The 236208-nt window shown below is 37.5% G+C and overlaps 7 protein-coding genes and 2 long non-coding RNA genes across 17 annotated transcripts; 5 read left to right on the forward strand and 4 right to left on the reverse strand.

Moving 5' to 3' along the window:
• Positions 1-5644: 5644 nt before the first annotated feature.
• Positions 5645-51056, reverse strand: LOC139978294 (ras GTPase-activating protein 1-like). The gene is made up of 23 exons (XM_071988358.1): positions 50444-51056; positions 47092-47241; positions 45579-45714; positions 42778-42848; positions 34635-34752; positions 33617-33648; positions 32140-32192; positions 30660-30807; positions 28211-28289; positions 27410-27560; positions 26255-26337; positions 25469-25627; positions 23403-23650; positions 22857-23106; positions 21457-21622; positions 15688-15830; positions 14701-14816; positions 13603-13689; positions 12959-13026; positions 12063-12157; positions 10955-11032; positions 9825-9947; positions 5645-8611 (listed from the first exon to the last, which is right to left on the reverse strand). The coding sequence occupies exons 1-23, from the start codon at positions 50632-50634 to the stop codon at positions 8507-8509; spliced, it is 2850 nt and encodes a 949-aa protein (XP_071844459.1). The 5' UTR covers positions 50635-51056; the 3' UTR covers positions 5645-8506.
• A 6692-nt stretch (positions 51057-57748) lies between these two features.
• LOC139978772 (uncharacterized) lies at positions 57749-102624 on the forward strand. Its single transcript, XM_071989260.1, has 4 exons — positions 57749-57907; positions 58011-58284; positions 91613-91705; positions 92368-102624. The coding sequence occupies exons 2-4, from the start codon at positions 58137-58139 to the stop codon at positions 97863-97865; spliced, it is 5739 nt and encodes a 1912-aa protein (XP_071845361.1). The 5' UTR covers positions 57749-57907; positions 58011-58136; the 3' UTR covers positions 97866-102624.
• On the reverse strand, positions 61433-64679 carry LOC139978775 (uncharacterized). Its single transcript, XR_011797007.1, has 2 exons — positions 64381-64679; positions 61433-62640 (listed from the first exon to the last, which is right to left on the reverse strand). It is a non-coding gene; the product is annotated as an uncharacterized lncRNA (long non-coding RNA).
• On the reverse strand, positions 68374-115558 carry LOC139978776 (uncharacterized). The gene is made up of 3 exons (XR_011797008.1): positions 114758-115558; positions 113946-114032; positions 68374-68809 (listed from the first exon to the last, which is right to left on the reverse strand). It is a non-coding gene; the product is annotated as an uncharacterized lncRNA (long non-coding RNA).
• On the forward strand, positions 108056-146375 carry LOC139978774 (uncharacterized). Its single transcript, XM_071989264.1, has 4 exons — positions 108056-109198; positions 120949-121063; positions 138412-138610; positions 143381-146375. The coding sequence occupies exons 1-4, from the start codon at positions 108748-108750 to the stop codon at positions 143429-143431; spliced, it is 816 nt and encodes a 271-aa protein (XP_071845365.1). The 5' UTR covers positions 108056-108747; the 3' UTR covers positions 143432-146375.
• Positions 121854-167463, reverse strand: LOC139978773 (cyclin-dependent kinase 7-like). 2 transcript variants are annotated; one of them, XM_071989261.1, is made up of 11 exons: positions 167354-167463; positions 164961-165023; positions 164144-164245; positions 163598-163666; positions 163200-163310; positions 162249-162367; positions 160774-160960; positions 159666-159815; positions 159056-159200; positions 157775-157832; positions 121854-126260 (listed from the first exon to the last, which is right to left on the reverse strand). In XM_071989261.1, the coding sequence occupies exons 1-10, from the start codon at positions 167417-167419 to the stop codon at positions 157804-157806; spliced, it is 1041 nt and encodes a 346-aa protein (XP_071845362.1). In that variant the 5' UTR covers positions 167420-167463; the 3' UTR covers positions 121854-126260; positions 157775-157803. The 2 variants fall into 2 exon arrangements, with proteins under 2 accessions (XP_071845362.1, XP_071845364.1); XM_071989263.1 differs by lacking the exon at positions 121854-126260 and adding an exon at positions 150739-151069.
• Positions 167464-169380: 1917 nt separating this feature from the next.
• Positions 169381-175674, forward strand: LOC139978472 (S-adenosylmethionine-dependent methyltransferase Rv2258c-like). The gene is made up of 5 exons (XM_071988734.1): positions 169381-169717; positions 171850-172037; positions 172477-172688; positions 173393-173515; positions 174187-175674. The coding sequence occupies exons 2-5, from the start codon at positions 171850-171852 to the stop codon at positions 174756-174758; spliced, it is 1095 nt and encodes a 364-aa protein (XP_071844835.1). The 5' UTR covers positions 169381-169717; the 3' UTR covers positions 174759-175674.
• Positions 175675-177459: 1785 nt separating this feature from the next.
• LOC139978471 (S-adenosylmethionine-dependent methyltransferase Rv2258c-like) lies at positions 177460-184419 on the forward strand. 8 transcript variants are annotated; one of them, XM_071988729.1, is made up of 6 exons: positions 177461-177742; positions 178067-178273; positions 180669-180856; positions 181907-182118; positions 182832-182954; positions 183335-184419. In XM_071988729.1, exons 3-6 carry the CDS (start codon positions 180669-180671, stop codon positions 183901-183903), a joined length of 1092 nt encoding a protein of 363 aa, XP_071844830.1. In that variant the 5' UTR covers positions 177461-177742; positions 178067-178273; the 3' UTR covers positions 183904-184419. The 8 variants fall into 8 exon arrangements, with proteins under 8 accessions (XP_071844832.1, XP_071844828.1, XP_071844830.1 ...); XM_071988730.1 differs by lacking the exon at positions 177461-177742 and adding an exon at positions 177769-177959; XM_071988731.1 differs by lacking the exon at positions 178067-178273 and having other exon boundaries at positions 177460-177742.
• A 3768-nt stretch (positions 184420-188187) lies between these two features.
• Positions 188188-219922, forward strand: LOC139978501 (chondroitin sulfate synthase 1-like). Its single transcript, XM_071988784.1, has 2 exons — positions 188188-189349; positions 214743-219922. The coding sequence occupies exons 1-2, from the start codon at positions 188594-188596 to the stop codon at positions 216300-216302; spliced, it is 2316 nt and encodes a 771-aa protein (XP_071844885.1). The 5' UTR covers positions 188188-188593; the 3' UTR covers positions 216303-219922.
• Positions 219923-236208: the final 16286 nt, after the last annotated feature.

Here is a 236208-nt window from a genome sequence, read left to right on the forward strand (position 1 = left end):
GTTTCTGAACATATTTCATGTTAAACATTAGGACATTATTTTTTTACCTCTATGCCGATATCATCTATTGTCTGGGATTACTACATTACTATTTGCCAGTACAAACTATAATTTTCGCTTTTCTATATTTATATTGTTAAATCAAATCATTTAAGCTACCACTTTTATATACCATTTGTATCTGTATATAGGAAATGTGTTCAATTTCCACGACATTTCTATAGACATTTCATGCTAAACATTAGTTCCTTTCTTCTTCATTTCTTTCTTGGCTGCTTTGTTTTCTAATCCTTCTTGTTTTGTTAACCATGTTCCCAGCTCCACATTAAAACGCTTATTAATATAGAGTAAGATATGTTTGATGGCCATCACAGATGCAGAGGAAGCCGGGTTCGAATCTTTCAGGTTTTCCAAAGCGAAACTTTACAGATGCTATACACTAACTTTCTCTTCTACTCTCCTTTTGATTTGTATACATCATTACTCCTTAGCCTTCCTCATTTCATCCTAGGTTAGTTCATATTTAATATTACTCCTTAACCTTTTAATTCTTCAACATCACTTATTACTGCTTGAACTTCCTCATTTGATCCTAGGTAAAGTGTTTATTTAATATTTAATTCTGATACATCATTACTCCTTAGCCTTTCTCATATCATCCTAGGTTAGTTCATATATAATATTTGTCTTCTCCTTCTAATTCTTAAACATTAATTATTATTGCTTATACTTCCTCATTTGATCCTAGGTGAAACGTTTATTTAATATTGACTTCATGTTAACAACTATTTTCAAAAAAGCGTACTCGCTATAGTAAAGAATTCGTTACGTTTTACACTTTCCTACTTCGCTCTTTCCCTCCTATACGTATATAGTGACTACCATTTTCTTTCTTTTTTGCGGAAATGATGGTATTATCAGACCACTTTCAATTGAGTAATTAGTTTTATATATGTTAAATTCACTTTAGTTTTATATTATTAATTTGTCAACATTTAGGTATATTTAGTTTTCAATACAATACATTGTTACATCCATTTTTTCGACGATGAAGCCATCTCATGAATTTAACCCCCTCTTGGCACTCCTTCCACATTAAGTATGACGTCATTTTCCAGCGATTATTTCATCTCAAGATGTTCATTTGACCCATCTTGACCCACTTCATTTGACCTTTGACATAGTGTTGTTTATATACTCTTTCTAAATTACTGGACTTGGAGGAGGGGGTAACTGAGGAATGGATTGGGGGAGGGGATGGTTTTGATAGCAATGGGGTCTCAACGATGTAGAACAGATAGGTAATTTCATCCGAAGTTTAATTAATCAAGAAATGTCTGACGGAGGGGAATTGTATCGACCAATTCATTACCATGCCCCCCCCCCCTCAACATGTACTTGTGATACACAAGTGGGCTTTTACGGGACCAATGATTATCCTCCTTAAATACACTGGCCTAACTGGAACGTTGGAAAGGTATGTAACAAGTCAAAGTAAATGGGCTTAATGCATGAACGTACAATTCCCATGCATTCTGACCTCCCTTAATCTGACAGGTCACTGCTCAAAGTGTTTTCCCCTACTCCATTCCATGTTGATCCTAACAACTGATAAGCTAAAGTTTTACTATGGTATACCTTAAATGAAATACAATAGAGACCCAATGCACTGCTATATTCTAAAGTGACAATATTTCAAATATTGAGAGTATGCTGGTTAACAAATTCGTGGACTGTTGTTGCAGTATTTACTAGCACAGTATGACTGGTTTGTGTGTATCGTTTTGTGCTTCCAATGTTGTCATATCGCCAAACATTCTTTCTTTAATCTCTGGTAACAGTTTAGTCGAAATATTCCTCTTCGTTTTGATAGTAGTTGCTAACGTAATTGTCTGCGTTGTAAATTAAGGGATATTCCCGTGGCAGTCAACAAAAAACTAATATTGAAGAGAAAAAACAAACAACTATATATTCTACATTGTTTGTTGAAAATCCATTGTCACTATCGTGGCCCTTACTCGAGATATGGTAGATTGATTGTAACCTATCTTTAACTGGCTACGCCTTTCTTCACCCCGGGAAGTGGATCTCAGTAAGTGATCTGTGACGTCATCAGGGCAGATTGGACTTCAAAAGAGTTGTTTTTTAAGGCTATCGTTATCTTCTTGTTAATTTCTCCTTGAAAACCTGATACATTGGAATATTAGTTCAGCTCTAAATGTTATCATCGATAGTCCGAATTTCATCACAAATGCAACACTTGTAGAAATATTATTTTTGCTCTTTGGATGAATACGATATATTTAGACATTTACAATACAGTTGCCCCGATGACATCGTTAAAGGGTGTGAAGACTCGCGCAAAAAGAAACGTCTAATCCGCTAATCTGATCTAGTTTCGAATGAGGTGTAACAGAAGTGTTAGACACCACCATCGATCCCAGAAAATACACACACAGCTTGCTACCGTCGGTAATTAGACACTAGTGTACAGTCAGTACATACAGCTGCGGTCAATACCCACAGCACAGTGTATAAACGATACAGCGATGGACATCTCATGTCCAGCTAAAGATAAAAAGGTATCACGTTTCATTACTGTCTGCATTTTGTAGCGACACGAACAAAACGTCACTTGCAAGCAACAGAAAGTTAACTTTTTTTCAGATGGCCGCACGCGGTTTGGGGCGAGTCTTCAGTGCCTTTAACTCTGCTGTTGTCAGATGCATTTTACTAAAACATCACCAAATTTAAATAAATTCGTATACTATCACGATAAAAGAAAATGCTATGAGGATGTGGTTTTTGACCTAAACGTGCAGACAGGAAATTCTTTGTCAAGTTTAAATTTGAACACCGGTTTTACAGCAGTAGGGGGAAATACCTCTTTTCACCAGTAGGAAAGGTTATATGATGACAGTTTTGCCTACTGACTTACGGCAAAACGTTAACACATATAACCATGGAGGTACCTCCATGATATAACACACTTCTACGTGGGACACTTCCTTCTTAAGCTCCCACACGTAAGCCTATCAGTAAAACTTAGAGAAACATATCTTTATTGACAGAAAGCAGTATGCTTGAGGATCTGATAGCGTTCAAACTATTTTCATTTTCATCACCGAGTGAGATAATATTCGAATAGAATAATATGTATGCCAGGCCAAGTTTACCTAAAAGACACAGTTTTATAAAAACAAAGGTCACCTCATCATTTATTGTTACTATTTTTTCTTTTATGCCACTGGTACATCATCTTCCTTCCTTCATATAACAGGATGTTGCTATGGCAACAAACACCCTGCATATAACAAGAGAAATACGAGACCTTTTTTTTAAAGTAGGGAAAAATCTATAAAAACTTCCTGATACAAGGCAGCAAACAGATGGTTACAGGTCAACAAATACAAACTAGAGTCACGTGACACAACTCGACCATAGCAAAGGGACGTTACTGTCCAGGACATGTAGAAAACTGGGTGGGTGTAAAATAAATCTACCGATGCTCTTAAACACACTACATTCGAGTTTCCTTTACTTTGAGCCACGTTAAGTTTTCATTACAAACAACTGCAGCAATACTCGTTCATTGACCTTGTCCTGATGCAATCACGAGTGATCCTCGCCTCATCGAGACATCCATTCTAAACAAAGACACATTCATTGGTAGAATTTAGCCTAATTCAATTCACTTGATGCTAGAATAGTATCACTAACAATGAAAGTTTTGCTAAAACCATACTCAGATATCTCTTTAACCAGCCCCCCCCCCCCCCCCCAAACAAGATACTTCCGTGGAAATTCGGACAATATGTTGATATTTGTTTCGGGCATTACATCGAATGGAACGATCCCCAATAAATTGGCAAGGTTTATTAATTTAACGGTAGGCTATAAGATCATTGACATTATTACTTATAGAAGTGACAGTGGTGTGTGCAGGGGTTGGTATGGGTGCATCGCCCCACTTTAGACGCCAACTGATGACAATATTATACAGAAATATATTGGTAGAGTTATCTAAAAAGTGAAAATTCTTGGATATAAATTAACTTCCAATGGTAGCACCATTAAACATCTTAGTACCCTTAATTTGGTAAAAAAATCTCAAAGGTGATGTGTGATGGGGATCTCACCAGTACGTCCTTCCTTGTTGGTTACATTATTTGGACAAATTGTTATAGCCCCCCCCCCCCCCCAATCAAAAAGTTGGCCCTGTATACAAACTCCCAGGAGTATACGTATTTAATATGGTCCATTTCAATAAGGTCCACCCCCATCCACGTGTCACGCTGCTAGCCTTTTGAAAACCTTTTCGCTGCCACATAAAAACAATTGGTCAAGGGTCGCGACCTTACCCATCTGTTCTTGAAGCTCTCCCTAACAATATGTTGATGATATGTTGGAGGATGTAATTTCATATAATGCAATTACTACTGCTCAAGCTCACATTGACCAATAGTCATCTGTAAAGTTCGTAATGTTCTTTTCTGTCGGCATGATTTTGATTTTATTATTTTTATCTGTATTTAAATAAAATCACAAAACGTTTTTTTTTTAATATATATTTAAATAACATGACAAATTGTTACAATGATTCATTCTTTTTACCAGTCCTTCTTATCGCTATCTTCCTTACTAGGCTGGAAATCATGCTTTTCTGTTTGCGTGATTTTCATCCGGGGAAATAACGAGACACTCCCCTTGTTTTACTGTTCAAATTTACAACACAACACTTATTTACAATAATTCTCACACAACAATGATTACTTGAACTATCATTAGTTATACATATGTGCATTTCTGCTAATGACAAAAAGTACTGACATATTAAGGTTACCACGGAAATAAAACAAATGCCACCCACAATTACGCCATTCAACGAACAGTATCGGAGAGAGTGCCGACATCGTGTAATGCGAAGGTAACAACGCCAGGCAGAGGTGTCATTAAGTTAAATCAACCAACCTTCGAACCTACAACAACTTCACATGATATAAGTGAACCACAAATGTTTTGCTAATGTTGCTATGATCTTCAAGGGTGTTGAAAGCTTTCTTCAACATAGTCGACCTCCGTAAGACCCACATTTCAAATTTTTCATCCACACAAACACTGTATACATATGGTTAGGAATTATGGATAAAAGATAATCATGATTGGTTTTGGGTTTCCAATTTCAGGCAATTTTTTTTTTCTTATCAACTCTACCGAGGCGTTACCCACAATTCATCACACACTAAAGATAACATTTTTTTTTCCATTGCAAACGATATTGCTAATTGTCCCTTCTATTTCCAAACTCTTTCTTCAAATGCTTTTTGCATATTACAATAGCCACATGCAAACAGCCAAATTGGGAATTTTCAAGACAAAAATTCCCTGAATATGATACGACACCAAACATGTGAAGTTAATGCACAAGCAATGTTAAAACAACTGAGTTTTGACTAGTATAAAACACTAATGAAATATCGAATCAAAATGACGCTTTGAAAAAACTGCATGGTTCGCCAAAAGATAACTGTACGCGATCACAGCCTTGTCTATTGTTCAATAATGTGCACCTTCCCCTGCGACCAAGGCGTTAACGAGAAAAGAGATTGCTTGATTTTCCTACGCCTAACCATATCTTTAAAACTTACTTATGCATTTAAGGGCATTTTTAGAACCAATATAAATGTCTACTAAAACTTTGTTGAGAGAATAACAAAAACAAAAATGAGATGAAAATCACATGGCCTGATCAAATATACAATAGTGGAAAAATTTTAATACAACTATTTTGCATGCATAAATAAATAGCAAAGGAGGGATGGGTAAAGAGATGGGTAAAGAGAAATCATTGCATATTCATAATACTACCCAGTTTAAATAAATCGTGATGTCATCTTATGCCTGGCAAGCACATTCTACGCAGAGCACACCACTACCGTGTACAAACAAGCACAGAGAGAGATAGTTCTTGAATTACTCAATATTTCTATAGATAATAATTTATGGTATGTTTTCGAGTGAAGTTTTAACTTGATGGTTCCCATCTTGGCTTATTTGTCAGAGGCTTAAACACTTGAGGAATTGAAAATGCTGCCCATTTCTTATATTTCCATTCTTCTCAACATAAAGTATATGCACAATGGAAAAAAATGACTGGGAAAGTATTTAATTGATCAAAGACATTATATGCTATAATGTGGGAGCAAATCTTGTGCTCTACCATCCAGCTATTCCAACATAATCAATTTCCATCAGGCAGGAGAGATGGAAGGGAAAGGGGTGGGGTCGAAAGGGGGGGGAGGGGTTGGAGAGAGGCTGGCACTGAATCCAGTTCTAGCCAACATGTCTTTGAGCTGTTTTTCAAAAATGAGTGTTATCTTCCCTGAGAGATATCAATATTGATCTAACTTCATAGATTACTAACCATAACTGAAAATGATTATGATAACATTATTCGTTTATTGATAGTGAAAGTTGGGGGAAAGACTCTCACGTTAAGGAAGTTACACTTTATTGTCATAAACCTCACATGTCCCTCCAATAGATTGACATTAATATTTCATAAAATAACACATAGAGTTGAGTATGATCACATTCAAACACTGCAGCACATGCCAACTATATATCACAGCTGTTACCTTCATCTGGGCGTAGACCACCATACAGGGGGACATAAAACATATTGTTAAACGTGTACTTTGTTTTTTGAATATCTGTCTGTCATGTGATCATCAATCGCGGTTCAAAAATTTTGTGCCAGAGGATGAGAAAATCAGTCGGCAATGAACTTTTGTCTTCGCTTCATAGTTGCTGTTTAGCAGATGGTTTCTCTTCCTTTCTAACCATACGTAAAACAAGGAATTAGTACAATGTTTGATAAGAATGCTATGAAACATCTTCTCTATCTGTAAAAGGTTCAACCAAATGGCACATTAGCTCTACCATGATTATGAAAGTGACGATACCCTGATTATATATGTAAAGTATGCTATGTTAAGCAAAGTCTTGTAGGCCTATGGCAACATACTAGTGTTTGTTTGATTGAAAGTAGCAAACAATTCAAAACAGTATTCACCTCAACATTATTGACACAGCTTGGAACATGACAATCTGGCAATAAATCATTCCAGTTAAAGAGAATAACCAGTCCCCCCCCCCAATTTGCTCCTTTCATGAACTCCATCCTCACACCCCCACCCCCCCCCCTCCCCTGACTCCACAACAGCATCTTATCTCTCCTGTTTCTAAGTCCATCTGTGAGGGTTAAAAGCATTCTTTCTAAACATACTAAAATTCTAGACATTTTTGAGTTAGGCTAAGAAGATGGTAAAACAATAAAAACATTCTTACGACACAAACAATTTACTTTCACATTACTGATAATCAAACATGCAGTAGGTGGGATAAAAAGATGCATGTATCTAATTAAAAACAGGTTATGATTCTCTTCCTTCTCCTCCTTCTCCTCCTCCTCTAAAACACTTCAAGTTAAAAATCCACAAACTCCCAAACCACAAAAGTAGTATTAAGAGTTGTACTTTGAAGAGCACTGTATGTCTTTAATGATGCAACACATTGTAACGAATATCAAGCAATACAATCCTGTCAAATCCTGCATTTTCCTTCAAGCTATGGATGAAGTAGTTAGTACCTTGATTTATAGAGACAGTGTGTCACATTCCCATATGTGATAAGGATATGTTTGTATTGTATATTGGGGTAGACCTCTGTATCACTCTGATGAAGATATATCATAACCAGATAATATTAACTGGTCACTAATCATTCTAAAGAGATGTCTACAAATAGGACCTGTTACCAAACACTACTCAATAACAAAGAAGACTTGGTTTCTGTAATTCTCACTACACCCTTTGTTGGTAACTGCTCCAAATCAGAATGTCTCTAAATTGCTTCGATTCTTCTTCCACCATCTTACAGTGGTTTAACATTTCAAGCTGTCCATATCAAACATGACAATTCCATTAGCCTTAAGCCAGACCATTAATTTCTTATCTTGTTTATGCTGCATGCCTGATGTCCAACTGATGGGAAAAAGTTGATCAAATTCTCTAGCCAGACTCTAATCACAAAAACACTTTACCAACTTCCTGTCACTTAATATCAAACCTGCTTTTCTGTACTGGTCATAGTCTGCCACAGTGACCAGAGAGAGAGAGATTATTTTGTGTTTTGAAAATCTCTCCAAAGCCTCACCTTAACCTGAGCTACTACATCTTTTTCAACACTCAAACTTTTGCACAGCCTTTACATGCACTAATGTTATAATAACACTGCTAGTTAATAGCAATACATTTGCCAATCTTATCTTAATTCTCCGCCTGATAACTTGATGGTAGCTTGGCAGATGTGACGAGATCCCTCCGTCCGAACGGCCAGTGAAGAATGGCATCCTTCCAAAAGGTGAGGAGATGAGATGAGAAGATGGAGCCAGTAACTCGATTGAAATCTAAATGGCAAGAAACATTCAGGACTTAAAGGTTGATCAGAATGCCATTGAGTCTCTACTGGCAGCTTCCACTTCTCCTATGTACTGGTTCTTACTCTGGCTGAGCATCTCAGTGACTGCAAGGAGTTTCTTCAGGCTTGGCTGGAAAACGACAAAAAAATTATAATAATAATTAATAATAATTATAATCATTATAATGTTGGAAAACTGGTACGTTATCAACATAAGAAACACATCAAATGACGTAGATGTATGCACATATTGTAATGTAAATTGCACCTTTACAAACCTTAAATAGGTTATTTTATAATATTTATGTTAGTGGCTTACATATTCATGAAGTGGGCATGGATATGTAAAACATATGTTAAGTAAGCACTGTAAATAACTTATTTATTAGCAATGCATGTTTCTAATCAATGTTGATTATAGTTGTCATTTACCTTAAAGGTACAGATACTGAACTAAATAATCTGTCAATTGTCAAATTGTCTACGTAAATAGAGCTGCGAGTAGGAAGAAATGTTTGCTTTAAAAATCCTACGATGCTAAATCATATCAGCTGTGTTTTTATTGGCAGTGGCAGGTTAATTATGGCCTTGATCAGGTTACGGTGGCCAATCTATGCTCTTACATTATACATGGCTGTCAACACAGATGGGAACTTAGGGAGACTGCTTAAAGAAGAGCAGAGAACCAGTAAGTAATATTCTTCCAAACGCATAGCTTAATATACCACAAACAAATGATCAGATCAGGACAATTCATCTGACATTGCTTAGCAAAGACAGGGGAATTGCTACACAAATTATGCAAAGTGTTTTATAGTTGTGTTTTACACAGAATGAGAGCATGCTCATAATTTTGACATAATTGTTTATTACATCATTCCTTGATGACACTGGTATCTTTATAATTCACCAATAGATCTTCTAACAGTTTTATGACTGTTTGGGAGAAAAATTATTGGTATCCTCTTTGATATGGTTCCTAAGTACAGAGCACAGAGCTGTGATGTAGGTACGTAACACAGAGGGGGGAGGGGGGATGTAGGAAATACTAGCACAACCTATTGTGTAGACCTAGTTTATAGCGTAAATATGCAGCAGAATGAACCATTTGACGTCTTAAAATTGTGGGGTGGGGGGGGGAACAGCCCCCCTCCCTGAATTTCCCCTGCACACATACATACATAGTTGGAATCGCGACATGGAATGGTGTTCTGAGCATGGTATCTCTACAAAGTACAACAGAAAAAAGGTTAACACTAGAATGAATTGTGACATGGAATGGTGTTCTGAGCATGGTATCTCTACAGAGTACAAGTGAATAAAGTGAACACAAGAACATCTACCTGCACTGTGCTGAGTTGTTGCAGTTCCTTGATGTGAGCTACACACATCTGGTGAAGAGCGGCAAGTTGGCGGGACAGGTCAATCGAAGGCGGTGTCTCACGTGGGGGCATATCCTCCACATTCTGGAACGAAAATAAGAACAAAAGCAAATATAATTTTAACTACAAATGCAAATACAAATACAGACAAGCACTTTTTCAAACAACCTAAAGTAAAACTTCAGAAATGTGACATGTGCAGTCTCGACATTTGGTTCTCGTGCATGTACAAGGAAATGTCGATGGTGGTAAACACATGATTCTGGTATATATCTCATATTGAGTTTGCATTGCCAAGGCAATTTTTGTGAAATCTGTGGCCCAGAGAACCACTGATGGAAAAGAAATTGTATAGATTTTCTGCTATAGTACAAATACTGATACAAGACTTTGTACTTCATATCTGAACTTCATACTTTGGGTTTATAAACTGTCCAGACATCATTTCAGCACACCAACTTGAAACAGGTTCTAAAACTATCCTTTTCTTGGCATGCTTATACCATTTAGGAGCTTAATTCTGGGCAAACATAGTCAGTTCTAACATGAAAAGCACCATCTTTTCCAACAGAACCTTACTAAAAATCTTTAGCACAGAGTACAACTGCAGCCTAAAAAAAAAAAATTAAATTAAATTTAAAAATGGTACCAATACATTGGCGGACTAAATATTGTTACAAGATTTCTCGTCTCCACATTAAGTTGGCTGGATATCACTTCAGTGCACCCACTTGACAAAAATCTTAAACTAGAAGTTTTCAATCAGGTATGCTTATAACATTTTGGGTTTTAATTCTGTGTAAGCATGTTCCGGCAGAAGAATGCAGACTAATGATATCTGGGTTGATTTTAAACAGATTTGGAATAACTGAAGAACAGATAAAGTAATATGAACGAGAATGTATTCTAGGAAAGCATATCTTTATCCGTACATCAAATCAGTTGCTACTATTATTTACTGATATTAGACACATTATATATGTCATCAAACAGATACTGTGTATTATTAATTTTGATTTTTTTTTTAACCAAATGCTATTATTTATTTGTTCAGATGGTTTCAAATGGAAAAATTGACAAAGTGAACTTACAGCAAGTTGAAGGAAAAAGTGAGTCATCCTCCCCTTGTTAATCACAATAAACGGGTTAATGGCCTCCATGAATGGTTCCTGAAATAACAAGTGAAACAGCACAATCAATTAAAAGGACATCTATTAAAAAAGCACTTATTTACATAAAGACAACAAATTTACCAAAACCTTTTATTGATTACCCAAAATAATGCTTCTTTTTATTCTTTTACCCAAAATAAGACTGGAATTCATCACAACTAAGACAGATACCTGGATGATGATGATTCCATCAATTGAAGGTTGGTTAAAAAGTAATTACTTTAACCTAACTCAAATTTTAACGATTCCTAAGTCAGACACTTTGTCACTTTAGAGTTACTCACATATAAAACCTGACTGGAAAATTACTAAAACTGTCAATTTTTGCTCAATTACTAGACCTATAACTTGACCAATGAAGCTAATGAACATGTTCATTAGACGTGTGAGTATCATATAGCTATTTTATTTTACCCAAATCAATTTTAAGAAGGTGTTTCAAAAGCAGCTTCATGTTGCATAACCATATCCCGCTTCCCAACAGATGATTCAAGTTAAATTCAGCTATAGTATGCTTTTCTCTAAGAACTTTGTACAGCTTCCAGTTTGTCAAAAAGGTGCAATTATTGCTAATTATCCCTGGTAGTGATTGGCCACAGCAAATTCTTATGTGCACAGTAGGCTAGGCTAGAAACATCTGCTATGAAAGTGTGGTAGGTCCAGATAATGTGTTAGTGTTTACTCTAGTAATAAAGTTAACAAATGTATTCCAATTGATAATTCCAATAATAAGAATTCTGTTCAAGATTATTTGGTGATAAGAGGACTTATTCATTAAACACATCATGTAACTTAAATATCACACAACTCCTTTCCAAATTTAAAGCTGTCGTTTTCAACAAGCAGAAACTGTTTCTTTCAAAGATTTTTGCATGTTAATTGCCACATGACTAGCTTCTTAGCACGTTAACAAATTCTGAAGAAATATCTTTCTGTTCACTATGTAAAGAAAGTAATTTTTGCTTGGTTCTCTTTAATGAACAGTAACTTGTCTTTGGTGAAGAGGGCTGGTCTACCAAACACTTACTTTGTAATTGGCAACAAACTCAACATGGTTGGCGAGGTTCTGAATAGCTTTCACCACCATCATCAGAGTACGAGCTGCCATTGGGGAAGGATTTTCTGCAAGGCAAGAAAAACAAATTGGGTGAAGGAAGACAAGTAACTGAGATGTTAGTTTTAAACCTACCAATAAATGATCCATTCAACTCATTCCATTAACTTGTGCAGGACCCACCATTAACTAGTCATCCACCTCACCACATACTAACCCCCTCCCCACTCTCCTGCCCCCTCCCCGGGGGCATAGCGAGGAATTTGCCAAGGGAGGGGCGAAGCTTGTAAACAAACTATATAAGCCTAGCGCCACCATGGGTTGGCGCGAAGGGTACAAGAAAACTTTGGCCGAAAATGCCTCCCAGATCGCTGGAAATGGCCCTTCCCAGGCCTTGTAAGTTGCATCTAAGCATTTTCTATTTTGAAATTACTAGCAATATCATAAAAAAATACAAAAAAATATGCTCGGGGGGGGGGGGGGGCTACGCACCTGCCCCTCCTCCATTGTAGATAATCCACCTATTCAAGCCCAAGAGTCACTTCAGGTGTAGGCTACTGCTATTGTTTATTACAACACCTTTTGGGTTGTAAAAGGATTATTTTTGTGATAAAATTAAATTGAACTTTGTGTTAAGTGTTAACGGAATTATGAAAACACTTTTCACTAGTGGAGGTGGCAATTCCGTACCACTTTTAGTTTTTAAGTACTAAAAAAAATAATATTAATTCGGGGAGAGGGGGCTCATAGATCAAAGTGACTGGACTACTTAGCCTGGCATATAGACACCATTAAGTTAGTAAAAACAATGACACTCAGAAAACTACAAACTTGACAAGAATGAAACCAGAGAAGCACACACAACTCACCTGACACAATATTGAATAGCCTGGGGTTGAGAATTGCGGGACAAATAAGCCTGAGAAAAATGAAGCCTCTGCAAAATTCAGATGTAAAATGAGAAGAAGCCTGTTAAAAGAGCTCTGTAAAATTTGCACTGTGCGATGACATCTAAATGATGAACTGACATCAAGACGTTAAAGATAATTTAACAGTGACGGATCTAAGATTTCTCCGAAGAGGGAGCCCAGGAGACAATAACAATACCAAAAACAGTGCCTAAGAAGATGTTAGTAAAATGGTAAGGAAAACCACCATGCTAAATTTTTCCACTTGACACCTTTTTCTTATTTTTTTTAATTATGCTTGCAGCTACTTTTCAGTGAAAAAAAAACTTTCAAAAGAGGAGGCCCAAGCCCCATGTGCCCCCCCCCCTCCCTCCCACATGGATCCACCCCTGCTAAATGCCCATGGAGATTTTTTCATGTAAATAACTACTGCATGATTGGTCGGATAGTTGTCACAAATCTCCTCAAACCACTTTACAAAGAGGATTCTTGTAAGAGTAGAGTTTATAAATATATATTAGTTAAAGAAAGGATGATGGTAATGATACAAAATCCTACTAAAGGAGCAGGGGTGAGGAACGGAAGGGGAGAGGAGGGGGACTTACCCGACTGCTCTAGCTGGGCTGATGTTATCTTCAGGCCACTTCTCTCTCACATCTCTTTGAAGACAGTAACATAGATACCTAAGGGATCTGTCAAAAGAGAAAAAGAAAATGGAAGCACAGTTATACCCCAGTTGAATGTAGAGATGAAGAGGTGAAGAACAATTAATGATCTGAAACTAAACAGACTGAGATCAAAATTATGCAAATTATTTGCACATATGCAATGTTCTTCTTTCAAACACTTTACTAAAAGCTGGTCAATCTAACAAATTGGTAGAAGTAGGTGCGGATAATATTTTCAATATTTTTAATATAATATATTGTGTTCATAGAGCTTGGAAATCTATATATAAATATATATCTATATAACTATATAACTATATATCTATATATCTATATCTATATCTTTATCTGTATATATATATATATATATATATATATATTTATTTATTTATATTTATATATATTTATATATATTATTATATATATTTAATTATATATATTTATATATATTTATATATAAATATTTATTTCCAAGCTCTATTAACACATCTCTTAAAACAGTTAAATAGTCAGAAACTGTTCATTTAGGGACGAAATTTGATGGGCATGTCACTGGTATGCTATACAAGCCCATAGGCCCTGGTACCATCCCAGAGCATGTTAGGAATCAGCTAGGAAGATAAATCAGTTTTATTTCTGTCTCGGCAAGAAATATCAATCAGTGTCCCTCTATTTCTGTGATGCCAGAGTTATTATTTTGTTGGACTATTGGCACGCAAAGGATACGTTTCTGCCTCAGGGCACACCTTAAAAAGCAAACAATATGTATGATGATAAAAGAATAACAATTGTATTGCATATCAAAATGACATTGGAAGACCTGTGTATATTTATATGTTAAAAGTGAAAGTTTAATCTGTTTATCACATCATGCAACACAATCAAATCCTGCTTAAGTGAAAGTAAAATTGCTCATTTTATATCGGACAGTGTTCAGTTGGTTCACTTGTGACCCTTGCCTTTGAACAATTCACTTCCGCCAATTAGAAAACAATCCCACTTAGCTTAAACTGCAAGGTTAGTAGATTAACTTACTTGGGACATTCATTAGCAGAGTTGAAAATAGATTCTATAATTTCTGTCAAGAATCCTATGAGATGTTCTAAGTTATCCGTGGCATCGGCACCTTTGTCCAATTTGAGAGGGTTTAGCTGAAAGTGAAAAAAGGAAAACGAAATGGTAAGTACTATGCAATGGAAAGTTACATCTATAAATTCATGAAGATTAATTGTTACCACCGGCACATTAAAACTATCGCAACTGTACCAAATAAATTAAACCTGACAGTTAATTACCTGAACGATGGGAGCATAACAACAGTCAAGTGTCCTAGCAAAACAGTTTATAAATACATATATTAAACAGGCGTTGAATACTGGGAAAAGAGAAAGGGCACGTTTTAGTATAAATCAGTCTTTGCGGTATCCCACAAGGTCATATAAGATCTGTTCTCTAAATGGGAAGATCTAAGTTAAGGAAGGCAAAGCTCAAGTTCTTCAAATCACTTCTGATCAAGCACCCCTCCTCTCCCCTGCTATTTAAAGACGAAATTCTGTATGGACATATTGCTTTACAAGCACACTTTGATCAGAACATCCCCCCCACCTTTCAACCCAACCCCCTTCTCCATTCTTGAATTACAACACGATATATGAAGAGGTTTATATGAACATACCTTAAAATAGGTTTTGAGTCCTAGCAATAACCATAACTACACATACTACAATCAGAAGGGAATTAGAAGTTTTAGTAGTATAAATCAAGCCTGTCTCTATGCTAATCACTGACTCATACTTGATTTGAGTCTGTAATGAAAGCTGAAGATTCACGTAGTCTCAAGAAGACAAAGCTTCAGTAGGTTGAAATCCACATCCACTACAAAACTCTTTCCCCCTTCCCCCTTTTACTATACCAATTCACATAAATGAACATACCTCACATGAAAACTCAGCATAGTCCTCCCCCCCCTTCTCCCACCCCACTTCTGCCACCCTATAACTAAAACTCCTTCTATGAGCTTACCTCACAAGAACACTTGGCATCCATTATCTTAAGAACCACTTTCTTGATGGCATGCTGTACAAAAGAATTGGCTGTGGTCTTCATGTATTTATCCATCATGGTGGTAGCTAACGTGTTGGAACGGAACAGTGTTGATCTTTCCTCTGCAAAAACAAAAAGTGACAAACTTTACATACGCCAACAGGAGAATATACAGTGAATGCATAAAATATACATTGAAAGTACTAAAGCTACCTACATCTTACATTGATCTCCTCCCACCATCTTTACACCCTGAAATCCTCTCCCCCCCCCCCTCCTCCATCCCACTCCAAACAACACAAAACCAACGTACGAAAGAACAGAAACTACTTTCATCTGTGTCACAGGAATCACTAAAATGAGACCACAAAAATTGCCGGAGATCTTCTTTAAGATGATGGTGATGACATACCTGAATCAAGTTCCACTCTTTCCTTTTATCACTTGGTGGCAGATCTTAAAATTAGCCAAGGAAACTACTGTACAAATATGTGATACAGGCCATTCATAAGATGTCAATTAGTACTCCAGTTTGCCTAATGTGTGTCTGCCAAAGAGCTCTTGACAAAATAAGTCAAATATAGACGGTATACATATGTACCTTTATTTCTCTTGTCATCAGAAAACCTGTCTAATCTCAGACAAACAAACTCTTCATTTGTTATACCATCAAAGTACAAAGCCTTTAGACAGACTGCCACTAATCAAAGAAACAACAGCAATAAACCTTGACCTAGCGTACATTCCAAGCTAACGTAATTGGCCTTTAAAACTTGGCACATTAGGAGATGGCCTGAAGCTCTTTTTGATGTAATGCCACTAACAGTTAATGCCACTAACAGCTAATGTCACTTATTAAACGCCACTAGCGGTTAATGCCATTACCGGTTTAGACTATCTGTGAAGTTTGCATTAACAGTTAATGCCACTAACAGTTACGATTATTAGTTTATTTTGCACTAATGATTAACGCCAGTAATGGTTAATGCCACCAACGGTTAAGACTGTGAATTTTGCACTAACAGTTGAGACTGTGAATTTTGAACTCCCAGTTGTTGCCACTAATGGTTTAAGGCTATCAGTTACTTTTGCACTAACAGTTAATGCCACTTACAATTAAGACTGTGAATTTTGAACTACCAGTTAATGCTACTAATGGTTAAGGCTATCAGTTACTTTTGCACTAACAGTAAATGCCACTAACAATTAAGACTGTGGAGTTTGCAATAACAGTTAATGCTACTAATGGTTAAGACTATCAGTTAGTTTTGCACTAAAAGTTAATGCCACTAACAATTAAGACTGTGAATTTTAAAACTACCGGTTAATGCCACTAATGGTTAAAAGACTATCAGTTAGTTTTGCACTAACAGTTAATGCCACTTACAATTAAGACTTGAATTTTGAACTACCAGTTAATGCTACTAATGGTTAAGACTATCAGTAAGTTTTGCACTACCAGTTAATGCCACTAACAATTAAGACTGTAAAATACCAGTTAATGCCACTAATGGTTAAGACTATCAGTTAATTTGTTTTCCCTTTGGACAAGAAGAACTTCATCAACACAATGCTAGATATTACACAAGTACCACAAGTGTACGGGGTTGGACCTGGTATATGGGTTATCGAAAGCAGCATTAGTCATTAGATCATAAAGTGTCTAACTTCTTTATATCCCAGCAAGTAAACAGCAGTGGCTTTAAGAATCACTATAAGCTTGTAAAAGAAATCCAAAACCATGAGTTAAGTTAAGAGGGATTTTTAAAAAAAAAAATATTATTTATTTAGTTTCTGCTTCATCTTTTCTTTCCTTTTGTCTTTTGCAAATTTCAAGGAAACTTAAAAATTATGGCCTTAATTATTCATTCATTTATTAAATTTTTAATGATTTTCTTGTAATTTTTGTCGAGACGAGAGTAACGGAACAGAGAGATCTAATGTTATCAGCTCAGTGTTCCCTGTAATTTTATTTTATTCTTTTTTATTTGATTTCTTTTTTTCTTCTTTGCTTCAAGTTCTCCTCAATGTTTCTAGCTAAAGCAGAACGATGATTTACTCAAACAGAAAGAAATCATTGGTGTTGATATTTAACTTTTTTAATGAAGCAAACTGCTTTCTTACTACGTTGCAAAGCAAACTTTCCCAATATATCATTCGATCCGTGAAGACAATGATGACTATTCAAGAGTCTTCCAGGATAAATGAACAATAAGAGCAAAAGAACAAAAGCTTTAGCCAGAAAACTGTCCTGATGACATCACATACAACCCAATGAATCATTTTTTCTAGGAGCAGCTGGGATATTACCTCTTAAAAATGTGATCAGATTCAAACAACTTGATCTTCAGCTAAGATTAAGATCTCACAATGAACTTGGCAACGTAGTATATTTGTGATCCATACATTCCCCCAAAAAAAATCCCCATAGCTGAAAACTTTATGACCGCCTAATTGTTTGGAGAAGGAAAATACAAACATACGAAGAGACGGATTTGAGCTAAACGGTTATAAAATTAAAACATGAAGAGAATAAAAATGGTATTTCCCCGCCACAATCGATCAGGAAGTACGAACCAATGAAAAACCTTTGGAAATGAAAAGGAAGAAGGATTAAGATTAACGACCCAAGATAGACATGATACATGCTAAAAATCATCATATTCCCCCGAATTGAAAGTAACTCTAGCTAATATCTGTAAATAAACGTATGCACCATCCAAGAACGGTTCTACACCACAAATATAAACGAAACGAGACCGAACCAAAGGACTACGAAGATGAGTTTCAATAATCCCATAGAACACATAAAAAATGGAGAGAGTCAATGGAAACAGAAATCAAATTTAAAGTGGAACCTACATTCATTAATTTTAAAAAAAAATATATAAAAAATTACCAATCCCTCTCATATACACAAATGGGCGACTTTATTAAAGCGCTTATAACAGGAAAAACAAAAGGTGTCTTAAAGTGCAGCTGTTTTTTTTTTTTTTACACAATGTCTGACATCTGGATGACATAAGAATAGGACTGAACCCAAGGACTGAATCTGCTTTGGAAGCAAAAACAAAAAAGGCACAGACCCAAAAACACAAGAGCAACACTCAGCTGCAAACACTGCACACACAGAAATGACAGACCTGTAAAAAGGGTTTTGAAGCTGCACATTCACAAATCTCAGAAAAGCTGCAGTGTTTAAAAGCTGAAAACATAAAAAGGACCTATTTTTTTTTATTGGTAGGGCATTAAAAAGATGAAAGGATGTCTGCGATAAAATAAAAAAAATGATAACGATAAGGAAAAACGAGAGAGAAACTATGAGTGTGAAAATAAAATTATAATCAAGTCAGGATGTGGAAACTGAAAGTGAAAACAAAACACACAAAACCAAGAAAACAAAATAAAAAGTCCTTGTCATTATGTAGGGTAAAGGCAAACAATAAGAGGGTTGAGAGAGGGGTGGGGGGTGGGGGTAATAAACAATGATCCAGAATTTACCTTTGGAGTGGGCAACTAGATAAGAAAGTAGAAATATACCAGAAACAGTTTGGATGAAAGAGACAAGGGGGTAATTCCCCTCATGCTAGAAACATGAAAGCAAAGAGCTTGCTTGGTGTCACCATAGCAATTTACCATGGCAACACAGCATGAGCTGCGGGGACAGGGTGTTATATATGAGAAACAAGGGTAGTAGTAACACAAGCTAATAAGACTAGGCTTGTAGCCATAGGCAATGAAGGAGGAAAATTATTATTAAGAAATTATCTACGTGTAGAGACAAGATTGAGTTGCCGATCTGTACACAGTAGTCTCCACCAGTCAAATACATTGTAAGCTATTTACTACCATGATGTATGGAAGCTACAATAGTTAATACAACGCAAACGCTTGCTAGTCTCCACTAGTCAAATACATTGTAAGCTATTTACTACCATGATGTATAGAGGCTAACGTAGGTTTGCTGCTACAAAAGTGGAATCTCATGAGTATTTTGTATTCTAAAACAACAAACATACAAATTGAAACTGGTACACCAGCATAGGTTCTATCACACCACTCTTTTGGCTATTACTTTCCCCCCTAAATTTAGCCACTTGTCAGACCACTTCCAGTGACCTTCCAAACGTTCTCATGCTCAGTATGGAATATAATATATTCTGTCCTGTTTTGGATTCATTAAAGACGCTAAATGACATAGCCTGGCCACATTCATGTGTATAAGACCATTATCACATGCCACTCGGTAGACAGCGACTACCTCTACATTATCGTCCAGAAGTCAAGTCAAGGTTTGAATTTCAGCCCAATAATTGATGAAATTAATCTCTTCAAAAAAAGAGAGAAAAAAACCAAGAAGAGGTTGCTAAATCTGGTACTATGAGGAAAAAGAAATGTACTTCAATATTGCTCCATTTTACAGTTCAAGAATAGACTCTCAACTACAACGATAAATAACAGAACACCAGACAGAGTTTCATGAAATGTCATGAAATATTTTGCGGTATAATACAGAATATTTTAATATTTTGGGACTGACAATATGATGCGATTCAATGATGCCTTCAAGTTCAAACTTTGTTACACTTCACCTCCTTTCCAGGTCAGTGACAATTGAACCCTATTTTTCATCGACTCCTTTTTGAATCGGCCTGTTTTTCCGAGTTGAGAGCAATTCTAAGTGAACATGCATCTTGATTGGATCAGCCGACTGTTCATATCTACTCTCCCACCCATACTCTTGCCCTTCATCCAAATGTGTCGATGATGTGTTTTTGTCTCTTTCTGCTCAAACTAATAATTTGAAATGGAGACCTACCTGACATATACAGTACCTATCATATTTCTGAAACGATATTAGCATGTGGCAAAGGACCAAGAAGAAAAACAGTTTTGTTTGCTGAATTTAAGCAGTATTCGAGGTGGTTCAGAAGTAAGCAGGATGCATAAAAATGCTTAAATATGTCAAAAACCTATTGCCAGAGATATGAGTAGAAAACGACAATCAAACTGGTCCCACAATGGAAGCGAAAGTAATGAAATGCTTTAACACTGTTAAGAATACCATTAGTCTAGCTCTCCTTTTCATGTACAAGTGTTTCACGTTTGGCAAGTAGGTCAGAGCGCCAGTGACGTGCAAAAATGTTTGCGTAAAATACACAGAATTTCTTTTTTTGCAAACGTTTTGCTGAAACTGCAATGAAAAAGTTTACCAAAGTACACAATGTCTGACCACTGACCAGTGATTATTCTCCCCACGCCCCTTGTTCCCATGCCCCAAAATACGCTAGAAAATCATAATAATGCTCTCATCTTCAAAGGTGTCGCTGTACCGAGATTAGGGATAAGGGATGCATGGAAATGTTGGATTAGTTAAATTTCCAACCCAAGAATGATTAGCAAACTTTCATCAATTTATAGCAGGCTAAACTTTGGAGGCATCACATCCTCCTTTATGCAAGTGTGGATAGGAAGCCTGCCCCTTCCTCCTTCCCGCACCCCCCCCCAGTCAGTACATGAATATTAAATGCGATTTAAAAAAAAAAACAGTCTGATAAAATAAAAATAAAAAATGAAAAAAAAAAAACTGTTAATACCAGCACGTCCTTTCTTGAAATTAAAAAAAAAAAATTGACGCATGGTTTCCTTTTACTACAATTAAGCCCAGGCAAATGTTTTTTATTTGGGGGGGGGGGGGTGAATCAAGATAGTGTCTGACGGTTTAGAGTTATCGAATGGATATCTCACCTTCCCTCTGAATCTCCCTTCGATTGAGATGTTCTAATAAGGATAATTCTTTCTGTTGGTGCCTGAAGATATCCAGCACTACGCTGGCAAGGTGAGATCTGTCTTTAGCACACGCCTCCTCCAGTGCCAATATCGTTTGGTACTCTGGGTCGTCATTCATAATCAACTGAAACAAAGGAAACATGATAACAAGAAAAGAAGAAAAGAGCAAATATTAATAATAATAATAATAATAATTAACAGTTCTTATATAGCGCAACTTACAATAAAGTCTCGCCGCGCTGTACTTAACCCTGGACATTAGTAACACCTACACACCAAAGTGCACAATTCAAACAATCTCTCCTGGGGCACCACAGCCACGTGTCCCCTGTGTGGGACTTCCCATAGGGTGCAGCCACAAACCGGCGCATGCAACTATATTTACAAGTCACCTCGCAAGTCCCCATTTATACACCTGGGTGAAGAGAGGCAATGGAGATAAAGTGCCTTGCCCAAGGACACAACGCAATGATCTGACCAGGGCTCGAACCTGTACTCCTTAGATCACAAGTCTTCTGCCTTAACCACTTGACCACAACGCCCTCCCTCCTTAAGGATTTTCTCTCCGGTTGGAATTATTACCTCCATTGAAGACCATTACATTTTCTGTTTTCTTTGTAGTAAGCTTTGCTGCATTTTCCAATTCCAGGGTATTAAATCTGTGTCAGTATTATTAAAGTGTCTATGAAAATTAAATTCCGTCCTTCAAGCCAATTCTACCAGTAGTTTACAGTAAAGTATACCTCAGAGGAAAATATCACTATTTCTGCATGGTTGTGTCCAATATTATTCTACCCCCTAAACTCAATTACACCTAACCAAACCAAAACCCTAACCATTATGCTTTCACAGAGAGAACGAAAAGCATGTTTTATTTTTGGTTTGGTTTTTTAAATGTCTGAAACCATAACACTGTCTCCATTTGACATCTTGTGTATGCAGGGATGTGCCCAGGATTTCCTGAGTGCCGGGTATACTGATCGCCGTCCTGGGGGAGGGGTCTAAGGGGAGGGGTGACATTTTCGATTTTGAAGTTGTATACAGAGCTAGTGTAGTGTGATACTGCATGCTGCAGATTAAAGCCACACCTACTCCATATCTCCAAACCTGTGTTTACGTGAAATTTGACAAATGGGGGAAAATGAGGATACCTGTGGCCCAATTTATGTTGAACATAATATTACGAATGTCGGGATTTTAGATGATAATAGTGCTGGCGGGATTCACAGTTTTTAAGACAGTGCTGGGCGGTAATTTTTTAGTGCTGGGCGGGCCGCCCAGCGTGGGCACTTCCCTGGTATGTAAACGTGTTTCTAATTTTTGGAAACTGATTTCTCAGTATTTCCATCTCAACTGACCTCCTTAAGAGGACTGTACTCTTTCGATGGCATAAGAGTCTCCTTCAGGTATTGCGCCCTCGCTCTGATCGAACCAGTGTCTCCCCTGAGTTGCGCTGAAACGTTCAGTAGTGGGTACCACTCGTCTAGAAACTGGCCGTTCGGTAATCTGTGTAGAAGGACAGACGCCCTCAATATGGGAACAGATTTGGCACGCTTGGCTCCATTGTATATGTCTAACGTGAAAGAATCAATATCATCTGGGAAATCACTGTTGGAAAAGAGAAAGAGGAAGGTTTTGCATCAGCATGCTAGTGTAAATGAATCATTTTAATAGAGCTTGACAGAACAGATTGGGTAGAGCACACAAATTAGACTATGTCATCTTAGAGGCCACTGATTCGCACTTCGAATCAGGTTCAGGCCTTAAAAGTAGCTCTCAGAAAATCGGTTTACAATTTTCTTCATCGTTTTTTAATGCTTTTCTGCTTATCCTGTACAGAAATGTTTGCTGTGGTTGAACAAAACACAGAAGAAACCTGGAAATTAAACCATCACAAGACTCACTCAAACATGAATTCTTCATCCCAAACGGGATCAGGAGGTTCTTGAACCGGCGTCCTGGCGACTTTGATCTCGTTGAGGGAGACGACGCAGTATGGATGTGATAAGACTTTTGGCGGTACCTTGTGGGCCTCAAGAATGTGTAGTTTAAGGCTCTTCAGCTGTTTTACGCCTCGTTTCTTCTGAGTTCGCTGAGTTATCGTGGGCCAAACTGCCCTACTGCAGCAGGACCTTAATGCTTCAATCCATTCCTGCAAAGTCAAACGCAATTATTATCTAAGGAATTCATTCGCACCTAATCCAAGACCATGCAACAACTATAGTATACATTTTCACATAATCCAACACCATGCAACAACTATATAGTTATTTAAGGAATTCATTCGCACATAATCCCAGACCATGCAATAACTATATAGTTATTTAAGGAATTCATTCGCACCTAATCCCAGACCATGCTACAACTATATAGTTATTTAAGGAATTCATTCGTACATAATTCCAGACCATGCAACTACTATAGTTTTGAGAACACCATTCCTCCTCAGCTCACTACCGTTTCTTTCAACAGATTCATGAAAAACAGTGCAGATGTTTCATGTGCTTTGCTGTTTTAATAAATCTACTCAAAATATTAGAATGCTGACTATGTGCTGCAACTATGAAAACCATCTGCAGGAATCACACTACTCAAAAGGAGAGATAAATTTGGGAGGCGGGGGGGGGTGGTGGTGGAGGAGGAGGAGGAGGTGTGGGCAAGTTTGTGAGTACAGTAGGTAGAGGGGAAAGAATAGATGTATACATAGTGAAATTACAAAATTAACCATAAAAAAGCAAAATTTCCACTTAAGACATGGCGGGAGGGGGATTCTTCAGGTAATTTTACTTTTTTAATGTAATTTTTAAATTTAACTTTTAAATTTAATTTCTTTTAAATTTAACTTTTAAATTTAATTTCTTCTAAAAACTTTTAAATTTAATTTCATTTTTTAATGTAGTTTGATGATATACTATTTTACAACTATGGTCTTAAAGACTTCAGACTTGTCTAGTAAAAGCTCTTAAAATCTCATCTATCTTCCTGCATCCCATGACTAACAGGCAATGCTTATGTGTCATCTTTGCAGTCCATGCCTTGAGACAATCTGTTGTCCTATTGCTCATAAAAGATTTGAAATGTATTACAAAAGCTGAGACTCAACCATATATATTTCAGCACTACACCTGAACACCAGTATGCATTACGCCCCTCCCCTCCCCCCACACCTCATTGAGTAGTTGTGTTATAGCGTTGAGATTCACACTACTCAATAGTTTCTTTCAACAGATTCATTAACGGTGCAGATGTCTCATGTGCTTTGCTGTTTTTAACAAATCTACTCAAAATATTAGAATGCTGACTATGTGCTGCAACTATGAAAACCATCTGCAGGTATCACACTACTCAAAAGGAGAGATAAATTTGCGAGGGGGGGGGTGGTGGTGGTGGAGGTGGAGGAGGAGGAGGAGGAGGAGGAGGAGGAGGAGGAGGAGGAGGAGGAGGAGGAGGAGGAGGAGGAGGAGGAGGAGGAGGAGGAGGAGGAGGAGGAGGAGGAGGAGGAGGAGGAGGAGGAGGAGGAGGAGGAGGAGGAGGAGGAGGTGTGGGCACCATCATGTGTGACTTCACTATATAAATCTAAATGCACAAACTGTGGTTCCTTGCTGAGCTGTCATGTTTCAGCTCTTCTATTAAAAAAAAACATCAAACATCTCACATTACACCCTATCCCCATTATCAAGAGTGTAAGCTCAATGGTGATATTAAATGTGTCTGTACCATAGTGTTACGATCAAATTGGAAATCTTGACAACCTGGGTCAGAAAAATAACTTGAGACTCACATTCTTAACAATAGAAATCAGTAGACATGTTCATAGCATGTGATAACACAAGAGATGGATGTGTTCAGTGAGCTTTATAAAGATCACAAGATCTAGATTTCTTCTATCGGTACTAGCTGTAAGTAACTGATATATTGGCATATCAGCTCTGACATCATACATCGATTGGTAAATAAACTGTAACATTACCTCGCTGAGTTGCTGCGTTTCCGCGTTGAGGTAGTACACCTCCATGTCGTTGGTAACCTTCACAACAATTTGAAAGCAGTTTGGCTGGTTGAACAAGCTTTCATGGACAGTGTAGACAGAAGCGTAGCCTAGATCGATAACTCCCCTTGGCTTTGTCCTCTGAGGAAAAAAATAAATAAAAAATCCAACATTAAACTCAAGTTTATCAAAATTCCTCTTCTGGGTTATTCGATTCTGGCCATTAACCCTAGCAGACACATGGTCTGAGAGATTCACCATTAAACTAGGTAAACTCTGTTGGCAAAGCACAGGACTTCTTGTGCAAAAGGTTCCTTTTTTTCCCCTCAATCTGATTCAAGCAAATACATCTTTTTACATTTTTCAAAAAATATTTTGCTATGTCAGTCATTTCTTCTCTACTCAAGTATAGGTCTTTTTCGACTTTAACAGTATTTATATGAGAGGACACAACTCAGCCAGTAGGTTAACAGACAAAATGACTAAACAGTGACTTATTAACATCTCGGAAACCATGGCAACCGTTGATAGGAATATAGCATGGAAAATGAAGCAGAATAGGAAATTCTTTCTCTGGGAAAGCAAAAGATAAACTAATCATGTTGAGCCAGGTTGTCAGTTCTTAAGTCACTGCTTCAGAATATTCATGACAGACACTTTTTAAGATTTTTTATTCATCGAGGTGATATTTTACTGACCATGAGACAAGGAGCGGCAATGAGAGAGAAAAACAGAGAGTCAAAAACCGACCGAGATTTTATTACGAACCTTTTCGTTGTCAAAGTAATACAAATGCTGTTTAGTGCTGTTCAGAATAAAAAAATAAACCTTCCACTTCTTGTGTTTCTGACCTGCATGACAGAAAATGAAATAAAATAAAAAATAGTTACCACGACAGTCATGAATAGCGCCTATAATTCATGAAAATAAACCAGGATGTAACAAAATCAATGACCTAATCTCAAAAAAAAAAAAAGAGTGTTGTTTATTGATTAATACCATTTTTAAAGATTTTTACACAAACCTACCACCTTCTATCAATGAATACATGGTGATACTTATCTTTTGCCCCCATACTATTTTTTACGAAGATCGGAAATTGTTAAATCATAGATAACATGTTCAGTTTACATAACTATCATTGACTGAAAACAACTAAAAGAAATTCCTGTTGGTCACTAAAGTTTGAACTCATGACATTTCCTTTCATACCCCCCCTCCCCCTCCCCTCAAAAATATAATCAATAATAAATAACAAAATAAATCAATGACTAAATCAAAGAAATAATTAAATAACTAATGGCTATAATGGCCAGTAGAACAGTCAACACTTAGTGCACCTTTGCATCCATCCAATGAGACTGCCCTGATAAACTCTGATATTTGCTAAACAAGTCTCAACTTTGATTTCCCCCACCCCCCTGCCCTCCTGCAAGAATCACTGCCAGTGTGTGAAAAATTAGAAAGATAGGCGGTCAGCTTGTTAAAGGGTGTGAAGACTCGCGCAAAAAGAAACGTCTAATGCTGGTAATCTGACCTAGTTTCGAATGAGGTGTAACAGAAGTGTTAGACACCAGTATCGATCCCAGAAAACACACACACAGCTAGCTAGCTACCTTAGGTAATTAGATTAGCTGCGGTCAATAACCACAGCACTGTGTATAAACGATACAGCGATGGACATCTCAGATCCAGCTAAAGATAACAAAGTATCACGTTTCATTACTGCCTGCATTTTGTAGCGACAAGCAGAAAACTTCACTTGCAAGCAACAGAAAGTTAACTTTGTCAGAGCGCGGCACGCGGTTTGGGGCGAGTCTTCAATGCCAAGGCGTTGAACTTATTACCACATGAACAAACAAAGAGTCTGATACTGTGACCAAACTGATTGAAGAGTTTCTCTTTCTCCGCCAGTAAACTTACTTCTTTTACTTAAGTTGCCTTGCTTGATAACCGAATTGCTAGTTCCTCCCGACATGAGATGGAGACCAAACCCGCTGCTTCTCCTTCTCTTTATCTCCTCGTAAATCACCGGCGATGAATCGACCTGTGTCATTTGAGGTTTCCTATATTTCTGCAATATAGAGATTTGGATGAAGCAAGGCATCATTATACTGTTTCATATTTACAAGTGTACATGTATTCAGTGCAATCTGAAGTGACAGTAACAATGTACAACAAACCTCAATGGATTCACAAAGAAATTATCAAAGATTTCAGTTGACTTTCAAGATTCACTTTAAGCAACTTAGACAGCAAATGATGATATATCAATCAGATAAACATTCTGTAGTCAAAAGTTTTCAAAATAAGTGAAGAAAATAAATAAAGAAAGGTGATTTAAGTTGGTAAAATAGTAGCACATTATGGGCGTTCACAAATTTGACCCTGTTTTGTTTTTTACATGCAAAGTAGGTTAAGCTTAACTTACACTACTGACAAAAGCTTTGTAAATTCTAGGCAATGGTATGTTTTATTGTGAAATTATACACATTTAGTGTGATGTACAATGTAAGTTTCATCTACAAACTTAAATTCAAACTTTATGCACTCAAATTCAAACTTTTATGCACTTAAACTAAAAGAGTTCATCCGCTGAACACAGGTATCTAATGTGCCATGAATAAAGCAATATGTGTTTTTCTTCTTTTAAGAGAGGGAAAAAATACCTCCAGTGACCTTTTAGGAATTCAAAATTTTAATGACGAGCAAAATAAAACTTACCAACGGCTCAATCGGTGAGACAAGGTAATGGCCGTCGATGATCTCGTCTTTCCTATAATGTTCCACGACATCATCCAAACTATAAGAAATTGGTGAAAAGTTCCTATGAAGATCGAACACAACTTTGACATAAGAAAATTTAAGTCCAGTGATATATGTAAAAGCCAGAAAGCAAGCTCACAGCCGAATGCACGATCGATGCTATTAACTTTGAATCATAGCAATTGTAACAACAACAAAACGGTCCAAGTCCCTCCTCCTTATCCTCTACCACCTTAACCTCCAACCCACCCCCATCCCCTGTTTATTTTACAAATCAGACTAGCAAACATACTGTATGTAAACAACAAGGTTTCATTGACACGGATACAATTTTAAAGCTAAAATTGTGTGCCAGCTAGAAAAACAAAACTGTATTTTCAGAGTATCCACAATTTTGAACCTGACTACAGTATGTATTAGCTGTCCATGAAAACAAATGACGCTATGGAAATGTGAACTGTAGTAATAAATGTAACTTTGACAATGGTCTTTTAATTATTAACTTTCTAATTCAATTTAGGAAACAAAAGAGTAACACGGACAAGCTGAGGAAAAAGTGCAGGTTTGGCAGCTTGTCATTGTGAATTTCCAAAGCATCAGAAAACCTTCAAGTACCAGAATCACCTAGTCTTATCGAAAAGACAAAATACAATAACAGTCTTGAGTGGTTACATAGTTCATTTGGATATACAACAGTGCACATCATTTTCAAGCTGAGCACATAATGCTAGGCTTCCTTTTGTGTTTTTTCATTCAATCAAGAAAAGTTACAACTGCTTTGTTAAAAGAAGAGAAAAGTAGAAACCGTGTCCTCAGAGATTGCATTGACCATAACAACAGTGCCTTGACGTTATTGAAAATTAAGAAGTGAAACCTGCATTACAGCCAAACAGTTCGCATAAATTCCAGGTCACCTAGGGACGACAGCATTTCCGTGAACATTGTTACTAGATTTTTTTTTTTCTCTTTTAACTTACCAAACTATTTCAATGACAAAGGAAAAGGCTTTACTTCCCTCTTACTATACTGCTAGACCAGGGCAACTTTTTTAATGGCCTTCTGGTTGTTCGAGACTACCAAATAGCTGTGCTGACAACCAAAATCAGCTGTGGAGGTTGGATGACTAGTTGTGTACATCAAATTCAGATTTCATTGCAACTAAATACTCCCAAATAGGTAAAAAAAGATCCATTGTTATCACCCCCTAAGCTGGTGTTTTATACACCAAACCTACACATCTCTCCTACAGTGTATATAGCGGTGTTCTATCCACCAAACCTACACATCTCTCCTACAGTGTAAATAGCGGTGTTCAATTCATCAAACCTACACATCTCTCCTACAGTGTACATATTGGTGTTCTAAACACTAAACCTATATATCTCTCCTACAGTGTACATATTGGTGTTCTATTCACCAAACCTACTGTACACATCTCTCCCACAGTTTAAATATCTGTGTTGAATTCATCAAACCTACACATCTCTCCTACAGTGTACATATTGGTGTTCTAAACACTAAACCTACACATCTCTCCTACAGTTTACCTATTGGTCATTCTTATTTTGCTACATCTTTTTGGGGGCGACAAAGTTTGCTGTTCGGACAACCGAACTGTAAGGCACGGTTGTTCGTGGGACCACCGAGGAAAAAATCCTTAAAAATTTGCCCAGGCTTAACATATCTACTCCCTTTGATCAAGGATATTCTAAGGCTTATTTCATTACACACTGACATTGTTAATACCAAATTGAAGAGCGGAAATTTCCAGTGGTATCAAAATCTCCAAACCCAGCCTTTTGTAACTTTTAATGGTTTATTCAAACATGACAGTCTTTGAAATCATATTTTCCTCCATTCTGAAAGACTCCTGCAATTGGGGCTACTATACTTGATCAATGCTACTTCTACACTGCAGACGACCCGGGAGCTGTGACGACCATTCTATGCAATTGATGGCATTAAATTTTTTTTACTAATGCATATTTGAAATGAGACTTCTGTCCAGGGTTGTAACGATGGATAATGTTTTCTCAAAAGTTCATACCATACACTTTCTTTAGGTATTTATCTCCATCCCCTGCCCACCCTCAACACTCATGCCCCTCCTCCCAAGAAAAAGCCCATCAGGAAAAGATTCAGTTGTTTCAACAACAACCCTCCCAGGAAGCCCAACATGAAAACATTTCATATTTTGAACAAAAAAAAAATGGGAAAACGTGCAACTACCTTTCAGATCTTTGTTGAAAAAGTTACTGCCCATAAATCTGTAGTGAATTCTGCCCCCATCATTTGAGAGAAAAAGCCTGACTTGAAATCCTTTAGTAACTTCAACAACTGATATACCTACTGTAGATATAGCTCTTTATCTGATTTGCATAATTTCAAATTTTCAAATGATATTTACCTGTTATAGTACCTTCCCCCCATCATGTACTGTCTTTGAAACCGCTGGACTCGGAACCTCTGAATCTTGTTGGGTCCACGGAAAGAGAGGGAGTAATCGCCTGGGTTTTTGTCGCTGTTCCGAATCAGGAAGCTTCCGACATCACCCTCTGCAAAGAGTAACCATTGGTACGAAAAACGGGAGATTGTTACACAGATGAAGAAGAAGAAGTGCATGAATTTGCTAGGCAGTTTTTTGCTTGATTTGAGTGACTGATGCTCAAATCTTTACCTGGCTTACATCGGTGACACCGACAGGTCTAAAATATGAGTCTCTAGTTTTGTTCTCACCTACAGCGTATATCAATTTTCTTCAACTATTTTCAGAAAAAAGCTATTATACAATTTATTACTATTAACTTTTACTAAATAATATATTAACAAAAAAATGAGAGGAGTTTCAGCGTTTAAAATTCAGGCTCTCTTGGAAATCACACCAATTTTTGATCTCTGTATGTTAACTGCTAATAGACTTTTCCATTGAACATTTGTGTTAATTATGCCATCACACAACACTACCATTGCAATTTAAGTAAACACGCAGTGAACTTTAACAGGTAAATTACAATTCGTGATCAAGATGTTGGCAGGAAGCATAACAGAGAACGTATTTGTTTTGGTGAGTCATAATCCAATGTTGTTGTGTTGTTATATTGTGGGTGTGTAGAATCCTGTTGTGTTGGGCAATTGCTTGAGTTAAAGGAACTACACTTTTGGTGTACTTCCTAAATCCATATTTAGATTTTGACAAGAGGAAATTAACTAAGCATAAGCTAAAAGCAACAAATGGCTTAACAGAACAGAGAAAATTAAACAACCACAACGCACTTGGATATATGTGAAGTTAATTCCGTCCTAACACTGTGAATCATAGTTTTGTTTCAACAACAGTCCACAACCACCTCATGAACATGTGTTTGGTGGTTGCACAATTTCATAGATATTCAGAACGTATTACTGCTTGTTTGGTGTGCTTTCTAATTCCTATATAGTAGATCTGATATGGAAAACACTGTAACCACGGTATTTTATCAAGCTAAATGCAACAGACAGTCAAATAGCAAAGAGAATATAAATAGAACACAATAAATGCTCTCTTAAGATACAAGTCCATCCAACAAAATGGGAAACATTCTGTCTGGCTTTGTTGGTTGCACAACAGTCCGCTACCACCTCACATGAATATGCAATGGCAATCGTTGAAATATGAAAGCATGTTATATCATTGCTGTTTTGTATTCTTTTTGGCTCTTTGTCATATGAAACTATCAAACCAAAGCCATGTTCCTGAGACAAAGTGACTGTAAATATCGTGTTTCGAGATCCCTTCGATATCGCCTACGTCCTGATATTTAGTGAACGGAGGTAACCATCACATGACGAACAATGGAAGCTTGCAGTGATCACACCCTCTCTGAAACTTTTGAATTTTTCTTACTGACCTTTACACAGGAGCTCTGCTGCTTCGTCCTTGGATATAGATCCATGGTACCAGCTGAAGAGGAAGCGGAAGAAAAAAATATAAACTCACAATTAGAAACAGATATTGACAAATATTATTTCCCTAAATCCAGCCACGGTACAATACTGACGTCTCTCAAACTCACTTCTTAATGAGACATATAATTTTTTTTAAAAACAGGAACATTGAATACAAATCTAGATATACCATACCCTCACAAACTTGTGTGCTCTGGGTCCTTTGAGTCTTATTCATATATTGTGCTGAGCAATAATGAGTATTACTGATGTGTTAATATGGAACGTGCAAACTTTAAGTAATTTATGGCACGGTAGTAATTGAATAGTATCTACTGTTTGGTTCTTGATCTGGTGCCATGCAATGTAATCACTCTCGGATGTGAAGAAAGTGTTGAAAGCATAAGCAACAATGGAAAAGGAAATGTTGTCGACAACTTGTTTCAAGTCCTAACCATACAGCCTAGAGGCATTGTAATTCCTCGCTATAAAATGATATTTTAATTCGTTAAACCTGATTATATGAGCAAGAAAGTTGAATCTTTTCCAAAAATTACGTCAAAACCAGAGCATAATTTTTGTGACCATTTTGAAGTGGTGTCTGTAACACTCATTGGGTACAGGAACAAGTTAAGTTAACAACTAGAAAGTTAGTACTGATGCAGGGATATCTACTGCTCCCCCCCCACCCCCATAAATAAGATTCACCAAATACTGCAATTGTTGGGTTAGCTTGCCTACAGGGGTGTTTTATTTTCTCAGCCATTGGTGACCTCAAATGAGTTTTGACCTCCACCAATATAACACTAGCAACTGAGAACTCACTTATGGGCAACTAATGTACAGGGATGAGACTGAGCCGGGGAAAAAAAATCTGAAATTTATTGATCGCCGTCCTGGGGGAGGGGTTTAAGGGGAGGGGGTGTCCCCCTCCCCTTTAGAATTTTTTTGTCAGGTAAGGAGGGCTTAAATGCAAAATGGTGGACTCTAGATGGAATCTATCACATCACGTAACTCGCCACAAAATTGTGGAATTTCTGCTTGTATAATTTATCCATTAGCATTTTTGAACCAAAAAAAGGCTTTTTTGCTTGCTTTGTGCTACTTGATTCCACAACTGGTCAAATTCGGTGTTCCTTCCCTTCACAGTCCAGCATGTTCGGCCAAGCCAAAAAAAAAATTAAATAAAAACAATAATAAAAAAAAACGCGAATTATGAGAAAAAACGCGAAAATGAAAAAAAAAAAATCTGAAATCCGCGTTTCCGCGGAAGAGTCTCATGCCTGTAATGTTCATGTACCAAGTATGAAGTTTATCCATGCTGGACATGGTGAGTAATACCACATGGGTACATCCATTTTAAACTAGGGAGCAGAACTCCTGTTCTTGGATCATGAGATGATCTTTTTCTGACACTAACTGTGAAAGGGATCAACTTACCACTTTCCTTCATGAATATCACTTTGGTCATCCTAAAAAAAAGAAGTGAAAATAAGATGCAAGTGAGAGTGAGTGTTCCACCTTAAACCTGACGGATTTTTTCATAATTATATACATCGCCCCAGCATGCACAATTCGTACATGTTTTATCCTTTGGCTCATGATGAATTTTGAGAATTTGGTTAAAGTCGCAAGGCAATAGGTTTACCAACTAAACAGTACAGAAAATAAAATTACCCTTGGTTAACACTTTATAAAAAATTCCACTACCACGTCTAGTTAAATGAACATTAATCATAGAAAGAATCATATTTCATAAGACCCTTCAGGAATTCTTTGTCACCCAGGCACTTTTCATGTTAGTAATTAGTAACATCCAAAGAGTAAAATTGGAAATTTTAAGATTCCAAGTTAATGAGATTGTGCAGGTTTCCATAACACATGTTGTAGATATTGATCAAATGCATCTAACTTTTACCAGAAGAAGTTGGACCCAAAATTTTGAACAAAACAAATTTAAACAAGAGTTGCCAGTGTATGTTATCAATCTTCTCTACTAAAAAATTCCCTTCAGGAGCAATCTGTGAGAAGTATCAATATCTTGAAAACCATATGCAGTGACATTGTTTTCAAAAACATTTTCCTTATAGATACATATATATTTTTATATCAATATTCAAGCTGCGTCCATTTTATTTTTCGTATTCATATTTTAAGGGGTTTTGTCATTTTGTTACTTAAATTTACTTAAAACTCACTTTTTTCTTTTTTTTAGGAATTTCACTGTAAATGTATATTATTATTTAAATTATTCCTTCGTTTATATATATATGTATTTTTTTTTTATATTAATATTTAAGCAGTGTCAATTTTATTCTTCATATTCATATTTTAAGGGTTTTGTCATTTTGTTGTCATTGTAAAGCGCTCTTGAACATGCTAAAAGCATGAAAAGGGCGCCATATAAATTTGGTAAATAATAATAATCATAATTAATAATCTCCGAGTACTAGCTTACCACATAACTGACTAGATCCTCTACAATGATACCACTCTCGCCACACTTCTGTGACGTCACCCACAGCCAGCCACCTCCGAGCTCATTGTGAACGATGAACACCTCTCCTGCTACAAAACTGGAGAGAGAGGGAGGGAGAGCAAGAAACTGTGATTTAACGGGAAAAATAGAAACCAAATAAACACAAATGTAAGAGTGAAATGAGGGTTAAGTCGTTGCTTCTCATCATCAGGGATAAGCCTGAGGTAAAAAAAAATCACGGAATTTTGCAAAAATTGCGGTATAGGCTCCAGTTTGCATATGCTACAGTGTGTTAGGATGATAGTTTTTGTCCTCGAGGTAGAAAAGAAAAAGCTCATGCCTGCATCATATACGTAGTAGCTCCAACACATACTTTACTATCTAGAGCTCCTTGGTACAGTCACATGACTTCATTGCATCTAAATACATCTTGTACATGGTGCCAACTTTCTGATACTAACTTATAAATAGTCTTCTACATATAAGGAGCCTTTCTGTACTGGCAGTTAACTGCATTCAAGTTGTTAATTTAAAACTTACTTTAATACACCTCTTTCCTTAAAAATGCCACTGTTAACAATATGTTCAACTTTTCGTGAACACTGATATTACACAGGGGAGGATTGGGGGATAGGACAGTTGAGGGGGGGGGGGAGGTCCTATAATGTTATCAATTCAGTGGGTTAGGTAAGTACTGTAGATGGAATAGGCATATTAAGTATACTGTAGAGGGGAGAATTTAATTCAATGCATGTACAGTAGTGTTGTATGCATTTGTTCAATACAACTGCTATGTAATCTGTTTTCTTGTACTTAATTAACAGTATCCATCTGAAGTCATTAGGCTTTAGGCTGTATATTCCTGTTAGGTTCAACATGCAAATCAATGCTAGTAAGCCTAAAACTAAATGCTCGTCTTAGCTTGCAATTTCAGGACAGTGGGTAACAGGGTTACTACAGTCAGTAGGTCATGCTAGATGTGGTAGTTTGAGGGCACTATGTTTGTGAGGAGATAGGTAAGTGAGAGATGAAAATCACATTTTTTCCTGTGTTAGAAACATCTCTTGTGGGATTACAATGCAACAGATTAACAACAGATATTGTTCCCAAGTGCGTTGAGATCTCAGAGGAGGTGTTAGTTTGCAAACATAACAAGAAATTTAATGAGAATTAACTTGCCATCTCATTTCACATTTGAAACATTACACGAAACAGCAACATAGGCTTCGTACCTGCACTTGCCGTTCAACTTAAGAAACCCATCCATGACATAGTTTACAATATTTAAATACCAACAAGACAAAAATGTCAACAATATAAAGTTTCATTTTTGCAACCTTTGCAGCAACAGAGGCCACGGAATAAACTTGCTTCCTCTCCACCCCCCACCCCCCCCCTACTTTGGAATATCTTGTGCTGCCACCACCTGTGTGAATTATGTTATGAAGCATTCTCCACTCTCCCTTCTCATACCCTCCCATGTACCCCATTCAAATTTAGGTAAGTCCCTAACATAATACAATTTTTTTGTCCTATCTGTCAATGTCCAATTTGCATAATGTAAGTTTACATTCACATCCCTATTGCTAACTGTTGGCTTAACAGGACAAGACCCGAAATATGAAACAAACTTTACTAAATTTTGTACAGTTCAATATACTGTATGATATACTGTACAATGTATATTTCATGATTGTGTACAGTACAGGTATACTGTGGTGACATGTTTCTACAAGAGGGTGTGCCACATACTGTACATATTTCTGTTGTTATACAGTGAAAGGTATATATACATTATAACACATTTGTAGGCAACCGGCCATTATACTGTACGTGTACACACAGCATTTGCACTATTAAAGGTCATTTTCACCTACTGTACAGTGTAAACAATCCAACATAACGTGGGTTTTTTTTGGAAATGAAAGACCAAAATCACTGTTTTATTGCTGACTTTTATATTAATCATGTGACATTGAATTATACCCAAACTTTCCTGCTGGGAGAGCAGTTGCAGCTCTTGTATTTAATTTATTTTTTATTCTGAACTTTGATATAAAGTTGATGATCCCCAAAACTTTCTGGTTTGGGTATAAATTAACGAATATGCACTCAACTCTACCTAGCATGCAAAAGTTGTTAATATATTAGCACAGACCCCCCACCCCCCTCCTCTCCCCATACAACAGCCAACTTCATGGTCAATTTCCACTTCCTCTTGACTTCTAGCATTCTCAAGGCTTACAACTGTATTTTTTATAACTACAGTATGCATTAATGTATTTATTTCCAAAACAATGTATTCATATGGGACACGACTTCAAATGTCAGATCCACTTTAAATTAAGTTGATGAGGTACAGTATGACTGTATACAACTGCAGGAGACAAACATTCACACAGTTCTACCACAGTTTTGAATTTGGAAGATAATTGGCACATAGGTTTCTGATATTGAAGTGTGAACACAGCCATCCTCCCGACATAATTGTACAGTACAAACGATGCTACAGTACCACACTCAAACCTGTACTAATGGTAGCACATACTTACTGTATGAAACAGCACAGTGATAGCTCCCAACACTAGGGTCAAATCGACTGAAGTAAAATTTGGGGTTTTTAAGTGACTCCCCCCCCCCTTAAAAAAAAATGACATTATGATTTTCGGTTTGTCCTTCATATTATTCTTCTCCTTGATCAAAACGGTTTTTGACTGTACACATTCACTTTCTCATTGACTGGTGAAATTGTTAAAAACATGATGTTAAACCCATACATTAAGTTTTAATGCTGCACGAACGACCATTGTATTCAATTAGGGATATCAATCAGAACCAAGAAAGGTAAACAAAAACAAGATCAAATCAAACTAAACTTATCCTCCTATTCTCGATTTGCCACGTTTGGGTTTTCCACAGGCTGCAAGCAGAAGGAAACTTTATCCCCAGGAGGAAGGAAATGCCGAAAGCAAATCTACTTCCTTCCACGTTTAAGTATCTGTTAGTTTCATTTTCTGATTTAAACATGCAAGCATTCATTCAGGAAACACACAACCTATAAAATACAAAGTTATCATGCACATCGGGATCTCATTATCCTCCTTTTTTTTTCTTCTCTGATATAGATTAATATACAGCAGATTAGTACCTGTTGTTAATTCACAAGTTAATGGATAACCTTACAAATTGTAAATATGTTGTTAGTTGTAATATGCAAAACATGTTATCTGAGCGGATTGCCCTTCTGCCTTCAACATTAATTGATCTGGAGATTAAAGCAGTATGGATTTCATTCAAATTAAAGACAAAATGTCCGCACCGAATAAAGGCACAGCTGAGTGTTCATAATCTTTCATTTCTGCATGATACTAAAAGTTGCAAAACTTGCTGGTTTGGGGATTTTTTTATAAGCAACAAGCTTACCTGTCTACTCACAACATTAGCACTATCCCACAACTGAAGCTAAGGTGAACAGGTATCCTCCCTAACACTGTACAACCTTAGTGACCGGTCACTACCGACCAATGACCCTCCTCCTCATTTCCACCAATCAAAGTGGCTGAGAGTGATTTTCTAAGACACCGTTATGATTTGCCAGCATTTGCAAGATGAGCGATTTTCTTATACAGTTCTTTGTTATGAGTTGTCAGGACACAGGTAGACGAGGACTCAAAGTAAATATTCCATAAAAATGATTTCTAATGTTTCATAAAACAAAAATGATAAAAATTGAAATGGTCCAATCTGCTTTGATTAATGTTTGACCTGTAGTGAGAAGTGTCTGGGCAATGGAATGTTGTGGACGGTATTACATTCCTTAATTCCCTCATTCATTCAACTTGATTTGGTGAAACAGACTGGACGGTGTATCTTAGTTCCAGGATCAAGTGCAATCTGGTTTTGAATAAAACTCACAAAGTTTGATCAAATTGATGATGAAACATGAAAAAGCTACTTTAAATATCAAGGTATACAAAATGATTGATCATTAACAACCTCAAACAACGTTAAGATTCTACACTGCAAGGAAAACATTTTCAATCCAAAGAAAACAAACTTGAACTTCCTAGATGAGGACATTACAGTACTTTAAATATATACATTGCTTTATTTGGATGGATGAAATCAGAAAATGGATTTATTCCCTTCAATATATTTCTCACATGTTATAAAACTTTTCTTAGGGAAGGTGAAACATACCATGTAGTGTAGTCGTTAATATCTTGGATCTCAATTTGTAGCAATTCTAGTGGAAATTATTCATGAAATTCCCATACTTACTGCTTTGAGGATTTACAAATGATGACACTTACCTGTCTCCTCCTCTACATCTGCACTCTCTTATCTACCTAGACTACACGACTGGAACATTTTAACACTACGCCATCACTTCTGGGGCACTGCCCACAAACTCTAAATTCGCAAGAACGAGTTCATGAGACAGTGTCCCTGAAGTGAGGGCGCAGTGCTAAAACGTTCCAATCATGTACTTTAGGGTACTCTAGATAGGAGAGTGCAGATGCAGAGTTAGAAACAGGTAAGAGAGGAGAGAAGAAAATTCCTTAATCCTGCTTTACAGTGAATGGAAGATTTCAAGGTTCAACTGTCACATGACTCAAACACAAAGTCTCATAATATGCTCCTTTATACTGAATGAAAAAAATAATTAACACTTGTTAATTAATTAATAAATTAATTAACACAATTAATTAATTAACAAATTAATTCATCAACTGTCATGACTCAAACACAAAGTCTCATCATATTTTCCTTTATACTGAATGAAAAAATTAATTAGCACAAGTTTCTGTGCTTGCTTCCCTGGTATGGTTTAGGAAAGACAGATAAGGAGATTTGAAACTAATCTCATCAATCTACAATTTCTCTTGAAAGTTGGCAGTTTGAATTAACTCCATGACTGTATAGCAAGGCACCTTACAACTTACATCAACTTAAACCTTACAAGGCACCTTACAAAGCTACTGGACAGTACCTTTACAACATTACTCTCACCAAAGCCACACGACTATTAAACATCTAAACGGAGTTCAAAGTTGTAAAACAATTTACAGCATGCTACTTTAAGAGGTCCTTTATGTAGCTTCTTCGTGTTTACAAACTGTTTACCACTCTCATCAAATCAATTTACACTTTGAACACAACATACAGTATATATTACTTGTCTGTTGCATCAGCATTTTACAACAGGTGTTTAACACCTTATGCGAGTGAGTCTACTTAATTTACTAGATCCATTATTGGGGTACCAGTTTAAAGTTTAGTCTGTACTGCACAAGAGACACTTTCATTTCAAATGTAATGTACTATAACCTTGTTGCAGTAAACAGATACAAGATCCAAGGTTTGGAAGTTGTATTAAAAATGGAAAATGTATTATTAAAAATGTATTAAAAATTGTCAATAAAAGTGTCAAGGCTATCATCAAATAAACTACTTAATTTCATAGGATTAAACAAAAAATATTCTAGTTACTTTCAGTGACTTTGATGGGAATCAAAGAAGACTTTAAAAGGATTTTCTGGCGGCTTAAGTCCATTGCTTAGCAAAATTGAAGAAAGTCATCTGCTTCTTTGAGGTCTTAGCAACATCCTCACATTTTTTGGTATTGCAAACATATGACTTTTTTAAATTTTTTATTTGGTCATATTTGAAAATGCACCTGGCAACAGCAGAATCGATGATGTCATCAGCTCAAGTGAGCTCTGTAAAATGTCTCTGTGCTCCTTTTATCATATTTTCAATCATTTATCCAAAGAGGGAAACACTATTTCTAAACGAAAGTTTCAGTTTCATGCAATTCTAACCAGAGGCAACATTGAATAAAAGCCAACTAAACATCCCAAACTTATCATGTTTCAAGGATGCATTAACAAAAAGATTAAAATAGCCTCAGTAAAGCATTTGAAGAATATCTACCATCACAGACAACCTTCTTTGATCAAGTTCCTGGAGTAGCTGAGAATTTAGCCAAACAAGAATGGTCACATTCAATCAACTATCTCCAGTTAGGGATAAGATATTGAGATGGGGTTTTCAACTAACTGTATGGAACATTTTTTTCTCTTCAATGTAAGTTTTATGTTGACAGCCAACATAAGATCCATTCAATTAAATTTAAGCTGTATACATTCCAGATGTTCTAATACTAGAAAAACAAACAGTTGAATTGTAAACATGTACAGTATACTAACAGTATGTTGAATGTGCATATAGGTTTCACACTTCTGAGATTTTCATCGCTAAATTACTGAGCTATAACTGTATAGTAGAATTTAAGCTTGTTAGCAGATATAATCTGCGCATGCCTTGTCACTGTCTGTGACCTTTCTGCACAGGTCAATCGATAACCAATCACTGTAAGGCAGGTGTTCCCTAACTGGGGTGCATGAACCCCAAGGGGGTGTGTGAGTCCATCCCAGGGGGTTCATGAGACGTTTCTGAAAGTCAAAACTAGAGTACTTTTTGTTGACCTAAAATGTGATATATCCTATAATTTAGTAATGTACAAAAGTCGTACCTATTGGCAAACTCTTTTCGCATCCATACGCATGTTGCCATAGGAGTACCATACCGTGCATGTGATAAAAACAGGAGCATCGGTCTCATAGTGTGTGATGGGTGATCAATGCCTGATACAATTCGAAATCTAATCTTGAAGTTTCCAAATGAATATTTGTTCATCTCCTTGTTTTTTTTATTACAATATTATACTATTAACTTGATCTTTTATGAAGCACTGTTATGCGTATTACAGTATAATAATGACTCAGATCGTGTCTCGAAAAGTTGGGGTTTCGTGGACAACTCTGACATCACAGGGGACTCGTGGGGGGATAAAGTTAGGGAAACCCTGCTGTAACGTGATGCTACTGCACAATATTTCTAACATCGAGTCAGCGAGGGTATCTATTTCACCTGATCTGTTTCTATTGGGAAACAAAAACATTTCCATGTAGGTTTTAGAAAAGAGAACATGTCTTTATGCGATCCTCCTGCCCCGGGGTAATCTGTTCACTACTAAAAACTGAGAATTTATGAATAAATGTATGCTGTCGTTTGCGTGCCGTACAGTATTTTATGTGTACAAATAATGTAATGTGTCGCTGAACTGAACCTACTGTACATGTAGCCCAGTCTGTCAATAGGCTGTGACAGTTTAAGGTAGATTTTACATATAAATCACTGGCCAGTATTTCACAGTCTTAACATCATCAATTGATATTTCCTTCATAACTTTCCAATATAAAGTGACCTGAATGACTGTATGTGAGGTTTGGACTTTTAATTACTCTCAATGCATCCATGTACTGTAGTGTGTGTTCCCTAACACGTTTGTGTACATACATCACTAAAGCTTAGAGTGTAGGTTCACGTAAATCTCTATGAACGAAAGGTTCGTACCGTTACCGATCAATTGACCTTTCGACCTACTGCATAAAACTAGCTTACTTATAGCAACTCTTACATCTGCACACAAAAGCTGTCCTAGTGAGCTGGGATCACGTTTCTATGAAAGGATAAAGCATACTGTACCTTTCCCCATTAATTTCTTCTTTTCATCATTGACTAAAGCATCATGCTTTACACTCCTAATTTATGATTCATTACACACGTACCTTATCCTTGTTACCCATTACATTGCATTTCAGTTAGTGACAAAACTTTATTCGTTGTTCTCTTGCTCTTGCAGCGGTCGATGGAGAGAATCAGATTCAAGATATTCTAGATGAAGATCTGTTACAAGTGCTATAACGTACAGTACTGTACGTTATGTACGGACATTGTCAAACTAGCAAGAAACGTGCATATAAAGAAACTCGCAATGCTTGATTCAGAGCCAAGCAATGTTTTTGAGAGAAGAACATGTGTGACAGAGTATATAATTTCCATTTCTAAACATACCAGGAAGTGTCAAATTAATGAAGTATATAGGGAAAAGAAGGTCGATGATGCACACAGTATGCCGTCTTTTCAACACTAAGAGACTCTCGTTGCAAGACAGCTTACAGTAGGTAGGCGTCATCAGGAATTACCAATTCCCAGGGCAAGACATTGCAAATACTATGTACAATCTGTCCTAGTGCAATGCAAAATACTTTACCTTAGCTCATCTGTGTCTGGTACCTTGGTGTAGGGTAAGTTGGCAATCACCCTCTTCTTGTCGTCAACGGGCTAAAAAAGATAAAATGAAGGTTAAACTAACACACTACATGAGTTTTAACATTGCTTGATACAGATCACAGTGTCATACTGTACAATGCCATAAAATACACAGTGATTTACAATCTTCTTCTTCTTTTGTTTTTCATTCATTCAATTTCTCCCACAACTATAAAATACATCTATGCAAATGAGGGTTAATTGAGACAAAGTTGTGAAAGTAAATTTTCTACACTGCCTGGGAACTCATCAAAGTTGAATGTCATTTCCTAGTAAAGACAGAGTGGGCGTTGACCAGAGCTGACCAATTCTAGTCTACTGTATCTGGCATATCTGGGAGCACTATTACCATGAGGATGCAGACCGTATTATACACTGACAGACGCTGTTTACTACGATAACCCAAATTTGGTTGCGAGGCACAAGGGTTCACCCTGAGGTACCTTCCCATCAAGTATGAATAAAATTGTCACCGCTGTGTAGGATGAGTTTTTGACACAAACTTTGACTCACTCAAACTTCGGGTCACCCTGGGGTACCCCACCATGGGTGACTCCGGGGCGTAGCTACTCAGGAAAACTGACCATTACCATAGCAACTGTTGCTATGGAAACTGACATAGCTGTATATGGCACAACTGGTAAAGGCAATACAAGATCTCATCCTCCTTATGGGAGTGATGAAATACTGTAATAAGAACCTGAATAGCTGTGCACTTATAAACTTGTGGAGTAACAGGATAGCACCGGCCAAAAGAACTATTTAATGAGCATCTATCCATGAAGTCATGTTGTTTGTATCTGCCTAATATTACAACTGGGGGTTTCAAAAGATTTTACCATCCAAAAGGGCAAAATAGAAGAATGAATTAGGTTTCAACTGCTGCTTATATGGAGGAACTGGATAGCACCTGCAAAAAGGACTATTGGATGAGCATATGAACTGTACTTTTCATGAGGCTAGATTGGAAATAAGAATCTCCTCAAAATGTGAAGCCATGACCCTCCTTTTAACATACAAGGACTTCTAACCGCCTACAAATTGATTACTAAAGGGTTTTCCTGGTCATATTCAAGTAAATGCTACTCAACCTGACAACAAAAAACAAGAAAAAACTTGCTAGCAATATTACACTTTCAATTTGCAACTTCAAAAAAGAAAAACAAATATAGGAAAGGTTTTTGAACAGTGGCATTCTTTGATGTCCTAGAGTATGGATGATAATTTAGGAAATTGAAACAAGTCAACTAAGCAAACAGATTGCTGAAGAGTCTCCATGTTACAGGTTAAAAATGCCCTGGGCAAGTATCTTTGTTCCATTGCCGTGATGGAGGCCTGGGATTTGTGCTTTATTGCTATTGAAACCTTTAGAAAGGATGTAACATGTTGTTAAAAATAGGCAAACATTTTATAATGACTAACTTGATTGTCTCAAAATTCTAAATGCATCATGGTCATTGATTTAGTAAGTTTTCAGTATGCGTATGTGTGGGCGTCTCTGAAAGAGCACTTTACTGTGTCAAAAGAGGAGGTCTTAATAACTACAGTATTTTGTGTTACAATTTGCTACACAAATGTCGGTACAGTACATGGCCTGTTCGAGGAATGACCAGTTTCCAGAATAAATGATCGGATAGATCTGTTACCAAAAATTGTACCCAGAATGTTGACATCAGACATTTATTGTTTGCAAATTTATGAAACATGACTATGTACTGTATACATAACATTTTGTGTGAAGCAAAATTACCTGAACTGGATCAAATGGTAAAAAGAACTCACTAATTATGAGCCAACAAATGATGGCCCTTGGGTAGATCTTATAATAGGAACGATGAATATAACATGGTGGGTGGTAAGGGTGGCCCAGAGTTCACAAGTTACTCACGTTACTCAGAAGAAGAAAAAATTTACATACAGTATGAAGATTACTGTGGCAATCAAAACTAATTTCAGTACAAATAATAGCCAAGGATGAGGCATTCAACTCTCTCAGAGAACTCTGCCAACAGACTCTCTTCATACATTACACTAAAGGAGTTGAAATGCTAGTTAGTTGGTTTGTTATAAGCTAATTGTTTAACTGCCATTTCTTTCTTTTCTCTCCTTCCTTCCTTCTCATCTAATAAATCCTTGAGTAAAATATTTATTACAAGTTTCACTTTTCATTTCCTTATGGCTGAGGTCTTCTACTGTACAAGATTTGAGAGCACTGCTAAAACTCACACAAATCATTCTTTGTTTGCTTTCTCGCTCTCTCCCTCTCTCTTGGCTGAAACCTTTGTGATTACAACCACTACTTTGAGTAATTAGAAAGTTCTCAACTGTTAAATCCGACGCACAAAATATTATATCCTCAAAAAGTAACGTCATGACCTTTGATTTGTTTGCAAAAGCCTCGCTTCCCGAATTATGCTCAATTCATCAATCTCCCGTGGAAACTGTGTGAACAAAAGTCACTGATTATGCTTAGAAGTATCTTGGATACAAGATGTGTCCTTGCACATTCAAGCATGGTGCACAAATTTGTGGCAAATTCAACACCACTGTAAATGCCACTCTGCAAGAAAACAAAATTGGGTTTTAAGATACGCCAACCCCCCCACCCCCCCACCCTACCCACTTCCCATGTACCTATAGATATCAAAACCAAGTCACAGAATCCATCTTACAGTACAAGAACTGAACTGGTGAGCATTATAGTAGAGGCTTGACTGTAAGGTAATGGACATTGTACTTTACCTCCGGAGGGGCCACTGGGTATTGCAGTCGTTCGTTTTTCAGGATATTTGACACGTGAGTATAATAGCCAATCAGCTCATGAAGGGACTGAAATTGTCTGCCACCGACGTAGAAATCCCCACAGACAGCTGTTATTCTGTAGAGCGAAACCAAAAATCAGATGTACTGCATGCGGTATAATACAAGTCCCAAACTTCCTTGTTGTAAGTATACACCCGACGGATAAAACAGTCCTTTGTGATAAGTGTAACTGGAAGGAAACACTTTAGGAAATACTCGTTATTTTGAAACAAAAACGAAACTTCTCTTCGTGAAGGGGATAAAGGGCTTTTGACAGTCGCAGTACTGTATATGGTGTAACACTGCAGGCACCCTTTTTTTGTGCAGTTTTAATGATGATAAGTTGCTGGAACTGGAGTTTTGTGCCGAACACTAAACATACAATACAAATAGACAAATGGGGCCAGGTCTGTTAGTTTATTTTTAATGTCAAACACAACAAGAACCACCATTTATTTACAACATGTATATAGCGAAAGGCAATGGTAAACACAAAAGAGAAAGTTTAAAATTCACAAAACAATTTGACCTGTAGTGCACCAAACTAATTTAAGTGTGAAAGAAACACAAGATGGACCAAACATAAAAAAAAAAGTAACATAAAAAAAGTTAAAAAAATGAGAGAAAAAGACTGTAAAAAATATTGTACATTAACTTGTGTATTTCTGACAATTCAGTCGAAACAGATAAGAAGTTAGATTTGTAACAATACCACTTGATACAATATGGGGTACACGCATACAGTGTGCATTACCCTAAACAAGTCCTGTCAATAATCTTGATCAGAATGACAACTGAGCTTCCATAAAAATAAATGCTATTTTCAATTTCTTTTTTGTTTATTTATCAATTTAAAGAGTGAAGACAATTTTGTAGGCTAAGCACCTTGTGCGGCAAAGAACCTTATAAGTTGAGAAGAGATGGCTATAATTTCCTGGTCACATGAAGTCACATTACTTTCGTTACAGTTAGTCAGATATCTGAAATGTTACATTCAAACCTTATATTCACGATATTTTAATAGAAGAAATAGGCAAAAAGTTGTGCATTGTTTGTTACATTGTAGCCATAGAAATAGAAGCAGCAATGTTGGGCTCCAAACACAGACCTGTCCTTATTTATAACAGACTTTTCATCCTTGCCTACAATACCAAACTTTGAATATCTTAAATTTTCCCAAAAGTTTTCTTTATACCAGTTCAATGACATAAAAGGTTTTACAAATATATTCCAAAGCTAACTTCTTTTACTGCATATAAGCTATTAACTCACAAATGAATTTCTAAAAACGTATAACAATTCAACTGGTTCTACATTATGTCTAGTTCCAGATTTGATACTACTACAAAATGAGCATATTACACAGATCTACAGAAACACTACGCTGGGTTTTTCCATTTCATTTCTTCTTTTAAATTCTTTTATTTTAATAGCAAATCGTGCTTGGTCTTACCTGAAATGGTTGATGCCCTTAATACCCATGTAGGACAACACATAGGACCCAGGTTTGCTTTCACTCTCACGGACCAGATAGCTACCGGGGGTGCCTGAATTGAGGAGCCTCATCTCTGCCGAATGTCGATCAAGCTCTCCATGGTACCATCTGAACATTAATTGTAAATTGAAAGAAAATCAGTTATGAGGCGAGAACCCCGACATTCCAGACCCAACTACTGTACAGAGAAACCTGTATACCGTGATATAATTCAGTCAAAAAGTAAATATCTTGTATCACCTTTCAAAAATAGACAATTTTATCCTCCTCTTTTCATCATGTAGACTCGTTTTTACAAGTAGATGCTGACGTATGAAGCTTAACAATGTAGAAAACTCACATACAAGAATGAAACTGGGGGGTGGGAGGTGGGGGAGGGGAAAAATCTAGATGAGAGATATGTGTGTACACCAAACCAAACTGTTTAGGAGTTACTCAAAAGAAACTATTACTTCTTAAATTTGTAATGTACAGGCTGTGAAAAATAGAGGACACTACATAAGCATGCCAGTATCTTTTAATTTTAGAATTCAGAAAAATATTTCATCCTCCTTTCATCCTGTACATGCAGATCTATGAAAAAATGTGTTCAATTGATCCCAAGGTCAACCGGGGTCAAGACGGGAGGGGTCTCTTTTACCTTTTTCTGGCTGGAGCGAACTTTTGGCCCATGCCATTTCTTAATTAATTGGTGAGCTTATAATTGCTTATGGGTATAGTAATGCAACCATAGATAATACCCAGGGAATATAGGATTCATGTGACCCTCATGTGGGCACAGTTCCCCTCAAATCACAAAAAAACATTTCGGCTGAATAAAGTGCCTACTTTGTGTGACCATAACCAGAAAAATAAAGATACTGCAGTTAAATTGAGTGCAGATCCATGAATTTTGGCAAGACATAAGATAGAATACCAAATTTGAGCTTTCTACCTCATGAAAAGACTGAATTATGAGCTCTTTCAAAGTCTGAAAATATCACAAAAATCAGTTTTTGTGACTCGCGCATGCACAATACGGCTTTTTTGACCAAATTTCAAAGGGCCATATCTCGAAAACGACATGGAGTTTGATTTAACTTTTTTGTATACATGTGTTCATTTGGGCCATACTCAATCATTCTTATGAAGTTTCATCTAAATCTGAGAGGGTCACTATTGACCACTGGTCGATTTGACCTGGAATGACCCATCGGTGAAATTTGTCAATGGCAGAAATTATTTAAACCGATTATGGTGATTTTTTTCAACCTTGAGAGAAAAATGCTGAACACATATCTAACCAAAACAGTCCAGTGCTTCACCATACCTGTCTACAGCATAAAACATATCGTCAACGTACTTCAACATTATGTTGGTTTGAACATTTCATTAAACCATTGAAACATCCTCTACACACATACTGGATGTGCCGTAACAACATCAGCATGTCGACACAGCTTATGGTCCCTACAACTCAACCAACATCAGTACACTACATAATGTAGTATTCTTCCTTAAAGTGACAAAAAAGAAGATCAGTTGCCAACAGTATACAATGTGTTACATTATCACACTGCCAAGATAGTACAAAGCAGCAACTGTATCAGGTATGCCTAATATTAGGATATGTACAACTTACTGTAACCTACGTACATTTACCAACATAAAAAGATGTATGTACAGTAAGCTTCTTGTGTTTATGTGGGTTGTAATTTTTACCAGATCTTCAATTACTGTACTACTGTAAGAATGCCCTTTTATAACTGTATGTGATTTTAAAGCGAAACCTATACAGTACTTCAAACGGGAGGTTTAGTAAATCTTGTTAGCTGCATAAAGCACAATGTGACGTATTTTTGTAACAAAGTATCCATGTGGGTAAATCACACTTGAACATTTCATTGAATTGAAACCTCTCCTGTGAATTTTCATCATAACATTTTTTTATTTTTTTATTTTACATTTAACCATGTATATATTAAGAAGGAACAATATTGCCACCAAATCATGGCAATAGAATTAATGATGTAAGAAGCACACAAACACAAAGAAAAACATTACAGAGTTACAACATTTGTGCATAATCTTTCTTGTAAATAATAACATATTAATATTAAGTTATGGTCTTATATGTAAAAGAATAGAAAAAACTTGGCGCCATATTTATAATCAGTATGTGGGCATTTGAGAGGAAGAAATTCCACTGAATTTAGCATTCCAATCATCCTATCAGCAATACATCACTGAAACACTTTTTGGGGAAATTTTTATCATTGATCACTTTTCTGACTGTCCCAAAGTAAGACCTTGACTAAGGAAGACTGCCTATCTGTAAGTTTGTGTAATATTACTGTTACTTGTTAGACTCAGAGTAGGCTAGGCCTAAGTTAATCCTATCGTAAACTGTCAGTTGCCACTTCAACATCTAAATATCCTTTTAAAACAAACTGAAAACATTTCTTCTGTCCATATTGACAGAGGATTACTTCGAAGTGTCCTTCAGATGTAGCTTAAGAGAGCTTTGAAACAGTCACCATTTACAAAAACGATTACCTGGTAACCTTATGACTGCAGCAGTTGTAACGCCTATGCACTATTGCTTAGAATAGGCTACAGCTTAGTTCCATGTAATATTTATGGTGAAAGTTTACTGTTAGAAGAGATGCTGTCATAAAGTCTCCACCCCATCTGAAACAGTGTTCTCAAAGTTGTTCTGGGATATTCTTTGATGGTTGTGGTAAAATCAGAATGTTATCAGTTTGAAATACCTAAAGGAAATTTATGGTAAATTGAAACTAGTGACTTCCTACTTGAAAATGTCTGGAAAAGTTGGCCAAAAGGATTTTTCTCAGTTTTAGGTCCAAACAAAGAGAACTGTTAATCTCTGCCTAATATACAGCATATTTAAAGGTTTGCTAATTTGTTGTTATAGTGGACAAAATATGTTTTGTCACATAGGTATCTGGGAAGATATATACCCAATTCAGGCAATTAAGTAATTCCGGAGCTTAAGTTATGTGGTGCGGTTGAGGTGGTGACTTTGGTTTATGTTAACCTAACGCGGTAATGGTGAAGGCAATTTGGGTAGTTTTAAGTCAATACTGTAGTACTTTCTACCATATGAGGAAAAATGTATACAGAGAATCCTTCCAAAAAATTAACCTCAGAACTAAGATTACAACTTGGTAGGGCCCCATCTGTTAATGCATGACTAAGTAGGCTATGGCTAACACTGGCTCAAGTCGCTTCCGCGTTAATTACATGTTGAGGAGTTAGGCTGTAACCTAACCTATAGTACAGTCCTTGTTTGTTCACCATTGTAACTTACTCATTCTGTGCTGGCACAGATAGATGCGCATCTATAGACTCCTCTGGAAGCTCACAATATGAATCAAATGGATCAAAATCATCCTGAACAGTTAAGTCTTGAATTTCATCAGCTTGCTGTGCTTGAGTTACAGAGCCGAGAAGTCGACTTCTCGAGTCTCCGACAGCGCCGATATCAGCGGCCATAGCCATTTTGACGGCTTTGCAATGTAGACTTGCTCAAAGTCGTTTCTCGAACTTCCACCACTGTTCACGAAAAAAATCTCGTGGTTCTTGAGTGGCAGGCCATGATTTCAATAAACTTGCTGACTTGCAGTAATCATGGAATCGAACGCAGACAAGGTATGCAAATATCCTTAATCTGCACAAGATATGCTAAGCTGAAGAATCTAAAAGAACTTTTCTCTGGATAAGCTTGTAACGTTCCTTCTCATCATGTACAACGTTTTATTCAATATAATACTTCCACGATGTACTGAAACGATGTGCCATATACCCCTGCCTATAGTGTGCGTAGTGAGGTAGGCCTATAATTATTTTCTCCGTCGTTATTTTCTTATTTTCGCAAGGGACTGTAGTCGATAGAGAAGGAAAGAGTCTGCGCAAGATAGGGAATTAATGCAAACGATCCATCCATTCTTCGTAGTCAGATGCGCTATATGAAGTTGACTATGCAATGGAAGGGAGGGCCGCGGCGGGATGCGAATTTTTTGTCCCAAACAGGTTTGCAATTACGGAGTTTTCAGCCAATCAGATTGCTCGTGACGTCAGCATCAATAATGAATGTCGCTTGGAAGTTGGAAGGCATACACTGAATCAGAAGAATTATAAAGTCCACTAAACGGGTAACTATAGTACGCTATCATGGCAAAGTTTCTTGAGATTACGTATAATCCACCTCCCTTGGTCGTAAAATGACCTCTTTTTACCAATTAGTCTGCAACGCGTGCCATAATTTTTTCTTGTATGAGGGTCTTTGTGTGAACACTGTATGATTAACTACAATGTAGACAGGACGTATTTCAACACAGTGTTTACACAGTGCCTAATGGTGTTAAGAAGCTATATTGCAGGCTAATTGTAGAGCATGAGATCGATTTAAGACTGTGCCATGGCAGGTCGATTACGTAATCAAAAAACTTTCCTAGCTATAGCGTGCTATAATTGGAGCCAATAAAGCAGATCTTTACGCTGAACAGATTATTTTTTGTTGTTGATTGACCTGTGACACTTGGTTAAGTCTAATTATGGGGTTTCCTTCCAAACGCCCTAACTATACTTTTAATGCTTGGAACACATGTTAACCTTACTTATAATACATACGCTACATTCCATGGGGTTCGTGTTTACGTTATCCAAGATTCGTGAACCGTTCTATCGAAATCGGAATTCGTTTCGTGGAATGGGTACACTGAAATCAACTTCACGACGTGAAATCACGATTCTTGAATGAATATACGCAAAACATGACAGCAGCAATAGTTTGAATCGGTACAATACGTGAGAGAATTGCGCGACTAGATTAGCACTCTAGTTAGTCTGATTTTTCCTGTCTAAATTTTGGATAATGGTACGCGAATACTCAACTTGTTTGTTTAATTATATGTATATGGGTATATCTTCGTTGCAACGAATGGATTTCGGTAACCTCGAGTGAAGGTTTCTATGGTGATGACGTCACTTTCCGACCAATCATGAGCGACTATTTACACATAATTGCAAACCTGTTTGGGGAAAAACATTCGCGGCCGGGATAACGTCGGATGGAAAGCTTTACATCGATTAATGATGAGTAACCACCGACGCCGTTCGGTCGATCTCATACACGTCTTGTTTACACCAAACGTCATGGAAAGCTAACTAGCTAACTAAATCGAGATCGGTTTTCATATATGGTGTCCCACTCTGCTAACCTTACATTATTCGCACACATTAGATTACTCTGGTAACCTTACATTACTCGCATAGGCTAATTAATGCATGATCTCTCTGGACTGAGGTGAAAGCAGGTACCGCGATTTCAGGCGGATTGGTCACGCTATAGGCAACCGGATCTTCCTGCCCAAAGCATGTCTTGAATCCAATAATTAAGGCAATAACCAAAGGCTACCGATTCTATTAGATTTAGGCTTACCCACGCTTCATCGTCCACCAGTTCATTAGCCTTCATGGTCGAATCTCCGGCAAGTGGTCAGGCGTTACCCTGGCCTGGTCTCCTAAATTTATATGCACCGATATTTCGGTAATAATTGCGACGTCTACCAATATTTTCCTCCCTTCCAGCCTGCCCTCCCGCCCCAACTCCCACCCCAAATAGCCACCCTTTGGAGAAATTCTACTGTATTATGCGATCTAATAACAATAATGGTTTGAAAGAGAAAATACCAACTCAGAGGATTTATGGCACCACCTTCAAGGATTTTAATTTTAATTTGAAATCCATTGGGAAAGCATCGTATAAGTGATATACCAGCTCCTTCTCTGTTTTCGCTTAACGGTATGCTGTATTGGCCTCAAATATGCTAGATATTCAAATAGGTTCACCTGTGGTCAAAATTCTTGAACTGTTTTTATTACAACCTTCGAGGAAATTGTCCTCACTTAGATATTCAACCATCTTGTGTGTTCCTTAAAAATGTCTGAGAACAATTTAGAGATTAAAGACCTCCAGGAAAGTTCTTTTTGAAAACTTCTAGCGATTATAGCGTGCTATAATTTGGGGCCTATACTGACTACCTTTAAGCTATCAAACAGGGAACTCACACCCCAACCTCCTCTTCGAAAGCTCATAGAACGAACAACGCCTCATTGCAAAAACCTATAGGCCTACATGCCTGCGACTAATTTTGTTTTTTGAGAAGGTTACTTACGGTAACACTGTTTGCATGTCTCCCTCTAAAACTACATCACCAAAAGGAAATATTTTGAATTACTGTAATAGCCTTTAACGTGTACATTATATAAAGTTAGAGGGCCTGGTGTTTTGAACTTAGCAGAATTTCCTTTAATGTAGGCTCGACGTAGACCCCCCCCCCCACTCCACATACAGACTACTGTACCCCACCTCGTCCCTCCCCTCTATGCCACCATCATATAAACAAAACATGTTACAAGACATAAGCATGGTGCTCCTCCTTAAGTGGTTGGTGTGGTTGGTGCGCAGGCGCCTTAAATAGCTGGCGGCCCAGTTTCAACTCAGAATTCCTGGATATTCGGGCCGGCTTCAATGACATACTGAATGACATACGGGATTGAGGGGGGGGGGGGTTATAAATTCACATTTAAATCAGACAGATGCATGGAGAAAAAAATTGGACCATGACGAAAGAGGAAACTTGGACCGGACTACAGGTGCAACTCAGTTGTCCCTCCATGTTTTTTAGCACAAATATGGAAATGTATCATTTTTATAAACAAAACTTATTTATGAAAAAAAAAACGCTTGGAAGGTTTTCCACAAAACTGAGAGGGAGAGGGCTGGCCTATCCGTCCTCTTTGCTCTAAGGACATAAACCACAACATGGGACACGTATACGTCCTTATGCCCCTGCCAGAACTGAGTTAAATAAGGCAACGAAAAGGTGCATATGTTAAGATAATAAAATATCAACCAGTGCTTCTCAACCGGGAACTCCAGAGGGGAATTGAAAAGCCTTAGGTGTGAATTGAAAAGAAAGGATAATTGGGGGAGGGTGGGGGCTCTAAAGAATGAGTTAATCCGCTCTTAGGAGCAGACCCAATCTTCCATAGTGCTAACAAGGGTCCCATTTGTCATTGATCTGAACACTCCTAGCCGGGAAATGAGAAAAGCTTTTCCACCCAGCTGGGGTATCTGAGACAAAAGGTTGGGAAGCACTGATGTAAACAATATAGTACACGAACTACTTACACACTGCTTGTCCTTAATTGTGAAAACCAATCATCGCGAAACAGAAAATAACGCAGTCTCGCATTAGAGGGCGCTATAAAGGAACTCAAATGGAACTCAGAGCCGTGTATACGGCTCTGACGGAACCATATTCATAAATTATCATGATTGTAATAATTTAGCTATGAATGGAACGCAGAGCCGAGGATAATATATGCGGCCCTGATGGAACGTCCAGTTATAGGCCTAACATCTTTTACACTATTTCAGGTTGAATTTAATTTGTTCTATAGGGTAGGGGCGGGAACCCAACCATCACCTCCAAGATTAAAACTACCATCTCAAAAACTGTTGGAGTCCTTTATAAAATCAAAGACTTTGTTCCAATTTATATTCTCAAGAACTTGTATAATACTCTCATACTACCTCATCTTAATTATTGTAATATTGTTTGGGGTAATGCATATTCTACCTACCTAAAGCAACTGCTTTATTACAAAAGAAGGCTGTCCGTGTTATTACACAGTCTGATTTCTTAGCACATACCCCACCACTATTTAGTTCACTGAACTTACTAGATATTTTTGATTTACATAGATACCATTGTGCAGTTTTTATTTTTGAGTCTATTAATAATAAATTACCAGTCAATTTTAATGATTACTTTAATTTCAATTATAATATACATAACTACTACACCAGATCCTCTGGACATTTATTTTCATTGCCTATAAATACCGATGTCTTTAAACGTTCCATCGTCTGTTATGGTGTTAATTTCTGGAATAGCCTAAGTCATACATTAAGAAATATTAAGTAACTTAATTCATTTTCATTCAAGTTGAAAAATCATCTTTTATCCAAGTATCAATATCTATAGATCTACATTTGTCTCTGACTTTAAGTATTTCCCACATTAGCAAAATGCCTTTTTTGTTTAATTTAGGGGTGGGGGTGGGTATAGGTCTTCTTTGTAAGGGGCTTTATTATCATGCCCATATACTTTATACTTGTTATCTTTATTTTTGGTGGGCTTCTTGTACAAGCTACGGCTTCCAAGACCTTCCACCATTTTCTCTCCGTAATTTCCATTATTTTTCTTTTATATGATTTATTACTTATTATTTTTCTTTGCATGGTATTGTCTTCACAGTCCTATTATTATATAAACATTGTGAGGAAATGGAAAAATAAATGAATGAAATGAATGAAACCTCTAGCTCTCTGAATAGCCACCAATGATCAAATTGAAAGTCAGAATAAGAAACGCACATGCCCTTACTCATCACACGTATAAACTGGCACTTGTTCAGAGTTAAAATGGTCATTTCTTGAATAAACACCTGAAATTCGGTTAAAGTGCCTTCAGTATTTCCGCTGTACTGGTATTGTCTTAAGCATAAGTTACAGTGGAAGGTGTAAATTAACCTTTATTATTTTCTAAGCCCAAACTTCGTAAAGTAACATCTTTATGAATCTGTCGCGCCTTCCAATTAGCAAAATAAGGAGTGTCTGATGGTACGTGCAAATGTCACTTTGTTACAGAAGTTGACCAAAATTAAAAACAAGGTTTTGTATAGAAAATGACGTTAATGACACAACAGCCCATAGCTGTTTCTAAGAAGAAATCGTGTTCGTTCCAATTCAATTTGCCTTGTTGCATTTTGATAGCGCGCCCTCGATTCCACTTATATAGTAATCTTGGGATTAAACTTGCCAGGGAAGGTAACATAATTGTTTCATGTTCGATCAATGATTTCGACGCATATTAAGTACATTCATATAGTTACTTGGGTATTACCCTCAGATTGCGTCAGATGCGTCAATCTTGATAATGTGTGGCTTCACTAAATGCGACGATTTATTGTACAAAACAGTTTTAGCTTTGGAGAATTCTGATCTCACTTTAGATTTAGATGGGACCTGATCACGAGGCCCCATTCAGAATTGAAGCCGAAGAGGTCAAAATTAGAGCTACCCCATGCAACGTAGCTACTTTATTGTCCTTCCGTCGAAATATAATAACAGTTTATAGTTATCGTCCTCTCGTCAAAGTTTTGTTAATTATGCATGATACAAGAGAACCAAATGATGTTAAAGATGGTCATCTGCCTTTGAGTTAAAGTGGGTTTAATTTACTATAGCATGTGTAGCCAAGTGACATTTAGTCAGCGTTACGTGTTTATAATTTGCATAACGAGCTGCAAAGAATCAGGGGAGTAACCACGTAACGTCCGGTGGGGCGGAGGTTGGGACAGAAAGAAGTTTCAGCGCCCACCTCCCCCCCCCCCATCGGCAGATAGTTTTATAAAAATTCCTAGTGTATAGTTCATTTAATATACAACATGGATGTGCTGTACAACCTACACATTTAGAAACGTACCACCACGTTGCATGTAAGCACCCCCTCCCCACGTTTCCAAAATTTCTCAATTAGCACGAGGGGACCCTCTCCACTTAGACCTCTCCATTTGACATATGGTGTTGATGCACGCGCTACAATGTTAACAGAATAAAAAAAAAAGCTGCTAAAGAGCGTTGCTAGAATAATCTCGAAGCAATACACGATGAGAGATCTGAAACTCTCTTTAATAAACTTGGAAAACATTTCTACAAAATTTATAGCAAAAGCGGTTGAAAATGGTATACAAATCCCTGAATGGCGTGACTCATTCGTACATGAAAGATATATATAAATATACAGGTTCTGTCCACAGGTCCTAAGGTCAAATTCCTCGCTAGCTTTTTACATGTCCGAGGCGGGAGAACCTAATTTAAAAGCAGACGGTTTTCTTATATAGGGGTAAAAGAATTGAACGAACTCCCCAGCAATATTAGGAGTGCTGCAATCATAAATGTTTTTAAGTTTTAATAAACGACAATATATGACATTTTTAACCTCTTATTCTAATTGTTTCTCTTCATCTGCTCGTTGCTCTTGTTTATGTTCATACTGTATGTTTTGTTCCTTTTTTGGCCAACTTTTGTAAACTTTTAGTTTGCTTTCTTTGGTATATACTGCTCGTTTACTGTCTTATTTTTCAACAATTTGATGCTTTATACATTTTGTAACTGAGGGCCTCGGAGAAGATTAGCACCAGCTAACCAAATAACCCTTTTCTTTGCGAAAGTTCAAATAAAAATATAAAACGTACGCTCAGTGGTTATTATATTAAAGATTGGCTTAGCTGACCTTTCCAATCCTAGCAAAAGGTCCCTATCTACCACAAAGGGATCCCCGAAACTATATGACCCACTCCCTCCTCTGGAAGCCACATGAGCGTGCCCGATGTTAATATTGCCCATTTTCTCAAGTAGACAACTTCAACGCCTGGACAACAAAAACAAACTTGGACTTAACTAAGTTGAGGGCGTATTAAAATGAGGTAAAGAAGGGGATGTCCCTATCTCATATCGTCACTGTGAGTCTTCCTTATTGGCTAAATGTAAAATGAACATAACGAACACCCAATTGAATACCACGTAAATAATATACTCCGACAACATGCCCTTTGTGTAGGCTGATCTACGGAGCTACACTACGCCTCATCTTGTCTTCCGACATCCTTTCGATTTCTCATTTTTCAACAAAACTACGTAAGTACCTTCTACAAGTGTGAAAAATAAAAATATTATGATAGCCTTTAGTCCAACACTCCTCCCGTTACCCTGAATTTGTTAATTCTCTCGTTCACTTTAGATTCTTGGCATCTGCAAGTCCTGTGTGTGTGACCACGCCTCGTCTTTACCTTCGCATGAGTGTTTTCAACGTTCGTTCAGGAAGCTACTGTACGTTGTGGTAGAGTGCACTGGTTTAGTCAGCGCCATGGCTTCCAGCGAAGAACAGCAAACCATATCTGTCTCTTCAACGTTTGACTCGTTTCCGAAATCGCTTAACTACCTAGCTTTTGTCGTAGTTGGGGAACCGTTCGCGGCCGAAAATGTGGATCTCATCGCAAAGGAGGTCGAGAAAGGTAGGTCGAGAGTACTGAACGTAACCTAGTTGCTAACGGGAGTATAGACCTAGTAGTACCATTTTGTATACCTATTACTAGTCCTATATTTCATTTTCGTGACTTCACGGCAATTTTTGCAATCAAAGACTGTAGTGGGCAAAGATGGATAGGGCAATTTGCCTGTTTCAGAAGAGACAATTTGCATAATTCTTTGTGTGATTATTAAACTTGCAGGCGGTCATACATTCTCTGACCAGACCTTTGTTCATCATGCAAAGCAATGCCATCCAATTTCATTATATGCTAGAAGAATTTGTTTATAATACAGTACATCGGTAATTTATGACATACAGAACTTCCTAAAGTAGGAAACTATTTGTAGGATAAAGCCATAATTTGCTTTTATTCAAACAGTAGGTACAGGGATGTGCTCACACCGGACGGTGGCAGGCAGCTGCACCCAACAGTTCTGAATTCCGACCGACCCAAACAGTATTTTCAACATTTTTGAATGGCACTACGTTTAATGATTAATTTAACAAATTTACCATTACCAAAATATGGGTGAATACCTGACACAGAAGTAAGCTCCAGAATAGGAAAGCATACAGTATATATACTTCATTTGCAAAAAATTTCCAAAAGGGAGGGGGACCACTATACCCCTCAGACCCCTCCCCCAGGATGTGGATCACACTACCGCACAAACCTGTTCGGTACTCTAATATCACTGAGCACATCCCAGTATGTACTGTTTATCTCATGTCCTGTATGTATAGCTATAGGTACTGAGTCCTTCAGGATGTGTTTCCCCATTCAGTTTGAATTGGAACAGTTCTAGGCCTAGCTGTTGATTCTCCCATGGGAAGATTACTACTGTCAGGTAAATGAAGGATTTCCTGCAAATAGCCATACTCATCTTCATACCTGTCACAACTGTTTCAAGAGATGGAAAAATTGGGTCTATGCCATTTGAGTCATGACTAATAATGGTAAGGAAGTATTATGATCGTGCTGCGGTCTGTGCTGGAAGTATCTACCTAAAGGCGATACTTTTGTTGAATGAGGTTGTCACTTTGGTACCCTAGCTACCAATCAGGCAGAACTCATTGAACTTGCGTCTGAAGACATTTAAACCATTACATATGACTTTCAAATTCACTGATACTGAACACTCACTACCAGATCTTGTATCGGATAAAATTAAAGTTACTGTACATATCAATTGGAATAACATTCTCTCTTTGGCATTAATGTCCTATATGCAGGTTAGGCCTACAACAACTGCCTCTACAGGTATACAGCCACCCGCCCCTCCCCCTCCTCAGAAATAGCTTACTCCTCAAACCAACAAGGAATAAAGTTACCCCTCCCCAATGAAAGGGTCCTCCTCATGTTTGCAGTACATGTAGCCACTGTTCATGATTTAGGTGTTTGTCAGGATGATTAGTAGTTCAGTAATTACATCCAACCAAGTTCCAAATTGCATTCATCAGATGTAATTTATAACAATTTCCTGTTTAGGTTACATATCACACAGCATATGCAATACTCATTAGGCAAATTATTGACTTGTTGGCAAGATGAAGTATACCTGTACATCTAAACCACACACAATACAATCTTCCTTTCTGTACAACATACATACATACAGATCACTACTAGCACTCTGCCATTATGTTCAATACACATTCATGGACTATGTAGTCAGTTGGAAGTCTGACCCCGTGACCTCGAAGAATGATCAACGATCACGCATATCATTAAATTTGAATTTGCCCGCATTTAACGTAAAGTCGGTCCTACGTTTCACTCACAGAATTTACAGACATTGATAGTTTACAACTTACCGGAACCTCACAGAATGGATTAAAAGTAATTCCAATGTATGGTAGGGCAAAGATACCCGAGAAAAAATCAACGAAAACCTATGAAACAACGATTGCAATCCAACTTCGTCCTCACACATGTATTCCCAACTGACACAAAATAGGTCAAAACGAACCAACGAAAGAGAGTTACAGCAAAAAAGTTCTCCCATTTGTGGATCTTGTACTCTCCTACATGATGCTGTAAAGTTTCGGTGAAATGGTTGTCTAAGACGGCCAGTCACAAAACGATTACCTCGACTCGGCGATTTTGTTGCTGTCGCCGCCATTTTGAAATTAGGTAGACTTTCGCCAAGCCGTTTTCATGCTATGGGCTACTACCGACAAGACTTCATTCAAATCGTTTTCAATGTAGTGGAACCCATTCCTTTAGTGTACGGTCTCTTAGGAACGTTAGGTTTTGTGGCGTGAAATTAAGTAATTTAAGTTGTGCTAAGGTTTGGAAGAAATTTTGTCCCAAATTCTAATATATGATTAGGTAAAATGTGAAATTACTGAGAGCTGCGTATGGGAGGGGTAAGAGAGACAAAATGGGGGAGGGGGCAAGGGAGATGGTGTTTCCTTTCTAGCTAAATTAATGGTGGTAACTACTAAGGTAACACAAATTTTCCTGAGTCTGTTGTCAAAACTGAAGGGGTCATACCACATGTCGAATATACAAAGGTAACATGGCCTAGGCCAAACCTTATTTCTAATTGCTTTCTAAGGAACTTCCAACAATTCCGAATGATTTATACCTACAATACCAAATGATTTATACTTACCCACTTACCATAATTCCACAGTAGCCCTTACTCAGTGAGATTCTGCAAAGCTGGGTACTCATCTGTTGCTTATATTCATCAATAAATATCAGTTAACAGTTTTCCAGTCAATACCAATCCTTGTTTGGTTCATGTATCACACTACATAACCGCTTGCCAATATTGAAGTTAAGTACTGTGGCTTGGGTAGGGGTGTGTTGTTTAGGGGAGGGGTGTGGTGTTTTTAGGGGTTTTGGGGAGGGAATGTGGTGCTTAGCGGATTTGGGGAAGGGTTTGGAGTTTCCCAGCTTTGGGATGGGTGTGGTGTTCACCAGCTTTGGGAAGAGTTAGGGTATTTTGGAGGGATGAGGTGGTTTTGCCACATATGGGGACTTTAATTAAAAGCGGACATTCAGTACACAGGACGTGTTTGGATACATTACGTTCTATTGATACTCTGACCAAATATTTTGAGTAGGGCTGTTTTCTTTTTCTTTTGCACATGCATAGTAGAACATAAGTCAACAGTGGAAATAGAGTTGCCTGGTCTTTTATTGATTTTATAACTGTAACAATAAGGCACTTTAAGCAACAGAAAAAAAGAAAACAAAAAACATTTGTGTGACACTCTCCATGAAAGAACATGTTTTAATGTCCTGTGAAAATATGGGCATGAAATATAAATTACTTCGATCACTTCAAAGTGAAATACTTTGTTCAAATGGAAGGAATAGCTTAACAAAATTTGAATACTTCTTGAAATGAAACACACTTCATACTGTGAAGACTTCATACAATAATATTGTCTGAAAAAAAATCACACACAATGTCAAGTGCATTATGACTGGAAGGGGTATTTCAAGGTGGCATAGTGAAGGCATGACATAGCAAAAACAGTTCAGGTGGCAGGATGGATAGTTTTGTAACTTTGAAATGGTGAGATATACCTGTGACATATAGCATAAGATTAAAATTAAAAGACAAATATATAAAAGTAAAAGGTAAGAGTAGAAAGTAAATAAATAAGTCCAAACTTGACATATAACTTTAAAAAACCTGGTCTTCTTCAGAAATAGGAGCACCAATAGCAGCCCAACGATCCATATTTCCTTTCATATAATTCAAATTATTTCCAACTGACTTGCCCTCTGCCATTTCAGTTCTGAGGTACTTTTTCTTGAGCTGAATTTTGTTGGTTAGAGAATCCTTTTCGAACAGAGTACGCAAGGCATCCTAAGCATCACTAGGTTTCTCACTTGTTGTAATTAATTCCAGCTGACTAGATGCTATTGCAAGCACAATGGTGAAAAATGCCAGTTGTGTCTTTTTCAAGTTTGCACTCTTCTACTTCTCACATCCAGTAACCCCCAACTTTCCTGAGCCATCCTCATAGCCCACAGGCCTTTTGCAAGAAACAAATGTCTCATCTGGAAATTCCATGTCAGCCAGTTCGAGCCATCCATTTTGTTAATTTTCCACGTCATATCTTCTGTTGTTCCAGCCATATTGGTCAGTTGTCACGACTAAATTAACCAATTTAAGTACCGACAATTCCCAAGAAATGGTTCCAAAATCAGCACATAAATTCCAAACAACAATCTATTCTACACAGTTAACTTCCAGTGTATGTGTCTGGGCCAATAACCTGTTCGAGTTAGCTAGAGAATAGGCATGAGACTGCTGAGTATATTACAGCCTGTTGCTGCACACAACATGTTCTTTCTATAAGAGTATAACAGAAACTGAGGAAAAATGTAAATTACACATATATAGAAAACAAAATTGCTTAAAGGTAGCACACTAATAATACAACCTGATTAAACAAACAATAGTTTGGAGCAGAGTTGTAACAACAGGCACTTAACTGATCCACAGGCTGCATTCCTTCTTACTACGGGTACATATAAGAGAGCTAGGAACTTAAAGATATATAGTATTAAATAGAATGTGAGACTACATTTATTAACAGATTTCTATAAATAAACTCTTATATGAAGACTTCAGATATGAGGATAATAAACATGAGGATGTAATAAACTCTGGAAGCTCTCTAGGCTAATACTTAATACCAGTGGAACTGCATTTTGCAATGTTAGTCATTATACATAACAAAACAAATCTAATAGTGAATGAAACTTTTCTTCTTTTTGGGAATAACTTTTTTTTGGTCATATATACATGGGAAAGCACCTTAGAGAAATCTATGTGTGACACACACACACATAGGGAAGACTGTACGTGAATGACTAAGTACTTCTACTACTGTACCTATCATAGAAAACAACATAACAATAAAAAGATCGTAAACTCTCTTTAACAGCAAAACATGTTGTCACAAAATGATCCCTGATATTGTTTTAAGTCACCTGGAATTATAAGTAGCTATGTACAACTACATGGCTCTATGAGGTGCAATTGTTCTCAAGTACCAGCAGTAGGTCTAACTGTAATAGCAGTAAGTATAAAGTGTAAGCAGTATAAAGCAAGCTAGTTTTATTTCTGTGTTACGTATCTTGCTCTACATATTAAGCATAGGGAATTGGGCCTAGACTTAAGTCATGGATCTAATACCGTTCTTGAACACTTGTAACAAAGTGACATTGAAATGGATCCCGATCCCAGGATGGAGGAAATTTTCACCCAGTCCAGCTTCAATAAAACTCATAATAAGCCATGATCTTAACTTATACATAGTACAAAGGCAGTCTACTAGTACTACTAATAATTTTTGTAAAATAATAATAATACTAAATTGTATCTTAATGCAGTCCAAATCTTTTCAAGAACAGGCCCCTTAGAATTATTACACAAGGACAAGAAGGCGTAGGCTAAGAACTAAAGGTTATAAGCCTTAGTCCATTATTAAAATTGGACTAAACTATGCAGGTATTCTAGTATTACTAAAACTAGGCTAGGGCCTACCTGTAGTAAAAACTTGTCGTAGTATATTACTTTAGTAAATACAAAAGTACTAGGCCTATAGGCTAGCCTAGGCTTGTACTAGGGGCCTAGTACAGTAATATTACTGTCCGCTATGCCCCTCGAATTTTTAAATTTTAACTATTTAGTAGCCATAGGTAGTACCGTGACTTATCAACTCCCTGATTTTTCCATATTAACGCCAAAAAATGAAGGGAATTTATGCCGAATAGAAAGATTACGAAAAATACGAGACGTTGCAAATCTAGCACTAGCTACATCATAGTCGACATATAGCGCTAGGCTGCACGTTATAGGATACGGTGCTTTCGTGTATATGTGTATTATGTACGTTAGGATACATGTATAAGGGGCAACCAAAACCACATAGGAGCACCATTTTCGTTGACCAAAAAATCACACTTTTCGGGGGAGTTACAACTTTTCTGAAAAATATGAGTAAGATTCAAGCTTATATATTACAAAAATGCTATTTTTACGGTTAAAAGTTGTCTAAGACGCAAAAGTCACATGACGATAGACGTCGACTCGATTTGACTTACCTTTATGTTTTTGCGTTGGTCGTCGATAAGAAAATGCACTGTTCTATTGGTAAAATCTTCGTTTCTTTCCGGAAATGATCGTATTTGAGTCTCTAAAGTATCCTTTATCGAGCTACGATACTCGTAAACCCGAATGACATTGGGATGTTTGCGAATTTTACCGATTACATCCATACATGGAAGTAGCGAACCGAAGTCCGTAGAACCGGATTTGCGCGAAACAATTACTTCCGTGTCAAATAGCTGTGCTCGAAAATTTGCTAGTAACGGTCATATATTGAGGTCAGACTTCCAACTGTAGTATGCAGTGAGTAAAACCAATAGCAACCATACAAAATTTGCATGTTTCCTGCTGGAGTAAGTGTGTGTTTTTGTCTGTCATCTTGTATTGCCATGGTTATAGGAAAGTTATGTATATATAGGCCATTGTTGATTGATCCTTTATGGAACTATTTCGGTATACTTGTCTCATATGATTGGCATTCCAACTACTTATTCACAGATTGTAGGGATGTGCTTTGATCCACATAATAGGAAAGGTTCAGCTAAGGTCATCAGATCCAGACAGGGGCTTCTTTATTTACAATAATCCTTTCCTGTTTGGAGGTTTAAGGATTGTTTGCAAGAGTTTAGAGTGATTGGTTGTAACTGTGTCATAAGAGGAAGCTCCATTTCTATTCTCAATGGCCACTGCAGGTGAGAGCTACATGTCAGTACAGTACGCTTTGAATTAAAGATGGCGTTAAATAAATGTGTACAGCATAGAACACTTTGGTCGTGTAGTATTGAATAGTATTTAATACTTGATTATTTTGTGTACAGCCCTTGTGCGTAGTAGACTTACACAGGATTATGAACTTAACCAGTTCATTTGAATGAAAATGAAACATTCAGTTCACTGAGGGAGCACACATTGTATTAGTTCTTTATAATACCTAGACAGTACACTCATGTCAATAGGCTCAATACACAACACATGAAACTGAAAGTAGACATGATGTTCCAGGCCAGGTTAGGGTCTAGTTAAAATAGGACTTACAATCAGAGAAAGTGCAAAGTTTCACACTGTAATACTGTATGTTAGCATAAAATCCTCCCCAAGGTCTATTTTGAGAGTATATTGATCGAAAACGAAAACTACTGGTCATTGGATTAGGACACTGTTGTCAGTGAGTGCATAATGTACAGTAATGAATGTAGTGGAATACTGTCCCTGTAGGTAGCTGCATAGTGGTTCTGAATTACATTCAATTTCAGATATATATTTAAGTCCATTACAGTCTGAATTGAATTTCCAGCAAGAACCTAAGTTTGTTTCCAAAGGGTACAGAATAAAAGAAATGAAGAAAATCCATTTTAATTTTAGAAATATTCTTGAGCTATGAACCTTTTTTTATCCAAGTCTTTGGAAAGTTTTGTGTTGGGAAGACTATCTGTTCAAAATACTAACAGCCCACTAACCCAGCCTTGACAATGGTAGAATTTTTGCTTTGTGTAAATAACCAAACTGTAAAACAAATTCTGTTCAAAAGTACAGTCAGTAATATTTCCTTTGGAAGTAACTTCTTTAAATATATATGGCACATGTTTTTTTTTTTAGAGGAAGTCTCATTTAAGGAAAAACTGTCTAGTGACAAACATTTAAGTGTACATGATGCAGATCAGGAAGCTTGGGGATAGCCTGTTTGTGAAGGCAAGCAACAGCGTAGTACAGCTACCGTACTTTACCATATACACAGTCACACTGTACTGTATATCCTGTAGGTTACAAAAATGGTCAAAACTTGTTAAAATTTAGGCTTACATTCTGTGTTATAATGCCACATTGTGTGTTACATCCTACAGTGATCTCCATATTAAATTCCATACAATATTTGTATTAAGCCGCCAAGTAGTGGAAAAGTTGCCTGCCAGAAGGAGAATTGAAGGAGAAAGAGGCCATGTAAATTTGCTTCATTGCTTTTGTGCATACATTCTATACTATCTACTTTGCATGTGACAGAATCGATCGTCTTTGAGTCTAGACAGCCTCTTCATTACAAATTAATGTGCTCATTTATACAAAATTGATTTCTGCCATCTGATTGGTTCCTTAAAATCTGCCATTCTACTTGCTCTATTAGTTTCTTCAGCCCTGTTGTCGTGACAATGCTCAGCCAACCCGCTCTTGTCCGCATATAGTAATTAGGTACATGCACGATCTTTTGCAGCGTGTGTTATAAATTGTCAGAAGTTTCAAGGTATATATACATAGTGAATTTGAGGTAAAGGGTTATCAAGATTGACAGACAAGTTGTACAGCAGACATGCTACGTATGGTGTGACTAGTGTGCCATAAGTCCTGAAATCGACATATTTGGTGAATTAAATATACATGTGTATTACTCTCTCTTACTCTGATTGGACGACCATTGTCACATGTATGTTACTTTGTAGTGCTCTGATTGGAAGAAATTGACATATATGTGAATGACTTTGCAAGCCTATAGCTATGAGACTGTTGGCATCAATTGGCATTCAAAAAAGCAAAGCTGCCCGGATAGGCCATCCTAGGATTGCAAAAATAGTGATACTTACAAACCAAATTAAAAGCATATCGAAATACTGCTGGTCTTTTTGCTGGTTCTTCCATGGTCATGGTTTAATATTTTGGCATTATGCCAAGCTTGATAGAAAAAGATCAAAAGGAACATAATGTTTAGCTATTCTATATTCAACTGTTTGGAGTTTGGGGCCCAATGAGTTTGCATATAATTTAATCATACACAAAAACTGTCATATGACAAATTAATTTGATATATGTCGATGTCTTTCATAGATGTTGATTTTTTCCAATCAGAGTACTATAAACTGACATGTAATAAGAAACTTATTTATATCAATTTAAATTGACCTGTTTCAATTTCTTCCAATCAGAGTGCTAGAAAACAACTAGTGACACTGGTCGTCCAATGAGAGCAAGAGAAACTGACACATGCCAATTTAATGTGACATATGTCGATTTCAACAGTAGTTTACTGTTTGGCAAACTAGGCTTCGATTTGCTCCAATCAGAGCAAGAGACACTGACATACATTTACTTCGACATATGTCGATTTCATTTCATCCAATCAGCTGCATGAGAAACTAACACATGGTAATTGCAGTGATCCTAACAACCATGTCATATTAACAATGTCATATTAAGGACAATGGAGATATAGAAAGCTACTTCTCTGTCATGTTCAGTATACTGCTTGTGATTCCGAAAGCAATGTTCAGGATTCCTTGATAATGTTGAGATCCTGATGCAGTGTCTCTGTGTGTGAGCTGTATCTGGTGAACTCCTTGGCATATTAACAATATTTAGTACTGTAAACTGCATTCATGGATTAATTTTGTGTATGTGGTTGTGTATCCATGGAAGTTTAGTAAGCACAGGAATCCAGGTAGTGTTTTGCATAAAGGTTAAAGGTCATCTAAGCTCCGCAGTGCTCAAAAGTCTGAAAATCTTAGTAAAACACAGCTATTCCCTAAATTAAAATAAAGTTTGGATGTACTGTACTGTACTTCATACTGTAGGTATGCCACCTTGGTGAACACAAGTATGGTTCTCATGAAGGTCACAGATCAGTTGAGGTTACCAGAGGTCAAATGTCTTAAAAACCATATAAACACAGTAACTCCAAAAACTGAAGATTTTTATTGTGGTCGGTCTATCCACTTTACTTACGAACAAGAGTCAAAAACATTTTGTTAGAAGTTGAAAGGTCATTTGAGGTCATCAGTGGTCAAAATCTAAAACTGGGATGACCTTTATACTGAATGTATTTGGGTCCACTTCATTTAAGAACAAGAATCCTATTGAGTTTGGAACAGAAGGTTGAAGGTCATTCAAGGTAAACATATGAAAGTTCAAACAGTTTGTTTTTTAACATGATAACTTCAAAATGAAGTATTAATCAATGAAAGTGATATGCAGGTGCTCATGAGTACACACAACAACCTTGCTTATCGCTTGAAGTCAGCAACATTTGGTTTAACACTTTGAAAATCTCATCTGCAGTATTTCTTTAAACTACTTTTATCTATCAATTTTTTAATATGAAATGAGGCAATAAATTAATTAAGCCAATTTGGCTTTCTGCTTATTCCCAAATCTAACATAATGCAATTTACACTGTGAGGCATAACAACCAACTTCACATGAGATCAAGATTTGTAGTATTATGTGTTGAAGATTTCCCAAGAGGAATACTGCTGGATATATCTCTAATGGAATACCTGTCCTCTGTGAGTGGTAAACTTTCATGGTTGCTGATATAGACTAGCATCCCGTACATTTGACTAGATTGCTCGTCCTCCGATCCATTTTGATGTAATTCAAACTCGAAGCTGTAATGATCTTTTTCGGGCTTTCTTGCTCAGCATTGTCTCCACAAATTGCACGCTGTGTTTTGAGAGATGAGAAGAAAAAGGATACAGTACTGTTATGTGTACAGTATATATAATGGAAAATTATGGCAATATAATTTCAAAGATCTTACGTAGAAAAAATCATCAAGTGATTGTACTTAAAAAGAGAGACTATTTTGTTTAACTTTGGAGAAGTTATAGAAAATTTCACAATCAACCAGTCTATTATCCACACCAATTCTCTGTGGAACATAGAAAAAGAAAAAAGTAGAAATATTAAATGAGGTAAGTTTACCAGTGGGGAGACTTCGTATGTACCTGATGACGTGGAACCTTGATTATGCAATAGTCATGGAAAATTCTGTGACTCATGTGACATGAAATAGTTAAGTACTGTATACTATATCCTGTAACAACATTCATTTTAAAATCATTGACAGTTGTGTGATTCATGCTATCCTGGAATTAACAGCATGGAATGTTTAGTTCAAACTATAGAGCTCTATGGCCTTTCATGAATGATTTTGACAAGGAGACAGCCATTGAACTCTTGAACTGTAAAATTGTATAAAATTCATGTCTAGATTTTATACAAGGTCAAGGTGGTGGATTATTCTGTTTAGCAGGCTTTCATCAAGAACAAACATTTGAACAGCAAAACATTTATGAATTTAGACACTCAGTAGGATGAATTTTGATTTGTCCATTTCCATCACATACTGTATCGTGGTAAAACTGAAGCAAATGAAGCCTTGTAGTCTGTACTGTAGTACAATTTCAAGTTCTAAATTACGTTAACTACAAAATGTGAACTAAAGTAACAATAAAGGAGGGTTATAGTCAAGATTTGACTGGAAACATGTCTGGACACACTTCTAGGCACCAAATATAGGGTAAGATTGGAACACACTAACAATTAATGATTAAGGCCCAGTGCAATGGTTGTGAGGAGACAGGTAAGTTTGTTGCGCTAAGATCCAAATCATATCAGTGTGTGTGTATACGTACATGTGACACCTGCTTCTAAAACAGTACTCAAAAAAATGTTGTGACATGGATTGTAAACTTCATACTTGGTATGTAGATCTGTCTTATTGAGTATTTCGAACCCAAAACATTTGTTATTTCCTGATTCCTGTCCATGCTTCATGTAAACGGAGCCTACAATGTAATACTAATTACCGCATGAATAGTGTGCATCTGACTGCACTTACCAATCACTCATAGTCACATGTATATCAGCAGTGAGATCATGTTTTTACCCACAGCTCTCTATTTATAACTAGAACTTTGAAATGTTGTTCACTCCCATGCATGCACATATCTCGTTTGCCACATTTGCTTTCAAGACATGAGGTAAGAACTAATTAAGGCTGACGGATACTGGGTACTGACTCGGACTGTGATCACCGTTATTGCTCTACTGTCTATAGCTATGGAGGAGAGGCATGTACATCAGTGCTGCTTGCTCCTTATATACACCACATTCTATGATATCATCACTGCTACAGACTCCCTTACTATACATCAACAGAGCGGATTACATCCGATTGAATGATATGATCCAATGAAGGTATTTTATGGTCTGATTGAGTCATCAACTTATTTCTTCCAAGTTATTGCACAATAACATACCATTGATTCCAGACACTGGTTGGAAGAGCTGTAGGGAACGGTTTAAACCTTACAGAAGAACATTTTGTTTGTGCTCAAATTTGGTCACCTTTGCATATATATAGGTATTTAGGAATTTAACAGAAAAACTGTTAAACCTATAGTATACAATATATGTATACAATGTGTTGATACATACAGTATTGTGTTGTTTTTAAGTCACTGGGAAATTGTTACCGCCGTCCGAAAGCAAACATTGCATTTACTTTTACTTTTACTTTAAGTTGGGTACCTGTATTGAAAATTTGAAATCTCCATTTCAGATGCAAATTGTGTACGGGCAATATATGCGGTACTTACACCTTAGAAAATGATTGTTTGGGAGCTTGTTATTTCCGTTCATATTTATTGCTTGGAGTAAACAGTGCATGATCTATGACCACAGTATCTCTAAGCAAATTTACTCCTCCTTTCATATTTACTGTATATTGTTTTAACTGATGGTAATGGTGATTGATAAGGCGCTATCAGATACCATGAATTAAACATTGGTGGAATCAAATATTGATAAAGTTTTCTATTTCACCCAGGCCACAGGCACCCTAGTAAACTCATTTACCTACAGTAGGTGTACAATGTCTGAATGATGCCAGCCAGTCCATTAATACAGCACAATACAGTGTTGTTCCAGACACATTTACACACTGTATGCTGTATAGTATAACAAGCAATGTCAGAAACTAGGAAGTTTCAAGCGCTGTAGTCTGTTTTGAATTCTTTGTGGTTTAACGGCTTAGATCGTTGTTTGTTTTTATAGATGTGATTAATGTGCACATAGTTCCGTCTGTAAAACTCATTAAGTGGCTCAAATGAGACGCTTAGAAAGATGGTTGTCTTTATAAAGGAACATGTCTCATATTCTGGCCAATGTGCAGTAATGTGTGAACATAGTTGAGTACTTTGGATAAATCCATCAATGTAACCATACTGTAACATATCTATAGCCGTTGCTCACACTGTTGTGAAGGAGAGCAGTGTTGAAGCCCACACTCAAGGTCGGATTTGTTGCAGTGTACAGTAAATAATACAGGTCAGACCCTGAGATTTGATGCCTACGATACGTAGACGAGGAGGATCGGACCCGTACTCTGGTTAAATTTATTAATTAGGCTTGGAGTAAACCCAGGTTCAGTGTCCACCTTTAAGTTTCTAATGTCGTTTGAGTAGCGTGTTATTATACTCTACAGGTACTTAGACATTTCTGAATTAGCAAGTTAACAACTTGATCTTATTCAGGTTTTTACCGCTTAGCCAATGAAGATTCACAATAGGGTCTCTACAGTCTCTCTTTTTGTTTAACTATGTTGATTTGGGCATTGTGCCAAAACAAAGAGATCAGAGTGAGATTGTAACCATGGCAACAAATGAGATGAACTGATTTCAAAGACCGTCAGACAATGATGCATTAAAAAGTTCTTGTTAATGAAAGTTGGAGATGAAAAACGCAGACTGTCTGGTACGTGTATTTATGGATGTCTATGCACGGGACCTACTGTACAGTACAGTACGTATGGCTAAGCATCGCTTCAAATACAGAAAAACAAAATGTACAGTTTGGGTCAGGAAAAGAAATAATCATGCAGTTATGAATGTGAAGTTCAGGGCTGGTAGGAGGGGTCGCATCTTCAAATTGAAAATATTGGCCAATGTGAAAAATAATGCATCCACCAAAATCGAGATGTTTTACCAAGGCACGAACTACAGTCAAATACAGTAGTTGGTGCTCAAGTTCCATCCAATAACCTCCAAAGTGGTACTAAATGCCCTCCCCCCCTCCCTCCATTCCACTTTTTCTTCTTAGTAGAAACAATATCATAACATGATAACTCCTACAATACCACAAAATTGTATCCAGCTACTGTACCCTTGTGTTTTTGTTAATAACAATGTAATTAAAATTCAGGCAAAACCAGTAGAGATTGATACATGTTTAAGTACTACTAACAGGAAGTCATGCATTGGTAGTTAACCATGTACATGTGTGATCACATATGCCACGAAGTCACAAAGTATCATCATCATCTATGACAAACAATTCATGGTTCTTCAATCAAGCTAGTAATTATATCTCTAATTTGAGAAGCGAGTTGTACAAATCTTTGACAGTGTGCAAATTCTCTGTTCTCCGGCCGTCTTTCTCTTCAACAGACGGCTTGCTTTCTTGCTGCAGCTGCGATATATAAATTTACTTCTTATACATTCAAGATTTGATTGATAGGCTCCTGAATGATGATTTGCCGACACAGTGGTATCACCTCAGCAAATGGGCAGGGTACAAAAGCTGCGAAACGTAGTGGTTATCTTTTAACTAGGTATGCCATTTATTATTCATGAATATATCACAGTATCAATTTCACAACGAGGTGAAGCATAAACTTATATCCAAAGTGCAGCTCAGCTATTTGTGTTATATCTTGAAGCTATATTTTAGACTGTGGTTGTAATGCTGCAGGTTCACTGGGCATATGGCACTCTGCTTAGGATAGCAATTAAGAGCTTTTGGATGTTAAAGCTGCATGTTCCACTCAAACAATCATTGATTGCCAGGCCTACTGCATGTTTCAAACCCTCTATTATATATTAATTTCATTATTCAGAAACTATTTTTACAACATTTAGGAAGAGTTTACAAATGGCCAACGAGATAGTGGGTGTTGACCCTGGTGGATAACATGTTCCCAAATCTATGGTATAAAGGGTTTCCCCGAAAGGTTATGAGGGCTGTATTGAAGAACTTTAAGCGTGCATGGTGTGACCCGTTTAATTCACGCTGCCTTTGGCTTTGAGTACAACGTTTCTGTATGCTGCCATGTTGGACCAATCTAGCTGTAATATTAGTAATTACTGACTTTGCAAACCGCAATATAGTCATTGCCAACTTTGCAATCTGCGTTCCCCCTTACAATTTTGCAAGGTCGGTAAGAGTGTCTCCATAGTTTTCCTTTTTCGGGAAACCAAAAAGTGGATGAAAAAGTGCAGTAGTAGAGATGAGACAGGTAAGTGCATGTCTTTATAAACTGACTTAACTATGGCTTTGAGTCAATGTCACTGGTGTATACTGTATATGCCAGACTTATTTGTAGTACAAGTACAACAGCATGAGTATGAGTAAAACTTGATCCCTTGGTATGACCGTATGCATATATTGCTAGAGTACAAGCTTATTCATAATTTTGCAGTACTTAGTTTCTATCTTACTTTTCAAAATACCTGGAGTACCTCAGTTTTACTCCATGCGAGGGAGTTATTTGTACATGTAACTACACGTAACATGTAACTACGGACTTGCTTCAAGTCTGCTACAGTACTTGAAAGTAAAACCTACATGGCTCACTTAAAACTTTCATGTTGGCTGTAGGCTGAGAGTTTGAGAACTGGACTATAAGCCCAAAGTTATCATTTAATGCAAAAATTAATTGCTGGGTTTTCTTTAGTTGTGTGATTTCTCAAACTGTTCAAATTAAATCCAGATCCCTGGTTGTTATGACTAACGGAGATAATGACTTGATTGGCCTTCCTGTCTGTGATATGATTTTGACACCATTAAAGGTCACTCTTGCCTTTTTATTGTTTTGGTATCAAACAATAGTTCCTGATTTTGTCTGCAGAGTGTTTTGACTGGCAAGATACAATGCCAGCCATGTGGCTAATGTATGAACAAAATGGAAAATGAATTATGAAACCCATCTATAAATATGTGATAGAATGTACAGTAATACTACAGTGTACTGCAGGTTCACTTATATTGTACAGCACATAACAATATGAATGAGACTGAAAGAGAAGGTTGCTACTGTATACTCATTATCATTTGTTCTGTCTTTGTTATTTCTATTGTAAGAATGTTCCCTAATTGCCATGACCTCTATTAGTATCTTCTCATGTTCTGGTTTGAGTTTGAACCTGAGTATTTATTTCTCTTTAAACTCACCTGTCTCCCCACAATAACTGCACTCTCATTGTGCATTGTCTAACATCGTCTGGTAAACACAGGACTCAACACTTTGCTCTTTCTCTAGTGTAAATGGGGGTATATATATGATACCCGTAGGTCATTGGTATTACCCACTGAATATGCTAGAATGAGCCAAATAAAGTAATGGTCATTGGTGTTTCATGTTTTGATCTTTTACTCCTTCCTCTTCGAGACATTCAGGAAGTTCAGACCCAGACAGGAAGATTGACACTGACTTTTCAAATTGCTAGTAGAATGTTATAGGACCAGCATCATGGTTTGACCTGTACCCTATACATCATAACTTAATCTAGCTAGTATTAGCTTTAAACTGCACAACATATTGGGGCATTCATTTTCATCCACAATCTTAACATTCTAGGAATAATACAGCAAGCAACCTAACCTAAAACTTCTTTGTCTGTGTGAATCCCAGGTGGTATCTCCATAGTGATTATATAGTCTCTTAGCAAGAGTAAACTTGTTTTGGAAACTGTACTGTAAACTTCACAACATCGGAACCAGTCTAAACACACCAAGGTCATATGACAAGGGTTGCATGGTGATGATATCAAAACACTATGTAACTGGCATTTGTTATTCTACTTCAATGGGTGAAAAACAATGGAGATAAATATGTGATGAAAATTTAATAGTTCATCAAGTCTGCCTTTCGATACTCCATGTACATGATAGTCTAACTTATACTGTAATTTGTCAAAACAAGAAAGTGTGCAAACACACACTTCTAATTTATTCAGGACTTCTAGGTCACTGCACATGTTTACTTTATACTGTATTGCGAACTTCAAATGAGCAGTTTCTTAGAAGTATATTTTTAGGAATCGAAAAGGAAATTATTTAGATACAATCATACAAGAATACCTTTACCGAGGAAAATCGTGCTCGAATCATTGAAGAACCACAGTCTAAGCTGATTATGTACATAATACTATACACTGTAGTTAAGGTTGTACAGTAATCAATACCATTTAGTGGGATGGAGATACTCGGTCTGCCGAGTGGCGTGAGTCTTCCCATGCAGTCAGACATCTCATTAACGAGAGGAGGGAAATCCATCTCCAATCGTTAGGTATTTCTCATCTCTACCGCATTGACTTCCTGCCATCTGTTACGGATCGTAGCACGTACGGCCATGCAGACAAGAAAAAAACAGTCAGAAGTTGGCGTTAATAAACTGTTTTGTTTGTTTTGTCTTTGTGCTTGAGAGGCACAGATCAATCGGTGTAGACTTTGTTATAACAATGTTTATTTCGCGAAGTTTTCATTCAGTTTGTCTGCTGCATACAGTATGTGGCCGCAGCACCATGCAGTAGTATATAAATAAGTACTATGTGGGTGTGTTTTTCTGTGAATTCAAGAATTTCCCATTTGAACAACGACAATACAGCCGATAGGTGAGATTAGTTCGAGGGCATCCAGACAAAGCCACGTTCAAGTTAAATTTTGCTGATTTTGAAAGAATGACGATATGGGAATTCATTATATTGAACAAAGACCCAAGGTTACAAATCGAGCAGTTCTGTATTACAACTGAACAAAACAATCATACCACATTGGATCCTGTGAGACAAGATAATGTGTCATAGATGCATCGGTCGTGCTTGATTGTTTGTTGGATTTGAGTGACGTGTACTGTACAACGTACCAAGGAAGATCACATGTAGTTTGAATATTTGTCTACTGTCAAGATGTAATTAAACCAATTAATCTGTTGTCCTTCTTTTGTTGGCTGCATGGTCTCACCAGATCTAATACAGATCTAGGCCACAGTACGGTTTGCTTCCTCGCCCACCTGTCTCTACGTAACCATAGCACTCTGGCTGTACCGTGTACAGTATACAGAGTGATCTGGTTATTTGTTAGCTTACACGGATTTACTTGTCTTCCTCACTAACCTGTCTCCGATTGACTTAAATCCATTTTCCCGTGTACCTTTTTAACAAAAGACCTGGTGACATTTTAGTACCCCTCCCCCACGATGACCCACTTTAGGGTCCCTGCCACTATTTCCTTTCAAATCTACCATTCAGAATTAAAGTCAGCTATGATTTTCGTTGCTTCTATCATCTTACCTGTCTCTAACCTAGATTTTTGGACTTCTCCCGTCTAAACCTAAACTGCATGATATGTAGAATTTTTTATGCATTTTTTTAAAACAGTCGGAAAACATGAAACTTTTGCCTTGAAGAGGCTCACATTGTCAAATATACATTCATTCCTATATCAGATTGTTCCATAGTCTGTCGGATTGATTGAAAATGTTGTCAAAATGAATCTTGTTTTGTGAGTATATTGACTTGTAAGCTCACTTACTCTACCTCTGCACTTACCTGTCTCCTCCCAACTTTAGCACTGTTGCTCTAAGTTGTCTATAGAGTGATCAGTTACTCACCTTCTAAGGGCAATAATGTTTCTTCATCAGTGAACAAAATAAGTTAAGATACAGACTTTCCTGATGGGAATGAAACATTGAAACCGTATCAACTATAAGTTGTTCTATGTTCATTCCTGTTTCGGTTGTGTACTGTATGTCTCAGTGTTAAATTTGGACTATAGAAAATTTACACACAAAGAATTATCCACCAGAGACACACTGCTCAATAAATGGCTTTTATACTAGTGGATTTCATCTTACAGTTTGAATTTACCGAATGAATGATCACAATTAGAGCCATTTCTTTTGATGTATTTCAAAGGAAGGAAAAAGTTAAGGTTACGATTTTAAGCCTAAGGATGTTTTCAGAGGAAACTGATGATTTTCCGGACTGGTGATGGTCTGTTTCCCACATGATTGGTTGAGATATGTCGTGAGGCATTATCATTACCAGCTGAATTTGTAATAGTGGCAGCGAAAGTGATAGCTTGTTCCACATCTATGTAAAGTGATTTATTAGTGTTCACCCTTGGTCATCTTCAGTCTTGATGACTCTTGTCTGTCACAAGTATAGGATGTAATTAACAAAGCTGACGAAAAAAAATGATATTTTCAGCTGAGAGTAATTTACAGCTTGACCTTGGATGACCTTTCAGCAAGTTGAATGGTTTACAGGACCAGCATATTAAACCAATTACTATATGCATGAAAGTCCCTATATAGTCAGATACTAGATAGATGACAAGCATATCGTAGGTGAACTTTTATCGATATGTTTATTCTGCGACAACCAAAAACACAAGTTTTACATGTACAGTACCTGCAGTTACATCAGGTCATGTAAGTGTCTGTAGATCTATTTGCATTGCAAGGTATAGTATTCTCATTTAATGTGATAATTTGTCTGGAATGCCAATTTATGACATATATGATGTCAGCTGCTTTCTTCAGCAGCTTGATACTGTAAAGAAGATGTTAATGTTAATTACATTTCAAGCATAATTTGTAATAATTTACAATAAAACAAGGAATGGAAAATGAAAGAAAAAACAAAACCAACAGCTTTGTATGAAAAACACTCCTAGGTGAAATGCAATGTTATTGGTCATAAAAGGTTCAAGGCATTTTGAAGGCATTTTATATGCCAAACAGGATGGCTGTAGATTTTTCAGGTGTAAATTTTATGAAAGACGCATATCAGCCAAAGCGTCCAGTCTTCTCAGGGCGTGTGTACAGTACATGACGGGTAAAACTCTGCACTCTGTGTTCAACACTAATAAAACACAATAAATTAGTTTTGAGCCTCCCCACATTGATATAATATGATACCATGCTCAGTATCAGATCCCATGCTCGGTATCAGATCCCATGCTCGGTATCAGATCCCATGCTGGTATCAAATCCCATGCTTGGTATCAGATCCCATGCTCGGTATCAGATCCCAGGCTCGGTATCAGATCCCATGCTCGGTATCAGATCCCATGCTCGGTATCAGATCCCATGCTCGGTATCAGATCCCATGCATTTGTGCAACAAACAAGAAGTTTAGATTTATTTGCTAGAAGAAATGTGGAAAGTCATTAAAGCTGTATGATTTCTTTTTGCCTTCTGTACTACTATCGTGTGAATTAAATTATGCTCATAAACAGATAACAAAACGGATGTTTTAGTTCCCTTTTATAAAAAATAATTAATCGATTAGCATATTTATAAAGGATATCAAACCGCTGCATGGTCTTGTGATTGCACCTGTAAAGGATTTTTCTCCAACAACCACAACAATTTCTAGTTTGAAGGTACAGTCTTTATGTTATGCTCACCTCTACCCCTTAGCTATTGCCATGGTGATAATTATGGAATTAGCCATGGGCCTGTCATTTTGGACAGCTACTGACTACTGAGCTACCTACTGACACCATATCTTTCTTGACATGGCTGTCAGTTTTACGAGGACTTCGAAAAGAGGCCAGTTTCAGTCACTGATTGACTCCAGGGGAAGTATTCCAAGTATGTTTGCATTTGGCAATAATATTTTGATCTATTTTGTCAGATACTATACAGGCTGCTCAAATTAAAACTCAACCCCTTCAGTGTCAGCTCACAAGTGTACACTAGCCATTGAACAAAAGCAGAGGGTTTGTAGAGTTTGCATGCCACAACTTTAGGACCATTGACTACAGTAGTACTTAGTAGAAGTACACTCGAAATGTATACCTTTGTAAACTTCATATACCTTTTAATTTTTGCACATAGCGGTGCGGTGTCAGACACAGGGATGGCAGGATGGACAAGAAATTACTACATGTTATAGTAATGTTTAATGGGTGTAGTCTGTGGTGTCCCATTAGTTGGCATCTTCAATATCACTCAACATTAATTAAGGAGGGTTGAGGGGGGGGGAGGTATGACCCTTGCGTTTATGGCAGTCAAAGATCGTTTGAGGCCACCATCAGAGATGAAAATTTGCAGTTACAAGCACAACATTGAGCTGTGTGTGGTAAAGTCCTGCTATATTCAATGGAGTGGATATAATAACAGCTACTACCCTACAATCCATGTACTATGGAATGCCAAAACGGACATTATTCAGTAACTTTTTATGCAGCTTTTACTCCTTCTACAGTAGTGAATGTTGTGTCACATAATGAGAAAAATAATTACAAGTCATTACAGTATGTGAGGTTCATTTTATGCAGTATAATGACCAAGGCTTGAATTTTGTTGGGCAGTCTGTCAGCTGTCACAGAAAGGTTGCCATTTCTGACAAAATTGATAGTGTCTTTATTATAAAGTTTTTACTGCCGCATACTGACTTCACGAAAAACCTCTCACAAATGACTTGAAATTGTTTTGCTGATCATGTGACACAAACTTTACTACTGTAGAAGGGGTAAAAGCTGCATTTAAAGTAACTGAAATAATGTCCGTTTTGGCGTTCCATAATGTACAGATCTGTAATGTCTGCTGGAGTATATTTACATTTAGTGAGCAAGGATTTTCAAGTGCACAAATGGTTGCAGACAGTACCAATACATGTTAAAAACAACAATACTTTCATTGTACTGTACAGTATACTTACTGTAAATGGCCGCACCAAAGGCTAAATCACACCCTTCAGTTCCTACAATATGCACAATTGCATCTAGTCATGTGAATTGAGACACTGAACAATCACTTCTTATTAGTCAAATTTAATAAACAGTGTTACTAGAATATATGTCTATGAGTGAAGTATACAGTATGCATGCCCACTTCATTCAAGGGGAAGGTTTAAAGCACATGGTTGCTATGTCTTTCACACTAGATACTGCAACTGTAATACTAAAGTCTGTAGCAACTGATTGTATTTATCATCTCGTTTCTCTCTGGATGCCATCGTTGACATTCTGTGCTGCCTATACTGTGCATCATGTCAGCACTCTTTATCTTGATTTAAGGAGTCTCTGTTAATTGGATTCCATCAATGCTCTGTATGCGCTGCTTCACAGCTAAATCAATACAAAAGCCTAGTTTTTTGAGCATTTGCTCATGATGACATTAAAGGAGCACACTGTAGTTGTGAGAAAAACAAAATCAAACACCTGCAAATAAAGATTGGGTATTTTAATGATTCTAGTGAACTGTAGAACTTGTGAAAGCAGATTTAGTGAATAATCATCTCTTCTAAATCATACAGGAAATCCTATAGCTACAGTGTCATTGGAAATTAATAACCAGTCTGGACTTGTTTTACAACATGTTAATTAATTTAGTCTGTCTGGAATCTTTGCAAGTTAGTTGTAATAACTGCTGGGTACTTTACCTTTAAGAACCCATCCTTCACACTTCCCCGGCTTATTAAAGATTGAGTAAGGGTGTGATCAAGTTTATTCAACTGTCACCATGGTAACTTGTATTTCATCATTGAATTAATAAGTTGTGAAAGTTGCAACATTCCCTGTCGGTCTGATGTTGAGACTGTATGGACTTTTTTTTATCGGAGTGACTGTAGTGATGGTTGGTTTGCCATAAATCTTTAAAGGGATATTCCAGTGGCGGATAATGTAACACTTACTTTAAAGTGAAAGATACTTCACACTGTTATTGAAAACCTCAAAATATCAATATCTTGTTCCTAAGTCTGAGATATAGCTGATTGGCTAAACCCTTGAAAGAATCAAGGGTTTAGCCAATCATGTGCAACAATTTGGTAGAACTTTCATATATTATTGAATATTATGAAGAAAAAAAACTTTTCCAGCTTAATTTCAGTGATGACATCATTCACTCTGCTCTTGCCAGATGCATTATATTACAAAATATCACCAAATTTGAAAAATGTTTGTCTTCTCCATTCATGATGCTATGATAATGTGGTATTGCCGACCTAAATGATGCAGACAATTTCCAGCAATTATTTGCTATTTTAACACTTTATAGTCAGTGGAATATCCCTTTAATATGGCCACAAATACATTACCTCGTTCCTATCAACGTCCAACTGGATGCCTTTCCTGTATATTGACTGAACGGTAACATAAAATTATCATTAAGGATCTCTTAAGGGGAGTAGGGAAGGAAAGAAGAACATTAAAACACATCATTATTAAAAGGTGAAAATTCTAAAGAAAGTTAAAATACTTAAGCAGGTGTTCCTATAGACATGTTTTTTTTTGGGGGGGGGTTAAATGTTTACACAAAACAGATGTACATAGTCACATTTATAAACAAACGACTTCTTCGGAATATTCAACTCCATTACAAACCGTTCTTCACCTTGAATCTGTTATATTGGTTTACCTTTCATAGGGAGTAATTAATTCTGTGTTGTGTGCAGTTCAGTTTGATACCTGTACATTTACAGGAAACATGCAAGAAGGCTCATGTGCTTAACTGACATAGTAAAAACAATTTTTGAAGGAGGTTGGTAGCTAAGGGATCAAAACAGATAAAAAGATGGGATTATTCAATATTAATAGCTAGACAAGTTTTAGACTAAAATTCAGTAGTTGGACAAAATTAACTTTTGTGCGTTTGCCATGGTATATGTCTTGATATACAGATCTGAAGCACACTTATCCTAAAGTGTAGACATCCTACCATTAGGTTTAGTAAACATTGCTCTGAAAAGAACAGTCAATTTAGAGGTTTTAGAGGTTGCAGGGTGTATTGAATTTTTGTTGTAATCTTGTCATGTAACACGTACAGCAAAGGTAAAAATACATGGAAAGAATCAGAGATCTAGGTAGGGTGAACATACAGACCTACACATCTCTGTGATGTGTAAAATTGTCATGTATGTATACACTAATTCTACATAAATGCGCTCCAATATAAAAAGTGTCTAATACATTTAAAGTTTGTTCATCCTCTGATAATTACTAGCTGGACAACAAGTTAATGGCACATTATCACCCTGTAAGATGAAATATGTTTAAGGTCAGATTAAAGCGTATCATCAACTTAATCTGATTAATATCACATGGATGTATATATACATCTACAGTGTAAGTTGTCTTCCATGCACTAATACATTGGGGATAATGAATCATCTTGACCAGAAGATACATGTAGGCTCTGGGATGGAATTAATTTTGAATGCCTATGGGTACATCAACTGATACGTATTTAATACTAAGGAGGGATATTGGAATGCCTAATTCCTGCCTGCACTGCACCCATGAGATGACTCTTGAGTATTTCCTCTGGCCATCATGTGCCATCAGTATAGTTATTGCTTGTATATAGTCAATCTCTCTCTCAGTGGTGTCATATACCATAGTCTGTCTGTGTGGATTGTATTGCATTCCTGACATCTGTGTTAACCATTCTCTCAGATCGGCTGTAGTCAGCTTTCCCTCCCTGCTAAAATGTCAGCTGATGACAGTAGCACAGACAGCCAGCAGAGGGATGACTCATCACCAGTTACTGCATGTTACTGTATTAGTAGAAGCCTGCATGGCTGGCTGGGTATAATATTAATTTTATATGGAAGTACTACTGTACACAGGATGTGAGACACTGTAAGCAGGGAGCTGATTCCATAGCAACTCCCTGCTGTAAGGTACTACTGTACATATACAGCATATCAACAGTTATCAGAGTGCAGATATCTATGTTTACAGTGATATCCCACTTAGAGTTATATAAATTGAGAATATATTGTTTTCATATCTATACAGTAGTCATTGTCTGGAAGTTCTATATCTCTGCAATAACAATCATTTATCATACAAACATGATACAAACATTCCTCATCTGGTGTCCCTGGCAGAGATTATGTTTTTCAAACCGAATTTAATAAAGTGAATAATAAAAATGCAAACACAATTTTACACATACATTTAGTTACAGATTAAATAATGGTAGGGTGGTAGAAAAAGGAGGAGGTACGCTAACTGGAGGTGAATACATGGTCACCTCTGGAGGTCAGTGTCAAAGGTTACCAGGTCACTCTAGCTATGAGGAGACAGGTAAGTTCATCACTCATAGATATATCCAAACCACATAAGGTTTGGAATGTACATGTTATCAAGTGTAAATGGTCATTATTGATTAAACGTGGACGCATTATGTACTATAGTCAGTCACCTACCAAGTAGGGTTCCTTTGACATACTTTTCTTGTCAAGTGAAAGGTAATATTTGAGGGCATCATTGGTTTAGTTGGTTAAATATCAACTTTGTAATAGCAATAACTCGAACGATGAAGCTTCAATGAACTTCATATAGTCCTTGTAAAGTTGTAATTTGGATACACGTTGTTATAAAGTACAGAAGCTTGTACATTCACATGTTACATTACATGTGTTTATAAATAGAATGGGGCAAGGAATCACTATAAAGTCTGGGTTCTGGTTTTTAAGTCTACGTGCAGTGCTCGGGAGGGGGGGGGGGAGGGTATTGCCTGATCTTGTGAGAAAAACATAATACGTATTACAAAATGGTTATTGCACATTGTAATGTATGGAAGTTTGCACATGGCATAGCAGTTGCATAGATCTTACAATGTGCTGTGGTAAACAGTACGGTATGTCTGGTATTTTGCTGATCATTCTTGTTTCCTATTTCTTGTTTTTAGCAATGTACTGTAGGATCTACTCTACAACCTCAACTGCCTTCTGATAAAGAATCAGTGATATTAATGCTGGTTGTTGACAAAAATAGAATATTGTATTTTTGTTAATTAAAAAAACTGATCCCATATCATTAGTGCACGTCGTTGTCTAATGATTAATAATTGTACCATCGCCAAACTTCTAATTGTACATTGGTCTGATCTGTAATGTTAACTGTGAAAGTACTGCATTCATACAGTCATCGACTAAGGGTGTGTTTCATAAATATCTTCTACCTAGCTGTGACATAATATTGGTTTTATTCATAGTGAAGGCCTTCCTTTATTCATGTTTCTGTAGAATGGACAATACATCGATCCAGCCGGTCATGTACATACAGTACTTGTTAGCTGAGTAATTCAATATGAATACGACCTTTACAGACTTGATCATGTCACAAAAGGTGTAACTGTTTGGTTTTCCATGAATCAGCTGAGTCATACAGTATTCTTATAACTCAAATATATGAACAGCAGTGCAAACAGGAAGTAAACAAACTCAGAGCTCTGAAATTTCCATTTTAAAACTAAATATTTTGAAAGTTGATTCTACTGAGGGGACTCTTTTCTTGGGGGAGTTGGGAGGGGGGGGGGGAGAGATACTGTTTGACAAAGATTGATTGAGTGGATGAAATATTACCATCTCACTGTACACCACCAAGAGGTACGTTTGTAACATGAGGTAATGTAAATATGTCAGTTCAACAAGTTTAATGCAGAGCTGGAGATCTACACGGAACATAGTTTAAGTTTCCAAGATGATGCACATAATGTACAGAACACCCACAGTGCATTTTGCAACAGAAAAGAATGTGACTGATAAATATCATAGTACTGGAAAGTACAAATGAAAGTCAAAAAAAATATTTTACCTACAGTTTCCTCCACTAAAAGTGTACTTACCAGCTATATCTAAACACAACCATCCTGCTCACTCTCTGTACACATGTTTTAATATCAACCAGTTAGTAGACAGCTTTCAAAGTCCCTTTATCTGTAATCTGATCAGTTGTGATGAAACATTCACTATACTTTCCTCATATTATCGATGAAAGGCTTCTGGAAATTTGTAGTCTTTGAAAAACCGCAGGATCTTAATGATACAGTATGCTAAATTCAGTATCCATATTATTATTTGAGAATGGGTGAGGGGCAGGGTTGGCAGTGGCATGAGTGAACACTGTAACCAGTCCTAGCCGGGCAGTTAACCCTCCCTAACCACCTCCACTTATCCAGGCTACTCACACACAAACTCCTAGCCACTGTGCACTGTACAGCTGCGTTAATGCTTGGTTGTTGTTAGTCTTGGGTGTCACTTTCTACGACAGTTTACAAAATGTATATAAATAATAACAAAGTAATTAATGATTACATTCAATTTTTAATTTAATTTCACTTTATGATAAATAAATGATCTGTGGCATAGGCTCAAGAGCTCGATAGGTGGGAGGGGGAAAGGGAGCAAAACAGGGTTAGAGAAGCTCAGAAATTTAGGAACACTATGCCTTTCAATCTTAAGGTCCCCGGTTGGAGTCACTCCCAGATTAACATGTGGTCCAGTTACAGAGTTGTTGACAATTAACAATTCATAATCATGGACGTTAAATATGAATGTAAGAGACTGACTTCGGTCAGCTTGCGGCTTTGATAAGCCAATGAGGCTTCTTCGCGAGTTCCTGCTTGCAGGAGGACCTAATATACATACATACTGTACATACATACATACTATAATATGCAAGAAATTTGACCAAACAAAGATGTGCGAGTGTTTGAGGAAAACAATTTACAGACTGCATGTACTGCTCAAAAGTTCAAGATTTTCATCTGCCCAAACTTATTTCTGTGATTGACAAGCGATTATCTACAAGTTGTTCAAACGTTCATCCGAGAACTTGGATAATCATTCCTGCGATAATAAGATTAAACTAACTTGATAAGGCAGTTTTGTCTGTTCAAAGTCTGTATATGTATGTACAGTATAAGTATACAGTATATAATAATTTCTAGGCATTCAGAGATGATGCTTATGTGCTATTAACATTAGTGTCAGTGATAAATGTTCATTGATAGATTTTATACTTAATGATGGTACTTGGAACTGGCAGAGATATATGGGCTCATTTATAATAATGTTGTTAAGTTTGTCAACACTCAAAGAGTGCAGTTTCAGCATAGTACATACTGATTTAGGCACCTTGCCAAACAATTGATGTTTGTGTTGAAACTGTAATACAGGAAAGAGGAATGTTTTGACATGCTATTAAAGAGCGTTGATGAATTTATGATCACAGATTCTCATGGTTTCCCAGGTTTTCTATTTAAAAAACAAATTTCAGTTTGTTGTTTGCATAGTATAATTAGACCAAAAATAGATCCTCTTGTCTTTATTTAATCAGAATGAATGTTATCATTAGAATGTTGTATGATACCTTGATGTACCATCCATCATCAGACCTATATTCAGGAACTTGGTTACATATCATTAGTCATTGTTTTACTTTCATAATACTCACGAATACAATTAGGTACAAAGACATGCTGTGTCCATGCTATATTTGGCGCAACAGAGTTTTAGCGGATATTACTTGAGTTGTCAATTACATAAAAGAGTCAGTTGTGAGAGTAGTGTGCAAGTATTGCCTACTAGAGTGTATGATACAGCTTTAACTGAGCTGTTACAGTTGTGGGGTAAAATGGTTGCCAGTATAGTTTGCAAAGAGATGATTTACATCAATCCTTTCTAAACCTGTGTTCTTCTAGGTGCGTCTTTCCTACCGAAGTGCAGCTTTATGACGATTGGTAACTCTTTTTTGATAGTCTGTGCTCTCCCTTGACCTCTTGCATGAGGTTGTTGCCATGGGCTTTGTCTGTGTGCTGAATTTAGTTGCCATGCCCTGGTGTTGTATCATAATCAATAGAAGAGGAAATTGCCTTAATATTAACATAAGTTGCTAATTATACTATAAATCCACCCAAATCTCTTCAGGAATGATGGAATTTTTAGCATAAACTTGCAAAAATATGAAAACACAAACATTTGTGGGACATGATATTTTCTAATTTATTTTTGTCTTATTAAAAGGCTGCTCTAAGTGGTGGTAGCCATATAAAGCTGTTCTTATCATTTTTGTAATATATTGGTCATCATATTTCAAAAAGCTACAATTAAACCAAATCAAGATACTATATATGGTACAGTATATATGGGCAATTCCATGATGGAGGGGACATGGCCTAAAAATAAGAAGTGTCAGTTTTCAACCTGCTATCAGTCTAATGTTGTAGTATACATATCTAAGTTTGTGGAATAGGTAAGCAATTTTTCTCGAACACTCAAATTTTGAATACATGGCTCAGATAATCAAGGAGGATGAGAACTCAAAATAATCCTGAAAATGCATCATACATTCCATTCCATCCTATTTAATACTCATCAGATAGTATCTAGTAGTTTTATTATGTGTTATGATAGATACTCCTGTTGACTGTGTTATGACAGAAAAACATTTCAAAATTTCTTCATGACAACTTCAGAACAGACATTTTTCAGACCTCAATCACTGATGTAACGTGAGTAACCGAAAAAACAACTTTTTCTCTATGTGACAATTCTTTAACAAGTGGAAATCTGATAACCATAATTTCGTTAGTACTCATAGTCCCAAGTGTGGAAACAAGATCACTAATGAGGAGAGACCCATCATGTGTGAGTGATAGATCACTGAAATCTGTAACGTGAGTAACCGTGTAACGTGAGTAACCAATGTGTAACGTGAGTAACCTGGAGAGTACTCTCCCATCACCCATGAAGAAGATTCAGCAAGAAGCTAGGAGGGTGGCCACTAGAAGACCAGTTGCCTCCTACCGGGAGAAGAGGAAGACGAAGGAGGCCATGAAGAAGTTGCCTTTCAGCAGTGCACGAGCATACACGAAAGCAACAGCAAGAGTACGAGACAGATTGCCCAAAACACCACATCGCCGGAAAGCTGTTTGTCTTAATCTCTGCAGGTCTGAGCTAGGCGACCACATTCACCCATCGACTACAACAACTGCTGCTACGCCACCAACCACTAACCCGAGAGGTCTCAGCGATGTAACTGTTGAAGTTATTCAGCAGTTTTATCAGCGAGATGACATCAGTCGGCAGGCACCAGGCAGGAAGGATGTGGTCAACATCTGGCCAAAAGAAGGGGGCAAAATAAAGAAGCAAATGAGACATTTGACGTCATCCATCATGGAAACTTTCGTCCTATTCCGGGAGGACTATCCCAACATCAAGGTCGGCAAGAGCAAATTTGCCGAATTGCAACCAAAACATGTCCTGTTAAGCAACAAGCTACCACATAATGTATGCATGTGCAGATATCATAAGAACTTTATGTATGCTGTAAATAGTTTACACGATGCTTCTCCAGAATTGCCGCAAGCTGAAATTGAGGCAAGAAACAGCGACCTCGGTCTGAAATCTGTATTTGAGAATGCCAAGCAAATCGTTGGAATGGCAGTAAACATCACTTGCCAGGTACAGAACAAGGATGTCATCTCCTTCACCATTACAGATTATGGCAACAGCTCTTCTGAAAGGAATACCCCCCTCAGGAGATAGGGAGGCCACAGAAAAATGCAACCTGCTCAGGGAGTGGCAATGCTGGTAAAGAACTCGGTATAGACTGGTATGCCGTTGAATAAGAAGGGGTATTGTACCCCGGTGTAATAGAAGCAAATGGGGACCAGAACGTTGTACAAGTGTCAGTGATGCAGCCAGCTGTGCCCAGTTGGAAATGGCCAAACCCAAGGGACAAGATATTCTATCCCAGGAAAAACTCATCACCAAACTTGATGCACCAACCTTGGCCAATAACCGTGGGCACTTCAAATTTTCTGTCGCCTTTTGAAGACTGAATGAATCAGCTCTCGAAGAGAAAGCCTCTTCCAAACGTTACTCAATGTTCAATCGAGTTGTTAATGTTGAACATATGTTACCAATTTCTTATTGATTCATGGTTGTTGTTCAGTTGGCCTGTTACTTCCCCAGAAACATTTAGTTCCCTGAGTATTATATCTGGGTACATTAAAGTTTGACACACTGCTAGTCCTCAAATAAAACTTAATAACAATGTCCAGAATTTGCTGCCGATTTGTGAAGATATGATTCATGCATTATCTCAAAAGGACATGGTATATATCTCTTTTAGATTGTAATATTATTGAATTACACTGGAGAAGATGTTCAAAATGTCAATTCCACTGATATATGGGTGTTTCCTAGCAGCAAGTTCCTCACAGACTCTTGATTCCCTATGTATTGTATAGGTGGACAAACTGTAACGTGAGTAACCGTAACGTGAGTAACCGGTGAATGCCTCATTTTCACAGAGACAGGAAACCAGATGTGATTTTGATTGTGTTCAGTATTTGTATCATCACCTAAGGTCCAAAAAACATGTATTCATTTTCTTCAAATATATCCAGTATGAGGACACTTTTTGAATGAAGTTTATTTTTGGCGTCAGGGTGATTTTCAAATGTAACGTGAGTAACCGACACTTTCATGTACCTATATCCTACAAGAAACAAGATAATCAAATTGTGTTTTTACCAATGTTCAGGTAAATTTGTTACCCAATCAATGCATAGAGAGCAGTCATTCAAATTAATGAATGGTGGAGCTATCAGACCATTTGCAAGCCAAAGTCTTCAAAAATGTAACGTGAGTAACCGTGGAATTGCCCATATACAGTATGTATCTTTAAATGAAATTTCAGTTTATTATGGCCTATTAGTTACAGTACTACCTTCAGTGAATCTTCTCCATTATCACTCTAGTGTATGACAAGAGATTGAGGCGAATCAGGGGAACATTTCCAGCTTTATGGAGAACCCCATACCTTTATAGATATTGTGATGCATTTAACATACAGTAGATTCAGACAGAAACCTGCCTTCAGGGTTCATGCCTGTTGTTTTGCAATTGTAAGCCAACTCAGTTTGTTTCCTTTCTTTTATGCTATATTTAGCCAAATTTACCGATCTAACTTGTGGCTTTGCCATCAATCATTTAAAATATTACCTAGTAGGTACTTAAGTTGTAAAAGAGTCATATTTGACAAGTATGGATTTTAGCTGGTATATATGCAAAACAGGTTAAAAACCAAATTGCTCACAGGTATGGATTTGGTAGTGCAAAAGGATGTAAGCAGTAAAGAACTCTTGCTTTTGAGCAAATTTTGTTTGCTGCTTCATCATGTCATCATGAAAAGTCAAGTTTATATCAGCTCACGTCATAAGTTACTTTTTCGTTTGAATTGAAATATTACTACTGTAGAGAGATCTGTTATTGCTGTCCTTGATTTGTTAAATATATTCCATTATGAGACGGTTGAGACCCCGCTTTACTTATTCCATTCGGATATTATTCACAAATGGCGCATGCATGCATGATAGGATAAGCCAGCGACAAAAAAAAACTATTTTCCTGGTAGGAAATGTACATTGTAAATCACGTCTTCTGAATTTAGGGCTCTGTGCTCATAGAAATCTGAGGAAAAATTTATTACATGTTGGTCTGTTTTTTTATTTCCATAGGAAGGTGAATATACAGGTCTACAAAAAAGAAGCTGACATGGCACACTAGGTCTAGGTACTATAAACACAGTAACACTGCAGTAGGTCATGCTCATATACGTGTAGCATGCATGTACTGTAACCTATACATGAACTGTTTTGATAGCTTTATATTGTAGCTCATATATGGTTAGGCTACACTCCCTCAGACCATTTCTAAGGTGTGAAGGCAGTTTAACCAAGGATGGTGTGAAGCATTGGAGGACATATCAAGGATGAGAAAGACATTTTGAAGTATTTGTTGCCATGTCATTTCCATCTTTGGCAAAGTTCCTGCTTAATGAGACGAAAATCCCTAACAAGAGGTTATTAAATGCGAACGAATGCAAAAGTCAGTCCTCTGTGAAAAAAGCCTATAATTTTTTCAGTTTGCAATTTATAACATTGTGGGCGTAATTCTTTACTGATGTGGTAATAGCATGTCTACTAGATTTCTAGATGTTGAAGTGTTACAATTCTTCTGAGCATGTATGTTGTACTGATAAAACAGACAGACAATATATCTCCTTTATTGTTGAAAATGAGCACAGAATGGCTTGAAAAAATAGTAAGAGGAACTCTAATATTGCTCTGCTCCCTCTCCCCCTCCACTTCTCTCCCAGCCCTCCCCTTTTTCTCTTCACCATGTGGCCAAATGATGAGCTTCATATTGCAAGTGAAAATGTTTAGTATTCAGCTTTATTGTGTTTGTTTTAGAATGTGATTTAATGATATAAATATTGATACTGAATTAAAATTAGTAAATGTGGCCCGAGTCATAATTTACTGGATTAATATACTGTACAATGTAACATATATTTGAAGAAGGAAGTAAACATGATGACTGCACATGATGACTCACACAGCTTGGTTGTTTGCTCTTGATTTCAAATGTTTTATTTCAAGTGCAACCCGTGTGTAGTAACTACAATGCTGGTGCTATGGTTGGTAGTACTTTAATGCCATTGTACTGTTCAACTATATAATACAGGCTACTGTATGCTTATGACCAGGTTCTGTGAATTTGATTGACTGACATTAAAAGTAGTCCATGCAATTATTTGCTGAAATTAATGCTGGTATCATTTCTTGTGTTTTGTGTTCTACCTCAGGGCTGAAGAATTGGGATATTGATGCCGTGGCTACAGAATATGAAGCGGTACTACAAGGAATAGCAGGATCTGAAGTGAAGGAACTTGGCTTAGGTTAGTGTTGATGTACAGTATGAACTGATTGACAACCTTTTAATCAATGTGTGTTTGTTATACACATCTGTGTACTTTCTGTATTAACTTTATAAGTGGTACAGTATGTAATGTAGATCCACTTTCGTAAAAGAGCCCCATAGTTTTGAAAAGGTCAACAGGGGTCACAGTCTGAAAATCTTGTAATGCCAAAAGTAAGGCTTGGATGAACTTCATGCTTGATACTTTTTGAGTACAGTATAAGAGCCTTATTGTTTCATGTGGAGGTCAAAGATCAACAGAGGTCAAAGTCTTTAAACTTTTGGAAACACAATTTCTGAAGTAAATGTATCAATTTCATGCATTCATATGATACAAAGTCTTTGCTGACAACAATCATCACAACTTGAAAGCATAGGTTAAAATATCTGCCCCAGTTTTTGATTCCCCCTCCCCCTGACCACAAGAGGAAATCATAGTCAGCCAGTGGGTGGGGGAGGGGTGGGTGGGGAGCATACAAAATTCAGAGTATAATAGCTCCAAACCAATGTTAATATTAACATTACCAAATGATAATGCACGTAAAACCTTATGAAGTCCATGACTGTTGATCCCCTAGTCCTAGGTTATAGAACAGTTAATTATGACACAGCACAAGTATTTAATCATATTTACTCATTCAGTTCACAGAATCATTTCCTATGTTGGCAACCAGTTAGGTATTGTGGTACACATCAATCCTACATTCTCAGCAGTCACTTCAGAGCTCCAGCAACTTTTGATTCATCCTGCTTCTCACAAACATCTTATATATGGCGGTCTTGCTGGAGAAGGCTCTGGGGATTGGATGCTCCATGATGACACATTTACCCTGTCAGACATTTCTGAAGTCTTTGCGGATCCACAAGTTGATGCAGCTGTCCTGAAGTCTGATGGAGATGAGAAGCCCACACTAGTTTTATCAAACTGCCATTGGTCTGCCAATCTGGTTAGCAAGCAGGCTTTTAGTAAGAGTTTAAATCTAACTATCAATCCATCTGAGAGCAAGCATGATCTAGAATGTATATCTGGTTTGGTTGATGTCATTAGGGCACAGATAGTTATTTTAACTCCTTTCCAGTTGTTGGAACCACCCACAATGGGTGTAGGTGTAAAATGTAAAATAACAAAGCCAACAGTCTTAATCTTTCCTGCTTCCAAAGGTGATTGTGGGTTCTTTGCCGTAGGTGACTTCAGTATATTTATCGGTGGGGGCTATTGCATGAAGAGTTGCTTTTGGAAATTTGCAAAGCACTTAAACCGAGTTGATGCCATTCTGTGTCCAACCATGAGTCCCAACTGTCTCCTCGGAGTGAACAGTTTCCTGCAAAGAAAGTTCTCTGAGACTCAACTGGAGCAACCTGAACAAGACAGCGACGGATTTGAGGACTGGCAAACTAACTGCAATTCGCCAGAGTTAGGAGTCGTTTATTTGAATGCCCCGACAACCAAGAAAACCCCCGCTCAAAGTGTTAGTCTCAAGTCATTTGCGTTAGGTTCTCAAACTGTCAAACTTTCAAAGGAATTAGGGTGTGATCCTATTTCTTGCTATGCAGGGACAGGCAAAACTCTAGAACCTGTCACATTATTCCAGAAAGTTGGGATTGGTAGACTGGATATGTTTGTGCTCTCTCCAACACAAAATAGTAAAGAAGTGAAAGATTTCTTCACGCAGTGGAGCTCTTCCAAGGCATTTGGCAAAGTGAAGACTGGTGTTAAAGTCAATGACAAGGATGCAGAATTATCTCTGTTAGATGCAGTGTCAATCTGTGCTTTACTTGTTTGGCAGCCATGGGATCTAGAGGAAGACATTGTCAGAGTACTCTTCCCAGGAAATGCACCACAGAACAAGATCATTGAGGGTCTGGATAGACTAAAGCACCTGGATTTTCTGAAGTACAGAGAGGTGAATAAAAGAAGATTGTTGAATGGAGGAAAACCTGTTCCAAAAAGAAAGACAGCACCATCTGCCAAATCAATCCCTAAGACCAATGGCTCAGCCAAGAAATCTCCGTCCCCCACCAAAGAAAATGTTTGTGAAGATGGCATACATTGTAACACACCACCGCCTTCACCGACTGATGGTATTCAATCAAAACGCCATGATTCTACTGGATTCATTCCAGTCAGCAAATGTCAAGATGGGGTCAACTGTAACACTCCTCCACCAGAAGATGGTGTGTGCAGAGATGGGAAACACTGCAACACCCCACCCCCAGAAGGTGCTTGCACAGATGGCATACATTGTAATACCCCTCCACCAGAAGGAGGGGTATGTGAAGATGGAGAGCACTGCAACACTCCACCTCCAGAGGAAGATCAGTCAAATGTCTTCATTCCAATTGGCAAATGTGAAGATGGGGAACACTGCAATACACCGCCCCCAGAAGGTGTTTGCACCGATGGCAAAAATTGTAATACCCCTCCACCAGAAGTTTGTGAAGATGGAGAACACTGCAACACCCCACCCCCAGAAGGTGCTTGCACAGATGGCATACATTGTAATACCCCTCCACCCGAAGGAGGGGTATGCGAAGATGGAGAACACTGCAACACCCCACCCCCAGAAGGTGCTTGCACAGATGGCATACATTGTAATACCCCTCCACCAGAAGGAGGGGTATGCGAAGATGGAGAGCACTGCAACACTCCACCTCCAGAGGAAGATCAGTCAAATGTCTTCATTCCAATAGGCAAGTGCGATGATGGGGAACACTGTAATACCCCTCCACCTGAAGAAGGCATATGCAATGATGGCAAAAACTGCAATACTCCTCCCATAGACGGTGATTGCTCTGATGGTATACACTGTAACACACCTCCACCTGAAGAAGAGTCCAATGGAATCCATATGGAGGAGGGTTCTGCTGATCCAGTCCAGTTTCATGAGGATGATGCTGCTAATGCTGTTCTAATGGAAGGGCAAGCTTTTAACATGAAAGATGCTCCCTCAGATATGAAGGATGATACTGATGAGTTAGATGAAGCAAGTTCATCTGGCCATGGAACAGCAGAAGCAACTCCAGAGCAAATGCAGAGTCCAGTAGATGATCCTGAAGAATTTGGTGAATACAGAGGTCTACAAAGTCCAACAGGTGACACATCACATGTTACTGATGCTAACCATAACCTAGAATTGGCCATCGGAGGAGCCACTCCAGACGTGATACACGACTCTTCTGGTATAGACACAGAAGACAGTCCATCACCAGATCAACCACGTTCCTGGGAACCACCTGTTGAGTCTCTTCCAGACCTGAATCCAGTCATACCCCCAGATGTTATAGCCGACCATAGTGATGGTGAGAATAAGATTCAAGATGAAGACATGGAAGGCAGGGCAACTCTGGCTGAAGTAACCTATGATGCAGTTGAAGAGGTGGCCCCAGATGGGGAAGAAGAATCATCAGAGGATGTTTCCCAAGAATCAGAAATTGAAATGAAGCCATCGCAGCTACCTGAAGAACCTGCAGCAGGTGTCCCTGTAGATGTATCAGAATATACACCAGCTGCTTTTTTGAACGAGGAAGAGGGTCCAGCGGAACAAGAAACAACAGATGCATATGGTGAACACTCTGATGTGGGTGATCTTGTAAATTTAAGACAAGAGGATGTAGAGGTATCTCCTGCAGAAGTGGCTGTAGAGGTTGATGAAACAGAAAACCTACGAGAACCACAAATGAGTGAAGAGGATCAGCCTCAGTTGGAGTTGGATTCTGATAAGTCAGTTGAAGAAGACAAAGATGAGGAACCAGCAAAGGTTCAAGAAGATGTATCTCCAGCTTTGGAGTACACAGAACAAGGTTCTACAGAACTCATGTATGAAAAAGATGAAGATGGACAGGTTGATTCCAATTTCACACTGATCCAAGACCGTGATCTACTGCAGGATGAAGTAGAGGATGTAATTACAGAACCGCAACTGGACGTGGTTCCACAACCAAGTGAGGTTGAAGAGGGAGATCCAGACTTAATTAAGGTTAAAAAGGATGAACCAGCTGTTGACTATGGTCTGACTGGAAAACAAGAAGAAGGTATCAGTGATAAACCATATGATGAAGATGAGAAATCAGATGGTACCAATGTAGACAAAATTGGGGAGACCAAAGCTCCAGAACAACTACCAGATGAGGAAGAAGTACCAGCTGAGGAAGCTGAAATAGCAGAAACAGTGGAAGAAGGTGAAGTAGAAGGTGAAGTAGATGCATTTCAGAAACCACCAGCAGAAGCTGTGTTTGAAGATTTTTTGGAGGAAAAGGGAGATATTGAAGATGACAGTTTAGAGGCTAGACTGGAGACTGATGATGACAGCTTGGAAGTAAAAGTAGGTACTACAGAGGACCATTCTCTTGATGCAGTGTCAGAGGACAAAGATGCTTACCAAGAAAAGGAGAGTGGCTTACTATCATATGAAATATCTGAATCTGAGAAAGAAGACAACTCTTTGGACATTCAGGACTATCAGAGACAAGAAAATGTACAGGAAGAAGATAGCTTAGAAGTGGATGCCAAAGAGCACAGTAATCCTCTTTCTGAAGGGTTGACCCAAGAGGAGTTCTTGCCAGATGAAGCACCAAGAGAAGATCATTCCATTGAAGAAGACATTGAAAAAGATAAAAGTAAGGACAATGAGGAAGAGAACTTGGGCAGTGACCAGATTCATATTGAAGTGCAACCTCCAGATGAACAAGAGACTGAACCAGCACCAGTGTCTGAGGACATTGATCAAAATGTATCTCCTGGTTTAGAGAGGCTGCCTCAACAGGAAGAGGAGGTGTCTGGTGAAGATCAGAATCTAGCCGACATATGCATAGAGTTTGCTCCAGCAGCTGTGGATGTCAGTAAATATCCTGTGGATAAGGAACCAAAAGAAGAAGAGGAAGGAAATAATTCTGAAATTGATCGTATCTTTGCTCAACCAGAACCTCATCTTCTTCATGATGATCACCAGTTGATCACAGAGTCTCAGAACACATCTGATGGAGTGATGGAGATTGAAGACGTTTCTGCAGCATCAGAAGAGATTCCTGCTGAAGTGGTAACCACCTCTGAAGAGTCTTCACCACCACTATTACCAGCAACACCTGTAACTCCAGATACGCCCACTCTTGTACCTGTGATACAACCGAAAGATACTCCTACGAAAGATACTCCTAAGAAAGAGGTAGATGAGCCAAAACCACCTGCCAAAAAAAAGAATGGTGCAGTCAAAAAGAGTACCAAGGATGGAAAGAGTGACTTGAAGAAACCAGGAGAGTCTAAAGTAAAGACTACTAAAACATCAAAGTTGGATAAACCAAGCAGGACCTCTTTAACAGGTATAAGGACAACACCACGAAAGACAGATGAGAAGAAAACTGCACCTGCTAGAAAGTCATTAGAAAAGGCCTCTCTTGTCAAGAAGACAGAGGAGAAAAAGACTGAGAGGGAGAATGCAAAGAAAAAGACCGGGATACCAGAGAAGAGAACACCTGGAACAAAGGCAACAGGTAGGCCTAGCACAGGTATCAAAACAGAAACTAGGAAGCCTTTGGGCCCAGCTAAGACTACTACTACAAGGAAATCTGAGACCCAGCGTCCTGGTCAGACTGGTAAAGCAAATGGCCCCACTAGGAAGTCAGTGGAAACAACTAAGAGGACTACTACTGTGAAAACAACAAGAGTGACATCAGGGAAAGGAGACAGTCGGACAAATGGGGCGAGGAAAGCTACCTCTGCAACGAAAGGATCTGCAGCAAGCAAGACCCAGTCTATTCCAAATTCTGGACCAGCTGTTTATATAGATTTGGCCTACATCCCAAACCATGGAGCAGCGGAGAATGTCAACTCTGAATTTTTCAGACGTGTTCGTTCCAAATATTATGTCATGAGTGGAAATGACAAGTCCAAGCACAGGCCAAATATTTCAGTCCTAGAGGCATTTTTGGAAGGAAAGTTGAAATGGGAAGATGTAGCAGAAACAGCAACCCTTATCCCCACTCACGATGTGGACTGCATAAGGGAGTGGCAGCTGAATAAACAGGAAGAAATCAATAAAGCCAACATTGAAGTGGCCGTTCCAGCAACGAGGAGCATTGTGCAAATGAAAGACGAAAACTTCTTCATGTACAAAGTAGAGTTTGATCAGAATGGTCTAGAGTAAGAGGCAGGGTGTGAATTATGCACCATTTCAGTGCTTTATTTGTATCAAAATGTAAAGATTAGGTAACAGTTAGTGATTGATTGCCTGCCAATTATTTTTCTAGGAGAGAACTTCCCAAGAAGCAGTTTGGATAGTGTGCACAAGGGACAACCTCCCCAAACTTGAGACAGGTCATTCCAAAATTGCTCATTCTGGAAATGGCCTCTATCCATGATTAGTGTTGATGGGTAGGCTTCACGTTCACCTTCTCACGTCTACACGATTTCCCAAATCAAATTTCAACTTCTTTACTTACTGCTAGAAATTGTCCAGTGCAGTCAAGGGTTAGAGACTGAATGATTGAGAGATATTGAATTGCGGGCTGGACATTCCAAGATACAGAAGAGATCAACTGTGGCAAGTTGTTCTATACCACTTGAATGTGAGTTCCTGTCCTCAGGTGGAAACAGTCTCAACGAAAGTTTGGTTTAAACTATCTCAAGATATGGCATTTGACTGGATAGGCTACATGATGCTTCTGCTGGCAGGCAGCTCTGTTAGCTGCAAAGGCTTATTATATAAGCCTTTAGAGTCCAAAATCTAATCATTATGAAAGAAAATTTAAGCATTTAAGAAAAATTGCATTCTGTCTAGTTTCAACTGATGCTCATTTCTTAAGCTTGCCAAATTTACAAATCTGTCTAATGATGCCGCCAGCCCTCTCCATCATGTATCTGATAAATGTTTAGTACTTTCTGTGGATGTTCAGACAAAAAAATCAGAACAGAAGTGACAAATAGCCACAGTAGATGAAAAGATAATGTTTCCAAATTATGCAGAATAAAATGAAGAAGCTTAGTGGTTTCATGAATTCAATCTGCCAATTTTTTTGTGCTTCCAAAGCTGCATAGTCAACTAAACCAGCTGTGTATTTGTTATAGAGCTAGAAGAATTTTGTTTGGTAAATCTTGAAGATTACACGTAAAGGTGGTGTTTTGAAATCTATCATTGCAATTTTTTGGTGGGAGGGGGAAGGTGGGCCGGCTACAGCATTGAAGGTTGGTGTATTGTTCTGTGATGTTATATCTCCATTCTATCAGTTTTCTTTCTTTGACGAAAAGGCAAGTAGTACAGTGCTATATCAAATTAACCAAAATATATTTGAAAAAGAATTAAAAAAAGTAACTGGAGAGATTGCAAAGTAATTCGTGGTATCTTTGTTGTTATTTATAGTTAAAGAAAGTTGGCAAAATAAGATTTGGTATGAGTTTTTACAACTCAGGGTAATTGGGATTAAATATCATTGGTTCTCACAGAAATAAAAGAATTCATTAACAGTTTGTGACTTGATGTTCATTTGGTGAAATATATCCAGTAAGATGTCTAAGTTTTGCATTTGCAATTGCATTTCTTGTTTTATAAAAATATTAAGTTAGGTTGGTAAAATATCCTTTTAAACATCAAATGCACATAATGGTACAAACATGTAACAAATTGACCTCATTGTTGTGAATTTAATGTCCAAAGAAATGGGAAAGGGTGAGTTCTAGACGGAACCAGTTGATGAAGAAAACAAATAGTTTCATTATTTGTAATCTACAGTAATCATAGGTTATGAAAGACCATCACAGAAGACCTTAATGCATTTGTTTGTCCTTAAAAAAAGGACTTTCATGGATTGAAAAATAAAACATGCAGAGTTATTGCTAGTACACATAGAAGGCTTTTCTTTACCCATTTGCAAAGAAGTAGAAGAAAATACCTAAAGTAGCCAACTGTTGAAGAGCATTTTTCTTTCAGTTCAGTTTTTGGTCATGTGATTGGTGGGTTGTTCTGTGGTTTGGCTCTGACTGGTTTCCTTTATTAGCTATCACAGGTCTTAAAAGTGACCTAGCAGAGTGTCTCATGTACCTGTTTAGAGAAGGGTTAAGGTGCCACTGACAAGTCACACTAGAAATGTGTTAATTCACAAAAACCCTACATGTGTTCAGGATGTAAGATGGAACATTCTTAAATCAGAAAACTGAATGGGATTGATGGTGAATGGATGAATTTTTATTTGTTTGATTTAACTTTCTTATTGTTTATCATTGTCAGTTGTGATATTTGGCAGAGAGAGCAGGCAGCGCTCATTTCAAATGTTGATTTCAAATGTTGTAAAAACGAAAAAAAAATAATAATAAAAATAATCATGGCTTATGGCCTTAAATGGGTATGGTAGATGGATAAAGGTCTTGCATCTGTCTAGTTTGTTTGTTATTAAATGCAAGGTGGGTCAGAAAAAAAGTTTGCTTTGGTGTTTAATATTATGCAGAATTTTTTAATCCAAGCATTTTTTCAGCAATCAAATTCTTAGGCACGCCATTTCTTTGAAGCAACCAAGATTTAAACTCTAAAAGGGAAGTTTGCTCCCTTTTTGTTGTTTAGTAATACGGATCAGCGAAAGAAAAAGTCATGTGAACCTCAAAGTTTGATTACAGTTAGTACAAAAAGAGGAAAATAAATATGAAAAGATGTAAATTTGTTAAAGACCCTGCAGTTGAAGCTGTGATCTTGCCATAATTGACATCAAAATGAGAAATTTCCTCGATTAACTCCTGGCGTTAGGTGTTCAAAATGTTCTATTGTTTTTTTATGTGGTGTAAATTTGAGTTAAAAGTCTGTGCATACTGAAATTTATTTTGCAATGCTACTTTTTTAAGTGTAAGAATTTTCTATTTAATTTTTCTATATGCAATATTAATTCATTCTTTGTGAGCAATGGTGTAATCATTCACTGCTTACTCATTTTTCCCCATTTTTTTTCCCAATCATTTTCCTTATGTTTTCCTGCATTAATATCTGCTTAAAAAATGCTCAGAATTTCCTTTTTTTTCATACATGCAAATATTGGGTTTGTAGATTTATGGCTTAGTTGGATAACATAAGCTTTTTTTGTTGGAAAACATGTTTATTTTGTGGTGTTTACATTGTATTGCAATCCCTAATAGAATTTCATTCTTTTGTTTTGTAAGTTTGTGATACTTTTGATTAAAGTTGAATGCGGCAGTTGGCGATTAAAAAATGCAGTTTCTTTTCAAACAATGTTTATTTATCATAAATCTCCTTTCGCACATCGTATTTGAAGCTGTTACTTGCATTGGAATATTAAGAACTTAACCTCATCTTAACTAAGCCATTGACACATAACTTGGAACCCTCCCAAGCTAAATGAGAGAAGTTTGTGGTTTCTAGGATTTGATTACTAATACTAGAGGGAGCTTTTAGTAATTTCATACAAGTACAGGAACCTTATGTCCCACAAATTAAATTTAATGGAGTTTGCCGGCAAAATTTGCAATCTACTGATATCCCTAATTTCAGGATTTTTCAATAATCTAAGCTATTTTGCTTCAAACTTTGCAAATTCAGAATGACATGTTTAGAGATTTTTCATGAAATTTCATCAGATTGTGCAGATTCAAATTTGTGCATACAACTAGTACTTACCAGGGGTGTAACCTTTCAGTATTTCATCCTTAGAGAGAGGGAGGTGATGGTTAAAAACTCATTTAGCTGAAATTTCATATATATATACATTACAAGAAGCACTTAATCTGGTGAAAGTAGACTGCAAACAGTGTTGATGTGATTGTTAACAATAGCATAGGTGCAAGTTTGAAAATGTGCCAAAAGAAAACAAATTAGAAATCCCTATTCTTTAATCAATAGCTAGTTTTATGGACAACCCAGGATGAGCATGTCATGTCATCATTCGATTGCAGAGATATCACTGAGGACATACAATTATATATTACATCTCGGACAAAGGCATCAAGATATTACAAGCTGCATGATGCTGCGTTATTTATGATCAACATTGTATCTCATCTAGAAGAGTCCTGAGCTATTTTTAAGGGTTGTAAACTAAATCCAAGTACCATTAATTCTCACGTTTTGCGGTGTCAAACAGGAGGATGTTCAACATTCTGATGATTACTTCGATTGTCATGAATGTGTCATTTTGAATCATGTTTGTGGAGCATGGAAAATGATTATGGACAGGATGTCAGAGATATAAGAGTGTAACAGACAACCTGGTCTATGATGGCAGATTGGCAGGAGAGTAAAGTTTGACCGAATTAAATTCATAAAATGTAATTTCAAGCCATAGAAATGTGTTCAATATTAAAGAGGGGGAAGAACCCTTATAATTGTTTAATATATTACTAAACAACTCTTAAATGTGCATGCATCTTTAGACATCACTTAGGCTTAACAAAACTTAAAATGTATTGCAGAATAATGAATGTTATCTGTATTTGTCTCAAAATGGGCTTTGGTATTGACTAGAGTTGTGACTTGAGTCATGTGGTGGTCAGTTATGACTTACTATGCATGTTGCTCATGCATTGTTCACATCTTAAAATGTTTTACAGTAGTAACAACGGTTGAGAATTAGACAAGTTGCTATCACTTATGGTTGCTACTATCCATGTTGCTCATGCATAGTCACATCTTAAAATGTTTTACAGTTCTAACAATGGTTGAGAATTAGACAAGTTGCTATCAGTTATGGTTGTTACTATCCATGTTGCTCATGCATGTTCACATCTTAAAATATTTAACAGTGGTAACAACAGTTGTGACTTAGTCATGTTGCTATCAGTTATGACTGTTACTATGCATGTTGCTCATGCATAGTCACACTGTTGACTCTTTGCTGTGATTTCATGTACATGAATCATCTGTAGGCCAAGTGCTCTACTCTGCTACAAGGAATAAATATGCGATGAAAATATGCAGTTTTTCTCCATTCTTTTTACTGCCTTCTTTGTACGTGGAAATATATACTTCAGTGGTAGTTGCAGTAAATATTTGATACCAGAATCTGAGTATTTGCAAAATATAATTTGAGTAAGTTAAAAAATTGCCAGGAAATGGTCATCCAAATACAAATACAGTAGAGCATTTTTTGCATGGGACAACAGAGGTAAGTTCTTTCTCTAGAAACCAGCCATTCTCTTTAACCCTTCCCATTACAGCAATAGGTAAAATCATTAGTATTCTCCAACAATGAATAGAATACATTCCATCCTCTCCACTCCCTCACTGAAATCTCATACCAACTAGCAATTTCGTAATTTCAAATGCCAGTTTATGAATATTGGTATTAAATATATATGTGAATGAATAGTGATTATATAAAGAGCAAATGTACCCTTGTTGTGAACTTGGCACTAATTCTAGCTCAGTTCAGGTTATATAAACTACCTAAGCCTGGACCACTCAACCTCCTAAGTCAACCCTTGCATCATAACTTTGCTATTTAATGGTATTAACAGAACAGTAATTCACCAGCTTCTTGCAAACATATTCCTCAATCTTGTAGCTAGTATAAAGATTCTTTAGTTGTTCTGGCCTCTAAATATGGTTTATCATTCTTGTAATTGTATTTTCAAATAATCGTTTTCACTCCCGATTTAGCTTCTTTGTTCGTTCACCTTCTACGTTTCAATCACCCACTTCTGCGGAACTTGATCACAGAAACTTCATATCCTATTGTTATCCACATTGTTAAACCAACGACACTTTTAGGAATGACCACCCACTCGGGCAAATCATTATTTTCGTTCACAACGCAAACGTTCCGACTTACAGGTAGTCAGTATAAGCCCTAAATTATAGCACGCAATAATTGCTAGAAGTTTCCAGAAAGTACTTTCCTGGAGGTCTTTACTCTCCAAATTGTTCTCAGACATTTTTTTAAGGTCCACTTAAGATGGCCGAATGTCCCAGTGAGGAAAATTTCCTCGAAGGTTTTAATAAAAACAGTTTAGGAATTTTGACCAAAGGTGACCATATTTGAATATCTAGCATATTTGGGGCCAATACAGCATACCTTTAAGACGATGACCTTAACTGTTCATACCCTTGGAAAAACTGAGTAAGTCAATAAATGCATATACATCAGCCCTGGAAGCCAGTTAATATTTTACGACGCTAAGAAACCCAGCATATGTACATGTAGGAGAAGCCGCATGACTTATAACTTACACTTTACGTCGGGTGGCTATCCAATTTACAGTTGTAGATCTTTTTGCATATTCAACGCCATGAACAATCTTGTACACCTGAGTTAAATCCCCTAGCAACTTTCCCGGTGGTGAGAATGTGAAGCCTCTCATGACGGGCAACATCTTTCAGTGAGTAAACTAACCTAGTAGCACGACTTTTAACTTTCAGAGGAACTTCCTTGTCTTAAGAAAGTACGTCATGCCACCGTGAAAGCTTGTGCACATATATAGATCGTCATAAACTTAAAAACACCATGCAAATGGAAGGAGGTTCCACAACAGAGGGAGAGAGAGAGAGATAGTTTTGTTAAGACCCTAGTATACTATATGAATATATATATATATAAGCAACTGCTTCAGTATAAGTCGACCGGAAGCACCTTTTTGTTGGCTCTGTGGTGCATGCTTATAGTGCGCCCCTAAGTTTCTCGTTTTCGTTTGTAACGGACATATCTCGGGCAAGTTTAATTTAGTGGACAAGCGCCCTCGTAGTATACATATACCTAGAGCTGTGTAGTTACACTTTACAAGGCATAGGCTATAGACTATAGCTGTGTACCTGAATTAGATGGCGGTATGTGGAATTATACATTGCGTACCCGTGTCTGTAAGAACTCCCCATATTGGAGAAAAATTGCATCTCGGAAAAACATTATATTGGGTAAAATATTCGTATCCACGAAAGATCGTCAATAAAAATAGCTGATGGATAGGAGAGTTGGAGGGTACAACATAAGCAATCTGTATATTTTTTTTAAAGTTTACACACATAGGCCTACTTGGAATTCCGTAAACCAAACCAACGCATTTTGCTGGAATTTCGTATAGGAAAGTATAGTGCTTTCGATCTAATAACGACTTGTGGCAATATATGATAAATTGGGTTGGAGAAGGACAAATGTTGGGAATGTTGAAGTTATACGTCTACGTGATACGTTTCCATCATGCAATTCACTAATGAACAAGTGATTTGCGATCGTCTAAGTGTATGGTAGCCCATACCTATTTCCGGTGACCGACTAAGAAAGTTCCCGGGTTTATCCAAATTAGAAGAAGACAAGCTTCCCTTTTTTACGGAAGCCAACATGTACCTTAATCATTTTTCAAGGCTACTGATTTATAAATGTTCTATGTACAGTCTATAAGGCAGCTCCGTATTTCGTATACAGGCCTCATACTCACTAAATTAAAGTTGCGAATATTATCAGACTTATTTCTGAACTGTACGAGACGTAATGCAATACTGAGATTGAAAAAACAGACGTGATTGTGATGCACATTCTTTGAGAAATTAACTTTTAGCTTGAGAGAGAATTTGAAAACTCTGCGGATAATCACAAACGCAAATAAATTTGGCTGAAAAGAACTTGCAGACGAAGTTTGTTAGTATTGAACAGAACATGAACTATGTTTTATTCAGCTACTTAGCTCCGAGAGTAATATAGTCCTATAATCACTCCCTTACTCCTACTCCATTCCTCCCTCCATTAGCATCGTTACACAGTACCACCCTCCAGAGTGAATAACGAAATTAATTGTGTACAATAGCGTTGAAAACCCGTTATACATGGAAAACGAACTAATTCATCGTACAAGTGATTTTTCTTTTTCAAACTGAAATGTAATTCAAATTAATTCATATTGGGTGCATTGTATTCGGGTCTTCTGCTGATCAAATGAAAATCACGAAATGACGAAGGCATATACACGTTTACCACATCTTACGTTGATCTGAGGTGTCGAGAGCGAGGTTCGGGTCTCCGATTATGTCACCGGGAGGCTTTTTTTTTGGCACTTTTGATTTTGCCACAAAATATATTACAAAAGGTAGAACACAATTTTCTTTATCCCAAATAGTCATTCTTTTCCACTGACCCTTAATTGACCCGAGTCTGTAACCCCCTGTCTCCTTTCCCTCGTCAGGCTTGTCGTTGATTATTTAAACGAACTGATGTCAGCAATTCACGAAATCAATTTCATATATCATTACGATATGGAGGAGCCCTCTTTCATTTGAAGACTATTTAGTACCATCCTAAAAAAATGGTAGGTCACTTGGTAAACATGGATCACATGATTAATGAAAATAATTGACTTCAGTCGCTCTCTTTTCTTTAGTATCTGCATCATAATTATCATCTGGAACACTTATAATACTTAATTTACCATCTCAGTCTTCGGTGTAGAACCACTAATGCAGCCAGGGAAGTTTTCACTATAACTTATTGTTGTTGAAATGATTCTCATTCTTGTTACACAGAGCATTATAAGACAGCTATAATTCTTTAACTAATCTTGTATCATTTGATGAAAAACAATCTGCTTATAGGAAAATACTAAGACTACCCGTATATTTCCGATAATAGTAATATTCATAATGATGATGATGATGATGATGATGATGATGATGATGATGATGATGATGATGATGATGATGATGATGATGATGATGATGATGATGATGATGATGATGATGATGATGATGATGATGATGATGATGATGATGATGATGATAATGATGATGATGATGATGATGATGATGATGATGATGATGATGATGATGATGATAATGATTATGACCCTGTCAAATACCGCCGTAGTACACCAAATGTACCGATGTTTTTATATACAAATTTCGTCACTTCACCTCCCCGCTAGATCCCATATAGAAGTTTCAATCGGGAATGATCTTACTACAGTGTGAATGCTGCTGGCTCGACCTGTCCTAGCAGTTGTTTCAATATGGCGATAAATAATGTAGACAAAAACTGGTGATTATCATGAATTATTAAAACGACATGTCTTCTGTATTCGTGTATTCGAGTTCTCTACTACTACTTGTCATAGCAGTCGCAAATTATTAGTAAGCGACCATTTGTGCTAGAAACTGAGCAAATGTACTTTAGTGATGCTTTCTCTCTCAATCATCGTCATAGTTTACGTTTTAGAAACGATTTAAGGCCTGTTCAGTCATCCATTATCTTGACTACCATCTCTACTCACAGACTTGCATTTTGAATAAAACTAATTTAAAGAAAAAGTGATACAATCTTAAATCATGCAAATAAAAAATTACCTCACTTAACCTTAAGGTTTTCGCCATAATATCTAGTAGTCATTTTACTGTGTAGCGCCACCGTCTAACCAGAGTAGCCATGATAAATGTAAAATAAATCGCTCGAACGTCACTTGAAACTTTTACGACATGAAATCAAATGGTGAACAGCGGTGTGCGAAAAGGATGGTGGCGGGGGGGGGGGGGAGGGGTGGTGGTGGAAGCTATGACCCCACCTTCCATCGTCAGTCGGGAGGAAATGATACCGTCGGGGAATTTTTTGTACATTACACCGGGAAGTATTGGACCACTTCTACCGGGTGGGTGCACACCACCTCCGATCGTATATTTTAGCTTCACACAAAACATGTACAGTATTTATTTATACAGTAGTTACATACCTAACTTATATTCTAATTATGGCTCAGAATGCACCATTTTGCGTCTACATTTTCAACTTTTTCGGGGGGGGGGGGAGCAGTATTGGCCCCTCCTCTATGAAATCCTTCGCATGCCTCTGGTCCCTTTCGTGTCCACATGTTTGCTGTTCGTTACGTTAAATTATATACTCTAATACTATACTGGTCTCCATTCGAAAGTCCATTTAGTTGTACGTTTACATTTTACTACACAATTTGTCACATGATTGAAAGGCTAGTTACATTTGACATATACAAGAGAAACATATTCTAAGCATCCTCGTGAAATTTGTATTTAATTAATATTTACCGTTTTCGAGATAACAACAGTTGAAGTTCATACTTGAAACAAACAGGCGTGAGCTCATAGAATCACATTAACGGATTTGTTTTATGTTTTTCTTAGAACTTTAATTGCAAGTTTTTACTTAAAAATTGGGATGCATCTCTCTATTATAAATGAAAATAACTTTACATCCGCTAAGGTAAAGTTGGAATCCTATCCAATTCAAAATAAAAAGAAAAGAAAATACAAACAAACCATTTGCTGTTAGTGTGCAAATATATGACATCACACATGTTTGCTTTAAGTTAACAAAAACCTGTGACAATTTAAATTATCATTATATCGAGAACGCTTTTAGGAATTGACATTGACATTTCAACAAGATGGTCAGACTGTTCCTCTTTCATTAGTCAAGAATTATTTTAACCTCTGGATGATCCTTTTTTAAGTCTTCTCATATTACGTGCCAATAGTTGTTTTCGTCCAGTTGTGATTGGTCAAAAGTTAGAGAGAAACACCGCCCCTGAAGTGTGACGTCAGTGAACGATCTCCGGAATATTTGATGGTAGATTTACAGCGCCAACTATACTGTCATACTACTTGGAAAGCGTCTCCCATTGTATAAGTGTGGATACAATGATATGGAGGGTAAAGTCCCGGTGGACGAAGACGCTGTGATGTGTTTGCCTGAATGGAACTCCGTACAAGAGTAAAATGGAAAGTTTGAACGAGGTGAATCAATGTGTACATCAGAAAGACACCAAAGGTGTTGCCTGGAAGCCTTATTACGGCATCGTGACGTCAACAGTGTGAAACATGGATTAGATACGTCATCAGGTCCTCATGATATCTCAGGCAGGATGGTTTCTTATTGCTTCTACGAGTCAGAACGAATACACAGCTGAAACCAGAAAGACCGCATTGTTTTTTTGTTTATAGCTTCTACTTAGGATGATTCTATAACAAATTAGAAGGATTTTTGTTAAATTATTTTTATTCACCTGTGAAAGAGCTTCATAGAACCAATACATTACTAAACATTATCGAATTTCTTCGTAGATCTGTATTACCACGGCAACCGTTCACTATGATACAGTTAGTCTACTGCGTGAAACATTCCTTATGGTATGCAATGGTAGTCTACACTATCAGCCTAACCTATGGCGCATCAGTGGGCGCAGAACAAGTTCCGAGTAACGCCTTAGCGTCTTGGAATGCGCAAAGAGAAATTACCAAATTAAATAGGCGTTATCGTAGAGACACAAGGCAACCGTTAAGATGTCCACCGTGTGAGCAGATTCACTGCTCTCCAAAAAGGGCTTCAAAACTAAACTGTCGCGGAGGAGTAACACTTGGCGTTTGTAACTGTTGTCCGCGGTGCGCCAAACTCGAGGGCGAACCATGCAGGGGCAAGTGGGACTATTTAGGGTTGTGTGACACGGGTTTGGAGTGTGTCTCCGTGTCTCAGTTTGCTGATATACCTGGACAGGATCAATCGATTACTTTAACAGAGGAAAGAAATGGAATATGCAGAAGAGGTATGTATAACTTATCATTTTAAGTTATTATTTATTATTATTATGATTTTGCTAATATCAGAATTTGTATATTTGTACGATATATAAAATAATGAATGACGATTTCTCCCACGTACGGGGGGGGGGGGGGGTTGGCTGTAAAGTTGTGCTAGGCAGACGTATGCCTATGTGTTTTATAATGTCTCCTACGGGGGACGGAGGGGTAGAGGTAATGAGATAAGGTCACGTGACTTAAACATATGCAATCAATCCTTCGATCGGAATCATTTCTACCTCCTTCACTAGCGCGCAAAACTCACTAATGCTATTAACACCCAGCACAGCTTGTGTTCCTAATTGGCTACTATCAACGATAGAGAACGTAAACGTGTAGAAATGTATGCTTCCCTCAGTAAAGTAAAAGAGAATGGCTTGTTCCACCCCGCCCCCTGCCCTCCTACCACGCTAAGGAGAACAATCCCAGCATTCCATGAATAAATACATGTGAAACATTAAGAAATCATCTCTGAAAACTTCATATAACGAACCGTCATAAAGTGCATTATCATTCGATCTGCGTAACAGATGGAGGAGATATACGAGATTAAGTTTGGTCTAATTTGTACATGTGACCGAATCAGAATCTGGTGTTCGAATGTTAACCCTTAACCTTTTTAATGCTCGTAAATCTTCTCATGTTAGATATGTCGGAACGTAATGATCAGCATGCCTTGTGGTACAGCAAAGGCTGCCGGACATTATCAAAATATCATGTTATCTTCACCACACTTATGGGAAGTAATTACAATATAGCCTACATACCACGGTTGTGAAGCTTATCTTATTCAGATTTCTAGCGGAGGTATAGGCGCTGGGGAGGGGGGGGGGGGAGTAAATGGTTGTAGGTTGTGGTGAAACGGCACACAAAGTGTTATTTGCAATGAACATAGTATGTATATTATATCACGTTGAGTAGATAATTGATAGTTGCAAACCAGCCTTGAAGTTGTATACTTGTCATACCCTCACCCCTCCCCCGCACTACTGGATCAAACCCGTCCGACCCTTCTTATGATCTTCAGATTTGATCGGGAAATGCTCTAGCATGGTTCATTTACCAAAACATGCGGTACAGTGTATGGGCTTTGAACAGTTGAAGTGCACCGCACGTATTGAAAATAATTCTATTGTGTCAAAAAATTAAAAAGTATAAAACGACGGATAAGCAAAGCATATGATCACATGTAATGAGACAAACTTCTACAAATAGTTGGGACCAGTGTCTTCGGTGGACCAGGCCCGTAGCCAAGAATTCTGAACTTTAAGGGCATCAACAAGTTAAATGGGAGGCACCAACCGCTTAAGCAGGGGCACAATGCTCATATAATGTAATCCAGCTGTTTAACTTGTGAACATTTTATATACAAGATGGTATAGCACAGGAGGAGCAGGACAGCGTAGTCCGAATGGTAGAGGGGCGAGGGGGGGGGGGAGGAGGGTACGGAACTGGACCTCGTGTCAAGTTACACTGGTAATTTCAAAGTGTCTTCTTTCACTATTTAATAAGGCAAATAACGCCAGTGTATATATGAAACAATAGTTGTTTCAAACAAAATAAGTGTAGTTTGTGTATCAGTAAGTAAACACAGCCCGTAGATATAGAAAAGTGTATGAATGGAATTGATCAGTATAATAACTCTAGATCTATACGTTATCCGCAATTAACCTATAACCTATCTTTTCAACGCATACAACCAATAATGCATAGTTCATCGCAAAAAGGACGAATGCGGACCAGAAATCATATTATAAATCCACTTTTATTTCCCCCAGAGGCACATGAACCAATTACAATGTAGCATTATCTGGATGCATTAATTCCTCGTGGAGCCATAAAATCACCATGTTTACACATTATTAGTATATACAACCCATAATTCAGCACAAGATTAAAGTGAACAACAGCCGTGTATTGCAGACAGTATTGTACAGTAGCAAACGAAAAGAAACCTTACTAACAAAAAATAACACAAATTGAAAAACCATATACAAATATCTGTTCTTCCTTGTTTAGGCTTTTCTTTATTATAAAGTATTGTGGATCCATTCATAGTCATAATATCTGGTGATCAAGTGCAAGCGCATGTGTGCAACCAAACTGTTTCTCACTGTGGTGTAATGTATGTAGAGGGATAAGATTTTAAGTCGTCCAGGGGATGGGTCTAAGCGGAAGGTTGTCCCCTCTCCCATTGAGAAATTTTGGTAACATGGAGGGTGTTTAAATGAAAAATGGTGTTATACTTTGCAACGTTGAAAAGTGTTGAAGAGTGTCAGCTGTTTAGATTGAACCGCATGAACATGTAACATGTTTATGTACTCAGTCTACACTAATACTATGCTGTCTGCCAATGAGGGTGTGGCTATACCGACTCCATCGTGGCACAACGGGTTTATAAATTCTGCACATTTAGCGTGCCTTATATTGTTGAAGTTGCATGTGGCGGGCGAATGTTCCATATCATAACTGCGTTGCTACGGTGTCTTTAAGTTTCATTATTGCCTAAAGACAGTGAAAGCACTCATTGAGCATATATATAGCTGTGACTTAAAACGAGACACGATTCTCGGTTATCTAATTTAATCCACTAGAAAGAAGAGAAATGACAACCTTCTTCAGTTATCGAACGAAGGGAACAAGAAATTAGAGACAAACAAGCTACATGCGTCACGTTGCAATTAGCATTGCTAACATAATCCAATGCTCTCGATGTATATACACACACGTCATAACCAAGTCGATCTTTCGGAACTTTATACATTTTTGTCAATATTGTTCCTGCACTAAAAAAGCAGCTTCCTATAAGTTGACACATTTACACAGATCAACTGGATGTTGATTTTTAGCTTTAATGAAACAAACGAAGCCATTCTTGTTATTTGTCTTGCCCTTTGCTCGCATGTCTATTGGCTCAAATACGAAATCGCTTGTCTTTGAAAATATTTGAGATTTCTAAGGCCTACTGGACTATACATGAAAGTAGGACAAATGATTTGGATATGGACATACTTGGCACAAGGAACGAAACTCAAAAAAAAAAAAAAAAAAAAAAAAAAAAGAAAAGAAAGATGCGTTTTGACTCCAATTAGTATAGCATTATATTAAAACTTACTTCCCTTAGTCTTCCAAGACGATGAGATGATCAAACTAGACAATAAGTATATGAAACAGTGAGGGAATGGAAGCAGAAAAATAAATGTCGAAATTTCAAATTGGGCGATCATGATTTGATTTTCTGAAATATCGGGTGGGGGGTGTGGGGGGGGGGGTGGGGAACTCACAAACTGTATCCACCTTCCGAGATTCGGCAACATAATGACCGAACACAAATGGATTCGAACACCCCACGTTCCAAAACCACTTCTTAAACTTCTTTGTGAATATGAGGAAAAGGTACGAGTGCTATGTAAGTTACGATTACTGATTCTAAACTGAAATGAGGTGAAGCCTTCTGTAACTGGATAACATATATAGGTGCAGGGGCACGAGGGAGGTGGAGGGGGGGGGCGGTCGGATATTCCTGTTCGTATTGAAGGGACGTGCACCGAGGGAGGAAGAGGACAAGATGGGTAAGACTGTCGATTAGAGTCGGTTACAGCAAAAAGGGCGACACAAGAGATTATAGTTACTGTCGATTTATTAACCAAGGAAAAACAGCCTCTGAAATATGTGAATGAAGTACACATGAGAACACGATTAGAAACATGTGCCACAATATAACATTGATATTAGCTTTTAATATATACCTGAGCACAGATACATGTTAATGTCACACAGTCAGAAGAATTGGTCAGGTGCATAACTTTAGTTATTTATCCATGCACTCCAAAATATGTGGGTGAAATATTGGGAATATCAAGATGCATGGGTACTAGATTACCACCTCTATATCCATTAACAAAGGTTTAACAACTAATATATAAAATAATTATCCAAATGACCATCCCATAACTACTCATAATGTTCAATCAATGAGTAGTCAATATTTAACCAACTACTTCTTGGGTGGGAGTACATCTTAACTCACAAGACTAGAACATTGGTTAAAACCCATCAACTAATGCAAATAGAATGAAAGGAAAGTATAACACGTGAAATAGTACCCTAGTCACAATTTGTCATGTGATCACCACAGACCATTTTCTATGCACTAGAATAACCCATTATGCAATCTGAAAAAGCATTCTATTTGGTCTAGCATGAACCATCAATCCATGAAATATCAATAAAATCTACATGAACACAATGTAAGTACGAATACCTGAAACATGAATAACGTCAAATATGAATATCAAAATGAGCACCAAAATAACTCCTTCCCATGTTACAATTGAAAGTATGTTTAACATGAATGACAATACTACGGTAATATGTCACAACAACAATACTAATTACATGGACCACCACACAATTCATGGGACTCACTTTGTACTATTTACCCATGTACGAAATGACAAGACAATAACCTTAACTACCATTGAGGAAACACTACCTCTAAGTTAATATCAAACAGTGGTACAATAACATATTAATGAACCTAACATACAAGCATTTCAGGTTAAACAATGACAACATATAATCATGGTAATCAACTGTACTCTGTGTTTAAATCTTTCACATTCGCCACCAGGTAATAACTATAGTAGGCAATAGTTGGGATCTCAATTCTCAACCTGACTTATATGATACATAACCAGCCTATGTACTCACCAGTTAACCAATGATACCATCACAGCAGCGGATCCTGTACCTGGGATGACAGTGGCCTACAGTATACCAAGGGCGATGACGCATAACCTATACCAAACAATTATGCACACAAATAAATAATACACAAATACCAAAATGGCATTCATGAAAGAACTAAGCTTTGCATACATTACTGACATAATGGCAATGCTGGTTACACATAACAGTAATACAGTATAACATGAAACAATGTATATTACATGCTCTTCATAGTACACTTCCATAAAAACTACAGTATGCACCAGAATAAATCAAACTGGAAACAACATTAATAATCAGTAAATCCTCATCTCCACAACTCTACTATAGTATCGCCATATAATCCATACAAGGGACCGTGTGGTGGTATATATACATCGTAACAAATCCTTTTGTTCTCTATAGTATAACAACATGGTGGCCATTCATTGAACATCAACCCATTTAACATGTCTCATGATTCTCCTAACACACCTAACTATATTACATATAGCATCATAGTTTACACACATCACCGACTATATTTAGGAACCGAGAATTAATACAGTGTAACAGAATTATGAAGTAATGAAATCATTTTACGTAATGACAGTTAACGTTGAAATTCGTGGATTCGGTCCCCTTACACGAATTCAGCACAGATTGTTATACGCAATTGTAACGTTAAAAATGATATTCAGGTCGTGTTTTGCAAATGCTATTTAATTCTAACCATATGTCATTGTCTTGTTATAACTCATACAACATCATCATTTACACTCGCCGATCTTATAATCTTCTATATACTACCGTACTCGTTATCACTCGAAACGTAATATTTAATCATCAAATTCTGTCCAGGTTTCTCAACTCTTCTGCATGTTTGGTCGGACAACAACTCTAACACGTGTTGGCTGGGATGCACCGCTCTAGCGTGCCTTCCATTCGGCTCAGTGATACGATTTACATTACTGTGTGAAACTGACGAAAACCTAATTATTTAACATGTCATATATGCCTACCTATCATAACTGTAATCACATGACGAGACTCCGCAATAACCAACAGAGAATATTGGGTTACAATAAATATTTCGACTACCGTCACTACATTAACTGCGGTACAATACTAACGAACAGGGTCAAGATGGTGTCCAGCAATTGGTCAATAGTGATAACCCCTGAGCATGACAAGAGCACTGGTCAGGATCAGAAGTAGTACCAAGATCTGCATATTCAAGAGTTCACCTCACTACAGTATAACCATAAACAATCTCTGATTAATGTGGAAGTTTTCTATGGTTGTATTTGAGATTTCCTGCTCCATTATTGCTCGATATTATGGTGTCTTACTGTTACGAGTCCGTGTGTGTCATACATAAATTATGCAATTTTGTTATGTGACAATATCTTTAGTGACAAGTAGCAGGGCTAGTGCACCGATTTAATTTCACCCACCCCGTCCCACCTTTATCCAGCCTCCTCTATGCTCCATTCCGTGTCTTAAATCAACTCTACTCGTTCTATCGATACGGATTTGATAATTTAACACCCCTTCTACTGGAACATTGATATTACGTAGAGACAGAGGAGTAGCCATATACGGTTTCAGTCGGTTAAGTGAACCAGTGCCCCAAAGTCCAGTAATCCCCCCCCCCCCCCCAAGAGTTGGTTCCGATATTTTAAGCCAACGAATCACAACTGCATGCCAGTCAAACAAGATTGTGAGAAAGAACTTTGTGGTTTTAACATTACGGTGATGATTAGATGCAGTTAGGACGAGGGTCCCAGCTTTCACGCTAGACCTGGGGGGGGGGGGGAGGGGCTCTTCAAACTCATGTCTACGCCATTAAGTAAAACATCGGAGAACCCAAATTGCATCTTGTGGTTCTTGGATCAGGAATGTTGCCCGACGATGACCCTGTGCCCCCCCCCCCCCCCACAATAAAAGGTCATATGCACGATGACCAAACTTTTTGTGCCACCTTTCCGTAAAATCGTTGCAAATAGTTGAACATCTGCTTGGATGTAAGGTACAAATTATTCCTAATCACGAGAGCACCATCTAACATTTTAATCGCCCTCAGGAATCTTCTGCCTCTTTTAAGCACCATATCGGCCAGTTTGAGGATTGGGGATGAGACCAGGCCTGACGACGGGGAGGGAGCAAAGAGGAAGCAGCCCTGATGAGCGTGGTCAATGAATAGTATCAGAGACATATGCGATCAAGAAAAATTGGTTTCTTATATTCATAATAATAAGGAAAAATAAAGATTTGTAACAACTCATGACCCCGACGGCATACTAATTGTTCCCGGGCCGAACCGTCTTTCGAAGCCACTAGCTGAGGCAGGGGGTTTTGACATCAGTTTGGTATAGTGTAAAGTCTATTTTGTAACGAGTTATGAGTAAGACACTCGTGTCAAGGAAAGTGATTCGAACATGTTTTCTTTAAATAATGGAGCTGTTTCAGTGACTCCATTTTCAGAGTCAGGCAACTTTATTTGTAAAAGATTTGACCCGACCGAATTCATCAAAACTGTGGTTACCAGAGTTGCTTCTCTCTGCAAATACCATCTTTAAGAACATCTCAGCATTCCATGACATCTGTTCTCATCAAATATTCTAGAACCATAAAGTATAAAACTATAACCATCGCAGGTTTTTTTTTCTTTCTATTTTACTTCAAAGATTTAGTTGTATAGTATATAGTAACACAATTAATTGCTACATTGACTAACACATTCAATCAGTTACTTTCAAATGCCGCTATAGATCATAGCTTAAATTTTTCAACAGACAAGTCCGACACCATATGGATTGGACTATCTTGGTATTTACAAATTTAGCCATCAAGACCATTCAGAGTTTTGAACCATAGAAGAGGTGAAAGTGCCGCACAGTACTCCCAAACTCGTAATCCAGCTCTCGCTGATGAAGTTTCCTGTTTCGCTTTCATAAAACGCCTTCAGCCACATTCAATCCCCCTGATTTTTAAACCATCCGAAGTTTGTTTTATCCTCTTCAACATCCAAGCAAAACACTATAATGACGTTGACTGAAAACATGCCAAAACGTCACTTCTGTTTGTCCATTTTGGCGTTTTGTCGATGGATAACCTCAGCGGCGGATGCACACTGCTGTGGGTACGGAACCAATAAAGCGTTCCACAGGAAAGTTCATTTAATATTCAGCTGTCCAGTGCCGACGAAAATCGGAGATCAAATGTGCATAACCAGGGCCGTGTCATAGACGAATTAGAGGTCCTTGAGAAAGCCAACGGAGGCTACGTAATTAAGTATGATAAATGAGTGAGTTTTACCTTAAACCTAAAAACAGAGAAAATAGTTATGGTTTTCTTGTATATATATGAAAATGATTGATATTCAACAAAAAGTCCTCGGTTCTAGGGAAATTTCTTTTTGTTGAACTTTAATTTATCAAGACGAGTGTTTATCTAGACGTTTACGCGTCATCTATCAGACATGTCAGAAAGGTTTGGATAACTGTTCCAGAAAATTTTCCACTGCTCGAGGTTCAAAACCTACAAACCGATTTCAGGTCCATGAGATGATCTATATGCTTGGATTTATTTAAATAAGTTTTTTTTTTTTTAATAGTTTTTGTTGCGTTTTCTCCGCGATGAATCAAACGAAAGCCGGTCCCTTGATTTACACAAACGTGGATTAGTGTGAAGTAGCGCAACTCATAAATTATCGGTTAAGTGCGTGCCAAATATGTTGATATGGAAGAAGGTCAACCGCGAAATTTATTCTCTGACGTAAGTATTAATATCGTCCGGGTCTTTCACCCAACAAATATCATGGCAGTGGGGGCGACGTCAGGTTATTTTTAAATGGTGTACAAGTCAACATTTTGGTTGGCCGAAAATGGCGCTTTAATTGGTATATTCTTGACAAATTTGGCGTCTATTGTCATATTCTTGTTCCTTTTGTTTATTGAATTTCTTTTCTGCATCAATTAAGAGAACGATGGTTCATAACGTCTTGATAGAACAGTTATCAACGATCTTGACCTAATGAGAATCCAACAGTCACTATTGCTTGTGTAAATATAGTTGCCCTTTGAGGAAGGGAAAGGGTCTGGTAGGGATCAGTGGCAAGGGCGGCGGAAGCACTTTTAATCTGGGGGGGGGGCACCGACATCAAAGGGCACTTTGCAGAAATTCGATTGGACTGATGCCTTATATTTAGTACCCATTATAACTCTTATTGTATTATCTTATTTGCGTATACACATCACTCCATCAACGTCCCCCCCCCCCCCCCTTCAAGGAAAATATGCATACTAGCACTGCAATATCCAATTTGCAAATTGGGAAACAAGGAACAAGTTTTCTTTTGAGACAAAATGAGGTGAAATCATGCTAGTTGCTCATGTAGGAATCTTCGGAATTAGAGTTTATTTCTTGTTAATATCTTTACAAATTTTTCCATTCGAAATAGCTTTGAGTTTGACCCACAGAAATTCATTAAAAGTCAGGGGCGTAGCCAGGATTTGCAAAGTTGTATGCACGACTATGTGAGCGGAGCGCCACCATCAGTTTGCGCGGAGCGTACAAGAAAATTTTTCGTTTTACAAACCCCTCAGATGGTCGGAAACGGCCCTTCCCGAGTGTTCATTCTAATTCCCTGGCCTCTTGCTAACTTGAGACACCTCAATTTTTATGTAGAAAAAGGGCACATTTTTAACCTGAGGAAATGGGGGGCACGTGCCCCCTGTTCCCCCCCGGTTCCGCCGCCCTTGATCAGTGGAGTGCGCAAGGGGACTGCCTCACCCCCGATCGTCAGTCGAGGTGGGGGGGGGGGGAGTGGTTCAATCGGGGGATTTCTTTTACAACCAGCAAGGGAAGAACTGGACCATTACTACGGGTGCACCCCTCCCCCTTTATTCAACCAACCTCAAACAAAGTACTTATTAGCAAAACTTCACGTTTAGAGTTACTTATAACATAGATTATAGTCTAAATATGCCTCGGAAAGCACCATTCGACGTCTCATTGTTTTTTTTTGGGGGGGGGGGTGGGGTGGAGGGGAACCTCCTTTACATAGCAGGTATAGTCAATGACCCCAGAGCAGCCCCTCCTAATTTATAACATCATTGATTCCCCACTGGCAGGCTACCTAAATCATTCAGAGAAGTTTGAATTATTATTTTATTGCACAACCTTCCGTTTATACCTAAATTATATACACCACTTGATGTCTAAAGTTTAACTAATAACTCATCCATTTAAAGTTTCAGAATATATAAATATATAATTGATATATATAATTGATATATATATAATTGATATATATATAATTGATATATATATATAATTGATATATATATATAATTGATATATATATATATATATAATTGATATATATATATATATATATATATATATATATATATATATATATATATATATATACAATTTAGGGTCGGTCATGCCCCGGATGACCCTTTAATTGTTATGGCAACTATCTTGGATACGCTTGCAAAAGCCTAACTTATATGACACTGTTACGCTGTTACACCCACCACGATTACTTGACTGGAGTATACGTGGGTGCTGGACACATTGAGGCATCCGTTAAACTCTCAGTGTTAGTCCCCTATCGGATGGGGTAATAGGCCTGTTTATTTGATAACAATTTTTTAACTCTAAATAATGAGGCGAAATCATCTCGTAAGCGTCTATAGCTGATTTTTGTTTGGAGGCTATTCAAGTCCTACCCCTTCTCCCGACTCACTAGTAAAAATAATCGGTGTTCTATGAACACGACATGCGGACGCCGAGACGAGCAATGATGGGTTACTCTTGGGAACCAACTGATACACTTGCTACAGATAGTCCGTTCATAGTTTTGGTAAAGCACCAAAATTTCCGTAATTGAGGGTTGTAAATATGTCATTTAAGCCAAATTTGTTGTCGGATTTTTGAACTGTTGGTTGGTTTAATGTTGCGGGAGCTGAAATATTGTGATTATAAAAATGCATACACGAAAATGCCAATGATGTACTAACGTACACTATATTATATATATATATATATATATATATATATATATATATATATATATATTCTATATAATGCGCTTATAGAACTGGTCGATTCATGACTTGCACACTTCCACAAAATATTATATTAAAAACCGGCAGGAAACGCAAACAAATATTGTTGCTCACAGTGAAATATTCTACTCATTTGTAAAAGGGGTTTCTATGTTGCTTTCGTTACATCATAACTTAATTAACTCTAATAGAACCACGTATTCTATAGCGTCAGGAGGGGACATCAGTTTTGATACACTTTAAATATATATATATTCTTAGTTCGCTGTTTCCATTTAGATATAACCTCTTGTAAACTATAAGGAATAGCCGAATTCAACGATGACGATAAGCTTTGGTCGAGAGGAGCTGGTGAAACCCCACCAAGACACATATTCGTGACATACCGGTGGTCGGTAATAGATCAAAGTACGAAGCTAAGTTCCCGATCAGTTTTTGCGATTAACAGTCTCAACGGAACAGTGGGAATTGAACCAAGGGGGAGGGGGGTGGGAGGGTGGCTGGCAACAGTAACAATGATCACATTAGGACGCACGATGAATGCAAAGTTTGGAATTAGTAGTCTGTAGACGACACAGAAAAGTTACCACATACAGACACACTAAGTTATGGCAAATTAATTATTCAACTTGGGATATGCAGGGGCGTACCTCGAGGGTAAGGTTGGGTAGGGGATGGTTCCCAAGAAGAAAGCAATGACACCAAGTAAGAGAGACAATGCTAGTGTGTCATCAGACTTTTTCGGCTGAGGGTGGGGGTAGAGGGATGGGTGAATATTTGCAAACCCCCCATAATTTCCTGCTATTATTTTTTATTTGTCTTTCACATATTTATTCTTGAAATGCCATCATACTTTCCTTAAGTTTTTACGGTACTAAAATGAAGTATTTATTGTTTTTCTTGTTCTATTTGTCCTTAAATAGTTCCACCTGATAGGCAGAGCTCTGCTCCAGTACTTACACCAGAACAAAATCTTTGTCAGCCTAAATGTACTCCAGAGTTTTGTGAAGAAAATACGAAAGATGTTTGCTCTGCAGTGTAAGTAACACAGCAACCATTTCCCTTCTATTTCTTCCCAGATAAACTGAATTGTATCTCTACTAATACATAAGTTACTCATACGTTACCTACAATTTACTTACAATTCAAGTTTGATTACATAATACCTATTTATAATTTAGTATAACTTTACCTTTAAGCTAACTTTATTTAGTTACTTTCATAGGATGTTGTTGGCTTTATGTTATGAGCTAGGAATTAGGTGGAAAGATGTTTTACATACATCTTGAGTCACGACTTAACATGTGTATGACCTGTTTTTGGCAAAATCTGTCAATATCCCTCCAGGCCTAGGACAAAATAAGGGTAAAACTACATTCTTACCGGACCCCCTTCCCCTCCCACCAATTGGGTAATTATTTCCACTGTTGTATCACTAAGGCAGGCATATATGAGGCAACGAGTGACAGAAGGGTAAAGGATCGCAAAGGTAGGGTAGATGAAGCCAAGGGAGGGGAGGGGGCTACAAAGTGAAGGGGTGGGGGAGGGGCTGGGGTGGGGCGGGGGAAGGGAGGGGGAAGGGGAGAAGATGAGGAACAGCCTGTAATGAGAAGATGTTTGCTAATCCCCTGCACCACACCTAACCTCTCTTGCATTCCTCAAATCTTGCCTTTTATCCTGAGGTTTATCATCCATGCATCAACAAAGTTCAAATAAGGAAAAACAATACACAAAACAGGTGTTTAGAAACCAAATTTCCAAAAGAAATCTTTCACTGGTTATTCATAAATTGAAAATATAAGCTAAATATAACAAACTTTCTCTCCTCTGAAAAAATCTTGAGATACCTGACAAATATTGATGTAAGGTATTACAAGAACTTTTTTTGTTTCATGAGCCTAAATAAACGAACAAATTTTAGAAGAGAATAAAAGGACTGATCTATTTTAATAAGTTATTCTCTTCTTCTTTCAACCTCTTTAAGATAATCTTTTCTCTGTATCTCATCTATTATTACCAATCAAATGTATGTCAGCAATTCATTTGGCTTCATGAGTTTGACGGAATCTTAAGAATTGTTCAGGGTTTGTTTTTAACCTACTCTTCCTGGAAAGCTTCATCAAATTTCAAAATGAATGCTCACAAAAAGTATAAACTGACAATATGGAAACAGTCACTTTGAATTATTGTCTAACTGCCTCTAAGATTTAGACTGGAGAAGAAAAGAAATAAATTGACCAGTTTCAGTCAAGTTTTCTGAGTGGAATAACCTTTGTCGAGTTGCTCCTCCACACCCTCCTCCTGCTGATGGAAATCTTCAGAGCTACTGTGTAACTTTTATACAACAAATGATAACATAACATTATATCACTGAAATTGTCAACATTAATGCCTGACGTTTTTCTGGGGGAGGTCACCCCAGACCACACAAATGGGAATCGTTTTCTGCTACCCCAGTGCCACATTATACCCTTCATAAAATCCTTTCTTGGCCTCTGGTCCTTCCATAAAGGTTCAAACCCCTACCTAAATAAGTTGGGAGAATCTAAAATCCTCCCCCCCCCCCACCAACTCTGGAAATTCATCTGCATGCCACTGATTACATCCAAGCAGTATTGGAAGACTGCACTGATTGGACTGATTAATAACCTGTGTTAACACCAAACTTCAAATCAGCCAATTAAAACCCTGCATTAATCTTTAACTATTCATGTTTTGTATTGTAATTTTCTTAAAGTAGCATATCGCATAGGGGATCGGGAAGTGAGGGGGGGGGGGGGAGGAATGATTCCAATAGACCTTTGGCCCTCAATATGCACAGTGATATGACTTTAAAGACAATTCATGTAGGATATGGTTTAAAAGTATTTTCTGTGAAATGCAGTGTCTTAATAAAGAACAAATTTTAGCCTAAAAACAATCATTTCTGCAATATACCTTGGGTATTTACGTGTGATGATATTTTATTTTTTATACCAAATATCTCCAATCTCTATGAAAGCAATATCCTATCTACCAAACTAACACAATTGGTAACACCTGCACTGTGCTCCCTTCATCCCCACTTCCAGGACATGGCTACTCCTTCCAAATCTACCATCAGAAGTTAACAAAATAAGTGGTAAATTACATATAGTGCCAACTGGATGCATGATGCCAGGATTCATGCTTTTTTTCCTCACAGACTTTACATCCAAGAATATTCCCTTGGTTTTCACTTCCTCTCAGACAGCAAGTTGCATTTTAATTACACATTGCACTTCAGCAGTTAAAAAAAAAGAAAAAAGTACATGTCTAGGTAGTAATACTGTAAATACCTACAAAATAAGAAACTGAAAAGTCAGCTCAGTACAAACTAGAAGTAAACCTGCTCAGTAGCTATCAAAGTTTGTGACTCAATGTATGTCACTGAAATGAACACATCTTTTGTATTAATTCCTAGCCATAGTAAATATGCAAATTTTAGGACAACAATGCAAGATCAAATTTTATCTTATAAATTTGCCTTCGACTTTCAATACAATATTTTTGCGGACGTATCATATCTAGCCTACTTGGCTGCTCAGTGGATATCATTTATCTAGCAGGAGACCTGTACAAGACATGAAACCATCCAACCTGTCAGCCATGTGGATTATAACACTGCTTGAATTTATACTCTGCATTGTGAAAAAAAAACAAGATAATATTCTTGATGATTGCCATCAAGTTTGATCGGTCATATTTAAAAGTAATAAAAAAAGAATAAAAAAATTTCAAAAAATGAATTTGTTAAGGATGGTTCATATCACAAATTTGTGTCACCACATCCATTTCCATGCACGTGGTGTATAGTCACGGAAACGGCACTCCATCATAGCACAATCAAAATAAACGGGTTGAACCAGATACTTCAAGCTAGATAACCAAATGGAACCTTGCGGTTTAACATCCCAGGATTATTGAATAGGGTCACAAAAGACCAATGTGGAAATTAAAATTGAGAGAATTTCTTGTGAAATTATATCTGCTTGCAAGTGCAGGCAAAGTGATGATACAATTTTCACTGAGTGCAAAGAACCAATGCAATGGCTTAAGGTGAAAGATCCAACTCAAGTGTAGTTTGAGGGATTCAGATCTTTAAAGGGGAGGGGAGGGGAGAGGAGAGGGCACCCTTGCGGACAGGAGGATGCCAAGGATGAGGGGTAAAGCAACTGACAAGTGAAACATTTATGTCAAGCCCTGTTGTTCTAACTATTTAGCTTGGCTAGCCTCCAGTGGCAGACGTTGTAGCCTGGGCAAAAGGCCTCAGTGGAAAGGCCTCCATGGCAAGGGCTCTGTGGGAAGGAGGTGCTGCCCTACCCCTTCGAGAAATGATTTTATGATTAAGGGTGCTTAAATTGTTACAAAATGGTTTTATATATTTCAACATTTGAAATCATTTATGTTCAAGATTTTTCCCCTTTTTCCCACAAATATTGGTATTTTTCTGTTTTCTTCCAATGTTTTGGCAAACCTCCAAAATATTTTGGAGTCCCTAAACATGTAAATGGCTTGGAAAACCCACTTTGGATACTAGAGATGTGAGGCAACACAGAATTATATTTTGAAGCAGGCTTTCAACACAGTCCTAAATCATACCTCATAAATCTGACCTGTTTAGAACATTTCGGACTGCTAACACGTCAATCAATGTTGCTTCCTCTCGCTATAGAGTTTCGTGTCCAAAGTGCATCTACTTGCAATCAATGTACAGCTAGACCTGTGTTGTCTTTACTTTTCAGCAATCCTTCACATGGTATCAGGGTTAAACATACTTATCCAAAAGAATTCTCTACATAGCCGAACTGTCGTAACCTGAGAATTCCCCCCCCCCCCCGGTTCCGGTTGAGTGTATTTTAAACCGTTTATTTGAAGTATTTATATTGTGTTGGCAACAATGATTTAATGAGCTGGTCACTCCTTGATTTATAAACTTACAAATCATAATTTCCATCCACTCTAGTACTAGCTGCATCAGTAGGCCAAAGCTTTGGTTCTAGCTGCTCCAGTAAGCCTAAGCTTGGTACTAGCTGCTTCAGACGGCCTAAGCTTTGGTACTAGCTGCTTCAGTAGACCTAAGCTTTGGTATTCTATCGTAGTCATGACCAGTTGTATATGTCTGATGATTATCTATGGGTCTGGCATACAAACATACATGTAATGGTGGAAGAATGGATCATAAATAGGTGTACTTAAGGAAATAATTTCAGCTCTCTAGCTGTGACTGCATGACTCTATGACATACAGTAGTGAAGGATCACCTGTGGCATTATAATGAAAATTCCATGCAATGCAAAGTGCTAACATTGGTAGGCCAAGGGAGCCCTAGGACCTTTAAGGAGGATGTGATGACCACTGTTCTTCCGTAGCGCCAAAATAATCCTTCGATTTCCGAATGGAAATTCGCAGGGATCATGTGAATCTCCACCCACTGTACTTATGACCTACCCTGGACTACCCAGCAAGGGACCACCTGTTTTACATTCTTATGTCTGATCGCAGTGCTAACATGTTACCATTAAGTAGGTTTGGTAGGTAGATGAGGAAAGTGCATAAATATAGTGGAGACAGGTATGGAGGAGCAAGGTAAATCTTGCAGAACTCTTTTGGAGTTAAAGGTTTAACACTCTTTAAATTAAATAATATATTCAATTGATCAACGTGCATGGCAATATAAATATGCAATGTTAAGTTTTCAATTTCATCAGTCTTAGGATATAAATCATAAACCTTCACCATTCCATCTCCACCTTAGTCATTATTTCCCCAGCAGTTCATTTTCAAGTAAGAATGTGATATTACCGATAACGACATTATTCGGTACGACACTACTTTACATCGACTCAAAAATTCAAGTCATACTTTAATGCCTGAATTCCATTCACTCCAGCTTTCACATAGAATAAGACAAACTCTTCACAAACTGATCGAGTAGACAGTTTTACAGTCTCGTGAATATTCATCAGGCAGCACTACCCCTGAGCAAACCAAAAAAACCAAACCAACTACTTGATGTTATAGCTTGCATCAAGTGTTAAACGTCTTTAGTACTACGAGAATGACACGGAGCAACAAGAATATGACTCCAGCTTCGGGCAATGATTCTCACTGTAATCATGCACACCTACATCTGCTTTTCTGCATATAGTCTGATTCTTACATGGATTGCCCACTGGTGCGCAGACGACTACAAGCTAGCTTGGTACATCAAAACCTGAAACGAAAAAGAAGAGATCATTCCTTCCATTAGGAGATATTATACTGAGAAAAGATGATGAAATATGGTGATTTGATTCTTCTTACTTCGGAGTAGGGGAAGAACAGGGGAGGGGGGGGGAGTTGGGGAATGGTTTGCAACTTGAAAGAAAGATCACAGTTTTACACTTGAAATTTAACATGGGGACTGAACATTAAATGTGAGATACTACAAGTTTGAATATAGGATATTTGATTTGACATTAAGACATCTCTCTGGTAAATTTATCATAGACTTAAGGCAAACTGATTTAATTTGATACACTGTTACTCCAACTCCCTACATTTCATGTTTTGCCAAATTTCTAGTACTTAATTCTTGAAGATAACATGGTAGGCAGCCCAATTCTACAGAACATGTGAAATTAGCAGTGACGATAAAATAATAGGCTGCAGCAACATGGGTGTAGGCCTACTATTAGAACGAGATGTCTCTATATCCTGAGAATATGAAAATTAGTGGTAAGAATAACATAGAAGGCTGCCTTCTAAAATGTCTGCAGCCATAACACAGTACAGTAGGTAGCTATATACAGTGGGTATATGGTTAGAGGGATCAGATGTCTGCATCATCATTTGTCTCCTGGAAATATGCAAATAAGGGGTAGCAATGCCATAGCATGCTGCCTACTAATGTAGTTGCGTTCATAACATAGTAGGCTCCCAAATATGATTACCCAATGATCTTTGTATGCTACTGTAGGTCCCCAAAAATCTATGGCAATTAGCAGTGATAATAACATAATAGACTGTCCAGTAGCACCATCCGGTAGTTGAATTATGTCTGTATGAACAGAGGTCTAAATGTCACTATGTATATACATTTATAGCTGGTCTCCGAGAGTATGCAAATTAGTTTTCACAATAACATACAGTGCCAACTGGAGGCATGATGCTAGGCTACTCGGACAAACAAACCCCAAGGGTGAATTCTCTTTACATCCCTAATTTAAACAGGCACTTTCAACTGAATGTTGATCGCTAAAAACCCGACAAGGCCAACAGGACAATGGATTCTATACAGTCAGCCCTCACCAACAAAGTACTTGAAGTAGCGAAAAAGTCATATGAGCCTGGGTTTGGCTGAATCCTAAATGTACTCAGCCCTTCAACCTGTGGACACACCAAACTAAACTATACTGTTGAGTCAACCACAACAGACCTACACTTAACAATGAGGGTCCTTTGTATCGAACAAAAACAAGTTTTGGGACGTTAAGTGAACTGGCTTTGTACCCTGGCTTGTAATACCTTTGGATTAGCCACCGGTTCTATTCTAGCTAAACTACAAAAGTCTGTCGTTATTTGATTAGTGACACAAAAGAATGGAAAGTGTATTTTCACCAGAGTGAAATCATGGCACTGATTTTAAAGTGACCAAATACCAACAAGAACTAACAAAAATGGTATATGTTAAAGGGATTGAAGACACACGCACAAAGAAACGTCTGTTGCCGTTAATCTGACCGAGATCGAACAAGGTTTAACAGAAGTTAAGACACTACCAGCAATCCCAGAAAATACAAATATAATTAGACACTAGTGTACAGTCAAAACATGCAGCTTGTGGTCAATACCCACAAACACAGTACATATAGCAGCAATGGACATCTCAAGTCCAGATGAAGATAACAAGGTGTCAGGTTTCATTACTGTCTGCATTTTGTGGCAACAAAAACAAACTTCACTTGCAGGCAACGGAAAGTTAACGTTTTTCAGAGGGCGGCACACGGTTTGGGCCAAGTCTTCAATGCCTTTAAGGAATAAAGAATCTTGAAGGTACAACACAGTACTAGAGGAAAGCAGGAAGCTAGAGGGAAATGTGGGATCATTAATACCTATTAAAGCAGATATACTTGGGCTTAATCACAAAAATTATAGAAATCTCAACAGGAAAAATGACCTTATTCTGTACAGGAATCTTACCTTACATATATACTAGAAATCGGCAGGAACATTACCTTACATAACCTTACATATACTAGAAATCTACAGGAACATTACCTTACATGCCAGAAATCTACAGGAACATTACCTTACATATATACTAGAAATTTACAGGAACATTACCTTACATACTAGAAATCTACAGGAACATTAGCTTACATACTAGAAATCTACAGGAACATTACATTACATTACATTACATGTACTAGAAATCTACAGGAACATTACCTTACATATTCTAGAAATTTACAGGAACATTACCTTGTAACTGCATAAAATATCCCATAAGAAGAATTGGGTGAGGACATCATCTATATTGTTAAATGACTTCATAAAAGCAAATGTAATATTGGTCAACACAAAATAAAGCTTAAAGCATATATAGAGTGCAAACTTAATATAATATACACTGAAAAATGATCCCAAACCAGCTCAGCTGATCCAAAAATGAAATATTGTCAAATGTCAGAGTTATTTATCTTGATTTTGCCTATTTATGCACTCTTATACAGAGCTATGACTTTTATTGTTTCTTATGAAGCAACAGAGCTTTAAAATCAGATATTAAAATTTTCCCACACAGATAAATCCCGGATTTTTAGCCCTACTAGTCTACCATTACTGATTGAAGGTAAAGGTTCCTGATATGGGATATAAACAATCACCATGCCCACACGCCCCCCCCCCCCCTCAAATAGCCTCTATTACTGATATTATTAATATGACCACAATGAGTGTACTGTATGTATTAGTTTAAATACTTAATTCACCCATTTAAAGCATCTTCAATACTAAAATAGTTAAATACTTACAGTTCATTTGATTGATTTTATATAGATTCGACTTTTATTTTGAAATAATGAAGAGAAAATTACTGATAAATTTCGAATATTTTCAGCTTATGTTCTTTTTTACATGTGTGATCATAATTTAAAGAATTATATTTACAGAATTTTACTTGGTTGAAAAGAGTTGCCAAACTTCAATAAAGACAGAATAGAATTCATAACCCATAAGTAAATATTTGTTTGATGAAATAATCTCGGGAATGCTATACTTAGTTTCATTAATTTCAATGTTCCTTTTTGGTTCCCCAGTTGTAATCTGTTAAGGGTTAGCTGAAATAGTTGGAAGACGATATTACTTTCTTTCTCAGTAAGTTTTATATTCATTCAAATGGTATGGTATATTAAATGAAAGTGAATGCATTCACAATGTTGTCATAATCGATAGCTGCAGTTAACTTGATGCACTTCTTTACTCTGAATTTTGGTACAAATTAAAACGAACTATATAGTGATACTTCTCAAGTTTATACTTCCATCGCTGTTTATTGTCCTACCAAATACAAAACAAAGGATTGAGTCGTGAGATTCTACTTATAGAAGCCACCCTAAAGTTCAATAGAAGGTACAATGCCATTGAAGTGCTCACAATGGCTAATGGAATGTGCAGACCGTTAGCCAGCGTTAAATATGATACTTTTCTAACAATGACATTGGTCATGTGGGGAAACCACAACAGACCATCTCTTACTAATTTGGTCTCCCATCAAAGAATAGATCACTTAAATATTACTCATTTTTTGAGGTGGAAGAAAAAAAAGAAAGCAAACACTTATTCACATATTTTTAGAATTTTGTCTGAGGTTAGTTACACAGTATGAGTGTTATTATCCTTTACAGCACTGTATAAAAAAAGTCAGGTACATAATGGTTTGCTATGAGGCTGAACATGGTGAATATGAGCTTACTATAGTCCCAAGTAGCGAAGGGGCACAGTAGGGGTATCAACAGAATCTATAAATATGATCTAGGGGCACTAAAGTCACTGTCCAGGGCCAGTCCAGAAGGTCCAAGTCAGAGTCCAGCTCTGAGTCCAGCTAGTTTGAAGCAATCCAAAGAAGACTGCGAGAGAGATAAGTCCAATTCCAGAGTATCTTGAGCACAAGTCCCATGCACTCGGTGCAAGTGATATGTTCAGTTGATATTTCTATCTTTTGAAGTATGCCATAGGAAACAAAAGTTTGAGATATAGATATGAGAACGTTAAAACCATGTGATACAGACTATACCATCGAGAGAAAAAACTTGTGTTAGAAAGATCTCTAAATCAGGTGTGGCAGTGTACTTTAATAATTCCAAGGCCTGCTTAGTCAAGGCTATGAACTATGAAGAGTATATATGCAATCTATCTTGATATCACACATAAAAATTCCTTATTACAATGGTAGACATGCTGAAAAGGGATTTACACTTGCAGAGAAACACTTACAGAGAAGAGACCTTTAAATTGTGATTTAGATTGAAAATAAAACCTCTGCTTCCCTTTTCAATGCAAGTTAAAAAACAAAAAACAAAACAAAACAACAAAGATTTAAACATGTTGATCATATATCAGCCAATAATACTTTTTATGATGAAAAGACCAATTTTCAAAGTGTTCCCAAACATCCTGGTCCGGGGAATTATGTATTCCAAAGATGATAAGAAAATAATAATTTAATAGAAAGAAAGCTTATCCTAATAGACAAAAATATAGTTATCGTAATAGCATACGAAAAGTCAAGCAATGCCCTCGCAATTCATGTCATCTTTAATAGACATTTATCCAATTGGGTGCAGCCGGGCTAAACAAGATGAATGATTCTCCAAAGTGTTCCAATTTACTCCAAAAATTGATAATTTATTGTTTCATCATAGTCAGTGGATAACACCGGTGGCTTTACACGTTGCATCTTCTTCAGTCATAAAATCCCTGATGTCTTCACACAGGAGGAGTTTAATTTCCTCATCAGTTCTTACGGGGCAGGTGGCAGACATTTTCATCCACCCTAGGCCCGCTTCCCACCCTGGGGTGCATTGGACCTCCGTGATCGAGGAGACTCAATGTTTATCCCCGCCCCCCCCGGTGACACTAAATTATCCACCCATTTCCTTATCATTTCACCTGCTTTTCTGCTTAATTCCGAATCGAGAAAACAGCTGATTTCTTCAATTCTCCCTGTCTCCCGACCCCCTATCTAGCGTTGAACCTGGTAACCCTGCCAGTGGAAATTAAAGGGGAAATCACTGTAACCATCTACCAATAACACAAACACAAAATGTACCATGCCCACTATAGTGCTCACAGTTTGTGTTACAATATTGTGTGAACTAAAACAATGCCAAAGAAAAAGTGAGGGGGGGGAGGGGGGTATGAAACATTCTGCCGAGGAGGGAACTGGGTTGGATGGATACAAAGAGGCATCGTAGGGAGTAACAAGTTGATTGTGAGAGGGCGAGAAAAGATGGCAATAAGGTGTGGAAAAGGCAAAAGGAGGCTTGGAGGAGAGGAGAGAAAGGAAGGAAAAGGAGGTGGTAGGGATAGGACTGAAGGGTGGTACATGAAGGAGTAGGAGTAAAGGGGAAGCCACGGGAAGATAAAGGGAAATGAGTGGAAAGGGAAGTGGTGGGGTACAGATTGAGGCAAGTAGGGTTAAGTTAGGGAAGGGAAGGAGAGGGGAGGGAAATAAGAAGGTCAAGGGATAATCAATGGAAATTAGACTGCACTGATGGTAAATCATCCCAAATATTTACCAGCAAAAAGTAGTTGTAATGATAGATATTAACATAAACATCACAACTATCCTGTAGCATAAGTTCCTGCTTCCTGCAAACCTCTTACCCCCTCCCCCCTACCCTACCTCCCAGAGCCCCTCCCTCCATCCTCCTTTCCCACTTCTGAGCATTGCAAGATATCAAGTGATCTTATTAATTCTCAAGTACGACCTTTCCTCACCCCTCTCTTACCCTCCTTATCCCCAGCATTTAGCATTTCACTTACCCAGAATTACATTATATCTATTTTAAACTTCCTCTTTAAACTACATAATAAGAAAGCAATTTAAACCTTTCAAAACAAACAAGGTGTACCTTAAAGATAGTGTTATATGAAAAAGATCCAACTGAGAAAAACTGACTTTACACACTGGTCTCTCTCCCATTTAAATCCCATTCTCCATGGAATGCTGTCAGTCTCATGTTATCCATCTATGAATGAGTCTTCTTTTATCATTCAGATGTGTCTTGTGGGCAAATTGTTTGGTAAAATTCAGTCATTTACAGCTTTTTTATTGATATCATTATCAATACTGTTATTATCATTCTTATTATTCTACTGTCTTATGTGATCACTCTAATCACGATTATTTTAAAGCTCCTGACAATTTTCTTGTCTTTTTGGCAACTTATACATGTGAATATTTATATATTTATACCAGTTTGAGTTTTCTAGTCTCTAATGAGTTGTAAATATACATCAATTTTGATTTAAATGGATTTACTACATTTGCCCAAGAGAGTTTTCAATAATACAGTTTTATCCATACTGTAGATTAATATTTTTATTGTGAAAGGTAACTTAAGAGTGCTTGATTGGTTGCAAACACACAGGCTGATTGCCTTATGTCCCCCCTGCCCCACCCCCACTGTACTGGTGCACAAATAGTACGCAGAACCTCACATTTTCATCTACATTTCCAGCAAGTATGGTGGCCATTTATATGGCGAGTAAGACATAAAAGAAATGTGGGAAAAAGAATGTTTCACCAATGTACTATATAAGGAAATTATACTAGACCAAAAGAGTTCTATCCTGTAATTAACTAGAGTGTAAGGTCATGTTGTAAAGATCGTTGATCAAGGTTAATATAACTACCAGTTACTATGCAGGAAATAAGCATTGAAATAGATCAAGAAAACCAACAAGAATTCAAACATAAGATGGTTCAATGATGTGATATAGTAACAGTCCAATCCGGAATAACATGTTCTTGTTTTAGTATTTTGTAGGATCAATGATGATGGTTGGAGGTACTGCTCCTTTAACTTATTTTAACAGGTTCCAGAATTATTTTAATTAACATCAGGTTTCTTAAAAACACATTGTGAAAGAGTCTGAGTATTTTTTTCTTCAGTCTCAGGGCTAGGACACCATGCACTTATGTATGTAGTGAAAAAAAATTGAATTCTCATGACTTTTCACCCTAGTCACACAGACATATCATGCCCTTAACTGATTTAAAATCCTTTTTACAACATATTTCAACACATATATCTATTAGAATAGTAAACAAACCTTTTTCTTCACTAATCCCTTTTCCAACCATATTTGTGGTGCAATTTACAATGTGGTCAACAATGTAGCTAGAATGTTTTACCAAAAGTTTCAAAACTGTCTAAAATTTCTCTATAAATTATCCATCAGTTTATTCCTCTGTTCATTCAGATTTCTATTTCACTCTGTAATAAAGGTACTGGACTAAACTACTGTAACTGCCAGTCATTGAACAGAAATATCTTTAAGGTTTATGTGTGAAAGTGTCAAGACGATCACACAACTATGAACACCAGACAAAAAAAAAGAAACAAAGTTGGTATCTTGTTGTAGACAGAAAAAAATCCAACCCAACACCTCACCAGGTCATACAAAGGTCATGAGAAGGAAAGGCACCAAAATAACTAATTAATTTATGCACAATTAAACATATGACAGGCACATGTCAGTGATGTAGGCATAACAATGTATTACACAACTGTGTGAATAAGAACTTGGACAAGTTGAAGGAAGGTATATAGAGGTTATCAAAACTCATCTTGAGTCATACAACACTAAAATATGTTTCTAATAGAATTCTACTGGTGATGTATCCCATAATCAGCTTTCGTCAATTATGCATACAAACTGATGCACCGAATGTTTTGTACAAAAACAGCAAACGCAATCCTCTGAAATATCTGAATATCGAAAGGATTATCAGAATGGTAGATTGAAAACGAGGAAAGTAACATTAGAGAGGGTCATTGGGGGGGGGGGGGGGGGGGGTTCTCAGGTTAGGGTAGATCGGGCCAGGATATAAACTATAAACTTAAAGTCACATCTTTCTTCAAAACAACGAAAGCTGCAACCTTTTGTTATTGTGTTAGTCTGGCAGAAGAAGAAGATAACAAGATTCAGCAAGTCTGGAAGAGGGGCAAAATGGACGTAAGCTGCTAACAAAAAATACACATCATGCCGATACTTATGCTAAGAACAACAAAGGCGAATTATTACTGTAAAAGGAAATGGTAAAGCATCTACTATAGCTGTCACCAGTCAAAACTATTGTGGTCTCCTAAAGCAAGAGCTTTAACCACAATAGATCATAAGATACAACAGAGACTGGGTGTAAGTCACACCTTATACGTCATTATGACAATAAGATAAAACCTAGATATGATAATTACTTTTAGGAGAAGTATTCACTTTAACTGTCTCCTGTAGACTTTAAAGAATAGGATGCCCTTATGATGAATGGAGCTCACTTTCTACCTAGTTGTAATGAAGAGGGGATTTAAAACGAGAAAAGGAAAAAAGCAAACAGAACAGAGAACAAATCTTGACAAACAGAACAGGTGGATTGAAGATCAACACTGGCCAGTCCTCTAATACACCTGTACGTATCCTAGTATATATCCCCCCTATACATCCCTTTGTTCTTTGCATTTAAAGATCTTTCCCAGTAAGTCCTTATTGTGGTTTAAGTTTTGCCTCAGGTACAGTAGGTCTACATTTTGACAGGATTGGGAACTCTATTTTCAAGCCATCTAGGCTCTCTATGTTGATGAGGTCCTTAGTCCAAAAATCAACTGACAAGCATTGTGACACAGTAGTCAAACGCATTTTGTCAAGAGTTTTGTTATCTTTTCTTTTCGGCTTGTGGTTGTATTTGTCCTTAAAGTTATCAGACAATAGGAGGGGTCTTCTTGCTTGAGAGAGAGAGAGAGAGAGAGTCCATGAGACTGGGAACAATCATTGAAGGTGTCTATTTAAACAAAAGATTTAACTAAACTCTTTGATTTTGTCAGCCATTTTCCGCTGCTTTTGTTCGGCCTCAGACAATGGGATCTGTGATGATGTCGTTGCTTTAATCAAACCGTGAAAACTAACAGCTTAGAAGTTGAATCGTTTCAGTGCAACTAGGTTTAGAATCACAGGCATCAGGACCGGACGGACACAAGTAATATATATACGACATAAATATCCACGGTACGACTGCAACGAGATAGGACAATGAACAAAATAGATCAACAAGAAGACAAAGAGAAGACTACCATTAGTTCAGTGACCGTGCAGAGACAACGTCAAACACATCTGTGATATGCATCAAGGTTTTATGTTTACTGTACTATTTTATTCATGTATGTATACGTATATATGCTATATACAGCATGATAATAGTACAGAGGTACTGTAATCCCTTACCAATGCTCTTTATGCTAATAGTATGGAAGTAATGTAATCCCTCACCAATGCTATGTATAGCATGTTAATAGTATGGAAGTATTGTAATCCCTCACCAATGCTATGTATAGCATGTTAATAGAATGGAAGTACTGTAATCCCTCACCAATGCTATGTATAGCATGTTAATAGAGACTTATGGAAGTACTGTAATCTCCCTTAATTACCAATGCTATGTATAGCATGTTAATAGTATGGAAGTACTGTAATCTCCCTTAATTACCAATGCTATGTATAGCATGTTAATAGTATGGAAGTACTGTAATCCCTTACCAATGCTATGTATAGCATGTTAATAGTATGGAAGTACTGTAATCCCTTACCAATGCTATGTATAGCATGTTAATAGTATGGAAGTACTGTAATCTCCCTTAATTACCAATGCTATGTATAGCATGTTAATAGTATGGAAGTACTGTAATCCCTTACCAATGCTATGTTTATAGTAAAGAAGTTATGTAATCCCTTACCAATGCTATGTATAGCTTGACTCAGTCAGTTGTGTTTTCAAATCATTGAGTTGACAATTTTCCTGAAAAATTTGCACTTTGTACATACAGTAATGTTAAAGAATGCTAGCATCTAGTAAATGTTTGGATATATATCCAATGGACTGCTTTAACAACTTGCTTCTTTGGTTGAACCATTTAAGCAGGGTATCTAATACTTTGTCAAATGCAATATTTATTTGAGTAATACTCCCTAGATTTGGTAAAAATCTTCTGACCAAATAAATTAGATAACTGCATAAAAACAATAGCGAATATTGTTCTTCCTTTTACACCAACTTTATGACTAACAATGTAAGTCAAAAGAAAATAAGGAGAAAAAAAAATCGTTTCCAGGATGTGGTGCAGAAGAGAATGTGGGAGTCTTCAATATAAATGATTTAAATCCATCATCCTTCAGATATGGCTCACTTGTATATACATCAAATAAACTAAAACCTTTCACTCATACTCGACTTGATGAGCTTTCAGTTGTCAAACCAAAATGAAGTTGTAAAGTCTCTTACGTTTTTAAGATAAAAAAGAAACAATGCTACATAAATACACATTCCATCTCAATGAGGTGATTGGCTACCACATATTACCATCTATCAACATATACAAGCCCACGCCTATTTGTTTTCTTCTAAATAAGAACAACAGTGTAAAGCCCATTTCAAGCAAGTTCAAGGTCATAGAAAGAAGTGTAACAATCAGAAAAATTGATACCAGCTTGAATCTGGTGATGAAATATTCACTGGTTTCTTTACACAAGATAACTTTGAGGTTCTTTTACCAGCATATTCGTGTCTTCCTTTTAGTAACAATAAAATAATAGAGTTTGTAAATGATCATTTAACCCCCCTGTCCCTCCACCAAAAGTATGAAACCAATATATTGAGCATTGAGCAATATATTGAGCATATATTAAGCATATTGACCCCTCCAAAAATGCTTATATTATGATGCAATGAAAGGTAATTTAACGCTCTAGGCTTTTCAAAGAACTTTGGGATACCTCCATTTGGACATTGTAACATTATTCCAAGAGGTACTACAGATGGAGAAACATCAAGCATTGAGCCTTCCAAGCTATTAACATGGTTGTGCTGCCATGGTATACATACAGTAGCTAGCATAACACAATTGGATAACAGCGAATTTGTGACGCTCTTGTTATCTGCTACAAGTTAATGTTGTGGTCGACTCCAAGAGACATAGCTAGTTTTGCTGGCCATCATAAATTAATAATACTTTTGTAGTAACGTGGAAGTTGTTCTCAAATGGTGACATTGCAGTCAGTGCCATCCCATATAGTCATACAATTAACACTCCCAATTATTTAATGACATTGCAGAACGCAAGGTCCAGAGACAGGTAAGAGCAGGATGGCATAGTAAAGTCTAAGTATGATCACATGACCCCTACCATGATCGAACTCCACTGGCTCCCGATACGGTAACGAATCAACTACAAACTACTTCTGATGGTGTTCAAATGTATGCACAATGTAGGACCAAGCAACCTCACCAACTTGTTTCAGCTCCGACCATCATCCACACGCTCTCTTCGCTCTAATTCATCGCTGATGTTACTCATCCCTAGAGTAAAAACACAGACTTACGGCTTGAGAACGTTGGCATCCAGTGCACCGTGCCTGTGGAGCTCACTTCCAGAACATGTAAAAATGTGCAATACTGTGAACAGTTTCAAATCAGCTCTCACACGTATCTTTACACAAAAGCATATGTTATAATTGTTATTATTATGTTAAGCGCTACGAGATCTATTTCATACAGTAGTTTGTTATTATTAATGTATTAATGTATTATTAATATTATTATTATTATTATCATTATAATGTATTGTATATTGATGATTGATACTGAAAATGTAGTCTGAAAAATTTGGTCACGGAAACGACAAAAAATACGTAATTTGATATCAGTGGCGGAGCTAGGGGTATTGGTCAAGGGGGGCGAGAATGGTCTGTAGGGGCGCTTTCGACACTATCTAAGCGGAGCGCCACCACAGGTTGGCACGGAGCATACAGAAATTTTTTAAGTAAAGAGACTCCCTAGATCGCCGGAAATGACCCTTGCCTAGCCTTGCTAATTTGCAGATAATGTGACAAATGTCAGTAGGTACAGTAGATGAGAGCACAATAAAAAAAGTCAATAATTGCGAATAAGTAAAAAGTGGTAAAAAGCTGAAAAGGGCGCCGGCAGTCCATTTGAGTCCGTCAGGGGGGGCATCCGCCCCCCCGACTGTATGGAGGCTCCGCTACTGTTTGATATTACATTAGGATTGATTAGTTTTTACCTGTAACTTTATATAATTTAAATTTACCAGGGACAATGCAGAGGAGAAGATGTCTTGTAGAGGTGACTGTCAGCATACATCTTGCCTGGCATGCAAATTTCTGATGCCAGAACAGGACTGTGGGACTTGTCCAGCCAATGACTTACCCTGTCTGAAACAGTTTGGAAAATGCATCAAACAACAAGTTTGCTCAAAGAAGAAATTCCCATGTGCTTTCAAGGAACTTGATGTGAGTAAATTTTCAACTTGTCTTTGATGCATTCAGTAATGGCAACACGTCTCACAGTTTATATTTACTGTAGCAGTATATGTTTTGCACTGAGTTGGTAGTACCCCAGGTTACAAATAACTGGGTATCTCCCAAAATCTACAGCTGAGAGATGGATTTTTGGTGGATATACAACCGTCTGCATGGATACCCGTACAGATTTAATTTGGTCTAGCCTAAAGGTTAGGAAGCCAGAAGCTCATAAGAAACCCTATCCATACATGATGACTCTGGATGTAGATCGGCTAACTGTATTATAAAGCCTTCTCTGTGTGATGAGTGTGCAGAGGGGGTACATTGACAAAGCGGGGGGGGGGGGGGGAATTGTTGCACCCATTCCTGCTCTTGGGTACCACCAGTTAGACATTAAACATCCCCCATCTGATGGGCAAAAGTATGCCTCGATCAACATAACTGATGACAACTTTCTCAAAATACTGAGGTTGGAGGGGGAGGGATGCCCGATGCACCCCATTTATCATATCTCTATCTGTGCCCAAAAATTTGGTGTATGACTTGTTTCATTGTCAAACTTTTGAATTTTTTTGGTCTAATTTCACACAGTGCACCAGGTGTCATTTTTGAGGAGTACTTTCAGTTACTTTTATCTAAGTTCCTTTTTAGGTTGAGTATGCCAACACAATATTATGCATATTTACTGCAATCTACAGTTTCAAAAGGCCATCGATATAATATCCAAAATATGCTAGCAAAAAGCCAAATAATGGTCAATAATTTTTCAAACTTCAAAAGGCCTTTCCTGATGAAAATGGTATGTTGTCTTTATGTGCTGCAAACACTCCAACATGTCTGTCTGTCTTAAATAGTTTCAGAAAGGTCAGAATGCCTAGCAAAGGAACTTTAAAAAGTGCCAAAATTAGAGGCTTATAACAAGGACCTTATAACATGGTGAGAAAGTTGCAAACTTGCATGGAAAAGGTACTAATAGTGAGGAAATTTGTACAAAAATCACCATAGAAATAATGTCTAGTAATGAGAAGTACTGTACTGACATGTCGAAATATTCTTTTCTACAAAAGTTCCTCAATTATACCATGAAAATAAGAGATGTAGGGTAGAGTTTATCAACAGAACGAAAAAAAACCCCCAAAAAACTTTGTGATGTCAACTTCTTCAATAAGTTCTCAAAAAGTTAACCTACTTTCTTGGTTAGAGAACTACTGTATACTGTACTAACGACTGATATCACCCTGTACTATGCCTCTCCAAATGTATTCTTTACTCCTTCTGTTAAAACAAACAGGTTATCTCCAAATGTATATTTATGTTACTTCTGTAATTTCTAAAATAGTAGCTACTGTACAGACCATCACTCAACTACGATGCAGATTTACTATTACCAACTTTAAAAAAAAGGACTGACTGAAAGATTGTTTGTCATTAATTTTGAAAAGATTCTTTTATGTAAACTCATGTATCATTTTTTTCCCCCTCTTTCTCTAGTAAACTACTTGAACATATACAAATAAATAAAGTTGAAAAAATGTTGATATGTGCCACCAGGCAGCGAGACCCTGAAGAACATTGTCTGACTGTGGTCATAAAGAATGATACTTTCACTGTCAATGGTGTCTACATTTTCATAAAATATATTGATCATAGATTAAAGGTTAACGATGGATCTTAATGTTAAGAGGTCTTCCTCACTCACATTGTACCCAAGAATGACAAATTATCTTCACTTGGGTGCTATCATCCCGTTACACCAGTTAATAGACTATGTTTTATAGTAGTATTTAGACTCCTGTTATCGTGCAAATGATTCATGGCTATAGAGATGGTTACAGTACTTTCGATAAATCTACCTTTGTTGTGTGCTGAAGCTGCTCAATACCCGGGCTGCAGTGACCTACTTTCTTCATCATTATTTAAGACCCACAGTCGTACAATACCCTCACAATGAACAGCAGATAAACATATATACTGAAAAGGGACTAGTTTTTTGTTAACTACCAGTGCTTGGTTCTAGGTCACATGTCAAATTTACTTCCCTGTGATTGGCCTACATTTGTTGAAACTAGGCGCAACTATCTTGTAGTCATGAACTGCCGCAAACTGCTGAACTGTGGTCGACTGCCCGGCCGGAACAGACTACTGTACATGTTGAGTTTCCACATCCAAAGCCCATGTGACTTAAACTTGCTAAAAAAAAGTTCATTTTCCCCCCCTCACCCCCACATGGTGAATATAAGTGGCTGACTCCAGGGCAGCACCCCCTTTTCTAACATATAATATACGCTCCCGTATGTCTACTACCTCTACTAAATTTAGCATATATCTGTTCTTTGAAGAACATATGTTTTGTTTTTTTGTCTTCTTCTTTCCCGAAGATTATTGATTTAAGACAATTGGGAAGACGTAAAACAATGAAAAGGAACATGTTTTTGGTTTTTTCAATGTTTTCATGTTTATAAAGTATCTCAAAGCTAGGGACACCCAGAGGGATATAACCATAGGGACAGATGGAGGATGGCACAACTAATTAAAAACAGCCAAGCTATAATTAAAAGGGGTGTTGGATGTTTGGGAATTTAATCAAACGAGGGTTAGGGTTGAGATCAAGCGTGATGCTCAGATCTGCTTCAGTTTATATATTGCTGGTGGTCTTCTTTCATGGACTCATCTTATATTGAGAGAACGTTTGCATATAAATTATTTAAGGGAAAAACAAGCTAGGGGGCAAATGAAAGAAGAAGGCTAGGCTAAAGAATGGTTTGCTTAACTAGGGTAAGGTTCAGAACTTCAGAATATGAATCAAAGCTGTAGTGTGTCGCAATAATACAATTGTCTCTTCAAGTTTTCATCCCTGTTTTAATTGTATAAACAGCCAACAGATGTGTTTATGTTAACAAATACAATGAAACCTCTTCGTTATCTTGGCAACATTTGTATATTTCTATATGTGAAGGTGAAAACTGCTTGATTCAGTTTGTCATTTTCATCAAAAGAAAAACAAATTGAAAAAAAAAAAAACATAAACAAGGGCAGAAAAACAATGAAATATAAACTACGAATTATGGTAAGGTAAAAGTTTGTTTAAATTCAATGTAAAGGCCATTCATTTTATTTTGTGCACTTTCCTTAAAAGTCATGCAAACACTTAAATTTTCCATATTAAAGCATCAAAATTTTATAAACTATTGTGTTTGATTATATCAATGTTAAAAACGATCCATGCAAAAACAGTGAAAAATTGAAAGATACTGATATACATCGATAATTTACAAATTGGTATGTTGTTACCGTGGTTTCGGGCGGCAAATTAATGTTAAATTGAAATGTCCGATTTTTTCTTCCGTATCTTACCATATAGTCTGTATAGTGTGAAAATGAAGGACAAACTTCTGCGGCATAACTTGATTGATGTGAAAAAACAACATCGGTAAATTTTGGCACCTAAAGTATTTAAGGAAATTAGGGGCACTTTTCACAAAAACAAACTGAGCATGAGGAAATTACTTTGCCTTTCAATGGATAGTTTTAAATTCACTGGTGCGGAATTAAACTGATCAAAGTCTCTTTTGTTACAGTATCTTTTTCAAAAATCGCGACAAATCAATGAAAGTATTTAGTTTACACAAAATGGTACCTTTTTTGAAGGTTTTAGGAGTAAATACCTACAAAGACAGAGGGAGACATCGTTCGTAAAATAAGGCTGTCTGGGAGAATTAACTACAATTGGCAATGAATTGGTAGGAAAATACGCTCATTATAGGTTGCACTATACCTAAGATTGAACTTGAGGCAAACAAGGCTCATGTCATAGGTGTCCAACTACAAAAACAAAATGGTTTTCTTCAAAAGTCAGGTTCTGTTTTTATGAATGTTTGATGCAACAAATTCAGAGGGGTGTGGGTAAACTCTGGCTTTTTTCGTACTTTATATGTTTAACAAGCCTTGCCCTGACAAAGGAACTGAACGCAATCCAAGGTTGAAACAATGTAGTGAAAGTAAAGATAATGTATGTAAACAACTTTTCATGTATCTATAACATCACACCAATTGGAATCAAGCTATTTATTGCTCAAAAAAAAAAACACAACTTTAATCAGCAATATCTGTAACATATATTGTAGAAACTGGATGCATGTTTGACCATGATATACTTAGGACTTAAGTTTATCCTTTCACAAGCAAAAAGCAAATTTTACAACTTAACTTTTCCTTTAATGTAAGGTGCTACGCACCTCTTGACTTTTTGTGTGGTGCAAAAATGGTGTTGTGTCATAAGGTGTGGTGTGATGTTGCTCATGTAATGAAGTGTATTGTCACATGGTGTAGTGTGGTATGGTATGGCCTCATACAGTGTTTTGTGTGGCATCATGTAATATGCTATCATGTGATATCAAATGATGTAGTGTCATATGGTGTGGTGTGGTGTTGCAGATGTAATGCAGGGTCACACGGTGTAGTGTGATATGGTATGGCCTCATACAATGTACGCTATCACTACAGTATGATATCAAATGGTGTAGTTTCATATGGTATGTTATCATATAGTGTTATATGGTACCGCATCTTGTAGTGTGCTAACATATAGTACAGTGTTACATTGTGTAATGTGATATGGTATTGTGTTACATGGTGCAGCATGGTGTAGAGTAGTATACTTTGAGTGTGTAATGATTTACAACAACTGTCATCATCAAAATGTATTATTCTTTATTCCAATTTTGCTTTGTCATTTTTCTCTTCCAATCATTCCCACAGTTGCTGAGCATTGACTTCAAGTTCCAGTGTATTGTGCCACAATGTCCTTAACAAAAGAAGCTGTACGCGCTGACCTAAAGAAGCTGCCACATCTTAAAGAGACTTTGCAGTAAAGCAGGAAAGGCAAGAGAAAGAGAAAAGCATTTCCCACAGTTGCAAAGCATTGACTTCAAGTTCCATCTATTGTGTCACAATGTCCTTAAAAGAAAGAAGCTGTTTGCGCTGGCCTAAAGAAGCTGCCACATGTATCTAAGAGCCTTTGCATTGAAGCAGGAAAGGCAATAGACTGAGAAAAGCATTTCCCACAGTTGCAAAGCATTGACTGCAAGTTGCATCTATTGTGTCACAATGTCCTTAAAAGAAAGAAGCTGTATGTGCTGACCTAAAGAAGCTGCCACATCTAAGAGCCTTTGCAGTGAAGCAGGAAAGGCAAGAGAATAAGAAAAGCATTTCGCAGAGTTGCAAAGCATTGACTGCAAGTTCCAGTGTATTGTGCCACAATGTCCTTAGTTAAATACATTATCCTCAAACCTGTGATTTGCAAATTTAGAAGCAAAATTAAGCTTAAAAGAATGTAAAGTAATATTCCAAAACAGGATTAGAGAATGTTGACTATATAAATAAAGCTATAGATCCTTGTAATAATTCATTCAAAAACATTCTTTTCGACATGATATTAAAATTTGCTGTTAAGTGGTTAAAATGCCCATAAAGGTATGTCATTCTAGTCACAGATTCTCATTAGATACTAATATGCAATTCCCTCTCGTAATTTCCATCTTAGCTGCTAAAAACTGAAAATAATAACAAAATTCATAAAAATTTAGCTATTAAAGCTTATCAGATGTCTTGAAAAATAGATTTTAATTCAAGTGAAATGAAACCTTGACTATTGTAAATTGTTATTTGTCTCATTTCATTTCATGTTTTGTTTAAAATTCTTTTTAGTCTTTCTCTTAACAATTTAATTTTCTGAAATCTTTTGGAAGATTTATTAATTTCAAAGAAAGTAAAATTTCATGTTAACTACATATAAGCTATAATTCACTTTCACAAAAAAAAACTTATTAAACTACATACAGTTGAAAAACATTATTTTGTGTAAAATTAATGACTTTAATTTGTGAATATGAAAAAGAATACAGCCTGATGTGGAAAACTTTATTACTTAAATTTCATAAAACTATCTGGATAAGACTTTTACTGTAGACGATTTGTACAAACACACATGGTGTTACTACTGTATACTGCATGTGATTGTTACCATGCTACACATTAATTTTGATGAGTATACCAATTATTTGAATAGTTGAATGTCAACTCTATGAAAAATGCTATCCGCCCATGTATGTACACTTTACAAGGGATTAGAACATGCATGTATGAAGTGAAACCTCTGCAAGTCGCTTAATACTTATGATAGTATGCAATTACATATGGTTCGATAAACTTTATGAATATGCATAGAGTGGAGAGAAAGAACAATTTTATAATATCCTTTTCATTTTTTTCTCCAACACGAATGATTAGTATGTTAAATTTTTGGCTTCCTTTACTTATATATTCTAGAGAATAATTCCAATCGGACTGTACTAAATGTTGGAAGTTCATTATTCTTCCATTTGGTTTGCAAATTAATCTGCCAGACATTCTCCCCAAACACTTAAAACAAACATTTTATCCTCTTGTTTTTGCCAAAAATTTGTTAACATCAACTCAAACGAGACAGACATTTTTTGTGGGGGGGGGGGGGGGGGGGAGGTGCGAAGAGGAAAACATTCAATAATGAAGATCAGCCGCCTAATTTATTTTCATATTTTTTTCTTCTTTTATATCAGTAAAACCAATATTATCATTTCGATCAAGAAGTATGATAGAAGGAGACTTTAATATTGATCATCCTGATACTACTGTACTGATCTAGTAAAGACAAAGGAGTCGGTGTATGGGCATGCCACTGGGAGCCCCCTATGACCAATCACGATGCCTGATGAGATTACTGGTTCAACTTGACTAGGCATCCCTTGGATATCGCTGATTGCCTTCTGTGATTCGCTAATAACTTATTATATTATTTGATTGCAGTGATATAATATAGATCTCCTAGGTGTGTCCATACTGTGCCATCTATTCAGGTGAGCTCCGATTCGGTTTTATGAAAACAAGAAGAGTGTTCCTTCATTAGAGTCTTGTGGCTTTTCCTGGACACCAGACTGAGTTGTCAAACATTTCCAACATATTTCTCCCATTACCAAAGATACCTTTGACAATTATAATGTCTCCTGTGTACCTGTGAACTATTGTACTTATAATATTTATAATTTCTCCTATGTACCTGTGAAGTATTGTACTTATAATATTTAAATTTCTCAGTTGTGTACCTGTGAAGTATTGTACTTATAATATATTTCAATGCAGCTCCAGTAAGGGTTTGTTTAACTGATTGGGGGACCTTATATATATTATACCGGCTGACAGTGGCCCAATATTCCACAAATGGTCAAAGTCTGTTCAAGCCATTGCAAGGTGCTCTTTACCGGGGTGCACCTTGTTGGGGATGAGCCTGTCATATACAGAGAGGTTCCAGTCGCAAGTTCACATTTAGGTATGCATCATGGCTAAGAAAATATAGCAGGTTAAACCCACAGATCTGAATTATGATCATATCATATTTGTCTGTTTAAATATATAGCAACACAGAATAGTTACACATCTCATGATTTAAATGAATGCTTCAATGTTATGGTGGTCATCTTCAGAAATATGCACTACGGTAAGATAAAATTAAGATACCAACAAGCATCCAGTGACAAAAAAGGGTGATCAAAGTTTGAAACAGACCCTGTCACTGACCTGCATGATGTGTATCCTAGGATTATAGTCACATCCAATCAATTTGTTTCCGTAAATTTATCAGCTTTCAGCGTAGTGTGTAGTGTATGATGAGAAAGGGTTTATGCAACAATAAAATAAAACCAAGAAAGAAATAACTTAATTTTTAGTACAGTTTTCTCTGTCTATTTCTGTTGTACAGTCTTATCTTACTTTAAATTATTGCAAGCAAAGTTTGAATGTATAAAGAAGGCCACGTGTGATTTCAGAAAATTAAAACTGCGCGTGAGCTACGTTGGGACATCTGGTTGTTCAGAATTACGAGAACAAAAAAACAAGGGTACGATTGTAGAGTATGGTTCTCAAAAGAACTATTGCGAAGCTACTGTCAGTATTGCAATCATTCCATTAAACAAAAACTTGATGGATATTGTAAACTAGGCGCAGTAAACTGGGGCAATTATTTCTCTACACCTCCATGTTTTGGAAGCTTCAGACTCATTTATAACATTCACATTGTGCACTTCAATGCAAAGTGTACTTGTGAAATAATTGCTCTTCACTTATTTTACCACCACTCTCCTTCCCCTTCCCCCCTCTCCCTCACTACCCTCCCAAGGCAAAACTCTGGTGTTAACATATGAGAAGCATATATTTTCTTTATCAATATATCTTCCCTTTCTAAATGCAATTTACTATTGTTCTTAAATTCAAATCTTTAGTCATGTAATGCAGTATTTATTTGCATATATGCAAATATGTTTAATTTACACACGATGCACAACCCTCCCAGCAGTGCACACATATATGCAAAACCCAAACTGTGTCTAATCTTGATAACCAATTTAATACTTTATGAGATTGTTAGATGATATTATAACACTTTCTGACTGATGCTGTAGTACCTACCAGAATTCCCCTCGATCTCCCCTCTTCGTTGGGCCTCCCCGTTGGGCCTCTTCCCACCCAGTGAGAACCCCACAATATTTTCTGATAACCAGTTTTTCCTCTGTGGCCTCCAGTTGGTCCATTTTACATCTAAACTCTACATTATCTAAAGATAGAAATGGTGAATACCTTCACATTTGATACACTCATCCAGGGGTCCCCCATAAAATGAAAGAATTTTTCCATGACCAAGGAGTTCCTTTTATCAATACTAGTAATTATTAAGTCCAATGGAAGTGACTGTTATGTACCTTAGAACGTTTTAGTACAGGTTTAACCCAGCCACAATACCTTGAACTACGATGCATCCCCCCACCGCCAATAAAGGTGGCATCTGACTGAATTATATTGTCTAACAGATTACAGAAAGGTGCATGCCTCCATGCGCAGGTTACGGAAATATGTCACTCTACAGGAATGAATGAGGCTTAACTTACAGGCTGGTTTAACTTGGTTACAATGGTTACAATTTATTGGTTTTGTTAGAAAGTTCTTTAATAAAAATATACTGTATATAGAGACCACCAGAGCAGCTTCAGACATGAATAGGTGCTGCGAAATAAACAAAGATGCTAAACTGTTATTGAAATTTCTACAGATTGTAAACCTATCCAATAATCAGAGCTTTACTGTTAGATAGCATTAAAAATGAATAAATGAATCAAATGAATCAAATGAATCAAATGAATCAAATAATAAAAGTATTGTCAGAAATTCCAGACCAAAGATTAAAAGGGATGTTTTAAAGTTAGCAAAACATGTAGTCTTGGTAAAAAAAGGGGGAGGGCAGAATGTTCTTTGGGTGGACAAGGACCAAATGAAAAAAACAAAGCAAAAGATACTCTCCAAATGGGTCCAGCATATAGTTAATATTATTATCCAATTTCAAGCTTACCCTTTTCACTCGAAAACAATTTAAAATCTTCAACCTCCAAATTTTATGTACAGATGAAAAGAAAAAGTAAAATATTTTATTACAATTTTGCAGACTAGGAGCCTGATCTATTCCTATGCAAGCTATTTTGTAAAATCATTATTTTTTCCAATATTGTGCAGTATTAACTGCTGCAAGGCAAAATGTATTCAATATGTCTCACAGATAGATCATGTTTATTTTCAAAGTTTCTTAGGGGTCAAAGTTCAAACCATTAAAATGATATATCTGACACACAATATACAACTGGGAGAACTTCAATTTTCTTGCAATTAGAATCACTACTTCCGCCCCACCTTTTAAAAGAACGACACATTTTTTCAATGGTTATTGTATTCTAAGATCAGACTATTAAAAAGTTGTTAAATTCACAGTTTGATACCAAACAATGGAACAGTTTTACAGCACAAACAGTGGCTTCCTTCGAAGCTGCTGTATGAAAACATTTGATATAATTTACCCTCATTTTTTTTGTCTCCAACAACCGAAGGCTATTCACAAAAGGACTGATGCCACCCTACAAACATAATCTGCTTGGACAGTGGGCGCTAAACCATGCACGGACGACGGGCGTCGAAGAGCGTGACTGTTTTCACAAGACATTCCTGAAATATCCAACACTGTTGGAAACTGTCAACATCGTCGGCTGTATCATTACCAATATTTACCCCTCCAAAAATATCAAAAACCACTCAACACTCATCAAAAGAACACCTTTTGCATACCGTCTTGTGTAATACAATGAACAAAAACCTTCAGGGAGAAATTATATACTTAAAGATAATTGGTGCAAAATGTGGGTCTTTGTCGCTGTGTGTGTGTCATATAGGACCAAAAAAATGAATAGGTACAAAGTACAGACCGATTGACTACAATGTAAGTCATAAAATGGTTTTATCGCTTGCATGAAATCAATGGCATCTTTTTTCTTTGATTTGTTAAATTTAAAAGGACGTTTTTAGGAGCTTTCAGAGTTTGATAACAAAATTTCCCTAATTATGAATATTTCTTAAAATAAGGTTGTTGTAATTACCCAGAATAATACATCCTTCTAACTTTTCCACCGAAAATAATTGTGTGAGTAATTAATGGATTTGATTCTATCCTCAACATTTAGTAAAGAGCAGATTTTAAAATTTCTGACCATTGCTTCACTTCATGAAGTGAAACTTGACTAAAACAAACTAAATGAATTTAGTACATTGTTATGGGTTTTTATTATCGACTAGCATTGAAATATTTATCAATTTCAACTCAAAAATATTATGACAAAAATAAGAAGAAAGAACATGGTGTAGTTAAAAGTTGACTACAAATTTAGATGATAACCTAAAAATTAATTCAAACATTCAAACCCATCTTAAGGTAATTATAAATGACATTGCTCACAAAAATGATTTAAAAGTAATGATTAAAATGTTTTATTAACATATTTGCTTTTAATGTCGACAAACAGAAACGAGGAAAATCTATGAAAACCATAAATAAAGTATTGAAAATGAAAGCAAATCAAAATCAAATACATTTAAAGAAATCATAAATTCAGAGAAGTAATTTAACCATTTGACACTTTTCTTCAAATTTAATGTGATATCTCAAATGAACCATTATATTAAAGACAGTCAGCTGCCTGTGTACTGCCACCATATCAATGACAGTGAAAGGGGGGTGTAGGCGGTTTTACACTATCTAACGCAACATAGTCGCCAAGAACCTGAAGTATTTTTAAGGGAGGGCCCGAGGAACATGAACTTATAGCATGCTCCTCATGGTGAAACATAATTGCACCTATTAGGTGAATTGAGTGTACTGTTAATAGTAGGAGAGACTAGCGTAGGTTCTTATGACCAACTAAAACACTATACATTTCAGAATGAAACAAACACTACGATACTGTGCAGTAGTAGTATTGCTTAAAGAGTGTTGGAAACATACATGTCAGCTGAGAGTATTTTATAGCCACCTTGTGGTCACAATAGAAAAGGGAGTTCTCAATGAACTGAAACCATGGCCGGAGAGAAATATTAGTCGGAGCAAAGGGCCAGATAGACACCAAACTCTCACTATTTACCTACATCGAGTGATGGGCAAGGGCAAGGAAGGCCTAAGCCCATTAGGCCCAACATTACCATGTGCAAGATTGAGGGCTGATACTCCCTTCACTGGATGAACAGACGCCGTTCATAGGTCAGATTTTTGGGCTGCCTATTTGAGATCCCCTGCTGAGTAACATAATCCCTTTATATGATATTATTGACAAGTGTGTTATGGAAGAGTGTCAAATAGAGGAGAGGGGAGAGGGGTTGGGGAGTATCATATAGTAAACTCTTTCTGGACTCAGCAAAAGGACCTATAGAAGATCAATGGGAAATTCTGTCATACTAGGGGCAGCTCCCCGGTCAGGCAAGGGAAAGTCCCCGGTCAGGATGGACAAATGCAATAGCAAAGTAGAGGAAGATAAGATAGCTGGAACAATTTGGATTCTTCTGTTTGGCATTCCCAGTCACTTCTAATATATACATCCATTCGGTGTAGGCCGGATTATTTATTGCATACATTTATAAAGTCAGGTTACAGAATACACATTAAGTAAGAGTAATAGTGGGTTCCCTAATTCACAACAGGGAAACTGATATAATAGGCAGACTATTTTCTGGTCAAGGAGAGACAATTTCTAAACTGCCTTCATTGTTTAAAAAAGAAAGCTAGAACTCAAAAATGTTGGAATTAGCTCACAAAAAACAGTTCCATCCATAATTCCACCCTAGCATTCTGCTAGATTCTATACACACTCTGAAATATAATTAGCAAACAATTTGTTCATACTTCTTATGTATGTCCTGAAATATTGCCCTTTGTATCGACTATCTGCAACCCAGTAGATCTATTTATAGCTCTCTACAAGAATGTGAAGGATACATGATTTTGAGCTTGCGTGTCTGTGATAGCTGTACGTCCATTCCTCGTGAGGAGATCTGAGGCAAATAATTAACGAAATGTGTGAAATATAATATCAAAGAAAAAGGGGTCCTGATAAAACCGCAAAGGATATATACAAACATCAATCTGAAAACATGTTATTAATTCGATGACAGTTTATTGTTCCCCTCCTCGGCATGAAGCTGACATATACGAGCCACTGAACAGTTTCAAAGGCTGAGCGTAAACCTGGGTAATAGGGCCATTAAAAAGTTACCGTGTTTGCTATAAAGTCAAAATTACAATGCATTCTGAATGACCCTGCCATTGCAGGGGGGTACTTACGCTCCGTAAGTGTGAAATTATTCCTACGGAATGATACATTCGAGGAATTTGGCATGCATTCAAATTCCGTTGCGGTATTCTGGTAGATTACATAGATGAACTTTCTTGGCTCTGGTAGGTCTGCAGAGAAGGGGAGTGGGTTAATAAAGCTAAGACATTTCTTCATTTTTGTGTTGAACAAGGGGGGGGGGGGGAGGGTTATGAGGAGGATTTGGAGGGAGGAAGGGAGGGAGGTGAGATAGATGAACTGTGTCAACTTTTAGCTAATAGTAATATACTGTAGATATATATGCATGATATTCTCAAAGAAAACTTATTTTCAAAGATTTTTGCACACTTTCCTATGCTTCTACTAAATGAATTTCCAGATCAGGGGTGGATACAGGCATGACAGCAGGCATGGATCTGAGGGGAGGGGTAGGGGTGTGGATTCATTAATTCATTTCTTTATTCCAGTATAAATTTACAAATAGGATAAAAATATAACAATATACAGAACATCAAAATACAGGTTAAGACATATAAAAGTTTATGAGACTAAGTTAATAGTGAAAACATTAAAAGCATTACAAAAGTTATCAAAATCATCAAGAAGCTACAACAAAGGATCTAAGAAGCTGACTTTACCAGTTTACAAAAAGGGGCTGCTCTGTAAATAAAACAAGTTCTTAAAGAGTAAATATGGTATCACCACCCCCTCCCATCCTTTTCAACCTAACACAAAAATTCAAAAGTAGATTGCACCATGTAACACCTTAAAATGTGAATTTTCTCTACATGCAAGTCCCGGCTTCTCTGACCCCAATGGCCAGGACCCGTCCATTATGAAATCCTAAATCGGCCCTTGGAAACTGTGCACAATGTATAGTCTGCAACGCTGAGGAACTGTACTTATTACTACCGAGACACAAATATATTTATTATATTAGAAAGACAAGATTCATGGACTTCCATATACCCATATCTAAATATCCTGAAAATGCTAGTACAAGCAGGCCCTACATACATAGACTCCCAAAAAATACATTTTCAATGTTTTTGTTTTGTTTGTTGGTCTTGCTATCAGTTTCAGCTGGTGTGCATTAATAGGGTTTTGAGAACCTCACAGGTTGCAGAAAATTGCCTGTAGGCCTGTGAGTTTGCCCATCTGTACTCTAGTCCTATGTATAATATTCTCCCATTACCTCATTTTCCTAGATTTTGCAATACCACTATTTATCTCAATATATCCATTTTGGTGTCAAGTAGTCTCCAGCTATAATTTTCATGTTTTTATCTAGCGATATTATTGTGCCATTGTCCTTGCTTGTGTAGATTGATGTACACTTTTCTTTCATTTTACACCTTAATTTTGTTTGTTTTGTTTTTAGCATAATATTTCTCCCACAAATCTCTTTTTCTAAATATATGATTATGTTTCGTTTCCTATTACCTTAACAACAGAAAGAAAACATGTGTGGCTTATTTATACAGTTATTTCTGGTGTAACTGGTTCAACCTAATCCAGACCCTTTCAGAAATGGACAGAACCCCCAAATCACTGAGGTCATGCTATCAGGGCAAGGAAATATGTTGCCAAATCTACACTTCCAATTTCAAACAACTGGTATTTTGTGAACACTGCTGAAGGATTTTGAAGGAAAAAAATAAATAAATAAAATTAAGAAGCAGAAACCATTTAAGGTTGACAGTCAACTGGATTTGTTTTGATTTTGCAACCTTTGTTTGCACTTTAAGGGAAGTACTACCATTGATGACAAACTAGAGGTCATAGGTCACATTCTTTAAAAGTAATTTGTGTCCATTCCAAACATAGTTTGAAAGTATCAACAGGTGATGAATGATGGGTAACTTGCAGGGTCAAGGAAGATATGGACGAGGCTGCTCTTCTTTTTTACTCCCTTTTACAAATCTTCCACGTTCAACAAAGGAGAGTAAGAAACCGACGAAAGAAATATCTTCAAAGCACGTAGTACCGAATCCACAGTAATGGCAAATGTACTTTCAGAAATGGTGATCTAAATGTTGGTAGTGAGGGGTAAAGTGGTAGAGAGGGGGCAAGGTAAGGGAGGGGGAAAGTTAAGGGAGGTAGAGGGGGAGAGGCTAGAGATGGGTAAGTTGAGTAGGTGTGTCACAAATGTCTTTCTTCAGTGTAGAACAACTAATTTAATTTAAGAAGCTGGAGGCAATTTTATGGAAATTTTTCTCAAAGATGATGAAAAATCCTACTAAGTTTTGCTGCTACAAGTGATTTTGCAAAAAGTTTGCTACTGAGGGCAAGGTCACCAACATTACCACAGATTGTCCATGACAAACACCAGTTGTATGGACCTGCTGATGCCTTTGTCACTGATTTAAGATCATCTTGTCAGTGAAAAGCTTCTTTTTTTAAGCGTATAAGTTTTTCTTTTATGGTACTGAAATGTTGCAATTCAAACTCTGTAAAAATGGTCAAAACGTTGCCAAATTAGGGCATTTCAAAAACCATGTCCCATGTCTGAAAGTGCCATATCAGGCCATCTTCTAGAGGACACTTTTACCCAAAATATTTTACGCTCAACTCTCAACCATGATATGTCTTTCGCTGAAGTGCAGATGGTGTCCTGGATTTTTCTAAATCAAGAGTTGGCAGCCATAGTTGAGGGCCACATGTTTTTAAACATCTGCGGGAAGGGTGGGGGTACAACTTCTTCCCTTAGAAAACAATATAAAGTGTTCACAGTGTACCTCAAGTACATTAGTCCCATTAATAAATGATCTTCAATGTATCATTTTCACTGACGCATTTTGCAGCCGACAATTGATAACCTTTACATTCACATCACAAAGAAAAGCTATTTAACCGAGTAGGATTTCTTTAAAGTTTCTTATCTTTAAAAGGAAGTTACAGCCTTTTTCACAATTCCGAAACATTGCGAAAGAAAAAACAAAACAGACGTACGCAACTACGACTCAGCCAAAGCAACCTTATCTTGCAATATGCCAAGACTTGAATTAACCTGTGGATTTTTTAATAAACCGATGATAGCAAACGTGAAAAGCAGGAAGCTGTCACAAACTGATGTTAGAGACATCTGTAAGTGTTTATCTAAGCTATCATGTAGAATTGTTACTGTTAATTCTTAGAGGCCAAAGGCAGTTCCGGAATGCTAAACCAGACTCCTCTTATTGTCAGAAGTACAAGGGTATAAAAATAACTCAATAACAAACTGATAAAGGCAATTATTTTCATCCACCGACCCATCTGTATCCCCTCTCACAAATACATCCTTGGGCTGATGACTCAAAATTGACAGGAGTCAAAAAAAAAAAAAAATTTCCTCAAGTGCAATATTCGCGCTGCACTTCTTTAAAGCATTTAACATTTTCGTTGACTGAAGTATATTCCAGAGCTGTATATGAAAGACAGACACTTTTTATTATCACGCCTACATCTCTGTCTGAGAAGTACCATCTTGGTGATAAACTTGAACATGAACTTGCTGGAATAAAATTAAAAGTGGAAATATATTCTAAGATAAAATATTTAAAAGCAAAAAGGGTATATGCGGGTGGCATGGTGAAAGTTGATTTGGTTAAATTAAGCAGCTGGAACGTCTCTGCATCTCTCAGTCCAAAACCACATCCTCATTGCATTTGGTATCGTGAAGATATATATCTTTTACAAAATGTGGTGATATTTTGTGCAGGCATCTGGCCACAGCCGAATTGAGTGATGTCATCACAACAATTGACACCAAAATACTATTCTCTATAATATTTAACTCACTCGTTCACATTTCTACTAGAAAGTTGCATTTTGACGAAATTCTGAATACAGAGAACGTTGACATCCAGGCAACACATTCAAACCTTATCATATTTCAAGGATACAGCAACACTGTAAACTTATAATAGAAGGGAGGGGGTATGGCTATTGAAGATCATCTGCGGTGATGACATCACGGACCACCTACAAAGATGTACTTCCTGAATAAATTAAAGGCTTGGCCTGCCAATAAGATTTTATATAATAATCAACCACATCTTGAGTTACAAACAAGATATTGAAATGGGGAATTAATGCAACAAACCAAAAAAACCAAGCATCTCTTGAAGGTAAAGTAATACATTGAAGGTCTATGAAACCATGAAACCTTGTAAACATTAAAGATGGTCTCAAAATTATGACTACCATAATGCCACATGCTGGCTCTAAATTTAAAGCACTTGCAGGTTGTACAGACTAGAAAGAATCTAGATCTACCCAGAAAGCTTCCAACACATAAGTGTTGTTGCTTTTAGTGCATTTATGCACCAGTGCTGTGGCAGAGTGGATAAAGGCGGTGGCATTTGAAGCAATGAGGCTTAGCAATCAGGAGGGTTCAATACCCGGCCAGGTCATAGTAAGAAGGGTTTTTCATCCAAGAGAAATCTACAGTTTTCCCAACTGCAGTGACTTTCTAAATTGAAAAGATTCCAAATTTGGAGTTAAAATGTTGGATTGGAAGCCACCCAACGTGTAAGTTGAAACCCATAAGCCCTTGCCGGTTTCTCCCACATTTGTCATGAAAATAACTGCTGATTATTATTATTATTACTTATTAGTCAAATATGAAGTACTCCAGTACTTAGTTCTGGTGAAGTGTACTTGTACAAGAGGAAAAAGTTTCAGCATGTTAGTACATTGTGCACATTATTTGAGACTACAATTTTGTACAGTCTTTGTGCCTTCCCTGTTTATAGTTGTGTGCTGAACTTTCTTTCCAGTCACTTTGATATATGAGCCTTTGCTCAGATGACTCGTTGGCAATGCATATGTAACGCCGCTGATATTATACTTGCTCACTCGTGAAAGAGGATTGTGTTTATGAAGCAAGAGTCATGCCAGCAAAGCCGTCGGGTCAGGGAATGATCACCGAAAAAACGATAAAAATTGTTGTAAATTAATCAAAATATAATTAAATCAAATACTCAAAATAACAAATCTGTACAACCTGAAACAAACCAGCCGGTAAATGTAATACTTAATATTCTTATCCCAATCCCCCAAATACTTCTCTCCTCACAGCAAGTCCTGAACGATTCTCCCTATTTAAATAAAAGCTAAAGAACAGTCCGATGCACACGTCAAAGCTTACACGTTTAGTCCTAATACAATATAAACCAACACGCATTCATTTACAGGAACTAGAGCAATCAATGTGTGCAAGGTAACTTAAACCTAGCCTAGGCCCAACGTTAATTATATATGTAAGTTATTATGCAGCCTAGCCTAGCAACGTAAGTTAGTATGTAGCGTGGGGGCCTCCTGTTAAACAAACACCACATATACCAAGCATTAGGTTATTTATGCTCATGTTTAAATTATGCCTGAACATCACAGATTATCAAGATTGAGACTGAAATTTTTCAATTATTAAGCTATGTGAGCAGGGAATAAACTATCTGGTATGAAAGAAATTTCTCGCACTTTCCCAGCCATTCACTACCATATTGCTAAAATTATTACAGTGAAACAAAAAATTTCAAGAGTTGACGCAATTGAAATGAAGCACACACAAGGATACTTATTAAAACTGGTCCTCTTCAGTATAGTTTGTATCCCGAGATACAGTTACTGCCAATTTGCTGTATAAATGACTTATTCGACTACAGATATACATACAAAAAGTCTGTGGTAACCATGGAGTAAGTAAAATCCTCCTAGGTTCTTTAATTCATGGACATCTCTGGGTTCATTGCTTAAAAATAAATTCATAAATATAAGCCATGGGTCATATTCAAAAGTTGGGAATTATCTTGGAGATTTAAACAAATTTCACAATCTCTCAACACTAAAGAAATATCAAGAGTGAAATGGTATGAAAATGGAAACTTTGCTTGCAATCTTTAACTTTTTTACTCTAGCTGTAAGGAATTAATCTCCAATAAAGCACTACAAATGTTGAATAATAAATCAGTCCTTAAAGTGCATTATTACAAAAATTGAACAGATATGATATGACAGAGTAAGCAAAATATCACTTTAATTGACCAAATTTGAGTTAAGTAGGACACATCTTGTCTGCAATTTGTGTTAAACAGGACAATTCTTGATCGCAATTTGAGTAAAATAGGAAACGTCTTAATCACAATTTGAGTTAAATATGTTTGTTTGTTTGTTCAACTATATTTCAACCATCAACGTTATCAACATTTTACATAATTCAAGTATATACATACAAAGTATATGGTTGTGGGGATCCTCGAAAATAGGACACATCTTGATTGCAATCTGAGTTAAATAGGACACGTCTTGATCACAATTTGAGTTAAATAGGACAATTATTGATCGCAATTTTAATTAGATAGGACATTTCTTGATTGCAATGGGATTCATGTACATCAGGTGTAGTGCAATTCAACAGGCTTGTTACGAAATAATGATCACTTACTAAAGGAAATGTCTAACTATTTCCCAACGTCAAAAGACTAACTTCTTCGAGAGATGACCTGTGACGAGAAGAAGCAAAAAGAAACAAAAAAATAGTTATTACTCACAGTTTACAAAATGCCATTTATCCCTGTAAATAACTACTGATGGCAAGAAAACAAATATGCAGCAACATTCAAAGCAGGGTTTGCTTTAATTAGGCACCAAGAGGAACGGTAGGTTTGTCGGTAGGCTTTATGGTGAGAAGATGTATATCACAGGAAGCCTTATTCACGTAAGGTGCACTATATGGTCGCAACAGTTCTGATAGATACACCAGTAACTGAACAGGAAACATATCTCAAGATTATTCTGAGAGAGACTGGAAGCAAGAGCAAATTCTCCTAATACAGGAGTAATATGTTCTCCCGTATTTGTACATCTTACAACGATCCATGCAACAATACTATATATGTTACCTATTTCCCTAATGATAGATGGTTTAATACTGTAGGTGGAACCTTCTTTTGCTGGTAACCCCTGACAACTGAATCAAATTTCCCATAATAGATAGTGTCTTTCAATTGGGAGAAATTGAACATTTTAGAAAGTTCTTCACTCAAGGGTTTATAACTGACATTAAATTACTGATATATCTTGGATCCACTGAGTCGGACCCCAATGGTTTGATTGACCAGAGGTGGGCTTCTCCATAAAAGGGTCAAAATTAGTGCAGATATGGAAGGAAAAGTGGGCAATGACCTAGCAGTAGGAGGCATAGAGGGTTGCAGTTCCAAACATCACACAGGTAGAGCAGAAAGATGAGAGAATGGTACAGGAGAGGGGAGGCTATGAGAGATACACTAAGCAATGTCAACTCTCAAATGATAATGGGGAACTTTCTCCCTAAAACGAAGCTTTCCTTTCTCCCTCCCTCCTCCCCCCACCCCCAACCTCTCAAGTACTGCCCATCAATTGCATCTGTTACACACACACATTTAAAATGTCCTGTATTATGTCCATATAAATTTTGTATACGCGTACATCCACATCTTCATCGATAGAAATACATATGTCAGTGCATACAACTTGACCCCAATTTTTAATCTTGCACTCTAGAGAGAGGGAAGAGAATAAAATGAAAAAAATTCTTGTGACAAGTTGGTTTGTACTAATCCTACTTTGCCCTGATGACTTTTCTCCCTGTAAACGATTATTTTCTTTTTTTAAGACTAGAACTTTGACAGAAGAAAATTGACATGACTGGACATGACCAAGTGGCATGCCATCCTCAGGAAAGTACCTGAAGGCTCGTCCAGCATTTTCCTCTTCCTGCTGGCCTTGGCATGTTCTTGTTCCTTTAGTACTTCTGACGGAGCACCGGGTTTAGGTAGGGCGCTACCTAGGCTAGGTCCTGGTTTGTTATAAAAATATGTCATCTTTAATGCCTGTTATGACAAGAGAGAGGGAGCCAGAAAAAAAAGGAGAAGAATATAAATGAAGGTTAGTATCATCATTATTAACAACAGGGATGTGCTCACGCCGGGCACCAGCTGCTCCCTGCAGTTCTGAATGCCGCGCAGTACAAACAGTATATTAAACATTACCGACCGGCTCTATTTTTGATGATTAATTTAACAACTGTTACAATTACCAAAATATGGGGGAATACTTGGTACAGAATTTAGCTCCAGAATAGGAAACATTTTCCACCTCACCCCTTAGACCCCTCCCACAGGACCTGGATCACACTACCACACAAATCTGCACAGCATTAAAATATTCCTGGGCACATCCCTGTAACAATTATAAACTTAAAGTTTGAGTGACTGTTGAACAGACTGAACCATGAACTAAAACGTTTAACGTAACAAATAGGAAACAAGACAAAACAATGTACTGTAGAGGCTCACCTGAGTGGAGGTACACCTCTTACATGGATTATAATCCAACATGGCCGCTAGTAACTCCAGGAGGTCGTCGGTGGCAGCGGTGAATATTGCAGATAATTCAGTGCCGGGAAACTTCTTAAACTCCACAAAATCTGACAGTGATTTCATCGACTGCAAAGACAGAAAAAAAAAAAAAAAAAGTATAAAAAAAATAGTTATGAGAATGGTACGAAGATGATAAATTATCGTGTTGCAAATGTGAGATACTGTATATTAGAATAATAATAATAATAAGTAATATTTATATAGCGCATAATCAGCAAAGCTGCTCAAAGTGTTTACAAATGTAAAACCTAAACACAAATAGTAACAAAAATTTAAATATTAAATATTATGAAAAATTATAAAATCTACAACTAGGAGACAGACATATTAGCATCAAAAACTATTCTATAACATTAGATTGGATATATGACACAACAAAAACTCAACCAATTTCCTTCTAGTGATCTTCCAAAAGAGTGAAAACTTAAAAGAGATTTGAATGGACTTAATATGGCCAGGTTTCCACACCAAAAAGAAGCATTCCTTCAGCAAGCAGGCTTTTTTACTTCTAGTCTTTGGTAGGGTTATATGTTACAATGCACATAGACAACTTGGTTGGCATATTAAAGTGTTAAATTTAACAATGCGTTACTAGTTCTCTTGCATAGGTTGTCCTGGAAGAAGTAGAAACTGGGACTTTTTTCCACCTACTTCATCTCGTAAATAAATCCCAGTGAGACAAAATGAATGAATGACTTTGATATTCCAATAAAAATGTTTATAAATAAATCCAGAATAAACAAGAAGGAACTCATACATCACCTTTACTTTCCATGATGGGAGATACTGTCATGGATGCTCAATGTGATCAATTTCCACAAAAAGCAAAGAAACCCCTTGTTTCTTCTCTGCAGTTACAGTATGTTATAGAGTTACCGAATTTAACTCCTTCTTTCGGTTGTTTCATTTTCATGAAAATGCAGCCTAGAAACCTTCCATTGAAGAATTCTTACATCTAGTGATCATTGAAAGGAAGATATTAAATTAAGACTCCCACAGTCTACTTTAAACTATATCAACTCACAGGCCACTGCTCCTCTGTGGGTGTGCCCAATGTTTCAAAGATGATGGTCAGTTGGTTAAGATCAGAATCTCCAGCCAGAAATGGAACTCTTAGTAACAATTCGGCCAAGATGCACCCTGTTGCCCATATATCCACCCCGGTTCCATACTTTCTGGCACCAAACAGTAACTCTGGACATCTGTACCACCTGCAGAAGATGAGAGCAAAGCAAAAACAATTTGTTATGTAAGAAATATGAACATGGTTGTTTCCACGGTGATATGTGTCACAGTTCCCAGAAGATATAAAGTTAGGAAGTTAGCTAGCAGTAGATACTGTAGTCCCTGTAAAAATATCAATTAAATGGAGCCATTTTACTTCTCTCTTTTTTTGTGGCATTATAATTAAATTTGATCACAAGATTTCAGGCAAAGTAAACTTGATTTTAAGGACATCAGGTATATTGTCATAACTTGTAAGAAATTCTTCTTTTCCAGTTCCTGATTGGTTCTAAGTGTACTATGAGGCCATGCAATAAATGTCACAAACTTGCACCCTTTTCTTTTTAAGAATGATATAATTTACTAGCAAAATGTATTCCAGTAAATATGATATCAAATACGTTTCCACATACTGTAAGCACTCCTAACTAACTTTTCTAGCCCCAAGACTAAGGTACATAAATCATAATCATTTGTAGACAATAATATTTTATGTGAAACATATATGTGAAACATACACGCAAATGATGTCTTGGTAGGTTTCATGTGAAAATGCTGCAAATCCCTATGCTAAGTGTTAGCTTCATGAAATACATTTAGCTCAAGTAACTCAAGTATTAAGCTGAATTCTTTAAAAGGTTAGCTTCATCTTATAACAGTACTGAACACAATAACCTAACCATACAGTATGTGCTGTCTTTGGGCAGAATGTAATGTTACAATGCATACAGAACAAACATCTTTTAATTTTTGACATCCTTGTTTGGCAACTACAAAGTCTGTTTGAAAACTGCAGGGTAGCCTTTAGTAATTGTCACAACTGATCTTATCAACTAAAGTATGCAAATATTGTTTTTTTAATCTATTTATGCTTATCATTCATGCCAATTGGTAAAATTATACTGTGGCTTTCTTCTGTTTACCCCTTTAATATAACTTGCTCAAAACTGACATTTCTTTAAAAACACATTAATGGATTCAATAGGCAGCAAAACAAGAACAGAAAAATTAATGCATTACTACCTGATTATTTGTAATTTCCCAATGACTCATAACATATCTTTATACTTGATTAGTTTGGAAAATTCCACTTTTTACAAATACAATCTTGAATACATCACTGCCACCAACCTTCCCATTCCATTCCATTCCCCACCCCCCCCCCCAAAAAAAAATATCATCTTAGAAGGATGCCTTGATGTGGATCTTATACATTCACTAGTTTAGCATTACACAATTGTTTCTGTTTATGAATAAGAAACTTATTGTGATTACCTTGTTACAACTTGATGGGTGTACACCTTGTTTGGACTGCCGTAGAATTTAGCCAGACCGAAATCAGCTATTTTGAGAATTCCTTCTTCATTGATCAAGAGGTTGTTTGGTTTCATATCCTTTAAGATAAAAGGTGAAATGGAAATGTTCAACATGAAAACACTAAGAACTATACATTTGCAATTTTAACAGTACAGAAACACAGCCAAAAGACATTTCAGGTGCAATGAGGAAATGTCAACCAAGTTAATAGCATCCTTCTTATTTATTGTTTATAGCAGGGGGCAAGTTCAACACTCTTTCATTAATATACATATGGAGACTAAGAAGTTGTTTACACAGTGGGACTAGATGATGACTTAAAATAGACGGATGAAAACACCCTGTACATAAGCTGTAAAGCAATACCTATCAAACTATTTCACAACATTCCTAATCAGTAAGTTTCTTTGAAGGATTCCCGAAGGTGATATGAGCTAACGACTACAAACGCAGGAATAACTTGGAACTATAGATTTATGAGCAAGACACTTCTGCATTGATGAGTTTGTGAGAACCCTTACAACGGTCAGACAGTGAGGGACTTTCAGATCAGAGCAAAGCATTCTCTGACAATCTGTTTTGCAAGTTTAAACACACACGCTATGACCTGGTTTCTCAAGACGTTGTAATATTGTATGATTAACTCCTCTAATCAAGATGAAAGGATATGAAAGACAAAAGAACCTTGAGCCTCCCTACTCTCTTCACCCCCCCCCCTTCCTCTCCCCAAACCTTAAATAAAAACTTGCAATTCCACGAGGACAAAGCCATAGCATATCACACAAATATCAATTCTCTTCACAAAATTGCGGCAAAGGTGGGTAGCATTGCATGTGCTATAAAAACAATTAAATTTGAACACTTTTCCTTGTATAAAGGAGAAAACAAATGAACACTTTAGGTACATACCCTGTGTAATATCCAGTTCATGTGTAAGTACTCTAACCCTCTGAGTGTCATGACCATGTAAGACTTTATGTGGGCTGGAGTCAAGACGATAGATTCATCCTTGATGACGACCTGAAAACAAACAGTATTTAGTCATTAACAACCACAAGAATCCATATTATGAACAGGTGCAGCAAATTAAGGCTATCTTTTCCTGTAAAGAACTATCTCTTACTGAAAGTGGTTGGCTGTTTGCTGCATTCCCTAACTTCATAAAATGCTGATGTACTTACCACCAGAAACACCTGTTTTTCATTGTAGTAATCAGTGAATACACTACTTCATTTCAAAGTTTCCATCTGTATTTCTTCTTTTGTTATATCTACACCTAAGATCTGACGAAACAGATTTCAACTTACCTCTAGATCTGTGTCCATGAAGTCAAACACTAAGCTTATATTTGACCTCTGACCAAACACATCCAAGAGCTGAAAGAAAGTGGATGATGGTTAAAAATTAAAGTGATGTAGAGAGCACTGCATGTTTTCATTATATATGTTTTCTTAAGTGAGTTTCCAGAAAAAACAATACCTCTCTCGGTGGCTTCTTTTCAGTGCTAACCCTACAAGATGTAATTATGGTAAAGATCTTTTGTCTGCAGTTTTAACCCCTTTGCAAAGTGCAAGAAAATGTATATTAAAGCTCACCCAGTGACACATAGACTTGCTTTATAAACACATTGACCGTATTTTTAATATTTGGCAAATACAACTACAAATACAATACAACATTTGGTAGAAGTCATTGCATTGCTATAGTCAAGTAATGAATATTCATAAGTGTGTTACATCATTCATGACATGGCACTGAGTCATTGGATAGGACTGTCATACTGTTTGTAAACATTGAAGGATTTGGTAGAAGTCATTGAACTGAGTTCAATAGTTTTTTTTTTGTTTACATACCCCAATTATATTCTCATGAGCAATCTCTTGGAGCAATTTGATCTCTCTAAGAGCCGTCCTGTTGATGCCATCCTGAGCTTCGCTTCTCTGTCCGAGCTTAATCTAAAGGAATTTAAAATGAACGGCCATAGATCAACATTTCATAACAGACTTTTTGACTCTCAAGTGTAAAAGTATATGCTAAGCTACCATCTCAAGTGAGTAAAGTTTGAACATTATTACCTAAGGCTTGAAGTACACTGTAGCTCATTTCCATGTTGTCATGACAAATAAGAGCCCACTTGAAACAGCATCTCAAGTGAAGTTTAATATGTTCATTGCCCACTACAGATATTTTGCAAGTCTTAAAATGATTATACACTAAAACAAAATTGCAATTGACCAAAATAAATCCATAATTAATAATCAAACAATTACTACAGTATTCCATTCTACCCAGACATTTTGTTGTTATTAGCATTGACCAACTTTCAATTTAAGCAAAGTGGACATGACTCCCCTGCCCCCCCCCCCCCATCAATCTCTTTTGATATTTATATTAGTCAAGACATTGAACTCAGTTGCTATGGGATATATCTAACAAATGGTGCTAAAAATTGAAGTCACATAAATTGCTTCAATACAGAGGCACTTTAATATCACCTTCTAGTCATTGATTGAATACAGTAGCTTTCACATCAGATAACTTTTTTAATTAAAAGCAACTTTTCCTAAGTTCTTTCATGTTGTGTACACTATCAGAACAATGTATTTAAAACCCCCATTCTTTTCGCATAAATAATACAAATTTACAAAGCTACAAGACGTTCACACATACCTTCTTAACCGCAACTATCTTGCCACTGTTTTGCAAGTCTCTCGCTTTGTAAACTGTTGCAAACTGTTTTAGGAGAGGAAAAAGATATATTGCAAATTAAAGATCAAATTTGCAAGTGAATTCAGATATGACCAAGATAACAATTATGCTAAGAACACTCTGCTCTGAATTTGCCTACTTTGGCACAATAAGACGATAAGATGATATTCTGATCATCCCACTATATCCCTTGGGGTGACTTAAACCAACCACTTTTAGTCAGCTAAAAAGGTGGAAAGTTTATGCTATCTGTTATTACAATTCAACGTGGGTAGCCCTCGGTTGGCTTAACCACGGAAAAAATGGTGATTTTCCAGGTGTCACGTGATCTGCTAATGAAGCAGTAGCAGCAGCAACTAACTTTCACAAAAGAGCTTTGGTTACTCTGTAGATCATGTGTACCTGGAAAATCTATTTTTCCCCAAGTATAAACCAGGCGAGCTAGCTAGGTTGAACTCGTAATGGTTTCCCATAGACTTTCTCTTTGAGCAAATCTAGACGTTTTGAATTGTCTCATGTGACCAGATATCACAAATTTGCTTTTTATTTATCCAATTTGGCCAAATGATATCTAGTTTTATACTGACTAGTTGAACAACTCTGGGATTCAATGGTGTGGTAAACCTTCTTAAAACACACACAAAAAGGCTACACACTACCTGTATATATATCAGATTGATTGTTTTTTATACATCTTCAAAATTTGGTAAATAATCATCATTGTACTTGTTCCATCTGTGGAAGCAAACAAGGGTAACAATTAAGAACCATTGCTTTCAGAATTTATTTGTGCAGTGATAAAATTCTAAATTTACAGCCACATCTCACATTACAGGGTTGAATTAGAAATTACAAGCAGGGATATTAATTCCTGGTTACGATCTGGGATCCCCTCCTCCCCTTCCCCTCGATGTAAATCAGAGGTCTGTCTCAAATCAATGCAAAGTCAGTGTCAACTCAACATATTTTACCCATGAATGTAAGACTGACAACACAAGAGAGAACAAAATAAAAACAGACACAAACCAATGCCTGTTGTTGCAGACTCTTATGTCTGCTATTCCCTCGTTAGAAAAACTTTAGGCCAAACAATAACTTTTAGCATCCCCACTTAAATGTGTGTTGAACTATTTGAACAAAGAATCAATGGCATATGAATTGGGTGGGATTGGGAAGGAAACTCATTAAAAAAAAAAAAACATTCTAAATTTCAGAGTAACTTAGAATTCTCTCAGACATAACTTTTTTGTGACATGTATTGATGTCTTTGAACATCACCACAAGATGATATGAAATATCTGAATATGTTGCAGCTACTAGGGGCTTCAAGGCTCTGTCCCTAAACCCCAATTGGAATCCTTTCGGTTCCACATACCCTAGCCTTTAACAATGAGAGACACCCTCGTATATATAGTAAAGGCTTCATAATTGACGCACCTTCAAATATTACTGGCAACGATACAGCAGGCTCACAGCATAGCAAACAGCATCCAGAGTCAATTGATGTAAACTTACACAAAGGTTACAGTTAGCTTATATATCGAGGAATGTGTCAGTTTAGCCCTGAAAGTATGAAAGAACTTGACAGGACAGACATTGTGTGGTCAAGTTCTGCTCAATTGTACGTTACATATGCACAGAACAATAAATATTTTGAAATCATTACATTTCTGAGGAACCACACATATGAAAAACACATGCAGTTGAGTGATTTGGATTTTTCCTTGATAGACATCGTTGATCAAATCCTTAAATGCGTCAATTATGAGCCCACCATGCTACCTCTACTAGGACTGAGACTAGTTGTTGCTGAATGCTCAGCACACATACATTTTGATGCTACTTTCCTTTGTCTGTTACTATGCAAAGCCTTGGTCTCAATCAATGCAACTGGCCTTGAAATTAGTCTGGGCCTAGGGACTGCATCACTGTTCAGACAAATGCAGTACTGTGTAGGCTATTTATGCCCTGCATGTTAGTGTTACTGTTAGGAGCTGTGACACTGGCTAAGCATGTAGCAATCACCACAATGCTGGGACAGATGTTGGAGCTGTTATATCTGTCAACGTATTGAATATCTAAACCCTAGAATCAGTTTTTAGATAATAGGCTAGGCTACTCTGAGTGTCGCGCACATAGCCAAGGCCTATCGTTTGCACAGCATTACACTTTACAAATTACAGTACAATACGAGCAGAAGTGTATTTCGCAAAACTACTACTACACAAGGAAGAGGTCTAGTCCTTACACCTGTCATATAATCTGACATTTTTGTTGTTTAATGTTAAATGGTGCAAAGGCCATTCCAGTAACAACTGATTCACAAGAAAAAATGTCATATGGAGGATGCATACTTGTCCCTCGCCAAGGAATTCAACGTTTTCATATCGTTTTGATCGGTCTGTTGTGCGGACTGCCATCTCCTCGACCTTTTATCAAACCTGTTGCGCAGTGCTATCAATCTAATACTGAGTTTGTTACTGGCCTGGAAATACGGAAGCTTAAAAGTGCCATCATCATAAGAAAAGTTTGCCCCATAAGCTGACATTTTTCAGTAAATTGTTTAGATAACAAGATAATATCTTATCAAAAATCAGAAAAAATGTTGGATTGCTCATTTGCTTAAACTGAGCAATTGAACAATTTTCTGCAAAATGTTTAATTGACAGCTTATCGTATCTCGTCAACCCAACATTTGTCTGCAATTAATTTGCATTAGGTAATAAACTGAACTTTTGTACACACATGGAGAAGATCCAAATCCTCCATTATTCAAAGTATTCTTTATCTCCGAGTAACTACTGAACAAACAGTCTTTGGACCTTCGGAAGACGTTGGATCACCCCCCCCCCCGCACTTAAAATATTAATAATAATTTGGACAACCTTTAGAGTGTAGCGGTAGCACAATTTATCCCCTTCCCATCCCTTTGATCTTAGTGATAACCTTATGAGCACATAATACTGTAGGCTACTGTATAGTTGCGAGATATATTATGCTTTGGTTGTGACGTTTGGTGTGTAGAGACCAAGGATGACTTTAAAACTTGGCAAAAGTGATCCTTCGCTTCAAAAGTAAGATAGCTATTGCTGCACCTTTATGCAGATTTCTAGTTCACCAGGCAGACGCCTTTGTATTCGTTATGGTGGGTGACCCACACAGGTGCTCTCAACCATGACACTACAACCACAATATACCTAATTATGTACCAAAAATTCACACTGCCTTCAGTATTTATAATTCGTATCAGTGGCGTAGGAAGGTACTTTTGAGTGGGGGGGGGGGGCTGAAGACTGATGGCCGGCCTGGGGGAGGGGTCTAAGGGGAGGGGGTGTCCCCCTTCCTTTGGAATTTTTTTGCATTTCCAGGTAGCCTCAGATGCAATTTGGTGCAATATAGCACACTTCAACACCCACTCCATTTTGTAAACTTAATTTTGTATTTTCACCAGGCCTTAGATGCAATTTGGTGCTCCAAATGAGATTTTTTTTCTCATTTGGAAATGAAAAAGGGGTTTTCTGACTTGGAAGCGGGGGGGGGGGGCGGAATAATACTTCCGCCCCTCCACATTTTTCACTGGGGGAATTAACCATATCGTATATTGTGAGAGCGTCTGTATAGCCAAGATCACGATATGTACATATATTCTCAGTTTCAACATTAGTTTATTTCTTGCACAGCTTGTGGGGTCCGCTGCACCCCTCTGCAATTAAGTAACACATTGAAGACTCGACCCAAACCGCGGACCGCCCTCTGAAAAAAAAGTTAACTTTCCGTTGCATGCAAGTGAAGTTTTCTTCTTGTCGCTTGCAAAATGCAAACAGTAATGAAACGTAATATCTTAATGTTATCTTTTATCTGGACCTGAGATCAGGGAGTTCTATAACAACTCCCTTGCTGAAATGTCCATCGCTGCTATGTACACTGTGTTGTGGGTATTGACCGTAGCTGCATGTATTAACTGTACACTAGCGCTTAATAGCCTGACTGTACACATTCGAACATTCAAAACCCCATGTGTTTAGAAAATCATTACTCGAGATAGGAATACACTAGGGAGCTTCCTATAGCTTTATTTTGCACGTAAGACAGCCTGCATCAATAAACAACCTTTTTCCGAGGGGGTCACATGGACCTTTTTTTTTTATTGTCTTCAAAGATTTGTTTACATTAAAAAAACCGGTCGTTTTGACTTTTTTTTCAAAAAAATGTGGAGAACAGTGAAAAATGTCAAGTCAACTGACCATATCTTATACAACCAGCTAATACATACAAGGAATCAAATCAGGAGTCTATAATTGGGGAAAATATGTCAAAAATGACATTTTTTGGTCTAAGTTTAGGCCAAAACACTGTCAGATTTCCGGAATTTTTTCTCCAGAATGCCTCACCCTACAGAGTAGATTTTTAGCTCTCCAGAAGCGCCACACTGAAACGCCTGTCTACATAAAAACGATTTAGCAATAGCGCCTTCACTTTGTGAGTAATCCCTAGCAATTCAACTCGAGCATTTCTACGGTATAGAATTTCGGTCAACCACAGTTGATATGCTTAGCGTCGTTAGGGTCAATGCAATCACTCACGTAATTGAAACGGTAACTATTTAGCACATATTATCATGGCTAAATACTTCTAAGAGGCGTTAGACCTTCTTTTTATGGGCAATTTGTCCATCCAGCCGTTGGAGAAGAAGATTCTGACGATGAAATTCTGATACGGTAAGCAGCATAGTTGCACACTGTATGTACCATGTATTGTGTATGTAGCGCAATTGGTATATATAGACTTACCGTTACGCGTGGCTACCATTGTATTACAGAATACATTTGTTTGTTTGGAGGGGGGAAAGCCAGTCATATTCCTCACATTCAAACATCAAATTATATTTTACTTATGAAATAACATGTCTTGAACTCATCAAACTATCAAAAGTCCAGCAAATTTCATCAAAATAATTTCAAATGGGCAAAAAAAGTACATTGTTTGTATCATAACCTCATTTGCATATCTAATTAGCTTAATTATAAAAAAAAATTATAAAAATTAAAACCTCATTTCAACACCTATCTGTCAATACTTGGGTCCCTATTGACAAAAATGAACAGATTTTAAGTAATTACAATGTGTAAATAAGGGACAATGATATGACAGGAAAATAGTATACAAAGGGCTAGTGTCTAATTACTGACGGTAGCAAGCTAGCTGTGTGTGTATTTTCTGGGATCAATGGTGGTGTTTAACACTTCTGTTACACCTCATTCGAAACTGTGTCAGATTATCGGCATGCATCAGACGTTTCTTTGTGCGAGAGTCTTCACTAAGCTTAGAAGGTAGGCTGAATAACTTAAATAGCTATCGCAGGCCATATTAATTTAGGCCGAATATGTATATTGGCCTCAGGCTATGCCCATCATTAATATCGGTGGTGGGTACGAAATCTGCGTATACCAGATGTATAAGGATAATTTACATATATGATGTAGCCTATGTTTGTTTATAGTATTATGTGGAAAGGAATCTATCACTGTTCAGAAAGTTCTGCATAACCACCGACAAAACGTTCAGTATTCGACTGCGGGCGAGCCTCGAATTACTGTTAGGCCCGCCGTTGGCCCGAAGAGGTTTCGCCCGCAGTCCGTTGACTTGCTGTTCGATGTCCATACAGGTGCTCATAACCTTGGAGCTTCAAACACAATATGTCAAATTTATTTACCATATCGCTTATGGTAATTTCGCACATGTTATTCAATGTTATATTATGAAACAAATTGAACATATCGTATTCCTTGAGAGCCTCTGTAGTCTGTAGTACGGGGAATTTATTTTCATGTTCAAGCTTAAACAGTATTTGTTTTACTTGTTGCGTAGGTTGTTGGGTCTAGTGTATCTCTATGCAATTCTGCAACAATTTTGTCAATTCAATAATTCACAAAAGGTAAGCTGGGCGGGGAACTCAGGAAGGTATCTCAGGTCAATGTAAGTTAGGCCCAATAGATGTATTGGTCTCAGGCTAGGCATGATAGCATTAATAGCCTACAGTAGGCTTAGTTTAGGGCAGAGATGAGCTTGGAATTGATCTTTCGGGCCGCAGTAAATTTCTCTCCCTATAACCACAAACATGGGATCAAACGAAACCATGTCCTCAACAGAGAAAGGCTGAGATACCTGTACCATATCTGGTTGCCAAAATACTTTAAAGGCATTGAAGACTCGCCGCAAACCGCGTGCGGCCATCTGAAAAAGTTAACTTTCCGTTGCTTGCAAGTGATGTTTTGTTCGTGTCGCTACAAAATGCAGACAGTACAGTAATGAAACGTGATACCTTGTTATCTTTAGCTGGACCTGAGATGTCCATCGCTGTTTTGTTTGTACACAGTGCTGTGGGTATTGACCGCAACTGTATGTACATGACTATACACAAGTGTCTAATTACCGATGGTAGCAAGCTGTGTACATGTATTTTCTGCGATCGATGGTGGTGTCTAACAGTTCTGTTACACCTCATTCGAAACTAGGTCAGATAACCGGCATTAGACGTTTCTTTTTGCGCGAGTCTTCACACCCTTTTACAAATTCCAAATCATGCTTTGGTTAGAGCTTGCCATGTGTGAATGTGGACTCTCCATTTGGGACCATTTCTACTGCTACACCAGGGTCAGTGAGGTTGCTTCTTGCTATGCAAATCATGCCTATGCTATACCTGTTTTAATTTCCGGAATTCTTCAACTGTAAGATTTGTGCAGCAGAGAATGCATTTTTCCAAGTCCGACTTTTTACACATACTTATAACCCACACTTGAGACATATTGTACTCACTGCCATTACAAAACTTTGATTTTGTTTATTCCAGATGGCATCAAAAGGTGAAACCGATCTGAGTGGAGATTTTGGTCCACAGATAGAAGAAATTATTCAGCACGGCTTTGCAAGCGTGATGATTGCTATGGGGTATGATCTTGGTCTGTTTGATGTGATGGCCGAGCTATCAGAGCCAAAAAGTAGTGAGGAGATAGCAGCTGCCGCGGGAATGAAAGAAAGGTGACTATATGCTGAAGTTATCAATTAAGCATGTTGTAATTAGCTAATGGTTTTGTTGGTCCAGATTATCAAGTTGGTTTGTTCTCTATTCCAATGTTACACAACTCCAATGAGTAAAAAAGAAGTTTAGTCAACAAAACAAGAGATAAAAAGTCTTAGACTATATATAGGTTGAAAAGTGCCCCTTTTTTTTCTAAAACTCTGCATTTACTCAATTTCTTAGTCTCACACAATAAGCCATGATGCTGATAATTTTGGAAGAATGGCAGTGATCTTGTATGCTACACTAGTCTCATATGAATGTTGTCCAAGAGGGCATCAAAATGAAATACAAAACCTATGACAGAGTTATCTATCATTGATAAGAGCAACAAATGGCTCTTTATCCTCACTTCCTGTGACACTGCAAGTATTAAACTTACCATTACCTGGTATACAGGTATGTACGTGAATGGCTGGGTGCCATGGTTTCTGCCAAGATTGTCAGCATTGATCCCACTGGCGACAAGTTTTTCGTACAAGCCAATCGAGTGCCTTACCTGACAAAAGGCGGATCCTGCAACAAGTCTCATACGGCGAGTTTTCTGGTCAACCTCACCAAGGATGGATTTGAAAAGGTTAAAGCAAGTTTTCCGACAGAAGGACCAGCAGGTATTATTAGTTTTGAATTGTATGATCCATATGGATATGCTAATATTGTATTACACTGTTTATTATTGGAAAATTAATGCTCCATAATAAAAACGATAAATACGGGGGTTTTGCATTGATAATTGAAATGAAGTCATAAAAGCAGCCTTTTTGTGTTGAATTTCAAGAATTGTCCATGTTTACTAAGTCCATGTAAATGCAAGTTCAAATGTTTCATATGAAATTACTTTGAAAATATCTACGTTGCAAAATTTCTACATAGGCATGTATGAAATTTAATGTCTTAATTAACAGGTTATCAGACTCACACTTGACCAGAATCATGGATTCTTTCATTCATTATAATTTATATGGATATATGAATGAAAACAGCGACAGGAGAGTATCTATAATTTGATTAACTAAGGTGCTGTCAGCTCATTTTGATAGGTGTATTCGGTAAATGTTTGGTAAAAATGATATAGCAATCAAAGATTAATGAAGTTTCATGTGCAATGTTTACTGAAATAGGTTATGTACATTTCAAGTTGTCAGAGAGTTTGAAGCTGTTGTCATGACATATAGCCACTGGAAAATTCTAACAACACTTGCAGAACCTATTGTGACATCACCAAGGCAATACATTTGAATATTTGTTTTTCTCATAAATGTGTTATAGATATTTTTGGAAATTTTCAAGAGCTGTGATTTATCTTCATTGCCAGGAACCTCGTATGATGATTATCCAAGCAGATTTGAACACACCACCAAGTTTGGTGATCATTGGATGAAGAACCATCTTGTAAACAGTTTCATTACTTTACTTCCAGAACTGAAGAATCAACTGGGTAATTATCAAGTGAATCATAGTTTTCTTAGCCCTAACCATACTGGTAAACATCTTAATCAATTATGTGCATGGGGTGAGAAAAACACTTAACATTTCATATTTTCACAGTATATTAAAAGATGTAAAAGGCAAAACAGTAAGACTTGGATTTTGTAATGATATGGTTCAAAAGCTGTGATTTTATGTTCTGATTGGTTATAGTAAGAACCTTGTGTTGTGCCATTGCATGTAAATTAGCTTTTGTATATTATTAGATTGCTAGGGAACTGGCCTTACAGTGTTGCACATGACAGTTAAAACTTGGAAAACTGTTTATACTTTTAATTTATTTCGTTACATAACAAAAGGAGTTTTGTTTAGTTCTAATTTCTTTGTAACAAATTTTGAGATCAACTTTTAAAAGTAATGAAGTGTGTACTATAGCACTGTGTTATTGTTGAAAACTTGGAAAATGTTAATAATACAAATTTGGTTTCTTTTTCATTTTCTTGTTTTACTATAATGCCCCCCCCCCCCACGCCTTCTGTTCCCATGCCTTCATGCACTGTCACAGTAACCTTTCCAAAGTTAAGATTGATACTAATATTTTTTGTACACATTAAACTGTAAAGTTATAACAATGGGTATACCTTCCTTCTTATTGTTTTATTGTATGTGTTGTTTTCACAGAATCTGGCATAACAGTCATTGATCTAGGCTGTGGGAAGGGTGCATCAACCTGTGCATTAGCTAGGGCATTTCCCAAGAGTACATTTCATGGTGTAGACTATCTAGAAGTAAATTGCCAAGGAGCCAAAAGACAAGCCGAGGAAGAAAGTCTGAAAAACTGCAACTTTTTAGTGGCTGATATCTCCAAATTACCAGATGACTGGTCAGGGCATTTCCAATATGCCTTCATGAATAATGTATTGCATGATCTGGCTCATCCGATGACATGTTTGGCTGAGATAAAGAGGATCCTTGGACCAGGCGGACTGCTCTCCATAATGGATAGCCGTGGTCACTCGGCTAAGAAAGATCACAAACATGGGATACCTGAAACTGTTAATGTGTATGCTGCTAGTTTGTTGTCATGCTTACCCCTATCACTAGGAGCCGGTGGTGTCGGTCTAGGAGCAATGTGTGGTGTGGAGAAAATTACAGAAATTGTTACATCTGCTGGATTTGAAATGTTGCAATCAGGATTTGTTCCAGATTTGACTCATAAAAACAGACACTACTTTCACTGTAAAGGGATTTAGTCAGCCTAGCACCAGTCTTGCCAATTAGGTTGATGCTGTGGAGAGACAAATCTATCTGTTCAAGTTACTCTCACAACCAGATTATTTATGAATGTATATAGCTTTCTGGACAACCTGTAAATTATTTAATAATAATAGTAATAATAATAGTAATAAAAAGGATTGTGCTGATGAAAGCAGAATGCTGTCAAGAAACAAGACCATGGATTCAAGTTTTCATGACATGACAACCAAATTATTAATAAGTAAAATACTTATTCCCAGATTTTTCAACTTAACCTTCTGGGAATTTGTCTACAAAGTTATATGTTAGTGTATGAAATGACACAGTTAATAAAAGTAAGTTGAAGTAAGGTTCACAGAGCAACTGCAGAATTTTATAACTTTCTCATTTTACTGTGGCACTTTTCATAGGTTGAAAAAAGTAGTTTGTATAGGAAAGGCTAAGTGTACAATGCCATAAAAAATGGATCTCACATTGATAGACAGATCTTGTTTGTAATCAGGCATAATATATCGGTTAAGTCAACAAAGTTGTTCTAGTTCCAAATCAATTCAGGCCTAATAATGAAACGAAAGAACTGGCAAGCCGTTAAACATTCGACAAACCCGTTCTTCCCTCACAGAATATGACAGGTCTACAATGAATCAAAATTGCACTGATTAGCATCCTTTTTCTATTCATCTCTGGTAACTCATATTACAATGCTTTTTCTGAAGGGATTATTTTGAATGTATATTTTGGAATCATTGGTAATTATTGCTACACTGCTAGGGGGGCAGGATGTTACAAGAGTTTATTACAAACCAAACTATGTGATCTTTCGAGAGGTTTATAGGGGCTGGTGATTTACCTTTCTTTCTCTTCCTGACTGAATTTGACAACTCTACTATGAATAAAAAAGGTAACCGACAACGATATTCTCTTAATTTTCTTCCCTTTAAGATCATTCTATTGTTTTGTATTTTATTGTTTGGAACCTTGGTCATTTCAACACTGCTACAGTGCTGTAGTCATGCCACCCCTCCTCGCCTTATCTCACCGTCACAATGTACAGGGCCCCTCCCTAAATTGTTAGTGCCCCTCCAACACAGACCTCCTGGCTGCAGGCCTGCACTGCTATCAAAATATGGATAGTTACAGGATAAGCTAAAAGTTGCAAGAGGTCAGATTATATTAGGAACCAAATAGGCTACGTAATCTTTAAAGAGATGCATGCTGACTGGAACTGCCTTTCAGTAGTTTATTTCAAAACTTTGTGTGATTCTGAGTCATATATTTACATAAAATTGGATAGGGCTACCCTTACAACCTCAAATCTGTGGCTTCAACATTTTAACTCAAACTTGGAATCTTTCAATTTAGAGAGTCACTTCAGATGGGAAACAAGGGCGGCGGAAGCACTTTCAATCTGGGGGGGCACCGACATCAAAGGGCACTTTGCAGGAATTCGATTGGACTGATGCAGCCTTATATTTAGTACCCTTTATAACTCTTATTGTATTATCTTATTTGCGTATACACATCACTCCATCAACCCCCCTTCAAGGAAAATATGCATACTAGCACTGCAATATCCAATGTGCAAATTGGGAAACAAGGAACAAGTTTTCTTTTGAGACAAAATGAGGTGAAATCATGCTAGTTGCTAATGTAGGAATCTTCCGAATTAGAGTTTATTTCTTGTTAATATGTTAACAAATATTTTCCATTCGAAATAGCTTTGAGTTTGACTCACAGAAATTCACTAAAAGTTAGGGGGGTAGCCAGGATTTGCAAATTTTATTCACGACTATCTGAGCGGAGCGCCACCATCGGTTGGCGCGGAGTGTACAAGAAATTTTTGGTTTTACAAACCCCTCAGATGGCCGGAAACGGCCCTTCCCGAGTGTTCATTCTGGTTCCCTGGCCTCTTGCTAACTTGAGACACCTCAATTTTTATGTAGAAAAAAGGGCACACTTTTAACCTGAGGAAAAGTGGGGGGGCACGTGCCCCCTGTGCCCCCCCCGGTTCCGCCGCCCTTGATGGGAAACCCTCTTGGATGAAAACATACCTTACTATGACCCGGTGGGTATTGAACCACGAACCTTCAGAATGCTAAGCCTCGTTGTTTCAAATTCCACTGCCTCTATCGACTCGGCCACAGCAGCCGTTTATGGGTCTATTATTATGAAAATTCAATTAAAAAACACAACTTTGATTTGTCACTGTAAACGATGGAACATGATGTGTAACAGATACAAATATCAGCTTGAAGATACATAAGCGGCTAAGGTTTACAATCGAAGCTTCCACAATCTATAACATGACTTTTGGTAGTCTAGTGGATACCGAATTATAATATTTAGCGACCCACGATAAAGTAGAGAAATATTTAGTACATCATCGAACCCGGGTCGATTTTGGCGTTCCATGTGACATTCGTAAGTTTGCTGTCGGTGCACGCGACGACTAGATCTTCCATCATAGAACTCTTAATTAAAAGTTTTTTGGGTATAGACCCCAACTGTAGCACGCTATCATGAAAAAGTTTCTTGAGATTACGTAATCGACCTGCCTTGGTCGTAAAACGACCTCTTTTTTACCAATTAGTCTGCCTAGCTGCCACATAGTTTTTTATCTTGTATGACAGCGAGGGTCTGTGTGAACGCTGTATGATTAACTACACTGTAGATATGCACATATTTCCGCGCAGTGTTTGCACAATGAGCCTAATAAAGGTGTTTAGGCGTATCTGCAAAATTTTCTTTGCCTAATGCGCTGGGTCGACCCTTACCATTCATCACGCTTTGAGCGATTCGTTCCTGTGATTGCGCCGGCCTCTGCAGATAGGGGAGGGAAATATTACAGCGGTAGCATTTTCCTCTTTATGTAGGGAGACTGATTCGCGTGGTTGAGCTGGCTCACCGGAGTCTAAATGGTGTTAAGAAGATATGCAGGTAGAGTCTGAAGGTCGATTTACGACCCTGACAGGTCGATTGTGTAAGTACAAAACATTCCTAGCAATAGCGTGCTATAATTTGAGCAAATAAAGTAGTGACGCCCACAGAAATAATTCTAAAAGGCAACGACACAGGTGCTACCAAAAATACACTTTATCGTTTTTCGTACAAAGTATTATTTCTTAGGCAAAGACATTGTGTCTGTGTCTTCGGCAACACTCATTCATCATAATCGTTGAGAGCGCCTGTAGATGATGGTACGTAAATGTATTTTCAAGTACAAACAAGCTTACTGTAGCCTGTAGGCCTAATTCAGTAACATTTTAACAAGTAACAGTATATTTGTTAAATTTTTGTTGGACAGCTTGCTGGATCTTTGGGTCTGATGTGTCTCTCTGCAAATCTGCAGCGATGATGTCAATTTAGCAATTCAGGGACGACTTTGGTGGGTTGGATATGGAGCACAGACCGCTCACCTTGAGCCAATTGAACTTGTAACAGTACGTCACGCAGTATATAAATACAGCATAGTATTCATTGGGAGACCTGGAACTAGGAATTCCTAGGGGAGGTTGGTGCCAGTTTCTTTTCTAGTTTAGTTTTTCTCCCATTCTTGCCTCCATAATTTGAAAATAATCTAGCAGTTTCTTGTAGTTGTAGTCAGACTTGTGTAGGCCTAGGCATCACGATATATTGTAGCCAAGTTGTAGGACTATTGACAGTACATGTATGTTATCCTATGTATAGTAAAGGCTTCATAATTGACGCACCCCCGTAATTGACGCACCTTCAATTATTACTAGCAACGATACAGCAGGCCACCTAAACTTTTTGCAGTCAAGCAGAATGACATATTTCATGAGTTTGAATCCATTTCAGCTATTTGCTGACCAAATTGTGGTATCTTTTAAGCTTTAACACCCTCCCACCAGTTATGCACATTTTTTGGTCATTTGGAAATCTTACTCCCTAAAAATAACCAACATTACCTCAATATGATAACACTGCTCTCTGGAACCTGACCAGTCTGAGCTTAGAGGCTCAGAGCATAGCAAACAGCATCTAAAGTCAATGGATGTATACTAAGGCCTACACTACAGTTAGCTTTACAACGAATGTGTCAATTTAGGGGTATGAAAGAACTTGACACGGCAGACATTTTGTGGTCAAATTCTGCTCAATTGTACGGTGCATAAGAACAGAACCTTAAATATTTTGAGATCATAACATTTCCGAGGAACTACACATATGAAAAAAACATACAGTCGAGTGATTTGGATTTTTCCTTGATAGATATCGTTAATCAAATCCTTAAGTGCGTCAATTATGAGCCCACCATGCTACAGTAAGTCTGTACAATCATGTTACTCGGTGGAATCGTAATATGTACACTACGGTAGGCCTACAGGTGTTTCCTACTAGATCAGCAGCTGTAATCTGTAGCCTATGTAATTTCAGTCCACTAGGCAACATAATTAAGCTTTCATTCTAGGGATTTGTAACCCAGACTTACCCCTGGTCATTTGGTAATTAATAATGGGCTGTGCTTTGCCTACCTATGGTCTAATATTAGACAGTCTATGGGAAAGCTACTGTTGTCATCAGTTGAGTAGCCAGGAATTTGCCAAGGGAGGGGCGAAAATGTAGGCCAACTATCTAAGCGTAGCGCCACCATGGTTGGCGCGAAGCGTACAAGAAAATTTCGGCTGGAAATGCCTCCCAGATCGCTGGAAATGGCACTTCCCAGGCCTAATAAGTTGCATCTTAGCATTTTCTCTTTTAAAATTACTAGCTATATCATAAAAACATGCCATGCAAAGATGCCTCCCGACAGATCACATTAATTGTGATACAATATTTGGTTTAATACTTATTCAAACTCACCAGAACAGGTAAGTCCTGGAGAGCATAGGCCTACTGTATTTGCCTGCCTACTAGCAAATTAACACATCATTACTGGTAAAGGTTAGGCCTTACAAAAAAAATCCTTTCCAGTTGTCATTCTTAATTGATCAGGAAGTGACCAAGGGTGACTTCAGTTCTACGATCGGGAAAAAAAGTACATTTCACCTGCTTTTTTACCCGATCACCTCAAATGTCCACCTACATGTAATGATCAGGAAATTTATAACTTGCTTTTGCTTTTTCACCTTATCATTGGTAAATAGGACCATATTATGTTGTTACATACGTACCAACAATCGCAAAGATTACTTACAAAATCTGTTCCTCTATGCCCTAATGATGGGGAATGTAAGCAAATGGTTCTGTTTATTCTTCGCCCGATGAACAGGTTAATAAACATCAACAACTGCTTATTAACCCGATGACCAGGTAAAGAGCAACCACCTATATGGAAATGGGCCCAAATGGCCCAGACCTGGGATGTGGATCTGAATTGAAAATGGGGGGGGGGGACATAACACATAAATGGACCGAACATGGATAAAACTGAAGGAGTCCTTGAGTGCCTTGGGGCAAAGCTTTTATTGTGTGGGGTGAAGTTGCCAGCCTATAGGAGCCCCTGATTGGGTCCATGGGTAAAGCTCCGGTGGGGGCCCAGGGGGTGAACTCATATCTAGAATTCTTCAAGTTTTCTTTAGTCTGGTCACTGAATTGATATGTCAGTACTCAGTCATAAATATATTCTAACAAACGTCACATCCAACAAGTTTATAGACTTTAATTCAGAAAGACTTATTTATTGAACTTCGGGTTGTCAGATAGGGCCTTTAACAGTAGTGGTGCTACTGTATGATGTGCGTATAAAGAGTCCAGGGCCTTTTAGACAAAATGTTATAGACAAAGAAAATGTTACAGAACAAGTTGTTTTCCAGTTGTATAGTCTAAACTTATATTATATCATCTTGTAGATTAATATAGTTTTAACAGCTAGGTTTCAAATTTTGTACTGTTTGGAAACATCTTTGGGATTTAATAATTTGTTTCATGTCTACTATTTGCAGATGGCATCAAAAGGTGAAACCGATCTGAGTGAAGATTTTGGTCCACAGATGACAGAAATTATTCAGCATGGCTGTGCAAGCGTGATGATTGCTATGGGGTATGATCTTGGTCTGTTTGATGTGATGGCTGAGCTGTCAGGGCCAAACAGTAGTGAGGAGATAGCAGCTGCCGCTGGAATGAAAGAAAGGTGACTACGCTGAAGTTATCAACTAAGCACGTTGTAATTAGCTAATGGTTTTCTTATCTTGTTCTACAACTCCAACGAAAGATCAAATTTATACTGAAGTAGAATATTGCAGCATGCCAATTATAATGTACAGTACCAAGAAAAAAAAACGTGTCTTATTTGTACTCTACAGGTAGGTTTTGTTGTTGCTGACCAAGGTATGGAAAAATTTGATGGTGCCTCTTCTTTTTCTGTAAATCTTTGAATTCTACCCACTTTGACTCCTTTAGTCAATCATGATTGCTATTTCTGTACAAATGGCAGTGCTGCTGGTACCCTGAGATGATCTATTATTGATATCTATCCCAGATTTCTGTCCTCGATATCTTTCCCCGGAGTAAAAGTGTCCCCAGAATTGTCCTCTGATTCCATGTGCTTCCCAAAGAAACTGAACATTTAAATACAAATGTGCCTGATACTATTCCAGAAGTTGTTAAAAGTACCTAAAATCCCATAAAATAAATTATGTATATGACCTTCCGTGCTATTTCCATGCATGTACTGAGCTACAAAGTTCATCAATTGACACAGTTTTAGTGCAACCAAGATCATTATTTCACAACCTGTATAAATACTGTACATGTATGTCATGTTCAAACCATCTTTTTGCACTTACTGATGAATAATTACACATGTATGTGACTTTAGTTTATCTTCTAATTCTTTGGACATGGATATAAGTATTTCAGTCAAGATGCTTGTTTCTGGAGGAGGTATTACAGATACTTTGATATTTGATCATGATCCTTGAAACACAGGCTACCACCAAACACTGAGATGCCCTCCAAATTCCATCTTCCCATTGAACATATCATATCGATGTCAAAGGTTTATCGATAAAATATGCCCTCGGCGCTCCCTGTAATCCACTTTCTCATTTGAATGATGTCTGAATAGGGCTACGCCCTGTAAATGAATTGAAAAATACTATGGCAGATATATCTAAGATTAATAAGTGTTCTTTCTGTCTTACTGTACGTTTTCAACACATCATACCATTGCCTTGTACAGGTACATACGTGAATGGCTGGGTGTCATGGTTACCGCCAAGGTTGTCAGTATTGATGCCACTGGCAACAAGTTTTTCCTACCAGCCAACCGTGTGCCTTACCTAACAAAAGGTGTTTCTGGTATGATGGCTCATGAAGCCAGTTTCATGGTCAACCTCACCAAGAATGCATTTGACAAGGTCAAAGCAAGTTTTCTGGAAGCAGGACCAACAGGTATTTTAGAGCTCTTTCAATTGTACTATTCAGACTATTGTAATGATTTGTGGCTAACAGTTCAGTAAGGCAGCTTTTGTTTTGAAGGTTTATGCAATTTAATAAGCACATCAATTTTACTTGCTTATAAGCTACTGTATAGTGGCATGTACAGCTTTTCACAGGTGGTGTGGTGGTGGGAAGGCAGGGGGGGGGGACTTTATTTTCCATGATTGATTTAAGCAGGGACATGCAACATGTGCAAGGGCCAGAGGCAAATCAGCAATTTTACAAAGGAGGCAGTATGACCTTTGGTCCTATGTAGGGGGTCTGGAGGTCCACTCCCAGGACAAAAGTAGGTCTATAATGAGGTCTAAGTGCAGGTTTTTGCTAATAATGATCTTGAATTTCTCGTGTGAAGTTGAAAGGGGGGGGGGAGGGGGTTCAAACTTGAAAGGAGTGGTGTAATTCTTCTCCGACCAAAAGGTAAAAATCCTCCGACTGAACCACTCCCCCTACCGATGATAGTGGTGGGAGACAAGACCCTTTTCCTTTGGACATGCCCCTGGGGAGGCAGCCACTGCTCTGTATCTTTCCATTTGTATTGCAGTTTTCTTTGCTATGCTATACTATGTGAACTATCCCCACATTAATTACCTTAAAACGTGAAATACTTGATGTAATGGCTTTTCGGGTAATTTTCAAGAGCTGTAAATGTGTATCTTCATTACCAGGCACCTCGTACGATGATTATCCCGGAAAGTTTGAACTCACCGCCAAGTTTGGTGAGCACTGGATGAAAAACCATCTTGCAAGCAGCTTCATTCCTTTGTTTCCAGAACTGAAGACTCAACTGGGTAATTATCAAGTTAAGACAAGCATAATAATGGTGGTTCCTTGCAGCTCTAGATGATTATTCTGGCACTGAGGATAACAACCTGAGAGTAAAATGGAACAACGTAAGCAGTTTGATGCTGGTGGGTTTCCAGAGTTTGCATAGAGGATTTCTTGGCCAGTCTCATGAGTGTAAAATCTGTAACTCAGATAAAACATCCCTGTACAAAGTGTTTACTTTGAATAGAAATAGTTGGAAAACTGACAAATTTCTAAGTTTTGAAATACCCCTCTTCTACCTACTTTCCAAGTTTAATATTTTTACTAGATATTTATCTTTACAAACGAACACAAAAGGTTGCCATTAAAAAACTTGTTTTCCTTCTTTCTTTACTTTTGACAGAATCTGGAATAAAAGTTATTGATCTAGGCTGTGGCATGGGTGTGTCTACTTGTGCATTAGCTAAAGCATTTCCTAAGAGTACAATTCATGGTGTGGACTTTGTAGACATAAATTTCCAAGGAGCCAAGAAACAAGCCAAGGAAGAAAGTCTGAAAAACTGCAAGTTTTCAGCAGGGGATATCTCCAATTTACCAGATGACTGGTCAGGGCATTTCCAATATGCCTTCATGAATAATGTATTTCATGATCTGGCTCATCCGATGACATGTTTGGCTGAGATCAAGAGGATCCTTGGACCAGGTGGACTGCTCTCCATAATCGATTGCCATGGTTACTCGGCTATAAAAGACAACATAGATAGGGTACCTGCAGCTGTTAATTTGTATTCTGCTAGTCTGCTGGCATGCTTACCTCTTTCACTAGGAGCTGGTGGTGTTGGGCTAGGAGCAATGTGTGGTGTGGAGAAAATTAAAGAGGTGGTTACATCAGCTGGTTTTGAAATGCTGCAATCAGGTGTGGCACCAGAATGTAGGTCTTACAAACACTACTTTCACTGTAAAGTTGCTTAATCCGCCTAGCACAAGTCTTGCCAATGACAAACCTATCTGTTTAAGGTGCCATGACAACCAGATTAATTAAAGGATAAATGGTTCCTCGCCATATATTAAGGTTAAGCTTTCAGGACAGCCAACTCTGCCTCTAAACTACCCCAAAAAAATAAAGCTTTATACTGTGTCACAGTAAAAGTTGGAACATGATGTAGTGGATAAATAAATTCAGCCTCTGGTTAACAGTTGAAACTCCCTTTATAGTCCAATGCAATGTTTCTAAATCTGTTCCTCCACTCGTTCACACCCCTTAACAGTGGAATACCCATTGCGCGCCCTTTACCAGCTGTGGATGAATGCTTTGTACATTGTTCTTTATACAAATAGCTTTTTAAAGCAACTTCCCACACTATGCATGGCTGCCTCGTATTCCCAGGGGCTTGTGAACGCTAGGTTGTCTAGGCTGGCCTTACAACAACAAAAAACAACAAAAATGTAACTATAATGGTAAAGGGAAATATAATTATGAAATATGAATTTGTTCTTTCCTCTGTTTATTTCTTGAGTTTCATGTAGGCTGTGCGGTGATTAAACAGTCCGAAAGGAAAGATGGTTCTTATAAGAATAGTCCAGGTCAAAATCTCGTTTGGCAGTTTTTGAGAACAGTTGAAGTTGCCGCCTTGCGTACCAAAAGTGAGCTTGGAGCAAACAGGTGTGACATCATAGTGGCACACTGATAAATAATGTTTTGTTTGCCTTTAAAATGTACCTCTTATTTTATACTCCACAATTTGATGCATCCATAATGTGAATGTACCATCTATAGGTATTGGTATTTTATAAACTTCACAACCCCTTTAGACAAAATAGTTACCCAATCCAAGGGCAAATCAATAGACTGAAAAAATAAAAAAATAAAACTGAAAAATTACTTTGCAAATAAAGGTTCCTGAAACATTTTCATAAACTTAATCTTTCCGTTGAGATGAAACTACCACATTTGTTCATGAAAACACAAGGGCATAAGTCTTGCAGCAGCATATAATTTCTGTTTCTTTGAAAGAGGGAAACCACACTCTCATTGATAAATGTCATGATTTAATTTTACATTTAAAAATACTAATGTCTTCTATACATGATATTCACCCATAGGTGATCCAACCACAGTAATAGGGAAAAGACAACACCAAACATTGGTTGATGCATTATTAACATGCATTGCCGATACATACAGTAGCATTTCTTCAAACAGAAAGTCACTTTACTTAGTGATTTCTTGCCAATATGAGAAGAAACTTTAGATACAAGATTTTTTAACAAGCTAAATTGTTGAGCAGAAAATGGCAAGTCTTACAGAATTGAGTTAATGCATAAGTTATCTCAATCTCCATTTGGTATATAATTACAGTGGAAAGAAAAATTAGCAAATGAATGGTAAAACTTCGTAAATAAATTACACTTTACCCTAAATCCGTTTGTAAAATGAGCCCAAAACATTACAAACTAATACCACAACTGTTCAGACGGTCCCTGAGGAATTCCTAAGTAGACAATAATAAAGAGGTTCCCTAGTTAAAACCGACTTCGCATGCGCAGACCATTACATGACTGACAGGATTCTCCTAATTAGTACCCACTGCCCAGACAATGCATAGCAACCGTACCGGCGCTCAACCGTTCATCTAACTGAACGTTCATGTTCATCCACAACCTTTCGAATTGACTTTTATAGCGGTTGCAATAATTCTGGTTAAACACCTAATTTGATAACCCAGGTAAAAAACACATGTAATACATTAACCTCGAAGCACCCTAGCACTGGATTATCATCAGAATAACTAAATATAAAGGCTGAATTAATGATGAAATATAACAAACAATACGTTTTAGTGGCTACAAGTGCAGGCGATCGTCGCCTCGTGCATGGGCTATTCTAACATGCACACTAATAACATTAGGCCTGCTAATTAGCGACGATTTACTTCTATCCTGATATTTACTACAATTGAGAGTCATTGACTCTGATTTACCATTAGTTAGGGTAGTAAAATGTTTTACATTTAATGATCAATTCATTGTTTGTTAAATGACCAAACATATTCATCAACTTACCTGTAAAGTAGGAGAGAGCAATAACGTAGGGATTTGTCGTCAGGCATGTACAGCAACAAATTGATTATCATCGCGCGCCCTCTAATCACAAATACTTTATATTTGACTTTTAAAGGGAGGGGGGGGGGGGGTGTGACACGATGATGTCATATTTAAACTTGATCGCCATAGTAGCGATTATATATCTCCTCAATTAGAACAATATTTAACTCATTTCGGAAACTTGTTGTTCAATCGCCCTTCTATGATAAGCATAGACACTTTATGTTATTGCATATCATAATAAGTTACAGTTTTTAAATAATTTAATATTTCGTTAGTATTTGCTTCCCGCCATCCCCACTTCTGACTTTTGCCTTAGTGTATATTTGTGATTAATAGGCTATCTACAGTGTAATAACTTTAATGGCATTAAACCATGAACGACTATTTCTTTTTTATCTTTTTAATATTTTAAACTTTTGCTAATTCTTATTTTTTAAATAATTTCTATATATATTTTGGTAATTCTTATATTTGAGATTATTCTTATATTTTTGATAATTCTTTTATTTCCATTTTTATCTATGTTGTAGTTGTCTCCACTTTACAGCTTTAATTGTTTTGTATCTGTACATTTAATTGTTTTTGTATTGCTATGTTTTATTTTTTTTTTATGTTATAACGTTTAATGTAAAAAGCAGGGCCTTGTTGGAAACCAGCTTTTGCTGAATAAGCAACCCTGGATAATAATGCGAATAAATCAATAAAATAAAATATTGTTCGAAGCTGAAGACGTCAACCCAAGACAAACATTTAGGCGTCTTTATATTTTGATCAACATTTAAACAAAGCATATAGCGAGTATATTAAATATAGTGTACAACCGCATTGTTCATCGAACTCGAAATAGAGACTTCACCATTATTGAATCTCGTTTTTGTGTGTGTAAAGATGCGGTCAGATAAACATTGGGAGGGGTAGTTTTTTATGTTAAGACTGGACTGGAGTATATACTGTTATGGATAATTTATCAATTTCAAATCACGTTGAATCATTATTTGTGCATGAAAAAGTTCATTAACAATTGTCACTGGGGTTAAATACTGCCCTCCGATGGAAGATGTGGGCGACAGTAGTGTATCCAGAATACTAAATGTGAGAATAAATTTAAATTCCATTGACTAGCATGATGTTTGTGAGACGCGTTTTGTGAGACTTTAAATAAATTTAATAATTAAAAATATTTAAAAAAAAGTTTACAGAAATCACCTTGGAGTACTTTCGGTGTACTAAAGAAGTATCTTTGGCTAACATCATGTGTAGCTTTAGACTATATGTTCCCTTTCTAGAGGAATCGTCATACACCCTTGACAATGATCACACATTCACAGTCTCGATGTACAGGGACTGGGTGAGAGCGGATCAGTCGGTCGGTTGTTTGGTTTTTAGTGCCCAGGGTTCTTTCTTATAGGTGACTTTCCTTCAAAGGTATCTTTCTGGAACTCTTTTGATATTAGAATAAGAAGTACCTCTAATATAAATCTAGATGTAAGAAGTAATTGAAGAAAAATATTTTACCATGTATGTGAATTGACTACCACATCTTTATTCATTAATTATTTTCAAGTTAAATGAAAAAAAGTCATATCCGTATATTTTTTATCACAATTTAGTTGTGTACGCAATGAAGGACATCTCAGTTAAAGGGCCAAACTAGAAAAGGTTACTAGGTTATTGTTAATTTTTTTTTTTTTTGTTAATTATTGTTAATTTTCATTATTATGTAGTTATTGTAATTGAAATAAATAAGCGATACCAAAAAGTACAACTTTTACGTAGTCTAATGAGATGCCAGGCGTAGATCACCAAGGGCGGTGTCGGGTGTTCACCCTAGCCCCTTCAATTCCACAAAAGAAAGTAAAGACAGTTATTAGCATAATCATACGTGACATAATTAAAGACCTAACTTATAGCCCTAATAAGTCCCCTCTTCGGATTCACCACTCCGGAACCATCTCCTTCGGGGGGCGGGGGGGGGGGGGTGCAGTATCTTTTCAGGTGAATCATGAACTTGACTAGCTTTCACAGTCACGGAAAGGATATGGAGATTATTTTATTTACTTTAATTAGCGATGATATAACTTCTGTTGTTGTTGTGTTCATGCAGAGTCTTTATGACTTTTTTTTTTATAAAGGAGCCCCATGAGTCTTTCAAGTTAAAGTCTGTAAGGTGACACACGGAAGTAGCCTGGGTATTGTTTCCATGGCCAACGCCTCAGTCGAGGAGACATATAGAAAATTTCCCAAAGGCTGCAAACACTGCAAGAACAGGACAAATTAACACTTGAAAGGGTGTAATTGAAGCTTCCTTAGGGTTTCCGTAGCCCCAAGTAACTCGCTTTAAGCTATGCGTGGGTTAATTACGTAAATATTTCCTGAAATGTGAACTCTATGTCACTACTTGTGCTTGTATACACAAGTTACATCGATTAAGCTAGTACTGGTGTGTATTTACACCTGTTCAGACGGCCGTACCCATCAGAATGACTCAAGGAGTGTGACATTTGTGCCTTCCAAGTGTATCGCAGGAAAAGACTAAGAAGGAGAACTTGTCATAATGTTTCTGCGACGGTCATCCGTTCCTGGATTCCGCGTTGTGGCATTTTTGTTCACAGGGATAGTGCTAGGCTTCACTCTAGCAACATGGATACTACATCACTTAGGACGCAGAGGGGTCATACCCAGTGGGCAAAATTGCTCTCGGGTGGACTCTAAAAGTACAGTAGCTTCAGTACCATCTAAAAACCTGATATTTGTGGGGGTTATGACTGCAGCAAAGTTTCTTCCCACACGTGCTGTAGCAGTCAATCGGACATGGGCACAAACTATTCCTGGCCAAGTAACGTTTTTCTCCAGCGGTTTGTCCGAGGTACCAGCAGAGTGGAACCTGCCATTAGTAAGCTTACAAGGTGTAGATGATGCCTACCCACCACAAAAGAAGTCATTTATGATGCTGAAATACATGCATGATAACTTTATTGACAAGTATGAATGGTTTATGAGGGCAGATGATGATGTTTACATTAAAGGCTACAAATTAGAACCATTCCTACGATCCCTTAATGGGACAAAGCGCCTCTACGTGGGCCAAGTAGGACTTGGAAAGACAGAAGAGAAAGGTCTTCTGCATTTAAAACATGGAGAGAACTATTGCATGGGTGGACCTGGAATGATTTTTAGTAGGGAAACCTTGAAAAGTATTGCACCCCACATTAGTTACTGTCTGAAAAACCTTTGGAGTGTACACGAAGATGTAGAAGTTGGAAGATGTGTTCGAAAGTTTGCAGAAGTGGACTGCACCTGGTCCTATGAGGTACGTACAATGGCTGATATTGGGGACACACTGAAAATATTTATGTCAAAGAACTATTCCAGGAAACAGTGTGCATTTCACCTCCCGCGTGTATACTCACTATATACCGCCTTGAAGCAAGTTTTAAGTTGTAAACTGATTTTTGTCAATGACCAATCTCAATGGGATTTAAGTTTGTAAAATGGTTTGCTACATACAAGTGCATTATGTACGAGAGTTTTTCATGTGCGGAGGTTGTTCATGAACTTCACATAGCATATATAAACATTCAGCGAAAACATTTAAATGTTAATACAAGAACTTTTTACAGGGAACGATTTGAGCTTGCGAAGTACGTAATATGTTTTTGAAGACATTCATAAATATTGTTGCGTTCATATATTAAGTATATTTAGTGAACATCGATATCATGATGGCTTGGGTATGCTCCTGTGGGCAACCCCTACATAGTAGGTAATAGTTCTAGCGGCCCATGTAGACTACTAACAATAAACATAAATCCCCATCTGATGTTAAAATAAAAGAGCATTAAATTACTGCAATAAACAAAACTTTAACAAGTTGTAACCACTTGATTCCGAGTTCCGTGATATTAAAATTCATAAGTTAATGACCAAGACTCCTTTAGAGTTGGCACGCAGAAAATCAAATTTTGGTAAAAAAATTTCGACAAAAAAGCATGGAACTGCCGAGTTGGTTAGGCTTCACTGTGCCATGCACTGACTACGGTAGGATAATATTAGGTTCGTTAAAACAAAAACGCAAAGAAACAAATGTTTCATGTCAGAATGCCAATCCACTTAAGGTAGTCAAACATATCCTAAACTATTTCTGGAGGCATGTTCCACATGCAATCGGTCATAATTCACAACAATTTAACATTTACAACAATTGAAGGAGTTTTGAGATAAGGTTGCTGTTATCGCTACCATGATTTGTAGCAAAAAGTTTTCAGATTTTCACTCAACACCTGTTACTTGTAGAAAATAGCTGCTTTATCAGCCTTATATTTTCATTGGATTAAAGATCACTTTGATTTAGGCAGTAAAATGGATAAAATTGACATTTTTGTGTCCCATTCTGCAGCTAAAACACAAGGTAAATAATTGGGAAAATGTACGAAGTCGTGCTAATCGAGTAGCATCTCAAAGTTGTAAGGAGGTTCTGCAAAGGCTTAGGTCTCGTGCACACCTACCTACTGCATAGTATTTTCATTTATAAGCAAGATTTTTCAATACAAATTGAAAGTGTTGATTGAAACTGTTGATCAATTGGGTTAACTATGCTCTTTTAGAAGTGAATATTTAATGCAGTCTTGTAGGTAGTTACAATGTAATTTCATATATTACTGTAAATAACCCTCGCACAGGCATTCGCAGCCCGGCTGTGATTTAGTCACAAATTGCCACCCTTAACAATTTTTTAATACTGACCCTGCTTACAGTAAGAATTGTTAGACCAAGAAGACCGCTTACATGCTACTGTATGCAAGAAACGAATCTTCCAAGATACACTCAAGTTTTGACTACATGTTGTACATGTACAGGTAGGGCGTTATGATTGCATCTTCAATCTTCCCAGGTTTTGAGGATTTGCGTATACATGTGCAATTAAAACTCTGAAGTTCGAACAGGCCTATGTACATGCAGTAATGAACTGCGTAGAATTTAGCGAGATATCTGCATACTGTAGGTAAGGGTATTTTTGAAGAATTAGTTGCTGGAATCGCTGCGAGGTCAAAGCATGGAGCCACTACAGAGTTGCCGAGTAGGAAAGTACAAGGGCGGATGAAAGAGGAGCAGGGTGGTGAAAGTCAGTTGAAAGAGGGGCAGGGTGGGTGATAGGAGGGACTGGGGCATGCCGCCCCTGTAAAACAGGGAAGCTAAGGTACTGTACGTGTATACAAGTGCATCTACTGAAATTAATACTAATCATCTGCCCTACATATTGTGTTGAGCATACACAAAATATCTAGGCAGTGATACGATGGCATCTGTACAACTATACTCTAGTTTGGCGAATTAGGTCACACAATAAATGCAATTAGTGTTCGATCTTGGTGTTCGATCGGGAAACAAGTTTTCTCTATGGGACTCAAACCTCTTTGTGTCTTGCTTCCCTGGGACACAGACTCTTTCTCTCAAGTAACATTACTGCAGACACACATACTGTAAAGTTTGAAAATACTTTTTGCAATACTTGTGCAATACTTATGGATTCTACCAAGGTACATATAATCCTACTACAAGTTGCATCCATGTTAACAGACATTTAAACCAGTCACAAATGTGCCATTGTTATAGTTGTTATTATAGTGAGAAGGTCTTGTCAGTCCTTATGATCTTGACGTTCCAGATGAAAAGATAGGCACTGTTGAAATTTTGTTGATAGCCTGCAACTGAAAATTGAATTCTTCTTGTCTTTCACCTGATCGTCGTACATGTAGATACATCCGAGGATCCAGACCAATGGCTTGTCTGGAGAGAGAAATCCAGGCATTGCTGGACAAAGGACGCGGTAGTTAAGGCAGCGGAAAAGGAGGGACCCCTCTCCGTTCATCATTCTTTCTCACTCCCAAAAGGCAAGTCCAAGAACAGGTCACTAGACAGAGCGTTCATCAAACCAAAATGCCTTTCAAGATGTTAATGTTCTCTGTCATCATACCATCCCTCAAGAGGGGTATGTGGGCATCGATGGCGGATCTGCAGGATGCCTACCTTCATGTACTAATCCACCCAACATATCGAGGTTTCCTCATGTTCAGCTACAAAGGGACAGACTTCAAGTTCATAGCCCTTCCGTTCAGCCTTGCCACTTCACCAAGAATATTCACCTGAGTAGCAGGCATGGCAGTAAAATAACTTTGTCACAGAGGATGCCCCATGTACACTTAGGCGACTGGTTGGCCTTAGGCGAGTCTTACCAGACGAATAACACCGCTTTCGCAGTAGAACTACTGACACACCTGGGATGGGTGATCTACAGGGAGAGTCGAACTCAACTTTGGGTCAGCAAGTCAAGAACCTCAGAGCCCAACTAGATTTCACCGAGGGGACAGTCTGCCCATCACCAAAAACCAGTTACCCAGCTAACACAACTAGCTTTACACATGCTCGACGATGTCAAAAGGTGTCAAAAGGTTGATAAAACTTCTGGGGCTGAAGGCCAGCCAAGTAAACATCCCGTTCTGCAGGTTTCAGATGAGACCAAGCAGGTGCGTCTGTTGAGATTCTACAGCTGGGATGAATCCGACCTTACAAGTTCCAATGCCTCCGCTCGACCCACAGCGCCTACTATGGTGGGCAAACACCGAAAACTGGGCCATTTCACCAAGAAAGGCCCTATACATCAATCACATGGGACACCTCCTTAAAGGACTGGAAGGCACCCATAGCATCGGGGACCTGGTCGGAACCTTCAAAAGTCTCCATGTCAACGAGCTCAAACTTAAAGCGGTACCAATAGCACTCCACCACTTTCATGAGCAGATCAGGAGCTACAGAGTCGCTGCATTCCCTGACGATACATGGTGGTTGCTTATATCAACGAGCAAGGGAATATGGAACCCTTTTCAATGGTGCCGACATACGGCATCCTCTTCAGGGCTTTCCACATTGCGTGGCAACAGAATCAAGTAGCGGACGTTCTCTCAAATGGAAACATGACCTGTTGTCCAAAAGCCCCCTCAATCCTGGAGCATAAACAGACTCCTTCTAGGCTTTTGGAGGAGATCTTAAGAGCGGAAGCATGGAAGACTCCGGTGACCTTGGTGCCCGTGAACCTGACCGGCACTCTTGCATCGGAAGAGGCTTTTTGGCATGTAGTTTTCGGAGTTCCTGCGGGTATGGCCCGCATTTTGGGCTTTTTAATATCATTGTAACAGTGTTACTCCACGCAGATGTGGAGCGGGAGACTGGTAAATTCCCCAAAACTTACTGGTTTGGTGTTATCGTTGTACTTTCATCCAATACACTTTACGGTGACTTGTGGATACACTGTATTCGATATTGCACGATATACCTCACTCACTTCACCTTCATAACACTTGGTGGGAGTTCTCTGACGATTGGCGGAGCTCTCATCAACTTTTTGATTCGATTGTTTACCTTTCCTTAAACGGGCACGGGGCAAACTAGCCCCTCGTTTTTATGGATCCGGAGGGGAGCAGTGGGTGGTGAGCAGAGAGGGGGGCGCAGTGCTAAAAACGATCTAAGTGCAGCTGAGGTAGACGGGAAAGTGGAGTGAGAGACAGGTATCATCTGGTAAATTTTCAAGGAAGCAAGTTTTTGGGACAACACTGGCTCCCTCACCACAAGCAGCATTGGCTCTGGTCCCCCAGGTAATGACAACCATACAGACTCCGAGTTGTTGGGACAGACTGGCGTCGGTTCTGACCACAAGCCCACCTTCAAGGCCCTACAGCAGACCAGCACTGGCTTTGGGGAACAACCCCTCTCTCGATTCCAAGACATCTATGGGAAGATGCTCCAGATCTGGATGGCCTGGACATCCAAGTTTTTCGAGACATGGTCCAGATTGATGTATGGAACAACTGTTCAAACCTCCAGTGATGGAGTGCCTCCGAGCTGAACAGGTGATGTCCTCGGGTATCTTCAGAGACCTCTAGTGAAAGAAAACGGAAACAAATCCTTGTGGACCTGGACATGGCATCTCAATCAGGTACAGTATGTAGTGCTCTGCGACATTCGGCACATGGCAGCGGAAGTACTGCCCAGGCATCACCAGCAGCGCCGGAAAGACGAAGACGTCCTGGACAGGGAAGCAGCTCAAGTCCTGTGGCTCTTAGACACTTTGGCCAGATTATTGTATGACCAGTGTGCAAGGTTAACACTGCTGATGGTGCAGTTTGGATTCACCTGTGTCCTTTCAGCGACAAAGTGGCCAGCGGGCGAGGCCAGAGATTCAGTCTAGGACCTCTCATGTTGGGAAAAGATATCTTTGAGGCTCCATTAAGCAAACTAGCTCGGAAGTAATTAACCAAAAAAGGCAAGCTTTCAAAATCGGGATTCACGAAGCTTGGGAACAGCAAACCTAAAGTTTACTCCAGCCATCCATACCAGTCCATGTTCTCAGTAGCCTCAGCCTAACGACCACACTCAAGGCCCATGTAGATGAGTAACCGCAGGCCACACCTTCAATAATTGCAAAAAACTTACTAAATATCTTCGATGTAGAGGAAACCATAGAGTCAAAGACTGACAAAAGTAAAGAAGACAAAAAGGTGCCACCTGCGGCGGTTGTCATGTTGCACTTTACAAAGGCTGCCCAAAGTTCCAAGAAATAAAACTAACTATAATTGTACAAAATCCAAAACCGCTCCTATGCTCAAATAGCTACCCCCAAACATATAAACAAAAAACAACAACATCCAAGTAAACCTGGTAGCCTACGTGGTAGAAGTACTAAAGTCGGTAACAGAAAAAGCAAACGTAGAAAGTAACGTTACAGAAATAATAAGTTATGCCATAATCTCGGCAATCACACATCTTTACATAAAACTAACAACGGAAGAACTAAGCAAGAACCTTTTCCCCTCCAGCAATCTTAAGTCTATCTCCACTGTCAGGTGGATAGTAATTCAAACTACCTTTCAATCCTTCACCTGAACATAAATAATATCCTCCCAAAGCTACCGCTTATACTTAATGAAATTGATATCCATCAGCCTATTGTTTTATCCATCCAAGAAACCAAACTTAATATCATGTGTCACTTAGATATCCCTGGTTACATACTTTTCAGGAAAGACTTAAATAAATTAACTTTTAAATAAATTTTAAATTTTTTAAAATTAAAAATTAAATTAAACTAATTGCCATCAAAGATCACATAAAGGCTATAGATAACACTGGCCCTGAGTTTGTAAACCTCCAAGCTCTCGAAATTATTATTTCATGAGCCCCATAATATCACTATACTATCCTACTATAACCCGCCTAGTTCCCCTCTTACCACAAACTCAACTAAATAATGTAGTCTTTAGAATCTGCCACCGGTAAGCTCCTTGAAGCAGCAAAATCTTTGCCACTTTTTGACCAACTAATTATTTAATACAAAAAATCCTCAAAAAAAGACCCTCCTTCTTGACCCCATAATCCATGATCTCTTGCTTAAATACTTAGTTCACATAACCTACGCAAAAAAATAATCTAAAACGTTTCCTAGATACATTACATTGTTTAAATTGGGAGAAGGCTTTAGCTCTGGCAGAGGGAGGGGCCCCTTGTTTTGGAACCAGGTGTCTAGAGGGCTTGTGAGTCAAACCCCAGAGGAATTGTCCTCCTCTGGGGAACAGCCCAGTCACCGTTAACTATTTTTTTTTCTTAGCGTAAGGGTACATCCTGGCAGGGTGGGTTTGCTACTCTGTATGTCACTGTATGCTAATCTAAGTACTACAGTGACATACATGTACTGCACCTGGACTTGCTCAAATTCATCAAGAATTACATGTGTACTGTAATCAAATACATTTTCAAAACAAATGAGAGCAGACCTCTGCCTGCAATGATACTGATCACAGATCGAGAAGGTTCACATCAAAACGCTGTGGAAAGCAGTGGTCGTAACTACTTCAAAGGATCAAGATGGGCAGAAGGTAGATATTAATTCATATGTTGTGCATTGCCTATTGTGTAACATATACAGCACAGTATGCTTATATTATTAGTACCATTTATATACTTTATAGTGGTACACCATCATGTTAAACTGACAATTGATCATCAATTCTTGACAATTTTTTTCACAACAATTCCCAACCAGTATACTCAAAATAATAGCAAATTTGATCCAACTTATATATTACGACACTATACAGTATAATAATACAGGAATAAAATAACATGCTTATAGTAGCATGTACTATAATTGAACATTCAGTTAAATAGTTTTTTTGTCACAACAGTATTGAAGAAACATGAAACAATGTGTGATAAGCTCAACAATCTTTCAGGTGTTATTCTCCATTTTGTTTGAAATAGAATATAGTTGAATTAGAATGCTAATCAAGTGGTTGCAGTTACACTTATGGAGCACCTAAAATCGTGTTAAAGAAATGTAAAGTCTGTCAACTACGTATCACAAATTTATGAAAATTAACACCAATGGCTAGTTAAGATACAATATTTTTGCTGTGGACTATGCAATTTTTAAGCTTGTGATAATAATATAGTTAAAAATAGTACACTGTATACAAAACACATGGAAAATTTAAGTTGAATACTAAATACAGTGCTTTGCTTTTTAACGGTAACAGTGAATGAGTTCCAGAAGTTGGAAAATCCAAAATCAAATCAAAAGCAATCCTGCAGGAAGTAGGAATAGAGGGCGAAATGCTAAAATATTTCCAGTCATGTAGCCTAGGTAGATGGGAAAGTGCACACTGCAAATGTAGACTTAGTTTCGCCGATCGATCGTATACCCCCAAACCAGTCAGTTTTTGGGGAACTAGTGGATGTTGAAGGTACAGTACTATAGTTGCTGTGACCCATAAACAACTAGAGCTTGTGATGTACCGATATAATTCATAGTTTCACTTACAGTACTCGCAGACGTGCTGCCCGCATGCGACAAGTAGGAGATGCATACTACATGTATGTATCCAACACTGTCTCTGGAAATGAAATCAGTGATGACTGTTTAAGAATACTTCGAATTACAGTTTGAGGCATGTCCTGTACATTGAAGTACTTCCTGGATCTCAGAACCGCAAATGCACTGCCTTGGTTTATTCGATTTTGATCTTCCCTATAGAGGAAATGATTTTCTTGATCTCAACCTTAACATTTTATTTTTATCAAATGATCTGTTTTGATACTAAGCACAGTTTTGTGGTACTGTACATGTATTTATTCTGCAGAACGTTAACAATTAAGAAAACAGTAATGTACACGTAGTAGCAGCTAGTGGACCATGCACATATTATTTAATAATAAAGGGCACAGGTAAGTTTATTGTCCTCCAGTACCTACCTATCTCTTCTAACTTTGTACTCTCCCATCTAATGTATATACAGTCAGTACCTTGTCTATAAATTAGTAAACTTTGTAGTACTGTGCCACCTTTTGATACATTTCTGGGTCAACACCCAAGTCCTCCTGTCCTCCATAGGGAGGATGAAATATTGTAGATCCTTTGCCAGTTGGGATGAGTAGCTACTCTCAGGGGTCACCCATGGTGGGGTACCCCAAGGTGACGGAAATTTTTCTTCGCTACTCGCTAACCTGTCTCCCCAGAACCTTAGGATCCTTGTGTATTCATCTGAGTTAATCCAAGATATGAAAGCAGCTGTGTGAAGATGCATGGTAACTAAAAAGTTACAAGCTTAGATGAACTTCATACTTAATATGTACTGTATTTCAAGTACAGTGAATACCGCACAAGAAACCGTTTCCTTGATGTAGGCTCCGTCAGTAAAGATGAAAGTCTGAATATGTAAATATGATAACTCCAAGAACTGAGAAGTTCAGATATGGACATCACCTAAACTGGTGAGTACAAGAACCCAGTTATTTTATGTTGGGATCAAAGGGCATTTAGGTACAAAATCAAAATCTGTAAACCTAACGTAGTTAACACAATATAATTTTAAAATTATTCATAAACTTGATATTGATGTGTTGTGGTGTAGATCTAAATGAGCGCCAAGACCCAAGCTTGCTGATAACTTGAAGTGAAAAGTCGTCCAAACTTTAAAAACATTTGTGTAATCTTTCTAATATGAATGTTCTTATTTACAGTAAAACATGATGTGGTGAAGAACTACTGAGCCTGTTTGGTAGCTAGAGAAATTATATGAGAAAATGATCATCATTCTAGTCAATAAACAACATTGTTATGTGATTTAAGTTTCAGTCAGGCTGGATTTGAAACTTTGTCCAACTCTACACAAAAGGCTGCTTTAGGAAGCCCCAGTTCTCTCTGCTGTGCACTTTTTGTACAGTACTTTCCAAAATATATTCAGCCACACTATAGCTGACCCAAGGTCTAGTTCAATTGCACACAACATTATCGGTTATGCAGTGTATTAGGTTTTCGATCGAGATTTGGATTGTGGTTTCAGGTTGAACAATCAATATTTCCTAGAGAGATCATTTTGACAGCCAATATCATTCGTTAATGACAGAAGAAATTAATTGCAAGGTAAGAAGACCTGGATGGAATTATGCTTAAACCACAGGAGATCATGATAGAAACTTTACTGTTACAGCATATAAATTACTGCAGTACTCTTTAAAATATGTATCGGTAATGGGAGAAAGTAACTGCCAATATCACTTGCATAATAATAAATATATATATAGCTCAGCTAATATGCTTCATGGAGGCGGGCTTTGTTCCCAACTTGCTAATAAGTACAGGTAGCTGTACTCATAAATACTATGAAAGCATTGACGAGTACAATTCATTACCAGAACCTGATTTAATTTCAGTTAACAGCACATGCAAGGGTTGGGGGATGAAGGGATAGGGGGGGGGGAGAGTCAACTCCGGGAAAGATGGAAGAAAGGAAGAGAAATATCAGTTATACTGTGACAGTAACACTTTGTAATAGCTAGAAATTTAGAGATACATATAAAGCTTTAATGTTAACTACATCTTTTATTATGAAAGCTTCTCGTTTCATCCATTATTAGGTACTGAGTATGAACGTTTTTAGCTTGTGGTGCCGGGGGGGGGGAGAGATTGGAAGAGGGATTGATGAATAGAATGATCCTCATTGAGTTAGTAATCATGTATCCTCCCGCCACCTTTTTATCCTATTTTTAATTTCACCATAGTTTACCCTCATTGCAAAGAATTGGGTGAGTTAAACTTGTGTTTGTCAACATGGGCACAAGGATAGGTCTGTTAGATTTTGAAGGCACACTACATCTTTAAATGCACACAAGTTGTACAGTGTGCATACTGCAATGCTCAATATTGACGACTATGGACTGTGGACGATCTGTGTCAACTTTTATCAACTATTTTTACATAAAACCTACGAAGGTAATATGTAATAGAGGCAGGTCACTGTAAATACAGTATGAGACCAAGTCTGAGAACAATTGGAGACTAAGCATGGCTACTGTACACAGAAGAAAATGTACCTGAACTTCATAACAAGAATTTCTCACATCTGTTAAAAAATGGCAATGCCAGACATCACAAATGATATACAAAAAGAATCTGTGGTTGGTTCTCTGCGGTAATATATCACGATTGTTTCCCCATTCTGCATATGAGCACCAAAAATATGAATTGACTTCACTCATCTATTATCTCGTCTTCCTTACACTCTGATCACACTCTGATCTGCTTAAGCCTCAGAACTAGCATTCTTGTACTACACCTCCAATTAAAGACCCTTTCTGAAATCATCAAGAAGGTTCCCAGTTTTTCTATCTGGCTATAGGGTAGATCTTAGATTATAACATACTTTATAGGTAACAGAGACAGGAAAGTCACGACTGGAAAACGTGTTAGATGTTCAAAAAAGTCAAATATTGGTTAGTTTGCGTTGAAAAAACACATACAGACTTTTTAGTTAACAACTGATCAGTGTCTTCTGGAAATTTCACTAAGTTTGTATTTGTACTTAAAACCAGAACCTTTAAATTTATTTTAGGTACAAGAAATAATACCTCTATAATCGCCATATCTTTATATTAAATGTATGGAATATAATCAAGAAGAGCAGAATACTTTGTTGGAAACTGTGTTGCTTCTTGTAGCAGTCTGTTACATTGAACCACTAGAAAACCTGTAACATCCTGTGATTTCTCTCCTGAGAGCTCTTAAATTGCATGTTCAGTAGTCACGTACAGGCACTTTTAAATGCTAACCAAGAAATAATACCTCTATAATCTCCATATCTTTATACTGAATGTATGGAATATAATCAAGAAGAGAAGAATACTTTGTTGGAAACTGTGTTTCTTCTTGTAGCAGTCTGTTGCATTGAACCACTAGCAAACCTGTAACATCCTGTTATTTCTCTCCTGAGAGCTCTTAAATTGCATGTACAGTAGTCACGTACAGGCACTATTAAATGCTAACCAAATTGTAAATAGATTACAAAAAAGAGTTCTGCCAGTGTGACAAGTTTGGGGTTACTGTTGAAAGTAAGTGACACCACTAAGTTGAATTGTATGTACAATGACATCTTATTCACACTCGACTACACCAAAGAATACCCTGAGTGAGAAATATTCTTGCAATTGAAGCCAGTTTCAATAATTAATGGCAATATTAAGTGAGTGGGCCAAAAACCATCCTTTAATAACAGTATACTTAAAATCGACATGATAGATCACAATATATTTTATATATACACATTGATAGATAGCCACTTGACATTTGAGGCTTAGTGATCACACTTACATGAAAAATTGTAATACCAAAACATATATAATTCTTAAATGACTGACTGGCGTAGTTACTTGTACTTGTTTGTAGTACTCCCTGTAGATAAATAAAGTAGCAATTCATTTCACAATTCAGATGCTTTTGTTGTTTTGCGCCGTGGATCAATAAATGAATACAAATACCACATTCTCATACACACATCCTTTACCTACATGTGGTAACACACATCCTTTGCGTAACATAGAACACATTTATTAAATGTATATATTTATTTACAGAACCCGACAGAAGGGTCCCTGTAGAACAAACACACAGCAATGAAAGAAGTAAGCACCAACATGTGTAACCCCAAGGACTGTATGTCAAAGGCTAAAACCTAATAAGATATGAACTGTGGGAACTAGTTCGTAAGAGCACATGTGAAGGGGCATAAAACCCCTAAAATTCACCCATCATAGTAGATATGGGAGACTAACAAGTTCGGGTTGGGGGGAGGGGGAATTGGAAGGGAACCTTTAAGCTGTTTCGTGAAACTGGTACCCACACTTAAAGCATAAGAGAAGCTAAGGGAACCCCGGGAATACACAAAGGCTTCCAAAATTGCCCAAGATAAAAGGATACACATCTAATCTTCATTTGGTATGTTACAAAATATGCTCTCACATTTACTTAGCCTACAAAAGTTTCCATATTTTTGTTGTGTGTGTCTGGGAAGAAAAACAAAAGTACTCTTGGAGAAAGGTGGGTGTTTTTGGTTCTGAAAAGCCCATCTAGGACATAAATGCTATACTCCCAGAACGCAAAAAAAATTGCCATCAAAATTTGTACCTTTCTTTCTTGGCCTACTTTCTCCTCACAATATTAGCACTCTCGATCGGTTCACCTGTCTAAAGTGAACAGGTAAATTGTTTATATTAATATGCACCCTTATTAAGGAGCACAAATGTGTTAAATTTATTACCTTTAAAGCTTGTCCCGTGAGAAACCAGTAATGAGATTCAAATGGATTACAAAGTAAAGTCCAAGTAATGCCTAAAACGTTGGACGGTGGGTGGTAAAAGAAGAGAGGGTCATTGTTCAGAAGTGAACCCATTGCTAAGAAAGTTACTCAGTTCACTATATAGACAAGGTAGAGTAAAGTTAAGTAATGTCTCCACGGAGACAGGTTAGCTCATCGCAATGTAAGTTTTGAGATATATCCAAGTTATGAAACATGAATGGTAACCAGCCCTGTCCAGAAACATGTCTCCACTTACTACAGTAAGATACTATACAAGTCTAACATGGCAGTGTGTCCAGGTTCTAAAGAGATTCACCCTGATGCAGCAGATGACATCACATTGTATGCACACTAACAGGAATATACTGTATACAGTTGCACATTTTTGCCCATATATGGAGACTGACATCAAACCACCCATTTATTTGGTCGTGCACTACCTGATATACTGTAATTACACAGGATAGGAAACAACATTCTCAGTTTATGTTTTTCTTTCAGGGGGTATTTAAATAAAGTTGCTCTACACAACTTAGTACAATATTGTTGCCTGTCCACAATTGGCTTTTCACTTTGCAAGTTAATCAATCGGAAGTTGTTAGCATTTTCAGACAAAATTTGGGAAACAAGACTGTGAACTTGACACATTGACATGTCTACTGCAGTCCCACGGTGATACTGAGCACAGCATGTCCTCCTCCTTTATACACTTATTTAAAGGAGTAGTACACTAGAATATTATGTGCTGTACTCTGTGCTACTGTGTATAATATGAATAGTACAGTAGTAATGAGATATGTGTACAATGCAAAGAAACATTTAATCTTAAATGTTCATACATATACTGCTGTAAAACTGGACTGTGAAACTGCTAGGAAAGATTAGGTGTAATAAGAGTTTAATGGTAATCTGCAAACTTAGTTTCCTCACCCATCAAATAAGATTCAGAAATTATGGAACTATACACAGAAACTTAAAATTCTTCCAAATTAAAGTTTTTAAATTGCATACATTTGTGGTGACAAACCAAATGTTTATGTGTACTGCAATAGTGTGTACTATATTTATTTTGAAGATTCAGCCAACAGTTTATTGTGTACATACATTTAATGACCACGTCATATTTTTCCTAGCTAGATATTAAAGTGATATGTATCCAGGTATGTGCGAACATTTCATACGGTCATCCAAGCAATGCAAAGAATAGATATATACAAGAATCTTTCCAAATCAAAGTTTTGTCATCATGGGCATTTTTTGTTGTTGTCACATACAGTATGGCAAATGTGCCCACGTACAATACACAATACCCTATACTACTTGAAAAGTGTGTTAATTGGTCATTGTAGATTGGTGAATTAGTCATGAGCGTTTCAAGGGTGGGTATTTTTACACTTGTTTGTATAACATTTAGGCTGCTCATCATTATGGTATCTGCGGAATAGTATTTATTACCGTCTGCTGCAAATCTATATCACAGAACCTGCTGCGTAACATTTGACCTTTTCAACACCCTTTTCTGGCTATTAATTGGCTCTCAACTTGTTTCCCGTGTGTAGGTGTTTTTCCAATCAGATACTGATTTGGTCTTAAAGTCAATGTTTGTTTAATACTATTGTTACGAAGGCTAAATTCTTTAAGAGCGCCCTCGAAAAGAGGGAGAGGTGGGGAGGGGGGTAGACAAGATGGCGGGATAAAGTCTGGTGTAAAGTGATATTCTGTGTTTCTAATTATTCGGGCTTGTGGAACAGAGACAACCTCCCCGATCCCCGTAATATATGGTGGAGAAAGCGGGGCAGAACTTGTTACATTTCAGGATTATTTTTCTTTGAGAATGAACAATGAGTGATATTTAGACGTAGCCTAGCTTGAAACGTTAGTTTGTGAAAGCGGGGGCCTTACGAAGTAGCCTCTACAACACTGTAAGTGTAACTTGTAAGGTTAACGTTAGGCTACGTGAGAACGTTCGTAGGCGCAGCCTAACAGTAACACACTAGACTGCATTAACACCTACTCAAATGTCACAGTTAACTAGCCGAGATTTTGTTTTGTGTGTGTTCTGAACTTCTGATTAGTGTTGTAGTAAGACGTACCAAAGAAGGCTACGGTCTACAATATTTTTTTTGTAGTACACACGGAACGATAGTTTTCACTCTGTAGCCCGAAGTACTAAGGTAACTTGCTTCATCATGAATAACAATTCTTATAAACCCCCGATACTTTTGGGCACTGCTGGACGTAGAGCAGTGGCTAGATTCATTTAAACGTTATGCAGAGTTAGCCTATTGGGATGACCACAGGAAGTATGTTGGACTGAAAATTTGTCTACAGGATGGAGCTGCACAATGGCTGCGTAGAGTAAACCTCGAACAAAGTAATACCTATGAGCTACTTAGGGACCAGCTGTAAGGTACCGACTGAACCGGCCCAGGTTTTTCAGCTAAGAAAAACATCGTTTAGTAAACAACAAGAAACAACTGAATTGGTTACCGAGTGTGCAGATGACGTGTGTAATCTGTGTCACAGGTTGAACATAGACATAGATAGGCAACTCCATTATTTTATTCAAGGGCTCAGGCAATCGTTGAAAAAAACATGTGCTGCGTCGCCAACCACGCAACATCGGGGAGGCCATACAGTTCGCCAAAGCAGAGGAGGCAGCACAGCGAGTTGATGAAACTAAGATTATACCTCTAAGTCTGCGAAAGCCACAAAAACATCGGTTGACGAGTTGCCGAGCTGGTGATGGAGAAATTATCTGGCCTAGGCTTGCCCAGATTACATGTCACCGAGTCCTCGGCACATCGCACATCCCACAACGTACATGGAGAGATGCCAACTATGCAACAGCGTCTCGCATACTGCACCAAACTGTCCGATGTTTCTTCCAATAGGGCAAAATTTTCAGCCAGAACTTGAACCCTGGCGGGGCCCACCAACCGGTTATGAGGCTCCATATTATCAAGTTCAGCTCCGTCAGGTGAACGAGCAAGCTGGGATGTCGGATATCAACAGCCCCAGGACCCAGGGCAAGTTTAGAACAGACGTCGCATACCAAGGTCGCAGATTCAGTGTTACAACTGGGGGAATTATGGTCACTACAAGTATGAGTGTACAGTATCTATGAGAGCACTTAATTATGAAGCTGGTAATCATGGTAAGCCAATCCTGGATTCAGTAGGTTCAGATCAGCCTACTAGTAGTGCAAAATCAACAAATGGTATAGTGCCTAAAGTAACCAATGTGCAGTTTCCCTACCTCAAAAATTATATTCCTGTATCTGTTTTTGGTGCTAAAATATTTGCTATGGTTGATACAGGGACAGATGTCAATGAAATCCACCCATATATGTTGCACAATCATCCTTTTAACACATTTACAATGGTGAAACCTGATATGGAATTCATGTCTACAGCCTTGAGTCAATAGGCCAGGGTTGAAAGTATGCTGTTTCAAAGGGGAGATCCAGTCACAGATGGTAGACCTTAGGTTCTATGTGGTGCCTGATATTCAGCCAAAGGTAATTTTAGGTTACGTTTTTCTCTCGGCAAACATAGCCGCAGTCGAGTGTGATCCAAGTGGTATGCAAATAACATTCGACCCTGTGAGGAACATTGTTACACCAAGACGTTTCACAGTACCTGAAAAATCTGCAATGGTGCTGCTAGCAAGGATAACGGGGTCCCCACTGCCAGATCAGAGTATTGGAACAACAACAGACTCACCCACATTGTCCACAGCTGGTCTTTTGCCAACCAAGTCCCTGTCAACTAATCACAATATGAGCTGTCATTTTGAGTGTGCTAATTTTACAAGCAAACCCCTCACTGTACCTGCAGGTCCAAAGTTGGGGAATTCACATGCCTGTCCCGCAATGATTCTGTTCAGGGTTTTGATAGTGATACTAGGGTTGGGCAAACCAGGTCATCCCCACTGTTTCTCTTGATGGTGAAGTACCACCCCCATTGAATGTGGCTGACTCAACGATTTGTCTAGGAGTGACTTGTCTCAAGATGAAAAGGATCAGTTGTGTCAAATGGTTAAAAATTATGAGACATCTTTTTTTTGTAGGACAGGATAGCCACCCTGGGTTTTGTGTTATGGTTAAGTCTGAAATTAAGAAAGACCCTACAATTAAGCCTGCTCGTAAAAGGTGTTATAGATTAGGGCCCAAACAAAAGAGGTATTAGAGCATTTGATAGATGGTATGTCTGCTCAGGGTATAATCGAGCCATCTACTTCCCCTTGGGGGAGGGGGCCTTGATTGCTCATTAGCAAGAAAAACAATCAGGTTTATAAATTTGTTGTTGATTTCAGACGTATCAACAAGCATATTTAAATGGATGCACACCATCTTCCCACAAGAAGAAGAATCCTTGGACAGCATAGGTAATGCATCCCTTGCCTACTTAAGTGCCCTTGATTTACAGAGTGGTTCTATCAGGTGGCCCTTCATCCCAACTCTAAGAAATACAAAGTATTACGTTGTCATTTGGAACTTTATCAGTTTCAACGCCTTCCCATGGGGTTGCGTTCTAGTCCAAGCTCATTCCAGCGAGTCATGGAAGAAGTGTTACATGGTTTGCCATGGAAAACTGCTTGGTATACATAAATGTCATTTTAAATTTTGTCTAAGGACTTTAACAGTCATCTTAAACATCTTGAATAGGTTTTTTGAAAGCCTAATCAAAGCTGGGGTGCACCCTAGAGTAACAGTCCCAAATCCATATACAGATAAGGTGACAGACCTATAACATTCCGTAGGGGAGCTGTTCTCCAATGGCGATATAAAAGGGTTGCAACATGATGATCCATATTGCAACATGCTTATCTAGAAAGTGGGGATCTCCCATCTGATCAGCTAATTGCGAGTGACCTATTGAGAACCAAAAATGAAAATTTTCTTGATGATGTGATTCTCTATCATGTGTGGGTCCGCTCTGGGCATGGGAAGCGGGAGAATATAAAAGTCATTGGTAAGTGGTCATTCCGTCCACTAAGTTAGCAGTGGTATTGCAGGAATTGTATGATTTTCAATTGTCGGGTGGTCAAATGGGTATAGCCCGAACCATGGACAAAGTCAGTGTTAATTTTTTTGGTGAGGTATTTTCTCTGATATTGTTCGTTGGATCAAATCTTGCATGCCATGCAACCGACGGAAACGACCGGCATTCAAGGTTTGTTCCCCGGTTACACCAATGCCATCGTCAAATTTCCATTCGAGAGAGTGAGTACCGATATTCTTGGACCTTTGCCAAAGTGTAGCGGTACTGACAACAAATATGTTCTAGTTTTTGTGGACTGTTTTGCGAAATATATCGAGTTAATTTCTCTGCGTGATATCACTGCTCTTACTGTTGCCAGGGCATTTTTGAGGGAGATCGTCTGTCGCCAGGGTGCACCAAACTTTTTACAATCCGACAGGGGTACAAATTACCTCTCTAACATTGTCAAGATAACTTATCAGCTTATTGGCACGAAGAACACTCAGACAGTTTCTTATCACCCTCAGTCAAAGTGAGAGGTGTTTGTCGTACATTTTGACTTCTTAAGCTAAGCAGTTGGAATCGGTACATACCAATTGGGAGCAATACCTCTCTTTTACTCAGTTTGGGTAAAACACGTCTCCATGTATGGATAGTAGAGACTATACACCAGCGTTCCTTGTGTATGGTAAGACCCGTGCGTACGCCACTTGATCACCAGATCCCATTCCCTTTAGATTGTCCAAAGTTAGCACAACAATATGTTGGAGAATTGAACTCAATTTTGGAGAAGGCCCGGGCTAATGCTGCTTTGAACCTCTACGAACGGAAATTTTTTATGCGAGACAGTGCTGCAACGAAGGCCACAAATCATACCTTTCATGTGGGTGACATGGTCTATCTAGAAACTCCAGTTCTGGCTGCTATTCAGAAGTATGAAGTTGGCATCCCAAATGGCAAGGGCCTTATTATATCGTTGCTGAACCTTCCGACATACATATTAAGGTCAGGAAAATTGTTGAAAATACATTGCACAAAGGTAGAATTCATGTTGATAGACTTAAGCATGCTATATGTAGACTGGTGAACCTGAAGTGGTTCCAGTTGAACCGAAAGTGGTTCCACTTGAACGTGCAGTTTTTCCTTCAACAGAAGATATTACCCCCACGACAGCTAAGGCTGACCATAGTCAGTCTGCTGTACGAAAGCAGCCTGAGAGGGAAGTGAAACGACGACATGATTGGAAGGGCATGCTTTCAAATGTTTAAGTGTTATCATGTTGCATGTACACGGTGGTTAGTGTTCCAATGATTTTAGTGTTCTGTTTTTTCTTCTTCTCTGGGCCACTTATTGTTTATGCTGTGTTAGGTATAGGATGGTTATGAACAGTTGTTGGCATAGTATTAGTAGTTTACATTGTTTAGTCACCATGTGATAAGGTATTCTCCCTTGTACTCATCTAAGGCTGTTTCAGTCAGTGGGGGTATATTGATGTTGGGGCACTTGTATCACATTTTGGGGGCTCATAGGAAGGCACTATTGCTGCAATGTGTGGTTTATTTATAGGAGAACTGGTCGGTATTCTTCTTGTAGGTATACATATAGAGAGCCGTCTCATTCTGTTTACCTGATTTTTAACCGTTAGAGTCCCAGTAGAGTCCCTGTTACAAGCTGATTATTGTATGGTAGCTTGGTTCAATGCTGACTACTAGAATTTTTTTGCTTGTGTCAATCTATAAGGGGTAACATTGCATGTTAGCCTAGATTTTGTTATTGTGTACAGTATGACCTACCATTTTGATATGTGAGCATACCTAGTTCACTTTATTTCATCCTTGTTTGGCATGTACCTGATGAGTTGGTTTCTCTAGTTATTATTGTTCTCACGTTAAAATTGTATTGTATACTATGGTGCAGAGCAGGTAAATGTTTAATTGTTTTGTATACTGTAGGGACCTAAAATGTTTGCTCATCACAATTTAAACCCAAACTGTGTTACCTTGTACCATGCTCAAAGGTGTGTATTCTCCAGGGAAGTCGCAACCCCAGGGGTTTATTCATGTGAGGGTATTGGGTTTAATATGTTAAGGTTTACTAGTGACCTATTCATGTTAAGGAAAAAATAAAATATACAAATGAACAAAAGCAGCAACAAGACAGAAAAAAAGAAAAGGAGGATTACTTAAAGGCCTCATTAAAAGAACTGTCTTCAGATCTTTTTTAAAAGAGGGAAATGTAGATTGATTAGCAACCGAAGACGGCAAGTCGTTCCACAGCCTGTCCCCATTTTACTGTACTGTAGCTGAATTACAATGCACAATAATGAGATTGCCAATTAGATCACTGTAAGGTCACTGTATAAGATGCCAATGATAGGTTTAGAGCTCATCAGTTTACTATTTGAATAATGCACTCAGAGTAACGATCAAGCATTATGTATGAATGAAATTCCTCTGCAAAATACAGCCATGGCCAGATTTCCTCATCTGCTGGCTATCAAATAGATCACTAAAACCATACTGCAAGTCTAATGTACATGAAGTAAATCTTTATAATTAAATAAAAATACAGGAGTCTTTTTGCAGCAGTCTTTGTTCTCGAGAGTAGTGCAGACTTTTGACAATTTTGTTTATAAACAACTCTCCCAGCGTTTGTCTCCAAAATGGAATTAGTTTACTCAGTTCAGTTGTCTTAGGACATTTCCCTGTGACTTGAGTCAACATCCACACATGGTTCAACAGTCTAAGTAATTTGTATTAAGCTTTTTTTTCATTTATCGAACATTACATAAAATAACACTGGAACCTTAATAGCTGCTTTAACTCTAAATGCAATTTGTATGTGGCCTAACCCTGTCAAATATCATCGTTAGGGATAATCAAAGTAAACAATTTCAAAAATAAATATCACAGCTAGACCAAGCTTGCGGAAAGAAACGGTCTGTGATTGGTCCAACCCCATCATGGTAGTTTATTCACTTGCGAAGGAAAATATATTTCAGAACTTATCCTCTTTATTCCATATTCAGATTAGTACATTGCACAAAATAATTTGTCATGTTTAATATACATGCGTGGACAACTCATCAAACTGTCTACATAGTTTTGGTTATTTTTCACCGATGTGAAAATGTCTGCAACATAGAAGTTACATGATCACGCATTACCAACTGTAAAAGAAAACCCATCACAGTCACACGATTGAATTATTTTCCACTGTTACATCATTTCAGTGTTAAAGAAAAACAAAACCATTGTATACTGTGGCATCACTAGTTATTGCACCTCAATTATTGTTAACATTCACTCACCCAAATAAACATGAATAAGCTTTGAAGCTGTGAATTGGGATCCAATGTGCTTCATTTAACAAACTGTTTTATGTCAATTTTGACTTATCAGGCTACGTTACCCCTTTTAATGCTTTTTGTTGTTGTATTCTTTAACATATTTCGCTCCTCGCTTACCTGTCTCCCCACAAACTTAGCACCCTCGTTCTACCAATACTCCCCCTTTCCCATAACTGTAGCCCTTAGCCTCTTCATACTGTAGGTTCAGTTATCAACCAGATGTAAACTACTGTATATAACAGATTAATTTGTGTGAGAGACATTCACCTGTAGTTACTCAACAAAGATGTGACTTCCTGTCAATTGTTATACTTATCTGTCTTTATCAGCTATGTGACCTAGTATTTTAAAGCCATTAATAACCATATGAGCAGGTTAAAAGCTGGTTTTGTGTTGCACAACGTTTCAGTGGTCATTCACTGAATTCAGTCAGTGAATCTTAAGTTAGACTCTCCCGCAAGGCATATAATATGACCTATAGGTACAGGATGGCTTTCAGGCACAACATTTATTTTAAAAATATTTAATGATAATAGTAATGATAATAATGATCATAGTAATAATCATAATATAGATTATATAGCGCCTTACATAGCAGAATCACAAAGTGCTAAACAAAATTTCAGTCCTCAAACAAGTAAGTTTTGAGAGTTGAGAGTTAGAAGGAATTCACACTAGTTCGCTACAAATATGTTATGGTAGCATGTCCATATTGCTGGAGCTGTGACAGAAAATGACCTGTCACCATTAGGAGAGCGCGAAAGCTGATATTAAGACAAAGGATTTTCTTGGTGCCATGGCGTGTAAAGCTTAATTGAAGGGAACAATGTAATTTTGTAATTCACACGGTCTAGAATGGGAAGCCAGTAAAGTTCTTGAAGAATTGGTTTGATATGTTCCTGCTTCGAGTAACCAGCCGAGCAGCTGAGTTTTGAAAACGCTACAACTTTTCGATCTCAGTTGCCGGTGAGTGATATGCTTAATGTAGACGCGTTTAAATTCACTTTTATCAGGCAGATTGTAAATCTTATACTAAATTTAATTTGTGAGAAGTGTCCCATGAAACAGTTGCCGCTTCATCAGTTGAAGTAACTGGATTAGTAGTCTAATACACAGACCATTAGCATTAGGTCACTTTATCAGATGCAACACAAAACTCTACCTGAAAACATTTAGACTGTGATGGTCTCAAATCACATGTGTACAATGTACTGTAGCAGAAATTTGTTGAGGGCAACAGGATGTTGAATGTCAGTCCAGGTACTCTATGGCTTTATATGTATATCATTAGTTAAAACAACATGTGTTGGTTGAATTATTATAATTTAAAATGCAATAGAGTAAAAATAATGCCTGCCCGGAGGAAATGATGTCATCATTACTCTGTAGCCTTAAAGGAGCATTCCAGATATTAAGCATATTTTAGGGACAAATATCTTGAAAGAATGAAATTGTGACTAAAGCTGTCTTCTTTGGCTATGACGTAGCAAGACTAAAGCCATCCTTTGTTTCCTATATACTGTAAGGTACACATACATTTTGATAGCAAAATAGGAATCGTAGAAATGAACACCAATTGACTTCTGTTATTAACATGCACCCATTTCAAATTCTGTCTGCTTGGTATCGCAATATTTATGTGTAAATGAAACAGAAGTGTACATACAGTACAGTTTATTTAGCACTCTCGCCATACCGTGCCTAAAGAGTAAATCGGTAACCTTTTTAGCACAGTAAACCCTCTATGACTGGATACTGTTTTCGGTTGAAGTCCCTCCAAACTCGTTCAACCAACCCAAAGTGTCTCTAGATGCGTTCTTTTGCAAAGTTAATTTTTCTTCGGATCTGCATGTTTTCGGTATCTTCCGGGCCGTGTTAGGTGGATGTTTACCAAGTGGTTCGAGAATGTTATCATTGTTCCTTACAACTGTCCTTATTTTTTATCCAGGCGGGTTCGACAGTAGTTCCCAGTTTTTCTCGCGTTTTCAAGGCCTATCAGTGATACGTGGAGCAGTTATTTGCCACCATTACTTCCCTACACAGTAGAAAAATGTGTACATTTGAAACAGTACATAATCACCATCTTACAGTATCTGTAGCAGTGCACAAAAGGCTAGGGGGTGGTTCTAACTCAATATTTCCAAAATGTATTTACTCCAACATTCTTCATTTATTGTTGAGCATTGTTCTCCATTCCTATACAAGAAAAGGATACTAATCAGGCGAAAGGGACTTCTAAGATATATGCGGAATCTGATTGAAGAAAAAATCCCGAATGCTCAGTTACCGTTACCAAGTAATCCGAAGGAAATGTTCCGATCGAAAAAAACGCGTGCAGGCACTTAGAATGGGAGAATGAGAAAGAAGGGCATTGACCGGGGAGGGGGGGGGGGTGGTCGTAGAGGGGACACAGTGTTAAACGGTTAGTAGGACATTCTAGGTACGGTAAAACAAGGGTGCTAAGGTTGTGAGGAGACAGGTAAGCTCGTCACTCGTAAATATCCAAACCAGTAAGCTTTGGAGTTTCTCCACTCCACCAATTAACTGTATATTGAGATTTATTGAGCACTACAATTTTTTGGTGAAAACGTTTGTACAGTAATTATTTTGTTCCTTGCTCCTGTTTCTAGAACATTCATTGTTTCTAAGATATAAAACCAATCAGGGTATGATTCAGTTAGTGTGTCTCCTTGCTTCTCAGATATTTACTCATTCCTCGCTAAGGGAGGGCAATGACTGGAGAGATGGCCGGATATAGAGAGTGCACAGGGTTACCAGTTCATTATAGGCATGGTTTACAGTTTTGTATCAATTAAGTCCTTCTCACAGGACTTTACAACTGGTTGGTCATTGATTTGCTTGTCACAACCACAGCAACGTGTACACAATTCAAACAGTTGTAGCTGCGGTAGCACCATATAGTATAGTGTTCCACATCTGAATGTCACATTGGAGACTATCCATATGGGGGCCTGCACTATATTAACAAGTCAGGGTCCCACATTATGCACCTACATGGGATGAAGAGAGATCAATTAGTTGCCATGCTCCACCACCAAGGGACACAATGCCTAATTTATACTGTACATGTACAACAGCAATGATATGCATCATAACCCGTTTTCCATATTATGGTAGACTGCAAGTAGGTCCCCTTATATAAACCACTGTAACACAATGAGCACTCTCTTGTGAGATCTAGAAGAAAAAATGCAATAGTTGTGTGAAGGCAGGAACGTTTGTGTCTTGTTAACATCCTGACCCTGCAGAATATTTATTCTAAGAGGCATTACTCCTACATTATGATATAGATAATATATAAGGGATGTCCCTAATGGGTCCGTTATCTGGCATTAATTTAATTATCCTTGACAGAATGGCAGTGTATTACATGTCCAAACAAATAACCTTCATGTTGAATGATAAGTAAGCAGTGCTGTAGTATACCTGTTTGATATGATGTCAGTAGTCTTTGCAAGGTTACAATGAGGTACACCTGTATTGCTCAATCAGTGAAGAATGTGAACCTGGCCTGGTTATGGAACAAGGCCTTCCTTTTGGAATAATTATGACACACACAGTTTGGGAATCCTTCATGGTGGTGACCTCCATAATGAGTTGAACTTCATATAGCAATATACAGAGAATTTGGTTTATATAAGCATTAATTTGCACGCGAGTGGGCTGACTATATGTGCGAGTGGGCTGAATATATGTATGATACAGCATATGTATATATTTAAATATTGAAACTGCTTTTTAGGCTGAATTTGTGTCCTTCTAATGTTACAATTCTTGACCATTTAAGAATTGATAATTAAGATAACTTGTATATAAATGTACCTTGCCTTAATTTATACAGTCTGCACAATTAACCTTAATGAAAAAAGAAACACCACTACAGAATCCAAACCAAACAAGCTCATATCTCAGCACGACTCAGCAGTGGAAAGAATGTGAAGTAAACTTCAACATTTTGTAAAGACTCATTTCTTTACTTGTCCCTTTGATTGCAATTGACTTGTTTTGAATTTCTGTCATTGGTCATTGTCAGCACTATTGCTCAAGAATACAGTAGTCATAACTCACTCTATTAGTGGAGGTGATTTCGTACCGCAGTTAATACTGTACATAGCTCAATTGGACTAACAGCACAATTGCTCAAGAATACAGTAGTCGTAACTCAGAAGTTTATTTCATCCTCTTCAACATCCAAGCATAAGAAAGGAAAGATGATGACTCAAAAATGTCAGGTTATTATCAATCAGACCGTAGGATGCATCTCTGCGTCCTCAGTACTTGACACTCTTTACTAATTGTATCTTTTTAGCTTCGTGTAGGTTGCTCTAATAAAGAACATTTCTATTCAATTGGCAGACCGAGTGCTCTAAGTGAACGTTCAATATCATGATCACTTGATGTTTTGGACTGTATTTTCACTTCCTACTTCGTATTGCCAGGAGGATATAGCGTGATTTTGGGTTTTTCGTTTATACCAGGTCGAGCCTCGTATCTATATCTTGCCCGAACATGTATAGTGACTGCAAGTGATATACTATTTCAACACTCTCCCAAGTAACCTGTCCATTTCATTTAATGTATTTTTGTTCTCTTTTCTTCAAGTGGGTTACAGAATTATTCCACCAGTTCTCAAACTCATTTTTCTTTCGTCTTTGGTACACCCTACAGATGCCGACGCTCTTTTACCAAAACTACAGTATCGGCACTCTACCTTTCACGGGCAATCTTCACACATCAGATGTATGGAACGCAATAACTCTCCACCCAATCAAAAGAACTCGTCACATGTACCGGTTACATGCATACCTTGAATCTCAGTATATAGCCGAGAAGAGACTTCAGATTCTATCCTACTACAGAGAAATTCAGGATGTGAAAGAACGTCTGCACGAGGACAAGTCCGAGAATCCCGGTACCCACGAGACACGTCACTTAGGGTTACACCCGAGTCTCATAAAATTCCGGGCAGATTCATTCCAAGACGTTGTACCGTGGAAGTGTTTCAGCCGTTACCTGTATCTACATAACATGGAATCTCCGAGGCAGGGAATCACTAAACCCATCCAGACTGCCGTGACTGATGTGGTTCTACAAGAAATGCAACTCCTTAATTCCAATTCAAAGACGGTAGGTAGAACAATAGAACTCAAAAAAATAAAGTATGGCTATTCAAGACTCATCCCACCGTACGGTGTGGATTATATTTTGGATCTTATGTTAGATTACAAGACACATCAGGGTTCAAGTCGGACCCTCTCGGTCCGGCGGCACACGTACCTACACCAGAGCTTTGGTCGGATCGAGCTGATCGAAGACGAATATCTCCAGAATTCAGAAGAGCTGAAACTATCAGACGAAAGTCGCAGTATATTAAGCCACAATTCGTATTATTCAAAGGATAGTTGGTTCATAAACAAATCAAAGGAGACGATACACTTCATCATGCCGCTGGCGGGGCGGTTGGAGAATTTTCAAACATTCATGAAGAACTTTGAGAAGACTTGCCTGGTGCCGGGCGATAGCGTGAAACTGTTGGTAGTGCTATTTGAAAAAGACGATGATGATCAATCGGAAGCGATCGAAGAGACTCTGATGAAATACGCAAAGCAATACCCTAACTACGACTTACGTCTTCTTCATGGCGTCGGAGACTTCAAGAGAGGAGCGGCTCTTGACCTAGGAGCTTCGCAGTTCCCCAAATCAGCCTTGATGCTTTTCGTCGACGTGGACATGTATCTGTCCCCGGGGTTTGTCTCGCGATGCCGTCTCAACACAGCATTGGGGAGTCAGGTTTTCTTTCCGTCCTTTTTCAGTCAGTACAATCCGGATTTTGTTTACGGCCCCGAAAGTCATCCCAGCAGCACGCTGGTCATCAGCAAGGAGACTGGATTCTTCCGCAATCATGGGTACGGGATCGTTTGTCTCTACAACGAAGACCTGCAGAGGGTCGGAGGGTTGGACTCTTCCATCGTAGGATGGGGATTCGAGGATGTGGACTTGTACCAAAAATTCGTCTCAAGCAATATCACAATACTCCGAACGCCAGACCCAGGCCTGATACATATTTACCACCCGGTGGAGTGTGATGTAATGCTGGAGCCTAAGCAATACCAGATGTGCATGGGAACGAAGGGCAACACGTACGGGAGTAATATGCAGCTAGCCAAACAGCTGCAGGAGGTGCGAGCTAAACTAGCTGACGGAGCTCGAGAATTGCTTGGGAAGTAAGGCGTAATCAAATGTCATCTTTATCAAAGAGTTTATTGTCTTGATGACGGTATCTTTAATCTAACTGCGTGTGCATGCGTGCGTGTGCAGATGTGTGTTTGGGAAAATTCTGGGGATTCATTGATCAGATATCCCAATCATAAAGTACCATCCCAGATGTACTGAAGAGAAGACATACAAATCATTCCTATACGACCAATAAAACAAAATTGGAATTGAATCCCAAACTTGAGAAGTCTGAACACCAAAGTATCAACATGTGCTACATCGTATTATACCTGATATATTGTCTGCAAATGGGAAGACGAATAATATGTCAAGAGTGTGTAAACATTATTATTTTAATGGGATCACGATAGAATGTATTCTTCGTTTAGTCGGTACAGGTCTGTGAGAAATCTCAGGAGTGAAGTGCTGGTACTACTTCAAGTATAAACATACGTTTTAGGAAGCCAGAGAGATTTTGTTTTTGTTTTTTAAATGTATTTTAATCTTCATGCTTTGTGATTTATTTTGAACTTTTAGTGTGATTGAATGAGACACACTTTTTAGTTCCATATAAGATATTTGCATGATTAATGGTGAAATATGATTATGATACATATCACCAAAACGTCAGTGTCATCGACCCCGATTATGGTTAATGCAATGTCAATGAATGCCTGCACAGAGCTCTTTCATTTCTTGTATCTAAACGTATTCATTCAATAGCATTGCACTGAAGATGTGAAACCTGCATACAATGTTAAATGTCTTGATGTTAAGACAATACTGTAACATTTTGTATTAGTGTTGTCGTGTGGCTCTGCCATTCTTATCAACTGTCGTATTTTAATGTCGGTTGTGCTCGAGAAGAGTTACCTGAGTTGAAAGGTTGTTGAGAGGGGAGAGAATCTAATAATTTGTTTTTAATATCAACCTTGAAAAAGTGGAGCCTACTGTTTGTGGATGTTTCATAACAAGGTAGTATAAACTATTGAATTCTATCATGGTTATATATTTCAGCACTTTAGTATAACAATTAGCTGTGGTACATTACGTCGAATTCTGTCTATATATGACAAAATCAGGTATCAAAGTTCATTGCACGGAGCCTTTTGAGTTTTCCAGTTACGCAGGTTGACGGCTAGTGTTATTTCAATAGTAGTACAATCATCAGTGTATACATCGATGTATTATCTCCTGATATTGTTTGGTAAAACCAGTGGATGCGATATTACCAGTTTTTTTTATGGACAGTCATAAACACTAAATAAGACATTTATATATATACAAAATAAATCAATATATTTGTATAAGAAATCGTTAAGAGGAATGACAGAAATTGCCTGCCACAAGATAATATTGTTTCACTATATTGGTATTATAATACGGTGTCGAACGTTGGTTTTCTACTGGCTGGGATGTGCTTTCAATAACTGCTTTAAGTGTTATTTCTTTCATTTGCTATATTTGTTGGTGGATAATGGGATTGTTGGAAGGAAGAAATTGAGGTCAAGGAGATGCCTAATTGACACTGATATTTTCGAAGTTTCATCTTGCGTGCACTGTGCAGCGTGGATGGGGAGACTCAATTATGCTGAGTATGAAATGGAGAGTCACACTCGCCAAACAAACCTGACGATGTCATTCACCGTAATTTCCATTCCACTATGCCAGGCACGTGCTTTTACTCTAGGGATTCGTAGAAACAAGGTTTTTCAGTTTGGATAAGCACAGTTATAGTAACATTGTCTACTTTCCTCTACCTCTCAACTCAACCCACCATTCTCGCATACATTAATTTTTTGAATATCGGTTCGTTAGTGTTTCATAATTAAGCCAGTTTTTCCCGTTTTTTTTAAATTATTTTTATTTGCTTGTTTTCTCTATTGTACATATATCTGTTTTTGTTTCTGTTCCTGTGGTTTGACATGGTCATTTGCAACAACAGCAATATAAACACTTTAAGTTCATTAAAGCGATGTTCGTGGCACCGCCTCTCACCCACCTCCGTCTGTTCTTGAACAATGTTGTACAAACTTGGCGGAAGGACTGTTCAGCAAATGTGTCTCGGTTTTCTATGGCTATTTGGGGTAAACATTTTTATCTTTTACTACTCATGGATATTAATCAAATATCATTTTCGTTTCTTTCTTACTAGCGAATTGGATATAAATGTATTTTAATTATTTGTGACATAGTGACATAGTTTCAGATTGAACAAAGCTGATTTAATTTAATCAACTGGCCTGACTGTATTGTGTACTCCAAATTGTTTATTTGTTATATTGTGTAGCTATGATTGTTGTGGGTGTAGGGGTAGAGGTGAAGGTGAGAGGAAGAGGAAGAGGCATAGAGATATTATCCAATAGTCTCATTTGCACAGGTCTTCATGTTGTGTAGTATAGCAACGTTGAAGTAACGACTTTCAGAGGTAAAGCAGCTCAGACATAAGTATAGAAGGAAAAAAAGAACCAAAAATAAAAAGGTCATTTTTAAAATGCTTTTGTCGATAGACAGAAGCAAAGTTTCATGATATCTATTCAGGTTACCTGTCTCTGCACAACAATTAAACTCTTGACATTCATGTGCTATTAAAAACAAAAGTTTTTGAAAAATGTGTATTCACACAACATGGTCATTATCACGGGCAAGGTGAAACGATCCGACTGGAGACACCAAGACTCGAGTGACATGTGTCTTTGATATGGGTGGCTTTATTTTTATCCTCGTACCAAGACAACAACCCTAAACAACGTAAAATGTACGCCTTGTTTAAACAAATATTTCACACAAACATGACGTTACATCGGAAATAGGAAACATATCAAACATGCATTGATCTCATATGTTATACACCTCCTACCACTGATCACATATTTACAATATAGCCTCCCTGTACAGACATTCGATACTAACAAACGTCTCGTAAAGATATCTGTATACGTGCATTTCAACCTTTCAACACATTCTGGCATCACTTTACTGAAATAAGAAACAAGAATACGACTAACTAATTGCGTTCCCTCTACTGCAAAGTCAGGTTTGACTTAGTACACATAAGAAAATAATACACTTACGGAAATCGGTCAGCTTCCGGCTTTCATTTACAGATATCTGCAGGTCCTTTGAGACAGGTATCCTCGAGATATATATCCAGCACCCCTTGCACCAGGTAGTACAAATACGAATATCACGCCCTAGCCTGCTTTACCCGGCCTATTCATACTGACCCTTTACCATCATTTTATGCAATTGAAAGTAATCTAAACAAAGACTTACATGAATTCAATTGATGGCCGTGGAAAAATCAGTGAATCAAACAAAGCCTACTAGTATGTCGAATGTTGCTAATGCAAACTTCGTGAGCAAAACAGAGAAACAAATGAATATTCATGGGAATTAATACAGCTGCACGATAGTCGTTAGACTTGTGTCAAGCATACTCATGACAGTCATGCGCTAAAGGGCATCACTATTCATCCGCACCAAGGCTAAATAGTACTTTGAAGTTGATAAAAAGGGTGGTTACTATGAACACCAGCTGTTCCTTAATGTGTATTTTGCTGTCGGTTTTAGTTTTATTTTCTCTCTTTTTTTATTAATTTCTTATGCTAAAAATATATTGAATTTTTAAGGAAATGATTAGATGTATATATAAATATATATAAATATATATATATATATATATATATGCAATTGTTTTGTTAGAATTTTTAATTATTTTACTGCATTGTCAGAAAAAAGTTAGAAAAAACATTATCATGTGCAACTTCCCTATAAGTGTGCTTCTGTGTATGTAATTCCAGTTGGTTATACATTTTTTTTTTTTGAAAAATATGAACAGAACTCACCCATAAATGAAAATACACTTTTCAAGCTTGATTTTTAGTATGTTTGTTAATGTTAGTATTATTATCACTTTAGGAAGAAATATGCAGTCGTCAAAACTTTAATATGTAACGACAAAAACACACGCTTTGATTTAATACCTTATTTGTCTTTGGAAATGACAGTCTTATTCATCTTATAGTTTTAGTACAAATTAATAAAAGTTTTTCTGATGTTTATCAATTTTATTCCCAGACTTAATAGTAGGGAGTTCATAAGCTGCTGTCATGAAGGGAGATGTAGAATTATGTTAACCCATGTAACGTTTAGTATATGATGGAGCTGTACATACAGTCATCTATATGACCTGGAGCTGGCCTTGCCTGGTAGGATAAGGTATGAGGATCCCATGAAAAACAACATTTTGAATTCATTTTGATAAATTTATGTGATGAAACCATATTACAATATATATTCACTACCTTGACGAGTCAACCATCATTTCAAAACGTGAAGAAGTGGATTTTTTTTGGGGGGGGGGGGAGGGGGGGACATTTCTAGCAAACAAAATCTCCTTTATAAAATTTGATTTATACTAATAAAAATACTTTGAAAGTATGCTTAGATCAATAAATTCTAAGACACCTATGGAATCAGTATTAATCACTCAAGTCTGATTTCATGTGTGCTGCAGAAATGTTCCTTTCTGAACCTTGTCCTTATTGAGTGTGTTCAGTCTTTTCTGCTAACAGTCAATAGGCTATAGTTTTTTTTTCTATATGACACGTTTTGTTGTGTTAAACACACAAGTGCAATACGTTTCTGTTCCCTACATTTCCCCTCCGTGTCTTCCCTCCAGCTGCCCTCCAATCCCTCCCCATCCCCTATCCCTCCACTTCCTCTGCTCTATCACTACCCCATCAATTACCCTCCTCCATGTCCCCCACCCTCCATACAAGTACTATCCCTTTCCCTACACTTCCATTCCCAACACTTCCCCTCACCTACACTTCTGTTCCCCTACACTATACTTCCCCTCCTCTACACTTCCCCTCCCCTACACTTCCACTCTCCAACACTTCCGTTCCCCCAACACTTCCCCTACTATTCACTTCCCCTACCCTGCACTTCCCCTCCCCAACACTGCCACGCCCCAACACTTCCCCTCTCCCTCCAGCCCGTCGCCTGGCTTCATATTCACTCCGGTAGCCAGTCTCTAACTTGAGGGGACACAAACACATCAAGGCCTTCGTCATTGCTCAACGCCGTGACCAAACTTTACTAGGATAAGCATTATTTATCATATTTGACTGCACTACTACTTATGAAAACATGAAACTAAGCCACAGAAGACCTCGTATAGAGGGTTTATTCTCTAGGCAAAATACAAGCAAATGTGTAAAGGCTGACGTCACCAGCTTCCTGTGAAGTAATCTTAATGTGTAAATTTTCATTGTAAATTTGATCAACCTTAAAGGAGGATATAAGTGGCTGCAAGAAGACTAAGTGTCAAAATCTGACAAGCTGCTTTGGGAGCCGAAACTACGGTGATCAGCAAAAATAATCACCACAAAGTTTTGTATTTTTCTACTATATTCAAAGTATTTGATCTGTTCTGGGACATTTCTTTGGATATTCGGGAACAAGTTTTGAGAGTCAGAACCGTCGAAAGTGTTACTTTAAAATAAAGAAAACTCTTAGAAGTTGACCTAGAGAAAGGTATCAAGTTTAGCGTATTGAACCCCCAGCCATTACTACGACTGCTTGCTCGATGTAATATCCACATTTAGCTTAATGATTACTTTAAATGCTTTAAGGCAACGACAATCCTCTTCATTTTAACACGTTCTGTTCTTTGATTTATGTTCTTTATTGTGGAAGCAGGAAACATTATAATATCTGAAAATATGATAAAACAATCACTTGATGAGATCATTTTAGTCACTTTGCCGACTACGTTGAACCGGATACTCTAGTTCAACGGACGTTATCTGATGGGTGCCATACATATGAACTGTATGGAAGTAGGGCGCTCTTCCAAAATATGGATGTTAAGACTGAGAAAGTTTCGATTTTAATTACACCGATCAAACGGATAGTCTGAGATAACTGTGATACTATAGTAGACGATAATCTATGCAAAATGTTGTCCTTCCCAACGGCACCTTATAACCTTAATTGTATAGTTTTAACCGTTTACTGCTATTTTTTGAGATCAAGATAGAGAGTCTGGTCTTTGTCAGTTTTGTTCTCCCAGGACAGCACACGTTGTAGTCAAGAGATTAAAAGATGAAATTCGGATTATGGGGTGAATGGTAGAGTATAATCTTTGCTCCCACCGAAGAAACGTTAGAGCGGAATGGCAAAAGAATCGCATCATTTGGTCAGATATTGTTCTTTTCATTTTGCTTTGTTTTGTTTGCCTGAATTGCTTGCAGTGGCGTAGGAAGGTAATTTTGAGTGGGGGGCTGAAGACTAATGGCCGGCCTGGGGGAGGGGTCTAAGGGGAGGGGGCGTCCCCCTCCCCTTTGGATTTTTTTGCATTTCCAGGTGGCCTCAGATGCAATTTGGTGCAATATAGCACACTTCAACACCCACTCCATTTTGTAAACTTAATTTTGTATTTTCACCTGGCCTTAGATGCAATTTGGTGCTCCAAATGAGATTTTTTTCTCATTTGGAAATGAAAAAGGGGTTTTCTGACTTGCGGAGCGGGGGGGCGGAATGATACTTCCGCCCCTCCACATTTTTCACTGGGGGGGCTGGCGCCCCCCCCCCCCAGCCCCCCCGGTTCCTACGCCCTTGATTGCTTGGTTAATTATACGTCGTCAGTGAGGCAGTTTTTGGTTCCGAGGGTCTGAATGAAACTGTTGAGTTTAAGATAATGATATATGGGAATTTAATTAGTTCAGATATATCAAATGTAGTCTTTGCTTCAAAATATGTAATACAAGATTAACGATATCTCCACTTTATTTTCGATTGCGCGCTATCATCTTTGGGGTCGTGGCAACCCAGCCGCTGCCATAGATGGATTAGACTACTGGTTTCCCGGCATCACCGTTATTACGAAACGACAGTTGAAAGAGTTGCCTTCGTATGCCATCACAAAGGATTACACAATATAGGCCCAATGTAGGCCCAACTAATCTAAGTAAAACGAAAAACAGGTATATATAAACTTAACTTAACATCTCATCAACAGATGTAACGTTTCTGTATAATCGCTTCCTTTGTTCACGTTTAAGTCTCAGAGTTCTTTTGGAAGGGAAGGGTGAAGGGGGGGGGGGGGTTGACCACGAGTCAAAGAACATGATCTGGAACCTTGTTAAACACAATTGACGGATTTGGAAAATGTCAACTATTTTAGCATTCTATGAAAGGACAGTATATTGAAATGCAGGCTACGGGCGGATACAGCATTTTATACACGTAGTTGGGTGGCTCTGAGGTTGAACAAGCGGATTTCCCATGTAAGGAGATCTTGGCGCATATTTCAAGTGTAAATGTCTAAATTGTCTAAATTGATGGGATGTAAAGTTAAATTGATGCATTTTATTTTCTCGTTTTTCTTGGATTAGTTGTACCTATATTGTAAACTCCTTTGTGATGACATACGTAGACAACATTTCCAACTACATTTTCATTGTTACGCTGATGCCGGGAAACCAGTATTAACAATGGTTTTCGTGGTTAAAAGAAGGAGAGCAAGGATGTGAGGAGGGGGGGGGGGACACCACAAATAGTAAAGAATAGAAAGCGAACAAAGTATATCTTACATCTCTGTATTTGATCAAAATATAAATTTATGCTATAAAGTTTAACTATCAATATGTATATATTGAACCCCTTCCTGTAAAATAAACCCCTGTAAGAGTTAATACATTTTATATTTACACTTTTCTTTCCAAGTGTATATATTTCTTGTTAATGCCGTAAGTTACGTGCGTAAGTTAATGTCGTAAGTTAAGTGTTTATAGAATATCAACTACAGAAAGAAAGGAAAATTAACTTGAAAATGACCAATAGAGTGATCACAATATAGTGGTATAGACTTGTGTTTAACAAATTGCTGTAAAATATAATAATTTCTATAGAACATGAACCAGATGAGAGACAAACGGGGAGGGAGAAGCGCACTACAACGAACCCTAAAACTGAGGGCAAACAGGCTGAAAGAGACACAAAATTAAACATAACCACACCGTTCATTGACCAGATTCACAAATGTAAGAAACAACACCAACATTTGTTTGGCAACTATGTACACCTTTTTAATACTTAAAGGACGACTTAAGGCAGAATTTTAGTATTGATATATTATAGTCCAAGAATGAAGTACATCTGTCTGCTAGTAATGTTCTACAGCTGCTTTGGTTTGCAAGACAGTCACCTTTAAAATATGTCTCTGGAAATCGACTTTAACGATTCAAGAAATTCCTGTCCCTTTAAGTGAAGGATCTTGTTAAGTGCAGCGGATGTTCGCCTTCTTGATAGCTTAGTTTATAACACTTTTTTAAACACAATTTTCCTAATTAAACGTCATATAAGCTCCTTAAAAGTTCAAGTAAAAATCAATTATGAAAAAGAAGACGTGATGAATGTAAGTTTCAGTCCTAGTTTTACCCTACATGAGCAAAAGTGATGATTGTAACATCATTCAGTATGCTAATGCGATATTGTCATCAGTCATTTAAGTACATCCCCCCCCCCTCGCTGGTGACGTCAACCTTTACACGTATGCTTGTAGTTTGCCTGGAGAATAAACCCTCTAGTTAGGCTTAGTTTCATCTTTTCATAAATAGTTGTGCAGATTAATATGGTAAAGAATTCTTTTCCTAGTAAAGTTTTGATGTGTTTGTGTCCCCTAAAGTTAGAGACTGGTTATTGGAATGAATATGGAGACAGGGGACGGCCAGAAGGGGGGAGGGGAAGCGTTGAGGTGGGGCAGTTTTGGGAGGAGAAGTGAAGGGTAGGGGAAGTGTAGAGGGAGGAAGTGTTGGGAGACGGAAGTGTTGGAGAGTAGCAGTGTAGGGGAGGGGTATAAAAAAGTGTGACAAACATTCTTACTGTCATAAAACTGACAATTTAATTATTCAAATTACCCTTTCTTTTTTCCTTTGTTGTATTATGAATATATAACTTGTGCTAATATATTATTGACCCTCTCAGTGATGTGAACTTGCCACTTCTCTATAAATTCAAAGCCTCTATAAACTGATTACCAAATAACAACAGAGAATTGCTATATGTAAAATTAAAGCCTCTTTTCATATTGTCTTCCTCTCAAATTTATGGTTTATGATCAATAATAAATTCTAAACTTGACAGTAACAGTTACACATAAAAAATACATTTGTGACAACAACAAACAATCATAACCAAACTTACTATAGACAATAATGTTTGTAACTTGAATGGTGGTTGTATGATTTACAACTGCATCTCATGTGAAAAATTTGTAGGAGAGAACACCTCAAGATCAACCGTTTATCTTATGTAATTATGAAGATGTTCATGTTTAATGATCCCATCTCTCTTACCTACCCCTCACTCCACAACCCAACCCCATCTTAACTCCTCAGCATTGGTCTGTGTTCTAAATCAGTGTAGACGTAAATACTGTACAGTAACGTGACAATAATGACAATATATATACTAACTTATAATCACAGTCAGGTATAAATTTAAGGATATATCCAGTTGAAAATACATCCCCATGTACAAAGAATTGCATTTCCTCCACATATATCCTTCACAAACCAGAACAATATCTATGGATATTTGCTGAGTGGAGATGGGGATGATTGGGTGCAACTAGCTGCAATAACTTATATATATATATATATATATATATATATATATATATATATATATATATATATATATATATATATATATATATATATATATATATAAATGTTACCTGAAATATATCACTTCACATTTCTCTATGCTCTTACAAATTTCCCCACCTACAGCCCTTCCACCACCCCAACCCACCCAGTTCCTACCCTCCCACAACCCAGTTCTGGTCTCCTATCCACATGTTTTGTTTTTCGATTGGATCTCTACATAAATAAGAAAATTTTAAAGGAAGAAATGTGACACAAAATAATGGCTAGAATGTCAAAATTAAAATCACTTTTTGTCAACTATATTGGTGAAGAAACACCTTTCACATTCAAGGTACAAAGAAGTCCATTCTGGTTACCGGATCATGAGAGCGATTCCCACATTCTCACATACGTTGAAATAACTTCAGACGTTAAAACAAATCGTAAAGTTTGAGCAGTAAAGACACAAAATGAAAAATGAAATTAACTCGGTCGGACTTTCAAGTCTTCTTAAACCATTAATATGCAGCCAAGCAGCAGTAAAATACTACTCATTAAAGTGCTTTACGCTGATAGAAAAATAAAATACTGGATAGAAGGGGGGAAAAACATGTAAAAGTCATATTTCTTAAAAGTTAGCTAAATTAAATTTCCTGTCATTTTATGTTCATCTATTCTAACGCAAATAAATGACAATAAGCCCTTTTCTTCTTCATTGATCAACACTTTTAAATCAATTGCCATTTTTTATTTCTTTCTTTGCCTCCCCCCCCACCCACTTTTTTTTTTACCTCTGCCCTATGTGATTATGCAGCAACAGACAGAGTTACATATATATTGAAAGCCTTAGGGTATAATTATTCACTTTCAGTTTTTTTCCTGGGTTTGGGAATTCTGTATATGATATTAAGGCATTTCATATGATGGATTATCTCACGGACGGCCTTTCCGAAAGCAAACATCGTCTCTGATAAGCTGGACGTCACACTGGATGTCTGTGATTTATAGATTCAAAGAAATAACATCCAATGTTTCCATTAAGCACAATTTGTTCCAATTACATGCATTTAAGGGTTATGAGTTTATGATACACAAGAAGGGGCGGATTAATCTCATCAACAAAGAGGAAGCAAGTGTACCACGCATAGTCACAGCGGTTAAAACATAACATATTGTATCTTTAAATTAATTGTATTCACATTTGCTGAAAATTAAGTTGAGAGCGCTGTGGAATATTGCAGATCGTAACAGCACATCTGCATAACAAAGGTTAGAGGGTGCAGGAGTGGAGGGGAGGATGGAGAAGGTAGAGGTTTCCCTCAATCAATCAATCAATCAATCTATTGCATGTACTTTGTCAATTGATGTGTATACAGCTTTATAGTGTTTATCTTTATGGCATTGTCCAGTATCACACCATGTGCTACCAAAGCATTAGAAGGGAAATATATTCTGCACTGCAGCATCAAAAGCCCCTAGAAAATGACATTATTTAGATCCAAAAGTCAGATATGGGTTATGTCCAATACTCGAATGATCCTTCCCCCCCCCCCCTTTCCCCCTCATCCCATAATCTCGCACTCATTGATCCTGAGTAGCTCTATTTGGATATGGTAGCAAACTTAATTCTTTTTGGTGTACCACGTTTCTTCCTGTTAGATATTACATACATGTATTTTATTAAAAGGTGCTACACCGGTAAAAATAATGATTATTTACCTTGATTATACTGGTTTACATCTCTTATATGTACGCTTAGTAAACTAGCCTGTAGTACCACGTCTTGATCTTGAAGTATGGTCATTTATTGTAAAGTAATTAGATAATACAGAGACCCAGTCAGTAATTTTTTTGTCTTTTCATTGCTACACTATAGTTCATGTCATCACAGACTATCATACCGAAGTATATACCACAAAGGAACGAGAGAATATATTTGCATTAAAGTATAATTTATACTCTGGCATGTGACCAAATTTTACTTTTTGGGCGAATAATATAATAATTCCCAAGATATACAAGGAATTTATCGTGACAGTGGTGGAGAATGCTCCCTTAAGAAGAACGAACATGGATTGACTGCAAATTTTGTTATGTTTATTTATAGTTCATGAAGCATCAACACCAGATATAACGACAATACAAGTAACCTTTTCATACCTTCCTCTTGAACATTACTTAAAACCAAAATAATAATAAAAAACATTTATCCACAGTTTCATAATTTTGCCTGATGTTGCCTAGTTGTTAATCCTACATGATTCCCCCTCCACCCCAACTTTATTTTAAACCACCTATACTAATGCAACTTGAAAATTATATTATGTGGTATGTGGTCCATTCGGGTTAAAATGGTAAGGCAATGGTCTTGAGATCTAAAGATTTTAAGTTAGATTTCCTGGCCAGATCATTACTTCGTGTCTTGTGGCAAGGCACTCCATTCACCCAGGTTGATGGGACCGTTGAGGTAACCCTATGGGAATTACTGTAACTCCCGGGGTACACTTTAGTGTCCTGGGAGTGGCTGTTTGAATTATGCACACTTTGCTGCTGAAGTGTGACAACTTACATTGTAAAGTCCTGTGAGACGGTCTTGACATGATACTAGACTGTTTACTTTTAACTTTATGATGGCTCGCAACAAAAATTAAACTTTTCTGGGTTACAGCAATTTTGGTGTATTGTTAACAAATTGACCAAACCGAAGAATATTTATCACACTTCGTTAAGTATTAATCAAACTGAGATGCACAATCAGATTTCTGCAGCACACATGAATCAGACCTGACTGATTAATACTGATTCCATACGTCTCTTATATACTAAACGTTCCATGTTTAACGTCTCCCTTCATGACAGCAGCTTATGAACTACCAGGCTATTAAGTCTGTAGGAATAAAATTGATAAACATCAGAAAAACTTCTATTAATTTGTACTTAAAGACCAACTATGGGGACAACAATTGTTTAGGGAATTTTCCATTAATTTGGTTTTGTGAAATTTTGGGGTACCAAATCCCAACTGTCTCCTTTACTTTCTATTTTGTTGCCACACAGTGTACAAAGTTTAGTTGCAAATAAATTGATAGAACAAATCTTATATCCATTACTAAGCATAATTGCCCTTTATGACTATTGATACTATGTGCAAAAGTTATTTCCCCTCACCTCTTCTCTGTCTTGAAAAACTTTTCATATATGAAATGATATTAGATGTCCTTCATGGTAAACTTGATATGACACCTCTTCAAAGGTTGGTCAGTGAAGGCCTCTCAGCATCACTGAGTATTGCTGAACCCCTGTTCCCTAGTCACATCCAGATCCCCTCCCTGAAGTTATCAAAGTCGAGATTCACTGTACACTATGCTTCTAGGATACTATTTATGTGGAGATGTACTGTGAGTTATGTTGGCCTAATCACTGTTTGAAGCCACACCTTAATTTGGATACTATTTAGTCCCCATATAATGTTCTAGATCAATTCATTGAATAATTGTACATAACCTCTAAGTGAAACAATGTGATATAACTTAACTACCTATGAACAACTATTTAAACTAGGTCAGTTGAGGCCCATTAGAATCATTTCCCTACCCATCCTCAGTTCCCTACCTACATCAGACCCCCATCCACAAAGAATTCAAACTTGATTCACTAAACATACAAGTCCTATAACAGTATATATGTAGAGATGTGCGGTGAGTAAAGTAGGACAGGTACAACCATTGTTTGAAACCACACCTTAATTTGGGTACTATGTAGTCACCAAATAATGTTCTATATCCATCGATTAAATAAGTTTACAGATTATGAAAAATCTTCTAGTGCTGAATCCCAATTATCTCCTTTACTTTCCATTACGTTGCCATAGAGAGAGTTGCCAACTTTCGTACCAAAAGTGATCTTAGAGCAAACACGTGTGACGTTACTGTTGCACACTGATAAATGATGTTTTGTTTTCCTTTAAATTTACATCTAATTTCATACTTCACAATTGGATGCATCCGTAATGTGAATGTACCATAGGAATTGGTATTTTATAAACGTCACATCCCCTTAAAACAAGAAATGCAAACAGATATGAATTAATATGTTTTCCCTTTAAGTTAACTAAATTATTTATATGGGTAGTCCCGATAAATTATTTTACTTGTATATTCTATTAGTATTTTAGAGTTACGGGTGATATGCACTGATACAGTGATAAACACTAATTAATAGAAAAACAAAAGTTTGGTTTCCAGTGTCTTCTGTCCTATATATAATTCACACCTGACGTAACCCTTCCCATATTTTGTATATAGAATATTACAAATATATATGGCCAAAGAAATCCTGTTTGCCTCTTTTTTTCTTTCTGCATAATAGGAATACTTGTGCTCCAGCTTTTTTGTTTGAGACTATCAATTACAAGAATTATGTGAGTAGTTGGAAAACTAAATAAATTCATGAAGTAGATTTTTTTTTCAATGCGGTTCTTTTCTTACTTCTTATTTATTCAATATTATACTATGATTCATCTGTTTTCTCAGAATCCTTTATGCTATCTTGTGACTGATGATACAAGTGTCGACCCAGAAGATGGCACCCTCTGACGATACAGACGATGACCAGACAGCTAAAGCCAATGATACTGTAGAGAGTACATAGCCATTTGTCTGATCTATACATCTCTTCTTTAAGAATTTTACATACTTTATTGTAACCTTCTTCATGTAGAAGCTGTTTTGAATGGTTTAACTTTCCATAGTTTACGTCACATATCACTTTACATGTTTAATCATAAAGGATATCATATGTCAGAGTCATTTACATACATATTTAAAATTTTAATGTTGCATAATCACCTCATCCTCCTGAGTTATTATAGTAGTATTTAGAAGATCAGTATTTTGTATCATTTTGTATCATTATATTGTCATACATCATGATCGTCACAGTATGTATGTACATTGTATGTTAATACGCTTGATTGTAGTATAAATGATAAAATAAAGGAAGTAATCCCAACAGACAAAAAACTTCTCGTCATTTGCTGGTTGTGGACAGGGTGAAGTACACTCTCCTTTAAAGCCTAAGTTCCCTGTTTTAATCACATTTAATTGGTTTAGCCAAACTGTTATCATAACCAACACAAACTAAAACTAGATGGCGTGCAATTGCGGGGGCATTACCATATTATTATCAAAGAAAGGGACAGTGCCATAAAGCAGTGAGGCTACACAAGGCAGGCCCTGGAGGCTCCAACCCCAAGGGGGTGTCCAGAAAAATACTTTGAAAACAATATAGAGAACAGTATGAAAATAACTTAATTCCCTTCCCTGGCCCCCAGCATATTCGACATTCTTTTAATTTGCAATGTTGGACCCGACCCTCAGCTCTTGTAATGCCACTGTAGCAGGAAGAGAAGGAGACGCTCTGGTCAGAACTCTGTATTCCTACCCCATATGAAATCGACGATAAACAAAGTGGGAATTAGAATATTGAAAATCCACGAGAGGCATGAACCCGAATACTGCTCCTTCTCTGATACCAAACAAATTTTGAGCTCTGTCAAGTTCTCCTAAATTTTCCATCCCAATGACACAGCTATATGGGCATTGAACCTGCAAAATTACTACACTTTAATTCAAAACTATTTATCTTTCCATGATCTTTGCCCTGACCCATCAACCATCCGAGATAAAATAAATCCATTAGAATATGAAACATCTTCTAGAGATGTGAGATGTCCAAACATTGGTCAATGGTTTCTAGAGATTACTAAGTAAGTATGAATAACCATGGTTTGAACCCACACGATTAATTTGGATACTATGTAATCCACAAAATATGTTCTAGATCCTATTCATTTGAACAGTTTATAGATTCCCATGGCAACATAACTGAATATATCTTTTTTCATTTGTAACCAACTATTTATAAATGCAAAGGTTCCCCGTGCATGTATTGAAGATTCAATAGTAACCATTGCTCATATACACACTGTAGTATACATGATTATGAAAAATCTTCCAGTACTGAATCCCAACGGTCTCCTTTATTTTCACTTGAGTTGCCATAGAGATATCAAAGTTAGATTAGTTGCAGATAAATTAATATGGACAAAAGTTTTATCCAATCTTAAGGATGTGTGCCCTTCAATTATCACTACTTCTACTCTGTGTAGAATTATTTATCATTCCTGCTGCTGTGTCTTGCAAGACTTTGCTGATAGAGTAATCATAGACACTGCCTTGCTGATGTGGTGACACCTCACAAAAAAATGGTCAATGAAGGCCTTTAAAGATCATTAATTATAGCCGTTTCCATGTTCCCTACCCAAGTCCTGATCTCCTCCCTAAAGTAATCAAACCCTAGATTCACTAGAAGTACAGGTCTTAAGAAAGTACACATGCAGAGATGTGCAGAACAACTATAAACAACTATTTAAAGTGAATTTCAGAAACACAAGGATCCCCACTCATAAACTGAACATCAAATATTAATTATTGCCCATGTACACACTGTAATACACATGAGTATGAAAAAAATCTTCCAGTGCTGAATCCTAATTGTCTACTTTACTATCCATTAAGGTATATCAATTACTTAGCATAAATATCCTTTATGTACTATAACAATAACATCACATAATTTAAATGTAATTTCAGATACACCAAGATCCCAATTTTGCTTCTTCTTCTTGCTCCTTCTTCTTGCTTCTTCTTTCACATTTTAAGGGAATTAACAGGGAATAATTCACATAGTATAGCATAGCAAAGCAAACCGCACTATAAATGCAAAGATACAGAGCAGTGGCTGCCTCTGGCTAGACAACTGTGCGTCCCCCTCCCTCCCCAGGGGCATGTCCAAAGGAAAAGGACCTTGTCTCCCACCACACTATCATCGGTAGGGGGAGTGGTTCAGTCGGAAGATTTTTACCTTTTGGTCGAAGAAGAATAACACCACTCCTTTCGAGTTTAACCCCCCCCCCCCGCGTCCCCCCCCCCCCATAAACTTCACACGCGAAATTCAAGATCATTATTATAAAACCCTGCACTAGGACCTCATTATAGACCTACTTTTTTCTTCGGAGTGGACCTCCAGACCCCCTACATGGAACCCAAGGCTTATACTGCCTCATTTGTAAAATCCTTGATTTGCTTCTTGCCCTGGCACATGTTGCATGTCCCTGCTTAAATCTATTATGGGAAATGAAACACAACCCACACAACACACTTGTAAAAGCATTCTTGGTGAGGTTGACCATGAAACTAGCTTCATGAGCCATCATACCAGAAACACCTTTTGTTAGGTAAGGCACACGATTGGCTGGTAGGAAAAACTTGTTGCCAGTGGCATCAATACTGACAATCTTGGCGGTAACCATGACACCCAGCCATTCACGTATGTACCTGTACAAGGCAATGGTATGATGTGTTGAAAACGTACATTATGACAGTATGGAAGACTGAAAGGATACTTATCAATCTTAGAAGTATCTGTCATAGATTGTTCAATTCATTTACAGGGCGTAGCCCTTTAAGACATCACTCAAATGAGAAACGGGATTATAGGGAGAGCATATATTTTATCAATAAACTTTTGACATGGATATGATATGTTCAACGGGAAGATAGAATTTGGAGGGCATCTCAGTGTTTGGTGGTAGCCTGTGTTTCAAGGATCATGATCAAATATCAAAGTATCTGTAATACCTCCTCCAGACACAAGCATCTTTACTGAAATACTTGTATGTCCATGTCCAAAGAATTAGAATATAAACTAAAGTCACATACATGTGTAATTATTCATCAGTAAGTGCAAAAAGATGGTTTGAATAATGTTTACATGTATAATATTACAGGCTGTGAAATTATTCAATGATCTTGGTTGCACTAAAGCTCAGTACATGCATGGAAATAGCACGGAAGGTCAAATACATAATTTATTTTATGTTCAGTTTCTTTGGGAAGCACATGGAATCAGGGGACATATCTGGGAACACTTTTACTCCGGGGAAAGATATCGAGGACAGAAATCTGGGATAGACATCAATAATAGATCATCTCAGGGTACCAGCAGCACTGCCATTTGTACAGATAAAGCAATCATGAATGACTAAAGGAGTCAAAGTGGGAAGAATTTAGAGATTTACAGAAAAAGAAGAGGCATCCTCAAATGTTTCCATACCATGATCAGCAACAACAAAAACTACCTGTAGAGTACAACTACGACAAGTTTTCTGTTCTTGGTACATTAAATTTGACTTGCTTCTACTTCAGTATCAATTTGATCTTTTGTTGGAGTTGTAGAACAAGGAAAGAAAACCATTAGCTAATTATAAACGTGCTTAGTTGATAACATCAGCGTGTAGTCACCTTTCTTTCATTCCCGCGGCAGCTGCTATCTCCTCACTACTGTTTGGCATTGCCAGCTCGGCCATCACATCAAACAGACCAAGATCATACCCACTAGCAATCATCACGCTTGCAAAGCCACGCTGAATAATTTCTTCCATCTCTGGACCAAAATCTTCACTCAGATCGGTTTCCCCTTTTGATGCCATCTGCAAATATTAGACATGAAACAACTTATAAAATCCCAAAGATGTTTCCAAACAGTACAAAATATGAAACCTAGCTATTAAAACTATATTAATCTACAAGATGAAATGATATAATTTTAGACTATACAACTGGAAAACAACTTGTACTGTAACATTATCTTTGTCTATAACATTGTGTCAAAAAGGCCCTGGACTCTTTATGCGCACATCAAAGCCACAGTACTGTATGTAACAATTGGATGACACATTTAATGTTGTCTATGCTCCTCAACGGCCTCCTATAGGGCCCGGATTCTACCCAGGCTTCGGCGCTGAAGTATCTTTACTTTATAGGTTTTTATGTTTCCGGTAAAGTTTCAATTCACTTATGATACCATATATGTGTGCATGCTGTAGACATCTGTATAAAAAAAGATGATTTTGTTCTTGTGTGCAAAGTTTAATGTTTTGGGTTAAGGTTTTAATTCTTGTAAAAATCATGTTAATTAAAGGCCCTATCTGACAACCGGATGTTCAATAGATAAGTCTCTCTGAATTTAAGTCTATTAACTTGTTAGATGTGACGTTTGTTAGAATATATTTATGACTGACACATCAATTCAGTGACCAGACTCAAGAAAACTTGAAGAATTCTAGATATGAGTCCTCCCCCTGGACCCCCGCAGGAGCTCAACCCGTGGACCCAATCAGGGGCTCTAAGGCGGGCAACTTCACCCCACCCAATAAAAGCTTTGCCCCAAGGCACTCGAGGACTCCTTCAGTTTTATCCATGTATATAGACCATAGGTGGGTAAAGCATAACCCATTATTAACAACCAAAAGACCAGGGATACAAGTCCCTGGAATATAAGCTTAATTATTTTACCTAGTGGACTGGAATTCCTAGGCTACAGATTACAGCTGCTGATCTAGTAGGATACACATGTAGGCCTACAGTGTACATAGGGTTCCACGGAGTAACATGATTGTACAGACTTATATTACTGTACATAGGATAACATAGATGTATTGTCAATAGTCCTACAACTTGGCTACATATTGTTATGAAATAGTAATACTGCCTCTTTGTTGTTCCCGAAAAACTCCATCGAGAGACCGTACAGGTCCTTTACATATTTATCTAGGTCAAGGATTCAGTTTTCCCACGAGAAGTTTAACTATCTTATTGAATCATGCTACAGGGCCTTTTCCCAAAATAGATTCGATGTGTCTGTACAACATTCGATAAAGGTTCTTCTCACGTGGTATGGAAGTTTCCATTAAAAAGGTTTGGACTTCCAAACTCCCAACCAATCAGGGCCGATCAGTGCCAACGCACTTATTTTTATATCGTTAAGTTAATACGGAATGAGCAGGTTATTAGCTGCCTTCTGACTATGCGCAGTGGGATTTTCGGTGGAGTAATCTATAAAAGGCGGCATGGGTTCGCAAGTTTATCACTTCGTCACCACTTGAGTACGTAATTGACGGAGTCAAATCATTGTAATTTAGTTTTGTTTGTAAGAGAATCGACAGAGAAGAAATTATACCGAATCACTAATCAAATCCTATCTTGTCAACTTGTTTTTCTGAGAACTCATTGTTTTCCTCTATCTTCCGTTCGAGACGTCTCCTGAAGAAGCATAAAATACGGCATCAAGATAACCCCAGTACATCTCTCTCGCGATTCCCGACATAATATTACAATATATCGTTATGCCTAGGC

This window comes from Apostichopus japonicus, chromosome 13 (genome assembly GCF_037975245.1).
Source record: "Apostichopus japonicus isolate 1M-3 chromosome 13, ASM3797524v1, whole genome shotgun sequence".
In the NCBI taxonomy this organism is placed as follows: domain Eukaryota; kingdom Metazoa; phylum Echinodermata; class Holothuroidea; order Aspidochirotida; family Stichopodidae; genus Apostichopus; species Apostichopus japonicus.

Coding starts and splice junctions, on each gene's coding strand:
- LOC139978294 (XM_071988358.1), bottom strand. CDS start 50,634: ATGGCTATGGCCGCTGATATCGGCGCTGTCGGAGACTCGAGAAGTCGA. Junction 23,107..23,402: donor GATGAAGAATTCATGTTTGA/GTGAGTCTTGTG, acceptor CTTTTCCAACAG/TGATTTCCCAGATGATATTG. Junction 12,158..12,958: donor GCTATTCAATATTGTGTCAG/GTGAGTTGTGTG, acceptor CTTGCCTTGCAG/AAAATCCTTCCCCAATGGCA.
- LOC139978772 (XM_071989260.1), top strand. CDS start 58,137: ATGGCTTCCAGCGAAGAACAGCAAACCATATCTGTCTCTTCAACGTTT. Junction 58,285..91,612: donor CGCAAAGGAGGTCGAGAAAG/GTAGGTCGAGAG, acceptor GTTCTACCTCAG/GGCTGAAGAATTGGGATATT. Junction 91,706..92,367: donor AGTGAAGGAACTTGGCTTAG/GTTAGTGTTGAT, acceptor TTACTCATTCAG/TTCACAGAATCATTTCCTAT.
- LOC139978774 (XM_071989264.1), top strand. CDS start 108,748: ATGATACAGTTAGTCTACTGCGTGAAACATTCCTTATGGTATGCAATG. Junction 121,064..138,411: donor AAAGATGTTTGCTCTGCAGT/GTAAGTAACACA, acceptor TAAATTTACCAG/GGACAATGCAGAGGAGAAGA. Junction 138,611..143,380: donor GTGCTTTCAAGGAACTTGAT/GTGAGTAAATTT, acceptor TCATTCCCACAG/TTGCTGAGCATTGACTTCAA.
- LOC139978773 (XM_071989261.1), bottom strand. CDS start 167,419: ATGGCAGTCCGCACAACAGACCGATCAAAACGATATGAAAACGTTGAA. Junction 163,667..164,143: donor CTCATGAGAATATAATTGGG/GTATGTAAACAA, acceptor ACTTTCTTTCAG/CTCTTGGATGTGTTTGGTCA. Junction 160,961..162,248: donor ACCCATCAAGTTGTAACAAG/GTAATCACAATA, acceptor CATCTTCTGCAG/GTGGTACAGATGTCCAGAGT.
- LOC139978472 (XM_071988734.1), top strand. CDS start 171,850: ATGGCATCAAAAGGTGAAACCGATCTGAGTGGAGATTTTGGTCCACAG. Junction 172,689..173,392: donor TCCGACAGAAGGACCAGCAG/GTATTATTAGTT, acceptor CTTCATTGCCAG/GAACCTCGTATGATGATTAT. Junction 173,516..174,186: donor AGAACTGAAGAATCAACTGG/GTAATTATCAAG, acceptor TTGTTTTCACAG/AATCTGGCATAACAGTCATT.
- LOC139978471 (XM_071988727.1), top strand. Junction 180,857..181,906: donor GCCGCTGGAATGAAAGAAAG/GTGACTACGCTG, acceptor TGCCTTGTACAG/GTACATACGTGAATGGCTGG. Junction 182,955..183,334: donor AGAACTGAAGACTCAACTGG/GTAATTATCAAG, acceptor TACTTTTGACAG/AATCTGGAATAAAAGTTATT.
- LOC139978501 (XM_071988784.1), top strand. CDS start 188,594: ATGTTTCTGCGACGGTCATCCGTTCCTGGATTCCGCGTTGTGGCATTT. Junction 189,350..214,742: donor ACTGCACCTGGTCCTATGAG/GTACGTACAATG, acceptor TACACCCTACAG/ATGCCGACGCTCTTTTACCA.